Here is a 286,090-nt window from a genome sequence, read left to right on the forward strand (position 1 = left end):
CCACTTCAAGCCAGGGGGTGCTGCACCCCTAATTCCAGCACCTCTGCTCCTCACTAAGCCATCTCACAGCTGGCCAGCGAGAGCTGCTGAGTGTGCAGACCAATAGCTCCGTGCTGCAGGTGCATGCTCAATCCACTTCCCCTTCAAAGTGCTGCCTCATTGGGTTTCCCCTCTTATTTACTGAATCCCCTCACTCATCAGTTTCAGTGACTGCCGGTATAAATCATAGAAATGCTGGGCAGGAAAGGCTCTCGACAGGACTTCCATGATTCTATAATCTAGTCCAATCCCCTGCACTCAGGCAGGAGCAAGTAAACTAAGACCAGCCCTGCCAGGGGTTTGTCCAGCCTGTTCTTAAAAACCTCCAGTGACGGGGATTCCACAACCTCCCTTGGGAGCCTGGTCCAGAGCCTTAGAGATAGACAGTTTTTCCTGCTATCTAACCTAAATCTCCCTTGCTGCAGATTAAGCACATTGCGTCTTGTCCTACCTTCAGTGGACATGGAGAACATTTGATCACAGTCCTCTTTCTAACAGCCCTTAACATGTTATCAGGTCCCCTCTCAGTCTTCTTTTCCCAAGACTAAATGTGCTCAGTTTTTTAACCTTTCCTTGCAGCTCAGGTTTGCTAAACCTTTGACCATTTTTGTTGCTCTCACCTCAACGTGCTCCAGTTTGTCCCCATCTTTGCTAAAGTGTGGCGCCCAGAACTGGACACAGGACTCCAGCTGAGACCTCACCAGTGCCAAGTAGAGTGGGACAGTTACCTGCAGTGTCTTACCTACAACAGTCCTGCTTATTCACCTCAGAATGGTATTAGCCTTTTTCACAACTGCATCACAGTGTTCGCTCATATTCAATTTATGATCCACTACAACCCCCAGGTCCTTTGCATCAGGACTACCACCTACACTGTTATTCCCCATTTTGTAGGTGTGCATTTGATTTTTTTCCTTCCTAAATGTAGTTCTTTATTGAATTTCATTAAATTGATTTCAGACCAATTCTCCAATTTGTCAAGGTTGTTTTGAATTCTAATCCTGCCTTCCAAAGTGCTTGCAACCCTTCCCAGCTTGGTGCCATCTGCAAATTTTATAAGCCTATTCTCCAGTCCATTATCCAAGTCATTAATGAAAATGTTGAGTAGGATCAGACCAGGATTGACCCCTGTGGGACCCCACTAGATACATTACCCTAATTTGACAGCAAACCATTGATAACTACTCTTTAAGTAGGATCTTTCAACCAACTTTGCATCCACCTTGTAGTAATTTCACCTAGACCACATTTCCTCAGTTTGCTTATGAGAATCATATGGGACTGTGTCAAAAGCATTACAAAAATCAAGCTATATCACATCTATAGCTCACCCGCCCCATCCACTAGGCCAGTAACCCAGCTCCAGCCCCAGAGTCAGTGCCTATAAAAGGAGCCTCATGTGACGTATTACCCCATAATGCTTGATGGAAATATGCTTATGAGTGTAAATATGACATAACTGGAATATGTTTTATGCTAGTTATGCCATGTAAAATATCTTTGCAAAGGTTATGTGCTTCTGCATGTATTCATCCTATTTGTATGCATGTATCATTTTTGTATTCAAAGTTATGAATATTGGCTGTGTACTTGTTTGATTTTAAGTAGCCTTAGTAAGGCATTTCATCAGCTTCTGAAGAAAGGAATTTGCAAGTTAAGCGCCCAATCAAGAAACACTGAATGGACAATGGACCTTGGAAAACTCCAAGCCACGTAAGAAGTCTACTTGAGGGTGTTCAAAGTAGCATGTGAGCAATGTCTGCTACCTGTAAAGTTCTGAGTCATGCATGGACATGTGACTTGTCCATGTGACTCCAAAACTCTATCTTGTAGCTGGGATTCTACACAGGGGGAGGGAGGGGTGTCCACCCACAAGAGAGGAACTATATAAAATCCTGGGAGACCCCTCCATTTTATCTTCAGCTGGCTGAAGAGATCACCACCTGGGGGAGGTTTAGATTGGATATTAGGAAAAACTTTTTCACTAAGAGGGTGGTGAAACACTGGAATGCGTTACCTAGGGAGGTGGTAGAATCTCCTTCCTTAGAGGTTTTTAAGGTCAGGCTTGACAAAGCCCTGGCTGGGATGATTTAACTGGGAATTGGTCCTGCTTTGAGCAGGGGGTTGGACTAGATGACCTTCTGGGGTCCCTTCCAACCCTGATATTCTATAATTCTATGATTCTACCTCTCCACCCCCAAGGATACCTGAAAGAAACTGGAATGACTACAGGAGGTGGGAGTGATTGCTGGACCCAGACTAGAAGGAGACTAGTCTGTAAAAGGAAGTTTACTGGAATTCCTCTAAGGGTGAGGTTTTTATCTGTATTCAGTTTTCTTTCTGTATTAGACATAGACTTGCGTGTTCTATTTTATTTTGTTTGGTAATTCACTTTGTTCTGTCTGCTATTACTTGGAACCACTTAAATCCTACTTTCTGTATTTAATAAAATCACTTTTTACTTATTAATTAATCCAGAATATGTATTAATACTTGGGGGGGGCAAACAGCTGTGCATATCTCTCTATCAGTGTTATAGAGCGCAAACAATATATGAGTTTACCCTGTATAAGCTTTATACAGGATAAAACGGATTTATTTGGGGTTTGGACCCCATTGGGAGTTGGGTATCTGAGTGTTAAAGACAAGAACACTTCTTAACCTGCTTTCAATTAAGCCTACAGCTGTTCGGGGACGTGGTTCAGACCTGGGTCTGGGTTTGCAGCAGGCTAGCGGGTCTGGCTCAAACCAGGCAGGGCTCTGAAGTCCCAAGCTGGGAGGGCAGGGAAAGCAGGGGCAGAAGCAGTCTTGGCACATCAGTTGGCAGCCCCAAGGGGGTTTCTGTGATCCAACCTGTCACAGCATCAACCTAATAAGGTAATTTGGTCAGAGATGTGCCAGAAAGGCTTCAGCAAGGTAAAAGCACTCTTGTCTGCGGAGCCTGTGCTGGCTAGCCCTGACTTTGATAAGCCTTCTGAATTGTGTACTGATGCATCAGACACAGGGTTGGGTGCTGTGCTGATGCAAACAGGGGAAGACAGCAAGAAGCATCCCATTGCCTTCCTAAGTAAAAAGCTGTCCCCTGTCAAACAGAATTACTCTGTCGTAGAGAAGGAGTGCTATGGCATTGTGTTGGCCGTCAAACAACTAAGGCCTTAACACTTCAATAGGAGGTTCAGAATTGTAACTGATCATTCAGCTTTGGTATGGCTTCACCAGACTAAGGGCACAAACTCCAAACTGCTGTGCTGGAACCTGGTCCTGCAGGAATTTGACATGGAGATTATGCATATTAAAGGAAAGGAGAACTGGGTAGCAGATGCCCTGTCCAGAAAAGAGGAATTTTAGGTATACTGCCTCTGCCATGGACAGCGTCCAAGTCTCTGGCACTAAGTTCAGGAGAAGGGTGTGATGTTGCACCCCATAATGCTTTATGGAAATATGCTTATGAGTGTAAATATGACATAACTGGAATATGTTTTATGCTAGTTATGCCATGTAGAATATTTTTGCAAAGGTTATGTTCTTCTGCATGTATTCATCCTATTTGTATGCATGTATCATTTTTGTATTCAAAGTTATGAATACTGGCTGTGTACTTGTTTGATTTTAAGTAGCCTTAGTAAGGCATTTGGTCAGCTTCTGAAGAAAGGAATTTGCAAGTTAAGAGCCCAAACAAGAAACACTTAACGGACAATGGACCTTGGAAGACTCCAATCCACATAAGAAGTCTACTTGGGGGTGTTCAAAGTAGCATGTGAGCAATGTCTGCCACCTGTAAAGTTCTGAGTCATGCATGGACATGTGACTTGCCCATGTGACTCCAAAACTCCATCTAGTAGCTGGGATTCTACACAGGGAGAGGGAGGGGTGTCCACCCACAAGAGAGGAACTATATAAAGTCTTGGGAGACCCCTCCATTTTGTCTTCAGCTGGCTCAAGAGATAGCCTCTCCATCCCCAAAGGATACCTGAAAGAAACTGGAACCAAGGACAATAACCACAGGGGTGCGTGTGATTGCTGGACCCAGACTAGAAGGAGAGTAGTCTATAAAAGAAGCTTATTGGAACATCTCTGAGGGTAAGATTTCATTTGTAATCACTTTCTTACTGTATTAGGCTTAGACGTGCATGTTTTATTTTATCTTGCTTGGTAATTCACTTTGTTCTGTCTGTTATTACTTGGAACTTAAATCCTACTTTGTGTATTTAACAAAATCACATTTTATTTAATAATTAACCCAGATTACGTATTAATATCTAGGGGGGGCAAACAGTTGTGCATATCTCTCTATCAGTGTTATAGATGGTAAGCAATTGATGAGTTTACCTTGTATAAGCTTTATACAAGGTAAAATGGATTTATTTGGGTTTGGACCCCATTGGGAGCTGGGTACCTGAGTGTTGGAGACAGGAACACTTCTTAAGCTGTTTTGAGTTAAGCCTGCAGCTTTTGCGGGACATGGTTCAGACCTGGGTCTGTGTTTGTAGTCGCCTAGCTTGTCTGGCACAACCAAAGGGCTCTGAAGTCCAAAGCTACCAGGGAAAATGGGCTTAGAGGTAGTCTCAGCACATCAGTTGGCAGTTTCCAAGGGGATTTCTGTGACCCAGCCCGTCACACCGCATATTAACTTCTGAAGAGCCGGAGCCACAGGTTGGCCACCTCTGAGCTAGTATATGGATAATGGCTGCTATGACTCATCAAAGCATGCAAGGGCATGTAACTAGATCATGTGATACTGGACTCCATTGTGGAAGAAAACTCAGTCTTCACTCTTAGGTTGGTTGCAACATGTCAGAGACAATTTATTCTCAAACAATTGCAAAAAGGTGAGTGTGCACGGACAGGGATTCCCCCTTCCTAGGCAGGTCTCCGCCAGATAAACAATTAGAGCAAGGATTTATACCTTTTGTTGCATACAATAATGATCAACAGCCGCATTTTGCTTTACATATTCCTTCCTGATATCTTACTTTTTCGCAACGGTTCCTGCTACAGTCTCCATTCCAATTCTTATCTAACACAAGGTCAAAATAGCATCTCTTTCAGTTTTCCCACTCGCTTCCCATTCGCCCAGGCCCTGCCTTCAAGTCTCGCGTTATTAGAGTGAGAGTTAGCCTGATCCTTGCTCTATTCCAAAATCTGAGATGTCTGCATTCAAATTCCCTTTATCCCTTTTTCTACTTCCCCACTCCCCCTTTTGTGCTTCCAGCCCAACTATCAGTCTTAAACCTCCATTTTCATCAAACCTTGTATTTCTGACTCTAGGTCAAATGGTTCAGCCTCATGGGTTTGGCTGGATACAACGACAACACGCGGTTAGTATGAACGTAGACGGCGTTACTATTATTACATCCTTTTCTACAACAATAACATAACCCTAAACTGAACAGCAACAATGAAAGCATTAACATTCCCATGGCGATAACATGATGGGGTTGTCTTATAGCCTTAGTTACCTAGCACAATGCATCATAATTAGTACATAACGTAAACACTCTATAGGCTGTATGAAAGGCATATTTTTCAATTTGCTACATATTTTGAAGCATATGAATTTGACCTTGTAATTCAGAGATTTCTCGGACCTCTGGTAGGAGTGAAAGCAAATTTTGGAACCGGGCAGGTACTAAGGCAGGTACTAAGGCAGTTCAATTAAAGGGTCACTGAAACCTAAGGGCTGATTGCAGGATTCTATCCACAGGCCAATAAATGATATAATTTCCTGCAGCAGTGGTGAGATTAAAATGTATGTCTTGCAAAGTGGTGACCTTAACATACACACAACTGTCATTAGCTTGGAAGAGCAGGTGTCCTGTCAGGGTAGTTCCTTGTCCCATACTCTCCCAACAAACATTATCATGAACAGTGACAACTTCCCCTGGCTTCAGTTTTCGTACACTGAAGCTGTGGGGGTTCTAAAGGCCAGAGTGTCCATTGACTCCCTATCCCTATCCAACTGTGCTGGGAACTTTGCTTGGAACAATGATATTCCGTCCACATGAAAGAAGCTCTAAAAGGGGGAAGTGACATTGTCCCTTCAGCTCACTCCCGCGCAGAACTGAATACCTGGAAACATGGCTAGATGACAAAGACTTTGACTGGGGAGGGGGTCCCAGGATGGAAAGGAGGAACCCCAGCCTGTGTGTGGAAGATTTGTGAACTGTTTGTACCATCAGGGTGAGACACTGCTTAATTCAAATCCTGTCTGGTTAATAGAACCCAGATTGTGAATTTGTTTTATTTCTTAGGTAATCAACTTTGAACTGTTTTATACTTATTACTTATAATCACTTAAAATCTTTCTGTAGTTAATAAATCTGCTTTATATTTTACCTAAAAGCAGTGTGGTTTGAGTGAAGTGCATGAAAAAAATCTTAGCTCAGTTAACAAAACCCTGTGCATGTCCTCTCCACTTTGAGGGAGGGGCAGAATGGGTTATAAACTTACACTGGCCAGCCTTTTGACCAGGGCAGAATGGTACAATTCTGGGGCCCTAGGGGTGTCACATATAGACACACTGAACCAGTGTAGAATGGGGCTTGTGCTGGTGCATCTGACTGGGCCAGCACATCTGCACTGGTGAATTACATCAGTGGTGCTATATTGGGGTCAAAAAACCCAGTTTAGATGGGGCCTCAGAGGGGAGGGTAGAAGCACATGGGAACCTCACTGGGTCGAGACCCCCTCCTCCTCCACAACAAAGAGGTGAGAGCACCTTTATCTCAGCAGAGGAAAAGGGGCTACGTGCTTCTCTCTCTGCCTATACAAAGTGCCCATGAGGGCAGTATCTGGGCATAGGATCCTTCCCAGGGTTCTGATGGGGAGTTTTGCAGGTGAGAAGGGGGGAAGCTGTAGCTGTGGTTACACTCTGTGATTTCAGTTGCAGAAGAACAGGAAAGCGCCTGCAGGTTATAATGGGTTGGTGGTTTGCAGCTCGCATGCAAGGTCAGGAAGTAGGAGGCTGGGGTATTTTTTTATTTGCAGAAAGTGTCTGTTCTGGAACCCCAAGCTGGCCCTGAAGCCATGACGCACTGGAACCCAGCGGCCACAGTCACTCTGAGTTCAGTAGAAGTATCCCAGGGTGAGTTTAGCATCGACTCTCTGGACTTGCAAGCCACAAGTTCCACACCTGCTCGCTAGACATCCTCCATGACTCACAAGAGAAAACCGATGGTGCAAGTGTCCTGTCCTAGTTAGCAATAGCAAAGGAGCCCAGCAGAGCCATGTCCTAGTTAGCAATAGCAAAGGAGCCCAGCAGAGCCATGTCCTCACTGCAGGTCAAGCTGTGTTGGACGGTTCCAAGTGACCCAGTTATATCAGCTGTCCTAACCCCTGGACGTGGACCCTTTTCCAGTTGGGGATCTGCCCCCTGTCACACTCTGCTGGGTCCCTGTTCTCCACATAGACCCTGCATCCGATGCTGCACTCCCTGACCGGCAAACCCTTCTCCCTGCCACATTGTCTAAGAGTCTATGACACAGATCTTGTGTAATTTCACAATGAAGCCTGGTCTCTGTGCTGAAAAGTTTTGCTACTAGATCTATGTTGGATAGGGGTGAGGGCGGGAGGGATTTTCCACTGACATGCTGGCAAAAGCCCTAATGGAGACACAATTATACCATCAATAATGGGCTCTTCAATCTAGCAAAGAAAGATCTAACACAGGGGTCTCAAACTGAAATGACCATGAAAGCCACATGAGGACTAGTACATTGGCCCGAGGGTTGCACTACTGACCCCACCCACTGCCCTGGCCCCGCCCCCACTCCACCCCTTCTGTGAGGCCCTGCTCCTGCCCCACCTCTTCCCACCCCTTCCCTGTGCCCATTCCTACCCCTTTCCTGAAATCTGATTTGTGTCCATTTATTCTTTTACATTGGGACTGTCCAGTTTGGCCAATGTACATGGCAGAGGGGCATTGCTGGCACATGATGGTATCAAACTGGACAGTCTCTACGTAAAAGAATAAATAGACACAAATCAGATGTAAAGAATTATTTTGAATTATAACATTCAAAAACCAGTCGGAGAACACTTCAATCTCTTCGGTCTCTCGATTACAGACCTAAAAGTGGACATTCTTCAACAAAAAAACTTCAAAAACAGACTTCAACGAGAGACTGCTGAATTGGAATTAATTTGCAAACTGGATACAATTAACTTAGGCTTGAATAAAGACTGGGAGTGAATGGGTCATTACACAAAGTCCCCGTCCCGTCCCCCCGCCGCATTCCTCAGATGTTCTTGTCAACTGCTGGAAATCGCCCACCTTGATTATCACTACAAAAGGTTCCCCCCCCCTCCCCCGCCCCGCTCTCCTGCTGGTAATAGCTCACCTTACCTGATCACTCTCCTTACAGTGTGGATGGTAACACCCATTGTTTCCTGTTCTCTATGTATATAAATCTCCCCACTGTATTTTCCACTGAATGCATCCGATGAAGTGAGCTGTAGCTCATGAAAGCTTATGCTCAAATAAATTTGTTAGTCTCTAAGGTGCCACAAGTACTCCTGTTCTTTTTGCGGATACAGACTAACACGGCTGCTACTCTGAAACCTAAAATGATTAGGGTTTTGGAACGGGTCCCATATAAGGAGAGATTAAAGAGGCTAGGACTTTTCAGCTTGGAAACGAGTAGACTAAGGGGGGATGTGATAGAGGTCTACAAAATCATGAGTGGTGTGGAGAAAGTGAATAAGGAAAAATTATTTACTTGTTCCCATAATATAAGAACTAGGGGCCACCAAATGAAATTAATGGGCAGCAGGTTTAAAACAAATAAAAGGCAGTTCTTCACACAGCGCAGTCAACCTGTGGAACTCCTTGCCTGAGGAGGTTGTGAAGGCTAGGACTATAACAGGGTTTAAAAGAGAAAACTGGATAAATTCATGGAGGTTCAGTCTATTAATGGCTATTAGCCAGATGGGTAAGGAATGGTGTCCCTACCCTCTGTTTGTCAGAGGGTGGAGATGGATGACAGGAGAGAGATCACTTCATCATTACCTGTTAGGTTCACTCCCTCTGGGGCACCTGGCATTGGCCACTGTCGGTAGACAGGATACTGGGCTGGATGGACCTTTGGTCTGACGCAGTATAGCCATTCTTATGGTCTTACGTTCTTAACCTCCAATGCTTAAAGACAGAACTGATCAGACTCAGCTGAGGATTCTCTTAGCTGTTTGGTGATCAGAAGAGCTGAAGTCACCAATAGGCTAGGACCTGGTGAGGCAGTGAAATACAGCAGTGAGGTTCCCCCCACTCACTGAAATCACTAAGAATTGGGCTAGGTGGGGGAACCTCCGAATGCAGAGGTTTCATCACTTGCCCGCTCAAGCGGTTGGAAGTAAACCCACCTGGGCTCTGGGATTTTGCTGGCTGAAAGTTCTGCCCAAGGTCACACAGGGTGGAGTTGGGATTGGAACCCAGGTCTCCAAAGTCCTAGGTACACACCCTAACCATTAGGCCATCCTGCCTCCATAGTCACAGTGACTTCAACGGCACTGCACCGAGTTCCCCAGTGGATGCTATGGCTGACAGTTCTGAAGAGATGCTGAGCAGAAGGATGTGGAATGTGGACCGGTGGTTCCCTGCCCGTTCTCCTGCCACAGCGAGAATTCCTCAGTAGCAGAGAAATGCCCACATTGCTCCTTGGCAAGATTGCTCAAGCAAAGGTGCTTCTGTCGCAGTCTCACTTCCCTCCCAGCAGGGATTTTCAGTCTCTTCCTTGCCAGGTGTGTGTCACTTTAGGGCAGTTCCAGGCTTTCCACAGCAGGAAAGATGGCAAATAAAGAATGCTCCCGGGGCTGGGGTGGGGGGTTGTTAGATGCACAATGGAAGGTAAACTGAGGCAGCAACGGCGCTGGAAGTCAGGCCAGGTAAGGCCCTGCTATGAGGTTTAAATCAAAGGAGAGCGAGTGATGCTGATCAGACCAGGAGCCCAGAGAAATGTAAATGCAGGCCCTTCCCCAGAAACTAACCAATTCCGTGGCCTCCTCCCTCTGCTGCATGTGTTAGGTCAGATCTTATAAGAAGGAATAAAATGCAACCTCATTGGAACCAGTTGGACCAATGTAATGCAACGACAGGGCAAGGAAAAGAACCCGCTCACGCAGATTGTTTACACTGCAATTACTTGCAGTACATTCAGGAAAGAGGGGCAGGGGTTATAAGTCTGTGACGCGCCACCCGGAGGCCAGACCAAGCGTCCTTTCTGTACCTGCAGAGTGACTCAGTACGAGGAACGGGTAAAAGGACAAGGGAAAACCTGTTTTTCCGACCAACCTAGGCTGCCCCATCCGGGGCCAGTGAGGCAAAGGGATGGAGGGTGGGAGCGTGTTCTCGAGGAGAGACAGAAGGCTTGAGAGATGCCCCAAGACATCCCCAGAGCGCATTATTGATCAGAGGCCAGCGGCCACTCCACGGCCAGGAGAACAATTCCTTCTAGCCAGGGCTATCCACCGCCCCCTCGGCACTGCAGTCCTCCCAGCAGCAGTATCGCTGTCCACCCCGTAGGAGGACAGTTAGAAATATACCTGCCCACTCGGGTGTGTGTAGCCAGCCCCTTGCACTTGATTTTTTGTAACTGATGTTTCATAAAGTTCTCTCTTGTGGCAACCAGATTGATGGTCTTTGTCTGATGGAGGCAAACGTCCCCTGAGGCAATAGCACCCCTTCCCAAGAACACCCCCACCACCACCACCCCATATCCACAACTGATAACATTGGCTGGCTCCTGCAGCCTGTCACTGTGCTCCTAGAGACACCCTCATCTGCACAGCACTCTCAGAGTATGCCTACACTGCAATGTACGCCCGGGCTCAATGCTAACCCCCTTGTGTCCACACTGCAATTGCCCTAACCTAGTGCTCAGACCCTGCAGGGCTGGAAGGTCTGAGCTCGAGTTAAGCCAGGACCCAGGGTCCGAGCCCTATTGTTTTGCAATGTAGACGCAGCCCCACTTGACTCGGCCCCTGGGAGTCAACCAGAAGTATCCCACAATTCCATGGGCCAACTTGCTCAGTCCTCCCTATCCCAACAATCTGTCATCCACTCTACTGAAAATGGACTCCTGCCCCACTTTGCAAACAGCAGTGGCTCAGGTCAGTGTTAACCATTGTCTTCTGAGCACTGATCTGCAAGCGCCCTTGCAGAGAGCCTCCTGGCTCTGTGATGGAGAGCCAACCAGTGGAGCCTTTTACAAAGCAAGCTTGTGATGGGGCACACTTCTCATCTGGCCCCACCTCCTGGCCACTCTGGGGATTAGTTCATCAGGCCAACACCCCTTCCCATGGCTGCATGCCGTCTCTCCCACTGGTCTGCAGCCCCTCCCTCACTCCAGGAACCGCAGCATCCTCTTCATGACAGCCCTTATATCAAAGTCTTTCCTTTAGCAGTCCTGGGCAGTCTTCCCATTCACTGCCTCAGGTGCCACTCTCTCAGTGGCTGGCAGGGGAACCCAACCCCATCCTCTACTCCAGATTCCAGACCAGGGACCCTCCAGCCAGCCATTCTGGGCTTTCCTCTCCCAGCCCTCACTGCTCCTTCCCTGGACTGCTTCCTGCACTCCTGGTTCCCCCACTTTCCCTGGGAGCTCCAACTCCCTTTTCCCTGGGAGTGACTGCCCCTTCCCAGCAGCCCCTGTCTGGTGCCAGCTTCCTGGCTTTAGCGGCCTTGCCTGTTCCTGCCTGAGCGTTCCGGTAATCAATTCCCTGCTCCCTAGCTCTTCCTCCAGGTGCAGCCTGTGGAGTTAACTGGTCTACCTGGCCACCTTAACTCCTTCCAGTCCTGGGTGGGGTGGGCACCCCATCACAGAGCCGCTTCCCGGTACCGGGCAGGGCAGGCAGTAAAGTTTTCCCACAGTACACCTTGGTTGTAGGGCTAGAGCAGCCACATTTTGGGGGCGGGGCCCTAGGAACTCTGGGATACGATTGCTTTGACTCGGGTCTGCACACCAGTGTGGACACCAGAGCCCCAGGTTCAAGCGCACGTCAGAAAATCTTTAACCTATGGTTAAAATACAGGGTAGATGCTCCAGTCCAGGGTTCCCTGACACGGGTCGGCTGCCTCAAGTCCCACTAACCCTGAGCTCACATGGAAGTGTAGACATTCCCTCGGGGTGCTAGTGACTGGCCTTGTCTCAGGCTGCTGGAAATCAGTGACCAGCCCGGCCACCTCCCCACTCCCCTTTGGCAGCTGCGCCTCCCGCTCGGCCTCACAGATGTTATGCAATACACAGCGTGCCACAAGAGCCTCAGCAAGGTTTCCTCCCTGAGATCCAGGCCTGTCATGAGACACCTCCACCTGTCCTGTGATCGGCCACGGGCCCCTCCACGGCTGCCCTGCATCAGCACAGGTGTGGGTTAAATCTGTCCTTGCTGCTGTCCAGGTGCATGGACAGCCCCCAGCATAGGTCGCCCACCCCCACACTGATTGCCTCATCCTTAGCCAAGTTAGCTACGTTAGTTCTCTGTGTGCCTTGCATCAGCACTTCCTCCAGTTACAGCATTTGCGGCCAGGAGTGATTCACCCTGTGACGTGGGAGCGGGCTCCATGCAAGGACGTGGCAGGGCTGAAATGCTATTTTCACGGCAGGCTGCTGTTTGGCTGCCTCCAGAGATCCTGCAAAGGGAAGCATTCATCCCCACCGTTCATCCTCAGTGACTCCTGCTTCGCCCATCCACCCACCCTTAGTCTTCTCAGCAGCCAGAGAGGTGGCCACACTGCTACGGACAGTACTGGGTTTCCAGCGCCCTCTCATTTGCACCTGGGTATTTCCTTTGGCATGTTATAAATGAGGGTCTTTTGGATTTGGGATTTTGAATGCTCACAGCATTCAGGGGCAGGGGGGGGGTGGCTTGGATCAGGGTCCCCGTTTCTCAGCAGAGATTTTCACAGCAAAGAGAACGTTGGCGTGATCTATGCTCACACGCACATCGGTTTAATTACACTTGTCATTAGTAGCTTACATTCCCTTCACAAAGGACATGGCAGGCGATTTATAACCAGGCTGTAGAGCAGGAAGAATCTAAACTGACCCACTCCTGGGAACAAGCCTGTGACACAGAAGCTGTGGGAGCAGGGCTCCCTGAGGAGTTCATTGCCTGTTCCCTTGCTATTCTCAGCCACAGCTGTCAGCAATAGCCTGCAGCCAACCTCCCAGCCTCTAGTAGAGATCAGCAAGGATTTCTGGCAGCTGTGACCCCAAAGGGCCAGTCTGTGCCTGGCTGCATGAGGTGGAGGGGGCCAGAAGCTGAGGAAAAGCCCTCAGCCTGCCTCATGAACAGGGCCAGATTAAGGTTATGAGGGGCCTAAGGTTAATGGGAGGGAAGGGCCTAAGTATGAATTACATAGTGCAAAAAAAATTATGAAGTCATCAAACTTGTATCTACATACATATTTACATGTTATTTATTTATGTCAAATTAAAAAACGTATTCTACTCTCATGACACTCAAATCCTCAAACAAACCATTTTCCCCCCCAGCTTTAGCTGTGGCAAAGTCATGAATGATGTCATTGTAATTCAAAGACTTGACAATTTCATTCTCAATGCTCAAGAGGGACAAAGCACCAAGATGCTCTTGAGTTATGGTGGATCAAGGACATATTTCACCCTTGTTATAAAAGAGAAGGAACGTTCTCCACTACAGCAAGTGATCATTAGTGACAAATACAGCCATAAGGCAGTTTCAACATTTGGGAAACATTCGATCACATTGGGTTCAATGATAACTCGGTACATCCAAATAGATTTGCTTTCGTCATCTTTTCTCTCTTTATCTGAGGGTGATGTGAATTCAAAAAATTGAAGAAATTCTTTAGTAAAATCTACTGGGAAATTGTCTGGGTACTTCTGACACAGACATTTGATACCTTCACTGATTTCGGAACTTGAAATGTTAGCACTTTGCAAGCTTAGACTCCACCTGCTGAATGGCTGAAGTATATCATTGCAGACCTCACACAAAATACCAGTTTCCAAAGTATGCATTGCATCACTCAGGATCGTTGCATCTTTTCTTGTTGCTGATTTTTTAGATTCATCATTCTTGATGCTCTCTAGTGCTTCAAGGTTGTTGGGGTTTCCCAGAACAACTGCATTCACAGCTTCAGCTAACTGACAATGTATGCTGTTCACTCATTGCATGATTGGTAATGTATGCAGTATTCTTCCAATCACTGAAGACTTCGCAGAACATGCCCCACTTTTTGGTATCATAAAACAGGTGGCAATAAAAACAATACTTTCTTCTTAGAAGGCAAATCGATGAGCAATTCTCGTGTGCCATTCTGTTTGTTAGGCTTCACATATTCAAATATTTGGTCAGATAATGATTCTAATTGGTGTACTCTTGCTTTGTCAATGAAAAGTCAGCACCTAGATTCTGGCATTTCTGTGGGCCCTTCTCAGTCCAATATGCAATGAAATCTTGAGAAGTCAAGTCCCACTTGCCTGGATCATTGGAGAAGGAGGTGTTTGTGTTACTATCACTGGGAAACTCTTCAGGGGAGTGGGGTCAGACTGCAGCTAGAAAAGTCACAGGAGGCTGCTCCTTTTCATCAGGCACAGGTGCAACAGATTCACTTGGGCAGGTATTTGCCTGGACTTCCTCACCACCAGACTTAGTAGTAGGAAAAAACATTAGGCGAGAAGGAGTTCCTTCCAGCACTGCATCTTGTCTTTGCCATCTTTCTCTGGTCTCCTTCAGGGAGGGATCGGGGGGGGGGGGGGGGGACGGGACAATCACATGACCGGCAGCCCCGTCTGCATTCCTGCCACTCGGCTAAATTCTCATGCACCTGTCAGGGAAGGCGGCAGGCATTTGCCTGCACTTGCACATTTTCGCTGCTAGGGGATGCTCTTGTGCCTGTGGAGCGGGGAGCCTGCCTGGCACCTCCCCTCCCTGCTGGAGCAGGACAGGAAAGAGCATCTGGGAGGCAGTGGCGGCTGGAGGAGAAGGTGACTTAGGAAGCAACCTGATGAGGTGCCAGGTGCTGGCTCCAGACTGTCTCACCCGTCCGCTGCCCAGAGTCACAGCACCCACCCAGCCCCGGAACCCCAACTCCAGCCATCAGCAGGGGCCTCCTGCCCCCAGAGCAAGGCCAGGCACCTACCCCCACTCAGACTGTTGCACCCAGGCACCCGTGAGCACCACCCACCCCAGCCACTCTCCGTGCAGCGCCGGGTCCTGGTCCCAGCTGGCCCCAGTGCTGTATTGCAGTTATATCATAGCCCCTCCGTACATGCCCCACCGGGAAATGGCTTCTTTTCCAAACAGAAAAACAAGGCTCCCCTCGCATCCAGTCACACAGTACACATGACTCAAGCTATGGGACATATTCAAGCACCTAACTTTCACCCAGCTACCACTCCGTTGGCAATAAGACAGTGTCCTGAACTGCAGGTTTAATATTAATCCACTAAAGCAGATTGCAGCCATCTTCAGAGGAATCCTCCAAGCAGCCAGGTCTGAGGGCCAGGGCAGAGGTGAGGCCCTGAGAGTCATGCAAGCGGTCTGTTGCAGAGCAGTGAACTGAACCCTGAGTCCCAGGGTAGTACCCTAACCACTGGACCATCCTCCCTCTGTGCTCCCCTTGGCTCTGCACACACCTGTGTGTGCTGCATGCACTCAAGGCTGAGTTACAGCTACTGCAGGACCCAGAAATATGGCACTTGTGCACTTCTGCACAGCGTCCCTTGACCACGGCGCCCTGGACAGTTGCCCGAGCAACCCACCCCTAAGACCAGCCCTGTTACTCCCTAACTCCTGGGCAGTGAAAAACTCAGTCTTAGCGGAGCAGGGAAACCTGGTGTCCTGGGGGAAAGGAAATAGGACAAATCATATAATGTGATCCATTCAGGCACTGCTGAGGCTTTATTTTCCCTAGTATCTGCAATACCGGGGGGGGGGGGGGGCTGCAATACTCATGGGAGGGGCTTTTTGGCAGCAGGGAGGGAGTTACAAGCAACAAATCCTGAGATCACGAGTGAGAAGAACGTTAGACTGAAATCTGCCTTTAAAAGGCAAACGTCACTTTCCTGGATTAGTTGATGGCAAGTAGGGGCTGGCGAGAGGTGCAGGTCAGCGACATATGTATTATGGTCATGCCTCAGGGCCAGCCAAGCATGGGGCCCCATTGTGCTAGGTGCTGGACAAACAGTGATTCTTAGATTCCCAGACCAGAAGGGACCATTGTGGTCAGCAGGTCTGAGCTCCTGTATAACACAGGCCAGAGACCTGCCCCAAAATAATTCCTAGGACAGATGTTTTAGAAAAAACATCCAATCTTGGTTTAAAAAATTGCCACTGATGGAGAATCCACTACAACCCTTGGTAAATTGTTCCCATGGTTAATTACTCTCACTGTTAAAAATATACATCTCATTTTCAGTCTGAATTTGTCTAGCTTCAACATCCAGCTAGTGGATCATGTTAGACCTTCCTCTGCTAGATTGAAGAGCCCTTTATTAAATATTTGTTCCCCATGTAGATACTGACAGACTGGGATCCAGTCCCCCCTTAACTGTCTCTTTGTTGAGCAAAATAGATTGAGCTCCTTGAGTCTCTCACTCTTAGGGTATATCTACACTACGAAATTAGGTAGAATTTATAGAAGCCAAATTTTTAGAAAGCGATTTTATACAGTCGATTGTGTGTGTCCCCACTTAAGAACATTAAGACCATACGGAGTGCGTCCACAGTACCGAGGCTAGAGTCGACTTCTGGTGCGTTGCACTGTGGGTAGCTATCCCACAGTTCCCGCAGTCTCTGCCACCCATTGGAATTCTGGTTTGAGATCCCAATGCCTGATGGGGCAAAAAACATTGTCGTTGATGGTTCTGGGTACATGTCAGGCCCCCATTCCCTCCCTCCCACTGTGAAAGCAACAACAGACAATCATTTCACTCCTTTTTTCCTGGGTTACCCGTGCAGACACCATACCATGGCAAGCATGGAGCCCGCTCAGCTCACCGTCACCGTACGTCTCTTGGGTGCTGGCAGACGCGGGACTGCATTGCTACACAGCAGCAGCTCATTGCCTTGTGGCAGCAGATAGTGCAGTACGACCAGTAGCCATCCTTGTCGTCTCCTGGGTGCTCTTGGCCGGCCTTGGTCAGGTCGGCAGGGGTGCCTGGGCAGACATGGGTGCTCCTGGCAGATCTCGGTGAGATCTGTCAGGGGTACCTGCACATAAATGGGAGTGATTCAGGTCATGCTCTTCTTTAAGTTTTGTCTAATGGAGATTCAGTCCTGCCTGGAATATTGGCAGAGGGATAGCTCAGTGCTTTGAGCATTGGCCTGCTAAACCCAGGGCTGTGAGTTCAATCCTTGAGGGGGCCATTCTGCCTCAGGCTGCTCTCCCACCCAGCAGCACCATCTGCTGCCAGCCTACCCCTTGCACCTCCCACCGTGAAAGCAACTACCAACAATCATTTCATGCCTTTTTCCGTGCAGGCGCCATATTGCTGTCAGCATCGTCATCCACCCGCCGCTTCCGCTGCTACTCTGCTCTCCTGCTCACAGCAAGCACGGAGCCTGCTCAGATCACTGTGGCAGTTGTGACCACTCTAAACACCACGCACATTATCATGCAGTATATGCAGAACCAGAACCTGCAAAAGCAGGCGAGTAGACGACGGCAGCGCGGTGAGGAGAGTGATGAGGACATGGACACAGACTTCTCTTAAAGAAGTCTGATGGGCCCCGGCAATTTGGCCATCCTTGTGGCAATGGGGCAGGCTCATGCCATGGAACGCTGATTCTGGGCCAGGGAAACAAGCACAGACTGGTGGGACCGCATAGTGTTGCGGATGATTCCCTGTGGCTGCGAAACTTTCGCATGCATAAGGGCACTTTCATGGAACTTTGTGACTTGCTTTTCCCTGCCCTGAAGCACAAGAATATCAAGATGAGAGCAGCCTTCAAAGTTCACAAGCGAGTGGCAATAGCCTTCTGGAAGCTTGCAATGCCAGACAGCTTCCGCTCAGTCGGGAATCAATTTGGAGTGGGCAAATCTACTGTGGGGGCTGCTGTGATGCAAGTAGCCAATGCGATTACTGAGCTGCTGCTATCAAGGGTAGGGACTCTGGGAAATGTGCAGGTCATAGTGGATGGCTTTGCTGCAATGGGATTCCCGAACGCATATCCCTATCTTGCATATCAGTTTGATCCTCCAGTAGCCTCAGCATTGCATCCTGCCTCCTCTCATCACACTGACTCCACCTCTCCTCTCGCTCGTCCCTCCTCTCCTCGCGTTCATTTTGTGCTTTCATAGATTCATAGATATTTAGGCCAGAAGGGACCATTATGATCATCTAGTCTGACCTCCTGCACAATGCAGGCCACAGAATTTCACCCACCACTCCTAAAAAAGACCTCACACCTATATCTGTGCTATTGAAGTCCTCAAATTGTAGTTTGAAGACCTCAAGGAGCAGAGAATCCTCCAGCAAGTGACCCGTGCCCCATGCTACAGAGGAAGGCGAAAAACCTCCAGGGCCTTCCAATCTGCCCTGGAGGAAAATTCCTTCCCGACCCCAAATATGGCGATCAGCTAAACCCTGAGCATATGGGCAAGATTCATCAGCCAGATACTACAGAAAATTCTTTCCCGGTAACTTGGATCTTACCCCATCTAAAAACCTATCACAGGCCATTGGGCCTATTTACCATGAATATTTAATTACCAAAACCATGTTATCCCATCATACCATCTCCTCCATAAACTTATCGAGTTTAATCTTAAAGCAAGATAGATCTTTTGCCCCCACTACTTCCCTCGGAAGGCTATTCCAAAACTTCACTCCTCTGATGGTTAGAAACCTTCGTCTAATTTCTAATCTAAATTTCCTAGTGGCCAGTTTATATCCATTTGTTCTTGTGTCCACAGTGGTACTGAGTTTAAATAATTCCTCTCCCTCTCTGGTATTTATCCCTCTAATATATTTATAGAGAGCAATCATATCTCCCCTCAACCTTCTTTTAGTTTGCTAAACAAGCCAAGCTCCCTGAGTCTCCTTTCATAAGACAAGTTTTCCATTCCTCGGATCATCCTAGTAGCCCTTCTCTGTACCTGTTCCAGTTTGAATTCATCCTCCTTAAACATGGGAGACCAGAACTGCACACAGTATTCCAGGTGAGGTCTCACCAGTGCCTTATATAACGGTACTAAAACCTCCTTATCCCTACTGGAAATACCTCTCCTGATGCATCCCAAGACGACATTAGCTTTTTTCACAGCCATATCACATTGGCAGCTCATAGTCATCCTATGATCAACCAATACTCCAAGGTCCTTTTCCTCCTCCGTTACTTCTAATTGATGCGTCCCTAGCTTATAACTAAAATTCTTGTTATTAATCCCTAAATGCATGACCTTACACTTCTCACTATTAAATTTCATCCTATTCCTATTACTCCAGTTTACAAGGTCATCCAGATCCTCCTGTAGGGTATCCCTGTCCTTCTCTAAATTAGCAATACCTCCCAGCTTTGTATCATCTGCAAACTTTATTAGCACACTCCCACTTTTTGTGCCCAGGTCAGTAATAAAAAGATTAAATAAGATTGGTCCCAAAACTGATCCTTGAGGAACTCCACTGGTAACCTCCCTCCAACTTGACAGTTCACCTTTCAGTAGGACCCGTTGTAGTCTCCCCTTTAACCAATTCCCTATCCACCTTTCAATTTTCCTATTGATGCCCATCTTATCCAATTTAACTAATAATTCCCCATGTGGCACAGTATCAAACGCCTTACTAAAATCTAAGTAAATTAGATCCACTGCGTTTCCTTTATCTAAAAAATCTGTTACTCTCTCAAAGAAGGAGATCAGGTTGGTTTGGCACGATCTACCTTTTGTAAAACCATGTTGTATTTTGTCCCATTTACCATTGACTTCAATGTCCTTAACTACCTTCTCCTTCAAAATTTTTTCCAAGACCTTGCATGCTACAGATGTCAAACTAACAGGCCTATAATTACTTGGATCACTTTTTTTCCCTTTCTTAAAAATAGGAACTATGTTAGCAATTCTCCAATCATACGGTACAACCCCTGAGTTTACAGATTCATTAAAAATTCTTGCTAATGGGCTTGCAATTTCTTGTGCCAATTCTTTTAATATTCTTGGATGAAGATTATCTGGGCCCCCCGATTTAGTCCCATTAAGCTGTTTGAGTTTCGCTTCTACCTCAGATATGGTGATGTCTACCTCCATATCCTCATTCCCATTTATCATGCTACCATTATCCCTAAGATCCTCTTTAGTCTTATTAAAGACTGAGGCAAAGTATTTGTTTAGATATTGGGCCATGCCTAGATTATCCTTGACCTCCACTCCATCCTCAGTTTTTAGCGGTCCCACTTCTTTCTTTGTTTTCTTCCTATTTATATGACTATAGAACCTTTTACTATTGGTTTTAATTCCCTTTGCAAGGTCCAACTCTACTTGACTTTTAGCCTGTCTCACTTTATCCCTACATATTCTGACCTCAATAAGGTAGCTTTCCTTACTGATCCCTCCCTTCTTCCACTCCCTATATGCTTTCTGCTTTTTCTTAATTACCTCTCTAAGATGCTTGCTCATCCAGCTTGGTCTACAACTCCTGCCTATGAATTTTTTCCCCTTTCTGATAGCTTCTGCAGCTTTAATTTAAAATAATCCCAGGCCTCCTCTACCTTTAAACCCATAAATTCTTCAGTCCAATCCACTTCCCTAACTAATTTCCTTAATTTTTGAAAGTCAGCCCTTTTGAAATCAAAAACCCTAGTTGCAGATTTATTTTTGTTAATCCTTCCATTCAATTTGAACTGAATTAGCTCATGATCACTTGAGCCAAGATTATCCCCTACAACCATTTCCTCTATGAGGTCCTCACTACTCACCAAGACCAAATCTAAAATGGCATCCCCTCTAGTCGGTTCAGCAACTACTTGCTGAAGGAATCCATCAGCTATCGCATCTAGGAAAATCTGAGCCCTATTATTATTACTAGCACTCGTCCTCCAGTCTATATCTGGGAAGTTAAAGTCTCCCCTGATCACACAGTTTCCATTAGTATTTACTTTATTAAAAACATTAAAAAGGGCTCTATCCATATCCAAATTAGATCCCGGCGGTCTATAGCACACCCCAAGCACTATCCCAGGGGAGGCTCTAATAGTTTTCTTCCCCAATTTAATTGTTGCCCAGACAGACCCAGTCATATCCATTTCATCGCTTCTTATTTCTTTACATTCTATCTCATCATTGATATACAATGCTACTCCACCACCTTTACCTTTATTTCGGTCTTTCCTAAACAGCACATACCCTTCAATACCTGTAGCCCAGTCATGACGACTATTCCACCAGGTCTCTGTTATACCTAGAATATCTGGTTTCACTTCCTGCACCAGTAACTCTAGTTCCTCCATTTTGTTACCTAGGCTCCTTGCATTAGTGTACAAACATCTTAATTTTTGCTGTTTGGCCTCCCTCACATTCTGTACCCTATTGGGCACGGTTATTTTACTACCAGTATAACCTATTAGACTTGTATCTACACTGCCCTTCCTCCTACCTACAGCTGTATCCACTCTTACTTCATTTTCTTTCCACTCTATGCTAAATTCTGGCGTGGAGATTACCTGGACATCTCCCAACCATCTCCCCCAAATTCCTAGTTTAAAGCTCTCTTAATCAGTTGTGCCAGCCTCCATCCTAGAAGTCTATTTCCTTCCCTACTCAGATGAAGTCCATCCCGAGAGAACTGTCCTCTATCCATGAATGCCTCCCAATGGCCATACATCCCAAAGCCCTCCTTATAGCACCACTGCCTAAGCCATCTATTGATAGTCATAATCTTGTCACACCTTTGTTGCCCTTCTCTAGGAACAGGCAGAATCCCACTAAAGATCACCTGAGCCTCAATTTCCTTAAGCGTCCTCCCCAGCCTAGCATAGTCTCCCTTAATACTTTCCAGCGAGAATCTAGCCGTATCATTTGTTCCCACATGAAGGATAATTAGGGGATTCTTTCCCGCTCCCTTTAGAATCCTTTTCAACCTCAGGTCTACATCCCGTATCTTAGCACCTGGAAGACAGCACACCCTCCTATTTTCTGGATCAGCTCTGGTTACAGGCCTATCTATTCTTCTCAGTAAAGAGTCCCCAATCACATAGACCTGCCTTTTCCTAGTGACGGTGCTATTCTCCAGTCTATCCCCTGTTCCCTCTGGCTGCAAGTTCTTTCCATTCCCATTCTCCCTTGTAATCCTTTTTAACCCATCCTGTATCCTCCTGGGGCTCATATTTGGTGTAATCGCCATTAACTCTTCCCCTTTTCCTATAGGACTAACCGCTCTTCTCTTCTTCCTTGCCCTGTCACCTTCAGTGACTACCTGCTGAGCCCCTTCTTCATTTCCCAACTCTGCAAACCTATTCTGAAGCTCTATTTCTCCTTCACTAGCCCGTCTTTTCCTCTGCCTAGTTCTTTTAGTCACATGCTTCCACTGACCACTTTCCTCACCCAGTCTCCCCTCAGAATTCCCTAGTCCTGCTTCCATCTGCAAGTCTGAGCTTTTCCCTTCAGATACCTCATGTCTTTGCTCCATAATCTGCTCAAACCCCTTCCTAAACTCTACCAGACTTTCCACCTGCATCTCCAAACCTCTGATCTTTTCCTCCATCAGCTCTATCAGACGGCATTTCATGCAGACAAAACTCTTACCAGGTGCCCCCTCCAGGATCATGTACATACCACAGCTTCCACATCCAGTCATCTTCATTGTGTCATCTGCTACATGGGTCACTCCCACTGCCACCTCTGAATCTGTCATAGCCTTCCCACCTAAATCCTGTTAATCTGGGAAACACAAACCACACCAAAACACCACCACCCACAGCAAAACCAAACCCCACACAAGCACCACAAGACAAACTCCCCTTTCAAACTCCCACTCAAACTCCCCTGTTTACAGCTCTGTTTGCTAGCTCCTGTGCCGCTGCAGCTGTCTGACTCCACCTCTCCTCTCACTCGTCCCTCCTCTCCTCGCGTTCATTTTGTGCTTTCCTGGACTCTGACATTGTCTCCCTCCATGCATTGTGCTGGGCTCTTTCAGCGTGGGAGGCCTGTGTGAGCTCAGAGAACATTTCATCGCGAGTGTGTTTTTTTCGGCTTCTAATCTTTGATAGCCTCTGGGACGGAAATGATATGTGGAGCGATGAAACATTTGAAGCTGTGGGAGGGAAAAAAGGGAGATTAGTCTTTAAAATGAGACATTTTAGAGAACAATGGGTAGACTCTTTCACCGTGAACCAAGCTGTTAACATTACATAGCACGTGTGCTTTCTTTACAAGGTTGCATTTTGCCTCTTATAGCGAGGGCCTGCCGGTATGGTGTGAGAGATCACACATGCAGGGCTGGCGGGCAACAGAATTCGGCTTGCAGGCAGACATGGTAAGCCACAGTCTTTTGGCATCTTTAACCTTCCTAACATGTGGGAATGGTTTCAAACAGCACCCTCATTTCACATACCAAGCACCCGTTGGGTTGGCCCTTTAAAATGGGTTGGCCATTTAAAAGGAGGGGCTGCGGTTTTCGGGTTAATGTGCAGCACAAACCCAACTAACACCCCCACACACACACACACACAATTCTCTGTGATGATCGCTTCACCCCTCCCCCCACCGCATGGCTAACAGCAGGGATGATTTCTGTTCAGCCACAGGCAAACAGCCCAGCAGGAACAGCCACTTCTGAATCTCCCCTTAATAAAATTCCCCTATTTCAACCAGGTGACCATGAATGATATCACTCTCCTGAGGATAACACAGAGAGAGAAACAATGGATGTTGCTTGAATGCCAGCAAACACCGGGACCATACACTGCCATGCTTTGTCATGCAATGATTCCAGACTATGTGCTGCTGGCCTGCCATGGTAAAGTGTCCTACCATGGAGGAAGGAATAAGGCGGCCCTCCCCAGAAACCTTTTGCAAAGTCTTTGGGAGTACATCCAGGAGAGCTTCATGGAGATGTCCCTGGAGGATTTCCGCTCCATCCCCACGTTAACAGACTTTTCCAGTAGCTGTACTGGCCGCGAATGCATCCCGAGTCTTCAGAGCAAATTAATCATTAAACACGCTTGCTTTTAAACCCTGTATTATATTTACAAAGGTACACTCACCAGAGGTCCCTTCTCCGCCTTCTAGGTCCGGGAGCCTGACTTCGGTGGGTTGGGAGGGTACTAGATCCAGGGTGAGAAACAGTTCCTGGCTGTTGGGGGAAAACAGTTTCTCCGCTCGCTTGCTTGCTGTGCTTCAACCTCCTCCTCCTCCTCATCTTCCTCTTCCCCAAAATTCGCATCCCTGTTGCATGAGAGTCCATTGACAGAGTCCACGCACAGGGCTGGGGTAGTTGTAGGGGTACCCCCTAGAATGGTATGCAGCTCATCATAGAAGCGGCATGTCTGGGGCTCTGACCTGGAGTGGCCGTTTGCCTCTCTGGTTCTTTGGTAGGCTTGCCTGAGCTCCTTAAGTTTCACTCTGCACTGCTGCGGGTCCCAAGTATAGCCTCTGTCCTTCATGCCCTTGGAGACTTTTTCAAATATTTTGGCATTTCGTCTTTTTGAATGGAGTTCTGATAGCACGGATTCGTCTCCCCATACAGCGATCAGATCCAGTACCTCCTGTTCGGTCCATGCTGGAGCTCTTTTGCGATTCTGGGACTGCATGGTCACCTGTGCTGAAGAGCTCTGCATGGTCACCTGTGCTGATCCGCTCGCCAAACAGGAAATGAAATTCAAAAGTTGGCAGGGCTTTTCCTGTCTACCTGGCCAGTGCATCTGAGTTGAGAGTGCTGTCCAGAGCAGTCACAATGGAGCACTCTGGGATAGCTCCCGGAGTCCAATACCGTTGAATTGCGTCCACACTACCCCAAATTGGACCCAGCAAGGTTGATTTCAGCGCTAATCCACTCGTCGGGGAGGAGTACAGAAACTGATTTTAAGAGCCCTTAAAGTAGGAAAAAATGGCTTCATAGTATGGACGAGTGCAGGACTAAACTGATCTAATGCTGCTAAATCTGACCTAAACTCATAGTGTAGACCAGGGCTAAGGCAGGTTTTCTAATTCTTTAATCATATATAAATCATAATATATATATAATCATCTATATATAACCATATCTTTAATATACACCATTATGTGCCAGCAATGCCCCTCTGCTATGTACATTGGCCAAACTGGACAGTCCCTATGTAAAAGGATAAATGGACACAAATCAGATATTAGGAATGGCAATATACAAAAACCTGTAGGAAAACACTTCAACCTCCCTGGACACACAATAGCAGATTTCAAGGTAGCCATCCTGCAGCCAAAAAACTTGAGGCCCAGACTTCAAAGAGAAACTGCTGAGCTTCAGTTCATTTGCAAATTTGACACCATCAGCTCAGGATTAAACAGACTGTGACTGGCTCCCCAACGACAAAAGCAATTTCTCCTCCCTTGGTGTTCACACCTCAACTGCTAGAAGAGGGCCCCATCCCCCCTGATTGAACTAACCTCGTTATCCCTAGTCTGATTCTTGCTTGCATATTTATACCTGCCTCTGGAAATTTCCACTTCATGCATCTGATGAAGTGGGTATTCACCCACGAAAGCTTATGCTCCAATACGTCTGTTAGTCTATAAGGTGCCACAGGACTCTTTGCCGCTTTTAATCATTCTCGTGGCTCTTCTCTGCCCCCTCTCCAATTTATCAACACCCCTCCTGAATTGTGGGCATTAGAACTGGGCACCAGATCCTAGCAGCAGTCGCACCAGTGCCAAAAACAGAGGTGAAATAACCACTCTGCTTCTACTTGAAATTCCTCTATTTATGCATCCCAGATCACATTAGCCCTTTTGGCCACAGCATCACACTGGGAACTTGTGTTCTGCTGATTATCCACCATGACCTGCAAATCTTTTTCAGAGTCCCTGCTTCCCAGGATAGAGTCCCCCAGCCTGTGAGTGTGGCTCACATTCTTTGTTCCCAGATGGTCCCTGCCCCAAAGAGCTTTCAGTCTCAATAGACAAGAGCAATAGGGGGTGGGAGAAGGGCAATAGGGGGTGGGAGAAGGGCAATGACACACAAGCGCGATGGCAGCAAATAGCACTTTAGGGCCTTTGTTTTTGTTGGGTGGGTTTATGCAGAAGGGGAGCAGCCAGTGGTGAGCTGGAGACAGTTCCCACCAGTTTGCTAGAACCGGTTGTTAAATTTAGAAAACCGGTTCTAAAAGGGTTCTAAATTTAACGGGCCAAACGTGGCGTCTTAGGCGCCGACTCCGTGTGTGCTCCGGGGCTGGAGCACCCATGGGGAAAATTTGATGGGTGCAGAGCACCCACCGGCAGCTCCCCGCCCTGCCCCGTGCCCGGCCCCAGCTCACCTCCGCTCCACCTCCGCCCCTGAACGCGCTGCCCCGCTCTGCTTCTCCGCCCCCCCGCCCCGGCTTCCCGTGAATCAGCTGTTCGTGCGGGAAACCGGGGCAGGCTGAGAAGCAGGCGGCGGCTTCACGCTCAGGCCCAGGGAGACGAAGGTGAGCTGGGGTGGGGGGGGCACAAGGAGGGCTGCCCGCGCCGCAGCAGGTAACCCCGGGGGGGGGACGGGGGGGCAGGGGAACCACTCCCCCCCCAGCTCACCTCCATCTCCCTGGGCCTGAGCAGGAAGCTGCCACCTGCTTCTCAGCCCTCCCAGGCTTCCCGTGTGAACAGCTGATTTATGGGAAGCGGGGGCAGTGGGGGGGTGCGGAGAAGCAGAGCGGGGCGGCACATTCAGGGGAGGAGGCGGAGCGGAGGTGAGCTGGGGCCAGGCACGAGGAGCTGCCGGTGGGGGCTCTGCACCCATCAAATTTTCACCGTGGGTGCTCCAGCCCTGGCGCACCCACGGAGTTGGCGCCTAAGGTGCCACTTTTGATGTGATCAGTGGGGGGAGCGGCCACTCCCCCTGCTCCCCCCAGCTATGCTCCCCCACCCCTAGGAGCCAGAGGGACCTGCTGGATGCTTCCTGGGAGCTGCCCCAGGTAAGCACTGCCGGGACTCCCCACCTCGCCCCCCGGCATGTCCCTCTGACTCTTAGGGGCGGGGTGGGCACCCACTACGGTGGCCCACGAGACCCTCCTGCCTAGTTCTGGGGGCAGTCAGGGGACAGGGGAGGGTGGTGGATGGGGCAGGGGTCCTGGGGGGGGGGGGGCGTCAAGGAACGTGGGGGGGGTTGGATGAGTTAGGAGTCCCCGGGGCGCGGGGGTAGGCCACAACCCCTCGTGGGGTGAGAAGGGAGCCGGTTGTTAAGATTTTGGCAGCTCATCACTGGGAGCATCTAAATGGAAAGGCCGGGAGGCAGGGCAGAGGAGAAGAGGGTGAGGTGTGGAGTGCATCACACACCCATCATCAGCCGCTAACTAGAGGGTGCAGGGCGGGGGCCATCCATGATATGCACATATACAGCTGCAGCACTGCATGGGAGCTAGACTGGACTTGAGCCCAGGTCCTGCCAGCCAAGTGCGGAGGAGCAGCTCCACTGAGGCTAATGGTGAGATGTCAGGATTCATTCTTTCCCGGAGCCAGACCCTTCGTCCATGGCTTTGTGTCCATTCAAGGAAGAGTCCCCCGCCTCGGTTTATCCCTGGGGCCACAGTGGACCCCCTGCCTGGCCCAGGATCTGCATGCCAGGAAGGCTGGGATGGAGGGATGGGTGTAACCCCCCTAGGTGGTGCTCTGGCCTCCTCTAGTGGTAGCCAGGCCACATACACAGGTGGCTGAGCCTGCTACAGCCTTGCCCAACGCAGCTGGGGCTTCTCATTCAGGCAGCAAGGCTCCCGGATTTAGCTCCAGAGACCCACGCTTCGATCTTGACTGTGGACGATCCAGCAAGGGGCTTGGTGTTACGTGTGCATTGTTTTCTATCTACAGCCCGGGGGACGGTCCTAGACCTGCAGTGACAGGGTTTTAGGGGAGCTGCTGGGGACACAAGGCTGTGCTGCGGGGTTTGGGTGTGCCTGCCATGGGGGATTACACCTGGGCCCCTGGAGATGGAGCATTCAGAGGAGTCTCCTGGGGGTGCATTCCTGGGCTTCCCACCATCTGGGCCAGGATGGTCTCATGCAGCACATGTGGATTTGCCATGGAAATGCTCTGTGCTGAGAACACTGTGATCCTACAGCCACCTTCACCTGGACTCTAACATCCTGTCCCCCAACTCCACACTGAGGAAATGATCATACCTGTTCACCCAGCCAGCTCTGTGCGTGAGCCCTGCCAGGTCCCTGCAGTCAGAGGCAGAGTGTGCCCCCGCCTGGCAGGAAATGGACACAGGACAATGGGGAAAAAATCCAATCCAGGGTCACTGGTAGCAGGTGCTGCACTAGGGTGGACTAGAGCTGGGAGTGATTGGCTGGTCACCCTGCATCCTGAGATCAGCACCGGCTGCCAGGGAAACTTCAGGAGATTAACCTCTAAATGCTTTGCAGCTGGCTCCCGGAGAAATCTCCTGGCTTCTTGGGTGACCAGCGGAGTCACTAATTTGGGGGCTCCCTGCCAGGGCAATTTCTTGGCCTCCCCCTGCCTCTGTGCTGAAAACCCAGACATTTTAGGACACAGGGTGCAGGAGGATGGGTCCATCAATGGCTATTAGTCAAGATGGGCAGGGACGCAGTCCCATGCTCTGGGTGTCCATAAACCTCAGAAGCTGGGAGTGGACGACAGGAGATGTCTCACACAATAATTGCCCTGTGCTGTTCATTCCCTCTGAAGCACCTGTCAGAAAACAGGATACTGGGTTAGCCAGACCATTGGTCTGACCCAATATAGCCATTCTTATGGGGGTGGAGGGTTGTTACTGGGAAGACCCCTGCTGTTTGATTCCTCTGGAAAGTCTTCCCAAGACATCAACTGTTGCAATGGAGTTGAAAGGGTCCCAGCACCCCTTGCACCAGGAGGAACCTGCTGGGACTTCCCACTGGGCCAGAGCAGCTGGCCTGTATTGCTCTTACAACCCAAATACCGCCAGCCCCACAAGGAAATCTAGTGACTCTTGGGGCATTGGTGTAGGGTTGGGCCCAGTCCTCCCTCTTCCCCCAGCTCCTTTAGTAGCCAAGCTCCTGCTGGCACCCTGCCTGCTGCTGCCCCTCCTCTCTGGGATGCTGGTGTGCAGAGGAAGAAAGAACTTCAGGTGGCACTGACAGGGCAGGTATAAAGTGAGATGCCAAATTGCTGTCAGATCAGCATTGAGCTGTAGGCTCAAAGTAGGGATTGAGCTGTAGGCTTCAAAGCCAGAAGGGCCCATTGTGACCATTGAGTTGACATCATGCAACACACAGAGAACCCAGAAAACCCAGAGAACCTTAGCCAGCGATTCCTGCATCCAGACGTATCAGGTGGTTGAGCTAGAAGGGATCTTATAGATAGAGACATCCAGTCTTGATGTAGACACTCCAAGCAATGGAGAATCCACCACCTCCCTAGGCCAGCTGCTCCCTGGTTAACTAGCTGCCCTGGTTACACTGCCTTGTTTCCAGTGGGAGGGGAGATGGTGTCCTGGAGAGATGCCACCCCTCAGCCCAGCCTCTCTGGTGGAGGAGAGGGAAAGCAGGCCATGGAGCCACTGACACCAGCCCCCTACTCATCCCTTTCCCCCTCCCTGCCTCTCCCCAGCAGAGGGGAGCCCAGGCCTAGTGCTGAGCGCTGCATCCCACCTTCAGCACACTCATACACATGCCTGCCGAGTGACATGCAGCCTTTAGGGGGGAAATGGGGGAATGGCTTTATTGCCCCTGGAAGCTCACACAGCCCAGAGCTGGGGGGAGAGGGAGCCTGTGTTACAGCTTAGCTACCACTTAGAAGCTGAAGACAGCAGAGTCTAGTGGTTAGAGCCAGGGCCTGGATTCTGCTCCCTGCTCTGCCATGGTGTGAAGCTACTGCCTCTTTCTGTGCCTCACTTTCCCCATCTGCAGGGTGGATGCAGGGATGCTGGAACAATGTGTATAGCGGGGGTGCTGAGAGCCATTGAACCAAACTGTAAACCCTGGATATGATGGAAACCATTTCAAGCCAAGAAGTGAAGCTGCACCCCCAGCACCCCAAGCTCCAGCACCTATGGACAGATCGAAGGAGCTGCAACCAGGTACAGCGAGGCTGGGATGAGGAATGTTAGCTTCTAGCTCCCCCTAGCTAGCTTCTAGCTCTCCCTAGTGGATGCCTTTATGGATCCATGAGCCCTGCGCAGATATAAAATTTGTATCTGCATCCAACCAGCGATCCACAAACACAGCCCGCAGATATCTGCAGATTTGTAGAGCTCTATGGATCAACCCTTTCTGCAGGGACTTAAGCAACCAGATCCTGATTCGGCACATGCTGACCTTGAAGCCCGAGCTATGTGTGGCATGAATTGCACTGGGCCAGCTCCACCCCAGTGCAGACAAAGGAATCATCTGCTATGGGGCAAGTGGGCAGTTGGCCCCTCCCACAGCTTGATTCCTCCACACACACACACACACTTTTTCCATTATGTCTCCCACGCCACCCCTTCCCCAGGCTTTGCAGGATACAATAGAATTGCATGTAATGCTCTGTATGCTGCCACATCCCGGTCCTCTGAATTTTTCTGAAAGCAGGCCCCTGTGGGCAGGGATATTCAGGGCCTGGCCCCCAGTGCAGGATAGGGCAGTCCTCACTTGTGTCCCTGTTACAATAGCCCCTATGGACCATTGCAGGGGTGCAGGTCTGCCCCATCCACAACCCCTCCTGCCACAGCACAGGGGCTTGGTTGTGACAACTCCTTTTCCAGCAGCTTGGCCCGGCTCAGTGGTGCCTGCTGGCCAGCCTGGTACAGCAACTGCCTGGCAGGCATACTGGTCTCTGCTCCATCAACAGCCGTTTTGAATGTGGTGCCACTGAGAAGGCTGTGAGGAGAGTTGTGATACAGTCCCAGGTATTTCTAACACCCACTCAAGCCCTACCTGTAGCAGGACCAAGACAGGGGAAGAGGAAAGCTCAGCAGCTCAGATCTGTGCACGAACTCACCCTCCATGGGCAGGAATCCTGCAGCTGAGCAAAGGGCTCTGACTAAATGTGCTTTCCCTGCTGCTTGAATGCCACAAGCTCAAGAAGTATAAATCATGCAGAGACGGGATTGTATCATAGTGTATCATATCTCATACCATGCCTTGCCGTGTCCTAGAGCAGCACAACTCCCTTCTTTATTCTAGGAGGAATAGTTCTAGGAGGAACACACCTGTCTTTTAAGGCTTTCAATCTGAATTTAACAAACTTCTGGCAGACAGGCAGTGACCCCCTGAGCTGCCTCTCCCTTCCCTGGCATCACTCCTTTTCCTATTCCATCATTCATCTCCTTGGTCCTTCTCAACCCTCATAGCAACCCTGGGGGCTGGCAGAATAGATCAGACCAGGGGCCTGTGTCACCCAGTATGCCATCTCTGACAGGGCTTGGTCCCAGCCACATCAGAGGTTGGCGCAAGGAGCCCCCTGCCCTGACAGTGTGACCTGCCCCTTAGGAAAGGCCACTCATGAATTCAAGGCTGGCTTGTGCCCTAAAGAAAGAGTAATAGTTATTATAACTGTGATTGTTCCCATTCTCCATAACAACCTCTGATTCCTTAGCCTCACAGAGTTCTTGTGGCAGTCAGTTCCACAGGTTCCTTTGTCTTATGTGACATCTATCATCCTCACATCCACTCACCCCTCCCTGTCCCTTGTTGCTTCTCCTTTCCTTCAGGGCAGTAACTAGGCAGAAGCTGGTCTCCTGTAATGAGACCTGTCTGGAACCCTTCCACACACCCCTGTTACCCATAGGCCCCATCCATAGCCCCTTTCTTTCTGTGAGGCCATTAACACATACCCTGTATGGCCCATCCACAGAACCCATTATCCACTGTAGGGCTCATATACAACCCCAACCCCAACCCCACCCCCACCCCCCGGGGCCTATCCACAGCTCCCCTGCCTTCCATGGGCCCATCCACACACACAGCCCCAATAGGACCAATCCACAACCCTCCTTAGGGCCCATGGGTTTATTTGTCTAGTGTGGCTAGACATCCATGTTCTAACCCTTTCGTTCAGTGTAAGACAATCCTCTGACCAGGCGGGTTGGAACAACTTGTGCAGTGAGGGTGCTGAGAGCCATTGAACCGAACTGTAAACCCTGGATATGATGGAAACCACTTCAAGTCAGGGGGTGAGGCACCCCTAGTTCCATCACCTACACCTCTGACCTGGCTCCACCACCCACACCATGTCCCAAACCGGCATCAGATGCCCCAGCCTGGTTGGCAGCATGACATAGGGATGCCATATTTGAGGAACGGGCCTAGGAGCAGCGCTGCCCCACGAAGACTGGAGGGGGCTGTCAGACATTGATGAACGTTGTTTCTCAGTGAATTAATGCAGACTCAAGACTTCATTTTACAGGGTGTGTGGGCATGCATGCGTGTTAACACAGTGTCTCATTTTGCCGGAGGTGTGCATATAATTCCTCCCCTCCACCCCCGGTCTAGATAACATGGGGCAGGATAAGCCAATTGGCAGACTGGAGCAGAGTCAGGCACAGGTTCTGTTGTGCAAGAGGCGGTTGTGGAAAGGGGCCAACCATCTGGATTGCGACACCTTTAGCTTTGGCAACAAGATTCAGTACAGACATTCCTGCCTGTATTTACATGGAAGGCACCCAGATACTACAGTAATGGACAGCCAGATAAAACCTTAAGACAGATAGTGCCCCAGCCAAGACCAGGTATCTGCAATTGGAATGACTGCAGGCATCCTAGGTGCAGGATACATTCAGCTCCACTAGGGGAGCAACTGGTCCATGAATTTCTGATGTGAGACTTTGATCTGGTTTATACAGGATTTACACTAGCACAATCATTCCAAGTACACTGGGTGGCAGGTACATCTGGAATCAATTGGTTAATAAAAAGCCAGCAGTGGTAGTAAATGTCTCTCTCTCTCCTAGGAACGGCACATTGAACACCTGGAGTTTCAGGCAGTCGTTTAAGATATCCTGCAAACCAGGCCCCTTGTATCTATCTCCCCCATTAGTGCAATCCTGCCTGCCCCAGGCAGATACTTTGGAGAGCACTTCCCTGGTACCTTTCCATGGCCACAGAGTCATTGAAACTGACTTGAATGTGGAGTGCGCAGGAGGGTGTGTGCGTGAGGGCAAGGTTTGTCTCAGGGGTGGGTTTGGCAGCTGGATGACTGGGTCCTCTTCCTTGTTTCTCCTCTCCTCACCCTTTCAGTTGATCAACAGCAATCTGGTTGACATGCATAGGAGGAGGCAGCAGCAAGCCCCTTGGGGAATCACATTCTTCAGTGGCATTATCTGTCTTCGGACACTGCTGAGCTTTATGGTCTCACAATGGCTTAGGGGTCTACATGCATCCCAGCCAGCTCTTAGCCCTGCTCTTTGCCAGGTGGCAGCTAGATGGCAAACTGCAGCTGCAAGGTATGCTCTGCCCATCAGTTCCACTCCCCTGGGACTTACTCTACCTCGGGAGGTGGTAATTTCTGCACCTAGTTACATACATGAAGTGACAACTAATGTGAAGGGGAGCTCATTCGGGCTCGCTTTGAGCACTCCTGCCCCCTGATTTCTCCTGGCCAGAGAAGACACTTGTCAGAGGGTTTACTATCAGAAGGACGGATTAGTCCATCTACTCAACAGACTCTCTGAACAGAAAGACCAACAGCAATAGCTGGTCTGGAGCCAGCAAGGACCCTGCACCTCCTGGAGGCCTTCTTGTGATTTTAGGGGCTGATATTGCGGCACTGGGGCAATGCCTTAGCATAGGCATGCTGGACTGGTGCATATGTGACTTGCTCTAGCACATTGGGGTAGCTACTCCAGTGGCCAGCGCCCCACAGCACTGGGTGGTGAAGGCACGGGCAGGACAGCCCGTGCAGAAAAGGTTCATTGTGTTGGAAGCAAGGAGACCTTTTCCCCATAATGCCCTGCACACAAGGAGTTGCATAAGCGACAGGCCCTTCCCTTGTCTCTGGCCTGCCTTCAAAATAGAACTGTTTGCAGGCCCAGGAGCTGCTCTAACCCCAGTTTATCTTCACGGGTCAGTGCAGGTTAAACTAAAGTGAGCTCAATCTTCCCCTGAAGAGAGCTTATGGTTCTGTACTAGTCTGCAGACAGCGTCCCTGGCACAATTTTAAATAGAGCCTGGCTTGACGCCTCCTTCTCAGCTCATAAACTTGTTAATTAGCCCCTAGTTCTACACTGAAACAATTAAAGCCAAGCACATGCCAAACAGTAATGAAGCCTGGGCACCCTGGTGGCATGGGTAATTATTACCCTCTCCATTTTACAGCCTGAACCACGCAGCCAGTCAGTAGCAGAGCCAGACATAGAGCCCAGGAGCTATGATCCCTGGTTCAGTGCTCTAATCACTAAGCCACATGCCCCTCACAGCCAGGAACAAAACTCAGGCGCTCTGGTTCCCAGTCCCCAGCTCATGCTGACAAGGTGCTGGCAACTGCTGGTGCTTTTATCACACATTGTAAAGCCCGGCTCTGCGAAGAATTAGATGACACAGCAGTGGATGTAAGCAAACTCCAAGGTGATCCCCACATGTGTTCAGGGCAGCACTGAGGGTTGGTAGGTGTTTTGGATCTCCCTGGCTAGGCTGTGAGGGTACCCCGCAGAACCTGGTTCAGACATACAGGAAGCAGTGCATGGAGCTGGCACGGCCAGCTAAAGAGCTTTCCTGAAGTGGGTGAATGGGCAAGGGCTAAACTGTCCCAATCCTCTGTGCCCAGAACCATCACTCAGGCTTGACTGATGCCTCCACCCCATCCCCACCAGTGCCTAGCACCCTCTCCCACCTATGCCCCCCCATCACCAACCACCTCCAGTGCCCTGCACCTACCCCATCACCACCCAGCCCCACCTAATCCTGCATCTGCCCCCCATCACCAACCACCTCCAGCGCCCTGCACCCACCCCATCACCACCCAGCCCCACCTAATCCTGCATCTGCCCCCCATTACCAACCACCTCCAGGGCCCTGTACCCACCCCATCACCACCCAGCCCCACCTAATCCTGCACCTGCCCCCCATCACCAACCACCTCCAACATGGGGAATAGATGGCCAACCCTCTGTGGAGAAAGAGGTGGTTAGGGACTATTTAGAAAAGCTGGACGTGCACAAGTCCATGGGGCCGGACGGGTTGCATCCGAGAGTGCTAAAGGAACTGGCGGCTGTGATTGCAGAGCCATTGGCCATTATCTTTGAAAACTCGTGGCGAACGGGGAAGTCCCGGATGACTGGAAAAAGGCTAATGTAGTGCCAATCTTTAAAAAAGGGAAGAAGGAGGATCCTGGGAACTACAGGCCAGTCAGCCTCACCTCAGTCCCCGGAAAAATCATGGAGCAGGTCCTCAAAGAATCAATCCTGAAGCACTTACATGAGAGGAAAGTGATCAGGAACAGTCAGCATGGATTCACCAAGGGAAGGTCATGCCTGACTAATCTAATCGCCTTCTATGATGAGATTACTGGTTCTGTGGATGAAGGGAAAGCAGTGGATGTATTGTTTCTTGACTTTAGCAAAGCTTTGACACGGTCTCCCACAGTATTCTTGTCAGCAAGTTAAGGAAGTATGGGCTGGATGAATGCACTATAAGGTGGGTAGAAAGTTGGCTAGATTGTCGGGCTCAACGGGTAGTGATCAATGGCTCCATGTCTAGTTGGCAGCTGGTGTCAAGTGGAGTGCCCCAGGGGTTGGTCCTGGGCCGGTTTTGTTCAATATCTTCATAAATGATCTGGAGGATGGTGTGGATTGCACTCTCAGCAAATTTGCGGATGATACTAAACTGGGAGGAGTGGTAGATACGCTGGAGGGCAGGGATAGGATACAGAGGGACCTAGACAAATTGGAGGATTGGGCCAAAAGAAATCTGATGAGGTTCAATAAGGATAAGTGCAGGGTCCTGCACTTAGGACGGAAGAACCCAATGCACAGCTACAGACTAGGGACCGAATGGCTAGGCAGCAGTTCTGCGGAAAAGGACCTAGGGGTGACAGTGGACGAGAAGCTGGATATATGAGTCAGCAGTGTGCCCTTGTTGCCAAGAAGGCCAATGGCATTTTGGGATGTATAAGTAGGGGCATAGCGAGCAGATCAAGGGACGTGATCGTTCCCCTCTATTCGACATTGGTGAGGCCTCATCCAGAGTACTGCGTCCAGTTTTGGGCCCCACACTACAAGAAGAATGTGGAAAAATTGGAGAGAGTCCAGCGAAGAGCAACAAAAATGATTAGGAGTCTGGAACACATGAGTTATGAGGAGAGGCTGAGGGAACTGGGATTGTTTAGCCTGCAGAAGAGAAGAATGAGGGGGGATTTGATAGCTGCTTTCAACTACCTGAAAGGGGGTTCCAAAGAGGATGGATCTAGACTGTTCTCAATGGTAGCAGATGACAGAACGAGGAGTAATGGTCTCAAGTTGCAGTGGGGGAGGTTTAGTTTGGATATTAGGAAAAACTTTTTCACTAGGAGGGTGGTGAAACACTGGAATGCGTTACCTAGGGAGGTGGTGGAATCTCCTTCCTTAGAGGTTTTTAAGGTCAGGCTTGACAAAGCCCTGGCTGGGATGATTTAACTGGGAATTGGTCCTGCTTCGAGCAGGGGGTTGGGCTAGATGACCTCCTGGGGTCCCTTCCAACCCTGATATTCTAGGATTCTATGATTCCAGTGCCCTGCACCCACCCCATCACCACCCAGCCCCGCCTAATCCTGCATCTGCCCCCATCACCAACCACCTCCAGGGCCCTGCACCCACCCCATCACCACCCACCGCCCGCCATGTTCTGCACACACCCCTTGGCCCCCCCGCCTCGCTTTGGTCACGTGGTGGCGAGGCGGGCCCTCACGCATCGGCGGGGAACCCAGCGCATCGCCGCCGGACGGGTCAAGGGCGACTCCCCGACACGTGACCTGGGCGTGGGCGCGGCGGCGCGGTGACGCAGGGGGCGGGGTGGCGGTAGTTGGCGCGCAGAGCGGCGGCCGCTGTCAGAGCACAACGGCGGGCGGGCGGGCCGGACGCGCCAGCAGGTACCGAGTGGCTTGGGGGGGAGGGCGCCGAGCGGGCGCGGGGAGCCCGTCTGCGGGGAGAGGGCGCCGCCTCGTGCCCCCCGCCGCCGCCCCCGGAGTGCCCTTGGCGCCGCCGCTCGGGCGCCTCAGGCGAGGGGAGGGTGGGGTCACGGGGAGTGACGGCAGCAATGGCCAATAAGGAGGCGGCGCGCTGCCATCCCCGCTGTGGCTAGGTCGGGCCGTCGGCGGGAGCTGAGGCGGGGCCGCTCGCTGATTGGATGGCGGGGGGCGGGGCCGCAGTCGCGAGTGGCCGAGACCCCAGCCCCGTGGAGGCCAGGAGCGCGCAGCCCCACGTGGAGGGAGCTGGGGCGGGGGTCCCCTCGCCCCTGCGGGGTCTGGGCCCTGCTCCCTGGAGAGGGAGCCGGCACCGTCACCCCGCTCGCGCAGGCGGGGAAACTGAGGCACAGAGCGAGTCAGGGGCCGGGGCTGGAGCCCGAGCGCCCGGCCAGCTCTGCCCGGTCCCATCGGGGCTCGGCACTGAGCCACGCTGCCCTTTCCCCGCGTGGCGCTGTGGTTGGGTACCTCGGGGGCAGGCACGGGACCGGCTCATGGGGAAGCGGTTCCCCCCCGCCGCCGTAATGCTGCGGCCTAGTAGTGGCGAGCCCGTATCTCTCCCCTCCCGCGGGGTCTTGGTGCCTGGAGGTGGGAGCGGCCCTTTCCCTTCGCGGTCAGGTGGTGGCAGGAACAGCTTCCATGACATCGGGTAGCTCCTAGCCAGAGGTCAGTCTAACGTTCGTCTGCGCTCAGTATCTGGTGAGAAGCCCCGAGTCCTTTTGCTTCTCGCTCCTTGGGGGTGGGTGCCAGCCTGCTCCCTCCAGCCTTTCCCAAGGAGCGTGCTTGTGGGTACCCTACTCACCTTCATGTTGACCTATGGTTGGTGGATTTTGCCTTGCTAGAAGTTATCTAACACAGTTACCAAGGCTGTGACCTCCATTTCCTCTTTTGCATGACTTAAACTCTTTCATGTAAACAAATTCCAACCTCTGGGGAATGTGCCCTGCTTCTCTGCCTGGCACCTCCTAGCAAGAATTGGAAACTGTTAGGGCAAAAAGGAAGCTGCTGGTCCAGGCCTGACCCTTCTGGGCATTAACTATTGTGTGAGTCAGTGCTTGTCTTCCTGTGCAGCTGCTCTGCTGTCGCACTGCACATGAAGATGCTGCTGCACTGGCGGGAGAAGCAGCGTAATTAATCCACCTTTGCAATTAATCCACCTTTGCGAGAGGTAGCTGTGTTGGTGGGAGAAGCTCTTCTGTTGACATAGCGCTGTGTACACTGGGGCTGAAACCTGTGTTGCTCAGTGGTGTGGTTTTTTTTACACCCCTAAGCAATGTAGTTGTACCAATATATGTGTCTGTAGTACAGACTTGGCCATAGTCCTAGTCTTCAGTGAATGCTGTTAAATGTCCCTTCATGCCCACTTGGCCTATTTGAAAAAGAGAATTCTAATAGTGAAATTCAGCAGGTTTAATTGGCTCAAGTCAGGGAAGTGTAGGGTTGGTATGAAAAGTATTCTTACTGCTTGAATTACTGCTCTTCACTGCTTGATGTCATGATTTTGATTTAAAAATCTGATAGGGAGTTGAATGTAAGACACTCATTATACACAGAAGGTATGTTCTCACTGCAGTTAACAGAGATCTGGGAACCTAGATTGGCCAAGGTTGCATGTGAGCATCCACCCTGAGAAACCACACTCAAGTCAGACTGGTGAGCTGCATCTACTCTGATGTTTCAGTAACCTGGGTTAAGTGGTAGGATTTGTGGGGGTGTATCCCATGGTTCTTAGTACTGCACTAAGCTGCAGCGCTCTGTGATGTGAACCTCTGGCCAGGTAGTGGCATGCTGGGATGAGGATGACATCACTATTCAGAAAAAGAAAAGGAGGACTTGTGGCACCTTAGAGACTAACCAATTTATTAGAGCATAAGCTTTCGTGAGCTACAGCTCACTTCCTCAGATGCATATCGTGGAAACTGCAGCAGGCTTTATATATACACAGAGAATATGAAACAATACCTATTCCCACCCCACTATCTGTTACTCTGAAACCTATCACTATTCAGGTGTTTGTGGGCTGTGTGGAATGGGTTTAAATGCCAAACTAGTGTATATAAGCACTGAGTGCTGGTGCAGAAGAAGGGAGTGGGTAGAAAGATAGGAAAATACACCCCTGAGGGAATTGTGGGATGGTTTTGGAGGACTGTCAGCACTTAAGTTAAATAACTTGAGTTACAGCTAGATCCATACTACCAAATGAGCAGGTTACAGTCTGAATTAAAGCAGAACCAGGGTTCTGACCTGTACCCTCAACCAGATAAGGTAGTGCAGGCCCAAAAAACCTCCAAATCTGGGTCAAAGGTTTTTGTGTGTGGGTAGTAGGAGGCCTTGGACTAAAACCCACGTAAGCGCCTGTGTTAACTTGTAGCGAAGACATAGTTTGTCTTTGGATATCAGAAATGGCTTGCACAAAGAGGTGGACATATGCTGACAGTGGGGAGGAATGCAAGTGCCATTTTTATACACAGAATAGAATATGCTTGCTTTGCCTTTTAATAAAGTTGAAAAGTTTTGTTTTCATACAGATAGATCATTCTTGGTTTAAACCCTGTTGACTTCAGGGGAGTTATACATCGGATGAATGTGCACCATTCACTTTATTATAATACTAAACAGCTCAGCGATTGTATCTTGAGGGCAGAAAGCTATGACCTGCATAGATTCCTATAGGATAAATGTGATCAGGAACCTCATTTAGACAGAATGTCCTGCGGAAAACTCTTCAATATTTTTAAGAGAAGTGGTCAAGATTTTTTGGGGGTCATTTTTACCTTGTCATTTACTTTGTTATTAGTCCTGGTTGTAAGAGCTAATTGTCAGGAGTCTGTCTTTTTTTCAGTAGGCACTACTGAATAGCTTAAGGTTAAACAAACTGATAGCATGTGTTCTGTAGTTGTTTAGAAACTACTGTCCCATCACGTCTGGATCAGTTTGTTTAGTGGGGTTGCACTGAATATGTGTGTCAGGGTTTTAGTTATTGGGAACATGACTGGATTGACTTTCTTAGTGCATTTTTTTTTTTTTTAACTCCAAATGAATTTTCAGCCCTAGCTGAGTGGAGGAAAAACTCACTCCATTTCCTGGTAGCACTATACTTAGTTGTCGTAGCTCCTGACCGAACCGTTCGAGGTGACCTTGAATAAGTACAGACCATCTTTAACAATAAAATGACTCTCTACAGCAGTAGTTAATGGTAAACATACTCAGACAGCCTCGGCCCCTTTCAACAAAAAAGTGCAAATTAATAGTTTTTACCAATATAAAAAAAATACAACTATCATTTGGTCACCTAGTAAGGAACCTGTGTTTTTAAAACTAATAACTGCACTTAGCAGTCTCAAAATATTTAACAAATGTTAGCAAAACTCAGACACTTCAAGATTTTTTCTTTCCTGTTACTCTGATTCTTAGATACATTGGGTTCATTGCACTTACTTAGCAGCCTGATTTTCCTCTAATCAAACATTAATTCTATTTAAATCCTCTGTTTGTTTGGCTTGGTTCTGATTTAACTAAAAACAATTCCGAAGTATCTATTTTCAATGGCAGGTTTCATTGACTCTTCTGGCTGCTTTGGGGCCAAATTAGTAGCTTAATCTACATTGTTTAATAGTATATTCTTGCATAGTTTGAACACTAGGTTTATTATGAATATTCTCATTCATTGATCTTTCAGTGAAAACAACTAAAAACAGGGAATTAGGGAAATTGTGAGTTCAAATCCAGCTTTAACGCTGCAGCCTTGCCCACACAGAAAGTTGTATATGTGATACGTTGTATGTTTTAATACTGTTTTAGTTAAACTGGTGCAGCTTTGTGTCTAAACTCTTATCAGTTTATCTTGTATCAGTAAACTTACAGACACAAGCTAAACTGAAGTATTTCATTTTAAACCAATATGAGTCCCCACAGACAGAAGTTGTAATGTTGTAACTAAGCTGATTCAAGTTAAACCTGTGACGCTTCTGTATATAGACAAGCTCAAGCACACTATTTGGAGCTGGACAGATCTCTTCTAAGCCAATGGATGCCTCAATTCTTAGGAGCCTAATAAGGACTTGTATACACAGAGTTGTTGCTGAATAACTCCATGTGTAGGCATTGTTATTTTGGAACAAGGGTGCCCTGTCCCTATTTTAAAGTGGGTTAAGCTAAACAGGAGCAAGGCAGTTTTGTTCCAAAATAAGAGTGTCTACACTTGGAGTTATTAAGAATAGCTATTGCTTGTTTCTACCTCCTTCACTGAGAGACGCAGAACCCCCATCAATTGCAGATATGAAATCAATAAACTTGTGTCCCAAAAGGCTGCCTTTTTTGTTTTATTGTGTTTGAAGCAAAACCATTGGGAATCTGGCAAGAGAGTTGGTGAGCTGTTGGCATACGAATAAGCAAAAGGCTAATAGAAATAAGATAGCTGCTATTTGTGATAGTAGCAATAAATTATATACAACAGTCAGATATTAATAAACAATTTTATTCAAAACTATGGCCAAAAGGGGAATCAGTAAAGATACCCTAGTTGACTTTTTTTAGTGGATTGTCTCTGTCACAGTTTTGACTCTCAGAAAGAACTTTCTGATGCTTCTCTAGAAATTGCAGAAATTACTCAGGCTATGAAAGAAATGAAGGTTGGAAAGACGCCTGGAGCAGATGGATTCCCAATTGAATTTTACAAAAAGTTCTCTGAAACTTTAACACCTAGATTATTGAATATGTTCAGTGCGGCCAAGAATGAGCACTCTCACCTACTCTAGCAGAAGCTGTTATTTCAGTTATTCGTAAACCTGGGAAAGAACTTGGACTATGTAGTAATTACAGGCCAGTTTCTTTAATCAATCGTGACACTATGATTTTAGCCAAAGTTTTTGTTATGCAATTGTACAAAGGTGTCTCACACAAGACAAGCTTGTCACATTAGACAGGTTCTAATTGGAATGCTTGGACCTGACTTTCAGAGATGTTGAGCTCTCACAGCAGTCATTGAGCACTGTAAGTGCTCAGCATCTTTGCAGGTCAGATCCAAAATGTCTTAGGACATGGCTACACTTGCAGATGTAGAGCGCTTTGAGTTAAACCCATCTTCAGAGAGTGCAGTAGGGAAAGCGCTGCAGTCTGTCCACACTGACAGGAACAAGTGCACTGGTGTGGCCACATTTGCTGCACTTGAAGCAGCATTGGGAGCGGTGCATTATGGGCAGCTACCCCACAGAACACCTCTTCCCATTCTGGCGCTGTGGCTTGTGGGAAGGGGGCGGGGGTTGCAGGGCATTCTGGGTCCTGTCCTAACACCCCGTCATGCATCGGTTCGCATCCCAGCAATCCCTGTGCTTCCGTCCACATTTGGTGCCATCTTTCAACGTTTTTTGTACTGCGTGCTCTGTCTTACCTTTCGGTCTGCGGGAATGGAGCCCAAACTGCTGAGGAGTATGCTGATGAGTCATAGAATCATAGAATCATAGAATATCAGGGTTGGAAGGGACCCCAGAAGGTCATCTAGTCCAACCCCCTGCTCAAAGCAGGACCAATTCCCAGTTAAATAATCCCAGCCAGGGCTTTGTCAAGCCTGACCTTAAAAACCTCTAAGGAAGGAGATTCTACCACCTCCCTAGGTAACGCATTCCAGTGTTTCACCACCCTCTTAGTGAAAAAGTTTTTCCTAATATCCAATCTAAACCTCCCCCACTGCAACTTGAGACCATTACTCCTCGTTCTGTCATCTGCTACCATTGAGAACAGTCTAGAGCCATCCTCTTTGGAACCCCCTTTCAGGTAGTTGAAAGCAGCTATCAAATCCCCCCTCATTCTTCTCTTCTGCAGGCTAAACAATCCCAGCTCCCTCAGCCTCTCCTCATAACTCATGTGTTCCAGTCCCCTAATCATTTTTGTTGCCCTTCGCTGGACTCTCTCCAATTTATCCACATCCTTCTTGAAGTGTGGGGCCCAAAACTGGACACAGTACTCCAGATGAGGCCTCACCAATGTCGAATAGAGGGGAACGATCACGTCCCTCGATCTGCTCGCTATGCCCCTACTTATACATCCCAAAATGCCATTGGCCTTCTTGGCAACAAGGGCACACTGCTGACTCATATCCAGCTTCTCGTCCACTGTCACCCCTAGGTCCTTTTCTGCAGAACTGCTGCCTAGCCATTCGGTCCCTAGTCTGTAGCTGTGCATTGGGTTCTTCCGTCCTAAGTGCAGGACCCTGCACTTATCCTTATTGAACCTCATCAGATTCCTTTTGGCCCAATCTTCCAATTGGTCTAGGTCCTTCTGTATCCTATCCCTCCCCTCCAGCGTATCTACCACTCCTCCCAGTTTAGTATCATCCGCAAATTTGCTGAGAGTACAATCCACACCATCCTCCAGATCATTTATGAAGATATTGAATAAAACCGGCCCCAGGACCGACCCTTGGGGCACTCCACTTGATACCGGCTGCCAACTAGACATGGAGCCATTGATCACTACCCGTTGAGCCCGACAATCTAGCCAGCTTTCTACCCACCTTATAGTGCATTCATCCAGCCCATACTTCCTTAACTTGGTGACAAGAATACTATGGGAGACTGTGTCAAAGCTTTGCTAAAGTCAAGAAACAATACATCCACTGCTTTCCCTTCATCCACAGAACCAGTAATCTCATCATAAAAGGCAAGATTAGATTAGTCAGGCATGACCTTCCCTTGGTGAATCCATGCTGGCTGTTCCTGATCACTTTCCTCTCATGCAAGTGCTTCAGGATTGATTCTTTGAGGACCTGCTCCATGATTTTTCCGGGGACTGAGGTGAGGCTGACTGGCCTGTAGTTCCCAGGATCTTCCTTCTTCCCTTTTTTAAAGATTGGCACTACATTAGCCTTTTTCCAGTCATCTGGGACTTCCCCGGTTCGCCACGAGTTTTCAAAGATAATGGCCAGTGGCTCTGCAATCACAGCCGCCAATTCCTTCAGCACTCTCGGATGCAACTCGTCCGGCCCCATGGACTTGTGCACGTCCAGCTTTTCTAAATAGTCCCTAACCGCCTCTATCTCCACAGAGGGCTGGCCATCTCTTCCACATTTTGTGATGCCCAGCGCAGCAGTCTGAGAGCTGACCTTGTTAGTGAAAACAGAGGCAAAAAAAGCATTGAGTACATTAGCTTTTTCCACATCCTCTGTCACTAGGTTGCCTCCCTCATTCAGTAAGGGGCCCACACATTCCTTGGCTTTCTTCTTGTTGCCAACATACCTGAAGAAACCCTTCTTGTTACTCTTGACATCTCTGGCTAGCTGCAGCTCCAGGTGCGATTTGGCCCTCCTGATAACATTCCTACATGCCCGAGCAATATTTTTATACTCTTCCCTGGTCATATGTCCAACCTTCCACTTCTTGTAAGCTTCTTTTTTATGTTTAAGATCCGCTAGGATTTCACCATTAAGCCAAGCTGGTCGCCTGCCATATTTACTATTCTTTCGACTCATCGGGATGGTTTGTTCCTGTAACCTCAACAGGGATTCCTTGAAATACAGCCAGCTCTCCTGGACTCCTTTCCCCTTCAAGTTAGTCCCCCAGGGGATCCTGGCCATCCGTTCCCTGAGGGAGTCGAAGTCTGCTTTCCTGAAGTCCAGGGTCCTTATCCTGCTGCTTACCTTTCTTCCCTGCGTCAGGATCCTGAACTCAACCAACTCATGGTCACTGCCTCCCAGATTCCCATCCACTTTTGCTTCCCCCACTAATTCTACCCAGTTTGTGAGCAGCAGGTCAAGAAAAGCGCCCCCCCTAGTTGGCTCCTCTAGCACTTGCGCCAGGAAATTGTCCCCTACGCTTTCCAAAAACTTCCTGGATTGTCTATGCACCGCTGTATTGCTCTCCCAGCAGATATCAGGAAAATTAAAGTCACCCATGAGAATCAGGGCATGCGATCTAGTAGCTTCCGTGAGCTGCCGGAAGAAAGCCTCATCCCCCTGGTCCGGTGGTCTATAGCAGACTCCCACCACTACATCACTCTTGTTGCACACACTTCTAAACTTAATCCAGAGACACTCAGGTTTTTCTGCAGTTTCGTACCGGAGCTCTGAGCAGTCATACTGCTCCCTTACATACAGTGCTACTCCCCCACCTTTTCTGCCCTGCCTGTCCTTCCTGAACAGTTTATAACCATCCATGACAGTACTCCAGTCATGTGAGTTATCCCACCAAGTCTCTGTTATTCCGATCACGTCATAGTTCCTTGACATCACCAGGACCTCCAGTTCTCCCTGCTTGTTTCCAAGGCTTTGTGCATTTGTATATAAGCACTTGAGATAACCTGTTGATCGCCCCTCATTGCCAGTATGAGGCAGGAGCCCTCCCCTCACAGACATTCCTGCCTGTGCTTCCTCCCGGTATCCCGCTTTCCCACTTACCTCAGGGCTTTGGTCTCCTTCCCCCGGTGAACCTAGTTTAAAGCCCTCCTCACTAGGTTAGCCAGCCTGCTGGCAAAGATGCTCTTCCCTCTCTTCGTAAGATGGAGCCCGTCTCTGCCCAGCACTCCTCCTTCATGGAACACCATCCCATGGTCAAAGAAACCAAAGCCTTCTCTCCGACACCACCTGCGTAGCCATTCGTTGACTTCCACGATTCGACGCTCCCTACCTAGGCCTTTTCCTTCCACGGGGAGGATGGACGAGAACACCACTTGCGCCTCCAACTCCTTTATCCTTCTTCCTAGAGCCACATAGTCTTGCCAGCACGTCACGTTTGGCAGTCGAGTTATTATGATCCAAAGTGACAGTGAGGGCTCAGACGATGATATCGACTCAAGTAACGCATATGACGCAAGTTTGCGTGTGGCATTCATGGGCATGCTCACCACCGTGGAACACCACATTTGGGCTCAGGAAACAAGCACTGAGTGGTAGGATCGCATTGTCATGCAAGTCTGGGATGACGAGCAGTTGCTGCAGAACTTTCGGATGAGAAAAGCCACTTTCATGGGACTGTGTGAGGAGCTTGCTCCCACCCTGCAGCACAAGGACACGAGATTGAGAGCTGCCTTGACGATGGAGAAGCGGGTGGCTATTGCAATCTGGAAGCTGGCAACTCCAGATAGCTACCAATCGGTCGCTAAGCAGTTTGGAGTGGGGAAGTCGACCGTTGGAATCATGTTGATGCAAGTTTGCAGGGCCATTAATCGCATCCTGCTCAGAAGAACCGTGGCTCCCAATAATGTGCATGACATTGTGGATGGCTTTGCACAAATGGGTTTCCCTAACTGTGGAAGGGCGATAGATGGCACACACATTCCAATTTTGGCACCAGCCCAGCTAGCCTCCGAGTACATAAATCGGAAGGGGTATTTCTCTATGGTTCTCCAGGAGCTTGTGGATCACTGTGGGCGTTTCATTGACATTAACGCAGGCTGGCCTGGAAAAGTGCATGACGCATGCATCTTTTGGAACACAGGCCTGTTCAGGAAGCTGCAAGCCAGGACTTTCTTTCCAGACCGGAAGATCACTGTAGGGGAAGTCAAAATGCCTATTGTGATCCTTGGAGACCCCACTTACCCTTTAATGCCGTGGCTCATGAAACCCTACACAGGGAGCCTTGACAGCAGCAAGGAGCGGTTCAACAACAGGCTGAGCCGGTGCAGAATGGCTGTGGAGTGTGCTTTTGGCCGTTTAAAGGGCCGTTGGCACGCTCTGTATGGGAAGCTGGACCTGGCCAATGACAGCGTCCCTGTGGTTATATCCGCATGCTGTACCCTCCATAACATTTGTGAAGGGAAGGGTGAAAGATTCACTCGGGCATGGAACTCGGAGGTTCAACACCTGGAGGCTGAATTTGAACAGCCAGAGAGCAGGGCTATTAGAGGGGCCCAGCGTGGGGCTGCAAGGATTAGGGATGTCTTGAGGGACCAATTTGAGGCTGAAAGCCACCAGTAATATCTGGTGCCCTGCACAGGAATGAAGTGCAGTGGTTCCAATGTTAGTAGGAATCTGTGTTTGCTACGCTGACTTGCAGTACCTGTTTCTTTCCTGAGCTAAGGTATCTTACTTTATGCAATAATAAATAATGTTTTCAAAGCCAAAAAATCCATTTATTGAAAAGAAACACAACTGCTTGGGAAACAGGGCAAGGGGGTGGGGTGGGGAACGGTACAATCACAGATTTGCTTATGTCCTGTTATCATACTCAGCCTTCCTGTCTGGTGTGCTGTGCAATGAGTGCTGCACTTCAGGATGGCTGTACTGCATGGTGATGGGGGTTGAGTGCAGAGGGTAAGGGTCATAGTTTTTAGGGCTGGGTGGTGAAGCTACAGGTGTTGGAGGCAGCTGATGGCAGGAAGAACCCAGATGTTGGGGAAAGTGGGTTGGAGGTGTGATACAGCATGGCCAGAGGGCAGTAGGAGAGTGTTAGAAGGGAGCCTTATTCCCTGTAGAGGGAAGAAAGTTTGCTATAAATTAACTAAAGCACCTGAAGCCAGTCACATGATAAAACCATCCTGCTTCAATCAGACAAGAGGAGGAATTGAAGCAGGATTGGTGTTGGAGCAGAGAGCAGTTTGGAGGAGTTGAAGCAGAGGAGAGTTTGGAGAAGTGCTGCAGTGAGCTAAGAAGACCAAGACCCTAGGTAAAGGGACAGCTGGTTTGTGCAGAGGGAGGGCAGGAAGCCCCACAAGCTGAAGGGCAGGAGAGGGAAGTAGCCCAGGGGAAGGAACCGCTAGTTCTAGTGGTTTACTGCTATCCCTAGGGCCCCTGCACTGGGACCCAGAGTAGAGGGTGCGCCTGGGTCCCTCTCTCTCCACTCCCTCCTCTAGGACACTAGTGGGGCAGTTAATACCCCAGTTCAGGGGCAAGAAACGGTGCCCTGAACATCATCTTCCCCCCCCCCCCAGAAGAGAGAGCGCAAGACCCATCAAGACCCATCATTTGCCACAGAGGTGATATGGGGGCACAAGGAAAAGAGTTTTGCGACAAGGGCTGCAGGGGGGGCGGGCTTGGTAGCGTTCCACATGCATGGCTACAAGTTTCTGGATCGAGTCCGCTTGGCGCTCCGTTATGCTTATCAGCCGATCTGTGCTTTGCCGCCGGAGCACCGCACTTTTGTGCCGGCGCCCCTCATTCTGCTGGCTGATCCTTCTTTCACTGTCCCGCCACTCCTGCACTTTTTGATTTTCATTACTTGAATGCTGCATTATTTCATGCAACATGTCTTCCTTGCTTCTACGTGGCATCTTTCTGATGCTTTGGAGTCTTTCAGCCAGTGATAACACGGACCCCTGAGATCTCAAGGTTGCATCTGTAAAGGCAAAATGCAACACTTAACAGAGGCAGCTTTGTTCACACCAGATAGAGCAATGATTCCCCGTACTTAAGGGCAAGCACAGGCTAAACAGTAGCATAATTTGCCTGTCCCAAAGCGAGTGCACATAATCCACAGGAGCCCCAAAATGGTGAGTAAGCACAGGGTCAAGCATGACTGATTGTTTCATGGCTGTACTGTCCTCTGGGTTTCTGTGCCTTGGGGACAGCCAACAGTGGCAGGGGGCTCTATACTGAACACTGTCCCCACATTTTCCACAGGAGTTCATCTTGGAAGATATCTCGCTGCTGAGGGTGACCTGGGAAGCAAGGGAGGGTCTTCTGCCACTATGCGGATTCCGCCCTGTCCCATATGCAGCTTGCCTGTGTGCAACAATGGTCCCCCCTGCCCCTCACGGCACAGTGGCTTGGATAAGTTAGCCTTACTGGGACAAGGAACACGGTGGCTCTCCCGAGAAATCTGCGCAAGCGCATTGCCCAAGTTCTGGATGAGACCTTTGAAGAGATCACTGAGGCCAGTTACCGCGATGTGAGAGGGCACGTCAATGCCCTATTCCGCATCTAGGCGTGCATTCAGCCCTAACCCTCCTCGCCCCAAGAGCCCGCACCAAATAACTTACTTCCCAAATTAAAAGCCGCTTACCGGGAACCTCCTCTGGTGTTTGTCCTTCCCCCAGCACTGGCTGCCACGACTGGCTACCTTCTTCCTGGCTCCTGACTGCGTTCATCTAGGGATTCCGGGGTGTCTTCCTCCACCTCAGCACCCTCGCTCCCACTTTTCTGCTCCTCCTCCTCCCGCCTTGTTGAACTGGGCTCTGAAGTGTCCATAGTGGTACTTGGAGTGGAGGTGGGGTCGGCCCCAAGTATCACGTCCAGCTCTTTGTAGAAATGGCAAGTCGCAGAGGCAGCACTGGAGCAGCTGTTTTCCTCGCGGGCTTTGCTGTAGGCATTCCACAGCTCCTTCACTTTAATCCTGCACTGCAGAGTGTCCCGCTCATGGCCCCTTTCCATCATGTCCCTTGATATCTGCCCGAAGGTATTGTAATTCCTACGGCTGGAGCTCAGCTGGGACTGGACAGCTTCCTCCCCTCAAACACTGATGAGGTCCAGCACCTCACCATTGCTCCATACTGGGGGATCGCCTGGCGCGTGGAGGCATGGTCACCTGGAAAGATTCACCAAGAGCACTCCACGCCTGGCTGAGCAAACAGGAAGGAGATTTTCAAAATTCCCAGAGAATTTAAAGGGCGTTTCTGACGGTTGGTCACCTGAGGGCAGGGCAGTAGAGTTCAAAGTGATGACCAGAGTGGCTAGCTCAGGCATTGTGGGACACGTCTGGAGGCCGATCAGAGTGCACTAACAGACCAGGGCGTCCACGCTGGCGCCGCAGTGTGGACAGGTAGTGAACTAGTGTGCCCTGGGCTCCTTTAATGCGCTGTAACTCACAAGTGTAGCCACTTGTTGGGCACCTAAATTAGAGGCTACTCTATAAGAAAAGTTGGTCCATAAGCCTCTCAGCATGAGGTAACTTCCATGAGGTAAAATCCTAGTGAAGACAAGGCAGTTTGTAGTTTTTCAAACAAGTTAGCAGGTCAACTTAAAGGCTATGTTTTCACTGCCAAAAAAAGTGTGGGTAAGCGGGTTAGAGTGAGTTATTTTGCTGTAAGATGCCACTCCTTTCTGTCAGAGAAGACATAGCCATAGACTGGGAGGGAGCTTAGGTGCTAAGTCATGTGAGAAACTGCAGCCTACCTTATCTTCACCACCCCTTAACTAACTCAAATTAAGAGCATACCTTTTTTCCTAGTGAAGATACAGCATAGGGTTGTGGCCTTTCAGTTCTTAGTCCCTGTTCTGAGACCTCTAACAAGGGAACCTGTTGCTAGGAGCCTTTGATGTGAACACCTGCCTCCTAGGAGCAGAACTGAGGCCCTAACTCATTTCACAGGTGTCATTTGCTAATGTGACCGACCGCTCTGTATCCTGTCACAAGTTTCCTGAGGCATTCAGTTCCATGACCTGTGTTCTTTGTCTTCATGAGCTCCCTTTTTAATAGTGCTGTGATGGGTGCATAGCAAGAAAGGTACTATACTTTTCAACTAGCACTCGACTGAATTTGGGCCAAAAGCACAATGATTGCTGAATGAGCAATGCAGCAAAATTGTATTTAGAAGAAAAAGTGCTGTTCCTGTTAACCAGTTTAAACTCTCAGCCAGTGCCTGCTAAATAGGAAAGAGGATAATGGAAAATGTTTCTAAGCTGGGTTCATGTAACTGAAGTTGTTTTCTTGTGGCTTTGGCTGTGATGGAGAGTTGTGCACTGTTTGAGTACATAGTCTTCACATTAGATTGGAACTGACAAAGTGTGACATTGAGCACTAAAATCCAGCTGCCAGACAAACGTTGCCAATGCTCAGCTAGGGATAGATCTGTTTTGATGTCCATTTAATGGGCACTCAGTGAACAAACTTAGGGGTTTTTTTTTTGTGAATGTTTTGTAAACCAAAGGCTTAACCACAATCTCCTCCCCATCTTCCTCCAAACATTTTCTCAAACTTGCAAGCCAGTATGCTGTGGAAGTAATTTCCAGGAAGTAATTCCCAGCTCGTGTGTCACTGTCTTAGGAAGGTCACTAAAGGCAGTTCTACACTACCGTAGGGATCAGTGCTCTGAGATCGTTACGCTGGCGGTCGATTTAGCGGGTCTAGTAAAGACCTGCCAGGTCAACTGCAGATCGCTCTCCAGTCAATCTCTGTACTCTACCCCGGACAAGAAGAGTAAGGTAAGTTGATGGGAGATTTTCTCTCGTTGACCCCCTGGAGTGTAGACCCCATGGTAACTCGACCTAAGGTATGTCGACTCCAGCTACGTTATTCACGTAGCTAGAGTTGCATAGCATAGGTTGACTTACCATGGTAGTGTAGACATAGTCTGAGTGGTCACTGCCTTTCTTCTTCTTAAGATGGGTTTTTAAAAAAAAAAAAAACTGCTTGGTATTCTGTGGCCTAATCATAGCTCTGCTAACACATTCAGTTGTTTTATCTGTGCAACTAGATGCCGTCATAACTTTTTCACAGTCATTCTTTTTTAAAGGGGAGTGAGTGTTTATCTCAAGCACTTGATTTGAAATGTTAACAGGAATAGCTGGTGAGGTGAGCAAAGGTGTAAGGGCCAGATTTTCAAATGTGTTCCATCCACTCCCATTGAAAAAATTTTCCTTTTTTTTAAATGGGAAAAGGCAACTGTAAAAGGAATTTGGCAGAAGGACCAGAAATTATCTGAAGCTTTTTTTGAAGTCGACTTGATAATTATAGTACCTTCTCAGCTGAATTAATGTCATAGAATCATAGAATATCAGGGTTGGAAGGGACCTCAGGAGGTTATCTAGTCCAACCCCTTACTCAAAGCAGGACCAATCCCCAACTCAATCATCCAATATGCTTTAGGCATAAAATAACTTGAGGAGTCTGGCTAACTAAGGCTAAGTCTTCACTGCAAAAAAAAAAAAACTGCATTTTTTTTTTTTAAATGTTGAGATCGCTGTCTTGATGTAAAATCGTAATGGAGAAAAGGCACAGGTAGTTTTTACATCAAGGTTGCTACTTGTGGTCAACCCTATGATCTCTCCTCTCCACCTGGAGTTTACCTCCATGTAGCTACACAAAGGCAAGAAATATTTTTGTCTTGTCTCCACTAAGATTTTGCTTTGAGATGTTAAAATGGAACCTTTTATTTTTTTCAGTGAAGAGAGAACCTCTGAATTCCAGTCCTCCACTCTCAAAAAGTGGAAATATGGGTTTCTAGCTATCTCTCAGCATTCTTAGTTGGTCAGCAAATCCATTAAGACTTTGTCCTTTTATACTTCTCACATGTAACTCCTTTAATTTTGCCTGATGATAGCTGATAATTTTTGCCCTGAAGCTTTAAGGACCTCTTCCTAGTGCAAGTAGGGACCAGTGGAGCACATGCTGTGAAATGCCGTGCATGCACTGTGCTGCAAGGAAGGACTGTTTTTTCCCTATTTCAGAAGTGAACACTAGTAAGGGCAAAAAGGTGAAGAGAACTGCAGAGAGGTGGGAATGGGAATAAAGTTCATCAGAAGTGTTGCTGTCTGAGTGGCAGTCTTAATCGCATGAAATAACCACTTTGCAGCCACTGCTTCCCATTAGTTATAATTACATTCTCTGGTGGGGTGCCTGCTCCTGTCAATAAATCCCTGTTCCCCACCATCCCCTTTGTTTATAATCATCCTTATCTCTTCTCTAACCTTGCTTCTGGTGGTCTTTGTCAGGAACCTAGTGACCAGCTTTCTCTGATCAAATTTACAGCCAAGATTTCCCTCCTCCATTCCTGTGCCCCGACAAGTATAAATGATGAGATCTTTCTCCTTTTGTCAGCTGTCATTAGAAAAAAATAGAACATCTATTCACAATGTAGTTGTACTTGATAACTGTGGAACTTACAAGTTAAGATATTAAATTCAGTTGCACCTGATATAAATTGAAAACAAAATAGGGGAGAAAAAAGTTGATGTTAGGTTTGATTGACAAATTTACATGTTTGGCTCAAAGCCATAAGTGATAACTACCCCCCCCCCCAAAAAAAAAAAAAAGCTATTCCATTTTCTACTTTAAATTCCCTTCCCCTAATGACTGCCTGTGACTTGCTGGGGTGATAACCCAAAAGGATACTAGTCCATATCTTAAATTAGTAGTTATCCAATGCCAATACCTGTATTAAACTATTGGTTTCAAGTAGCCTAATTAGAAATCAGATTATGTAGGGGATGCAGTGTGGCCTCATGGATGGAGCATTGCACTAGGACATGTTAGTGGCTCTGCTACTGGTCTGCTGGGTGACCTCTCTGTGCCTCCATTTCCCCATCTGTAAAATGGAGATTGAGACTGATCTTTGAGAAGGGCTTTGAGATCTATGGATGAAAAATACTAAACAGCTAGGTGGTTATTAGGTTGATTTCTCTTTGTATACTGTGCATTGTTCTTCTGTAATGTCTAAAATACTTCTTATTCCTATACCAACAGGAGCTTGTGAGCGGCTACAGGACAAAAATGTTTCACTTAAGGACTTGTGCTGCTAAATTGAGGCCGTTGACGGCCTCACAGACTGTTAAGACAATTTCTCAACACAAGCCAGCAGCACCACGGACGTTTCAACAAATCAGGTGCTACAGTGCACCTGTTGCTGCTGAGCCATTTTTGAGTGGGACTAGTTCGAACTATGTGGAGGAAATGTACTATGCTTGGCTGGAAAATCCCAAAAGTGTACATAAGGTAAGGAGGAGCACCTGCCCCAGGATATTGTTGCTTCATCGCCTCTGTGTGTGCATGTGTGTGAGAGCCAAATGGCATGTTCAGGTAAGTGCAAATGTCCAGAAGGAATGTGGCACGAAGAGCCTGTGAATCATGAATCATCAGTTCTACGTCTGCTTTTGCGAAAAGAATCAACAGCATTTAGCTGAACAGTAGCAAAACAATATGATTTGTCTTTGTTCTGGATTGAATCTGACAAGCCCAGAGCATTCCGTCAATATTGGATATTCCACTTCGGGAATCAAACATGGATATGAAGAGGAGGAGTTGCCTTTCTTGGGAATCCCCCCTTTTGCTGAGCTGCTGCTTTTCCTTTGATGAAATGTAGGGAGAGCAGGGAGGAGGGAATTGAGTTCAAATTCTGATCTTTGTCCATTCCACTATTAATATGTAATTGTGCTCGATGCTGCTGTATTTGTTTTATGTGTAAGTACACTGACTCTGCTTTAGAGTTGTTCTTATAACACCATTTGGATGGCAGAAATGTGGCTAAAAAATTCAGCCTGCCACTACAACCTGGTGATGGGACTGGTTCAAATCCCCCATTGTGGTGAGCAGTGATCTTTCTACCAGCCATTTCTTAACTTTCCCTCAAGCAACTAACTTAAGAAGCTAACTGTTATAAGGTTGAAAGGTGCAGAACTGTAGTGGACATTAGTCTGCGCAGAGTTTATATCGGGGAGCATGCCACCTCAAAATCTGTCACTAACGTACACGTAGCTTTGGGCTAATGGCCATCAGAATACAATCAAATTTAACATGCTCCCTGTGTTAAATTATTATACACTGAAACTTGTAGCCCTATTAGAAGGCCATATTCAACCATATATAAATGTGTGCAACTCTATTTGGCATAAGTGGCACTTAAATCCCTCTTCAGCAGGCCTGAATTTGGACTGCAGAATGCTGTCAGTTGGATGGTAATTGCTAGGAGCCATTATCAAGGGAAGTATCACTGGGAAGTCTGTGGAGTAACCGTGAGAAGCTAATAATAGACATTGAAGTAAGGCAGCTGTTGCTGTACACTGTGTAGTCTTAGTTTTATAAAATGTGAAATTAAAAACACTGCCACTAGGAAGGAATGATTGGTGGGGCTAGGAGGTAATCTTCTGCCTCGTGTAAGGAAAGTCTGCTTTGCCTTCTCATCTCTGGCCAAGCTCTGGAGAGGCAGTTAACTGAGACCTAGAAGTGTGTGTGGAGAACTGAAGTTCTGAAAGCCTACTGCATGTCCCTCTTAATCTGGCATATGTAGCAAGATTTCTCTTCTGAGTAATTCAGATCTGCTAGTGTCATGGGAATTTATAAAGATTGCACTGAGAGATCTACATGTCCCTTGAGATACAAAGCAACAGAACAGGATTTCAGTTCATGTTCAGTGAACTATAATGAACACCAGAACAAACATCCCACAAACCAAAACTCACTCATTTATTCCCCTTTTCATAAATGTTGCGCTTTTGATAGCAAATCTGCCCTCAACAGTTATGCATGTCAATATTAAATACCTGTGAAATTTCGGTAGTGGTCTCATACAGCCAGAATACATAGCTCTATCTATCTCTGGGATGGTATTTGGCCAAAAGGCTTTCGGATGGGAGGAAAGCCAAATTTTGGCCTCCCTCTTAAATAAACAAGGGTTGTTTTTTTTTGTTTGTTAAACAATGGGTGTTTTTCCTAGGATTGTGGGGGTGGGGCACCTAAATACACAACTGCTCCCAGTCAAGGCCTTCTGTGTTTAATTATTGACACAGAGAGCACTTAACTCTGAAAGAACAAAACTACATAATTTTGGATTATGTGCCATTTGGCACAGCAGTAATTTAAGAAGAAAGTTGTGTATTTTTCATGCAGTTCTTCTGTTATGTGGAATAAATTATTTTAAAAGGTGGCATATAGAACTTCTAAACTGCTACACATGCATCTTAGTCTTATAATCTAATTTATAGTAAAGTGAGTAGGCGTCCTAACACTCATCCTTTTGATACATATGACTACACCCCTTAAAGAGCCCCACAACAGACTTCTTTAAAACGTGGTGGATTTGCCAGTCCACAGACCCTACTTAACACATCCTTCAAGGGATGTTCAAGGCAAAACACTGACCTGGTAATAAACTGAGAGCAATCTGTTGCAAGTGTCCTGTGAGTAACTTCAGGGCATGTTGGGCTTTTCAAAAATCTCATCTGCCCTCCCCCGCCCCCTTTTTTTTTTTTTTAAATATATATACACACTAAAGCAGGCTGTGTGCTGGCTGTGACCCTAAAATAGGAGTTACGTTTTTTCTTTATATAGACACATCGATACAGCTTAAGGTCAGATGAGACCGTTAGGTCCTCTGGTCTCACCTCCTGCACACTACATGCCATGGAATATCATCACAATTTCTTGTGACTAGGCTTCTGTGTAAGCCAGAACGCTATCCAAGGTGTATAGTTCTTGTTAACATAAGCAAAAACCCTTAACCCTGAGAAATGCAGGTAACTGGCACTAGATACATTCCAGAAACATTTTCCAAGAAGTATTTGTAAAGTGTAAGAATACTTAATACTCTCTGAACTTCTAACGCTGTTGTCCTTTGTTTGATGTTTCACATACTGCAGGAGAAGACTTCTAAAATAATCAGCTGATTTTTAAAGCCGCCCTCCTAGAACTGTGTAAGCCACCAGCAGCTAAAATATACACAAGTTCTTGCTGTCTTGTGATCTTGCTCCAGGAGCAACCTTGTGTGCAAGGTTAGGGCTTATGGGTGGTAATTAAAAACCTGGTGCCTCTTTTCTACAGATACAACAGTTGAGCCATAAGTGGTAGAAAACTGGAAGTCAGCAGCTGAATTGTGCCTGCTGTTAGCCATGGAAACAGAGGTCAGGTCAGCTGAAATAACCTTCATATCCTGCTTTTCTAAACAACTTCATATTTATGTAGTTCCCTCTGGCCCCTGTTTCCATGGCTAGGCTGCTGGTAACTGGCAAGCAGCCATACCTGAGAGCGAACTTGCTTGTAGATGTCAACTGCTAACTCTTTAATGTAATCTCCATATTGACACTTCTAAAATCCATAGTTGGTTTCTGGAGCCTTTTGGTAACATAAAACCGTGGTCCTCAAATCAGAGAAATTGATCAAGATGTTATTTGGATGGGCAAACTGGTTACATAGCTGCACAGCTTGGTTAACCGTGTGATTTAAAATCTTTGCTAGCCAGCCAGGCCACTGTTTTTATAGTAATTGCCTTCTAATGGCGTGGAGGGATGAGTACAAGAGTTGGGAGTCTGCAGTCCTAGGTTCTAATCCCGGGGTCGGCAGCCTTTTAGAAGTGGTGTGCCGAGTCTTCATTTATTCACTTTAATTCAAGGTTTTGCGTGCCAGTCATACATTTTAACGTTTTTTAGGAGGTGTCTCTCTCTATATAATATATAACTAAACTATTGTCGTATGTAAACAAAATTTTCAAAATGTTTAAGAAGCTTCATTTAAAATTAAATTAAAATGCTGATCTTATGCCACCGGCCCGCTCAGCCCGTTGCTGGCCTGGGGTTCCGTTCACCTAGACCGGCAGCGGGCTGAGCGGGGCCTGTGGCCGGGACCCTGGCTGGCAAGGGACAGGCAGCCAGAACCCCAGACTGGCAGCGGGCTGAGCCGCTCAGCCCGCTGCCGGTCTGGGGTTCCATCTGCCGGCTCCTGCCAGCTTCTGCCAGCCAGGGTCCCGGCTGCTGGCCCAGAATCCCGGCCCTGTCCACACTGAGTAAGTACCTACCTTCTCCCTGGTTCTAGCCATTCTCTTACCCTCTCTGCACTGAGATGAGGGTGGGAGTGTGCTGAGAACAGGGCTGGGGGTGAAGGAGCAGGCTGGGGGTTGGGGTGCAGGGTCTGGCCAGGAGCTAGAATGAGGGAGGGGGCTCAGGGTTGGGGCAGGAGGTTTGGGTGTGGAGCGCTTACCTGGTCAGCTCCCATTTGGTGCAAGGGGTGCAGGTGGGAATGTGTGTGGGGGGGGTGCAGGAGCTCCCGATTGGTGCTCAGGGTGGGAGTGGGGATGTGGGGGGTGCAAGAGTCAGGGCATGGGGGGGCTGGGTATGTGTGTGGGGGTGCAGGAGTCAGGGCAGGGGGCTGAGGGTGTGTGAGGAGGGTGCAGGAGTCAGGGCAGGGGGTTGGGGGGCTGGGTATGTGTGGGGGGTGCCGGAGTCAGGGCTGGGGTGGGGGGGGCAGGGCACGGGACTGGGGGGGGTGCAGGGGTGAGGGCAGAGGGCAGGGGGTGTGTGAGGGGGGTGCAGGGGTCAGGGCAGAGGGCTGGGGTATGTGGGGGGGTGCAGGGGACAGGGCAGACGACTGGGGGTGTGGGCTGGAGTCGTGGGTGTGTTCCCAGCCCCCTACCCTGAGCATCTCACAGCAGGGGGCTGGAGGGGATGTGCCCTGATTCCACCCCCTTCCCCAAGGTCCCGGAGCAGAGAGCGTGCTGCGGCTCCCGCTTTTACCTCTCCCACCCCTGGCAAGGGCTGTCAGCTCATCCGCAGCAGGGAGAGAGGGGAGGAGGGACAGGAACCCAGCACGCTGGGGGAAGAGGCGGAGGGAGGGGGAAGCTTGCCTGCCCTGCAAGGAGAGAACGGTGGGCAGGGGGTGGAAAAGAGTGGGCTGGGCAGGATTTTTAGTGGCACACTACTGTCTGCCCGGGTCCAGCAGACAGCAGCGTGCCATTAAAAATTGGCTCATGTGCCGTGTTTGGCACGCGGGCCATAGGTTGCCGACCTCTGTTCTAATCCCAGCACTGCAACTGATTTGCAGTGTGGTGTTGGACAAATCACTTTTCCCTCTGTGTTAAATGTGACTTCTTCAGAGATGTGAGGATTAATGTTTGTAAGGCACTTTGAATATTAACGTAGGTGTTCAAGTGTTATAAGCGTAATTTTAGAAAGCAGACGAATAAGCAAGACCATGCAGGTACAGTGCGGAGTAAAGACTCAACATGCACGTGGTGTTTAGAACAGTGGATAGGTTCTAATTTAGTTCTTCTAATTTAACAGTGTCCCTAGGTTAAGGATTAAACCTTGGATACCCAAGCTAAACTGCCTCTCAAACTCTGCTGAGTTGCAACTGAGAATTGGAGGTTTAATTCTTAGTTATGAATGATCCAACTCTGTCCGCATGGTGTGCTAATAGTGTGCCACTGTTTGTGGCAAGTGCCTCCAGGCATGAACAGATATTGCATAAAACGGAAACGTGTCTGCTTCTCACAGGGAAGCAAACTTGGTGTTTAAAAAAGCAAATGTATGTTAAATTGCTTTTTTAAAAAACCCCAAACTTTGCATGTATGATATTTAAAATGGGTTCTTGCTCTAGGGATTGGGGGATCACAGTTTTTATATTTCCTGCTTTTAAAACTTTTCTGGGCACTAAAATTTTTTTCCTAGTCTTGCAGACTTTCGGCATAGACTTTCATTTGTTCTTTCCTGTTTTTGGATCATTTTGGCTCGTGAAAAATCCATTTCAGTTGGAAGCCTTGTAACTGAGGATACAGGGTCCATGTGTTAGTATTTCTTCTATCCAAGATATCTGCCGTTTCTTGAAGCTGCGGTGTTAAATGAGAATATCATGGCTTTCCTTGCATTTGTCTTCAGGACAATGACTTCCAGTTCTGGCACTAACAATCATAATGCAGCAGCATCAATATCATGCTGGTGGTTATTTAGTTGAGGGCCAGATGGCCATAAATCTAAGCTGCCATTTATCAGTGGCTTAGAAATCCCTCCTCCACCAACATCCCTAAATAGCCTCTTAAAATAAAAATATACTAACATGCACAGAGTACCCTTAGTCCAGTCCCAAGTGCTGCTGGCCTGGTGGGGTAATGTATACTGTCAGCAGTATCTTAATTGGACCAAAAAGAACAGGATATGAAATTTTGTCTCTTATGGGTCTGTTAACCATCAAACTCTTGCCTGCCCTTTGTGTGACCATAATATCGCTTTCTGTTTCTGTACCTTTCCTGGCAGCATTAGCTTAAGTAAACACTTGACAGGATGGATTTTTCAGTAGCTTTCTTACATGCCCCTTCCAAACATCTTGTTTTTCTGCTCTCTTCCTCTGATCTTGTTCTCACAAGTCTGACAGCAAGCTTCCTTTTGACTCTGGCAACAAGGAGTTAGCTTCCTTATCTGGTTTTCACTGTGTGCTGACACACCCAGTTATTGCAGTAATTAGTGTAGTGCATTTATTGTTCTACACAAGTACAAATTTTTCTACTAGCTTCTCCAGGAGCAAACAGGGCACTGATCCCTGTGTGCACTTTAGTGCATTAGTGTTAGTATACCCTGTCCATGGCGAAATCTTTCAGTAGGGTCACAACTTGATGTCATAGAATATTGGTGGGGAGGGGGTAACTATGGTTGAGGGAGCTCCAAACCTGTCCCCACAGGAACAATGGACAGCAGTGAAGCCCATAAAGCCTCTCCGGAATTAGCATTGCTCAGAGTGGGTGTTTTACCTTACTGAAAACAAGCCTGCTCTCTTTTCATCGTACTTTTGTTGTATGTTGCTTTAAGCAACCTAATGGATAGAGCAGGGCACAGGACTGGATTCAACTCCTTGCTCTGCCCCAGCTGCCTATATAACCTTGGACAAGTTATGTCCCCTCTGCCTCAGTTCCTCCACCTGTAAAATAGGGATAGTGAAAACACTCTGAGATCTTCTGATGAAAACAGGTAAGCTAGATCACTATTGAAGTAGAGGCTGCCATGTCAAGTAAGTGGCACCAGACCAGAAACAGAGGTTTCAGACTAGTGAATGTACCATCATGTACCATGAATGTACCTCCTGCTCTCCATATTATCTTTCTGCTTCTCAAGTGGCTGTGATAGTGGAACTAATGTCTGAGGCTTTATTGCACTCTGCACTTGGATAGCTTTCTTCACTAAAATCAGCAGACATTGGGCACAGTTTTTACCCATCATTTCCAAGTTAGTGTCATTCTTTTGTGTCCTTTTCTCTGGCCTTGAGAAATCCCTTCCTGCCCTGCTCATATCCATTCACAATGCTGCTTTGGAAAACCTGCTGTAAAAATCACTTTCTGGCCTGTCTCTTTGACCACGTCAGCCCTCCACTGGTTCCCCTTTCTCCATCCCATCAAACATAAGCTACTTATCTTCACTTCCAAGGCCCTTTGCAGTCTATCCCTATCCTACCTATCATCTCACGTGCTAGTGAGGTGTTGACAGCTGCCTGTGCTCTGCCAATCATGGTAGCCTTCATTGTCCACTTGCTATTCTTTCAGACCAGCTCCTTTGTGCTTTTTCCCCATGCCTGGGAGGAGCTCCCCACAAACATTGGCGGAGCCAGCTCATTGTCCTCCTTTATAGCTCTTCTCAGCCATGGTGCCTACAAAAAACTTGACAGTGGTTAAGCACATGCTGTGCGGTGAGCATTGCCAAAGGTCCAGGGTAATCCCAGCCTTTGTGCATACGTTTGCATGGTCTTGGCAACAAATATAAACTTGCTCTGTCAGTTGATGTTTTTGAAACACTAAATGGGCTCTGGTGGTCTCTGACTGTAGCGCTTTATTTTCCCATTATGATTGTTGCTGTTTGTGTACTTGTATAGTGCCATTCAGTTTGAAGGCTTCCAAAGTGACTGAGGGATGATGGGTTTATCTTTGGAATACTTTATTTAGTCTTTCCTGTGGTGGTTGTACTATCTGAGCACTTACACCTCCTTACCAGCTGGATATGTGAACTCAGCTGGCTCTAATATATTGTACTAGTTTATAACAGACCTTTTCTTAGTCCTACATCTCTTGTACACACAGCATGTAACATGATGGTCCAATGCTAATCACACTATCTCAGTTTTCGTACAAAGAACAAACTTTCACAGAATTTCCCCCAGGAGTTATAACTTGTGAAAACGGGTCCACAAAATGTACTCTTGTCATTTTGTTGAATAAAGTTAATGCTGATTGGGTTTTTTTTATTCCCCCATACATACAATCGCTCAAACTCTAACCCCTGAGTCATCTTATAATTCATTTAACCCACAAACTTGAAGCTAAACTTTGTGGGGAAGGTTTAAGCCAGGGTAAGTATTGGGATCTTCTGAGGCCTTTTCTAAATGGCTTTTGCACTGGGGTGTCAGGATTGTGCATCTCTCATATGCACATGCACACTATCGCCCCAATATAGTTAAAGCAGTTCATCCCCAAATGTGGAACCAGTTATACTCATAGGTTTCAGAGTAACAGCCGTGTTAGTCTGCATTCACAAAAAGAAAAGGAGTACTTGTAGCACCTTAGAGACTAACCATTTATTTGAGCATGAGCTTTCGTGAGCTACAGCTCACTTCATCGGATGCATACCGTGGAAACTGCAGCAGACTTTATATACACACAGAGATCATGAAACAATACCTCCTCCCACCCCACTGTCCTGCTGGTAATAGCTTATCTAAAGTGATCATCAAGTTGGACCATTTCCAGCACAAATCCAGGTTTTCTCACCCTCCACCCCCCCCCCCCACACACACAAATTCACTCTCCTGCTGGTAATACTCATATAGCTTATTCCCCTTCCTATATGATGATAACTATACCAGTATAAGCATCCTGATACCAGTCAAAGTGCATCTATGCTGTGCAGGTTATATACTGGTTAGTTAAAGCAGTACAATTTTCTAGTATAGTGAAGGCTTTTGTGCCAGTGAGTGATCTGAATCTCCTCTCCTTCTATGTTTCTTTGAAAAGATGATTTATCCAGCTGTGCGGAGCCTGCTAACATAGCTCTGGAGTATTGGTTTAATACTTGCTTATTCCCCAGAGGCACGATCTTCTGCAACATTGTGGGTTTCCTTAGTGATCTCCCATCAAAGTCCTGAGCTGGGTTGACCCTGAATAGCTTCACATGTAAACTAAAGCAAATCTGTGACATGGTCACAAATGCCACTGTAAAAAGTCTTGTATAAATCCTGTTGCATGTGTGTGAGCAAAAGGTGCATCTCAAGTGCAGTGATCTGGTAACGCTCCAGTGCCTCCCTGATGCTCCCAGAGCAGACTTATTTCACTTAAACTTGCTTTCAGTGACCGGGCAAAAAATGTGTGTATCTATATCTAACGCATTGAATAGAATCTGCAACAGCCAAGGGCCTTGCACTGTACTATTTAACTTCTTAAGCCTAAAAAAGGTCAAACTAGCACAATTTAAGTGCAAATCTAACCTTGAGACCACTCTGTGTAATCCTTATCTCCCCTCTCTGCTCTTATTCATGTCCCGTATCCCTTGTCATATTTCCCTGTTACACCTAATGTAGGGCTAGTTTGTGGAGTTACCATGAGCTCCCAGTGGGGGATGGTACATAGACTGGACCAAGAATTGTATTGTAACTTGAAATCCTTGCTCAAGGGAGAGGTAAGCTGTGCCATCCTATACCTAGTTCTGTTTACTCCCATCCCCCTTTCGAGCTGACTTAGTTGAGCTGGCTGGTGTGTTGCAGTGAGCAAATCAGTGCTCCCCACCTGCTCTCTACCCACAGCCAAGCCATGTGAGCAAACTGCATAGGGCAGGGAGGAGGTGTTTTTATGCACCTTACTCCTGTGCATCGGTATGTAGAGAGCTAGGGTACTTAGAAGGTCTTCAGTCTTTTTAGCTGGCTGTAGCTTCAATCTTGACACTGTTAGTAACAAACACTTGGTTCTGCATCTAGGGCCTAGTTCTGTAATCTTTACTGCTGTAAAGGTTGCAGGATTGGTCCCCTAATGTGTAGTGTGATGTAGGAGGCCTGGTGGTGCCTTGCTTGAACTGTTTGCAAGGTTACACTAATACTTTCTGGCCAGGAGGTGGAGGGATTGGCTAGTGCTAGCCGGGGAAAACTACAACTCTTCCTGTATATATTATTGTTAGTTATAGCTGGGATACATCTGTTCTGAGCCTTGATTAATAAGTTTAACTTTTCACACTGTTACATTGAAATGAAATATCAGCTTGATCCTACGTTTCCATCAATCCAGTACTGTTCACGAGTAGGGCAAGCTCCATGTGAGAGAACTGCACTGCTGTGAGATGACCATATCTGTGGACGCATCCTTGCGTATAACTGAAGTTGCCTGGCCTGTTATCACGCAGTGTATCCCTAACGCCACTTGGAACTATTGACTATGGCACAGCAAGTAACTGAATTGTAACTGAATCTTGCAAAACCATAGGGCATTTAATAAATATTTCCTTGCAATAGGATCTCTGAGTCTGCAGAAAGATGAAAGGAAAACAAAAGCCAGGTGATTCTTTTCAAGTTAATGTACAATGGCATGCAAAGAAGTAAGTCTCTGACTGCTTAGTTTGGAGCCATTGGGCCGAGAAGGCCAGCTGGCTTCCTGACTTTGAGGCGAGGACTAGAGTTCTATGTGAGTGCTCTGTATAATCTGTTAGGACTCAGCAGGGATTGGTGTGGGGGAGATGTTCTTGAAGGAAAACTTTAAATAAAAAATAAATAAAAAAATCTGGTGTTATAATATGTATGATTTTTAGAACATGAAGCTAGCCTTGAATTTTGGCTTAGTATTAAGAGCAAGATGCTGTATCATGTTTGCTCCTCCTGTCCCATGCAGTGAGTGTGCTCAGCAAATGACAGACAGCATATACCTTTGGGATCCCTAAGGCCTGGTCGAAACTTTCAAGTTTCACCCTCAACTATGTTTGGGGTGTGACTTTCTTTTTCCTCCGGATATAGCTATACCATACAAGACCTAGTGTAGACAGCTATACAAGTATAAAGATGGTTATCCCAGTATAGCTTATTCCCTCATGAAGCTTTTAAAGTCGCAGTTTAAATCTTAGCAAAGAGGGGAGAAGGTTGAATAATGCTTCTCTGTGTTCTCTGTCTTTTAAAAGATGTGCCCAACCTCTCTGGCTATTTTGTAAACCTTGTATTGTACATATCTGGCAGCTGCTCAGCACGGCCTGATATGTCTGGCCTCTTGTTTGCCTGCTGAACATAATGGGTCATATTTATGCCCCCAGCGTACACCACAGACTTCACTGCAGTTCCACTAGGGATGAATATAGACCAGCGAGTGACCTTTTTACTCAGATATGTTAGCCGCACTGTGTGTGTGAGCACTGGGATTGCCTTACCCACATGCATGAAGGTTGGAAAAAGCAATTAGGCTGCTGTGATACCCTCAGGGTGAGAGCTATGGAAATAGCTACTATAACAGTAGTGCAGGAATTTCTGCATTCTTTGGGCGAGGGAGGAAATGTGGGGTGGGGGGAGGGATTCCTTCCAGAAAAACAGTTTTTACTTTGAAATAGCATGAATTCCTGCTTGATGGCCTTTCTCCTCCCCAGACAGGAAATTGCTCCCTCTTCCTGGGAACTGTTCGCAGCAGTACTGGCTCCCAGACAGCATCTCTGCCTTTCCTCTAGAGAGGAAAGGGACCCAGGAGTACAGCCCTCCCTCTGGGACCTTGGGAGGAGGGCTAGAGGAGCTAGAAATGAATGCTGTGTGCTGTTTGCAAAAAGAAAAGGAGTACTTGTGGCACCTTAGAGACTAACCAATTTATTAGAGCATGATGAAGTGAGCTGTAGCTCACGAAAGCTTATGCTCTAATAAATTGGTTAGTCTCTAAGGTGCTACAAGTCCTCCTTTTCTTTTTGCGAATACAGACTAACACGGCTGTTACTCTGAAACCTGTGTGCTGTTTGACTGTCTCTAAAGCCAGGCCACTAAAAGTCCTCACATGATCCAGCTTCTTAAACACAACTTGCTTCAATGTTAAAGCCTCAGTTCTTTGTTCTCTGAGGATGATTTGAAAACACAAGTATGTGATCCAGTCACAATCTAGTGACTCATAGAATCATAGAATATCAGGGTTGGAAGGGACCCCAGAAGGTCATCTAGTCCAACCCCCTGCTCGAAGCAGGACCAATTCCCAGTTAAATCATCCCAGCCAGGGCTTTGTCAAGCCTGACCTTAAAAACCTCTAAGGAAGGAGATTCTACCACCTCCCTAGGTAACGCATTCCAGTGTTTCACCACCCTCTTAGTGAAAAAGTTTTTCCTAATATCCGATCTAAACCTCCCCCACTGCAACTTGAGACCATTACTCCTCGTTCTGTCATCTGCTACCATTGAGAACAGTCTAGAGCCATCCTCTTTGGAACCCCCTTTCAGGTAGTTGAAAGCAGCTATCAAATCCCCCCTCATTCTTCTCTTCTGCAGGCTAAACAATCCCAGCTCCCTCAGCCTCTCCTCATAACTCATGTGTTCTAGACCCCTAATCATTTTTGTTGCCCTTCGCTGGACTCTCTCCAATTTCTCCACATCCTTCTTGAAGTGTGGGGCCCAAAACTGGACACAGTACTCCAGATGAGGCCTCACCAATGTCGAATAGAGGGGAACGATCACGTCCCTCGATCTGCTCGCTATGCCCCTACTTATACATCCCAAAATGCCATTGGCCTTCTTGGCAACAAGGGCACACTGCTGACTCATATCCAGCTTCTCATCCACTGTCACCCCTAGGTCCATTTCCGCAGAACTGCTGCCTAGCCATTCGGTCCCTAGTCTGTAGCTGTGCATTGGGTTCTTCCGTCCTAAGTGCAGGACCCTGCACTTATCCTTATTGAACCTCATCAGATTTCTTTTGGCCCAATCCTCCAATTTGTCTAGGTCCTTCTGTATCCTATCCCTCCCCTCCAGCGTATCTACCACTCCTCCCAGTTTAGTATCATCCGCAAATTTGCTGAGAGTGCAATCCACACCATCCTCCAGATCATTTATGAAGATATTGAACAAAACCGGCCCCAGGACCAACCCTTGGGGCACTCCACTTGATACCGGCTGCCAACTAGACGTGGAGCCATTGATCACTACCCGTTGAGCCCGACAATCTAGCCAGCTTTCTACCCACCTTATAGTGCATTCATTCAGCCCATACTTCCTTAACTTGCTGACAAGAATACTGTGGGAGACCGTGTCAAAAGCTTTGCTAAAGTCAAGAAACAATACATCCACTGCTTTCCCTTCATCCACAGAACCAGTAATCTCATCATAAAAGGCGATTAGATTAGTCAGGCATGACCTTCCCTTGGTGAATCCATGCTGGCTGTTCCTGATCACTTTCCTCTCATGCAAGTGCTTCAGGATTGATTCTTTGAGGACCTGCTCCATGATTTTTCCAGGGACTGAGGTGAGGCTGACTGGCCTGTAGTTCCCAGGATCCTCCTTCTTCCCTTTTTTAAAGATTGGCGCTACATTAGCCTTTTTCCAGTCATCTGTGACTTCCCAGGTTCGCCACGAGTTTTCAAAGTTTTCATCTTTCTTCAAACCATTCTTCTTCAAACCATCTTTCTTCAAACCATTTTCCAGCATTATAACAGTTAATTCTGGGACCAAGAGAAACAGAAAATTACATGCCACCCTTTGCTCCCTCACAAAAAAAGCAGGAACAATTAGCTAAACTGTCTCTAGAGGCTAGACTGTTTCCTTCAGTAATCTTCTCTTGGGCAGCAAGTCTGAAGTATAGGTATTTGCAAGTCCTATCTGGGTCCATGTGCATCCATCCTTTTGTTCAGCAATGCTGTCAAGCAGTTATAAATGACCGCAAAGATTTTTAGCTGAAGCTGGAAGACTAGGCATAAGTTCAGTATAGACCCCAGCTGAGTGTTCCAGCTATGGGAGAGTGATGTGTAAATCTCTGGATTTGTGTGCCTGGTTTATCTGATGGGAATAGGAACTTGGGTGTCAAGGCAAAAGGGAGCTGAGATTGCCAGTAGTAAATTATGTAAAGTTTCTGGGCTAGCATCCATGCTTGAAACGTGTCTAGTTGTTTATAGTGCAAAGTACAGTACACACGTTTGGGTAAACTGAGGTGATAAATGATTCCCTTCATGGTCATACTGAAGACAGGCTTTGTTGCAATATGTTTTGCAGAATTCACAAGATCTGTCAGTGTACAAGGTCTCATCTCAAAAGTCTTTCTGGCATGACTCAAACAGACTTGTTTGGCTGACACTGCCCTTTACAATCAAATGAAGTTGTGAAGATGAAAGCTAAGGATCCCAGCTTTTCAATGTGCTGGACCTTTTAACCCTTGATCTCCTAAACGATCAGACCAAGACAGTCGATGGCCATCGAGGTCTCTAGGTGGTCATTGGTTCATAAGTCTACCAGTGCATGTTTTGCTCCGATCAGAGTAACTTTCATATCCTACCCGTTGGTCGTCTGGCTTCTCTTGAACAAGATGTGACTGACTAGCAAACACTTAATTCCCGACAGCTGTGATGATACAAGGTCTGTGTTTCTCTGTAGATCAGGTATGAGAGCGGTCAGCCATGGACAGCTGGGAATCAGATTGTTGAGGAGACCATTTGAAAGAAAAGAGAGGTCAGTAACAGTGGCCTTCACTGACTGTAGCAGAGAAAGATGCACTTCCCCTTACATGTTACACATGGGCTGTTTGAGATGGATCCAACTCTGTGTGGTTCAGTGGTTCCTAATCACCAATCTAGATTTTAATACTTTGCCTGTTTTGTGGTATCTGGGCCTGGGGAATGATACCTGGCCTAGTACTGATTGTGCCCCAGTGACTGGCACTGACTTTGTCCTGTCCTTTAGTGAGCCTCTGTATAGCGCCTGTGTGTTGCCAGTCTGCCACATTCCATGGGCACCGAAACCCACAGTGGAGTGTGAGCTCTTTCCAATCAGAGCTGTCACTCATTAGGAGAGTGTGTGGAGTTGTCTGGATGCTGCTTGGTGAGATGTTGCTGAGCAACTGGGCTAGTAAGGGACCCGCTTATAAATTTGTATTTGTGACGTGAGTTTAGTTCAAATGATCCACAACCACAAAATGGCACATTATTCTCGTTATGAGAATATTCATGTTTATATCTGTCTTGTAAATTTAATTGTATTTAGCTGTTGACTCTCCCAAGGCTATAAAATGGTACTTGTGGCTTGGTGGCCCAGTGGGGGAAGGTACAACATGGCTCCCAGCGCTCGGAGCCTGTCTACACTAGCGCTTTAAAGTGTTCAGACTTGCTGCGCTCAAGGGGGTGATTTTTTTTCACCCCCCTGAGCCAGCAAGTTAGAACACTAAAATGTAAGTGTAGACATACCCTAAGCCTCTCTCACTAAAACCAGCCAAAATCTGATCCAGTAGTTACTGAAAGGGAAAGACGACATTCTGTGTGCGCACTGTGGAAGTGTCTGTAATGACTCCCTAGTTAATGTTGTGTTGTGACTTGCTTTCCAAGCAGAACTAACATCCCTCTCTCATACCAATAGTTGAAGTTAGTTTCCAAGCTTGACACCATAACCCTGTGAAGGACAACTGAAACTTTCTATAATGCTTTGCCAAGATATTATCATATAAAGGGCTTCCTGACACTGCTGTTCTTGTCCTCTGAGCACAGACTCGGCAGTGCCTGGGTGCAGGCATCTTAGTCCCCCGATGCTGCATCCTTGACTCTGACACGTCCAGCAACAGCAGTGCTAGTGGAGCGTCTCAGCATTGGCGCCTTAAGGGCTCCACTGGCAGCAGTGTCAGGAGAGTCCTTTCTGCATGATGCAGAGAAACTGAGCCCCTGTCCATACCCAAAATCTCTTCTCCGCCACCTGCCACCACACCGCTTCCCCCGAACACTCCTGCTCACTACCACCACCCTGTCGTGTTTCCACTGGCACACTATGCAGCAGCTCTCTCGAGAGCCAAGACGGGGCGAGCAGCTGCGTAGGTGGAGTAGGGTTTTTGTAAGGGGAAACCCAGGCGAAGGGGATGCATTCGGCTGTATGGAGTCAGTGGTGTGGGGAGGGGATGATCAAGGATGTGCGGAAGAGGTATGGAGGAGCAGGGCTGTGTAGGGGGAGCACTGCCAGAAGGTGGGGCTTCAGCTGGAAGGAAAGAAGTGAAAGGGAGAGGAGCTATGTTTTTATATTCTTAATAAGGTGTTCTCAAAGGGCTCCACACTCTCTGGAGGGTGCTGGTTATTAGGAAGGCTTTTGGGGAGGTCTGTGACATTTTTGAGAGTAACTAACTCTGCCATGCTTCTAAAGCATGAAAAGCAAAAACTGAAATAACTAATTCAGGTAAAATAAAAATGTCCAGACTTCCAGATGTTTAGATGTATAATGTTCTCTTGACTTGTGGTAGCTACATCTAACTTACCCTTAATGCTCAATATTAAGGGTTCTGGTGTCGTTATGAATAAACAAGCTCTCAAACCTGGGAGTGGGCAAAGGAAGAGGTATTTGGAGGGAGTACAGTATCTCCTAGGAGCTTTGTCTGTAATTCCAGTAAAGCAAGTGTGTATCAGAATTGCTCTGGGCTGAGTTAGCCATAACAAATAAGAGCAGGAGGGAAAGAACAAGGAGTTTTGGCAATAATTGTCTTGTGTACCATCTTCCTCAGGTGCACAGATCTTCTGTTTGTCAAGGTGGGTGCTGCTCAAAAAGCTAGAGCATTCATGCAAACCAGTTCTTCCCACCAGTCTCTTGTAGTAGCAAGGTTTAGAATTGCATTTATCTTCATTCATTTGAGCAATGCTTGGAACACGGTCATGAGTACAAAGGAAGGTCAGAGGGAGGGAAACCTGATTAGAGTAATTGCATGCTGCAATTGACCTTCAGCATTTGCTGAAGTAAAAGTCAAAGTACATCGTCCTATGATAAGCCAAGATAGCATTTGGGAGGAGGATATTTAGTCATTTTCAAAAACATCTGTGCAGTATAAAGGGTTTCCAAAGGGCAGACCAAATGTAGCCCCCAGACTCCATTAATCGTCACAGTGGCGGTAAGGCTCCATGTTCTCAAATCTCCTGGTTTTATTGGCTGTGCCAAAGTTAGAAGCAACACAACAATCATCAACTTCTATAACTTCGTTTATAACCCCAACTTCAAATACATTAAATTAGCAGCCCTCAGTGAGGGCAAAGCCTGTGGTAAGTTTGAAATGTTTGGGAGTTATCCAGTGTGATAAAGTACCTGGAAAAACATATCTGAGCGTGAGTGTGTACCACAGTTTGAAAATGGCTGAATGAAATTTTGTTTAATTTACTTTACTTTCAGCCTAATGAGTAACTTGAAGGCTCAGGCACCAGGGGCTAGTGATGACCGTAACTGTGGTGGTGTCATGTGGACTATAGGTAGGGCTCTTTGTTTTCAGTTTCTATTTAATTTTTCCCAGAAATTCATCAGTGTTTATTACCGTAACAACAAAAGCAGGTGAAAATCCGTGCAAAAAGCTAGTAATTTTTCTGGGTAAATATCCGGGTTTATTTGGGTAGATGGAAAGACGGGGAAAAAAGTATTCAGTAGATTGCTTTGAATTCCGTTCGTCAGTGTGGTTTGCTGCAGAACTAAAACAGAACTCAAAACACGGTGTCACCTCTGAGTTTAAGAAGACAGTATATCTCTAATCACCAAATAAAACTTTTCATTTGAATAAACAGTTGACTGTTATGGACTAATAGTTCTGTGTCTACAAGTATGTACATACACTCAACTTCATCCTTTTCTCCTGTTTTTGTGTTTTAAAACTTTTGACTATTTCCTTGTTCTGAAACATTGTGATACAGATTTTCATTTTCTTCCTATTTTAGTGTGTCAGATCTTTAAATCGTTATCTGCTAACCGCTGGAAATGTGTATGTGGTGGGCATGAGATTCATCAGTACGTTTAGATGCACACGCACTTCAGAATTTGCCTGCGTGCCTGTTTGTGTATCTTCTAGACTAACAAATAGCCTTACTTCAACAGACAGCTTTGCATATACCCACAGACTAAAGTATTTTCATAATAAAGCAAGTTATTTTTTATATATTTGAATGATACAAAAGTAGGGTGAAAATCAGAAAAAAATGAATAATTTTGTAAAACCTGGGAATTTTTCAATAAAAACCCGTTTAAACTGAGAATGAAGGGGCTTAGCTATAAGTAAAGCTACGATTTTTGTCACAGAGATCACAGAAGTCACAGAATCCGTGACTTCCAAAGACCTCTGTGACTTCAGCCAGCGGTGGTTGGGAGCTGCAGGGTCCCACCGCCACCCACAGCGACTGGGAGCTGTGGGGTACCCTGGCTGCCCCCAGTGGAGCCCCGAAGCTACAAGCTGCTGTGGGGGACCCTGGACCTCAGCCCCCACAGGTGGTGGGGGGCCCTGGAGATCTGAGCTGGCCCTCACTGCTGCTTAACAGCTCCCCATTTTGTCATGAATTTTTTTTAGTAAAAGTCAGGGACAGGTCACAGGCTTCTGTGAATTTTTCTTTATTGTCCCTGACTTTTACTAAAAAATATCCTTGACAGAAATCTTAGCCGTAGTTATAAGTGACCATTGGTGAACTTGTCAAGTGAAGAGTGTGTTGGAAGAGAATCAGCCAGCATGTTTCAGGATGCATACTGACCCCACACAGGATAGCCTAGCTCTTCTCTCCTCCCCGACCCCAAAAGAATGTAACACTGTGTGTTTAGTTGAGTTGCATTGGTTTCCCCTACTTTTGAATCATCAGGTGCTAGAAACTGGATGAGATGGGCTGTTGGTTTGGAAGAAACAGGATGGCACTATTGCTGAAATGGGTACATTGTTAGTACTTCTGGTTGTATTCAGCTGTAGCCCATCAAAGAGATATTTGTGCCTTATAAGTTTTGATGGTGAATATAACTCCTTGTTGCAGGATTTAATACCCTTTCTAAAAGACTGTTTTGGTGCTGAAAGACCTGTATGAGATGGAGAGAGATCCTTATAGTTGAACAAAAAGATTCCTCATGCGGAAGAACCGAGATTCAGTGTGATCTCTGAGGGCTTTTCATAGAATCCTAGAATATCAGGGTTGGAAGGGACCTCAGGAGGTCACCTAGTCCGACCCCCTGCTCAAAGCAGGACCTTCGGGAGGGAGGGACAGCTCAGTGTTTTGAGCATTGGCCTGCTAAACCCAGGGTTGTGAGTTCCCTCCTTGAGAGGGCTATTTAGGGATCTGGGGCAAAAATTGGGGATTGGCCCTGCTTTGAGCAGGGGGTTGGACTAGATGACCTCCTGAGGTCCCTTCCAACCCTGATATTCTAGGATTCTATGATTCAATCCCCAATTTTTGCCCCAGATCCCTAAGTGGCCTCCTCAAGGATTGAACTCACAACCCTGGGTTTAGCAGGCCAATGCTCAAACCACTGAGCTATTTGTTGACCTCCCCTACTTGTTTCATTTTATTTCTCATACTGCTAGCATTTGTTTGAACACAGTAATTTGTGGTGGTCTGTCACTGAACAGCTGTTGCTTAGTTAGGCGAGGAAAAGAACAGGTGGAGCACTGCTGGGCTCTTGGTCCTGCATATGATACATGGAGAGCAAAAATTACTTTCTGCATTTTGTTTGAGGAAGAAACTACTGCTTTTGTGTGTTGTAACCCTTGTTTTGTGTAGTGGATGAAGCAATGGACTGAGACTTGGAGTTCTGTTCCCTGCTGGGTGACCTTGGGCAAGTCGTGAACTCTGTCCATCAGTTCCCCCCCTGTAAAATAGGGATAATGTTGCTGACCTTCCCTGAGGTGCTTTAAGATCTATGATGAAAAAGCAATATCTAAGAGCTAATAATGTTAGAGTGCCAGATTGGGGTGGTGGAGGGTGTTTAAGTTGCTCATATCTGCCTATGTGGTGGTTCTCCTAATCTCTGAGCCCCTGAATGGGAAGATCAATTTGACATCCCATGTCTGAGACCCAGCAATTGGGAACACCGCCTTAAACCTGACAAAAGCCAAAGCCTCCCGAGTCTTCATCCTGCTCTGAGTCCCACATTTAAATCTGTCTTGAGAAATCTGGCAGCTGCACAGGATACTGTCAGCTGAGGAGAAAATCTCTCTGGTGCAGTCTCCCCATTTCTCAGTTCCCTTCCCAGACCTTTCTTTGGTCTCGAAATTCAGGCTTTTCGAATCTGTAGGAAAGCAAAGCACAGAGACAAACTCCCTCCCATCAAAAGCAGCATTAATTATCTCTTCAGATTCCATCATTATAATGTCTGAGCCATTGTGATGTTTATCACAATATCCAGCAGTATAGTGAGTTTGTGTGTGTGGTTTTTGAGAAGGGGGGTGAGGGGGTGAGAGAACCTGGATTTGTGCAGGAAATGGCCCAACTTGATTATCATGCACATTGTGTAAAGAGTTGTCACTTTGGATGGGCTATCACCAGCAGGAGAGTGAATTTGTGTGGGGGGGTGGAGGGTGAGAAAACCTGGATTTGTGCTGGAAATGGCCCAACCTGATGATCACTTTAGATAAGCTATTACCAGCAGAACAGTGGGGTGGGAGGAGGTATTGTTTCATATTCTCTGTGTGTATATAAAGTCTGCTGCAGTTTCCACGGTATGCATCCGATGAAGTGAGCTGTAGCTCACGAAAGCTCATGCTCAAATAAATTGGTTAGTCTCTAAGGTGCCACAAGTCCTCCTTTTCTTTTTGCGAATACAGACTAACACGGCTGTTACTCTGAAACCTAAAAGAATCCTGCAGCTTTCCACAGCACTGCTGTGATGAAGACAAGTATTGACTAAATGTGTTGCTTTGTTTCAGAATCCCTGTACCTAGCACTGCTTTGACAAGTAGCTGTCAGGCCAGAGTGAGGCTTATCAGGACAGGTATGGAGAACAGACATGGGTATTAGACTGCTAGAGTTCATCAGATTTTTATAGCACCATGACTTTTAAATCCAAAGAAAAGAAATGGGTAGGGTATATGTTTCTGCTCAGTCATAGAATCATAGAATATCAGGGTTGGAAGGGACCTCAGGAGGTCATCTAGTCCAACCCCCTGCTCAAAGCAAGATCAATCCCCAACTAAAGCATCCCAGCCAGGGCTTTGTCAAGCCTGACCTTAAACTTCTAAGGAAGGAGATTCCACCACCTCCCTACCTAACGCATTCCAGTCAGCATTTCAGACCCAGACTAGTGTGTGGCTAATTTGGTATTGTTCCACATTAGTTACTGGAAGTGTCAGAATGGGCACTGTGGCACAAAGGGTCCCTCAGAAAAGCCTTGATTTAAGAATCTTCCTCTGTCTCATAGCCCTACCTTCTTTTGACCGTGGGTCCCTTTTTTATGTCATGGTTAGTCTGATGCCTGATTAACATGATTAAAATACAGAGAGCTCTTTGGCGCCAGGACCAATAAGTGAATTTTTAAAAACCACGGCTTATTTTCCTGCATTATGACCTCTTTCTAAATGTGTCACCTTGTGGAGCCATGTGAATGGTAGTCTGTAAATCAGAACGGCTGGAAATAGCTTCCCATTACCATGTGATCAGAGCAGAGCTCTTGCAGTGCTGGCAGAACACCAGTCCCTGGAAAACACCTGCTAGCAGAGAAAAGACTATTTTGCTTTCTGCAGAGCTTGGATGTATGTGTGTTCTGGCTTTCAGTAGTACTTGCTATTTCCTGACACCTGTAAACTCAGTTTTTTCTGACACTTGAACAGAAAAGGCACTGAAATGGATCTGAAAGCCATCCTAGTATTAGCCAAAATTATGTTCAGTGCTTTAAGTGCTGCTGTGGATACGATGTAGTCCTATAAAAGTTACTGCATGTTGTAGCAAGGTCTGCGTGGTAGCATTCACATCTCCTTTTGGAACCTGACCTTTAGCGTTGCCCTCCTCTCTTTCTCTCTCTCTCCTTTCATTTGAGGATTAATTTCAAAGCTCTTCAAAAACTTCTCACAAAGACCCCATCTGCGGGTAGATACTATATATGTTTCAGAGGTGAAGAGAGTAAATCACAGAGAAGGGAAGTGACTAGCCCGTGGTAACACAGCATGTCAGTGTAGTGTCAGCAAAGGGGCCCAGAACTCATGACCCCCACACTGTAGCCATGAGACTGTATTTTCTAAGAATAGCAAGAGCTAACATTACGGAACTATTTCTTAGTTCTTCCCTTTTATCTTAGAGGAGTTTCTTCCTCAGATAGCTGATCCCATTCACCACTAAGTCTGCAGGTAGACCGTTTATAAACTTCCCGCCGTTGTTAATACTGGTTCATAGACTTCAAGGCCAGAAGAGACCATTATGCACATGTAGTCTGTTCAGTTTAGCGCTCCCAGTGTTGCTAACACCAGTTAACATGGACAGGCCACCAGTTGCTGCACATGGTTTGTTAACAGTGTGTCATGGCTAATCAATATGAGGCTCAAAATGCTGGGAGAAGCCTGTCTACACTGCAGAAAAGTGGGCTGTGTTTGTTCTGAATAAGCCATATACAACTTGGGACAGTTGGAAGGTAGAAATTTGAGTTTGTCGTGTAAACGAACAAAGGGCCATCCATTAAGACCAGCTTTTGGTCACTCCTCTGTAAAATACAGATATGCTTGCAATAACTTTGATACAGTCACCCTCAGCCATTAGTTTGGTTTTCTTTCTAGCATAGGGTGTGAGGGCGAGTATTTAAATTAATGCATGAATGCTGGCTGCCTTTAAAAGTAACAAAACCATTTGAACAGAAACTTAACAGTCTGAGTGGGGCAAAGAGCGACACTAGAAAATGGGACCTCCTCTGGCTTCTAGGTGACTGGTTCAAAGCACACTAGTGACCAAAGCCCTCATGAATGGGTGGCTCTTTGTTGGCTGTTGTAAAACAAGTTGCCCTTCCTACCATGCAACTGTCCCAAATTGCATTTGGCCTTATATCTAGGTACCTGTGTGGCCTACTTCCCTGCAGTATCTGAGTGCATCATTAGCAACCTGCAAAGAGAGAACTAGGATTAGATGTGTCATGCAGGCCCACCTATCCCTTCACTCTTAGGGTATGTCGACACTACGAAATTAGGTCGAATTTATAAAAGTCAAGTTATTAGCGGTTTTATACAGTCAGGTCATTCCCTTCTTTAAGTTTTGTCTAATGAAGATTCAGTCCTGCCTGGAATAGTGGCAGAGGGATAGCATTGGCCTGCTAAACCCAGGGTTGTGAGTTCAATCCTTGAGGGGGCCATTCTGCCTCAGGCTGCTCTCCCAGCCAGCAGCACCACGAGCACCCAGGAGACGATGACAGCTAGCAGTCGTACTGCACTGTCTGCTGCCAGCCTACCCCTTGCTCCCCCCCTCCCTCCCTCCATGAAAGCAATGGCCAACAATCGTTTCGTGCCTTTTTCCGTGCAGGCGCCATATTGCTGTCAGCATCGTCATCCACCCACCGCTTCCGCTGCCACTCTGCTCTCCTGCAGACGCCATACCACGGCAAACATGGAGCCCACTCGGATCACCGAAGCAGCTGTGACCGTTCTAAACACCATGCGCATTATCCAGCAGTATATCCAGAACCAGAACCTGCAAAAGCAGGCGAGCATGTGACAGCAGCGTGGTGAGGAGTGTGGTGAGGAAATGGACACAGACTTCTCTCAAAGTACAGGCCCTGGCAATTTGGCCATCCTGGTGGCAGTGGGGCAGGCTCATGCTGTGGAAGCCGATTCTGAGCCTAGGAAACAAGCACAGACTGGTGGGACCGCATAGTATTGCAGGTCTGGGATGATTCCCAATGACTGCAAAACTTTCGCATGCGTAAGGGCACTTCCATGGAACTTTGTGACTTGCTTTCCACTGCCCTGAAGCGCAAGAATACCAAGATGAGAGCAGCCTTCACAGTTCACAAGCAAGTGGTGATAGCCCTCTGGAAGCATGCAATGCCAGACAGCTACCGGTCAGTCGGGAATCAATTTGGAGTGGGCAAATCTACTGTGGGAGCTGGTGTGACGCAAGTAGCCAACGCGATCCCTGAGCTGCTGCTAACAAGGGTAGTGACTCTGGGAAATGTGCAGGTCATAGTGGATGGCTTTGCTGTAATGGGATTCCCTAACTGTGGTGGGGCGATGGACAGAACGCATATCCCTATCTTGGGACCGGACCACCAAGGCAGCCAATACATAAAACGAAAGGGGTACTTTTTCAATGGTGCTGCAAGCGCTGGTGGAGCACAAGGGATGTTTCACCAACATCAACGTGGGAAAGCCGGGAAAGGTACATGACACTCGCACTTTTCTGGTCTTTGGGAACGGCTGCAGCAAGGGACTTACTTTCCAGAACAGAAAATAACTGTTGGGGATGTTGAAATGCCTATAGTTATCCTTGGGGACCCAGCCTACGCCTTAATGTGATGGCTCATGAAGCCATACACAGGCACCCTGGACAGTAGTCAGGAGCTGTTCAACTATCATAGAATCATAGAATATCAGGGTTGGAAGGGACCTCAGGAGGTCATCTAGTCCAACCCCCTGCTCAAAGCAGGACCGATCCCCAATTAAATCATCCCAGCCAGGGCTTTGTCAAGCCTGACCTTAAAAACTTCTAAGGAAGGAGATTCCACCACCTCCCTAGGCAACGCATTCCAGTGTTTCACCACCCTCCTAGTGAAAAAGTTTTTCCTAATATCCAACCTAAATCTCCCCCACTGCAACTTGAGACCATTACTCCTTGTTCTGTCATCTACTACCACTGAGAACAGTCTAGATCCATCCTCTTTGGAACCCCCTTTCAGATAGTTGAAAGCAGCTATTAAATCCCCCCTCATTCTTCTCTTCCGTAGACTAAACATCCCCAGTTCCCTCAGCCTCTCCTCATAAGTAATGTGTTCCAGTCCCCTAATCATTTTTGTTGCCCTCTGCTGGACTCTTTCCAATTTTTCCACATCCTTCTTATAGTGTGGGGCCCAAAACTGGACACATTACTCCAGATGAGGCCTCACCAATGTTGAATAGAGGGGAACGATCACGTCCCTCCATCTGCTGGCAATGCCCCTACTTATAGATCCCAAAATGCCATTGGCCTTCTTGGCAACAAGGGCACACTGTTGACTCATATATCCAGCTTCTTGTCCACTATAACCCCTAGGTCCTTTTCTGCAGAACTGCTGCCGAGCTATTCGGTCCCTAGTCTGTAGCGGAGCATTGGATTCTTCCATCCTAAGTGCAGGACTCTGCACTTGTCCTTGTTGAACCTCATCAGATTTCTTTTGGCCCAATCCTCCAATTTGTCTAGGTCCCTCTGTATTCTATCCCTACCCACCAGCGTATCTACCACTCCTCTCAGTTTAGTGTCAGCTATAGGCTGAGCAAATGCAGAATGGTGGTAGAATGTGCATTTGGACATTTAAAAGTGCGCTGGTGCAGTTTACTGACTCAGCTAGACCTCAGCGAAACCCATATTCCCATCGTTATTACTGCTTGCTGTGTGCTCCACAATATCTGTGAGAGTAAGGGGGAGACGTTTATGGCGGGGTGGGAGGTTGAGGCAAATCACCTGGTCGCTGATTACGCACAGCCAGACACCAGGGCTGTTAGAAGAGCACAGGAGGGCGTGCTGCGCATCAGAGAAGCTTTGAAAGCCAGTTTTATGACTTGCCAGGCTATGGTGTGACAATTGTGTTCGTTTCTCCTTGATGAAAACCGACCCCCTTGGTTCCCTCTGCTTCCCTGTAAGCCAACCGCCCTCCCCTCCCCACTTTGATTACAGCTTGCAGAGGCAATAAAGTCATTGTTTCAAATTCATGCATTTTTTATTAATTCATCACACAAATGGGGGATAACTGCCAAGGTAGCCTGGGTGGGGTGGGGTGGTACTTGATCCAGGGTGAGAAACAGTTCCTGGCTGTTGGGGAGAAAACAGTTTCTCCGCTCGCTTGCTTGCTGTGCTTCAAGCTCCTCCTCCTCATCTTCCTTTTCCCCAAAATCCACATCCCTTTTGCATGAGAGTCCATTGATGGAGTCCACGCACAGGGCTGGGGTAGTTGTAGGGGCACTCCCTAGAATGGCATGCAACTCATCATAGAAGCGGCATGTCTGGGGCTCTGACCCGGAGTGGCTGTTTGTCTCTCTGGTTCTTGGTAGATTGCCTGAGCTCCTTAAGTTTCACACGGCACTGCTGTGGGTCCCTATTATAGCCTCTGTCCTTCATGCCCTTGGAGATTTTTTCAAATATTTTTGCATTTTGTCTTTTCGAATGGAGTTCTGATAGCACGGATTCATCTCCCCATACAGCGATCAGATCCAGTACCTCCTGTTCGGTCCATGCTGGAGCTCTTTTGCGATTCTGGGACTGCATGGTCACCTGTGCTGAAGAGCTCTGCATGGTCACCTGTGCTGATCAGCTCACCACGCTCGCCAAACAGGAAATGAAATTCAAAAGTTGGCGGGACTTTTCCTTGTCTACCTGGCCAGTGCATCTGAGTTGAGAGTGCTGTCCAGAGCAGTCACAATGGAGCACTCTGGGTTAGCTCCCAGAGTCCAATACCGTTGAATTGTGTCCACACTATCCCAAATTGGCCCCAGCAAGGTCAATTTCAGCACTAATCCACTCGTCGGGGAGGAGTACAGAAACCGATTTTAAGAGCCCTTAAAGTAGGAAAAAATGGCTTCGTAGTGTGGACGGGTGCAGGGTTAAACTGATCTAATGCTGCTAAATCCTACCTAAACTCATAGTGTAGACCAGGGCTTAGAGGTACCCCACCATGTCAAGATCGAGATACCTTCGCAGAGCAGCTTGTGTGAGGCAGTTTGAATGACTGCTGCTTGCAGGGCATCTGCATAGGGCTGGGAGCTGTGAACTCCAGAGTTGTTCTCCCATTCCTGCCTCTGAAATACTGTTTGTGGCCTTGGTCAGGTGGTCTGAGGATCTGCTTTCTTGAGGTGGTCTGCGCCCCAAAAAATCAGACTGTTACCCTCAGGACTCCGTTTCCTCATTTGTAAAATGGGGGCAGTGCTTATCTGCCTTCTTCACTGGAGCAGGATTGAGGATCAATGAGCTAATGTGTGTGCTCAGAGCTGTCTGCAGTGGTGGTGTAGCTGTGTCAATTCCAGGATACTAGAGAGACAAAGTGGGAGAAGTAAAATCTTTTATTGGAGCAACTTCTGTTGGTGAAAGAGACAAGCTTTTGAGCTACAGAGCTCTTTTGCAGAAGAGCTTTGTGTAACTCAAATGCACAATGTGTAACTCAAATGGACAGTGGGGTGGGAGGAGGTATTGTTTCATATTCTCTGTGTATATATAAAGCCTGCTGCAGTTTCCACGATATGCATCTGAGGAAGTGAGCTGTAGCTCACGAAAGCTTATGCTCTAATAAATTGGTTAGTCTCTAAGGTGCCACAAGTCCTCCTTTTCTTTTTGCAAATACAGACTAACACGGCTGTTACTCTGAAACCTGTCAAATGCTTGTCTCTTTCACGAACAGAAGTTGCTCCAATAAAAGATTTTTTACCTCACTAACTTTATGGTTAGTACGGTCACTCCACCACACTCCCACATCCACAGCCTTTAGGGGGGCAGGGAAGCTGAAGTGTGGGGGGGACTTAAAATTCCTCCCTCCCACCAGGTTTTGAACCTTAAATCCGTAAAGAATGGGTTAAATGTAGTAAATTTCATTCCAATCTCCGCCTCTTTCCATGCTGCTCCATGTGCATGGAAATATTATCCTGAGTGCTTTGGCTCTACCATTCATTCCTCCTATACATCTGCTACTTCCATGTTACTCACAAGTGAATTGTCCCATTGAAAATATATATATGTGCATATAGTTTATAAGTTTATACCAGAGGGTAGTAACCATATAACCTTATTACTGTAACCCTTCTCTTTTCTCATGCTAATTCTGTCTGGTGTGTTGTATGGTCTCTCAGTTTGTCACAGATCTTAAGTACTCTTGGGGCAGGGACCCTGTCAATGCCATCTCTTGCCCTCTCTACTTTCTGTGAATTGTACACAACATTATCTTAAATATGTTGTGGAGGGGGGATTTGTCCCAGTCATGCAATGTGTGCCATTCATGTGGAGCTGTGTTGGAAAAATCTATTAATTCATTAATTGCTCAGTGTTAGCAAGTCTACATTGTTAATATTTAAAATCTTAAATTGTGTGCTTGGCCTGTAGGGTGGTGCATGGTCATGAGGCAGCTGTGTGTCTTCTTCCCCCAACCCCTTAAAATTCATCACTGTTGGCTGCCAAGAAGGTAGCACTAGTGTAGACTAGTCTCTAGAGTAAAGAGGTTCTGTTATCTCTGTGTCTGGCTCTGGTGTGACTGCCGCTGGTGTCCAGTTCTGCTGTCGAGATTCAAGAAGGATGTTGATCAATTGGAGAGGGTTTGAAGAAGAGCCATGAGAATGATTAAAGGATTGGAAATCCCGCTTTAGACTGAAAGGGTCAAAGAACTCAATCTCCTTAATTTAACAAAGAGAAGGGAGGGATAGCTCAGTGTTTTGAGTATTGGCCTGCTAAACCCAGGGTTGTGAGTTCAATCCTTGAAGGGGCCGTTTAGGGATCTGGGGCAAAAATTGGGGATTGGTCCTGCTTTGAGCAGGGGGTTGGACTAGATGACCTCCTGAGGTCTCTTCCAACCCTGATATTCTATGATTCTAAGGTTAAGAGGTGACTTAAGCGGTCTGGAAGTACTTACGTGGGGAACAGAAATTTGATAACAGAGGTGTGATGGGTTGGACGCCCTCGGAGGTCACCTGGTGTGCTGAGCTGACTATTCCACCAGCCTGGGCCCCCTTTTACCTTGTCGTGCTGGGCTAGGCTCCCCAACATCTTCCAGCCAAGCACACAGGCAGGGCCACGCCACGCTGCACAGAGAGACAGAGGTCCACTCTGAGAAGGCTAAGCTTAAGGGGTTTGCCACAGCACCCAGATGTCCACCCCCACTTGGAGTACAAACCCAAAATTATATGAAATTTGCCTCTCCTCTCAATGTGGAGAAGGATATGCACAACTTCCCCTGCCCCCCCCCCCCGCGTTAAAAATCACATAAATTGGGTTATATTGTAAACCAGAAATAAATTTATTAACTATAATGGTTACATGTAAGTTCTCACCCTTATGTGATTCTAGTCGTCATCTTCACAGACCAGACGCCCTTCCAGACTGGGTTCGGTTCTTTCACCCCCAGTTAGTCTTTGTTGTTTCTTGCAGTCATCTTGGGTGGGGTAGCAGGGGAGAACTCACAACTTGAATTACCTCACTCCCCACGTCCTTTATTTCCTAGTGTGACATTCTTCTTCTCTCCCCTCCCACCCCCAGCTTCTGGTGGAAAAGTACAGAATTCGAGATGGGTTTCAGTATCAGGTGACGTGGTCACATGCCTCTGTAGGGTCCTGTAGCCATTCTTCACAGGCTGACCCACATGTTCGCAGGAAGACTAAGGTCTTTTACAGTCCATTGTCTCTTGCTGATGGGCCATCACAGGCTTTTTCATTGTTGTACTTGAAGTGTTAGCAGGGGGTGTCACCCAAAGTAACACAGTTGAAATATAGATACGTAGTCAGTATTCCTAATTTCAGATACAGACATGATACATGCATACAAATAGGATAATCATATTCAGTAAATCATAACCTGTCCAGCGATACCTTACAAGGCCCTTCTTGCTTAAAGTACATCTTGGTTATGTCATACTCCTATCACAAGCATATTTTCATAAAGAATATGGAGTATAATGTCACGAGGGCTCTTCAGTGTGGCAGGGAAAAAGTATAACAGGATCCAATGGCTGAAAGTTGAAGCTAGACAAATTCTAACTGGAAATAAGGCACAAATTTTTAACAATAAGGGTAATTGATTGTTGGAACAACTTACCAACACTTGTAGTGGATTCTGCGTTAACAGAAAATTTGTAAATCAAGATTGGATGTCTTTCTAAAAGATATTCTCTAGTTCATGCGCAGCAATTGGACTTGCAGATGGATTTAATTCAGGGCAGTCATATGGCTTGTTTTATGCAGGGGATCAGACTACGCTACCACAGTGGTGCCTTCTGGCCATCAAATCTGACTCTCCAGCTGCTGTCAGTGTGTTTAGCTGTGTGAAACGGCAACTGTGAATAAGTGGGAGATCTTAGGCTACTGGGAGCCTGTCTACACTTGAAATGCTACAGTGGCGCAGCTGCACTGCTATAGTTCTTCAGTGTAGACACTACCCATGCCGACAGGAGGGGGTTCTCCTGTTGGTGTAGTTAAGGAACCCCTGCCCTCTCCCCTGACACCTTCCCCCCCCCCCCCCGCAAGAGGGAGTAGCTAAGTTGATAGAACAGTTTTTCCAGAAACCTAGTCCTGTCTACACCAGAGGTTAGGTTGGCTTAAGTAATCGTTAAGAGGTGTGTGGATTTTTCACACCCCTGAGTGGTGTAGCTGGGTTGACCTAACTTTTGAGTGTAGATCAGTCCTAATGCTAGTGTAGACAAGGTCTGGGGTAGAGTTTAATGCTTTTGAATTTTTGTGCAATGGATTTATCACTCTTTTTCCTTTTGTCTCCTTAGTCATGGGACATATTCTTTCGCAATGCCAATGCTGGAGCTGCTCCAGGTACTGCTTACCAAAGCCCCCCTCCACTGAGCACCAGCCTGTCTGCACTGACGCAAGCACAGTCCCTGGTTCAAGCACAGCCAAATGTAGATAAACTAGTGGACGACCATCTTGCAGTGCAATCTCTTATCAGGGCATATCAGGTAAGAACACTTTTTTGTGTGGTGGTAGTGAATGGATACCAGTCTTCAGTTCAGGATTTGCTCCTTTTTAAAGACATGGGGCCTGATTCTTGACTGCCTGCAGCTTGTATAGCCATTGCCACTTGCCTTGCACTGGTGTCAATGCCTCCTAGACAAAGTGCAGCGTAATGGAGAATCAGCCCTGTTACTATTCAAGTTGTTGCCTGAAATCACATGCAGAATTTTGGTGACTGGGTCAGCAAACTGCGTGCTGTGCCACTTTTCTGAACTCCTGGTGGAGCTAAACCTGTTACTCTTGGGTGCTGGAAAAGGCTTCCATGTTCTGGCTGTTTTATGTTGCATTTACATGGTAAGTATATCTTAAGAATGTTTTCTTGCTGTTCTGTGTGTAAAATCTACCTAATTTTAACTGCAAGCCACTGATCTGTTGGCGAGGACGCATTAGCTGACGCTTCCTAGATAATAGGAGAGCCAAAACCATTGTTTTTACCCAAACAAATTGATTATCGCAGCTAAGCTAGTTATTCACCCCATCCCGGCAACTGCAAAACAAGAGACATACCTTTGCCCACCCCTACCTGTTTGGTTGATGATTAGTTTCTAGAATTAACTTCTTAACAATAATGCATCTCCCACTTCATTCCTAGCTTAAAACGTGCTGCTGTACAACAACTCTGTCTCCAGTGTTCCCAACATACTTCCAGGATTAATCCCTGATACCCTAAAATAAAAATGCAGGATACATTTCTCATCTGCAGTTAGGAAGAGGCCATGCTGTCGCTGACTACTTAAATATGTTTAAATATGCTGGCTGAAACATTCGGATCAATACAAAGCTTGATGCCAAAAATCAACCTGTCAAGGGGAGCAGGCATCCTGTCTTGGAGAGAACATCTATAAACTATGGAATCTGTACTGCTTCTGATTTCCTTGCAGAGGCTGGTTTTTCTCAAGATGCTCTTCAATTTACTTTGTTTTTGGTTTGTAGTGGTTTCCCATGCTGCTGCTGAGGGTGGTTCATATATTTTTTTAATTGCTCTCCACTTTGTCAGGCCTGTGATCTTTATTGTGCACAAGTCTCTCGCAATTTATACGCTTCAAAAAGAAAGTAATCTCATCTGATCATCCCTTCAACTCCACACACATTGTACCATCCCCTTTATTAGCAGCCCCATAGCAGGTTTGCAAAACTGCTAATTACCATTCAGGACTCTTTATTCTTAACTCTTGTCTCACCATCTCCCAGCTGCTGTCTGGCACTGCCGCTAAGGAAGAGCTCCCATGAGAAATTGGGATCACTCCAGGCATTGTAGGGGCCTGATCGCATTTGGAACTGTTGCCTAGGAAACTGGGTCAAGCCTATGCTTTCATAAAGGCTAGGTTTGTTTTCCCAGCCCCTGAATGCAAACCTTGTTACCTGAACTGTGTCGCCACTGGGAGAGCTGAAATGAGCTCAGTTAATACAGCTGTTCCAGCAGGATCGCTGTTGAGAGACATTGTGGCACCTCTATTCCTCCTGCTGCAGAGCTGAGTCTCTTCTCTGCAGGACTCTAGGCTTTGCATGCTCATGCAACAAGTGGTCAAGTTTGCAGTACTTAGCTCATACCCTGCTTGGTAATGCATAGGCACTGGTTCTAGGCCAAAAGTCGGGCCATCGCTCAAGGTAAAGTTGAAATCTGCTGTAGATGGTCTTGGATCTCGTCCCTGATTGTGTGGCAGAATCATCCACTTCACTCTACTTCCCTCAGTCCCAATGCTAATTTATGTTAGCAGCTAAACCCAATGTCTGCCCATTCTTGGTTTGTAGAATAAGCAGGCAAACCAAAGAGAAAGATACTTGGATTTTAGTTGTGTATACATAGTCCAGCCTGAGGTTATTGTGGGTTTTGTTTTTTAAATCCGGTTACTGGTAAATATCAAATTCCCATTTCCTCCTTTTTTTCTCCCTGCCTTTGAAATGGCAGAATAAGAGTGTCCACACAGTGAGTTATACTGGTATAACTATTCTAGTAAAGTAGTGCCTGGATATCTCTCCCATGTAGAGAAGCCCATAAAGAAAGGGCTACAGAGCCTGGCAGATAAAGCAGATGTTTGTGACATATGGCCTCTTTAAAAGTACCAGGCAATTACCATCTTAAAAACTGGATTGAATGCGAATATCTCCAGATTAATCATAGGGGAACAGTGACCCTACTCTGCTGAGTTTCGTAATGGCAGCAATGGTGGTTTACTTTCTAATCATACCAGTAGTTATGTGTCTGATTAATTTTTGTAATGGCTGGTAGAGACTTGTTTTCCTGCCTCAAAACAAATCTGCCTTTGTATGATTGTAATGAAGGAAATAGTCATATGCCACCAACTCAGGCGGACTTCTATACCTTGCTGCTCTCATGGCTGCCTACACGGTTCAGCATGTCTGCACTGCAGAGCTGCTTTGTGTTAAATGTAGAAGATAAAAGGAAACTAACTTCTCCCAGTTCCCACACTCATTCAGGGATTTGGGACTTGGGTTAGAAACCAGACAACTATCAAATCCATCTCCTGGTGCTCTGAGTTCTGAGCTGTTTGACAGCCATAACCAGCCAATCTGACCCTCCTCTGTTCACCGTTTCCGAAGAACAGGATTTCTAGTATTGGAACCCCAGACCACTTGACATGCATGATTTGAGAAGCTGAACTGGTTGATCTAATGGGTCTCTCCATCTTTCAGTTACAGGACAATCTTCATCGATTATCACAGGCCTGTTCAAAGGGTGTGGAGTGGGTCCCAGACGGGTGCAGGGGAACTTTTTTCTTATTCTAATCCAAGACTGTGTGGGGATTCATCAGCAGTAGCTCTGGAGATGTCACATGATGTAGGTGCTCAGCGCTTTCTCAGTGAGTTCCCCTAATTTCAAACACTAAATTATGGCTCCTCAACGGATTAAACCACAGAAATCACTTCCTAAACCTCACTGGGATCCTTTACAGTACTAAGGCCTTGTCTATACATCCAAGTTGTGCCACTAACTATGCCAATATAGCTACATCCCAGTTATATTCAGGAAAGGAAATTAACAATACCATACAGCGGTATAGCTTTATCTGTATAACTGGGTCCACACTCGAGTGGGAGCTGCAAATATGATATCCTAACTTACAACTCAGAGTGGGAGCTGATCAGGAAGGGAGTCAAAATGTCTGCAAAATCCAGAGGCCTGGTCACCAAGATCAGGCAAGATACTGCCTTCAACTTGTAGTAAGCTTTCAGAAATCAAACTTTGTCTCTAGGCCCCCTAACTGAAACAGCAGGTCTGTTTCAAAATCAGCTGACACCAGTGGAATAAAGAACAGCAGTGTTTTAAGGCCCAAACAGATAGTTGTCCAGAAGCTGCAGATGGGTATATCTGTCTCCTAGCTGGAGCATAAAACTATAGATATTGAAAATAGAAGCTATTAACTCAAAGTTTCATCAGCTGAGCAAGCAGTTGGTGGGAATGACCCCAGCGGTTTCTGAGGGAAGAATTCATAACTCATTAGCAGGAAACTGTTTGGCATGAGACTTATTAAAACGACTAAGTTCTGATCTGGCATAGCATCTCTCATTGTGGGGTTAGGAAGCCAAGTCTCTCTGCATGTGTGAGCAATATCCAGATCAGAGCCCTCAGTAACACTTTCCTGAGTTTGAGTGTTATCTTCCCAACCTTTTCTGATATCAGAAGCTGAACTCCTGAAGCTGTTTCTGAAGAATACCTAGCAACAATTCACATAAGTAGAAAACAACCCAAAGTCTGTAATAGACCAGAGAGAGACTGAGAAACATCCTTTATCAAACCAATGTCTGCACAGCCTTTAGAATTTTCTCTGTCTGGGTGTCTATACTGTGCTCCTTGCTGTGGTATCTGAGTGCCTATACTTATTCCTTAACAGCCTAAAGCTCTTTAGAAAGATAATCTCTGAATCTGACTTGTAATATTGGCCTTTGATGGGTAACATCCTGCTTAGTCTGGAACTTGGTGTCAGTGGTAAGGTGGGGGCTCCGCTAGAATGAAAAAGACTAAACCATTTTGAGACTCACCTTAGGACCATCCTCTGTGTTGGAAGCACTTTGCTATTTCTGTGCTGAAACTTGTTGAGTAGTTTAAGTCTTGTTCCTTGGTTCAGTCAATCACCTGTGAAATGGAACTGATGTATCTGCCCAACTTCAGTCTTGGAGTGCTACCAGCTGCTTTTCTGCTCCCAATCCAGCCCGCAACTCCTTCTCTTTGGAATTATTGTTGCAATGCAACAGGACTATATCTCTGCACTAACTAGTCATTCGCATTTAAGCCTGCCAGCCAACTTGACATTGGTCTGATCGCTAGCTGCCATTATTGATTTGGGAGTTGGCTCTTAACGTGCTATGGTGCTTACAGGTTAGTCATGGCTGAGTTCTTAAATTCTGGAAACTTGTATGATAACAAGTGCCTCTCCTATACAGATCCAAGGTGGTGGTAGGTCTACTCTTAACTAATCCACAGAGACCTCCCTACTAACACTACAAAAAGAAGGATTCTAGGTGGACTCCTCCTGAAGGTCGAGACAGCAGACTGGACTTCTACATAGAGTGCTTCCGCCGACGTGCATGGGCTGAAATTGTGTGAAAGCAGCATCACTTGCCCCACAACCTCAGCCGTGCAGAACACAACGCCATCCACAGCCTCAGAAACAACTCTGACATCATAATCAAAAAGGCTGACAAAGGAGGTTTTGTTGTTCATATTCCGACGTATTCATGATGACAAGAGGCTGCTTGGCAGCTCTCCAACACCACTTTCTACAAGCCATTACCCTCTGATCCCACTGAGAGTTACCAATAGAAACTACAGCATTTGCTCAAGAAACTCCCTGAAAAAGCACAAGATCAAATCTGCACAGACATACCCCTGGAACCCCGACCTGGGATAGTCTATCTACTACCCAAGATCCATAAACCTGGAAATCCTGGGCGCCCCATCATCTCAGGCATTGGCACCCTGACAGCAGGATTGTCTGGCTATGTAGACTCCCTCCTCAGGCCCTAGGCTACCAGCACTCCCAGCTACCTTCGAGACACCACTGACTTCCTGAGGAAACTACAATCCATCGGTGATCTTCCTGATAACACCATCCTGGCCACTATGGATGTAGAAGCCCTCTACTCCAACATTCCACACAAAGATGGACTACAAGCCGTCAGGAACACTATCCCCGATAATGTTACAGCTAACCTGGTGGCTGAACTTTGTGACTTTGTCCTTACCCATAACTATTTTACATTTGGGGACAATGTATACCTTCAAATCAGCGGCACTGCTATGGGTACCTGCATGGCCCCACAGTATGCCAACATTTTTATGGCTGACTTAGAACAACGCTTCCTCAGCTCTCGTCCCCTAACGCCCCTACTCTACTTGCGCTATATTGATGACATCTTCATCATCTGGACCCATGGAAAAGAAGCCCTTGAGGAATTCCACCATGATTTCAACAATTTCCATCCCACCATCAACCTCAGCCTGGTCCAGTCCACACAAGAGATCCACTTCTTGGACACTACAGTGCTAATATATGATGGTCACATAAACACCACCCTATACTGGAAACCTACTGACCGCTATTCCTACCTACATGCCTCCAGCTTTCACCCTGACCACACCACATGATGTATTGTCTACAGCCAAGCTCTGAGATACAACCGCATTTGCTCCAACCCCTCAGACAGACACAAACACCTACAAGATCTCTATCAAGCATTCTTACAACTACAATACCCACCTGCGGAAGTGAAGAAACAGATTGATAGAGCCAGAAGAGTTCCCAGAAGTCACCTACTGCAGGACAGGCCTAACAAAGAAAATAACAGAACGCCACTAGCCGTCACCTTCAGCCCCCAACTAAAACCCCTCCAACGCATTATCAAGGATCTACAACCTATCCTGAAGGATGACCCAACACTCTCTCTCAAATCTTGGGAGACAGGCCAGTCCTTGCCTACAGACAGCCCCCCAACCTGAAGCGAATACTCACCAGCAACCACATACCACACAATAGAACCACTAACCCAGGAACCTATCCTTGCAACAAAGCCCGTTGCCAACTGTGCGCACATATCTATTCAGGGGACACCATCACAGCGCCTAATAACACGCTATCAGAGGCTCGTTCACCTGCACATCCACCAATGTGATATATGCCATCATGTGCCAGCAATGCCCCTCTGCCATGTACATTGGTCAAACTGGACAGTCTCTACATAAAAGAATAAATGGACACAAATCAGATGTCAAGAATTATAACATTCATAAACCAGTCGGAGAACACTTCAATCTCTCTGGTCACGCGATTACAGACATGAAAGTTGCGATTTTACAACAGAAAAACTTCAAAACCAGACTCCAGCGAGAGACTGCTGAATTGGAATTCATTTGCAAATTGGATGCAATTAAGTTAGGCTTGAATAGAGACTGGGAGTGGCTAAGTTATTATGCAAGGTATTTTCCCCTTGTTCCCCCCCTCCCCCCCACTCCATTCCTCAGATGTTCTTGTTAAACCCTGGATTTGTGCTGGAAATGGCCCACCTTGATTATCATACACATTGTAAGGAGAATGATCACTTTGGATAAGCTATTACCAGCAGGAGAGTGGGGTGGGGGGAGAGAAAACCTTTGTAGTTTTAAACACCCATTTTTTCATGGTTTGTGTGTATAAAAACATCTTCTGTATTTTCCACAGTATGCATCTGATGAAGTGAGCTGTAGCTCATGAAAGCTTATGCTCAAATAAATTGGTTAGTCTCTAAGGTGCCACAAGTACTCCTTTTCTTTCAGCAAAGAAGAAAATCTTTGCTTCGCCTGTATTGAATTTGACCCCCAGTATTATAAATTTCTTCACTGTGGAGAAGGTTTCTGCTGCATTCATAACCATGTGAGCCTTCTGGGCTGCTATCTGCTGTTGAGCTGAGAAACTTCACACTGTAAATGTTTTAAATATAAAACCAGGACATCCTATTGGTCCAAGCAGAAACAAAATACGAACAACTTACCAAACCACAGAGCGTGCAATAGGTCTACTTTCTTGTGTCCTAGCTACTGTGGGTTGGACGGGAACCTTAGAATCTGATTGGGACCAAGAGGCTATTAATAATGTTTCACTTAGGCATGTGTTCAGGTCATGCTTGTCAATCCCTTGACCTGTTTAGGAAATGCTTTCAGAAATTATCTGACAGAGCTCAAAAGTCCCTTTGCAGAACGTGAAGACATAATCCCTTCCCCAAAGCGCTTACAGCCTAAGTAATCATAGAATATTAGGGTTGGAAGGGACCTCAGGAGGTCATCTAGTCCAACCCCCTGCTCAAAAGCAGGACCCATCCCCAACTAAATCATCCCAGCCAGGGCTTTGGCAAGCCTGATCTTAAAAGCCTCTATGGAAGGAGATTCCACCACTTCCCTAGGTAACCCATTCCAGTGCTTCACCACCCTCCTAGTGAAAAAGTTTTTCCCAACCTAAAACTCCCCCACTGCAACTTGAGACCTGTACTCCTTGTTCTGTCATCTGCTACCACTGAGAACAGTCTAGATTCATCCGCTTTGGAACTCCCTTTCAGGTAGTTGAAAGCAGCTATCAAACCCCCTTCATTCTTCTCTTCTGCAGACTAAACAATCCCAGTTCCCTCAGCCTCTCCTCATAAGTCATGTGCTCCAGCCCCCTAATCATTTTTGTTGCCCTCTGCTGGATGTTTTCCAATTTTTCCACATCCTTCTTGTAGTGTGGGACCCAAAACTGGACATGGTACTGCAGATGAGGCCTTACCAATGCCGAATAGAGGGGAATGATCACATCCCTTGATCTGCTGGCAGTGCTCCTACTTACACAGCCCAAAATGCCGTTAGCCTCTTTGGCAACAAGGGCCCACTGTTGACTCATATCCAGCTTCTCATCCACCGTAACCCCTTTTAGGTCCTTTTCTGCAGATCTGCTGCCTCGCCACTCGGTCTCTAGTCTGTAGCAGTGCATGGGATTCTTCCTTCCTTCCTGGGACTCTGCACTTGTTCTTGTTGAACCTCATCAGATTTCTTTTGGCCCAATCGTTTAATTTGTTTAGGTCCCTCTGTATTCTATCCCTACCCTCCAGCATACCTACCATTCCTCCCAGTTTAGTGTCATCTGCAGACTTGCTGAGGGTGCAATCTACGCCATCCTCCAGATCATTAATGAAGATATTGAACAAAACCAGCCCCAGAACCGACCTTTGGGCCACTCCACTTGATACCAGCTGCCAACTAGACAGGGAGCCATTGATCACTACCCATTGAGCCCAATGAACTAGCCAGCTTTCTATCCACCTTGAACACCATGAACACCTCATGGAGATGGGTGTTCATGCTTCCTTTCCTTAACGTCCCTTGCTACTGGAATCCTCAAAGAGCATTGCTGCTTTCTCGTCAACAGGCTGCTGCTGCTTCTAGGGGCCATGATGGTAGCCCTCAGCAAATTGGAGAAGATAGGAGCTTTGTTGGTATTCGCCATGCAAGAATAGTGCAGTCAAAAAGAAATCTCTTTCTTGAAATACCCCCAGTCATATGTCATGGTGCTAATTTTGTGACAGTGCTGTTGCATTCCTTAATATCCCCTCCACAGTTTACTTTGATCTGTAAAATGGAGTTGTTAATGGCTAACTCGGGGGGAGGGGCGGTGGCAGGAAGTTCTGGGGCCATATTGATAAACTTTGTATATAGTGTATACTCCATGTTGTTCTTAAACACAAGTTGTGATGTTTATGGGCAACTTTTTTATACATTCATGCAATGGATCCCTTTTGTACAGTGGCTTTGCAGGAAGGGTGGAATGTGAAAATGTGTGTGTCTCTTTTAATGAGCTTGTTTAATAACTGATCTATGTTGTTGCTTCCAGGTCAGGGGTCACCACATTGCAAAGCTTGATCCTCTCGGCATTAGTTGTGTAAATTTTGATGATGCACCAGTAACTGTTTCTCCAAACGTCGGTGAGAATTACTCTGCAAATTAATTTGAATGTAATTTAACTTTTTTTATCCCTTCCCTCCTTTTTTTTCTTTTTCTTTTACCCTCTCCCTTTTTGGTATCCACTTTCCTTTCCATTCCTGGCCCATTTCATAGATTCGAGGGCATCATGTAGCACAGCTCGACCCACTGGGAATCTTGGATGCAGATCTGGACTCGTGCGTTCCAGCTGATATTATCACATCCTCAGACAAACTGGGTGAGGGCTTTGAGAACAGTTAGTGCCGCATTGCTTGAGCTCCTCTCTCACTTTCACAGCTTTGTTGTAGATAGAACGCTTCACCAGGAAGAAAAGGAGTACTTGTGGCACCTTAGAGACTAACCAATTTATTTGAGCATGAGCTTTCGTGAGCTACAGCTCACTTCATCGGATGCATACCGTGGAAACTGCAGCAGACTTTATATACACACAGAGATCATGAAACAATACCTCCTCCCACCCCACTGTCCTGCTGGTAATAGCTTATCTAAAGTGATCATCAAGTTGGGCCATTTCCAGCACAAATCCAGGTTTTCTCACCCTCCACCCCCCACACACACACAAACTCACTCTCCTGCTGGTAATAGCCCATCCAAAGTGACAACTCTCTACACAATGTGCATGATAATCAAGGTGGCCATTTCCAGCACAAATCCAGGTTCTCTCACCCCCCTCCAAAAACCACACACACAAACTCACTATCCTGCTGGTAATAGCTCATCCAAAGTGACCACTCTCCCTACAATGTGCATGATCATCAAGGTGGGCCATTTCCAGCACAAATCCAGGTTTGTGTGTATGGGGGTGGGGGGTGAGAAAACCTGGATTTGTGCTGGAAATGGCCCACCTTGATGATCATGCACATTGTAGGGAGAGTGGTCACTTTGGATGAGCTATTACCAGCAGGATAGTGAGTTTGTGTGTGTGGTTTTTGGAGGGGGGTGAGAGAACCTGGATTTGTGCAGGAAATGGCCATCTTGATTATCATGCACATTGTGTAGAGAGTTGTCACTTTGGATGGGCTATTACCAGCAGGAGAGTGAGTTTGTGTGTGTGGGGGGTGGAGGGTGAGAGAACCTGGATTTGTGCTGGAAATGGCCCAACTTGATGATCACTTTAGATAAGCTATTACCAGCAGGACAGTGGGGTGGGAGGAGGTATTGTTTCATGATCTCTGTGTGTATATAAAGTCTGCTGCAGTTTCCACGGTATGCATCCGATGAAGTGAGCTGTAGCTCACGAAAGCTCATGCTCGAATAAATTGGTTAGTCTCTAAGGTGCCACAAGTACTCCTTTTCCTTTTGCGAATACAGACTAACACGGCTGTTACTCTGAAATCTGTCACCAGGAAGAGGGGTCTTAAGTTTCCTTAGTAATGATCACACTCTCTAAATTTGTATCTGGTGAAACATTAGCTTCACCAGACTAGCTGCAACGCACCAGTTCGTCTACTCCTTCTAGTTATCCTAGTGGACGTGTATTGTGCCATGTGGTAGATCTAGGAGCCATGTTCTCTCTCGTCTCCTATCAACATTTGTTAATTTCACATTGCAGTTGTAAGGGGACTGACTAGTCCAATGCTGCAAACAATTGCATTTCTGTGGAAATATAAAGTGATAGGAGGAGACAGGTTTCATGGAGATGGGTGTTCATGCTTCCTTTCCTTAGCATCCCTTGCTACTGGAATCCTCAAAGAGCATTGCTGTTTTCTCATCAGCAGGCTGCTGCTGCTTCTAGGGGCCATGATGGTAGCCCTCAGCAGGTTGGAGAAGACAGGCGCTTTGTTGGTATTCTCCACGCAAGAATAGTGCAGTCAAAAAGAATTCTCTCTTGAAATACCCACAGTCATATATCATGGTGCTAATTCTGTGACAATGTTGTTGCATTCCTTAGTTCCTTGGCTTGCTGTGGGACTTTAAAACAAGTTGAATGCACAGTTTCAATTTTGACCAATAATTATCTGCTAGTGATCATGACAAGGAAGCTTTGGAATGCCTTCCCATATTAAGTAGAGAGGTTGAAAATACAGTGCTTTTGGTTGGAAGATGCATGTATGTTGCACAGATGACTGTGTATTGTTCAGTACTTGAAATTCTATCCCAAAGGTGCTGAAATTCCAGTACCTCGCAACAGTTTCTAATTTTGATCTCTGTAGTATGCTGCTGTTCTTCTAGTCTAGATTATGGTGGCTGATCTCTGTCAACTTGCTGGTACTTTCCAAGGGTTTATAAACCTGATTCTGTAAGCTCTCCCAAGCGGCATGCTTCTAACGTAGACTAGAGCAAGTGTAATGACCACTAACCCTGACATGGGTGAAACACCTGATCAGAATATATTGTGCATGTAAATGTATTTGATGATGTCTTGTCCAGCTACCAGTACAGGAAAAGGAACATCCTGCTGGAATCTATTCCGAAGTGTGCGAGGGGAAATAATTACAAAAATCAACTTGTTTAGCTTGGCTGAAGCATATAGGGTTATTGAAGCAGTAGTTGCATTGTGGCTATGAAGGGCAGGTAATCCTGTCTACGATCATTCATTGTTCCTAGAGCTCTTGACAGTTGGGTCCAATTTTGTATTAAGATTTATCGTTCACCATTCCTTCCCTTGTGGTGCAGTGCAACTTTAAAACAAAGTCTTAGCTGGTGCTGATTCTGTCAGGGAGCAATAATGAGGAACTTGCTTTCAGACACCCAGATTCACCAAATAAGGGGAAACCTTCCGCAATCTCAGCACAATGTCCAGAAAATGCGTATCTAAATAGAGTTGTCTGGGTCTCTGCCACAAAGACCAGTGAACTCTGGGTGAAGCTAGTTCTGTGGCTGGAATCCTTCACGTTGATGGCTTAGCCTGTCAGTTCCCAAGAGTCCAGATCAAGGAAAGAAAAGGAACGTTTAATCTGATGTCTGCTAACTGCATCACTGGAAACACCTGATGAGCATTTAAAATCATTTGATGGCTCTCATTCTAGTTCTTTGCCCATGTTTGTGGAAGCAGAAGGGGTAAAGGTGGTTTTGAGCCACATCTTGTGTTCCCTGGATTTTGAGATTGTGTGGCACCCTGCACAGCCCCTCATGTAAATTAAAGCAGCCTCGTGCTTCTTTAATTTTAAGCTCTACTTCCTGTAACTCCTGGAAAACAAAGAAAAGTCATAGTGAGTGCGTTATGGCCATGACTCCAATGCACCCCCTACAGCTGGGGGATGGCTGAGAGAAGGGGCAGTGTAGACCCTGACACCAGTCTGAACACCAGCTGTGGGGGCCTCTGTGCTCAGTATTCTCATGAGGCTCTTTCTGCCCTCTGAGGCCACTTTTATGCTGCCAAAGTGGCCTAAAGGGGCATTAGTGTAGGCGAGAATCGGGCCCCATATCACAGCACTAAAAGGAAGAAACTTCTTGAGAACTAAATTAAATTTAACGCTGAGCGGAGTACTGTTCTAATCTGGAAAATGCCTTGTTTAAAGGTATAGTAGGTCTGTGCTTCACAGATTCAATATTCATTTTTAGATGCAAAACTGTTTGTTTTTTGTTGGGATTCTGCTCTTATTCTCAGCTCGTCGGCTTTGCGGCACTGACAGAAAACACATTTTAACTTGTTTAGTAACATTGTATTGATGTATGAGCTAGAATAGAGCTGGAGCCGAGCAGGCTGAAATCCTTTAAGGGACAAATTGAGGGCCAGCGCAAAACGTACCTGTATGCACCAGTTTAAGACCTATCCTGAGACTTTAAGTGGTGTGTAGGCTATCCGCTGATTCTAGACCCTGACTAGACTTGGGAATGTATTAACATGTTTTCTAAACATACCGCTCAAAATCACCAGTTACTTTTGAAATCTTGATCTTAACATCTTTTCCCCCAATCTTTACTGAGATCAGTGTAAAAAGCTACATAGGATTTTCAAGATTAGCAGGGTTACTATTTACAGCATTTTCCCCATCCTGTTGAGGAAACAATTTCAGCAGTACATCTGAGCATCCGGTTAAACACAGGTTGTTCTGCTCTGGCACAGTCCTCACCAGGATCGAAGTGTTTGCTTCATTAAATAAAAAGAATTTAAAACTGGATGTCTTCCCCAAATGGACATTGCAAGATCTAAAAGCAGGAGCAGTGGACAGTGGAAAGGCTGTAGGAACATCTGGTGGGTCAACAAACATAAGAGAAAAGTAAACACTAGCACAGATGTCTGCTGAAGAGTTCCTGCATTCTGTCAAAGTCTGTGTCAAGTAAAATCCTAACATTGTTAAAGAACAAGATAGGAAGCCAGTAAGAATGTTGTAGAACTTTTGTCTTTTGAGTGTCTCAGCTTTCCCTGCTGCAGTTAAAACTCATTGTGGAGGAATCTAATCTGTCAGGAAGTTCTAAATGAAATTAGCTGGCTTAGCTGTGAGCAGATGTGCATCGGCTAAGACTCCAAAGGAAGAAATAGTCTTAGTAGCAAGTATAGTCTAGTTATGCTGAGGGAACAGACTTTCAGAAGACCGCTTTGCCCCCAGCAGCTAAACTGGAGTGTGTTTGAAAAGCTGGTTGCTTCATTTAGGAGCCAAAGGCCTTATCTAAACACACAAGATGTACTGCTTTAACTATGCCAATATAGTTAAGTAGTTAAAACACAATACGCACAAATATACAACCATGCTAGGGATTTTACTTGTATAACTAGATCAGTTTAAAAAAAATGCATCCCAGCCCAACCTAGTTTATACCAGTACAAAATCTGTGAGTAGGCCAGACCTAAATGAGCATCTGGCCCCAGGTGCTTAACCTGGCAAGAATTTGAGTTCAGCTCTCTTTAGAAGAGATTAAGTGGTGAAGAGCAGCCCAGGGAGACTTGTGAAGGACTTAGCGCCGCAGGGGAGGAAACTAAATCTACAAAGCAGATGTCTAGGATTCCTTTCTACAGAGAGACTTTGACACTAGCTCTAAGCAGAAGGCTGTGGGGTGGTTGGGGAAATATACTGTGCATTACTTGGTGTGTGGGCCAAATACTGTATTGAAATCAAAGCCCCTTGTGGCTGTTCAGGCAGTGCAAGGCAGCTGGGAATGGGCTGCAGCTGACCTGCAGAAATTTCCTCTGGTGTAGGGGGGCTCCCTGCTGGCTCAGATGTGCTTGATCTGAGCCCTGTCTGCACCTGGCACCTGGCCCACCACCAGTGCAGTGAGGAGGGAAGGAGCATACCGGAGCTCACCACGTTGGTGCCCTCACTGGGGCAGACTGTGGGTTCCATTTAGGACCCTACACCAGTGGTGCAACTTCGAGCTGCTTATTGGCAGTTCCAGGTGGCGGTGGTGCTGGAGGGTCTGGGAGCTGTAACTGGTTACCTGCTGCTCCCTCCATCCTCTGGTGCTGATGGCGTCGGGGAGACTCTGGCATAGCGTTTCTCTGTAGTGCCTTTTCCTTTGGAAGGGCAGTGTGGATTGTCTGACCCTGCCAGGAAGTCATAATGCTGAATACATGGTACTTATCACACCAGCATCAGTGTGAAGTTACAAATAGGAGCAAGAGAAGAGTCGGAATGAACATTGCAACAGCTTTGGTGGGGCAGTTCCATCTCATTTATTGAGATGAATCATAGAAATGTAGAGCCAGAAGGGACCTCAAGAAGTCATCTAGTCCATCCCCAGCACTGAGGCAGGATTAGACCATCCCATCTACACCATGAATTTTGTTTAATTCTGATTATCTGAAAGCTCACCCCGGAATGAACGTCTCAAAGAGCTGGGCTATGCAAGGTTCTTGGACTGATTTAATCTTTGGCTAGGGGTGTGATTTGTTTTACCAAAATAGGTAAATCATTGCAGACTTCAGAGAAGCAGGCCTGATTCCCAGTGGAGGGCCTTCTGCAGCAGATGTGTTAATAGGAAAACAAAACTCTGCAATACTAGCTTGTCAATGAGAGTGCCCATAGGAAAATATCGGTGACAATGCCATAGGGAGGTACAGTCGAGGACACACCCAGGACATCTATTTGTACTGCAAGTGCTGACCTGACCTTCTCTGGAGCAGCTGGAATCCCATTAGAGAGATTAGAGTTCAAGAGGAGACAGATATGACTTATATGCAGTACTGCAAATAGCAGTACTGCCTTTCACAGCAAGACTGAGTCAAACCCAGCTGCAAAATCCCACATCATTGGTAGGCAAGTGTTGCTGGGATTTCCTTTTTTTAAATTTTAACAATCTCCAGAGCCAGAAAGTGGGTCTAGATTGATGAGAATTATGTTCTGATATGGCACCATAGCCAATCTAGTTCAGATCTTTGCCATCCTAAAAGCCATATGTGGCTGCTGAGTTCAGTCTGAAACCAGTGGGTTTGCAAGAGGTGCAAATTAACACATAGCTCTGGCCTATTGGATCAGATTGTGAAAAGGCAAGCTAAAAAGCTGTTGTGCAGTCAATGTTTTTAAAGCTTAAAAAAAAAAAAGTGGTGACTGACAAAAACATACAACTGATCTGCCAGCTATGCAGCTTGGCTTACTCTCTGTTCCCTAAATTAGCCCCACCCCTTGGGGCTGCCACTGCCCTAGCAAGTAAACAAAGTTGTAGTGGTTGGACTTCATAAGAAACAGGACAAAACCAGATGTTTTCCAGATGCCAAAGAGCACAGTCAGAAAGCAGTAATTTCCCCTTCTTCAGACTTCTCTGCTATAAACAGAGGAGAGGTACTAAAAACAGAATAATTCACAAAGTTATTGTTTTGAAAACTGAGACTCTGATTGGATGGATGTTGGCGCATGATATAATCTAGCGACAAGTAAAGAGGTTGCCTTGCTCTGTTGTTCCAGGACATCCACAGCTGCGTAGTCAAGAGCCAGGCTGGCATCTTGCCACGAGCCCCAGGAGTGTAGAGATGTAGAACTGTGGGGATTACAGGACCCAGAGTGCATTATACCACTTTGATTGGAGCAGTCCAGTCTCATTACACAGCTGGACCTTTAATCTCTAGAATAAAATTGAGGGCAACACCAGAGCACCGTGGGCCATGTCTGGCTATGTAACTGTTGGCTGCGTACTGGCCACCTCTGTTTTTACTGAGGTATCCCTCGCTGCTCCTCCTCTCTTCTAGGAGTGAGAATCTGAGCGCCTCATTCTGAGCTCGTTTACAGCGGTGTGAATCACTGAAGTGGGTCGGGGAGAGGAGAATAGGGGTCTGTGTGTCTCTTGGTTTAATGCCTCTTGTGGGGAGGGATAGCTCAGTGGTTTGAGCATTGGCCTGCTAAATCCAGGGTTGTGAGTTCAATCCTTGAGGGGGCCATTTAGGCAAAAATTGGGGATTGGTCCTGCTTTGAGCAGGGGGTTGGACTAGATGATCTCCTGCAGTCCCTTCCAATCTTGATATGCTATGATTCTGCACTCATTTTTGGGATGGGTGGAGGAATAGCTCAGTGGTTTGAGCATTGGCCTGCTAAACCCAGGGTTGTCATTTCAATCCTTGAGGGGGCCATTTAGGAATCTGGGGCAAAAATTGGCGATTGGTCCTACTTTGAACAGGGGGTTAGACTAGATGACCTCCTGAGATCCCTTCCAACCCTGATATTCTATGATTCTATGAATGCCTTTCCCTATGTATGCCTTATTCATCTAAATCCCAATTTCAGCACTGGTACCCCCATGGCCTTAGGCAAAGACACCTATGCCTCTATTTCCTAGTCTAGAGGTATATACTTGCCTAGCATTCAGGACTGCTGGGACGTATATACTTTTGGTAAAGTGCTTTGACTGTGGGGAAATGCTATACTAGTGTCAGGCGATCATGTACTGTTACTCTTGCCACTGGGGGGCAGTTAGCAGACCTCTCTACCAGTGCTGTTCACTGGCTAGTAGCTCAGGGACCATTAGAGGGAGGAGGAACACCTAGGCCTTCTCTTACAACTTGATCTTTGCATACTTAGAGTCAGCAGCAAGACAAATACAGATATTCTGGCTACTGGCCTGGGATCTGCAGTAGCCTGTTTATCACATATGAAGCTAATTTCTAAGCAAATCATGCTCAGTTTTGTATTAAAATGGTTTCCTGACACTTGGGCTGCAGTTAACAAGCAGAATGGTTAGTTGCTCAATGATTTTATTTGTCCTAGTGACACAACCTGCTTTCAACGTCCATGGAGTGAAATACATGGAGATCAGCTTTAGTACAAGTTCTGTAGCTAATAGTTTAGGTACAAGATACTGTTGGGTGTATGCTGTACTTAAGAGGGGAGTAGCACAGAGCCAGTTTCCGAAACTTGATCTCTTGCTTTTCAAATGGCTTTTATTTAGCAATTTGCTATTATCTCTGCTCCTTCGGAAACTCCTTTTGACTTAAACAATGTGACCCCTTTCATGCTGAGAAATGTGTAAGAGTATTGAAGCTTGTGTGAGAAGAAGGTTGAGGTTGGGATCTCCAGAAAGACTTAAGCACCCAGTTTCTCTGGAATGTTAGTGGGGTGTGAGTGCTGAACTTCCTTATTTTCCTTTGAAAATTCCAGCCTAACTCCCTGCTGCCAGTAATGGATCTGATGGACAGTGATACAAAGAGAGCCATGTTAACTGTTAAAACCCAAGGTGTGCCTTGAGTCTTCGCAGCAGATTCCACCCTATGCTAGATGCTGGGGGAGCGGAGGGAACATATTGAAATCAAGGTACAGCAAGTGGTGCTTTCCTGTTCAAAATCTAGCCCCAAGAAGCTCAACAAGCAGGTGATTTCCCAAACCCAGACTGATCTTCTGTGTTGCTTATGTGATCACTGGGCAGCATACAAGATTATTTGTAACCAGAGGCTCCCAAACATGAAAATCTCATTCACAAGCCAGTGAGTTTCAGTAGCACATTGGTCAGATCCAGTCCTGCCTAGATCTTGAATATGGAAGTGCACTGCTTCCTTTCTCACCAAGACTGCTGTGAACTTGGCCTTCACAGTTCACACTGGGGGTTTATGCTCCACATTCTCTGCTGCAGAGGTGCCCAGAGTGTAATCTGCTAAGAGCTGGCTGCTCATCTGTTGCTGGCTCTCCTCCTTTCTGGCTGCTAAAATGTCATTAAGACAGCTGAAAACACACTGCATACTTCACTGTTCTCCATGTAAACAATTGCCTAGGGCCGTTGTGGAGCAGCCAAAGGGAGGAGAGGGTCTCAGATGTGGTCCATGCTATGAAAATGGTTGAGCCCCCCATCTTTCTAACCCACAAATGGAGCTTTGGCACTACTAACCAGCTGTAGCCCATCCTGCGCAGGAGTCCAGCGTGTTGACTGCCTGTGTCCCCAGCATGTCCGACTCCATCCAGCATGCTCACAGCCAGTGTCAGAAATGACAAAGCATTTTGCATGCGTGGCTCTCCATTAAATGAGCAAGCCATTAATAACATTTAGACACCGGGCAGACTTGAGTCAGTGCAAAGACTGTGATCAGAACGACATCCCCATAAGGACAGGTGTGCATCCCTGCGTCTGTCAGTGTGCAGAGAACCTGTTCTCCTCTCTGTGCCTTGCACTGATGTTGCAGAGGCAGCTGCACTGCAGCTCTACATCCAGTTTCCTTGTAGCTGAATGCTGTCAGCAAATCCATCGTTGCTCTTTAGGGGTGACCTTGAAAATCATATCTCCCACCAGCAGCAATTGATCAGAGGAGTTGAGGCATTCAAAACACTGGCATTTGCAGAACAATTCCCAGCTTGATAAACTAGCTGTGAAGAAAGGACAGGGTCCCTTGTTCAGCGTCTGGAACTCTGTGTATGATACCTCCCCGTAAGGCTTTATGCTGCTACAACGGCTTTTGACAGATAGTTGGTTTCCAGAACTTTGTCAGACTCCTGGCTGCTGTTACATGCCAGTGTGCTGTAATCTTCTCATGTGCATGTTTCGTTTAGGGGAACAATAAGAGGAGATCTCAAACCATGCAGCTCAATTGCTCCCCGGTGTCAGTGACATCCCTCACTCTCACCTGCACCCTCTTTGCGGCTGGCTTTCTGAAGGATTTCATCATGGATCTCTTCCCCAGTATAATGCATAGTCATCCCCCATACTAAACCTTCTCTCCTATGGTGGTTTTGACCATATTTGAATAATTTTTTTTTAACTTGTGCTTTCCATGACTTCTCTTCACAGTTCTGGTTTTACTAACTTTGACTGCATCTCTCTGTCTTCTCCCTTCTGCATCCCACCTTTCCCTCCCCTCCCAGATCTTGCAGTGTTCAAGGAGCGGCTGAGATTGCTAACAGTAGGAGGTATGCAAATAATGAGCCTTTAACCCTTCTGGAGTTCAGGACTCTCTTTGAATAGGTTATTCTGGGCATGTGCAGAGCGGGTAAAGTTACAAAACCCTCCCATGTTTCATCAACAGTGTCAAATGTTTTGTATCATTTTTTAATGTCTCTCTCTGAATAACAGTGCCTGAGCTAAATGCTTGGTTAGTGATGCTGCCAACACGCATAGATTTATTTTAATCCTGAGTTTTTCAGGTGCTTTCCATATTGTCCACTTGCTTGCCCGACTTGCCAGAAATCCCATTTCGTTGTGCTCAGTCATTCTCTGGTATCCTGATGTCTTCTAGAGCCTACAACCTGTTTTGAACTGGCATAATAGTTGGGTAGCTTTCAATGCACCTACCTTTCTTTGACCAGATGACATTCATATTACTAGGTCCACTTTGCTTTCATCTGAATCGTTATTGTGCATGGAGGCCAATTTGCCCTGTTGGGCACCTAAAGTCAGGCCCTTCTCTGTTTCAGCCTCTAAACAGTTAGTCTGTCAGAGGTGCTGAGCATCTGTGTTGCCATTGACTTCCATATGCTCAGCACATTTGAAAAATCAAGCACCTAAAGAAACGGCCTAACTTCCAGGCATCCAAGCTGTGGAATTTTGGGCCAGTGTTTTAAAGAGGTGATCTCTGTGTTAGAATAAAATGACCCCTGTATGGCGAATAAATAGAAAAGTTAGGGAGAGCCCGACCACACTGTACTGCCATTGGACCACGTCTGTGTGCTTCTTCATAGTCCTGTTCTACAGGTTACATGCGGTGACATGGAGAAGTATGGGGGTGGGTAGCAAGGGAATTTGTCCCAGCTGTGTGGACTGGAAGCAGCCCACAATCAGATGTGCCCTCTTACAGACTGATTATATTCCTTTTTCCTGCTGTCACTAGATCGTTGAATCTCACCCTCCTGACTTGCGTCTGACCTAGATCTAAATTGCCTGTGTGCGAACTCTGCCCCTAATCCACACCCTCTCACACCCAGTTGTATGAATAGATCTCTGGGTTTCTATAAATACCAACATTAATCAAAAAGCTGGAGTGTAGCAAGTGAGCAGAGAAACAAAGGTCTGAAAACAACACTGAACGTTGATCCTAGTGTTCACGTAGCCACCATAAAATTAAAATTCAAAGCAAAAAGTCAAGGGAAGCTCAGAAACCTGAATCTGTAACTGCAGTCCCATTGTTCCCAGGTGCCCTCAAGCTTAGCATATCCCTTCTAGAGAGGAGGATGAAGGAGTGGGTGAGCCACCACCTTGCAAAGAGCAGGAGGAGGCAACCAGCCTGCACGCACCTAGCAGCTGTTGGGGAAACCTAAAGGAATGCTCCTCTATCTCCTGGGTCTGTAGTTCATCCTCCTCTCTTCCTAGTGTCCTGTTGGGTTCTGGGATGTGGGCGGGGGCAAGCCTGCCCACAGCTAAAGGCCTCTCTCCCAACCTATGGGGAGCCTCCCTTGCCAGTGTGGCAGGCAGGCTTGGAGGGCCCCAGCCTAGTACCAAACAGTTTCGAAATGGCAGGTGGCTTTTCAGAAAACTCATTGGCATTAAGCACCCGCTTCCTTCTTGAGGCCAAATTTCTGCCGAAAGGCAGCATGGCCATGGCTGAGTTATCCGTTCAGGGCAGTGTATCACTTCCCTGCTGCCTGTGCTTTTTTAGCACTGCTGCTGGAGTAGAACTGAAATCCTATGTCCATCTTAATCCTCACTGCCTTTTAGGGCTTGACTACATGGGGAAACTGTTCCCGAATAAGGTAAGGTGTGAATTTAAAGCACTATAGGTATTGCGGAATAAGTGTCCACTGTGGGAGCTATTCTGATCAATTTCCTCATGTAGATTTCCCATTACACATCCTTACTCCTGTTGGGGGAACTGCCCTTAATCTAGTCACTGACTCAGCGTCCCTGAGGCTCTCAGCATTTTCTTTGGCATCAGAAAACCCCCAGCCTAGGACTGTTCAGGTGGCTGCCTGCTAGTCATGGAGAAGGAGTAAGGCACTCTGTGCAATGTAGTCCCATCTCCTATCCAGTGACCTTGCTGCATCTCACACACAGGCTGTTTTGGCTTCTCCCCGGTGTGTGTAATTTATATATAAACAACAAATATATAAATAAGCTTCACTTAAATTGAGTTTAATTGCTCAGCACAGCCAAAAGCAAAGGCTGAGTTGAGCAATTGCTGGGCAAGCAATAAGTGATAGAGGAGGTAAAGAGACCAACTCTTTTTATGCTTATGGAGCCAGATTCTGCCCTTTACTCCCTTTGAAGGCAGTGGGCTCAATTATACCCCAGAGCAAGGGTGGGCAAACTCTTTGGCCCAAGGGCCACATCTGGGTGGGGAAATTGTATGCAGGGCCATGAATGTAGGGCTGGGGCAGGGAGTTGGGGTGTGGGAGGGGGGTGCGGTGTGCAGGAAGGGGCTCAGGGCAAGGGGTTGGAGTGCGGCAGGGGGCTTGGGGCAGGGGGTTGGGTGCAGGAGGGGTGTAGCGGGGGCTCAAGGCAGGGGGTTAGGGGAGTCAGGGCAGGGGGTTGGGTGCGGGCTCCAGCCTGGCACCGCTTACCTCGAGTGGCTCTGGGGTGGCAGTGATGTGCAGCAGGACTAAGGCAGTCTCCCTGCCTGCCCTGGCTCTGCGCCACTCCCGGAAGTGGCCAGTATGTCTGGCAGTGGCTCCTGGGAGTGGGCGGGGGTGGCAGGTGGCTTTGCTGCACGCTGCCCTCACCTGCGGGTACCACCCCCAGAGCTCCCATTGGCCAGGAATGGGGAACCGCAGCCAATGGGAGCTGCGGGGGGTGGTGCCTGCAAGTGAGGGTAGCACATGGAGCTCTCTGCCCCTCTCCTTCCCCCTTGGGGGGGTGAGGGGCCGGGGGGCCACAGGGACGTTGTGCTGGCCGCTTCCAGGAGCGGTAATCCCATGGGCCTGATCGAAAGCCTGGATGGGCCAGATCTGGCTGTAGTTTGCCCTCCTCTGCCCCAGAGGTATAAAATCCTATTGTGGAGAGGAGGCAGCACAAACCACCTGCCACTGCAGTTCAGCTGGAGGCCCCAGATCTAGCTGGCTTGGCCTGGACAGGGCAAGAGCATCTTGGAGAAACACTGAATGCAGCGCACATGCCAGCAGCAGGACTCTGGAACTCCTCCAGCTGCTCCTTCACCCCCACAGAGAGTGACTGCCACTTTGCTCATCACTTGCCCACGCCCAGGGTGACTCACCTGTGGTGCAATAGCGCAGGGATACGCCCACTGAAGTAACTCAGCACCGCTGTGATTTGAGCATTAGAAAAGCCAAGACGACAGACCAGGAAGTTGCCATGGACAGGTCCCTGCCCCATGGAGACTCCACTCTAGCCCATAGGATGTATAGTCATCTAATTGAGGCTTTAACTGCAGTCTTAAATTTGTGTTACTAAAGTTGCACCCTCCCCGCAAGGCAGAAAATTCTGAACAGCACCCATATTGTGGCCTCATGTAGCACAGCACGTACAGTGTGGGGAACGTAGGGACTGCGTAATACTGAGTTGAAACTTTAGAGGGCCTAGACTGTAGACCCAGAGGAGGTCACACACATTCAAAGACAGGAGTGTTGATATGAGCTGCAATGACTTTTCTGTGTCATTCAGGCTTCGGCCACTTCATGGAAAGTGTATACTGCCATGTGGCCCCTAACCCTTCCTGTGGAAGGCACTAGTCACTCTGTAAATGTGTATTTAACCACCCAGTAACAATCTTACTCCGTGATCTTACCCATCCCTTTGGTGTCATCCTGCCAACCTGTGTGTGGCAGGTTTCCAGAGTTGTCACTGTTATGACACATGGCTACTCATCCCCATACAAGTGCAGAGGAGCTGCAGTGACTGCACAGATGCAAGTGGGACGGCCTGAGCCCTGGGCTGGGTTAAACCCTATATCAAAGCTAAGCAGATTTTTCAGCAGCAAAAGAGAACAAATCCTGTTTGTTTGCTTTTACTAGTTCACCACACTTCTAGTTAATAGGTAAGTGTGGCCTAATGGTTAAAGAGGGGACTGGGGGGGGTCAGGATTCCAGGGTCCTGTTCCCAGCTCTGCCACTGACTTGCTAGGTTATGAAAGGAAAGTCCTTTTCAGTGCCTCAGTTTCTCTGTCTCAAGCATTTTGACCTACCTCACAGAGGTTGAGGTTTCATGTTTCACTCATTTTGAGTTCCACTGAGGTGCTATAGGGCAGGATAGTAACTATTGAACATCAACAGGAAGGCTATTTTTGTGGATTTAAAAATACCCCCTTCACAACTTGAAACTTCCTGTCCAGAGTTCCAGCTTAGTTCTGTGGCCCATTTATGCCCTTTAAAAAAGGGTGTGACAGTATAAAAGCTAATGGGCACATGTCTGTAATTAGCTATGCTAATTATCTGCCTGTTTTACTAGTTCCCTCAAATGATGTTAAACAACCTTCAAATACATTCATGCCAATACATCATCCATGATTAAATTGCTCCATCAGTGCTCACTTTTAAATCCATGTACACAGAGGTCCTTCCACTTTCAAAAGTGGGCACTGAAAGGTGCTCTGATAGAGGGAGCCCTAAAAGGCCATTAACATAGAGTGACCTTGTCTAGATTTGACTTGGCAGCTGAGAATGGAGACAAACCACTGCATGGACACAGGATGGCTCCTATCAGTGGACTCCAGTTACCGCAGGCAGGTCAGGGACTCTGTCTCTGCCCAGAGGAGTTATTGCTAGTCCAAAAATATGGAATGAAAATAGAATTTCTTAGCAGATCTCTCTCTGCTTTGAAACCAGGTACAAGGAGCAGGGTTGAGTTGCATGTAAATAAGGGTGTGTGTACTAGCCAAACAGTCCCACCTATCTGCCTGCTTCTAAAAGGAGATGATCTTCTGCTCAGAGAGACCATTGTAATGGTGTTTAAATTTTAATCATGTGGGCCAGCGTATAGCTTTGGTAATGTCTGGGGGAGGTTGGTGGGGAAGAAACTGTGTGGCACAATTAGCCTGTTGGTAGAGGAGGAATGGCACATATAGGGCCATATCGGTAACATCTCTGGTTATCACTGGCGTACAGGTTAATCATTAAGGGATTGCCTCTGGTAATAGGATGTTGCATAGGCATTGCTGCCCTGTTCTGAGCCCCTCACCTCTCCCTTCCCAGTTCTTTGCTTTGAGCCTTGTATTTGAGTCCCGTGTAGATTTCCTTACAGACCATTAATTTATTTTAAGCTGAAACTTCCCATTTACTATGCTGAAGGCTTCAGCATCGCCCCCTCAGATACACCACACCCACCACATTTTGGTAAGAACCTGCCCACCACAGGGGAAAACAGAGCTCCAAGGGTGGCCAAGTTTAAACCCATAGGCCTGAACAGGCTAACTGGGCCATCTCTTGGGAAGAGTAGCAAAATCCGCCTGCCTGCCTGCAAAGAGGGCTTTGCTCAAAGCACGTGGGTCCCATTTATTGTAAAACACTTCTCTCCCCTGCATGAGCTATTCAGAAGAGTCCACTGCAGAATCCTGAAACTGATGCAGCTTTCTTTATCTTGCTTTCCTTCCTTATTTTTTATTGTTTTGGGTCGGTCCATTTAACCTTTTTGTTTTCTGCTTCAACTTTGTTTAATTCCAAACGTGGTGAAATCTGTTTGCTCAATGACTCTGGCCAATCCTCTTTGTTTTTTCTTCTCTCACCTATATTATATTCCTGAAATGTATTTTGTGTATGTGGGACTCCAATCCTTCTCAATTCAACGCTCAATTTAATTACCAATTTATATGCATATATATTGCTTTGTTTTGTTTGTATCCTGGTGTTGCCTGCGTGCCTTTTGTAATAACCTTTTTGTTCTGTGCTCGCGTGTCTAATTACTGCTTGGTTATTTATTTACACAAACCTCCTTCATGCTTATTTTTTGTTTTTGTGCTGCTTTTTTGTCATCCTCCCCACAACCCTGGTTCCTGTGTGACTATCCGTGTCCAAAACATGCCCCCCCCCTCTCTCTCTCCTGCTTTGGCTTGTCCTACCCATGAAAATCCTGCAGGGTTTTATGGACTGGATGAATCGGATCTCGACAAGGTCTTCCACTTGCCCACGACCACTTTCATTGGAGGCAATGAGTCGGCTCTTCCACTCCGCGAGATCATCCGCCGCCTGGAGGTAAGACAAGTGCAGGGGAATTGCACAGCTTTCAGAAAACTACGCTGTTCCATTTGGTTCCGAATTCAGGATCTTTATTGGGAGACTTAATAATAAAACTCTGAATGCCACTTCCCCCTGCCTCACCAGAGATTAGGATTCTTTGTTCTCCTTTCCTTTATTACTCATATTCAGCACTTAACATGGCACTCTTCATCCATGGATCTCTGAGGTCTTCAAAGCAATAGGAAGCTCTGTTGTTCCCATTTTACAGCTGGAGAAAGAGGCCATGAGAGATTGCGATATGCCCGAGATCACACAGTTCTTACTACCAATCCAGAGACCAGTATTGCCAACCCCAAGTGTTCAGATTTCATAAGTGGGATCCCTCCCCAAGAATCATGAGATCTTAATAAAAATACTCCCAAATTTATCATTTGCCTTTTGGATTTTGAGCCTTTAGGATCACATTTTCTAGTCACACACTGCGATCATGAGGGAATAGAAACTTGTTTTTCACTTATGAAAGGTGAGATTCTCCCATCATCACAAGACTCCAGGAGCTGGGAATTCAAGAAAAAACCTAGATCTCATACGGCTCATAAATATTATGAGAGTTAGTAACACTGAGAGCCTGACCCACTGCAGACATCCCCAAAACATTACTGAAAGCAGGAGAATGTCACTCCCAGCTCTGCTCTCCAAGATAACAGTGGATGGAGGAAGCGCCTGGGACCTGTAACTCAGGGCTTGGCAGGGAGAAAGCTTACTGTCCCATGATGGACATTTGTAGTACTCCTCTCTTCCAGCAGCCATGTTATGTATCTGGAAGGCTCCGTGCCTCAGTCTGGGATTGCAGCAAATCTTTCCAACCCATAGTTGTGCTCTCATGCCAGGAGTTGGATTTCGGGAACTGGTGCTACATGGCAGTGGGGTGCTGTCATAAGTAACTTGTGCACCCTTCTGCCTCATCCAAGGAGCCACTATAGGGAGAATGAGAGCCAGATGCTTGTTAGGATGGTGGGTGCTAAACCCACTGGATGTCTGCGGATGGAGGAGTGAAGTGATTGCCAAAGTCAGCCTGCTGTTATGGGGTGGGCAGGCACAAGGAGGGAGAGCTGGGCACCGTCCCTCGAACAGATTCACTAAGGAGTTGAGATGGGGGGGAAGAGAAGCCCTGGCACAAGCAGATGCCTTCTTCTGTCAGTGGTTGGAGCATGTACCCTTGGCCTGCCCCTCTTGCAGGAGTAGGGAGGGAGCAGGTGCTGCAGATCCTGCTTCCAATGAAGGAAGTAGGGCAAGGAGCCAGTTACTCGGGTACCGTCACTTCTTTGTGCACCTAGTCACAACAGGCGCGACGATCCAACTTCCCAGCCCAGCTTTGTTCATTCACGCTATGAAGCTCCCTTCCCCCTGGGAGCCACTGGGTTTCATGCTTCACCCCGGTCCATAGAAGGACCGTGATCACCTTCTATGCCTTGATGGTGGCAGCCACACTGTAACACCTTATATACTTCAAGGGGTTGTGCAAACCCCAGATGATAAATATTGCACATGCTACGTTACCTTGATTATGAAAGGAGGAGCTGTGCATGGTAACCGTTCTGTCCCGAGGGCCGTGTTCTGGAGCTGTTGCTCTCAGAACCAGTCAGTGTTCAGAAAGCGGTGTGTAATCTGTGGCTCACAATCTCAAATACAGTACATTTTCTCAGTAAGATGCATCTAGTCCAGGGGTGGGCAAACTTTTTGGCCCGAGGGCCACATCGGGGTTGCGAAACGGTATGGAGGGCCGGGTAGGGAAGGCTGCGCCTCCGCAAACAGCCTGGCCCCCTCCCACTTCCCACCCCCTGACTGCCCCCCTCAGAACCGCCCACCCATGCAACCCCCCTTCTCCTTGTCCCCTAACCACCCCTCAGGACCCCACCCCCTATCTAAGCCCCCCGCTCCTTGTCCCCTGACTGCCCCGACCCCTATCCACACCCTTGTCCCCTGACTGACCCCACCCCCTATCCAACCCTCCCTGTCTCCTGACCGCCCCCTGTCCCCTGACTGCCCCCCGGGACCTCCTCCCCCTGCCCCCCTACCATGCTGCTCAGAGCGGCAGGACAGGCTTGTTGGAAAGCCTGGGAGGTGAGCGGGCGCAAGCTGCGCTTCTCGCGCTGTGGTGTGGCTACGGGAGAGGGGGGACAACAGGGGAGGGGCCGGGGGTGAGCCTCCCCAGCCGGGAGCTCAAGGGCCGGGCAGGACAGTCCCATGGGCCTTAGTTTGCCCACCTCTGATCTTGTCTGAAACCATCAGCACAGCTTAAAAAAAAATAGGCCAAGCCATCGTCTCTTCATACCATCAACATCAAATCCTGAGTGATAGGTTCTATGTGCTAACATTAAGGACCAGATTTCCAAGAAAGCTGAATGCATTGGGTCCTGAGCAATCGTGACAATCTGGCTCCATATATCTTGTGCCTCAGCATGCTCTTCTCTGGTTGTCAGGCAAGTTCTTGTTCCAGGTAACTCCCTAATATGCACTGTGCTATTGACAATGCATCGCCCACACAACCCCATTGGGGCTATGCCTGTACCTTCTGCAGAATTCCTCTATTCTGTAAGTATGGATTAACCAGCTCCCTGGAGCCACTCTATGGCTGATACAACCTCAGCATCTTAGTGCAATGCTGGGGAATAGCTTGGGAGAGGAGTCAGCAGTCTGTATCAAGGCTGGATTTCACAAAACACTGGCAGGTCTCTTCGCTTTCTGATGTGCCAGCATGCCCTGGTGTTAGGGGGATTCAGAAGGCCATTCTAGTACTGCTTGGGCCTTCTGTGCCATTTGCAGGGCTCCTTGAATTCTGAACGAGAAGCCCATGCCACATGCGGTGACAGGCATTTATTACATTTTATACCCTGCAGGGCAAAAGTGCCTTAAATCTCCTGCTTTACCTTATGTTCCTCTTTCCTGTGTTAAATAGATGGCTTACTGCCAGCACGTTGGCGTGGAGTTCATGTTTATCAATGACCTGGAGCAATGTCAGTGGATACGGCAGAAATTTGAGACTCCAGGTATCATGCAGTTCACCACTGATGAGAAACGCACCCTACTGGCAAGGCTGGTGCGCTCAACAAGGTATTCTGCCTATCTTTGGTGTCCTCCTGGTGCCGTCTGGATGGGGTGGTTCAGTGATGTCTCACGGAGCTCTTAGTGCCACTGATTTGCCTGTGGTACTTGTCCGGTCCCGTCACCTATGTAACTGAAACTCTCACCCTTTTTAATGTATTTATCTCACAATACCCTGTTATACAGATGGGGCAGTTAAGGCACAGACAGGCTACAGGACTTACCCAAGTCTGTAGCAGAGTAGGGACTTGAATTCAGGGTTCCTGAGTCCCAGCCTAGAGCCCTAACCACGGGCCATCCTGCCTCTGGAGGTCCTTTGTGAGGCCTGTCAGTCAAGTGACTCCACTTGTGATCACCCAAAAATTGTGGCTTTAAACTATTTATAGGATCTCTCTCTCTCTCTCTCTCTCTCTCTCTCTCTCTCACGCTCACACAGAAATCACATAGATTTGCCTCTGGACAGTTATTTAAATATCATATTAGCAGGTGTAATCCAAATGTTAACACGTCTTTTCTGTGTGTTACACATATAAGCATGGTGAATGCCTTGGAGTAGGAGAGGGTAGCTGGGACTTTATCTTAATGTCCGCAGAAATGCAGTTCTTCTTCGAGTGCTTGCTCATATCAATTACTGTTAGGTGTGTGCACATGCCGAGTGCACGGCTGCCGGAAACTTTTCCCTTGCAACTACCCATCGGGCCAGCTGTGGACCCCCTGAAGTGGCACAAGTATGGCACTCTATATACGACCCTGCTGGCCCGACCCCCCTTCAGTTCCAACAACCGTCACTTGCGGTAAGAAGGAACAGTGGTCTCTTGCTTGGAAGTGTCCCACTAATCCCTAGCTCTTCTGCTAATCTCTGTATATAGTTACCCCTTGTTAGTTAATAGTTCTTAGTTAGTTAATTGTAGTCACGCTACTTAGCGGGTTGTGGCGGCTCCCCCTCCAACACGTGTCCCGGAGGGCCTCCGGGCATGCTGTCTCAGGGCTTCAAATCCTGTAGTTCCTGCACTAAGCCTATACCCACGGGTGACCCCCACGACTCCTGCCTCCAATGTCTGGGGAGAAGCCCATCAGTTGGACAAGTGCAAGATCTGCAAGACTTTCAGGCCTCGCACCAGGAAGGAGAGGAACATACGCCTAAAGCAACTCCTCATGGAGTTAGCCCTCCGTCCGCAGCAGGACCCGGCCCCGAGCGCCTTGGTGCGGAGTGCTTCTCATTCTGCGGTGCTGAGAAAGGACTCGGCACACCAACCCAGGAGCTGCCGGTCCCCCAGGCCCCAGAAGCCCTCTCCCCAGCACTGCTCTCAATCCCCAGCTGCCTGCAAGAAACAGGCCAAAGGGAAATCTCCCCAGCGGGTTGCTACGGCTACTGCACCCCCAGAAGGGGATGGTGCCAGGGACGGGCCTATGGCCGACAGACCCTCGGGCCATGCGCAGCCATCACAGACCCCTGTCTCTCCAGGAAGTCCTACTCTCCTGTACTCACCGCGGTTGCATGTGGGGGAAGTTATGATGCCTTCCACCCCAAACACCTTCAGAGCCGCTAGGGGGCTCATCGAGATGATGGCACCTAAGTCTCCCACTATAAGGACTAAGCCTCCACTCCCTTGGAGCATGGCACCATCTAGAGGCAAGCCTGCCATGTTGTGTCTGTCTGCCCCCTGACCTGGATCTCCCCGCCACTCTGAGTCCCGGCACTCCTCTGACTAGTGGCACTGGTCTGGCAGCCTTGATCCTCGGAGCCACTCCCATTCGAGGTGGTCATCAGCAGATAAGTCGTGGTCCTGCTTGAGGTCCAGATCCCGTTCTGTGAGCTTGCAGCACTGTGCTCCGCACTGGCCTCAGCCTGCATGCTGTTCACCTTCCAGGTGTCGCTCCCCGACGCGGCACGACTCCCACTCGAGAGCCATGTCACGGCACCTCTCCCCACTTCGGCACCGTCCTTGATCGCTGCACCGTTCTTCATCACGGCATCGTTCCCCACCTCAGCGCAGCTATATGTGATGGCATGCTCTACTTCGCTGCACCATTCCACACCCTGCCATCATTCCCCACAGCGGCACCATCCTGCATCGTGGCACCGATTGACATCGCAGCCCCGCTACACTTCACAGCACGCATCCTGCCCATCGTAGGAGGATGTTTCTCCGGTGCAGTCCCGCACCGCTGCCCCTTGGCTGTCCCGCTCAAGGTCGCCCTTCCTCCACTGAGGCAAGGCATCGGGGGCATCTGAGGCGCCCAGATCAGGGCTGCGCAGCCTAAGGCCGGATGCTTCAGCGCCCCAATGGCAGCCTCAGTGGCCATTCTGGACCCCATCAGATCCAGGGCACCCCTCTTGGTATTCCACCGCCTCCCCGTTCGGGATCTCGCCTCCCTGAGGCAACTCTCAGCCGCCCACCCCAGGACCCTCCACAAAACCCAGACCCAGCACCACCTTTGCCAGTAGAGGCTACATCCAGTGCCTGTGAGGACCTGGTCCCTAAAGATCAAGAGGCTACCACGGAACCGGTCCTACTGCTGGCTTCCTCCTCATCGTCCCCTGATAAGGTGGTGGCAGGCACCTCCACCTTTGGGCCGCCACCCACGGATCACAGGGCCCTGCAGAAACTCCTCTGACGGATAGCCCTGAATATGAATCTTCAGGTGGAGGAAGTGGTCGAACAGGAGGACCCAATGGTGGACATCCTGGCACCAGAGGGCCTCTCTAGGGTAGCCTTATCCATTATAAAAACTATTCAATCCAATGCCAAAACCATTTGGCAAACATCTGCCTCCATCCCCACTACGGCCAAGGGGGCTGAACATAAATACTTTGTTCCCACTAAGGAATATGAGTATCTCTTCACCCATCCTCCCCCATGCTCTCTCGTGGTGGAAGCGGTGAATGAAAAAGAGAGGCAAGGTCAGCAGGCCCCCGCAAGGGAAGCTAAATGGCTTGATTTGTTTGGAAGGAAAATTTATTCCACGGGGGGTCTCTCTCTCAGGATTACAAACCAACTCGCATCCCTGAGTAGATACAACTATAACTCATGGTCCTCAATCCTGAAATTTAAGGAGCTCCTCCCCTCTGAGTCACAAGCGGAGTTGGGGGCCGTTGCTGAAGAGGGTAAAGCTGTCGCCCGGACTTCCCTCCAAGGCTCCCTCGATGCCGCGGACTCTGCGGCAAGTACTCTGGTGTCCGGGCTTGCAATGAGGAGCAATGCTTAGCTCCAGTCCTCTGGTCTTCCCCTGGAGGTCCAGCAGACCCTATAGGACCTTCCCTTTGATGGCCAGGGCCTATTTGCTGAGCAAACAAATTCCAGACTGCATAGCCTAAAGGACTACCAGAGCACAATAAAGTCAGAGAATCATAGAATATCAGGGTTGGAAGGGACCTCAGGACGTCATCTAGTCCAACCCCCTGCTCAAAGCAGGACCAATCCCCAATTTTTGCCCCAGATCCTTAAATGGCCTCCTCAAGGATTAAGCTCACAACCCTCAGTTTAGCAGGCCAATGCTCAAACCACTGAGCTATCCCTCCTCCCTCGGCATGCACACTCCGGTGACCCAAAGGAAGCCCTTTAAACTGCAGGCCACCCAGCAGTGGTCTTTTTCCCCTAGGCCCAGACAGGACTTCTCTCGTAAGAGAAGTAGATACAATTGACGCATACCGTTGCGTCCTCCATCTGGGCAGGGCCAAGGGCAATCCAAACCCCCTTTGGACCCTGAGTGCCCCTTTTGAACATGTGCACGAGGACAGAATACCAGTCCACAACCCGGTTGCCTCCCCTCCTTTCCTGAACCATCTATCCCGCTTCTACCTTGCATGGTCCCTTATTACGTCAGACCGGTTGGGTGCTCCGCGCTGTAGAAGTGGGATATTCTATCCAATTCTGCTCTTTCCCACCCTTCCATCCCCCTTGCCCGTCCCTCTTCAGGGACCCCTCTCACGAGCAACTTCTTGTCCAGGAGGTCCAGGCTCTCCTCGCCCTAGGAGCGGTGGAGAAGGTCCCTCAGAAACTCAAAGGCAAGGGTTTCTACTCCCAATAATTCCTCGTCCCAAAAGTGAAGGGAAGTCTCCAGCCCATTCTGGACTGCGGGAACTCAACAAGTTCATAGTCAGCTTGAAGTTCCGCATGTTCTCCCTAAGCACAATCATCCCTTCCCTAGACCCGGGAGACTGGTACTTCGCCCTCAACATGAAGGATGTTTATTTCCATCTATCTATCACCCCGGCTCACAGATGGTTCCTCCACTTCATGGTGAACAAGGTGCATTACCAGTTCACAGCCCTCCTGTTCGGGCTTTGCACAGCGCCTCGCGTCTTCACCAAGTGCATGGCAGTTGTAAAGAACTCAATAATAGTGGGGAATTTCAATTATCCCCGTATTGACTGGGTACATGTCACCTTAGGATGAAATGCAGAGACAAATTTCTCAATACTTTAAATGACTGCTTCTTGGAGCAGCTGGTACAGGAACCCACAAGGGGAGAGGGCAGTCCTCAATTTAGTCCTGAGTGGAGTGCAGGATCTGGTCCAAGAGGTAACTATAACAGGACCACTTGGAAATAGTGACCATAATGTAATGTTCCTGTGGTGGGAAGAACACCTCAACAGCCCAACACTGTGGCATTTGGTTTCAGAAAGGGGAACTATGCAAAAATGAGGAGGTTAGTTAAACAGAAATTAAAAGGTAGAGTGACTAGAATGAAATCCCAACAAGCTGCATGGACACTTTTCAAAGACACCATAATAGAGGCCCAAGTTAAATGTATACCCCCAAATTAAAAAACACAGTAAAAGAACTAAAAAAGAGCCACCATGGCTTAACAACCATGTAAAAGAAGCAGTGAGAGATAAAAAGGCATCTTTTTAAAAAGTGGAAGTCAGCTCCTAGTGAGGTAAATGGAAAGGAGCATAAACACTGCCAAATTAAGTGTAAAAATGTAATAAGAAAAGCCAAAAAGGAGTTTGAAGAACAGCTAGCCAAAAACTCAAAAGGTAATAAAATGCTTTTTAAGTACATCAGAAGCAGGAAGCCTGCTAAACAACCAGTGGGGCCCCTGGACGATCAAGATACAAAAGGAGCACTTAAAGACTATTAAGTCATCGCAGAGAAACTAAATGAATTCTTTGCTTCAGTCTTCACGTCTGAGGATGTTAGGGAGATTCCCAAACCTGAGCCGTCCTTTGTAGGTGACAAATCTGAGGAATTGTCACAGATTGAAGTGTCACTAGAGGAGGTTTTGGAATTAATTGATAAACTTAACAGTAACAAGTCACCGGGACCAGATGGCATTCACCCAAGAGTTCTGAAAGAACTCAAATATGAAATTGCGGAACAATTAACTGTGGTTTGTAACCTGTCCTTTTAAATCAGCTTCTGTACCCAGTGACTGGAAGATAGCTAATGTAACACCAGTATTTAAAAAGAGCTCTAGAGGTGATCCCGGCAATTACAGATCGGTAAGTCTAATGTCAGTACCAGGCACATTAGTTGAAACAATAGTTAAGAATAAAATAGTCAGACACAGAAGAACACAAATTGTTGCGCAAAAGTCAACATGGTTTCTGTAAAGGGAAATTGTCTTACTAATCTATTAGAGTTCTTTGAGGGGGGTCAACAACCGTGTGGACAAGGGGGATCCAGTGGATGTAGTGTACGTAGATTTCCAGAAAGCCTTTGACAAGGTCCCTCACCAAAGGCTCTTACATAAATTTAAGTTCTTCTTCGAGTGCTTGCTCATATCTATTCCAATTAGGTGTGTGTGTGCACTGCATGCATGGCCGTCGGAGAATTTTTACCCTAGTAACACCCGGTGGGTCAGCTGTGGAGCCGCCTGGAGTGGCACCTTCATGGCGCTCAATAGATACCCCAGCCGACCCAGCGCCCCCTTAGTTCCTTCTTACCACCCATGATGGTCATTGGAACTGTGGAGTCCTGCTTCGTTGCTCTCCACTCTCCCTAGTGTATAGTTAATAGTTATAGTTGGTTTACTTATTGTTAGTGCGGTTAGGGGGCGGTGGTTTCCCCTCCTCCCCGGTTCTTCTCTCGGGCTCATGCCCAAGGCTCCGGGATTCAGGCCCTGGGGTTCCTGCTCTAAGCCCATGCCAACGGGCAACCCCCATGACTCTTGCCTGAAGTGTCTGGGGGGGTCTCATCAAGCAGAGAAGTACAGGATCTGCAAAGGGTTTCGTCCCCGGATTAAGAAGAAGTGGGACTTTCATTTAAAACAGCTCCTAGTGGAGGCCGCTCTTAGCCCTCAACCCCCTGCGGCGCACCAAGATCTGGCACCAAGCGCCTCGGTGCACAGCACCCCGGCGGCAGCAGTAGGAGTGGCACCACAGTTGGAATAAATTATGTCAAGGAATTATGACGTGATTGGAATAACAGAGACTTGGTGGGATAACTCACATGACTGGAGTACTATCATGGATGGTTATAAACTGTTCAGGAAGGACAGGCAGGGCAGAAAAGGTGGGGGAGTAGCACTGTATGTAAGGGAGCAGTATGACTGCTCAGAGCTCCGCTACGATACTGCAGAAAAACCTGAGTGTCTCTGGATTAAGTTTAGAAGTGTGAGCAACAGGAGTGATGTAGTGGTGGGAGTCTGCTATAGACCACCGGACCAGGGGGATGAGGTGGATGAGGCTTTCTTCTGGCAGCTCGTGGAAGCTACTAGATCGCATGCCCTGGTTCTCATGGGTGACTTTAATTTTCCTGATATCTGCTGGGAGAGCAATACAGCGGTGCATAGACAATCCAGGAAGTTTTTGGAAAGCATAGGGGACAATTTCCTGGTGCAAGTGCTAGAGGAGCCAACTAGGGGGGGGAGCTTTTCTTGACCTGCTGCTCACAAACTGGGAAGAATTAGTAGAGGAAGCAAAAGTGGATGGGAATCTGGGAGGCAGTGACCATGAGTTGGTTGAGTTCAGGATCCTGACACAGGGAAGAAAGGTAAGCAGCAGAATACGGACCCTGGACTTCAGGAAAGCAGATTTGGACTCCCTCAGGGAACGGATGGGTAGGATCCCCTGGGGGACTAACATGAAGGGGAAAGGAGTCCAGGAGAGCTGGCTGTATTTCAAGGAATCCCTGTTGAGGTTACAGGGACAAACCATCCCGATGTGTCGAAAGAATAGTAAATATGGCAGACGACCAGCTTGGCTTAACGGTGAAATCCTAGCGGATCTTAAGCATAAAAAAGAAGCTTACAAGAAGTGGAAGGTTGGACATATGACCAGGGAGGAGTATAAAAATATTGCTCGGGCATGTAGGAATGAAATTAGGAGGGCCAAATCGCACCTGGAGCTGCAGCTAGCGAGAGATGTTAAGAGTAACAAGAAGGGTTTCTTCAGGTATGTTGCCAACAAGAAGAAAGCCAAGGAAAGTGTGGGCCCCTTAATGAATGAGGGAGGCAACCTAGTGACGGAGAATGTGGAAAAAGCTAATGTACTCAATGCTTTTTTTGCCTCCGTCTTCACGAACAAGGTCAGCTCCCAGACTGCTGCACTGGGCATCACAACATGGGGAATAGATGGCCAGCCCTCTGTGGAGAAAGAGGTGGTTAGGGACTATTTAGAAAAGCTGGACGTGCACAGTTGCATCCAAGAGTGCTAAAGGAACTGGCGGCTGTGATTGCAGAGCCATTGGCCATTATCTTTGAAAACTCGTGGTGAACGGGGGAAGTCCCGGATGACTGGAAAAAGGCTAATGTAGTGCCAATCTTTAAAAAAGGGAAGAAGGAGGATCCTGGGAACTACAGGCCCGATATTTCCTAATCCCCGAGGCAAAGGGTGGGCTTTGGCCCATTCTGGACCTGAGCGGACTCAACAAGTTCATGGTAAAGTTGAAGTCCCACATGGTCTCCTTGGGCGCTATTATACCTTCCCTGGATCCTGGAGACTGTTACGCCGCCCTCAACATGAAGGACGTGCATTTCCACATAGCAATTCATCTGGCGCACAGACATTTCCCCCGCTTTGTGGTCAACCACGAACACTATCAGTTCACGGCCCTTCCCTTCGGTGTCTCCGCGGCCCCCCAAATGTTCACCAAATGTATGGCAGTCATGGCGGCCTTCCTTTGTTGACAGCGGGTACAGGTAGACGCTCACCTCAACGACTAGCTTATCTGGGGCCGCACCAGAGAACAGGTGCGGTCCCACTTCCGCTTGGTCATGAATACGTTTAGTCAGTTAGGGCTCCTTCTCAACGTGGCAAAGTCAACATTAGAAGCGACCTAGAGAATAGAATTCATCAGGGCAGTTCTGGACTCCATGCAGGCATGAGCCCTCCTGCTGGATGCTCGTTTCCAGGCTATAGTGGTCCTCGTCTGGAGCCTTCAGAGCTTCCCAACCTTGTCGGCAAGAAGTTGCTTGAGTCTTTTCGGCCACATGGCTTCCTGCACATACGTGACCACGCACGCCAGACTTCGACTACGTCCATTACAAGCCTGGCTGGCATCAGTCTATCGCCCAGATCGAGACAGCCTGGACTTGGTGGTCACCGTCCTGGAGCCTTCCTCAAGGTTCTTCTTTTCCATGGGTCCAGATGATGAAGATGTCATCAATATAGCGCAAGTAGAGTAGGGGCATTAGGGGACAAAAGCTGAGGAAGCGTTGTTCTAAGTCAGCAGAAGCCCTTGAGGAATTCCACCATGATTTCAACAATTTCCATCCCACCATCAACCTCAGCCTGGTCCAGTCCACACAAGAGATCCACTTCCTGGACACTACAGTGCTAATAAACGATGGTCACGTAAACACCACCCTATACCAGAAACCTACTGACCGCTGTTCCTACCTACATGCCTCCAGCTTTCGAGCCGCTGGCCACCTGCTCTCTTTTATACCTCTCCTGGAAAACGGCTTTCCCTGTCACTGTCACGTTGGTGAGGCGTGTCTCCGAGCTCAGAGCCCTTACCTCAGAACCACCCTACACGATCTTCCATAAAGATAAACTGCAGCTTTGGCCTCACCCGGCCTTTCTTCCCACGGTGGTATCGGCCTTTCGTATCAGCCAGGACATTTTTCTTCCATTTTTTTTATCCAAAACCGCACGCCAGTCACCAGGAACAGCAGCTGCACTCCCTCGATGTCTGTAGGGCCCTTGCCTTCTACACTGAGTGTACAAAGCCGTTCAGGAAGACAACCCAGCTCTTCGTTGTGGTGGCAGACCGGATTAAAAGCCTCCTGGTCTCCTCTCAGCAGATCTCTTCATGGATCACGTTCTGCATCCGTGCTTGCTATGATGTGGCCGGTGTTCTGACCCCGCCTATCACTGCTCACTCCACAAGGGCCCAGGCCTCGGTGGTGGCTTTTCTGGCCCAGGTGCCAATCCAGGAGATCTGCAGAGCCGCAACTTGGTCCTTGGTACACACTTTTGCTTCGCACTATGCCATCGTCTGGCACGCCAGAGGCGATGTGGCGTTTGGTACAGCAGTCCTACAATCCACGTTGCTTCACTCCGACCCCACTGCCTAGGTAGGGCTTGGGAGTCACCTAATTGGAATAGATATGAGCAAACACTCGAAGAAGAAAAAAGGGTTATTCACCATTGTAACTGTTGTTCTTGGAGACGTGTTGCTCACGTCCATTCCAAACCCGCCCCCTTCCACCTCTGTTGCAGTAGCCGGCAAGAAGGAACTGAGGGGGCAGGGCGCTGGGTCAGCTAGGGTATGTACCGAGAGCCATGAAGGCGCCACTCCAGGGGGCTCCAGAGCCAACCCACTGGGTGTTGCTAGGGTAAAAATTCTCTGACAGCCGTGCACGCAGCGTGCACACACCTAATTGGAATGGATATGAGCAACACATCTCAAAGAACAACAGTTACAAAGGTGAGTAACCATTTTTTGTCATGGGATAAAATCCTTTTATGGACTGAGAATTGGTTAAAAGACAGGGAACAAAGGATAGGAATAAATGATAAATTTTCAGAATGGAGAGGGGTAACTACTGGTGTTCCCCAAGGGTCAGTCCTAGGACCAATCCTATTCAACTTATTCATAAATGATCTGGAGAAAGGGGTAAACAGTGAAGTGGCAAAGTTTGCAGACGATACTAAACTGCTCAAGATAGTTAAGGCCAAAGCAGATTGTGAAGAACTTCAAAAAGATCTCACAAAACTAAGTGATTGGGCTACAAAATGGCAAATGAAATTTCATGTGGATAAATGTAAAATAATGCACGTTGGAAAAAATAACTCCAATTTATACATATAATATGATGGGGGCTAATATAGCTACAACTAATCAAGAAAGAGATCTTTGAGTCATCGTGAATAGTTCTCTGAAGATGTCCATGCAGTGTGCAGCGGCAGTCAAAAAAGCAAACGGGATGTTAGGAATCATTAAAAAAGGGATAGAGAATAAGACAGAGAATATCTTATTGCCCTTATATAAATCCATGATACGCCCACATCTTGAATACTGCCTACAGATGTGGTCTCCTCATTTCAAAAAAGATATACTGGCATTAGAAAAGGTTCAGAGAAGGGTAACTAAAATGTTTAGGGGTTTGGAACAGGTCCCATATGAGGAGAGATTGAAGAGGCTAGGACTTTTCAGCTTGGAAAAGAGGAGACATGATAGAGGTCTATAAAATCATGAGTGGTGTAGAGAAAGTGAATAAGGAAAAATTATTTACTTGTTCCCATAATATAAGAACTAGGGGCCACCAAATGAAATTAATGGACAGCAGGTTTAAAACAAATAAAAGGAAGTTCTTCTTCACTCAGCGCACAGTCAATCTGTGGAATTCCTTGCCTGAGGAGGTTGAGAAGGCTAGGACTATAACAGGGTTTAAAAGAGAAACTGGATAAATTCATGGAGGTTAAATCCATTAATGGCTACTAGTCAGGATGGGTAAGGAATGGTGTCCCTAGCCTCCGTTTGTCAGAGGGTGGAGTTGGATAGCAGGAGATAGATCACTTGATCATTACCTGTTAAGTTCACTCCCTCTGGGGCACTTGGCATTGGCCACTGTCGGCAGACAGGATACTGGGCTGGATGGACCTTTGGTCTGATCCAGTATGGCCATTCTTATGTTCCTATGTTAAGCGTTTCTCCGCCGCCACCACGTGCATGTCTACCCTTATCTGGACGAGTGGCTCCTCCGGGGCCGCTCCTGTCAGCAGGTGGAATCACAGGTGCAGTTAGTCGGAGACACATTCGACCAATTAGGTATCATACTCAATGTCAGCAAATCAGTGCTTACCTCAACTCAAAGGATAGAGTTCATTGGAGCCGTTCTGGATGCGACTCAAGAACGTACCTGCCAGGGACGTGTCACTTGGCCCTCTCGCAGATAATCGGCAACCTTTGCAGCTTTCCTACCACAATGGCGAGGCAGTGTCTCAGGCTGTTAGGCCATATGGCATCCTGCACATATGTGGTTCAACACGCCCGGCTGCAACTCAGACCCTTGCAAGCGTGACTCGCGTCTGTGTATTGCCTGAGCCACGACAGTCTGGACACAGTGCTGACCATCCCTTGGCACACCCTCGATTCCCTACGGTGGTGGCTGAATCCCCGCGCGATAGTCGCCAGGGTTCCTTTTCACCCACCCCAACCCACCTTGACCTTAGTCACGGACACGTCTGCGTTGAGCTGTGGAGCGCATCTGGGAAGCCTGACAACTTGGGGCCTATGGCAAGTAGAGGAAGTGGATCTGAATATCAACGTCAAAGAACTCGGGGCAATCCGCCTCACCTGACCAGCTTTTCTGATTCGCTTGCAGGGCCACTGCGTTGCGGTATTGACGGGAAACCCCGCAGCTATGTTTTATATTAAGAAGCAAGGCAAAGCTTGCTTGTCTCTTCTGTGTCAGGAAACCCTCCTACTGTATGAATTTTGCCTAGCCTACTCCATCCTTCTGCAGGCTTCATACCTGCAGGGTGTTCAGAACATGCTAGCAGACGGCCTGAGCAGACATTTCCTCACACGAGTGGTCGATTCGCCCAGACATCATCCACTCCGTATTCCACAGTTGGGGGTTTCCCCAAATCAACCTGTTCACCACACGAGCCAACAGGAATTCCCCAACCTTTTGCTCCTTCAGGAGCCGTAGCCCAGGCTCAGTCATAGATGCGTTCATGATTCCATGGTCCAGGCAGCTGCTATATGCCTTCCTGCCATTCCCGTTCATCCACAAAGTGTTTCTCAAAATCCGCAGGGACAAGGCGGACGTCCATTTTGGTGGCCCTAGCCTAGCCTTGCCAGTGCTGGTAACCCACCCTCATGGACTTGTCGGTCCAGTCACCGATACGGATACCTCTCATTCCCGACCTTATTATACAGGACCGCAGTCGCCTCCTTCACCCAGACCTTCAGTCTCTCCACCTCACAGCCTGGAGAATCCGTGGCTGAATCAGGCAGAGGTCGCCTGTTCGGATCCAATGAGGCAGGTAGTTCTGGAAAGCCGCAAGCTGTCTACTAGTGCCACATACAGGGCGAAATGGAAGAGGTTGTCCAGCTGGTGTGCCCAAAGGCAGGTGTTCCCACTCCAGGCTCCCATTCTTTGTATCCTGGACTATCTTCTGTACCTAAAGGACCAGCGTCTGGCGTTTGGTTCCCTCAAGGTCCACCTCGCAACCATTTCAGCCTTTCACCCAGGCAATTCTGGGCGTTCGATGTTCGCTCACCCCATCATGAGGCCTTTTCTGAAAGGCCTGGAGAAGATACATTCCCCCCCCCCCCCCCGATGAAGCCCCCCATCCTGGCCTGGGATCTTAACGTAGTCTTCTCCCGCTTCATGGTCCCTCCCTTTGAGCCTTTAGCTTCTTGCTCACTCCTCTACCTCTCTTGGAAAGTAGCTTTTCTGGTGGCTATCACCTCGGTACGACGTGTGTCTGGGCTGCAGGTCCTCACCTCTGAGCCCCCGTACATGATCTTTCATAAAGATAAGGTACAACTTAGACCTCACCCAGCTTTCCTTCCCAAGGTGGTGTCCCACTTCCATATTAGCCAGGACATCTTCCAGCCAGTCTTTTATCCAAAGTCGCACAACAGTCCTCAAGAACTACATCTGCACTCACTGGATGTTAGGAGAATGCTCACTTTTTATATTGAGCGAGCAAAGCTGTTCCGAAACACAACCCAGTTGTTCATTGCTATAGCAGAGTGGATGAAGGGATTGCCAGTCTCTTCCCAGTGGATCTCCTCCTGGATCACAGCTTGTATCTGCGCCTGTTATGACTTGGCGAAGGTTCCTCCGCCTGCCATCACTCCACGAGGGCTCAGGCCTTGTCGGCAGCCTTTCTAGCCCAAATACCTCTCCAGGAAATTTGCAGGGCTGTGACATGGTCTTCTTCTGTGCATACTTTCACGTTGCACTATGCCATCGTCCACCAATCTAGGAATGATGTGGCCTTCAGCAGAGCGGTACTTTGATCGGCAATACCTTGACTCTGACCCCACCTCCTCGGTAAGGCTTGGAAGTCACCTAACTGGAATTGATATGAGCAAGCACTCGAAGAAAAAACGGTTACTCACCTTTTGTAACTGTTGTTCTTCGAGACGTGTTGCTTATATCTATTCCATTCCCCCCACCTACCCTCTGTTGGAGTATCCTGCAAGAAGGAACTGAAGGGGGGGTCGGGCCGGCAGGGTTGTATATAGAGCTCCATACCCAGTGCCACTCCAGGGGGCTCCACAGCCGGCCCGACGGGTAGCTCCTAGGGGAAAGTTTCCGACAGCCGTGTACGCGGCGCGCGCACACACCTAACTGGAATAGATATGAGCACCGCATCTCGAAGAACAACAGTTACAAAAGGTGAGTAACCGTTGTTGGTTTTTTGTTTTTTTTTCTGTATTGAGTCTGATCTCTAGCAACCTCATTCGCTGAGACCTCTGTTATCTCACTGACATCCTGTTTGACCCCTCGGCCTTCCATCTCTTTTCCACTGCCTCCTTGTTGACCTTAACCGTGGATTAATTCCCACACTCCTCACAATGGCTCCTCTCTCGACCTTGTCTGAGCACTGCTCTCACCAATCTCCCATCACCAAGTTCCTTCTCTCAGGTCACCATATCGTCTCTTTCAACATCACCTCCTGCCCCACACCCCGAAGCTTTCTGTGGTCTCCAGACCGTCAACGCCTTTGATGGCCTTGCTGTTCTCAGATGTTTCCTCTGTTGGTTTTTGTTGTGGAACCTCGCTCTGCTGTCCCCTGATTCCTCTGCTCCTAAATGTTTCCAGGGGGAGCTTTGATGAAGTGAGCTGTAGCTCACGAAAGCTCATGCTCAAATAAATTGGTTAGTCTCTAAGGTGCCACAAGTACTCCTTTTCTTTTTGCATTATGGGTGTGTTACTCTTCCTTCAATCCTACCCTCCTCTTTGCCATACAGTGCTATTCATCACTGCCCACTAGTTCCAGCTCACAGAAACTCAGCCTTTGCCTCCCTTCTGAAATGCCTCCCATCTTGCATCTTTTTCCCTCCCCGCTCAAGGTCTTCTCGGCTCCTTCAAGGAGATCAGCAAGATTGAGTCTTCCACCAGCCCCCACTTTCCTTCTTCTCTCCTGTCACGGACAGAGGTTTTTGATTGCTCCCTACCTTTGCCTCCTCCCCCTTTCCCCCCCATCTCCATTCACTATCACTACCCCCTGCGCCTTTCTTCTAACTCCTGGAACCCCCCCACTTGGACTTTGCCTCCATTCCATTCACTGCATCCACTCTTCCCAAGTTCCCGCTTTGCAGCCGCTTCTCAGGACCCTCTTCTGCCACCCCTCTGCAGCTTTTGATGCTCTTGATTATAACCTTCCATTTTGAAATCTTGACCCCCTTTTGGTTTCCACCACTCCAGCCTACCTCTGCCTGTCAGCCAGCTGGCTGTTGGCTGCTGTGACTGTATGAGTGTAATATAATATCTCATTGAAAGGTGACGGGGCCAGAAAGAGTTAATTAGAATCATAGAATATCAGGGTTGGAAGGGACCCCAGAAGGTCATCTAGTCCAACCCCCTGCTCAAAGCAGGACCAATTCCCAGTTAAATCATCCCAGCCAGGGCTTTGTCAAGCCTGACCTTAAAAACCTCTAAGGAAGGAGATTCTACCACCTCCCTAGGTAACGCATTCCAGTGTTTCACCACCCTCCTCGTGAAAAAGTTTTTCCTAATATCCAATCTAAACCTCCCACAATTAACTCACAGACTGACCTGACCCTTGGCCGAACTTTAAAGATTGGTTAGGAAGATATGTAAATGAATAGAGCTTTGAAATGCAAGCCTGCATTGTTAGAGATAGAAGGGTAGATGTTTGCTCAGGTCTTGTGATATAAGCAAACATGTCTTGTCTATTGCTATAGCTTTGATTCAAAGATCAAAAGAGGAATATTAACATTTAGGAAGACACTTGAGTGAAATAGAATTATTGTCTATGCCTGTTTGAAGGTTATGATAACCTGTATCTGAACTGTTTAATGGATAAATTATCCTGTGCTAATTGCCATGATGTTTGGAAGATGGAAATGTATAAAAACCTTAGGACACGATCCTTCTTCATCTCAAATCTGCTTTGGGTTTCAAGAGGAGGAAACCTTAAGCCACAAGGATTGAGATCCCCAGTCACTGACTGGAGTCGCCCTGAATGTGGCCATTGGACTATAACTTATGGACTATTTCTAAAAGGACTTTTGGCCACTACAAACTCATCTCCGCTCTGTATCTGAACCTCAAGAATTGAATTGTATGTATATTGATCTTTTAACCAACACTCTCTCTTTTCTTTTTAAATACATTTTAGTTTAGTTAACAAGAATTGACTATAAGCGTGTATTTTGGGTAAGATCTAAGTTATTATTTGACCTGAGTCTGGGGCTTGGTCCTTTGAGATCCGGAGAACCTTTTCTTTTATATGATGAAATAAGATTTTCAGAATTTATCATCCTATGTTTGACATGTGTGTCTGGATGGAGACCTGAGGCTGGGTACTTTAAGGGAACTGCATTATTTGAACGTCTGAGTACCCAGGGAGGTGCTATAGAAGCTGTTTTGTGCTAGCTGGGTAAATCTAAGTATTGAAATATCCACCAGAGTTTGTGGTTTGTTTGCCCCATTCTGTTTGCAGTTCACCCTAATTGAGTGACCACAGGCAGCACCGTCACAGCTGCTCATGGGAATTCTTGCATTTACTTAAGGCTATATTTCGATTGTATATTTTATCCTTCTCTCTTGCCCTTCATATGTTCCTTTCATTCTTAGATTAGGACCAATGTTGGGCAGGGACTGTACTGGGTGTGGCTAGCACTTTGTATATAGTGGGTTCTATCCTAGTAGTAATAGTTATAAAGGCATAATGCAGCCAATGGTGCATAGAAGAATCACTTGCACAAGTGACCTGTCAGTCTATGAGTACTTGTGGCACCTTAGAGACTAAGTTAGACTTAGTTCGCCTCTAAGGTGCCACAATTACTCCTTTTCTTTTTGCGAATACAGACTAACACGGCTGTTACTCTGAAACCTGTCAGCCTATATCATTCATCTGTGACTCCCCCACTAATGTCTCTGTGGGTTCTCTGGCCCACGCAATAGGCTGTAGCCTGACCATTGACTTCTGTCTGACTCTGTCTTTCAGGTTTGAGGAGTTCCTCCATCGGAAATGGTCTTCGGAGAAGCGTTTTGGCTTGGAAGGTTGCGAGGTGCTTATTCCAGCCTTAAAGACTATCATTGACAAGTCAAGTGAGAATGGAGTCGATTATGTTATCATGGGGATGCCACACAGGTAATAGGATCCTTATCTCCCCACCCCATATTTTGGCGGCAGGAGCAGCTGGCAAGTCAGAAAGATGCGGGCGGGTGGCAGTTGGCGGGGCTGAGGTTTAAAGGGAAGCTGGCTTCCCCTAGAACTCTTGCTCCTGGCATAAGCTGACTGTTTTTCCAAAGATTAAGTTTAATTTGATTGAAAATGATATAAACAAACTGAGATTCAAATGCATCTTGGGCATTAGCATCACCCATTCATAGCTAACATCACCCATTATACAAGGCTGCAGGAAATGTATCTTAATTTACAGGGAACACACTGTGCTTTCTAAACAAAATGCCCAGCAAGCCCTTGTTTATTATCTGCATAACTGCATGCGGGGATCTGCAGAATAATAGCTTCCCCAGTGAGTCCTTAATCTAGGATATGTGTTGTATCTCCTGCAGAGGAGACTGGGATTGCCTGTGGATATTGAGGCCCCATTGCACAGGTGCACAATACTAGGCAATTTGGACCTGCGTTTGAAGAAGGTCTGGCCTTGCACCACGGATTTAACTGGTGTCTGGATCCAAATTAATTGGGAAGTGTAAAGAACAGTCTTTCTGAGGTGGCTTCCAGCATAGGGGAATCTCATGTGGCTGTTTCTTCCTGAGTCCAGCATGAGTAAATCACAGTATTGTGAAAAGAACCCCTCATGAGACAGGGTGCTGCCAGGTGACCCACCTTGCTTTCCTCTTCAGAAGGAGCGCAGGGTACCAGTACCAGTTTGTCAGGGCGTGGGGAAGAGTAAAACTGCTTGTTCTTGGTGTAACATAGGAAGAGGAATGGGTCCTTTGCCTTGGCTTGAAGCATGGGGTGAGAAGCACTCTCTCCAGACAGGCAGCATAGAGTGCAAGGTGAGCTGTCCACCTGTAGCTGACTGTGGCATTCATTTCACAGAGGGCGTCTGAATGTTCTCGCCAACGTGATCAGGAAGGAGTTGGAGCAGATCTTCTGTCAGTTCGATTCCAAGCTGGAGGCTGCTGATGAGGTGAGTGAGGTTTGAGTAGAGTCTAAGCAAGCAGCCACGTGAGAGTATAGGTACAATATGCAGCAGGGCTCTTTCTCCAGACAGCAGACTACACTTGGCAATCCCTGTCACCGAGGGTCCCATCTAGCCTGGTATCCCATCTCTGACAGTGGCCAGCACCAGCTGTATCAGAGGGAGGTGCAAGAATCCCCTTAGTGGGCAATTCTGGAATAACCTGTCCATGTGGGAAACCTCTGCCTGTTCCTGACCCTCGTCAGTTATTGACTTGCTTGCCCTGAACCAGGAAGGTTCATAACCCTTCTGTTTTCCTTATCCTGTGAATTATCGCTGGGTGTTCTCATTATCCAGACGGATAACTAGTTATTTATTGGTCCTGCTCAGTTCGTGGCCTCAATACCTTGTGGCAGTGAATTCTGCAGGGTAGATGTTGTTTTAAATGTGTTGTCTCAGTTGATCCAGTTTCCAAGCCAAGATAGTACTTCTACCCCATGACTGTTCTGTCTACCTTAATAGCTTCTTGTGAGACTTGGTAGCCTCTTCAAAGTAGTCTTGAGAGTCCAGCAAATTATGAATCTTGGTTTTCCTGTAGCCTCTGCCTTGCTGTCAGATATGCTAGCGGATTAGAGAGACGTGACTGTTCCTTGGCACAATATGGGCTGATATGTCCCTATCCTATCATGAGCTTCTAGGTCAGGCTTCCCCCTTTGTTCCATAGTGTGGCCCACATGTTGGTAGAGAGATAGTCTTATGGAGCACTTCCCCTCTATAGCATGTTCTGATTTTTGGCCACATGCCATGCCACTAGCAGCTATAATAATTCCTTGTTCTTCAAGTGATTGCTGATGTGCATTCCACAATAGTTGTGTGTGCTTGACACATGCACCAATGCGGGAAGATTTTCCCTTAGCAATACCCCGTAGGGGAGTGCCCCTAGCGACTCCTGGCGTGGTGCCACCATGGCGCAGTATAAGGGGCGCTGCACACTCCCCCACCATCAGTTTCTTCTTGCTGCCAGTGTAGGTGCTTCAGAACTGCTCTGCTTCAGCTCTGCTGTAGCTTTCTTTCTTGGACTCTGTTAGTTCATAGTTAGTGCCTGTAGTTTAAAAACAAAACCAAAAAGTAGCTTTAGTTAGTTCGTTAAGTGTGCCCGGGTCGGGGCATGCCGCATGCCCCGGGCTTTAAGTCGTGTGACACTTGCAAACGGCCTATGCCCATGAGTGATCCGCAGGCGAACTATTTACAGTCTGGGGGAAACCCATCCGCAGCAAGATTTGCAGATCTTTCAAACCTCGGACCAAGAAGGAGCAGGACATTTGGCTCCAAACCATTTTGATGGAGTCTGCCCTGACCCCGACACCGCTGCACTGCTCCGAGTCAGCACCGAGCACCGCGGCATCAGTGCATGGCAACCCAACGGTGCCCTCCACCAGTCGGCACTGCTCCCTGTCCATGGGACACTCTAAAAAGGCAAAGAAGAGGTTTTATCTGCCAAGGCACCGGAGCAGGACTGGGGGAGAGACTAGACCCACATTGGGCAGCTCTCAGTCCCCACCAGCCTTGTGGTCTCCGACTCAAGTTGAGCGGAGTAGCCCAGCCTGCTCCAAGCCGACTTCCCCGGATGCCAGTGGCCACGTTCAGGTGCCCTCCATGCCAGAGGACCTGCAGGCGGCTCGAGACTTTGTCTCCACCGGTACCAGTAGCACCGCTGTCGTTGGCTCCCCAGTCCAGAGGCAAGCCACCTCTCGGACCCCCACAGTCACCGCCTGGACAGTACCACTCACAGTCGAGGGAAGGTTCCCGACTCCGTTCCCTGCTCAGTGATTGCCCTGTTCGCAGTCTGCGCTGATCCCAGTCGACCTCCACTAGGTTGTCTGGCTGGGTACCAACCGGCAGGGGTTCCAGGCACCATTCCACCTTGAGGGGGAACGTAGACTTCACAAAGAGAGCGTACCCTGGCAAGACCGGGACAGATGGCACCAGAGGTCGTTACCTCCAAGAAGCTACCATAGCCCCTTGCGATACACATGTCGATGCTGTTCCCGCTCTTCATCTCGCTCGAGGTCCCTGCCGCAGCACTGCTCCCGCAGCCCCAGGGGCCAATCGCCTGCACCCTGCCGTTGCAGATCCACCCATCAGAGCCGTTCGCGGAGCAGCTGCTACAGATGGTACTCCCGCTTCTCCACGCCAGCATCACTGCCTCGCGTTTGGCATCACTCCCGATGCCGCCACTCATCCCAGTCCCGGGACAGTGGTCGATCGTGCGCCAGCCCGGCCTCCCTTCGGAGTCGTCAGTCGATGGGTCAGGCTAGTCAGGCTGGACAGTCTGCTTCACTGGTGCCACAGCAGATGCACTGGCACCGGGCTCCCTGGCTGGCACCATGATACCAGTGGGCCCCAACGCAGCCCCCAGTGGTGGCTCACTTGGTGGCCGGAGCCTTGGAAAGACCGTCGGCCTCCCTCTCTCAGTTGCTCATCCTCGTTCCTGTGCTCAGAAGGGGACCAAGTGGTGGGACCTGCGGTACCGGTGGGGACACAGAGTACGGCATCCACAGCCGCCTCCTCTCCAGATGAGGTGATCACAGCCCCTCCTGCTCCCATCCCACAGGAGGACACAAAAGCCCACCAAGAGCTGTTGAAAAGCATCAAGCTTCAGCCTACAAACCGAGGAGGTGGAGGAATCCCTCGGACTCCCTGTTCAACATCCTCTTGGCTTCGGCTCCGGCCAGGGTGGCTCTCCCACTTCATGAAGGAGTGGCAAAGATCTTGAACACCTTGTGGCGAACCCCGGCTTCCTTGCCCCCCATCTCTAAGAGGGCAGAACAAAAGTATTTTGTGCCTGCCAAGGGGCATGAATACCTATACACCCACCTGCCCCCAACTTGAGTCAGTCAACCATGGGGAGCAGCAAGGTCAACCTGCTATTACTCCTAAAAATAAGGACTCAAGGAGACTAGATCTATTCGGTAGAAAAGTTTATTCATCCTTGAGCTTCCAACTGAGGGTGGCGGACCACCAAGCCCTGCTGGGTAGATACTATTTCAATTTGTGGAGCTTTATGCCCAAATTTGCAGACTCCCTCCAGGAGCGTGGTAAGGAGTTCAAGGCCCTGGTCGAGGAGGGCACGGCTGCCTCCAGGGCAGTCCTTCAGGCAGCCTCGGACGCCGCAGATATGGCTGCACGGTCTATGGCCGCCGCAGTTTCCATGAGAAGAGCATCGTGGCTCCTGCTGTCTGGGTTGTCCAGCGAGGCACAGAACTCCTTATAGGACCTTCCATTCGATGGCAAGGCCCTTTTTGCGGAACAAACAGACTTGAAGTTACACGGTCTGAAGGACTCCAGAACAACATTAAAGACCCTCAGCCTCTATGTCCCGGCCCCGGCCAGGACCAAGTTCAAACCGAAGCAGGCTCCCAGTCAGGCCACCCACTCCAGATATGAGCCCCCTTATAAAAAATCAAGGGACTATAAAGAGCACCCACAAAGGCAATCCCGGCCTGGGCCCTCTAAGGGCAAACAAGTGGGGAAGCGCCAGTTTTGACAGGACACCCGGGGGTGACTTACCAGTTCATACCAGGGATCCACCCGGAATAAAACTTCCCTTCTCCAACCAGTTGTGTGCTTTTTTCTCTGAGTGGTCTCAGCTGACCTCAGACCGATGGGTCCTCAACACCGTCTCCCGGGGCTATACCCTCCAGTTTATTTCTACCCCATGCACCTTCCCTCCCCATCCCTCTTCAGGGACCCCTCTCACAAGAGTCTACTTGAACAGGTGGTGAGGCAGCTCCTTGGCTTAGGAGCGGTGGAGGTGGTGCCAGCGGAGTTCAGACGCAAGGGGTTCTACTCCTGTTATTTCCTTATCCCGAAGGCCAAAGGGGGCCTCAGGCCCATCCTGAACCTGTGAGGCCTGAACTAGTACATGGTAAAGCTCAAGTTTCAGATGGTCTCTCTGGCCTCCATCATCACCGCCCTCGATCTACAGGACGCATACTTCCACATTCATATATTCGAGGGACACAGGTATTTCCTCCGCTTCCAAGTTGGGCAGGAACACTATCAGTTCACTGTCCTCCCGTTTGGCCTATCGGATCAGGGTCTTCACAAAGTGTATGTCTGTGGTAGTGGCCTACCTCAGACGTCGGGGGTGTCCAGATCTTCCCCTACCTCGACGACTGACTGGTCAGGGGCAGCTCCAGGTCACAGGTACAGGATCACGTAGCACTCCTCCTGCCCACATGCACCACACTGGGGCTGTTGGTAAACGACACCAAGTTCACGTTGGTTCCGGTGCAGTGCATAGAGTTCATTGGGGCAATTCTGGACACGTCAGCCAGAGCCTCCCTCCCACAAGACAGATTTGAAACCCTAAGGGAGCTCATCAGTGCAATCACAAGGTTCCCCGTGACGACAGCCAGAGCATGCCTCCAACTCCTGGGTCATATGTCAGTGTGTACGCATACGGTTCATCACCCCAGACTCAGGATGTGGCCCTCCAGCTCTAGTTGGCCTCGGTATTCTCCCAGTCCAGAGACAGGATGGACAAAGTCCTCACTGTGCCCAAACCAGTGATAGCCTCCCTAGGCTGGTGGTCCTCCCCGGGGAACATGCTCCAAGAGGTCCCGTTCATGGGCTGATTCCCGACTGGAATTAGTGTCCGATGCGTCGGACCTGGGGTGGGGCGCCCATGTGGGAAACCTCTAGACCCAAGATCTGTGTTCCACGCAGGACCTTGCCCTGCACACAAATGTCAAAGAGCTCAGGGCAGTTTGTCCGACGTGTGTGGCCTTCCGCTCGCACCTGGAGGGCAGAGTGGTCAAGGTTCTCACGGACAATACGGCCTCGATGTTCTACATCAACAGGCAAGGCAGGGCCCGTTCCTCAGCCCTCTGCCAGGAAGCCCTCAGGCTGTGGGACTTCTGCATAGCCCACTATGTTTACCTGTTTCAGCGTAACAGCCGTGTTTAGTCTGTATTCGCAAAAAGAAAAGGAGTACTTGTGGCACCTTAGAGACTAACCAATTTATTTGAGCATGAGCTTTCGTGAGCTACAGCTCACTTCATCGGATGCTCATGCTCAAATAAATTGGTTAGTCTCTAAGGTGCCACAAGTACTCCTTTTTTATGTTTACCTGGAAGCCCACCACTTACTGGGCATCCGGAACTCTCGGGCGGATCGGCTGAGCCAGGACTTCTCCTCTCAGCACAAATGGTCACTTCACCCAGAGGTGGTGCACAGGATTTTCCAAACATGGGGCACTCCCCAAGTGAACCTGTTCGCAACCTGGCAGAACCACCAGTGTCCCCGCTTCTGCTTCAGGGGAGGGTTGGGCATGGGCGCAATCTCCGACACCTTCCTTCTGTCCTAGTCAGGCCAGCTGTTCTATGCCTTTCCCCCATTTCCAGTGATCGGCAAGGTCTTGGAAAAGATAAAAACAGACAGGGCCCAGGTCCTCCTGTTCGCCCCGGCATGGCACAGGCAACATTGGTACGGGACTCTCACAAACCTGGCAGTCGCCCCGCCGTAGCCGTTGGCACCAGCTCTCGGACCTGCTCTCCTGGGACCTGCTCTTCCAGGACCAAGGTCATCTCCTCCACCCCAAACTAGCAGCACTCCACCTCACGGCATGGCTGCTCAGTGGTTAGGTTGGGGGGAGAGGACTTGCTCGGAAGGGGTTCAGCGCATCCTCCTGGAGAGCAGGCGGCCCTCCATTCATCAGGCCTACCTGGCAAAATGGTCTCGGTTTTCCCGGTGGGCTGCTGATCGGGGCTTCTTGCCTGTGGCTGCTCTGATCCAGCTTATACTAGACTACCTCCTTCATCTTAGAGCCCTGGGCCTAGCGCTCTTGTTCTTCAAGGTGCACTTGGCAGCCATATCGGCCTTCCACCCGCCAGTACAGGTTCACACGATATTCTCTCATGCCATTACTGGCCAATTCCTTAAGGCAGGGATGGCCAACCTGTGGCTCCAGAGCCACATGCGGCTCTTCAGAAGTTGATATGCGGCTTCCTGCATAGGCACCGACTCTGGGGCTGGAGCTACAGGCACCAACTTCCCAATGTGCTCTACCCCCACTCCACCGCTTCCCGCGCCCTCCCTTGAGCCTGCCATGCCCTCGCTCCTCCCCCCTCCCTCGTGGAGCCTCCTGCACGCCACGAAACAGCTGATCAGGAGGTGTGGTGAAGGAGGGGGAGCTGATGGGGGGCTGCTGACATGTTACTGTGGCTCTTTGGCAACATACATTGGTAAATTCTGGTTCCTTCTCAGGCTCAAGTTGGCCACCCCTGCTTTAAGGGTTTGGATCACCTCTTCCCGTATGTTAGGCCCCCAGTCCCACAGTGGGACCCGAACTTGGTGCTGGCCAGGTTAACTGGACCTCCATTTGAACCGCTAGCTACATGCTCCTGGTTACACCTCTCTTAGAAAGTAGCCTTCCTGGTGGCGATCAGGTCCACTGGGAGGGTCTTGGAGCTCCAGGCACTGACCTCCGAACCCCCATACACGGTGTTCCATAAGGATAAGGTCCAGCTCCGACCACATCCTTCATTCCTCCCTAAGGTGGTCTCTGCCTACCATATGGGCCAAGACATTTTCCTGCCGGTGCTCTGTCCCAAACCCCATGTGTCCAGCGAGGTGTGCTGCCTCCACATGCTGGATGTGGGACAGGCTCTGGCCTTATACCTGGCATGTATGAAACCGTTCAGGAAGTGCTCACAACAGTTCATTGCCTCGGCCGAACACATAAGAGGCCAGCCGATCTCCATTCGGCTGCTCGTGTATCTGTACTTGTTATGACCTGGCGGGAGTTCCCCCGCCACCGATTGTGAGGGCACACTCGACTAGGGTGTGAGCCTCGTTGGCTGCCTTACTGGCCCACGACCCTATTCAGGACATCTGTAGGATGGCCACATGATCATTGGTTCACAATTTCACCTCGCATTATGCAATCATCTCCCAAACCAGAGAGGACACTGGGTTTGGCAGGGCATTGCTTCGTCCTGAGTGTCTGTGAACTGCTACCCACCTCCAACAGATATAGCTTGGAATCGCCTATTGTGGAATGCACGTGAGCAATCACTCAAAGAAAAGACAGTTCCGTAACTGTTGTTCTTCGAGATGTGTCGCTCATGTCCATTCCACATCCCGCCCTCCTTCCCCTCTGTCAGAGTTGTCTGGCAAGAAGGAACTGAGGGTGGGGGGAGCACGCAGAGCCCCTTGTACTGCACCATGGCGGCACCACACTCACTAGGGATGATCCCTTATGACTACTGCTAATGGAAAAACTTACGGCACCAGTGCACATGGCAAGCACACACACCTATTGTGGAATGGACATGAGCAACACATCTCGAAGAACACCAGTTACGGAAAGGTAACTGTCTTTTTGGGGGGAAGGGGAAGCTTGTGTATATTTGTGCCCCTTCTTACACTTACACAATTTTACTTCACCGGTCCCAATATTTCTCCCACCTAGTGAGTTTCATAGTCTGTCAGGGTTGGAAGGGACCTCAGGAGGTCATCTAGTCCAACCCCCTGCTCAAAGCAGGACCCATCCCCAACTTTATTCCCACTTCTTCTTGATCTCCCTCTTCCAGACCCTGCTTCCTTCTCTCCTCTCCTCTCCCCTGCCCCATCCACCTCCCTTGCCCTCTCCAGACCCCATGCACCTGCCTCCCAACCAGTCCTTGCCTCCTTTCCTTTCCTCAGTGCTTCTACCTCCTGGCTGTTCTCCCATCTCCAGGGTATACATGAGGCCAAACGCTTGTCAGAGGTGCACAGAATACAGCTGGTGACCAGGACCCATGTTGTTGAACTTGGATGCTTAAAGCTAGTAGGAACCCAAGCAAGAACCCTGCCCTGGCGTCAGTGGGAGCAGGATTGGGTGCTTAAACCATATAAACGATTTTCACCTTTGTGGCCAATATTTGGGCCATCTCTGTGCTGCTCTTACTCTCCGATATCAGCAAATGCACATGCTCTGTGGGCTCCATGTTTCTGGTAATTGCAGCTCTAGCTGAAGAGCTCCAAATTCATGGCCCTTATATACTCCACGCAGCACTAGCAGATGCCGCGTACCCATGCTGTGAGTCTGTGAATGACGGGAGGCATCAGGGACTCCTGCTCTCAATCTCCCCAAGCTCTGCCACCCACGCTCCTTTCTTGGCCCTGCTCTTTCTCTCCAGGGCTCGGGAGACGTGAAGTACCACTTGGGAATGTACCACCGGAGGATTAACCGCGTCACTGAGAGGAACATCACCCTCTCCTTGGTGGCAAACCCATCTCACTTGGAGGCTGCAGATCCAGTGGTTATGGGCAAGACGAAGGCAGAGCAGTTTTATTGTGGGGACACTAAAGGAAAGAAGGTAAAGGGCACCGAATACCTCTGATCCAGTGTCTGTTATAAGTTTATTCAGACTTGACTTGTAGTTGACCGAAGGGAGGCAAACTGCTCCATGAGGGAGCCAGATTAGCCAAGGAAATCCATGTGGTTTGTTTCAGTCTGAATTTCCCCAGAGATCTGGAATGCTGTCTGCCACAGGAAGAGTTCTGGTCCCATGTAAAGCACCCTCTCCTGTTTTATTGCTCCATCAACCGTCAGAACCGTGCTGCTTCTGTCCTGCTCCAACTTAACCAAGCCATAGCGAGCAGCGGAAGTAGCAGCTCAGCCAAAACGTATTCTCTGATTTGGGTGGCTTGGAGTGGGAGGCCAGATTGTTAGAAACGGTGGACGCACGAATCTCCAGTTCAAGTCAGGGGAAGGGATGGGTGTTCAGCACCTCTGAAAATGGGGCTCAGGGTATTGCAACTGGGGCATCTGAGAACCAAGGCACCCCAAATCGGTGGCCATTTTAAAAAAAAAAAAATCAGCTTGGTCCTCGTGCTGTGCTGCTACTCAGCAGCAGCTGGAGGCCGGGGCGGTATTCTTGGAGGGGCCGGGGCTGGGAATGGGAGGGGTATTGACGTTGTTGAGATGGCAGAAGGTTGAGAGCATGCCACAATTAAGCTTTGTATAACTTGCTGGAAAGGGATAAGCCAGTATTTGGTGGCTGTGGTGGTGGGTTACAGATCTAGGCATGGCCATGTCTAGGTGATGCAAAGGGGATTCACTCAGACTCAGAACCACTGGCAGTTACTCTGGAAGTCACTGAGAACAGCAGAGACTGGAGAGAAACAGAACAGCAGAAAGGGTTGGAGAAAAATATCTGTGGTGCAGATCCTCAAAAAGAAAAATAGAATGATCCTGGCAATTTACCAGCCAGGTTCCCCTGTAAAAAGACACCAGGTGAGTGACTGGCCCATGAGTAATAAGAGATGGGGCTTTTGTGGAATCATCGCAGACTCTTCTTCACTTTGGTCTACTAACAAAATGTACAGGTTTCAGAGTAGCAGCCATGTTAGTCTGTATTCGCAAAAAGAAAAGGAGTACTTGTGGCACCTTAGAGACTAACAAATTTATTTATTTGTTAGTCTCTAAGGTGCCACAAGTACTCCTTTTCTTTTAAAAAAAAGTAGTGGAGGAAGAGGATGGAGAATCTGTTTGTTTCGGTGAATTCGATCAAGTGCCTCATTTAGTTCAGATGCCCTTGTATAGGGACACTCTTTTAGGGTCTGGACAATGTCTTAAGGCATATTGTAAAGTGGGGTAATGGAAAGCCCCAGTGAATGGACCCATGAGTGTCGTCAGTGAGATCAGGGTTAGATCCATTCTGAAAGAGTGGTTAACAACCAGACCCACCCTGGAACTGCAAACCCCACCAGCAAAGAAATAACATTAAGAAACCTCAAGAGGGAGTAATGTGAGAGTCAGGCCGCAATGATGCGGACTAAGGCATCAGGGGATGGGGAGGGAGGTCCCTCTTGCAGTAGGAGATCGCTGGGACAAGTAACCAGGTGTGAGACTGTATGGGTCACGTCCTGGCTCCATAGCAGTTGGTGGGAGTTTTGCCACTGACTTCAGCATAGCCAGGAGTTGAATGTCTGGAGGCATGTTGTGCAGCAGGGGGTCACTTTCTCTTATAGAAAACTACTATAAACAAACTCTCCCTCCCCAGATAAATCTGACCAAACTGAAGGAACTGAATGTAAATTGAGGATCACTGTGATCCTGAGATATGTCGTTGGCTTGGAATAGGTAGTGGGGACCAGAGGATCCATTCCTTGAGAGAGAACAGCTGTGTCCTTCAACATGTACCCTAATATGAAAGAACAAGCCACAAAAAATGGGCTGTTGTAAGCAGCTTCAGTGTCTGGCTTATAACAAACGTATCCAATACCGTGGGAGAGGTATACGGGTAGCTCCAATGAGATCAAAAATAACCCTGGTCCTTTGTGGGAGGACGGAGAATATACCAAGACAAACACTGTCCTCTGGTACGGCAACATCTGTAGACAGCAATCCACGTCTAGTGTGATTAGGCAGAAGCCTCACACAGATACTGGTGGAATTCCCATTTTAATGGCTGCACCTGAAGTGTCCTCACTAACGTTTGAAGTGGCTTGTGAAATGCACATCCTTTCTCTATGCGCATGAATTTTTTCAGCCCACACTTGGGAGGGAAGTCTGTTATCAGTAAAATCAAAAGAAACCACTTAATTTTCATTTAGGATATTCCCTTTTTCCAAAAGCTGGAGAAGTGAGATGGGCACTGGTTGGTGCTCAGTAAACTTCATCCACCACTGGAACTGGTTCCAGTGTAATACTCAGTTGATAAGTTAATCGGCATAATCCACTGATTGCCTTTAATTCCAAGAATCACGTTTTAACTAGGGCTGTAAATTAATCGCGGTTAACTCACGCAATTAACTCAAAAAAATCATGATTAAAAAAATTAATCACAATTAATCGCACTGTTAAACAATAGAATACCAATTGAAATTTATTAAATATTTTTGGATGTTTTCTATGTTTTCAAATATATTGATTTCAATTACAACACAGAATACAAAGTATACAGTGTTCACTTTGTTTATTTTTGATTACAAATATTTGTACTGTAAAAAACAAAAGAAATAGTATTTTTCAATTCACCTAATACAAGTACTGTAGTGCAATCTCTTTATCATGAAAGTTGAACTTACAAATGTAGAATTATGTACCAAAAAATAACTGCATTCAAAAACAAAACAATGTAAAACTTAGGAGCCTACCAGTCCACTCGCTCAGACAAACAAGTTGGGTTAAAATTTGCAGGAGATAATGCTGCCCGCTTCTTGTTTACAGTGTCACCTGAAGATGAGAACAGGCATTCGCATGGCACTTTTATAGCCGGTGTTGCAAGGTATTTACGTGTCAGATATGTTAAACGTTCGTATGCTCCTTCATTCCTCAGCCACCATTCCAGAGGACATGCTTCCATGCTGATGATGCTTGTTAAAAAAAATAGTGCATTAATTAATTTTGTGGCTGAACTCCTTGGGGGGAGAATTGTATGTCTCCTGTTCTGATTTACCTGTATTCTGCCATGTTTCATGTCATAGCAGTCTCAGATGATGACCCAGCACATGTTCATTTTAAGAACACTTACTTTCACAGCAGATTTGACAAAAGGCAAAGAAGGTACCAATGTGAGATTTATAAAAATAGCTACAGCACTCAACCCAAGGTTTAAGAATCTGAAGTGCCTTCTAAAATCTGAGAGGGATGAGGTCTGTGGCATGCTTTGAGAAGACTTAAAAGAGCAACACTCCAATGCAAAAACTCCAGAACCCAAACCACCAAAAAAGAAAATCAGCCTTCTGCTGGTGGCATCTGACTCAGATGATGAAAATTAATATGCATACGCACTGCTTTGGATCGTTACTGAGCAGAACCCATCATCAGCATGGACGCATATCCTCTGGAATGGTGGTTGAAGCATGAAGGGACATATGAATCTTTAGCGCATCTGGCACGTAAATATCTTGTGGCGCCGGCTACAACAGTGCCATGTTCTCACTTTCAGGTGACATTGTAAACAAGAACCTGGCGCATTATCTCCTGCAAATGTAACCAAACTTGTTTGTCTGAGGGATTGGCTCAATCAAGTAGGACTGAGTGAATGTGCAGGCTCTACAATTTTACATTGTTTTATTTTTGAATGCAGGGGTTTTTGTACATAATTCTACATTTGTAAGTTCAACTTTCATGATAAAGAGATTGCACTATAGTACTTGTATTAGGTGAATTGAAAAATACTATTTCTTTTGGTTTTTTACAGTACAAATATTTGTAATCAAAATTAAATATAAAGTGAGCACTGTACGCTTTGTATTCTGTGTTGTAATTGAAAACATATTTGAAAATGTAGAAAACATCCAAAATATTTAAATAAATGGTATTCTATTATTGTTTAACAGCGCAATTAATTTTTTTAATCGCTTAACAGCCCTAATTTTAACCTAGTCTTCTAGAATTTCAGGAGGGGAGGGCTGTGAATCCACCCAGTATCTTCCTGAGTCATTGCACCAGAGACACTAGCCATAGTCTGTTCAGATCCAGCCTCACATGGAGGAGCTTTGTTGAAACATCAAACTGAAACCTCACTTCCTAGTGCAGTCACCTGGGGGCTAAAGTATCAGATCTTCCTTGCTATGAAGGTTACGGACAGACAATGAAAAGGATGGGGCAAAGAAGCTGCCACCAGAGAGATGTGGAGATGTATGTACAGTGGGGAGATGAAGAACAGTTTTCCATGCCCAGTCAGAGCCTGCTTGTAGCTGCTGCCCCATCCTAGCCAATAGCCCCTCCTTCCCCAACAATGCTGGGCCCCCTCTGTGTGCACTTCTGGGCACCTTTAATGCTGAAAAGAAGCCAACAAGCCACCAGCCTTCAGTTTGATCCTCTTGTCCCCACAGGTGATGTCCATTCTCTTGCACGGAGATGCAGCTTTTGCCGGGCAGGGTATAGTGTATGAGACGTTCCATTTGAGCGACTTGCCATCCTACACTACGCATGGGACAGTTCATGTGGTTGTGAACAACCAGGTAAAAACTGGGCCCCATGGCTGCAAGACTGGGTCCACTGATACCAGAATCTTTGAGAACATGCACTTTAAATGCCATGGGAAGGGAGAGTGGTTTGTCCGTCTCTGACGTATCATACTGGTGTGCTAGCAATGGTAAGCATGTGTCAAGGATGTGTTTTATGCTAGGGATGGAGCCCTGCATCAGGGTCTTCTCCCACTAAAATGGTGCTGTGTTGTACCTGTGAAATTCCAGTTATGGTTCAGTGCCGGAATTGGGGCTTCTGGGGATGTATATAGGCAGATCTATAAGCAGGAGAGCTCCTATGAGACAAGGCTAAGGAACAAGAAGAACTGATGATAACTTGCTCTGGGCTATAACGGTGAAGTCCCTAGTGTCTAGGGCCTGGTCTACACTACAAACTTAGGTTGACATAAGGCAGGTTACTTCAGCCTAATTATGTCAGTGTACACACTACAGCCTTGCTCCCACTGATGTAAGTGCCGATGTAACTCCATCTCCACAAGAGGCATAGGGCTTATGTTGGCATAGTTAGCGCGAAGCAGTGTCACTGCAGGTTACTTACATGGGTTGCTGGCTGTCATTCTTGTCAACTTCATGGCTCCATGCTGGCATCCTGAAATTGACAAGAAAGCCGGGCTGTCGACCCCGGGATTTAGGGGGGGCTCCAGCTAAAGCCCGACTGCCCCCTGGGTCCCTGCTCCCCACTCCCAGCCTGGCAGCTACCCAGGCTCCCCTCTCCCAGCCCAGCTGCTCCCCCTGGTCCTGGCTCCCAGTCCAGTTGCGTCCCACTACCCAGGGGTTCCTGAGCAGGGAGCTGCATGCAGAGCTGACAGCCCACTCTCTCAGCTCCCTCACACTTAAGTCATTGGAAGCGCTCCTGGTGATGACACGCATCACCGACAGGAGGAGGGCAGTGTGGACATGAACCACCACAGTGGTGGCTGTAAGTCGACCTACCATAGGTCAACTTAAGTTTATAGTGTAGACATGCCCTAAATTATTGTGTCTTTTATCCCCTGTTCTGTTTTGAGCTCAGGTGACACTGACTTGATTGATATCCCGTTCCCTGATGCTGGGCGGGCTGGTTCTGAGCAGAGTCCAGTGGGAGAATGAGGGGGACTGTTTGAGCTTTAATATGGTCTCTCTGAAAGAGTCTTTACCCCTGTCTTACCTCTCACAAGCACCACCCTTTATGTGGACTCCATTAATGCTCTACCCTGGTGACTGCCCTCCCTCTGCTGAACAGAGCATAACAAAATCACAACAGAGCTAACTTAAAACTGACCTGGATAGCTTCTCTAGCTAGACCAGGGATCTCAAACTCAAATCACCACGAGGGCCACATGAGAACTAGTACATTGGCCTGAGGGCCGCATCACTGAAACCTTTTCATACAACGATACAAAAGTATAGTCAAAAATTTTTAAAAAATGAAGAGTAATATAGTATGCTATTAAAAGTCAATTTATTAACTTTTTAAAAACTGTAATGCAAAAAGTCAGTGCTAATTTTGACAGTCATTTCATTTTTGACCACTTAGAGTATGTCTACACTACGAAATTAGGTTGAATTTATAGAAGTCGATTTTTAGGAAGCAATTTTATACAGTCGATTGTATGTGACCCCACTAAGCGCATTAAGTCAGCGGAGTGCGTCCACAGTACTGTGGCTAGCATCGACTTTCGGAGCGTTGCACTGTAGGTAGCTATCCCACAGTTTCCGCAGTCTCCGCTGCCCATTGAAATTCTGGGTTGAGCTCCCAATGCCTGTTGGGACAAAAACATTGTCGCGGGTGGTTTTGGGTACATGTCAGTCGCCCCTTCCTCCGTGAAAGCAACGGCAGACAATCGTTCCGCACCTATTTTCCGTGCAGACATCATACTGCTGTCAGCAGACGGTGCAGTAGGACTGCTAACCCTTGTCATCCACCACTTCCGCTGCAACTTTGCTCTCTTGGTGCCATGAATCCATCTCGCAGGTCCTCTCTTCGTTCTGTATAAATATCTATTCTCGTGGCAACCGTCGTCATCCACCGCTTCCGCTGCAACTCTTTTCTCCTGCAGACACCATACCAAGGCAAGCATGGAGCCCGCTCAGCTCACCACTACTGTTGTGAGGATTGTAAACACCTCGCGCATTATCCTGCACTATGTGCAGAACCTGCAAAAGCAGGCGAGGAGGCGACGACCGCGCGATCACGATAGTGATGAGGACATGGACACAGACTTCTCTCAAAGCACAGGCCCTGGCAATTTGGACATTGTGGTGGTAATGGGGCAGGTTCATGCCATGGAATGCCGATTCTGGGCCCGGGAAATAAGCACAGACTGGTGGGACCACATAGTGTTGCCGGTCTGGGACAATTCCCAGTGGCTGCGAAATTTTTCCATCCATAAGGGCGCTTTCATGGAACTTTGTGACTTGCTTTCCTCTGCCCTGAAGCACAAGAATACCAAGATGAGAACAGCCCTCACAGTTGAGAAGCGAGTGGCGATAGCCCTCTGGAAACTTGCAACGCCAGACAGCTACCAGTCAGTTGGGAATCAATTTGGAGTGGGTAAATCTACTGTGGGGGGCTACTGTGATCCGAGTAGCCAATGCAATCACTGAACTGCCTCTATCCAGGGTAGTGACTCTGGGAAATGTGCAGGTCATAGTGGATGGCTTTGCTGCAATGGGATTCCCTAACTGTTGTGGGGCGATAGACGGAACTCGTATCCCTATCTTGGGCCCGGACCACCTTGGCAGCCAGTACGTAAACCGCAAGGGGTACTTTTCAATGGTGCTGCAAGCACTGGTGGATCACAAGGGACGTTTCACTGACATCATAGAATCATAGAATATCAGGGTTGGAAGGGACCTCAGGAGGTCATCTAATCCAACCCCCTGCTCAAAGCAGGACCAATCCCCAACTAAATCATCCAGCGAGAGCTTTGTCAAGCCTGACCTTAAAAACCTCAAAGGAAGGAGATTCTACCACCTTCCTAGGTAACCCATTCCAGTGCTTCACCACCCTCCTAGTGAAAAAGTTTTTCCTTATATCCAACCTAAACCTCCCCCACTGCAACCTGAGACCAGTACTCCTTGTTCTGTCATCTGCTACCACTGAGAACAGCCTAGAGCCATCCTCTTTGGAACCCCCTTTCAGGTAGTTGAAAGCAGCTATCAAATCCCCCCTCATTCTTCTCTTCTGCAGGCTAAACAATCCCAGCTCCCTCAGCCTCTCCTCATAAGACATGTGTTCTAGACCCCTAATCATTTTTGTTGCCCTTCGCTGGACTCTCTCCAATTTATCCACATCCTTCTTGTAGTGTGGGGCCCAAAACTGGACACAGTACTCCAGATAAGGCCTCACCAATGTCCAATAGAGGGGAGCGATCACGTCCCTCGATCTGCTGGAAATGCCCCTACTTATACAGCCAAAAATGCCGTTAGCCTTCTTGGCAACAAGGGAACACTGTTGACTCATATCCAGCTTCTCGTCCACTGTAACCCTTAGGTCCTTTTCTGCAGAACTTCTGCCTAGCCTATCAGTCCCTAGTCTGTAGCGGTGCATGGGATTCTTCCGTACTAAGTGCAGGACTCTGCACTTGTCTTTGTTGAACCTCAACAGATTTCTTTTGGCCTAATCCTCTAATTTGTCTAGGTCCCTCTGTATCCTTCCCTACCCTCCAGCGTATCTACCACTCCTCCCAGTTTAGTGTCATCTGCAAACTTGCTGAGGGTGCAATCCACACCATCCTCCAGATCATTAATGAAGATACTGAACAAAACCGGCCCCAGGACCGATCCTTGGGGCGTTCCGCTTGATACCGGCTGCCAAGTAGACATGGAGCCATTGATCACTACCCATTGAGCCCAACAATCTAGCCAGCTTTCTATCCACCTTATAGTCTATTCATCCAGCCCATACTTCTTTAACTTGCTGGCAAGAATACTGTGGGCCATACCAAAAGCTTTGCTAAAGTCAAGGAATAACACGTCCACTGCTTTCCCCTCATCCACAGAGCCAGTTATCTCGTTATACAAGACAGTTAGGTTAGTCAGGCATGACTTTTTGGTGAATCCATACTGACTGTTCCTGATCACTTTCTTCTAAGTGCTTCAGAATTGATTCCTTGAGGACCTGCTCCATGATTTTTCCAGGGATTGAGGCTGACTGGCCTGTAGTTCCCCAGATTATCCTTCTTCCCTTTTTTAAAGATAGGCACTACATTAGCCTTTTTCCTGTCGTCCGGGACCTCCCCGATCGCCATGAGTTTTCAAAGATCATGGCCAATGGCTCTGCAATCGCATCCACCAATTCCTTTAGCACTCTCGGATGCAACGCATCCGGCCCCATGGGCTTGTGCTCTTGTAGCTTTTCTAAATAGTCCCTAACCACTTCTTTCTCCACAGAGGGCTGGTCACCTCCTCCCCGTGCTGTGCTTCCCAGTGAAGTAGTCTGGGAGCTGACCTTGTTCAAGAAGACAGAGGCAAAAAAAGCATTGAGTACATCAACGTGGGATGTCCGGGAAAGGTGAATGACAATCATATCTTCAGGAACTCTGGTCTGTTTGAACAGCTGCAGGAAGGAACTTACTTCCCAGACCAGAAATTACCATTGAGGATATTGAAATCTTATAGTTATTTTTGGGGACCCAGCCTACCCCTTAATGCCGTGGCTCATGAAGCCATACACAGGCACCCTGGACAGTAGTCAGGAGCTGTTCAACTATAGGCTGAGCAAGTGCAGAATGGTGGTAGAATGTGCATTTGGATGTTTAAAAGCTTGCTGGCACAGTTTACTGACTAGGTTAGACCTTAGCGAAACCAGTATTTCCATTGTTATTGCTGCTTGCTGTGTGCTCCACAATATCTGTGAGACTAAGGGGGAGACAAATATTTTATGGTGGGGTGGGAGGTTGAGGCAAATCGCCTGGCGGCCGATTACGCACAGCCAGACACCAGGGCTGTTAGAAGAGCACAGGAGGGCGCTCTGCGTATCAGAGAAGCTTTGAAAACCAGTTTCATGACTGGCCAGGCTACCGTGTGACAGTTCTGTTTTTCTCCTTGATGAAAACCCGCCCCCTTGATTGACTCTACTTCCCTGTAAGCCAACTGACCTCCCTTCTTCGATCACTGCTTTCAGAAGCAATAAAATCATTGTTTCAAAATCATGCATTCTTTATTAATTTATCATACAAATAGGGGGAAAATTCACAAGGTAGCCCAGGATCGGTGGGTGAGGAGGGAGGCACCGGGTGGGGTGGTGGATGAGGGGAAGAGGGAAGGACAGGGCCCCACTACAGTTCAAAACTTACTGAATGCCAGCCTTCTGTTGCTTGGGCAATCTTCTGGGGTGGAGTGTGAGGAGGATATGGAACTTGGGGAGGAGGGCAGGAGGTTATACAGGGGCTGCAGCGGCAGCCTGTGCTCCTGCTGCCTTTCCTGCAGCTCTACCAGACGCCTGAGCATGTCAGTTTGCTCCCCCATTAGCCTCAGCATTGCATCCTGCCTCCTCTCAGTGTGCTCCTCCCTCCTCTCATCACGTTCATTTAATGCTATCCTGGACTCTCCATTGTTTGCCTCCACGCATTCTGCTGAGCTCTTTCAGTGCAGGAGGACTGCATGAGCTCTGAGAATATGTCATCACGAATGCGGTTTTTTTTCACCTTCTAATCTGCACTAGCCTCTGGGACGGAGATGATAGGGGAAGCATAGAAACATTTGCAGTGCAGGAGGAAAAAAAGGGAGAGTAGTATTTAAAAAGATACATTTTAGAGAACAAAGGGAAGACTATTTCACACTAAATCAAGTGATTCACGTTACATAGCACATGTGCTTTTGGTAAAAGGTCGCATTTTGCCTCTTATATTGAGTGCCTGCCGGTTTGAATCATAGAATATCAGGGTTGGAAGGGACCTCAGGAGGTCATCTAGTCCAACCCCCTGCTCAAAGTAGGACCAATCCCCAACTAAATGCTTAGTGTGAGACATCACACACGCTCGGCTGGGCAAAAGAATTCGGCTTGCAAGCAGCCTTGGTAAGGCAAAGGGTTTCAGCTTCTTCAACCTTCATAACGTGTGGGAACAGTTTCAAACAGCAGTGCCCTGCTTTCCCATACCAAGCAAAGGAGGGGCTGCAGTTTTAGGGTGAATGTGCAGCACAATCCAAACCCCCCGACCCCAATTCTCTGGGATGATCTCTTCACCACCACCCCATGCGCGCGCGCGCACACACACTGTGTGGCTAGTATCATGGAAGATCCCTGTCAGCCAAACGCGAACAGCTCAGCATGAACGGGCCTCCCCCCACCGCGTGGCTAACAGCGGGGATGATTTATTTTCCGCCAAAGGCAAACAGCCCAGCAGGAACGGGCACTTCTGAATGTCCCCTTAAACAAATTTCCTGTATTTCAACCAGGTGACCATGAATGATATCACTCTCCTGAGGCTAACACAGAGAGATAAAGAACAGATGTTGCTTGAATGCCACCAAAGCCCGGGCCCATTCGCTGCAATGCTTGTTCTGCAATGATTCCAGACTACTTGCTCGTGGCTTGGCGTGGTAAAGTGTCCTACTATGGAGGACGGAATAAGGCTGCCCTCCCCAGAAACCTTCTGCAAAGGCTTCTAGAGTACCTCCAGGAGAGCTTCTTGGAGATGTCCCTGGAGGATTTCCACTCCATCCCCAGAGACGTTAACAGACTTTTCCAGTAGCTATACTGGTCGCAAATGCATCCCAAGTCTTCGGAGCAAATTAATCATTAAACACGCTTGCTTTTAAACCCCTGTTTTATATTTGCAAAGGTACACTCACCAGAGGTGCCTTCTCCGGCTTCATGGTCCGGGAGCCAGTGTTGGGAGGGTATTGGCTCCAGGGTGATGAACAGTTCCTGGCTGCTGGGGAGAAGGGATTCTCCGCTTGCCTGCTGTGTGCTATCCTCAACCTCCTCCTCATCATCATCTTCCTCATCCACAAAATCCTCATCCCTGTTGCTTGAGATTCCCCCCTCGCAGGTGTCCACGGACAGTGGTGGGGTAGCGGTAGGCCCCCCCCCCCCCCCCCAGAATTGCATGCAGCTCATCATGGAAGCTGCATGTCTGGGGCTCTGACCCGGAGCGACCGTTTGCATCCTTTGTTTTTTGGTAGGCTTGCCTCAGCTCCTTAACTTTCACACAGCACTGCTGTGTATTTCTGTTGTAGCCTCTGTCCATCATGCCCTTGGAGATTTTGGCAAATATATTGGCATTTCGTCTTTTGGAACACAGTTCTGCCTGCACGGATTCTTCTCCCCATACAGCGATCAGATCCAGTACCTCCCATTTGGTCCATGCTGGAGCTCTTTTGCGATTCTGGGACTCCATGGTCACCTGTGCTGATCAGCTCACCATGCTGGCCAAACAGGAAATTAAATTCAAAAGTTCCCGGGTCCTTTCCTGTCTACCTGGCCAGTGTATCTGAGTTGAGAGTGCAGTCCAGAGCAGTCACAATGGAGCACTCTGGGATAGCTCCCGGAGGCCAGTACCGTCGAATTACATCCACATTACCCCAAATTTGACCCAGTGAGGTTGATTTTAGCGCTAAACCCCTCACCGCGGAGGAGTACAGAAATCAATTTTAAGAGCCCTTTAAGTCAACAAAACAGGCTTGGTCATGTGGACGGGTAGGGTTAAATCGACCTAATGCTGCTAAATTCGACCTAAACTCATAGTGTAGACCAGGGCTTAGTTGGCAGCGTTTTCCATCAACCAGAGCATCAATATAAGGTTTGATATGCTGAGATGAAACCAATCTCAGTGTTGCTTTCAAATGTTCATCAGTGAGCCGTGACTTTAGAATCATAGAATATCAGGGTTGGAAGGGACCTCAGGAGGTCATCTAATCCAACCCCCTGCTCAAAGCAGGACCAGTCCCCAACTAAATCATCCCAGCCAGGGCTTTGTCAAGCCTGACCTTGAAAACCTCTAAGGAAGGAGATTCCACCACCTCCCTAGGTAACCCATTCCAGTGCTTCACCACTCTCCTAGTGAAAAAGTTTTTCCTAATATCTAAGCTAAACCTCCCCCACTGCAACTTCAGACCATTACTCCTCGTTCTGTCATCTGCTACCATTGAGAACAGTCTAGATCCATCCTCTTTGGAACCCCCTTTCAGGTAGTTGAAAGCAGCTATAAAAACCCCCCTCATTCTTCTCTTCCGCAGACTAAACAATCCCAGTTCCCTCAGCCTCTCCTCATAAGTCATGTGTTCCAGTCCCCTAATCATTTTTGTTGTCCTCTGCTGGACATTTTCCAATTTTTCCACATCCTTCTTGTAGTGTGGGGCCCAAAACTGGACACAGTACTCCAGATGAGGCCTCACCAATGTCGAATAGAGGGGAATGATCACGTCCCTTGATCTGCTCACTATGCCCCTACTTATACTTCCCAAAATGCCATTGGCCTTCTTGGCAACAAGGGCATACTGTTGACTCATATCCAGCTTTTTGTCCACTGTAACCCCTAGGTTACTGAAACTCCAGGTGTGACCCTGAAACTCAAGGGTCGGTCCTCGGGCCGGTTTTGTTCTATATCTTCATAAATGATCTGGAGGATGGTGTGGATTACACCCTCAGCAAGTTTGCAGATGACACTAAACTGGGAGGAGAGGTAGATACGCTGGAGGGTAGGGATAGGATACAGAGGGACCTAGACAAATTGGAGGATTGGGCCAAAAGAAATCTGATGAGGTTCAACAATGGCAAGTGCAGAGTCCTGCACTTAGGACGGAAGAACCCCCTGCACTGCGACAGACTAGGGACCGAATGGCTCAGCAGCAGTTCTGCAGAGAAGGACCTAGGGGTGACAGTGGACGAGAAGCTGGATATGAGTCAACAGTGTGCCCTTGTTGCCAAGAAGGCCAGTGGCATTTTGGGGTGTATAAGTAGGGGCATTGCCAGCAGATCGAGGGATGTGATTGTTCCCCTCTATTCGACATTGGTGAGGCCTCATCTGGAGTACTGTGTCCAGTTTTGGGCCCCACACTACAACAAGGATGTGGAGAAATTGGAGAGAGTCCAGCGAAGGGCAACAAAAATGATTAGGGGTCTGGAACACATGACTTGTGAGGAGAGGCTGAGGGAACTGGGATTGTTTAGTCTACGGAAGAGAAGAATGAGGGATTTGATAGCTGCTTTTAACTACCTGAAAGGTGGATCCAAAGAGGATGGATCTAGACTATTCCCAGTGATAGCAGATGACAGGACAAGGAGTAATGGTCTCAAGTTGCAGTGGGGGAGATTTAGGTTGGATAGTAGGAAAAACTTTTTCACTAGGAGGGTGGTGAAACACTGGAATGTGTTACCTGGGGGGGCGGGGGTGGAATCCCCTTCCTTAGAAGTTTTCAAGGTCAGGCTTGACAAAGCCCTGGCTGGGATGATTTAGTTGGGATTGGTCCTGCTCTGGGCAGGGGGTTGGACTAGATGACCTCCAGAGGTCCCTTCCAACTCTGATATTCTATGATTCTATCTTCCACTTCTTGTAAGCTTCTTTTTTGTGTTCAAGATCAGCAAGGATTTCACTGTTAAGCCAAGCTGGTCGCCTGCCATATTTACTATTCTTTGTACACATCGGGATGGTTTGTCCCTGTAATCTCAATAAAGATTCTTTAAAATACAGCCAGCTCTCCTGGACTCCTTTCCCCCTCATGTTATTCTTCCAGGGGATCCTGCCCATCAGTTCCCTGAGGGAGTCTAAGTCTGCTTTTCTGAAGTCCAGGGTCCGTATTCTGCTGCTCTCCTTTCTTCCCTGTGTCAGGATCCTGAACTCAACCATCTCATGATCACTGCCTCCCAGGTTCCCATCCACTTTAGCTTCCCGTACTAATTCTTCCTGGTTTGTGAGCAGCAGGTCAAGAAGAGCTCTGCCCCTAGTTGGTTCCTCCAGTACTTGCACCAGGAAATTGTCCCCTACCCTTTCCAAAAACTTCTTGGATTGTCTGTGCACCTTCTTCTCTTCTGCAGACTAAACAATCCCAGTTCCCTCAGCTTTAACACAGATTTGTTAATCTTCATGGAAGAGAAAAACTGTTCACATATATATGTACTTCCAAACATTGCCATTATCCTTGCAGAAGCAGAGAATAACATGAAATTTTTCTTGTGAAAGAAACCTGTAGAATTCTGAAATTCCAACATCTGTAGGATTCTGCTTCAAAATGGTATCACACTGAAGCTCCACTCACTCCATCTGCATTTCCTCTGCAATATTGTCAATTTCCACAGCAAATGGTGTGGAAAAAAGTTTAAAATGTGGTTCAAGTGCCTTGAAATCTTTAAACCGCACATCAAACTGCTTGTGTAAGTTAGAAATGATATCTGCATATTCTTTCAAGGATTTTGGTTCAACTTTTCCTTAGGAATTCAGAGTCGAGAAATGGACCAAATTGCCAGCAGTCAGCTGTTTCCCCCACAAAGTAAGCTTGACTTTGACTGACTTAACACTGTCATACATGTGTGTTATATCACCTGTTTTCTACCCTGAAGCTTCAAGTTCAGTGCATTCAGGTGATCAGTTACATCTGTTAGAAAAGCAAGGTTGCAGATAAAAGTGGAATCAGCAAGCTGTGGAGCCTCCTTGTTTTTCATTTTCATGAACGAATCAATCTCCTCTAAGTGGAAAAAAAACACTTCAAAACATTTCCATGACTCAGCCATCTAACTTGAGTGTGATACAGAAGTTCCCCATATTTGCTGTCCATACTTGCTAGAAAAGAAGTGAACTGTCTGTGATTCAGCCCTCGTGCATGTATAAAATTAACAGTATTAACAACTACGTCCATAACTTCCTTCATTTGTAGACTTTTATTACACAGGGCTTCTTGGTGCAAAATACAATGTGTATTGGTGACGCTAATTCCTGGTATATTGAGGCTGTTCAGGTTGGTCTTCAATCATCCAACCACACCAACGTTTTCAGAGCACGCTGATGGCGCACCGTCCGTAGCCCAAGATACGAGTTTGTTCCATGGCAGCGCAGCTTTTTCAATGCACTCTTCCAGTCCTTGAACTATGTCTCGTCCCGTTGTGGGACCCTTCAGTGGCATTAAGTCTAGCAATTCTTCAGTTATATTCAAATTGCAGTCCACACCCCTAATGAACACTGCACTCTGTGCGGTATCTGATACATCTGTACTCTCATCAAGAGCAATTGAAAATGCTTTAAAGTCTTTTGCCATTTGAATCAATTGTTTTTGCACATTATCTGCTAAATCCGTTATCCTGCAGGAAGCTGCATTGGCAGACAGCTTATGCCTTCAAAAACTTTCTTCCTATCAGGACATATCCATATGGCTCCATATCTAGTTGGCAGCCGGTATCAAGTGGAGTACCCCAAGGGTCGGTCCTGGGGCCGGTTTTGTTCAATATCTTCATAAATGATCTGGAGGATGGTGTGGATTGCACTCTCAGCAAATTTGCGGATGATGCTAAACTGGGAGGAGTGGTAGATACGCTGGAGGGGAGGGATAGGATACAGAAAGACCTAGACAAATTGGAGGATTGGGCCAAAAGAAATCTGATGAGGTTCAATAAGGATAAGTGCAGGGTCCTGCACTTAGTACGGAAGAACCCAATGTACAGCTACAGACTAGGGACCGAATGGCTAGACAGCAGTTCTGCGGAAAAGGACCTAGGGGTGACAGTGGACGAGAAGCTGGATATGAGTCAGCAGTGTGCCCTTGTTGCCAAGAAGGCCAATGGCATTTTGGGATGTATAAGTAGGGTCATAGCGAGCAGATCGAGGGACGTGATCGTTCCCCTCTATTCGACATTGGTGAGGCCTCATCTGGAGTACTGTGTCCAGTTTTGGGCCCCACACTTCAAGAAGGATGTGGATAAATTGGAGAGAGTCCAGTGAAGGGCAACAAAAATTATTAGGGGACTGGAACACACGAGTTATGAGGAGAGGCTGAGGGAGCTGGGATTGTTTAGCCTGCAGAAGAGAAGAATGAGGGGGGATTTGATAGCTGCTTTCAACTACCTGAAAGGGGGTTCCAAAGAGGATGGCTCTAGACTGTTCTCAATGGTAGCAGATGACAGAACGAGGAGTAATGGTCTCAAGTTGCAGTGGGGGAGGTTTAGATTGGATATTAGGAAAAACTTTTTCACTAAGAGGGTGGTGAAACACTGGAATGGGTTACCTAGGGAGGTGGTAGAATCTCCTTCCTTAGAGGTTTTTAAGGTCAGGCTTGACAAAGCCCTGGCTGGGATGATTTAACTGGGAATTGGTCCTGCTTCGAGCAGGGGGTTGGACTAGATGACCTTCTGGGGTCCCTTCCAACCCTGATATTCTATGATTCTATGACATAAAATTTCGCTGGCCTTCATGAGACATTCTTTTACGAATAGGCCTTCTGTAAAGAGTCGCAATGATTTAGCTATCATTTCGCTTATCACAAAACTTGCTCTTACTGAATCTTCACTAGACTTGTTAATCTCCAAAAAGAAATGTCTTTGCTTGACAAATGCTGCTTTAAGTTGCCGAACTTTTTCCAGTGAATGCATCATATTTTTCACAGTGCATCGGGTCGAAGTGCTGATGCACGTTTTACTCCTTGGGAACAGCAATCGTTTGCTGACAAAAAAGGCATCGAATTTGATCTTTTTCCTCTGTGAAAAAAATATAAATATAAATTCTCCCATTTGTCTTGGAAAACTCTTTTCTTCCATGAGTGTTCTTTTTTTCAACTAAGTCATTTCTGAGCAGTTTTAATAAAATACATACACGCAGTAATGCACCTCACTCAAAGGACAAAACACACACTTAGTTTTAGAATTACTTCTGTTAAAGCCCGCACTCTGGCCCTGCCCCCACTCCACCCCTTCCCCAAAGTCCACACCCCAACTCCGCCCCCTCCCCGTCCCTATTCCAAACCCTTCCCCAAATCCCTGCCCTGCCTCTTCTCCCTCTCCTCCCTTTAGTGGCCTTGGAAGCTTTCTCCAGTATCTTAACCTCCTCCTAGGAAAGGTGTTATCCTTGTTCTGTAATACTTACCTCTGGTTGGAGCTCTATTATCCAGCAGGTGGGGTAAACTGTTGTAAAAAATCTCATCATCAATCATGACAGCTCCTTGGTCTAACCTGACATGGAGGCAGTGTGGCCTTGTGGTTAGAGCGGGGATGAGTAGGTAGTTGGAAGCTTGCAAATTTACTCCCTGCTCTGCCAACAACTCGCTTAAAATCTGTCTGTTTTCCTTCTGCAAAGTGGAGGGAACTCTCCTTTCCCCCACTCTGTGTGAAGCATTTTGAGATATTGAGTGATGGGCACTTTCTGATTGCCAAGCAAAACTGTTTTCTAGACCTTTCTGTATCTGCCTTCTTCTGTTTTCCATGATGGCCCCAAATTGCTCTCTTTCCAGATCGGATTCACTACAGACCCTCGTATGGCCCGTTCCTCTCCGTACCCAACCGACGTTGCCCGGGTGGTGAATGCACCTATTTTCCATGTCAATGCGGATGACCCAGAGGCAGTGGTGTATGTGTGCAATGTAGCAGCAGAATGGAGAAGCACTTTCCACAAGGATGTGGTGGTTGACTTGGTAAATGATTGAGAACCAGTTGGGGCTTTGCTAAAATCCTGGCTTTGTTTAGTGAACTTCTGGGGAAATGACAAAATGCTCTTCAGATGGACCATTGGAGGCGTCTTGGACTGTTTGTACAGCACCTAGCACAATGGGTTCGTGGGCCATGACTGGGGCTCAGAGGTGCTACTGTAATCCAAATACATCTCTACCCTGATATAACATGACCCGATATAACACGGGTTCGCATACAACACAGTAAAGCAGGCCTCCACGCCCCCCACAATGGTCTGGGGGGCAGGAGCTGTGGGGGGCATTTTTGGGGGTCCCGCAGGCCCAGAGTGGCCTGGGTGATTAGTGGGGGGCTGGGAGCAGCCCGCTCCGCTTCCCTCGCCCCGGCCCCCGCACTCACTAGCGGTGGGAAGCGGAACGCCACAGCTGGGAGCTGGCGGAGTGGAGTGGGCTGGGGCCACGTTGCTCCGCTTCCCACCACTGCCGGTGAGTGCCTGTCAGGGGGCGGGGGTGTGGATAGGGGGCGGGGCAGACAAGGAGCAGGGGGTTTGGCTAGGGGGTGGAGTCCTGGGGGTGATTAGGGATGGGGGTCTCTGGAGGGGGTGGTCAGGGGACAAAGAGCAGGGGAGCCAAAGCAAGTTCGATATAACGCAGTTTCACATATAACGCGTTAAGATTTTTTGGCTCCCATAGACTGCGTTCTATCGGGGTAGAGGTGTAATAAATAATGACCCTCTTGTGCTTCTTTGCACCTTAACCCTTTGTTCTCTGGTTCTGGTAGTTGTGGTGGAGAAGCATCTAAAGAAATATTTAAGCGAAAACAAGGCACTGAAAATGTAGCTGTGTTGTGCTTGAAGAAAAGTAGATGCTAATTTTCCTGTAACAGCTCAAATAGCTGTAGTTTTTCTTTTAAACTGGGGTGAAACCATTCCTTTAAGTCATTAGTTACTCTAGTTTTACACCAGTGTCACTCCATTGACTTCTGTGGAACCTATTCCTGATTTACACTAGTCTAAATGAGATCAAAATCAGGCCCTCTGCCTTCAGGCTGTACATGATTTCCTTCATCATGGGTACATCCCACATACAGATCAATGTAAATGCGACTGCTTTTTTGGCTTCTGAAATAGGGATTGAAGACTGGCTATTTTTATGGCTTTCTTTCCTCGTGCACTAGGTGTGTTACAGGCGGAATGGTCATAACGAGATGGACGAACCCATGTTCACCCAGCCGTTGATGTACAAGCAGATCCGGAAGCAGAAACCTGTGCTGCAAAAATATGCCGAGATGTTAATTTCAGAGGGGGTGGTAAATCAGCCGGAGTACGAGGTATTGTCCCCCAGTGCTTTAGAAGAAAGATGCAGTCCGTGATCAGTCACAACCCCTTAAATCTAGCTGGCAAATAAGAATGCTGAATGGGGGGAAATGCAAATGTAATATAATGCAAGAAATATGTGAAGGTTACCAGTGTACCAAGCATAGTTGCATAACATGACTGCACCCCTCCCTGCTGACTTGGCAGTGTAGTGTAGTGTAGCATTGCCTTGCCCTGAGGGGTCTGGGTTGGGGAGTACTGAAGGGGTGCCTAAAGATCTGCTGATGTGTTTGTAAGGAAGGAGCTCAGAGTTAGGCATCCAAGGGTCCTCAATACTTGTTGCTAGCATTCCTAGCAAGGTTTCCCTGACTAAAGAAGCTAATGCTGTTTCTGAGAGCAGCACAAGACCATCCATGCTGTTGATTAGAACCTGCTCTTGGGCAGAAAATCCCTCTCTGCACTGGTCGTGGAAACACACGGACTCCATTTAAACCCAGTTGTAGCTGGTACAGTTATAGACCCAGTGTGAATAAGGCCTGTGGTCCAATCTACGCTTTATATGCTACCATTTTGGTTACCCACTTACAATACAGTAATTGTACCAGCATCGTTCCACCTTCAGTGTATTTGGGGCACAGCAGTAATTATCTGTGTTTTTGAGCCATGCTGCCGTCTTGGGGTGAAACCCTGGCCCCATTGACATCCATGGCAAAACTCCCTTGGATTTTAATGGGGCCAGGGTTTCACCCTTGGATTTTAGTAGGGTTGTAGACATAGTTCAGGAACACAGGTGACTCGTGCACTATAAGCCTTGCCTGCACTAGAAGATCAGACAGTATTGTACCTGTGCTCCTCACATAGTTGCTTGCATTGTGTCAATGGGACCTAACTGAAAAGTGCTTTATTCTGCCTCTTGAGCATTCAGACCCATTGACTGGCTGCGGCATTTCCTAATGTCAGGGATATATGGGATGCCTCACTGGAACTGGATTTTGTATTTCATGTAGCTTTGGCATCAGTGAAGGACATAAGCTCTTAACTGGCACACAGCCAGCAGTAGGCAGTGCCCTGGCAGTGGTGACCTCTCGTCCCTAATGTCGTATGGTCAGGCACAAGCACAGCAGCGTGCAGCAGCCATGAATGTGATGCGAGGCACATTTGTGGTCCAGGTCCTAACTGATGAGTGGGGGATAGGGTTTAAAGTGTCTGAAGAGGAGGTGGATGTGAAAATGCCCCCTCTGGGATCCACGTAGACTTTGTGCTGAAATGGAGAGGGAGCAGCAAGGAGAGGCATGGCCTTTAACCCCAGCACTCTTACTTGGCTACTTCTCAGTAATGATATTCTGCCCTGTTGCTCTCAGGAGGAAATTTCCAAGTATGATAGGATCTGTGAAGAGGCCCATGCCAGATCCAAGGATGAAAAAATCCTGCACATCAAGCACTGGCTGGATTCCCCCTGGCCTGGTAAGTAACTAATGGCTTCCCTGACAAATGGCCACAGTTCAGGAACTACTTCTGCCTCCAATGGATTAGACCTTTGACTTCTGGCACAGATAGGAGCTGTATGTCTCCAAGGACATGTAATGAAGAGAGTGGGAAATATACCAGTCGAGCCTGGTGAACAAAATGCATCCCTTGGGAAAGCATAGGGGACTGTATCACTGTATGGGCTCTGTCTGTCTGCACTGACAGAGGTGGAACAGCTCAGGGTTTGCTCTGCATCCCAAATTCCCTTCCACATCAGAGAGTACAGAAGGTTCTGTAACATAGTCATCAAATACTCTAACTACAGAGACAGCCTGGCGTTCACCAGGTCACGGATGATCTCTCCTCCTTCCCCAGGTTTCTTCACTCTTGAGGGCCAGCCCCGGAGCATGACCTGTCCCTCTACTGGTCTGAATGAAGAAGACTTGGCCCATATAGGCAAGGTGGCCAGCTCAGTGCCTGTTGAGGATTTCACAATTCATGGAGGTACAGACGTGCTGGAGTAGATGCCCCTGGCACCCCAGTCTTGGCGGTGGTTATTCTGTGTAGAGCTGGATGCTTTACGGAGTAGAGGAGATGGTTAATACTGTGGGTTTTTTACCCACAAAAGCTTATGCCCAAATCTGTTAATCTTTAAGGTGCCACTGGACTCCTCATTTTTTTGTGGATACAGACTAACACGGCTACCCCTGTGATATGTGAGTGAGAGTTGTTCCACCACCATCTACAGGGAGTCGTGGTCTCTGGTGCTGTAGACTGAAGCCGTAGGCCAGCCTGGGGAGTGGGAGAGAGAAGGTCTGCTAGAATGGTTAACTACTGGAACAAACTACTAAGGGAAATGGTGGGTTCTCCCTCTCTTGGTGCCTTCAGATGGACTGGCTGCTTTTCTGGAGATGCTTTAGTCATACACAAGTTGTTGGGCCAGCGAAGGGGTAACTGGATGAAATTCCTTGGCCTGTGTGCTGTACAGGACTAGATGATCTAATGTCCCTTCTGATCTTCCACTCTGAGTAAACAGGGACTTCAATATGGTGGTTCAGACCCAAAGTATGATGACTGGGATGTGGGTGACCACCTGAGTGCTAATGAGACTTCTGAGGGTGCTTATCTGGCCCCCATTACTAGTATCTGAGATGTTTCCCATCTTCAGTGTGTTTATCCTCATACCTCTGTGGGGCAAGCAGGGCTGGTATCGCCATTGTGCAGAGGGGAAACTGAGGCCCAGAGAGGCTAAGGGACTAGCTCAGGTCACATGGGCAGCCTGAGGCAGAGCAGGGACTCGAACCCAGATGTCCCATGTCCTAGGTTAGTGCCCTAACCACTGGACCATCCTTCCTCTCAAAAAAAAGAAAAAAAGCCTCCTTATGGCAATGCCCAAAGGCCCCAGCTGGTATTTACAGAGATTCATAGAATATCAGGGTTGGAAGGGACCTTAGGAGGTCATCTAGTCCAACCCCCTGCTCAAAGCAGGACCAATCCCCAACTAAATCATCCCAGCCAGGGCTTTGTCAAGCCTGACCTTAAAACCTCAAAGGAAGGAGATTCCACCACCTCCCTAGGTAACCCATTCCAGCACTTCACAACCCTCCTAGTGAAAAAGTTTTTCCTAATATCCAACCTAAACCTCCCCCACTGCAACTTGAGACCAGTACTCCTTGTTCTGTCATCTGGTACCACTGAGAACAGTCTAGATTCATCCTCTCTGCAACCCTCTTTCAGGTAGTTGAAAGCAACTATCAAATCCCCCCTCATTCTTCTCTTCTGCAGACTAAATAATCCCAGTTCCCTCAGCCTCTCCTCATAAGTCATGTGCTCCAGCTACCTAATCATTTTTGTTGCCCTCCGCTGGACGTTTTCCAATTTTTCCACATCCTTCTTGTAGTGTGGGGCCCAAAACTGGACACACTACTCCAGATGAGGCCTCAGCAATGCCGAATAGATTGCCAGACTGGCTCCTTGAATCTTGCTAAGTTCTTGACCTTTAGAGCTTCTTGTGAGTTCCACAGTCAGGTGACATGAATCTAGACCCCTCATCCTCATTATAAACACATTAACCATACCTGTCGCCCTCGGAGTGGCTAATCTTTCCTCTGCTGCACCAGCCTACCCAGTTTGTTTGTAGTACCTTCTGGCCGTGGGCCTGGCAATGCCCATGCTTTTGACCCAGCCCTCAGAAATTGTTCTCTCCACTACCACTTGGACTCCTCTGAGATTAGAGTTCAGGTCTCCTCTCCCAGCGGGTGATGTCTGGCAGTAAGTGCTTCTAATGCTGGTGAAGTTGGCTCAGTGAAAACCATGTTTGTAAAAGAAAACAGAGAATGACCAGGAACTCCAGTTGTTTTTCAGAGCTGGTCTCCTCTGCTCTTTACCCTGCCTTTACCCTGTGCTAAGCTGGAACAGTCCACCTCCCTTTTGTCCCGTTATGTCCAGAGCGTCTGCATGTCAGGGAATCCAGATTGCCGATGGATGGGTTGATAGTGTGAGCTGTGTTGCCCCAACCTCAGGCTGCTTGCATAGTATGTTGCTGCAGTTCCTCTCCAGCGGGCTGCAAACTGTTTTTTATCTCTGCAGGTTTGAGCCGGATTCTGAAAACCCGCTGGGAATTGGTTAAGAACAGGACAGTAGACTGGGCATTAGCAGAGTACATGGCATTTGGCTCCCTCCTCAAAGAGGGAATCCACATCCGACTGAGTGGCCAGGATGTCGAGAGGGGGACATTCAGGTAAAGCCGGGGGTTTCCCCCAGTAAAAGATGATCCCAGCCCTCCTCAAGGGGCTGCTGAGTGGGGAATAGAAGAGGCCAGTCTTAAATTGCCTGCCAGGCTGGAGCTCTGCTGAAAGGCAAGGGAGGAGCCCAAATTGTGGGTGGAGGGGTCCCTTTCACAGCACTAATGGTGTTAGTATGGGCAGCTCCTAGATATGATCGTAACCTGGCTTCATTGCATTCGACAGTTGCAAGCCAAGCCTCTCAGCAGAGCAGCGTGAACCAGGCAGCCACTTGCGTGCAGGCGCTTACTCTGACCCATTGGGTAGGATAACACTTAAGTAACATTACTGCTGGACGTTGTCTCCTCCCACAGCCATCGTCACCATGTCCTGCATGACCAGAATGTAGACAAGAGGACCTGCATCCCCATGAACCACCTCTGGCCAAACCAAGCTCCTTACACTGTCTGCAACAGCTCCCTGTCGGAGTATGGAGTCCTAGGTCAGTGTCGATGGGGGTTCTTCGCCTGGCTCATGACAGCCACAGGGCTAGTTAGTGCTGGGCTGTCTGTGCCAGGTGCTGGTGGATATGGCCTCTTCACTCTTCTTCTCTCTTCTCTGCAGGTTTCGAGCTGGGCTTTGCTATGGCCAGTCCCAATGCCTTAGTGCTGTGGGAGGCCCAGTTCGGTGACTTCCACAACACTGCTCAATGCATCATTGACCAGTTCATCTGCCCCGGCCAGGCCAAGTGGGTGAGACAGAATGGCATCGTGCTGCTGCTGCCCCATGGCATGGAGGGCATGGTAAGGATGCACTCACTTCCTATCTTTCTGGGCAGTACTGACAGCTCAATGCCACAGTTCTCATCGCGCCCCAGGACGCTTCCTCAGGCCAGACACTGCATAGACCAGGTCTCTGTGCGACCAGTCACCTGGGAGCATTGGGGTAGTCCTGCAATCTGGAGATTGCCCACCTCTTTAGCTGTATTACCTGGCCTGCACCAGCCCATGTCACTGCATTCCGTACAGCTGTGTGTTAACAGCTTGCAGAGGGGCCTGGACTCCATGTGGCTGGGAGCAGTGCCAGCCGCTCTGCAGGTGAGAGTATCTGGCTGAATGGAAGAGGATTGGGAGCAACAGGGCTCAGCCTAGGGGCTTGTTGGGGCTGTGGGAGTGGAGTCTAGAGTTCAGTACTAAGGGACGGCTGCAGCTGTTCGACCTACTTCTTAGTAAAAATCAAAACTTCTGCACTTTTAAACCAGAGTGAAATCCTGTTGGGCAGTACATACCAAGGTCCTCCTCAAACAGTGACTAGCATCAGCCAGCCTCTCTACGAGGCGTGGAGAGCTCTCTTAAAGATGGAAACTTGCATGTGTGGTTCGCTTCACCTCTTGTTGGTTTTGCCCACAGGGTCCCGAGCACTCGTCAGCCAGGCCAGAGCGATTCCTGCAGATGTGCAACGACGATCCAGATGTCTTCCCCGTAAGTGTCTGGCTGTGCTGAATTCACACACTTTCCCTTTGGGGCCTTTCCCATCTCTCCCCTCCTGCATCTTGGAGCACTTGCTCTGTCCCTGACTCTGACCACTACACAGCAAAGGCTTCCAGAAACAGCTTTGGGGGATTTTGTGGATAGGATGGTAACACATGGAACAATTTTACAGAGCACCTGGATTCTGGGCAGCAGGCCGGGGGAGCAGGATATAGGAAGCAGTGTTGTGCTGGTGACTCACATTTAATGACTCCTGGGCTTCCCCTGTCCCCAGAGTCAGGAAGACTTAGGTTGGGTTATCAAGGGGGACTCAGAAATGTCCCTTGCTGTGTTAGCACAGAATGAGCAGAGCTCTAGTTAGTGCACTAACGTGGGGGCAGTAAAGGCTGGCTGTAACCCAAGCAAGGCCAGCGCATGGAACTCCATGCTTCTCCTCTTTCCTCCTTGGCTTTCTCCAAAAGCTGTCATCAGAGTCACACCCATTGCTCTCAGGCCCATTTGCTCATTTATATTAGGGAGCGATTTCCCAGTGCCATAGCTGGGGGGGGGGTTTATTGGAGTACTTCGGAGTGGCTCCAAAAGCCCTGTACAAACCTGCAGCTCCCCTGCTCTCAGCCTGTGCTGTCTCCACAGCTGGCCCATGCACTTAGGGGGGCTGTCCCTTTTTGGGTTAGGGACACGGAGGCACTAAGAAGCCGGGATAGGCTGAAAACCACCTAAGGGGATCATGTAAAAGGGAAAGTAGAAAGTTACACTGGCCCAGGATTTGCTGTGTTCATTCTTGAGCAGTGTCCTAAAAGCCCTGCTAGGCAGAAAAATCAATGGAGAGTATAGATCGGGACTCCAGTGGCTTTGAGATACCTGCTGCTAAAATCCTACCTCAGTTGAAATGGAAAAACTAAAGTGACACACTTAACTAAGGTTTCAGAGTAGCAGCCGTGTTAGTCTGTATTCGCAAAAAGAAAAGGAGGACTTGTGGCACCTTAGAGACTAACCAATTTATTTGAGCATAAGCTTTCATAAGCATACTTTTTAAGTACACTTAACTAAACTTGACTTTTAAGAGCCAAGTTGTCCCAATTTGCCTGGGCTTGAAATACTCTAAGGTTGAGCTTGCAGGTTAGGGCCGCTGCATTCAGCTAACCACTGGTCCTGGGCTAGTGATGAGCAAGAGAGACTCTTGGCCCCCATGTTGGGGTACTGCAGTTGACTCACATGGCATGTCTCTGTTCATATTGGAGCCGCTGGCAGGCATAAATGCAGGTTGTTAATGTGGGACGTTCGCGATTTTGTCTAAACCGTTTCTACTTTTCATATGCTGTAGAAACTCGATGACTTTGACGTACGCCAGCTGTACGACTGTAACTGGATCGTTGTGAACTGCTCCACTCCAGCAAACTTCTTCCACGTCCTGCGGAGGCAGATACACCTCCCGTTCCGGAAACCGGTCAGTGAGCTCTAGACACTGCCCTGGTATGGACCCGGCCACGCACCATTGTCTTGTAGCTCAAGTGCTAGGTTAAAGCCAATGCTTGGGGGGGTGGGGGGGGGCATGGGTGCTGGTGCTGGGAGGGCTTAGGACCTGGATTTAAAGCTAATTTCTAGAGTGCTCCAGTAGGGCTAGTCAAATTTTCCACCAAAACTGTTTTTCAGCAGAAAATTGAGATTTTGACCAAAATTTTTGCAAAATGTGTTTGCTTTCCATGCAAAAAAATAAAAATTTTTGTCCAAAAATAAAACAAAAAAACTGAGCACCCAAAAACAAAAATACTTCAATTCTGGAATGCTGCCAAGGTGCCTTGTTCTTCAGGTGCTTCATGTTCTCTTCTGTGAGCTGGGTTCCCCCAGCCAGACTGCAGGGGGGCTCGTGGCACCTGAGAGACGAACCCATTTATTTGGGCACAAGCTTTCATGGTCTAAAACCCACGTCATTGGATGCATGCCGTGGAAAATATAGGAAGAGATATATACGCAGAGAACATGAAACAATGGGTGTTACCTTACACACTGTAACGAGAGTGATCAGGTAAGGTGAGCTATTACCAGCAGGAGAGAAAAAAAACCTTTTGTAGTGATGATCAAGATGGGCCATTTCCAGCAGTTGACAAGAACGTGTGTGGAACAGTAGGGGGGAAAAATAAACATGGGGAAATAGTTTTACTTTGTGTAATGACCCATCCACTCCCAGTCTTTATTCAAGTCTAAGTTAATGGTGTCCAGTTTACAAATTAATTCCAATTCAGTAGTCTCTCGTTGGAGTCTGTTTTTGAAGTTTTTTTGTTGTAATATTGCAACTTTTAGGTCTGTAATTGAGTGACCAGGGAGATTGAAGTGTTCTCCGACTGTTTTTTTAATGTTATGATAACACCCATTGTTTCATGGTGTGTGTGTGTGTGTATCTTCCTACTGTATTTTCCACTGCATGCATTCAGTGAAGTGGGTTTTAGCCCACGAAAGCTCATGCTCAAATAAATTTGTTAGTCTCTAAGGTGCCACAAGTCCTCCTGTTCTTTTTGCTGATACAGACTAACATGGCTGCTACTCTAAAACCAGCCAGACTGCACTTCCCATGATGCACTACAGTCACATGACTGCCATAGAGCATAGCCTCCTCTCCCAAGAGCGGTGATTGTGATGCATCATGGGAGATGTAGTCCAACAGGGAGCCCTGACTATAGAGAACTACAACTCCCATAGGGCACTACGGTGGCATTTCAGGATTGAAATATTTTGCCAAAAACTCCCCTTTTGGAAGGAGGGAAACCCAGTTGTCTGACCAGTTCTGTGCTCTGTCCTTTACCTGGTTAATGGATAGATACTAACAAGCTCTGGTAAAGGTCTATTGCCTAATAAGAGACACCGGTATTAGGAACAGCCGTACAAAGCCAGGTATAAATGGGGAAGTCCTGTTAAAGGCTGGGCAGTCTGTGCCTGTACATTGGTAATGTACAGGTGAGCTGTACATTACCAAGCACACTGGGGCTCTGTGACTGGCACTTATTAAATAACCATGTCTGCCAAGGTTCATTTGAGCTCTGCCCAGACTGGAAACGCCTGTCCTTCTATCTCGGCAGTGGCATTTGAGCCACCTTCACGTTATTCCATAACGAAAGGGCTAGAAGGAGCAAGTAGCCCTGAGTGCTGTGCAAAGGAAGCAACACGCAACCAGACCTGCTGGCAGGGCCAGAGTTCTGCACACTGCTTCACGTTGCCCTGCCCCAGAGCAGCCTTTGGCTTCAGTCTTTCTCTCTGGCTGGCATGGGAGAATTAGGACATTTCTGTGATTCCTGCCTGGATTAAACATACAGTTCATCAATGGCACTTGAATTAGGGGGCTGGGCAGAGGCTGGGCGGGAACCAGCTGACCGGAGACTGGGGTGTGGAGGGAGGGTCTGTGCTCTGGCTCTTGTAGTGATGATCCAGTCTCCAATGTGCAGCTTGTGTGCCAGAAAGGCTATTTCCAGCCCATTCTGATTGCCTTGCCTTGATCTTCCAGCTGATCATCTTCACTCCAAAGTCACTGCTGCGCCACCCTGAAGCCCGCTCCAGCTTTGATGATATGTTGCCAGGTATGAAGGGTGTTTCCAATGTCCAAGGGTGCGAGTGAACCGGAGAGACACAGAACAGGGTTCATACCACAAGAGGGCAGTTTCTCTCTCCTCTTTACAGCACCCTGCCCTGCTCCCAGGTCTCTGAATTCTGGCTCCTGTCCACATGTGTGACAGTCCAGAACTGCACCAGGACGGTGTGTGCTTCAGACTGTTTGTTTCCCCCTGTCTCTCTCCCTGCACAGCCCCCAGCTCAATGGAGTCCCAATCTCAGTGGGGTCTCTAGGCCTTAACCATCTCTGAGCTAGCCTGGTCCTTCTGCAGGCGTAGCCAGTCCCGCAGGGTCCAGGCCCGCAGCTGGCCCCATTAACATTCCCCCTCCCACCACGTGTGGCCCCTGGGATGTCGAGGCGTGTCCCCGACTGCTGTCTGTGCTCCATTACAGGCACGAACTTCCTGCGCGTAATCCCCGAGAGCGGCCCTGCAGCCCAGAACCCCGGCAGCGTCCAGAGGGTGCTCTTCTGCACTGGCAAAGTGTACTATGAGCTCACCCGGGAGCGCAAGGCCCGGGACATGGAGCCGGACGTGGCCATCACCAGGGTGGAGCAGGTGAGCGTGTCTGTACCACAGGGGGCTCCACGTAGGCCAGGGGCCAATGGCCAGTCCCGCTGCTACCCTGCTTCAGCTCATCACTGGGCTTACTCCACATCCCCAGGAGCCATGAGGCGTTTGAGCCACAGCAGACACGTCTTGGATTAGACATAGAGCGCTCTGTCCCTTGCCCCACTCCCACTGCTTAATGGCCCGGCCCAGCCTCAGGGCAGAGAGCAGGCAGAAATACAACATCACCACCACACCTGAGAAGGGACGGACAGAGGGGCCAGCTCGATCCTGTCTCTTCAGTCTGAGCCCAGGAGACGCTGCGCAGCACCCCTGGGTGGGCAGCAAGGGCAGAGCTGAGGTATCTGTACAGATTTGCAGGGGAGAGCCTGTTGCTGATGGGAGTGGTGCTGGCCAGCCCAGCGTGCTCCCCACCGTACAAGCTCCTGGGCCTGGAAGGGTTGTTCAGGCTCAGCCCAGGCGACCCCAGAGCTTCGAAGTGTGTCCGTGAGGGATTGGGAGATGCTGCTGAGACAGCACAGGCTGAACTGTGAGCACGGAGGCTGCATGGCCCACTGCACAGCCCAACAGTGGCTGCAGCTGCCTGCACCCTGCCTCCGCTGCTTGCGTGCCCCAGTGGAACTGAGCCCTCCCCATTCCCCTGCAGCTGTCCCCGTTCCCCTTCGACCTCCTCCAGAGGGAAGCGCTGAAGTACCCCAACGCCGAGCTGGCCTGGTGCCAGGAGGAGCACAAGAACCAGGGCTACTACGACTACGTGAAACCCCGGCTCCGCACGACTATCGACCGTGCCAAACCCGTGTGGTAAGGGCCATCCCTCTGCACCGTGACGGGCAAGTGCCGTGGGAGGCTGCCGCACCTTGTCCTGTTCTCAGGACCTCCCCACGGGTGGGCAGTGTGGCACGGTGCTACAGGTGGTATATCTCAGGCCACTGGCTCCCTAGTGGATTTCAATGTCGCGTGGAAGTAGGGATGGAGATCTCACAGTGGCGCTGGGGAGTGGAGTCTTTTGGGTGGGTGTGACAGAGTCACAGGCCCGATGCTCTGGAACTGCTTTTTATGAAGCCAGGCAGGACTCTGGGGTGGCGCAACTCCCTTCAGGCTGTCCAGAGCAAAAAGCCTCCTTGGCTATGGCCTTCCTGGGACTGACCTCGGAGCTTTCAGCATCCCTGTTCACACGCCGTATTCTTCCCCTTGGTGGGACCACCTAGACAGGACCCCTGGGGAAGCCAGAGGGCCCTGCACCCCTGCTCCACAGCCAGCTGTGACTCTCCGCCAGTATGTAACACAAGTTTATTAGTTGATAGGAACGCAGCATAGAACAGAGCTTGTTAGCACAGGAATCATAGAATATCAGGGTTGGAAGAGACCTCAAGAGGTCATCTTGTGCAACCCCCTGCTCAAAGCAGGACCAACACCAACTAAATCATCCCAGCCAAGGCTTTGTCAAGCCGGGCCTTAAAAACCTCTAAGGATGGAGTTTCTACCACCTCCCCAGGGAACCCATTCCAGTGCTTCACCACCCTCCTAGTGAAATAGTGTTCCCTAAAATCCAACTTAGACCTCCCCCACTGCAACTTGAGACCATCGCTTCTTGTTTTGTCATCTGCTACCACTGAGAACAGCCTAGCTCCATCCTCTTTGGAACCTCCTTTCAGGTAATTGAAGGCTGCTATCAAATCCCCCCCTCACTCTTCTCTTCGGCAGACTAAATAACCCCAATTCCCTCAGCCTCTCCTCGTAAGTCATGTGCCCCAGCCTCCTAATCATTTTTGTTGCTCTCCGCTGGATTCTCTCCAATTTGTCCACATCCCTTCTGTAGTGGGGGGACCAAAACTGGACACACTACTCCAGGTGTGGCCTCACCATTGCCGAATAGAGGGGAACAATTAGTTCCCTCAATCTGCTGGTAATGCTCCCACTAATACAGCCCAATATGCCATTGGCCTTCTTGGCAACAAGGGCACACTGCTGACTCATATCCAGCTTCTTGACCACTGTAATCCCTAGGTCCTTTTCTGCAGAACTGCGGCTTAGCCAGTTGGTCCCCAGCCTGTAGCAGTGCATGGGATTCTTCCGTCCTAAGTGCAGAACTCTGCACTTGTCCTTGTTGAACCTCATCAGATTTCTTTTGGCCCAATCCTCCAATTTGTCTAGGTCACTATCCCTACCCTCCATCGTATCTACCTTTTCCCCCCAGTTTAGTGTCATCTGCAAACTTGCTGAGGATGCAATTAATCCCATCATCCAGATCATTAATAAAGATGTTGAACAAAACCGGCCCCAGGACTAACCCCTGGGGCACGCCGCTTGATACCGGCTGCCAACTAGACATCGAGCCGTTGATCACAACCTGTTGAGCCCGACAATCTAGCCAGCTTTCTACCCACCTTATAGTCCATTCATCCAGCCCATACTTCTTTAACTTGTTGGCAAGAATACTGTGGGAGACCGTGTCAAAAGCTTTGCTAAAGTCAAGATGCATCACATCCATCGCTTTCCCCGTATCGACAGACCCAGTTATCTCATCACAGAAGGCAAGCAGGTTGGTCAGGCATGACGTGTCCTTGGTGAATCCATGTTGACTGTTCCTTCCTCCCCTCCAAGTGCTTCAAATTGGATTCCTTGAGGACCTGCTCCATGATTTTGCCAGGGACTGAAGTGAGGCTGACCAGTCTGTAGTACCCCAGGTTCTCTCTTTTCCCTTTTTTTAAAGATGGGCACTAGAGTTGCATTTTTTCCAATCATCTGGGACCTCCCCCAGTCACCACAAATTTTCAAAGATAATGACCAGTGGCTCTGCAATCACATCAGCCAACTCCCTCTGCACCCTTGGATGCATTAGATCTGGACCCATGGACTTCTGCATGTCCAGCTTTTCTAAATAGTCCTTAACCTGTTCTTCCACCACTGAGGGCTGCTCACCTACTCCCCATGCTGTGTTGCCCAGTGCAACAGTCTGGGAGCTACCCTGGTCTGTCAAGACCAAGGCAAAAAAACGCATTGAGTACTTCAGCTTTTTCCACATCATCTATCACTATGTTGCCTCCCCCATTCAGTAAGAGTCGCACACTTCCAGTGAGTTTCAGCCAAATCCATCTTGCGGGGACCCCAGGTCGGACGCACTGGACTCCCCCGGTCCAAGTCCCAAACAGGAGACTGCCCAGCTTCCAGTGACTTGACCCCTGACACACCTGTTGCCCCTCTTCTTGGTCTTTGTCCTCCGGTCTCCTCCCCCTCCTGGGTCTCAGGTTACAAAGGGCATCAGCCATCACTTTATGTGCAGGCAGCTGGAGCTTCCTCACCTGCCCCCGAGGGTCTCAGCAAAAGTCACACACCCTTATTCCCACCACCTAGGCATTGGTGCAATATACAGGGAAACTGAGGCACACACAGCATTCATGCAAAACAGTAAGACTCATAGGCTCATTTATAACCTAATAAGGAGGAAAGATCCGCTTGGTCTCAGTGGGCATGTTGCTCTCATGGCACTCTCCGCAAGATGGTAACTGAGTGAGGGACAAGGGCTTGATACAGGGTCTGTGCTGTGGCCAACAACCAGGGGTGGGGTGCTGCAGGCAGCCGGGGCTAGTCCCTGGTTGGTGGGCACTGGGCTTTGGGCAGTGGGGGGTCTGCACATGATACAGCATTTCTTTCTAGGCGAGGTGACTAGATCTTGGCCCTCTCTCTCTTCCATCCAGCTTTCCTGTTGCTAGACCAGGCCTGTATGTAGCTGTCCCAGACCTGAGTCCAGCATAATGCCCCGTCCCTGCACTGGCCCTCATCTGAGCTGCTTCTTCTCCCTCCCTTGCCATAGGTACGCCGGCCGTGACCCAGCTGCTGCACCAGCCACTGGCAACAAGAAGACCCACCTGACTGAGCTCCATCGCTTCCTGGACATCGCCTTCAACCTGGATGCCTACAAGGGCTTCTCCTAGACCCCACGTGGCTGCTGCAGCACGCTCTGTCTATCTCTTGCTCACCTCCTGTGTCCGTCCTTAACTACAGACCTTGTAAACTAAACACCCGTGCCTGGAGTCCTTGTTGATCGCTCTGGATTGTTGCCTTTCACTAAAATCCCTCTGCAGGATGCTTGGGTTTTAACTCCCGTGTCCCGCCCCGTTTCCCCCCCCTTGCTCTGTCCCTGAGGGGATGCAGTCTCTGTGCTCCCATAAACTGGCCAACTCTACCCCAACACTGCCCCAGAAGCCCCCAGTGCCAGCCAGCTGAGGAGGCCCTGCGATCAGCCTTTGCTAACTTCTGTCCTTAGCAGCCCCACAGAGAGGGGATGGGCTGCGCTGCCCTGTATCAGGCTCAGGGGAGCAGGTGGGGTTGGCAGAGCCAGAAGGAGGTACATTGCAGGCACGCCTCTCCCCGGCAGAGGTAAGCTGCTCACAGCAGGGGATGCAGTTAGGCTCTCCATAAAGAGGAGAACGTTCCTTTTTCCTTCTGCCTGTGGCGGTTCCTCCCCAAAGATCAGAGCCTCTGTGCCTAACTCCCTCAATCGCTCCTGGCCGGCTGTGCTTGGGTCATAGCCTCAGGCCCCTGGGACTGCAGCCCGCTCAGTCAGATTAAGATTTAGTGAGGCTCTAGGCACAAAAAACCATTTGGATCCCAAAGCCAGAGCTGAGCCGTGGTTAGAGCTGCCCAGGGAGCCCTGGCCACTGTGGGGAGCCCTGGACCCTCCACCTGCCCTGGGCAGTATGCCCTAGGGGGCAGGGACATGGGCCGGAAGCTGGAAGGGCCGGAGCTCAGCTCCTTAAGAGCTGCCGTACAACAGCCTAGAGTGAGTATGTGTCCCATTTTGGCTGGGACAGTCCCCTTTTTAAGCCCTGAGCCAGACATCCTGACAAATGTCCAGTTTTGCCAAAAAGGGCCTGGGGAGGGGGCGGGGGGATGAGCGGCATGGTTTGGGTGGGGACCCTTGGACATGGTCTTGTGGGCCTGTCTGTTAATCTGCCACTGAGTCCACTCCCAGCTGTGTAACCCCAGATCCCTGCCACCTTGCTAACAAACCCCAGGGCAGGGCACATCCCTCATGCCCCCAGTGCATGTCCACCCCGCAACTGCTGTCAAAGGAACCCGGTGTTGGGTTTTCAGAGCCCCGTGCGCTGGGTAACTGGGCCTTGGCTGAATCACGGGCGCTTGCTGCTTGGCTGAGCCCGGCAGGGCCGTCTCTAGTGCAGGGACAGGGATGTTGGCGTGACTCTACTGTGCTCCAGTGAAGGGGGGAGCCTGGGACAGCGCTGCTGAGAAGGAATGGCAGATTCCTCATAGCACTCCCTACTATGGCCTGTCTCTCCCCAGGAGGAAGGGGCCACTTGACTTTAAACAGCTTTCCTACCACCAACCATTAATCTTCAGGGTTGCATGGAGCCTGGGTCTGTTTCTAAACACTGCAGCAAGGGGACTGTGGGTGCTGGAAGGCTGCAGAGCCAGTGTTGGGCTAGCATGGATCTCTCCAGAGCTCTGCTTACAGCACAGGCAAGTCCTTCAAGTCTTTCTGCCCCCCAGCTCTTCTCTCCGCACCCCCCAGGGGAAGTCCCAGCCACATGCCCGCACCCAGCAGCTGGCCCTGGGCTGTAGTCTTGGGCCTGCTGCCCTCCAGGCCGCCCTGCCTTCTCTGCTGGAGCCCCTCATCCCCAGTACAGGCAGCCCCTGAGCCTGACAGCCTCAGCCGTGGCTGGGGCAGTGCAAGCCTATGGCCCAGCCCCACTGCGGCTGAGTGCAGCACTCTGCTTCTCCTTGAACAGCCAACATCAAACCTGCTGGGGGTGGGGAACACCCTGAACCAAGGGCCCTTCCTCTGCTGCTCAGCCCAAGAGGCTTTGAGTCATTTCCCCAAGATGCACCCTGCTCCCAGCTGCTCTAGGTGAGCCACCAGCACCCCTCTGTCCTCCATGTGAGCAGAGCTCCTAGCCTGGTACCTTCCCTAGCTCCCAGCACCTGCCCTCGCCCAGCCCCTCTCTAGGGAGCCCATTCACTCTCCCAGCACGGCCAGCTGTGCTGCTTGGGTGGGGCTTACACCCTGCGAGGCTTTCACTCAGCTCTGAGCCCAGCCTAGGTAGCGGGATAGTGCTCTTGAGACGACTCCTGAAGCCCAGCCCTGGGGAACCATCCCTTCCTGGGCCATCCAGCACCCATTGCTGCCCCTTGTCAGTCAGGTCTCTCCCCTGAGCTCTTCAGACTGCTCTGTGTATGCTGCTCACTTGTCCCTGTGTTGGAGAACATCCCCCTTGCCTTCATGGATCGCAGCAGCTTTTCCCTCATTTCCACAGGAGCCCAACTGCTTTGCCTTCTGCGCCAGGTGCCCAGGGCCTAGGCTGCAGGCCCCCGTCCTGGCTTATTGCTCGTATGGCACTGAAACATGCAACGCCTCTTAAGGGTGAAGGCTGCTCTGATCTCGCTGGGCCAGAGCCAGGCTGCCTACAGCGATGCAAAGCCATGTTGCCCCTGGGCATTGCTTTGCCACCTCCCTCCCCCCACATGCTCTCAGACTGACTTATTTTGGTTTTAAAGAAAAAAGAGCTAAGCGCTGAGCTTGTCTCTGGTTTCCCCAATAAAAGCTGAGGCTCCTCCTCTCATTCCTCATGGTGCCTGCTGCTGGGCCCTTCACCCATCTGGGCCCCATCAAATGGCCCTGACAGTACCCATGGGCCAGGCCTGTGCACTTCTGGTTCATCCTCTGGCTCCAGGCCTGTACAGTGCCCCTGGGCTCACCACTCAGCCAGAGGGGGTGTGGCCCCTGCTTGCCCAGGTCCTGCCTCTGCCGCCTTCTTCCTGGGGGCAGCTCAGATCCTGCACTCCTTGCTCCCAGCTTCCACGATCTAGCCTCCCTGGGAGAGGGCCAGGGTCCTACCTTGGCTAATACCCCCCTTGGCCCAGGATGGGGGTCCAAGCGTGAGGGTCCTTTGGGCCGAGCCTAGCGCCCGTTAGAGCAGCCGTGTGCTCCCCAGGCCCAGGAATTGCCCTGTGCTTGGGGCAGTGATAGCCCTCTGGCCTCTTTTCCCTGGGGAGGCCTGTCTCTAGGGGTCGGGCAGCAGCGATGCAGCCCCAGGGCTAGTTCTAGCAAAGCCCCCTATTGCCCCCGCTGGGCCTGGGTTACACCCGGGGGCACCAGTCATGCAAACTGCATCCACTAGGTGTCCCTGGTGTACCACAGCCTTGCCCCATGTCAGTATTGGGGGTGGCCTGGGAGTGGGGTATGTCAGGCAGCAAGCCCTGCTCTGCCTTTGGTGGTAATCTGGGGGGTGGGGGTTCAGCGTGTGGCTCCTTCCCCTGGGCCCAGAAATCTCGGGCCTTTCCCTTTCCCAGCGCCTGACCAGGAGCAGGGCTGCCCCTCTGCAATTCCAGCACAGCATCCCCCAGTGCCGCAGCCTGCTGCTGTGGTCAGTCCTAGGGCTTAGAGGCACAGCACCCCACCACTGCACTGGGGTCAGCAGGGGCTATGGGGAGAGCGCCCCCTGCAGCACAGGGCCCCTACTACTGCGCTGGGGTCAGCAACCCCCTCCTCTCCCTTGGGCTCCCACCCAAGCAGTGATGAGTTTGGCGCCTGTCAGGGCTGTGAGTGGATGGTATCCCTGTGTGAACCCAACCCTCCACCCCTGTACATCCCCAAGGGGGGGGAAGCAATGCACATACAGCCTTTGCCCCTGGGCACAGAGGGCTCTGCCCGCTGCTGGGTGCTGCTCCCAGCCAGCACCTTAGCTCACCTCGGGGCCCGGCTGGCTGAACACACTAGGATTTTGTCCTAGGTGTGTGCCTCAGGGAGGCCTGAGCCTGCAAACTGCTGACTGTTCCCCTTACCCCCCATTTTGTGTCAGCCTCTTGTCTCCCTGCTGTGCAGTGGGGGGTCTCCTGGCCCCCAGCAGGCCTGTGCTCCTGCCTGGCGGCACTTCCCTAAGGGTACCAGAACCAGTGTGTGTGAGGGGTCCCCTTGGGGCCCCATTCACAGCGGCTCTGAGTGTGTTGCAGCCCCAGCCTCTTGCTTCGACTGGAACGGCCCCTGGCTCATGCCCTGGTGTCGGCAGAGATGGCAGGGTTCCCATTAGCTTCATGTGCCCCCTCAGCCTCCCCCAGGGAAATGTGACCAGACCCCTGACGGGGGATACCTGGGCACCCCCTGGTTTAGGGCCATGTTTGCCTCATCAGAACTAGGGGTCACCCCCAGCCCTCGCCAGCTAGGCAGCCCCCTCTGCTCTCAAACTGGCTGGAGCCAGGTTTCCAGGCTAGGAATGGAGTTTGGCCACCCAGTCCCCAGCAGCAGGGACAGACACCTTTGACAAAGGCAGTGTATTAGATGAGAGGGACAAGGAGGGACCCAGCAGCTACCTGCACCGCTCCAGTGTCAATTATTCCGTCCTCAAGGCTACTACATGGTGGCAGAGCATTGGCAAAGCAGCCAGGGGCCCAGGGTGGCAAAGCCCAGGAACCATCTTACACCCAAAGACAGGAGAAGTGGACACCTGGCTGGCGAGAGGCAGGGCTGTGGGCAGTGCCTGGGGAGCTGAGGGTCTGCATGGTGCAGGGGTCTGAGCAGTGGCCTTGCTCAGAGAAAATATGTCTGTTTTCTGGCTGTCATCCCCACAGGGACGTTTCTGAACTTCCCACAAACGCCAGGGGGTTGGTGTAATTGTCCGTTTCTGTTCAGCCAAGGCCTAGGGCAAGAATGGCTGCACACTGGGATGCAGCGGGATTGGCAGAACTGTGGGGAGACAAATGCAGGGCTGGGTTAGCAGGGGGCTGCGGGTCAGGCTTAAGGGGCACTGGCAGACCTGGGGTGGGAGAGCCCAGGGCTAGGATAGCAGAGCACAGTGGGTTGGGATCCAGGGGCTCCAGCAGAGCTGTGTGTGCAGAGGGAGCCCGGGGCTGGGATCGCGGAGGGCTGCAGGTCAGGACCAGAAGAGCTGGGGCAGGGAGGGAAGCCCAGGGCTGGGCTAGCAATGTGGGTTTGTGGGTTTTTTGTGTCGGGGTAGGAGCATCAATTTTCATGGCATTTTGCTTGGTTCTGCAGAGGCTGGGCACGCTCATGGCACTGGTGCCAGTGCTTGGCTACCCCTCCCTTCCCAGCCTGGGAGATGACCCCCCACTGCTCTTCCCCTTTATATTTCAATCCTTGACTCTTAATCCAAAGTAGCTTTTGGGAGCTCACAAAGCATCTGAATTGGGCTTACCTGAGATCCCTGACAGCAGCCGGACAAGGAAGATAGTGAGAGAGGTGTAGCAGGAAGGAATATTAACATCTGCCAGTGGGGGAACACATGGTATGGCGCAATAATTCTGGAGAGAGAGAAGTACACAGAGAAGAATCAGGGAGGGGCTGCTTGGAGCTGACAAAAGAACCAGCCTGAAGTGCAGAGGCTACTAAGTCCACATATTCTCTTGGCTAAGGTTTGTAAGGAAAACATACCGGGCCTGCTTCTCCCAGCACTGAGCAGCAACTAGACTGTTGCACGGTGGGGCGGAGTCTGACTTGGGCACGGGTGTAAATGCCACCATGGTGCCAGGCAGGGCAAAATAAAGATGGCACCCAAAAGGCTAACTAGAGCAACAGGGAATTTTGAAATTCCATCGGCATAGAGAGAAAGCAAATCCTTTAATAACCAAGGTCCAGAGGTGAACTTAATAATGAGACCCTGAACTCTTAAATCCGATGGCATCAAATGAAAGTAGACGGACAGGAAGAACTTATAAAATAGAGGCAGGCACACTCGGAACATATAAATCAATGAATCTCTGGGCAATTGCCAGAGCAAAACAACAGCCTGAGGATTATTTTAGAAAAGGAAGGTAGCGGGAGCTTGGGATAAAAGCAAACGTGGTACCACTAAGAAAAAGGATCCTGGCGATGACTTAGTGCTAATTATTAATGTTGTTTATTAATTAACTTCTGACCCTTGTGAAATAATAGAAGCTTCCGGAGGAGTGATGAGAAATAGGCCATGGAAGTGCTTAAAAATAATAGAACAGTCAAACAACTCCTGACTGGGAAGAATTTCACAATGGACTGACACCATTGTGTTGCCTGCATTCTTACGCATGGATTCTGTTAAATGGGGATTGAAAATTCAGCTGGGGGCCCATGACGAAAAGATCGACCCATACAGTGCTGAGTTAGAGTGGAGGTGTTTAGTTAGGTGCTGCGGGAACCTGCATCCTACCTGGTTTTATTTCTTCTCTTCTTTAATGAGCTGGAAGAGAGTGGAGAGAACGTTCATAATTGCATTGGCTAGATGGGGCAGGGCTGCGAATACCAGTGAGGATGGAGAAATAACCAAAGGAGACATAGAGGTCATAAAACTTGGGGGAGAACATAAGATCATGGCACTTAGTTGAGAGGAAGGATTGCCCAATGGTTAGGGAGCTAGCGTTCAGGTTCCTAATCTGCACTGTGTGACTTCAGGTAGGTCAGTTAGGCCCAGATCCTCAAAGGTATTGGACGCCCCACTCCCAGTGAGTTCATACCACTGAGTATCTGTGCCTCAGTTTTCCATCTGTACAATGGGAACAATAGCTCTGCCCTGCCACACAGAGGTGTCGTGAGGATAAAAGCTGGGGCGGGGTCTAGCTGCCATCCTTCAGTTATGATAGGTGTACAAGACAGTGCGACTCCATTATGAGATAATAGCAGTCTTCACCCCAAATGTGGCCCAAAACAAAGGCACACATGGGTCTGCTGAGGACTCAGAGCTATGTGGGTGAAGGAAGTTTTGCTTGGCAGTGTTTGGTGGGAGCATGTGCCTCTGAGAGAAGAGGCAGAAGCGGCCAAAAAGCCAGGCAGACAGTAACAGAAGGACTGATATTGCAGCCCTGAGAGAAAGCCTATCAAAATCCAAGCAGTGCTGCGCACTTCTGCCCCTAGGTGGGGAGTTTCTTTCCCTCCTCTAGGATTTCTCGCACCCTGTAGGATCTCAGAGGCATGTCCAGCCATTTACATGAACCAGAGTCATCGGAAGAGGTCATTCCCTTGGAAGCTTCAGTGGGAGGGTTAGGCACCTTCTGGCTCCTCGGGTAGCTGGTCCCCCAGACAGTAGCCCTCCACTGACACAGCTCACCCCCCGCCCCTGGGGCTGCCCTGAAGCTGCATTGCCCTGGAAGAATTCTGCGGGAGGGTGGTGGGTGGAGCAGCCAGTTCTGCTGGAGGCAGGACCTGGCTTGGGAGGATAAGACCAAAAGCCTTGAGCTGGCTTCAGGTGCAGGGGCAGCTCGGGAGGGACAGATGTCACACTCTGCTGGGGACAGTTCTGTAGTTACCCTGGGCAGCGGTGTCACTAACCAAGACATGAACTGTTACTTTTGGTTCCTTCTAGTGTGTCTCAGCGGCATGAGGCCAAGCAGGATTCAGCCCTGGACCGACAATGCTCTGGGAGCCCTATGCCTCCCTGCCCGCGTGGCCGGGCTGGTCCAAGGTCCCTGACCTCTTCCTCGCTCCTTGGTCTCTCTGTGCACTGAGTCCCATCCTGTGGGAGCCACGGAGTCCCTGTGGGATTGCAGCAGCTTTGAGCCTGGGCTGGCTTTGACCCGTGACCTTGGAGCCAAAAGGCAGGGGGGGATAATCTCACACCCAGCCTTGCACAGCCTGGCCCCGCTGCTTCCTGCACTAGTCTGGCTTCTCTCGAGCGCCGGGTGTGAGTGCTGGAGCCTGCGGGGAACATAATGGCAGGGCCCGGGCAGCAACTGGCCAAACTGGACCCTTGCTCCAGCCCCTCAGGAAGGGGAAAGGAGCTGCTCCCTGGATGAGTCATTTCCTGGCCTCCTGCTCGCCGCCTACTTCCTTCCTCCCACAGGGCCATGGCACAGGACCGCCTCCTGCCTGAGGCAGGAGATGGTGCCTGTCCTACGGGGCGGGGGGCCAATTAAGACTGGGGTGGGGTGGACTAAGAAAATGATGTGTCGGTGTGTGAGAGACTGAACGGGGGGAAGTTTTAATCCCAGCCCCTCAAAGAACATGGGCCCCGAGGGCAGGGGGGCCCAGCCGCCCTGTGCCCCCAGCTTGCTGCCCATCTCTCCTCTGGCTGTCCTTCACAGCATTCCTGCCTCCTCCCCAGCTGATGGCTACGCTGAGGTGGGGCAGGAGGCAGAGGCTCAGCAGCCGCCCTTCGGGCTGCCTGGCTAACCAGGGCTGCCTGGCTAACCGCTGCTGCAGGGCGAGCGAAGCATAGTGGGAGCATAGCTGCTGTTGCCACGGCAACAGCCATTCACCCTGCCTGGCAGCAAGAGACGTGGCGGGAGGGAGCAATACAGCCCCCCTCTGTCCTGCTTCCCGTTCCCTCTCTTTCAGCCAGGCTTGCGGGGCTGAGAGAGGAGCCAGAGGTGCCAGCAGCATGGCCCATAGGCTGCCGGGAGCGGCCCACGGGGTCCTGCCCACACTCCCTCTGAGCCAGGCTCCATGGTGGTGAAAGGCCCAGGGCACCAGCCTGAGCAGCCCCCACCCAGTTCATGCCACCAAGGGCTGCTGAGCAGCTTGGCACCATGCTGGGGGGCCGAGGGGTTGCCACCCAGCCCTGGGGGGTCAGCATTGGCCCTATGCAGCAAGCTGGGAAAGGGGCCGCTAGACTCCTAGTGAGGGAGGTGCAGGTGTGGGAAGCCCCAGATGGGTCGAGGGGGAGCAGACCCGCAACCAGGAGAGAACAGGAGCTCAGGCAGCCTCAGCATCTCACAGATCAGGGCCCCAAATCAGCTGGGAATGATGCAGCTGACCCCCTCCGATGCTTCTCAGGGCAGCCTCCCCCCAGCATGAGGGGCTCTGCTGCTTGTGCCAGCTGGGAGTGAGCTCCCCGCCACTCACACGCTCTCCTCCAGGCCATGCCAGCCCTGCCTTTGCCCTGCTGGTTGCACCCTAGCCCCAGAGTTCCTTCAATGTGCCCCCTGCAGTGTCCAGCCACTGATCATGGGATCCCCACAAAAACCCCAGCACCGCCATTCCCAAAGGTATAGCGTCCTGCAGCATAGCAGCCTTCCCATCACCCACCACTCCCGGGCCACACGCAGCCCTGCAGGCCAAGGAGAGTGAAGCAAAAGGAAATGTATTATGAGGAAAAACAGAGACTCAAACAAAAGCAAGTGTGAGTGATGTTCACAGCTGGTTACAGTGCAACAGATATGACAGAACGCGAGCTAGGCCTCGGAGCACGAGTAGTCTCATCCCGTGCTCAGCAAGGAGCCTCTCGCCCCCATAGGCAGGGCTGCAGCACTTGCCAGCCAGCAGATAGGCCCAGCGTTTCATCAAGTCCTGACTCATTGAGGTACAGCCTCAGGAGATGGGTACAGAGGGTCCTACCACTCCGGGCTGTACTGCATCAGGCTTCTGGCTTACATACACAGACACACACACTCTCTCGCTCTCTGTCCTATCTCACAAACACACACAGCGGTTATAATCTGCCTTTGCTGGGTTCCCATTGATTTTTCTGGGTTGATGCAAAGGTGGACACTTGAGCAATACCTTACGTCAACGGTCACGTCAATGGTGGCTGGTCTGTGTCATGCTAGGAGCTCGACAGCTGCTGCTTGCCAAGAGGAGGTGTCTGGCACCAGCTTTTACAGCTGGGTGCACTGTGCCGGACTCTCCCTCCAACAGTGTGGGGACATCCGGCACTCACCTAGTGCAGCGCTACGACCCTGCACACACCTGGCCAAAGCACCTGCATTTATCTCCCCATGTGTGTGGGCCAGGAGCAGGGGAGGTGCGAGCAGCCAGGTGCCTTGATTGGGAGAGTCAAACTCCCCTCCAATCCTCCCTCTTCACCACAGTCCCTCTGCCTTGCACCTGCCCCCCTGGGGGAGGGGATTCCAGCTCCTCTGTCTTGGCCTTACTGGAGACTTCCTACTATCATCGAGTGAAAATCTCCCTCTCAGCCTTGTGCTTCTGACATAGGTCAGCAGGGACCACTGGAGGGCAGGGGCCAGGGGTTGGCATACCCCTGGATCCAGAGCTGCTCTGCACCCCCAATTGCTTATTTGAATGATTTGGGGGTTCTGCTGGAGAGCTCATATTGGACACCAGTCCCTTCCTCTCAGCCTCTAGGATCGCTATCCTTTGTAGGAGTTGTGAACTAATTGATGAGCTTGCACTGTCCAAGGGACTCTTGAGCAGTGTAAGATGGTATATTTCTGGGGTGCAGGGCTGGGTGATTGGCCGGTGCCTCTCTCTGTATAATTCATGACTGGCTTGGAGAGCCTTCATGTAATTTAGCTGGGTGTGGATCTCCACATGCTGATGGCTGAGTGATCACACTGCCTGGAGGGGTTTGCTGTTTGTCACTGGCATAGCTTTGTGACAGACATCCCAGGGTGGAGAGGTAAGGGGGCCCAGCAATCCCACAGTTCCAGGTTGTACCCCAAGGATCCCATCACAGTGGTGCAGTGAGCAGGATGAAATACACAGCTTGTAGCTCTGAGAGAGATTCTAAGTGAAACTTTAAGTGTAGAGGCTCGAAACAGTCAAGGAAAGGTTACGCTTTTTCTGACACTCTGTACCTTGTGGGGGAGCACCCTGCATCCCCATGTTCATCCTTGTACTACGATTGTGTGGTATCCAATGCAAAGTTTGTCATGTCAGGCATCTTCAGAAGGCTCATGATGCACTGAGCATTGTTGTTATAGTAATGTTATAGGTTGTATTTTCATGTATATAGTTACGAAGCTGAAAATGTGTCCTCATGGCTAAAACAAGCCCAGGCAAAAACTCTCTGGGAGGCAGTGACCATGAGATGGTCGAGTTCAGGATCCTGACACAAGGAAGAAAGGAAAGCAGCAGAATACAGACCCTGGACTTCAGAAAAGCAGACTTTGACTCCCTCAGGGAACTGATGGGCAGGATCCCCTGGGAGAATAACATGAGGGGGAAAGGAGTCCAGGAGAGCTGGCTGTATTTTAAAGAATCCTTATTGTGGTTACAGGGACAAACCATCCCGATGTGTAGAAAGAATAGTAAATATGGCAGGCGACCAGCTTGGCTTAACAGTGAAATCCTTGCTGATCTTAAACACAAAAAAGAGGCTTACAAGAAGTGGAAGATTGGACAAATGACCAGGGATGAGTATATAAATATTGCTCGGGCATGTAGGAATGAAATCAGGAAGGCTAAATCACACCTGGAGTTGCAGCTAGCGAGGGATGTTAAGAGTAACAAGAAGGGTTTCTTCAGGTATGTTGGCAACAAGAAGAAAGCCAAGGAAAGTGTGGGCCCCTTACTGAATGAGGGAGGCAACCTAGTGACAGAGGATGTGGAAAAAGCTAATGTACTCAATGCTTTTTTTGCCTCCGTCTTCACAAACAAGGTCAGCTCCCAGACTACTGCACTGGGCAGCACAGCCTGGGGAGGAGGTGGCCAGCCCTCTGTGAAGGAAGAAGTGGTTTGGGACTATTTAGAAAAGCTGCACGAGCACAAGTCCATGGGGCCGGATGTGTTGCATCCGAGAGCGCTAAAGGAGCTGGCGGATGTGATTGCAGAGCCATTGGCCATTATCTTTGAAAACTCATGGCAATCAGGGGAAGTCCCGGAAGACTGGAAAAAGGCTAATATAATGCCAATCTTTAAAAAAGGGAAGAAGGAGGATCCTGGGAACTACAGGCCAGTCAGCCTCACCTCAGTCCCCGGAAAAATCATGAAGCAGGTCCTCAAGGAATCAATTCTGAAGCACTTAGAGGAGAGGAAAGTGATCAGGAACAGTCAGCATGGATTCACCAAGGGAAAGTCATGCCTGACTAATCTAATTGCCTTCTATGATGAGATAACTGGTTCTGTGGATGAAGGGAAAGCAGTGGACGTGTTATTCCTCGACTTTAGCAAAGCTTTTGACACGGTCTCCCACAGTATTCTTGTCAGCAAGTTAAAGAAGTATGGGCTGGATGGATGCACTACAAGGTAGATAGAAAGTTTGCTAGATTGTCGGGCTCAACAGGTAGTGATCAATGGCTCCATGTCTAGTTGGCAGCCGGTATCAAGGATTGGTCCTGGGGCTGGTTTTGTTCAATATCTTCATTAATGATCCGGAGGATGGTGTGGATTGCACCCTCAGCAAGTTTGCAGATGACCCTAAACTGGGAGGAGTGGTAGATACGCTGGAGGGTAGGGATAGAATACAGAGGGACCTAGACAAATTGGAGGATTGGGCCAAAAGGAATCTGATGAGGTTCAACAAGGACAAGTGCAGAGTCCTGCACTTAGGATGGAAGAATCCAATGCACCGCTACAGACTAGGGACCGAATGGCTTGGCAGCAGTTCTGCAGAGAAGGACCTAGTGGACGAGAAGCTGGATATGAGTCAACAGTGTGCCCTTGTTGCCAAGAAGGCCAATGGCATTTTGGGGTGTAGGGGCATTGCCAGCAGATCGAGGGACGTGATCGTTCCCCTCTATTCGACATTGGTGAGGCCTCATCTGGAGTACTGTGTCCAGTTTTGGGGCTCACACTACAACAAGGATGTGGAGAAATTGGAGAGAGTCCAGCGAAGGGCAACAAAAATGATTAGGGGTCTGGAACACATGACTTGTGAGGAGAGGCTGAGGGAACTGGGATTGTTTAGTCTACAGAAGAGAAGAATCAGGGGGGATTTGATAGCTGCTTTTAACAACCTGAAAGGTGGATCCAAAGAGGATGGATCTAGACTATTCTCAGTGATAGCAGATGACAGGACAAGGAGTAATGGTCTCAAGTTGCAGTGGGGGAGATTTAGGTTGGATATTAGGAAAAACTTTTTCACTAGGAGGGTGGTGAAATACTGGAATGTGTTACCTAGGGAGGTGGTGGAATCCCCTTCCTTAGAAGTTTTTAAGGTCAGGCTTGACAAAGCCCTGGCTGGGATGATTTAGTTGGGATTGGACCTGCTTTGAGCAGGGGGTTGGACTACATGACCTCCAGAGGTCCCTTCCAACCCTGATATTCTATGATTCTATGAATCTCCAGGAGCAGAGGCCCAGGCAAAACTCTCCAGAAGCAGCTCACACCTCATCAGGGCAAGTATGGGACAAACCCAGCCCAGGCTCACAGAAACAAAGGACACTGGCCTAGGCAGTAACAAAGGGTCTGTTGGACTCTTGAGTGAGTTATTCCCTTTCTCTTGGTCAGTTTGGGACTACGATGAGGTAATGCTCACCCAACTCTGAAGGCGGGGGGGGGGGCAAAGCCAAGGGGGAAGAAAGAACATGGTAAAAGGGAGAGATGTCTGCCATGCTCTTCCTCTCTCTTCCATCTACATCTACAGACACCACCACCACCAAGCGACTGAAGCACTGATCAAAGGGGAGAGCCTGGCTGAAGCCAGCCTGCGGTGAGAAGCGTCTCTGGGCTTGGCTACACTTGCAAGTTACAGTGCAATAAAGGAGCCACGGGCGCACTAGCTCACTACTCATCCACACTGGCAAGGCACACAGAGCACTCTGACTCTGCAGCTACAGCGGTACTGTTACTCCACCTCAGCGAGTGGAATAACATTTGCTGTGCCCTCACTGGAGCGCCGTGGCACCACTGTGGACAAGGTGTTGCTTTACTGTGCTCTGATCAGCCTATGGAAACATCCCATAATCCCCTTAAGTCAAGTGGCCATTCTTGTCATTGTTTGGAATAGGCTGTAGGAATGCGGAAATGCCCTTTGAAAGCTCTGTTTCTGACAGCCGACTGCTTATCTCCTCCGAGACAAAGCAATCATAAGTGTGGAATGCTGTGTGTGAGAAAGAGAGGCCGGAGGGGTGAGGGGGGTCTGCTGCTGTCTGAACTTACAAGTTCCCCAAAAACTCACTCTCACTCCCCACACATACACACAACACACTCCCTGTCACACTCCACCCCACCCCATCCCACCCCATTTGAAAAGCATGCTCCCAGTGCCGCTGCAAGTGCTGCAAATGTGGCCATGCCAGTGAGCTTGAAGCTGTCAGTGTGGACAGACAGCAGCGCTTTCCCTACTGCACTCTACGAAGGCTGGTTTAACTCAAAGCGCTCTACATCTGCAAGTGTAGCCATGCCCTAAGTTTGTAAGAGCATTGAAAGTGTTAAGATCAGCTTAGAATGTGTTTTGCTTTTATTTCATTTGACCATATCTGACTTCTTGTGCTTTTATTTATAAACACTTAAAATCTACCTTTTGTAGTTAATAAATTTGTTTGTTTATTCTACCTGAAGCGGTGTGTTTGGTTTGAAGCATGTCAGAGACTCCCCTTGGGATAACAAGCCTGGTACATATCAATTTCTTTGTTAAGTTGATGAACTCATATAAGCTTGCAGCATCCAGTGGGCACAACTGGACACTGCAAGATGGAGGTTCCTAAGATCGTGTCTGGGACCAGAGATATTGGCTAGTGTCATTTGGTTGCACAAGCCAAACAGTGGCTGGCCAAAAGTGCTCACTCACAGAACTGGGAGCAGCTTACATGCTAGAGGCTGTCTGTGAACAGCCCAGGAGTGGGGGTTCTCACAGCAGAGCAGGGTAAGGCTGGCCCCCAGAGTCAAGGACTGGAGTGATCTAGCAGATCACTGATCCAGATAACACCAGGGGAACATCACACTTTTGTTATTTTCTGTTTGCTTACTTTGGGAAAGTGAAATAGAAACAGAAAGGCATAAAAAGGACAAGGAGCGAGGGTGATGCAGTTGCAAGGTTAGCGCTGTAGAAACTGCATGTAGCAGAAAAGGAGAAAGAGCACTAACGAATCTTGGAGCTAAAAGAGGCAGAAAAGGCCAAAGAGGAAGCTGCACATAAAAGGGCCATGGAACTGAAAGAACTGGAAATAAGGGCCCAGAAACAAGCTACAGCATTAGCACATTGGAGGGCCTTGGAACTGAAGCAGGTAGAGGTAGCAGCAAATCAGTAGGCTCTAGAGCTACAAGCCAAAGAAGCTGAGAAAAAGGAAGAAGAGCAGAGACACCAGTTGGACTTGCTAGAAAAGCAGAACCAGAACCCACCCCACTATTCCCATTGCTCCAAAATTCCACAAATGGGACCAATTGTGCCCTGCATACAAAGAGACAGATGATATCATGGAATATTTTACTACTTTGGAGAGGCTGAGTGCAGTTCATGAAATTTCTGATAACAAGAGGATCCCCACTTTGGTTGCAAAGTTAACTGGTAAAGCTCTAAATACAGTCAATGAGATGCCAATTCAAGATGCTTTAGGCTACTGTAATTTCAAAGAAATTGTTTTGAAACAATTGCAGACTACCCCTGAAACTTATAGGGTGAAATTCAGAAATCTTAAGAGAAATGCTGGTATGAGTAATGGAGAATATGTAAACAGGATGAAAGATCGAAAGAGAAAGTGAATGAGGGGAAAAGGTGTTGAAAGTTTTGAACAAATGTTTGACCTCGTTGCTCAGGAGCATTTAATGTGAAACGGTGTCTATGAGATGAAAAGGCAAAAGCTGTGGATGACCTGATGTCTCTAGTCAGTGCCTTTGAGCAGAGCCAGGCATCTATTGAGAGTAAATTGCAGACAGGAGGGTTTAAACCTGGTGGGAAGGGAGGGTCCCATTTTACCCCTGGGAATAAGGAGAATGGCTCACCTCCCCAGAACCATTCCTCTCATCCCGGTCCCAACCCCCCTGTAAAAACAGACGAGCACCTATTGGTGTAATTCCACTGATCCCCTGAGGAATAAGTGCCCTGTGCTGGGAGGAAGCAGGCAACCCGTAGCCCCTGTTAATACTGCTGTCCTCAGCACAGAAGCCTCTGAGGCACCTGACACATCATTCTGGTTGTGTGGGATTGGAGCACATAAAGGTTGTCAAAATGAATGGCAGGGAATACTTAGGATGGGAAGATACAGGTGCAGAGATTTCTGTGGTTAAGCAGAGTGTAATTTAAGAAGGTGACAAATTGCCAGGGCAGATGGCAGAGCTTTTCTTAGTAAGAGGTGTCAGGATTCTTGTGCCTCTGGCCAAAATGCACATAGAAACTGAGGGTTTAGAGAGTGTATTACAAGTGGGAGTGGTGGAAGATATCCCCATTGACATGCTTACTGGAAATGCTTTTTTCCATGTAGCTCACACTGGTAAGGTGTTTGCCTGCAGTAAGAAGGAGCATCCTGCTGGGACCTCAGAGGGAAAGGGTAAAGCCCCAGGAACAGCTGAAGGAAAGGGAGAAAGTCTCTGTGATTCCTCTGCAGCAGAAAGAAGCAGCTTGCTTTCAGGTATGTGTGTTGAGAGATCTGAGACCGGCTCCTACACTGCTGCTGAAGGCAGCTCCTCCTCGGGGAGTGGGATAGAGTGCCTATCACTGAGAGACTTGTTCCAGCTGTGAGCCCCTTGCAACTGAACCAGGGATACATCCTGCTTTACACAGCACAGAGAAGGTCCTAGAGGGGTCCCAGAGAAGGAAAATGGGGTAAGAATAGAGGGAGCACATGAATGTCTCCTCACTGGTCCTCACTTTGGGAGAGGATTGCCCAGGAGAGAGTGGCTGATTCGGAATCTGTGCACCTAGGCACGCAGCCTGTGACTCAAGTTTTGAGAGGGAACTATGCAACTGACCTTCCAGAGTGGAGCAGTCACACAGCTGACCTCTCGGGGACAGAGAAAGGGGTGATGGAGGGTACCCCAATCCAGGTCCGTTTTCCAGGACACTGGTCCAGACATGCTTGTGGTAAGTAGCTGTCTTTCTTTAAGTCAAGATGCAGCTCCCACACCTGTAACAGCCAAGAAGTGGAGTCCAGGAAGTTGCCAGGCAGAGGTTGTCTGTGAACATGCAAAGGACCCAGCTGGCAGAGGGGAGGGGGGTTTCCCCCAGGCGGGTAAGACACAGAAAACAGCTGAGTAAGCTGCTGGGAAAAGGTGCATCTGACCAAAGAGCAGACACTCTTAGCCCAGAGAGCACAGATCACAACCCTCTAGGAAAAGGGGGCAGGAAAGGTCCCCGTGCTGGGAGTGGGGATCACAGGGTAACCCCAAGGGGGGAGATGGATTTTTTGCATATGTCCAGTCCTGGGGTTGGGACACAGCTCCACAGGGGGCCAGCCAATATGCAGAATCCCCTTACATCCTCAGCTCACCAGGCCCTGGAGTACCAAAGCCCCAAAGAAATGGCTGAACTGAGAACCCGTACTGAATGAAAAAACAGGAACTGATTACAGGCAAAGGTTCAGGAAGGAGTTAAAAGACACAATGGGTATGGAAAAAACCAGACGGTCTAAACATGGGGCATGCTATGGCAAAGACACTTGAGAATGCCCAACTGTGATAAAGGGTTTGGTTCTACTGTCAAACCTCAGGATAAAACATTTGATGCTAATATTAAACCTGATAACAGAAAATTTGGTACTGATGGTAAACCCTAGGAAAAAGGTGCAATCTGCATGATTTCCTTAGCCATGCTGGGAGTGGTAAATAAGAACACACCCTGTGTTATGAAGCCCTATGGTAATGCTGCTTCTCAGCTGCTACCTGCAAACAGACTTGAAGCTTGTCACAGCCTTGGAAACCATAATAAATCTGGCCTGCTGAATGGAAGGGGAAACTGAGGCATACTTCATTGCTTTGATGGCTGAATGCCAAGATACCTACACTCTGGAAAACATTAATATCTGCACTGAGTTAATGCCAGCTGGAAAAGCAGAAAGGTTAACAATGCTGCCCTGATACAAAGAGATGCTATCTAGCAACCCAGGGAAGGCACACTGGCTAACTTTTGAGATCAGACTGATCCACAAAGTGTGAGAAGGTACACAGAGCTTTGCAAGAGCATATGTGGGTAACACAACAATGTTCAGCAACACTTGGGACTTATGTGGTCAAAACCTAAAGAGGAACTTTGGCACACTGCCTCCGCATTAGTCAGTGACCAACAGTCCTGCAGTAAACTAAAGGGGGGCCGGGGGAGGAGTGACACTATATATGTCAAAATAGCACCCTGTAGTTCCCACATTCACCACTGTGATGTGATGATGATGTGTTTTGTACAATGCAGGCCTACTGAGGTACCATTTAAAAAACATTGTTCTGTTGAATATTAATACCCTGTTGAATTGTGTGTGCTCTCCCAGTATGGGAAGTCATGGAGTATTGCTATTGTATAAGCCCTTTTGTTTTCAGTTTAAACCGATTTTTACACACATGTTCCTGGATTTTACAAAAAGCATTGTTCAGTTTTTTCTGATTTTCACCTTAGTTTTGTATCATTCAAATATATAAACCATAACTTGTTTTATTAGAAAAATACATTACATTGCATAGGATCTATGCATGATGATAATCCATTAGTCTGTGTATAGATGCAAAGCTGCCTGTTGAAGTAAGGCTCTGTATCAGTCTAGAAGATACGCCCAATAAACAAACAACTCTGCAGTGCGTGTGCATCTGAACGTACTGATGAACTATTCTTGTCAGCAAGTTAAGGAAGTATGGGCTGGATGAATGCACTATAAGGTGGGTAGAAAGCTGGCTAGATTGTCGGGATCAATGGGTAGTGATCAATGGCTCCATGTCTAGTTGGCAGCCGGTATCAAGTGGAGTGCCCCAAGGGTCGGTCCTGAGGCCGGTTTTGTTCAATATCTTCATAAATGATCTGGAGGATGGTGTGGATTGCACTCTCAGCAAATTTGCGGATGATACTAAACTGGGAGGAGTGGTAGATACACTGGAGGGGAGGGATAGGATACAGAAGGACCTAGACAAATTGGAGGATTGGGCCAGAAGAAATCTGATGAGGTTCAATAAGGATAAGTGCAGAGTCCTGCACTTAGGACGGAAGAACCCAATGCACAGCTACAGACTAGGGACCGAATGGCTAGGCAGCAGTTCTGCGGAAAAGGACCTAGGGGTGACAGTGGACGAGAAGCTGGATATGAGTCAGCAGTGTGCCCTTGTTGCCAAGAAGGCCAATGGCATTTTGGGATGTATAAGTAGGGGCATAGCGAGCAGATCGAGGGACGTGATCGTTCCCCTCTATTTGACATTGGTGAGGCCTCATCTGGAGTACTGTGTCCAGTTTTGGGCCCCGCACTTCAAGAAGGATGTGGATAAATTGGAGAGAGTCCAGCGAAGGGCAACAAAAATGATTAGGGGACTGGAACACATGAGTTATGAGGAGAGGCTGAGGGAGCTGGGATTGTTTAGCCTGCAGAAGAGAAGAATGAGGGGGGATTTGATAGCTGCTTTCAACTACCTGAAAGGGGGTTCCAAAGAGGATGGCTCTAGACTGTTCTCAATGGTAGCAGATGACAGAACGAGGAGTAATGGTCTCAAGTTGCAGTGGGGGAGGTTTAGATTGGATATTAGGAAAAACTTTTTCACTAAGAGGGTGGTGAAACACTGGAATGCGTTACCTAGGGAGGTGGTAGAATCTCCTTCCTTAGAGGTTTTTAAGGTCAGGCTTGACAAAGCTCTGGCTGGGATGATTTAACTGGGAATTGGTCCTGCTTTGAGCAGGAGGTTGGACTAGATGACCTTCTGGGGTCCCTTCCATCCCTGATATTCTATGATTCTATAAAACAGGTTAACTACAGAAAGATCGATTGCAAGTGATTATAAGTAGCAGGCTGTGTGGCTGGGCTCCGCCTGCTGCTGGTTGAGTGCTCACGCCGCCTGGAGGGGTTCACGGCTTGTCACTGGCATGGCTTTGGGAGACATCCCAGGCTGGAGAATTAAGGTGGCACAGCAGTCCCAAGGCTCCAGGTTGTACCCCGGGGATCCCATCACATCCCCCTAGCCCACCTGGAGATCGCTTGCATGTGCTGGATCATGGTGCCACCCCCGTCCACCATGTGCCCTGCCACTGCATACAGCTCGCACAGGCATGTGCCCGACCCCCATGTTATGGGAGCGCACCCTCCTGATCTGCCCAGTGCATGCACAAACTAACCATCCGGGAGATGCCCACAGAGCACAGAGGGGGCGGGTATCTGGCTGATTCCCCCTTCCAGTGGAGCGGGTTGCAAGACAGATTCCCTTAAGGATTGAGCACAATGATGATTCCCGCATGGCAGCCTGCTGGAGGGAGCTGATCGTAACAGAGATGCCCATCTCCCTGTGTCGGGGGTCAGGAAGGGCAGATCAGTTCCAGGCCCTGGCACCCCATTGGGCATAGCCGCAACCTGATGTGCTGCACAAGGAACCTCTCCTGGGGAACCAGCACTCTGCAGGCAACGACAGGGCAGCTCACTGTCTGGCATCGGTGGCAGGGATGCCCATGCGTGTACGCAGAGCACACGTCTGCAATCCCCCCTTCCCCCGGTGCCCCTGTGCGATGCCCCCTGGATGTGCCAGAGGACAGGAGTGACACAGCTGTGGTGGACCTGTCTGATTTATAACCCCCTGGCCCTGGAGCACCAAGGCCACAGACAGCATGTGGCCATGGCTTCATCCAATTAAAATGCCCCTCTCTCCTCTTTCTTTGTGCCATCTTGGCAACTAAGCTTGCCACTGCCCAGCCCAGACAGCCCAAGGAGCCAAGCTCCCTGGCCCAGCGCCTACAGGATTGAGGCCAGCCAGCCAGCTGGCAGCATAGCACTGCTGTGCCTTTAAGCCATTGCACACTTTGGACTCAGCTCTTCGAGCTGTGCTGAGCCCTTGGCTGGCTGGGTGGGTGCCCGCACGGCAGAGACTCCTGCAGGCTGCACTGTGCGAGGAGGGGTGTCGGTGCCAGGGTGCCCTGCTCCCCCCAGTGCCCTGATCTGTTAGACCCCCCCTGGGATGCAGCCAATAAAAGCCCCCCAGGCCCAACCCAGAGTGTTTCCCCTTTTTGCTCTGCAGAGATTGGATCTGTGCCGCCTAGCACATGCCTCCTCCAAGGAGAGGGTGAAATGCCCATTCTTCACTATCAGGCCGCACTCATCAGCTCTGGTGGGGGAAGGAGGGAGGGACTTAAGGTGACAAAGAGAGAAAAAATTAAGGTGGCACAATCTGGGATTGCAGCCGCGTGCAGCAAATAATCCTGGTGGCCAGCAGAGGCCAGGATGCCAGCACCCTGGAGCCTTCTACGCTGCCAGAGCCAGCTGTGTCAGGGCTGACTGCGCGATGGACAAGTGCCCCCCGGCCATGGCTGCTGCTCTGGGCGGGCCCTGTTTACAGCTGAGTCTCTCTGCTTAGGGGAACAGGCCCTAGAGTTATCAGCCAAGTTTTTTGCCTGACCCTACTCTGCCGGCCCAGGAAACCTCCCAACCCAATGGGTAGTACCGGAGCTCCCAGGTCTGCCTCTGTTCCCCTCCCCACCTGCCCCTAGGGTCCCTCCAACCCTGGTACCTAAGGGAATAGACCCCTATAGAAGGCACGGATGCCACTCTTCGGTGATGCTCCAGGGACTTCCAGGAAGCAGCACAGAAAGCACTGGGTCAATCTCCCTGCTGATCACGCAGTCGCCCGCATCCTCCCTCGCACATGCAGGTGCCACTGGCCCTCTCAGCCTGGCTGTGACTCACCCAGAAAGGCAGCCGTGCAGAGCAGGTTCTCTCAGCGTGTGGGTCACTGTGTGATAGCCAGGGCCCGTGCTATGGAAATGACCTGAGCCATCGTGCCGTGAGTCCAGGCCCACGAGACTGCTGCGTGGCCAGGAGGAACGTTGCTGTAGCAGCCAGGCCAGAACCCAGTTCTTCCTGCTCCCGGAACTAAAGGAGACTCCCCACTAGTTGTTGGTACTATAGTGCATATGGTAAACACCCAAGAGTTTGGATTCTCTCCAGTAGACGGCAGCATTGTTTTCTAGACATGTACTTTAATTATAACATGCGCCTTCGCTGGTGGCAGCCCTAGGTCAGTACTTTTACTAGGTCCCTGCAACTCTTCAGCAGCACTTCCTCCGCGAAGGGAGCCTGCACCTTAGCCCTTGGCTGCAGCTGCCAGGCTGGTCAGTGGAGCTCAAGTGTCTCCCTCCCTGGGCTCCTACTCCCAAGGCCCCCCAGTACAATCTGTGCTACACACGCAGCACAAGACCTGCTGGGCAGCGGCTCCCCAGCACCATTCAGCTGTGCGCTGCATTGGCACCTGCCCTCATTCCAGGAGGCACCTCTGCAATGGAGAGGACTGGGGACATGTTATGAGCCAGGGCACCAGTAGATTATAGTATCATAGAATATCAGGGTTGGAAGGGACCTCAGGAGTTCATCTAGTCCAACCCCCCTGCTCAAAGCAGGACCAAGCCCCAATTTTGGGCTTAGATCCCTAAATGGCTCCCTCAAGGATTGAACTCACAACCCTGGGTTTAGCAGACCAATGCTCAAACCACTGAGCTACACCTTCCCCATGGTGTTCATGAACCCACAGCTAACCCGATAATAACTATTGTCCTGTGCAAATGGCGTTTTCTGTGCAGCTCCACTCAGACCTCATAGCATTATCTAGCTCCATATGCACCCCTCTGTGGGCTGGTCCTCTGTCCCTCTGTCCCCAGGCACACTCATCTAGCTATACTCTGTCCCCATACACCTCCTCTATCTAATTCAATACACACCCTTCTCACTATCTCCCTGCACACACACCCTATCTAATCTATCTAGCCATCTACCCCGTCCACACCCTCCTCGCTATTCACATACACACCCAGCTATCCAATCCTGCCATCTCCTCACATGCCCCTTTATGTATCTATCTCCGTACACATCTATCTGTCCATCATTTCGCTACTGCAGTCCCAGCATTATGAAGGGCAGCAGACAAATTTCCCTTTTCCAGCCCAGCTTATGCAGCTCTTCCTCGCAGATTGCCTGAGCCAGAGCAGCAGGACAGGCACATGGCACTGCAGCTGACTGTGGGCTCTGGGCCCCCACAGGACTCAGGCTGTCCATGTGGCTTGCTGTCTTCCCCTGGCATCTAGGCGACTCTGGGCCCCTGGTTTGGTCTACACGGCAAGGTTTCAGGCTTTTCTGCAGGGCCCCCTGTTTGCTATGAACCTGAAACACTTTGAGGCTGCAGCAGCCCTCACCTCAAAGGGAATCGAAAGGAAATTCTTTACAGCTAGACCTTGGGGGGGGCCTCTCTAACTCCCAGCCAGCCCTGCTCAGTGTCCCTCCATGGGACCTCCTGGAAGCCTGGCCTGAGCAGTCACAGAAGGGACCACTGATTGCAACTCAAGAGTAACTGAGCGGCAAAGCCAATCTTCACACGGGCTTGGCAGGGAGTGGCAGAGTTGTTAACTGGTTACATTTCTGTCTCAGTACTTCTCCGCCCGCATCACCCTGATGTCCAAGCCCCTTGCAATCCCAAGTGGCCCGAAGCCTTTTCGTTGTTCAGATGGGAAACTGAGGCACAGAAAGAACAAGTGACTGCCTTCAGGGCGTGCAGGAATTGAACCTAGGGCTCCGCAAGCCCATGCCAGTGGCCTGTCCCCAGGCCCAGCTTCCTCGCCCCTAGCCCCACAAATCTTGATCTGACACATCAAGCTGCATGTGAGTTTCAGCCCCTGTTGCTGCATGGGCCATTCCTTTTCTCCTGGCCACAGAGACGTGACACCACCCCTGCGTGATCTGTAGAGTCTCCCCTTTCTTACTGCAAAGGAGGGAGAAACCACTCCATTGTGGTGTGGGATATTTACAGCACAGGGGAGCTGGGGAGGCGGGGGCTTGGAAGTCAGTCTAGTCCCACCTCTGAGAGCAATGCAGTCTAGTGGCTAGAGCTGGGGGAAACTAGGAGTTGAGACTTCTGGGATTCTTCCAGTGACCCCCTGTGTTACCTTACACAAGTCACGTCCCCCCATCTCTTTGCCTCAGTTTTTTCCCTCTGTGAACTGGAGATCCTGATTCTCACCCACCTGCTAGGGGCATTCATGAATGCTTGTCAAATGCTTTGAGAGCCTCAAATATTTGTCCAGACTCGGTCACACTGGGTGTGTCACCCTGCCCAGCTCCAGGTCTTCGCTTCACGGCCCAGATGCTCCAGCAGAGGCTGCCTGCTGGCCCGGGACGGTTTGGGCTTGGACCAATGTCGGGGGTGGGGGTCCTGCGCATGACACTGCGGGTAGCACTGAAGAGGCTCATGGGAAAAGTTGCTTGTTATCTTCTCAGGGTCAGGAAAACGAAGAGGAACTTCTGGCTGCCCTTGGGCTGCCAATGTATGGGATCTTCCTGCCTGCTGGAGCTGGGGGACCAGGCCTTGGCGTGACCTTCTGCAGCGCTAGAGGGGCTGGCGATGTTTACAGCAAATCCTTCTGGGGCTGCCGCATCTGTGGGAGGTTGCAGCTGGGAAAACTAGCAGCTCTCTGGGCAGCATTGCCCACTGAATAGAGCACAGGACTCACTCCTGGGGGCTAGCACTCAGGAGACCTGCGTTCTCTTCCCAGCTCTGCCGCTGGCCTGCTAGGTGACCATCCCCGCTCTGTGCCTCAGTTTCCCCATCTATAAAATGGGGGTAATGACACTGCTCCTCTTTGTAGAGCATTTTGAGAATTAGGTGTTCACTTGTTATCGTCTGGCTACCCATTTCCTCCCCTCCAGCCCTCCTGTCCTTTTTCAGCCAGTCAGTTGTTTTCAGGGATCTATGCCCTCTGCGGGCTCCAGGAGAGAGCAAGGTCTAGAGGGACCCAACCCTGACCCCCACAGCTGGAGGTGCTGGGTGGGGTTCTGGGGATGTCCCTGCTCTGGGAGCAGAAAGGTTGGATGGATGGCATCCGACCGCTGGCTGAACCAAGTGCTCAGCTGATCGTCTTGACTGGTCTGCACCTTTGGCTGTGATTCTGACGGTGTTGCAGGCTAGGGCAGGACAGGTGAGCTGGGCCTGGGGGGACCTTCAGGGAAAACAGAGGGCTGCCAGGGTTGCAGATGGCCTTTTCCTCTCAGAGGCATTGTTAAGCCCCATGCCTGGGGGCGGGGGGGGGGGGCGGACGACACTGTGCTGCAGGGCACTTCCTTTCTGCATCAGTGCTGCCCCCCAGCGTCACAGTGCAGCGCTAGGGGATACTGCGCTGCAGGGAGCAGGATGGGGGGCTCAGCAGGGGGGCTCCCCTTCAAAGGTGATGCTGACCCCAGTGCCCCAGCCCATTGCCTTTAGAGCTGTGATCTTTCAGAATAGAAGCCGGTCTGAGGCCCTAAATGTGAGGTCATCAAAGACGCCATGGCCCTTTCTGAGAGCGCTGGGAAGCAACCCTGGCACCTGTAATGCTTAGACCTGGTCTACACTAAAAAGTGAGGTTGACCCAGCGACATTGCTCAGGGGGTGTGAAAAATACCCACCCCCCAAGGGCAGTACTTAAGCCGACCTAAGCCCCGCGCAGGCAATGCTAGGTTGAGGGAAGAATTCTTCCACTGGTTTAGCTATCGCCTCTCAGAGGTAGATTACAATGATGGGAGAACCCCTCCCCCCTCGGCATACCTGGTGTCTACACTGAAGCACCACACCTTTGCCGCTGAAGCATTTCAAGTATAGCCAAGCCCTTCATGGGCTTTCTGGAGGCAGGCAGGAAGGCGGGGGAAGCCCCAGCCCTTCATCAGCTGGGTCAACCCTCAGCTTGGTCCAAGTTCACCCAGCATCTGCAAACAGTCTGCTCGCACTAGGCACACTCAGATGTTTAACCCAGACATGAGCAAAGTCTTGCTCATACTGGTAACTACACACCCAGCCTTACACTCCCAGACTGGACACAGTATCTGCTAGATAAGGGGCTTTGTGTAGTGTTCCACATAGCACACAATTAACCTGTGGAACTCACTGCCAGGGGATGTTGTGAAGGCCAAAACAGAGCTAGGTAAGTTCAAGGAGGATAGGTCTGTCAATAGTTATTAGCCAACATGGTCAGGGATGCAACCATATGCTCTGGGTGTCACTAATCTCTGACTCCCAAAAGCTGGGAGGAGAAGACAGGGGTGTCTCTCTTCAGCTTCCCTGTTTGGGACACTCCCTCTGAAGCACCTGGCACTGGCCACTGTCAGAGACAGGATACTGGGCTAAATGGACCATTGGTCTGACCCAGTATGGCAGTTCTTGTGTTCCAGTTTATCCCAGCAACAAAAGGGTTAATTCTTTCCACAGGGGAGGCTGGAGTCACCTGAGTGGCTTATGTGCTTGGCTGGAAGTGAAAGATAGTGCATTCATGGTCTAATCTTCACCAAGCTTTAATGCATGCTCTGCTGGGTACAGAGCCATGGGGAGGTGCCTTGCAGAACTGTCTGGCAATTTCCTGGTCTCAACTCCTCTGCTGTCACAGGCGTTGGAGCTGCATCTTGATGTAAAGAGACACAGTTACTTTCCAAACAGTTATCAGGAATAGCATCCTGAAAAACTGGAACCTGGATTGGGGTGCCCTCCGCCACCCCTTTCTCTGTCCCTGGGAAGTCAGCTGTGTGACTGCTCCCCTCCAGGAGGTCAGTTACACAAATCCCTCTCAAAACCTGACCCAGCCATCCTGCTAGTGTCCTGGGCATCCTGTCCCAAGTGTCTAGGGTGGAAACATTCCTGTACTCCCACTATTCCTTCCCCAGTTTCCTCCTCTGGGCCCCATCCCAAAACACAATTTTTCGTGCTCCCTAGGAAGGGTTCTATCTTTTGTTCATCTGCAAAACTCTGCCAGCTAACAACTGGGACAGTTAAAGTTTCCTTAATCACTGACCACCCCTCTCCTGCCCCTGCGGGCATGTCGCCTTCTGCTGGAAAGGAGCTTGTCTCAGCCCCTCCCATGCTTGGAAGCACCCTGCTTCCCTGTGTTACAGAGTCACAGGAATCCTCACCCACCTCAGTGGTTTCTGAGATTCCCTGCCCGTTCTCCAGGCTCTCTGAGACCCATTTCTCTCTGCTCCCTAGAGCTGGGTCTGTCTCTGGTTCAGCTGAAATTTGCTGGCCGCTAACAACCTGGACAGTTCTCTCCCTGGCAGGCATCACGCCCCCATCCCTTCCCGAGGTGCTGTTGCCTCCAGCTGCAGTGCAGAGATTGGTCTCAACCACCCTCCCGCCTGGAACCATGTGGCTTCCCCCTGCTGCTGAAGAATCAAGGAGACTCCCTCCCATTCTCTCAGCAGTTCCCGAGACCTTCCCCTTTCCCTCGAGGGTCCCAGCATAACACGAGCTCCTGCTGCAGGCAAATACTTTAACCTGAGCTACACGGAAAAAATCATTCCCCAGGAGCAGGTCGACTAGGAGGTGTTCTATTACCCCCACAGTCAGAACACTTTCCAAACCTTCCCAGACCACATGGATTTTAGCTAGTGGCACAAGGAATCTGCTTTCACCCTCCCCCACAATCTCTGCCATTTGGCCAGGCAACATACTGGCCTTTGGGACCACACCCTGCTTAACCGGAGAGATCTGGGCCCCTGCATCCCTCTGCCCCAAGCGTTCCCTGCCATCGATTTGGGCAGCCGTTACATACTCCATGTCTGGTTCTGCGGAGGCTAACCTCACAAAACCAACATGATCGGTTTCAGTGTTGAGGGCAGCAGAACTAACAGGAGCTATTGGTTGCCTGCTTCCGCCCAGCACAGGGCGTTTATTCCTCAGGGGATCAGTGGAATGACACAGATAGCACCTTCTGGGCTCGTCTGCTTTTACAGGAGGTTTGGGATAGGAGTTACCAGTGGAGGACTGTTTTGGGGTAAGGGAATGTTTAGGCTCCCAGTCCCCTTCTCTCTTCCCAGGGGCAAAATGGGATCCTCCCTTCCCACCAGTTTTAAACCCTCTTTCTGTGGCCTGCCCTCAATAGACACCTGATTCTGTTTGAAGGCATCAGCAAAAAAAGCCAGCTGCTCCCCAAACTTTCCATCTTTGTCCCATAGACACTGGGTCACATCCGCCTCCCACACGCCTAGGAAATGCTCTTGAGCAACAAGATCCAACATTCCCTCAAAACTTGCCACCTCTTTACCCTTCACCCCTTTTCCCAACAAATCTTTCATATTGTTTACATTATTACTCATTACTCATCCCAATATCCCCCTTAAGATTCCTAAATTTAACTCTATGTTTCAGGGGTAATCTTAAAGATACTGTTTTGCGAAGTTTTCAATGTACAATAGTCTAAAGCATCTTCAATAGGCATTCCGCTGAATACATTTCGAGCTTTACCAGTTAATTTCGCAATCAGGGTACAAATGCTCTTATCAGGGATTTCATGTATTACACACAGCCTTCGAAGGTAGTCAGATATTCCGCAATATTATCGTCCTCACTGTGTGTAGGACATAAGCATTCCCACCTGTGGATTTTTGGAGTGATGGGAGTCATTGGGGTCGATGGGTTCTGGTTCTGCTTCTCTAGCAGGTCCAGTTGGTGTTTTTGCTCTCTTTCTTCTCTTACTTTTTCTTTTATCTCCAGTTTTTTGAGTTGCAATAATCTCTGGTGCTCCCTCTCCTTTTCTGCAGACTGTAGCCTAAAAAGCTCCAACTTTGCAATTGCTTCATTGTTTTCACTCATTTCCCCTTTCCCAAAATAAGCAAACAGAAAATAATAAAACTGTGACCTCCTCCAGACTGTTCTTAGCCACTGCACTTAAGACTCACTTTAAGCACTGATATTTGTGATTTTAAGTGTGAACTTCACTTGGAGTAACAAGCTGCACATACACCCTGCTCGCAGCGCCACTGTAACGTTCCCCTCTGGTATTATCTGGACCGGTGATCTGCTAGGTCCCCCAATCCTTGACTCTGGGAGCCAGTCGTACCCTGCTCTGCTGTGAGAACCCCCATTCCTAGGCTGTTCTTGCACAGCCTCTGGCATGTAAGCTGCTCCTTGGATTTTGCAACCAAATGACACTAGCCAATATCTCCGGTCCCAGACAAAACTCTAGGACCCTCCGTCTTGCAGTGTCCAGTTATGCCCACTGGATGCTGCAAGCTTATATGAGTTTGTCAATTTAACAAAGAAATTTATATGTATTAGGCGTGTTATCCCAAGGGGAGTCTCTGACACGCTTCAAACCAAATGCACTGCTTCAGGTAGAACAAACAAACAGATTTATTAACTACAAAGATACATTTTAAGTGATTATAACTCAAAGCATAAGTCAGATTTGGTCAAATGAAATAAAAGTTAAGTTTAAGAAGTTTATTAAGTTTAGAAGTGTGAGCAACAAGAGTGATGTAGTGGTGGGAGTCTGCTATAGACCACCGGACCAGGGGGATGAGGTGGATGAGGCTTTCTTCCGGCAACTCGCAGAAGCTACTAGATTGTACGCCCTGGTTCTCATGGGTGACTTTAATTTTCCTGATATCTGCTGGGAGAGCAATACAGCAGTGCATAGACAATCCAGGAAGTTTTTGGAAAACGTAGGGGACAATTTCCTGGTGCAAGTGCTAGACGAGCCAACTAGGGGGGGAGCTTTTCTTGACCTGCTGCTCACAAACCAGGAAGAATTAGTGGGGGAAGCAAAAGTGGATGGGAATCTGGGAGGCAGTGACCATGAGTTGGTTGAGTTCAGGATCCTAACACAGGGAAGAAAGGAAAGCAGCAGGATACGGACCCTGGACTTCAGGAAAGCAGACTTCGACTCCCTCAGGGAACGGATAGGTAGGATCCCCTGGGGGACTAACATGAAGGGGAAAGGAATCCCTTTTTCAAGGAATCCCTGTTGAGGTTACAGGGACAAACCATCCCGATGTGTCGAAAGAATAGTAAATATGGCAGGCGACCAGCTTGGCTTAACGGTAAAATCCTAGCGGATCTTAAACATAAAAAAGAAGCTGACGAGAAGTGGAAGGTTGGACATATGACCAGGGAAGAGTATAAAAATATTGCTCAGGCATGTAGGAATGAAATCAGGAGGGCCAAATCGCACCTGGAGTTGCAGCTAGCGAGGGATGTTAAGAGTAACAAGAAGGGTTTCTTCAGGTATGCTGGCAACAAGAAGAAAGCCAAGGAAAGTGTGGGCCCCTTACTGAATGAGGGAGGCAACCTAGTGACAGAGGATGTGGAAAAAGCTAATGTACTCAATACTTTTTTTGCCTCTGTCTTCACGAACAAGGTCAGCTCCCAGACTGCTGCGCTGGGCAGCACAGCATGGGGAGTAGATGGCCAGCCCTCTGTGGAGAAAGAGGTGGTTAGGGACTATTTAGAAAAGCTGGACGAGCACAAGTCCATGGGGCCGGATGCGTTGCATCCGAGAGTGCTAAAGGAGCTGGCGGCTGTGATTGCAGAGCCATAGGCCATTATCTTTGAAAACTCGTGGCGAACGGGGAAGTCCCGGATGACTGGAAAAAGGCTAATGTAGTGCCAATCTTTAAAAAAGGGAAGAAGGAGGATCCTGGGAACTACAGGCCAGTCAGCCTCACCTCAGTCCCCAGAAAAATCATGGAGCAGGTCCTCAAAGAATCAATTCTGAAGCACTTAGAGGAGAGGAAAGTGATCAGGAACAGTCAGCATGGATTCACCAAGGGAAAGTCATGCCTGACTAATCTAATCGCCTTCTATGATGAGATTACTGATTCTGTGGATGAAGGGAAAGCAGTGGATGTATTGTTTCTTGACTTTAGCAAAGCTTTTGACACGGTCTCCCACAGTATTCTTGTCAGCAAGTTAAAGAAGTATGGGCTGGATGAATGCACTATAAGGTGGGTAGAAAGTTGGCTAGATTGTCGGGCTCAACGGGTCGTGATGAATGGCTCCATGTCTAGTTGGCAGCCGGCATCAAGTGGAGTGCCCCAGGGGTCTGTTCTGGGGCTGGTTTTGTTCAATATCTTCATAAATGATCTGGAGGATGGTGTGGATTGCACTCTCAGCAAATTTGCGGATGATACTAAACTAGGAGGAGTGGTAGATACGCTGGAGGGCAGGGATAGGATACAGAGGGACCTAGACAAATTGGAGGATTGGGCCAAAAGAAATCTGATGAGGTTCAATAAGGATAAGTGCAGGGTCCTGCACTTAGGACGGAAGAACCCAATGCACCGCTACAGACTAGGGACCGAATAGCTAGGCAGCAGTTCTGCAGAAAAGGACCTAGGGGTGACAGTGGACGAGAAGCTGGATATGAGTCAGCAGTGTGCCCTTGTTGCCAAGGAGGCCAATGGCATTTTGGGATGTATAAGTAGGGGCATAGCGAGCAGATCGAGGGACGTGATCGTTCCCCTCTATTTGACATTGGTGAGGCCTCATATGGAGTATTGTGTCCAGTTTTGGGCCCCACACTACAAGAAGGATGTGGATATATTGGAGAGAGTCCAGCAAAGGGCAACAAAAATGATTAGGGGTCTAGAACTTATGAGGAGAGGCTGAGGGAACGGGATTGTTTAGTCTGCAGAAGAGAAGAATGAGAGGGCATTTGATAGCTGCTTTCAACTACCTGAGAGGTGGTTCCAGAGAGGATGGTTCTAGACTATTCTCAGTGGTAGAAGAGGACAGGACAAGGAGTAATGGTCTCAAGTTGCAGTGGGGAAGGTTTAGGTTGGATATTAGGAAAAACTTTTTCACTAGGAGGGTGGTGAAACACTGGAATGCATTACCTAGGGAGGTGGTGGAATCTCCTTCCTTAGAAGTTTTTAAGGTCAGGCTTGACAAAGCCCTGGCTGGGATTGGTCCTGCTTTGAGCAGGGGGTTGGACTAGATGAGCTCCTGAGGTCCCTTCCAACCCTGATATTCTATGATTCTATGAAAAGCAAAATGCATTCTAAGATGATCTTAACACTTTCAGTGTCCTTACAAACTTAGATGCATCTCACCAAAAGGTGGCTGGTTGCCCTTCGGCCAGGCTGTCCCCTTTGATCAGCGCTTCAGTCGCTTGGTGGTTGTGGGAGTGGTGTCATCTGTAGATGTAGGTAGAAGAGAGAGGAAGCATGGCAAACATCTCTCCCTTTTATCATGTTCTTTTTTCCCTCTTGGCTTTGCCCCCCTGAGTCAGGTGAGCATTACCTCATTGCAGTTACAAAGGGACCAAAGGAAGGGTGGGGTGCGACTCACTTGAGAGTCCAACAAATCCTTTTGTTGCTGCCTAGGCCAGCGTCCTTTGTTCCTGTGAGCCTGGGCTGGGTTTGTCCCATACATGCCCTGATGAGGTGTGAACTGTCTCTCAGCTCTTGGAGAGTTTTTGCCTGGGCTTATTTTAAACCATGAAGACACATTTTTTCAGCCTTATAGGTTATAATTTCATGTATTTAGTTTAACATTGCTGTAACAATTACTACAACAACAATGCTCAGTGCATCATGAGCCTTCCAAAGACACTCAACAGGACAAACTTTGCATTGGATACCACACAATCATTTTATAAAGATGAACATGGGGGTGTAAGGTGTTTCCTCAAGGTACAGAGCCTCACAGAGAGCCAAGCCGTGCTGCAAGGAAGAATTTTACAGGAAAGAATGTGAGTAGAGCAGGTGGAAGGGAGGAGCTGGGAGTCAGGACTCTTGAGTTCTGTCCTGGGCTATTGGAGGGGAGTCGGGTCTAGTCTAGTGGTAACAGCAGGGACTGGGAGTCAGGACTCCTGGATTCCATTCTTAGCTCTGACACTCACTATGTCTGTTTGGCCTTGGGCAAGCCCTTTGCCCGCGGTGTGCCTTAGTTTCCCCCATGCACCAGGGGACCAATCACCCTCACCCGCTGCTTTCTGTGGTTAAGTCAGGGCTGATAAGTCCACTGAGATCCTTGTGTGCTACACGGTGCAGAACCCCCTGGGAGCTGAGGGAAGGGAAGGCTCATACCACAGACTCCTCCCTGCGTGATACACAGGCCGAGGCGTACGGGCGCTGACAGGGAAGGCCACTGAAGCCATGGCAGGCAGGGCTGTGTGTAATGTTCTCTGTCTGACGAACACCGGGAAAGGTCAAGCCAGGTGAGTGCCAGCCTGCCTGGCTCCCAGGGACCTGCCAGATATGCTCCACTGATGGGCAAAGCCGCATCTGAGCCACACTGCATTCAGGGAAGACATCTCTAGGTGGGCTGGGCGCATGGACTGGAAGGTGTCCTAGCAGTAAGCCAAGAGCTTGCCTGTGGCAGAGGCAGGGCAGTGGCTCATTCCCCATCTGGGGAGCTGGGTTTAGTGAGTTAGAGCAGCTGGAGCCCAGTGAGGTCAGTGCTGAATTCCCCTCTGTTCTGCTGCTTCCCAGGGTCCTTGAAGCAGGGCCCCAGAGCTCGCCCCTGCTGGTGTCAGCAGTCACTTCCAGATGACCCCCTCTTCCTTGCCCCGGGGGTGTGCTTGAATAATCAGGGGGTGCACAGAAGAGGCAGACAGGGCATGCACTGGCAATGCCATTGGGGTCAGAACCCCAGGGTGATGCCACAGCCAAGGCAAATGGGCCGTGGGGGGCAAGAGTAGTGTTGGGGTGTTGCAAAGTGCCCCTGAGATGTCCTTGGCCAAGTGTTAACTTGCTCTCTCTGGCATGTAGTTTGCCCCTCCCCCAACCACCACGTAGCCTGAGCACCTTCCCACCTGTCATGCCTTGATCCTCTGGGGGAGGGCAGGCAGCACACTGTACAGATGGGAAACACAGGCATGTAGCAACTCAATGATGCACCCAGGGGCAGCTTTGGTAGAGCAGGGAACAGAACCCAGGTGTCCTGAGGCCCCAGCTTGCCAGGCAGCCCTGCCTCTCTTACACACAGCCTGGTAGACCCAGGGAGCTTAGACAATGAACCAAAGGCCTAGTTAAGGGTTCCCTGAAAACACACCCAGGTTCAATCAGACTCAGTTAGGCAGCTCCGGGGCTGTCACATGGGCAGAGCTAAGCCATGGCCCCTCAGCAAGGACATTAGCTGCACGATAAGATCCTACATCTCAGTTCCTGCTTCTGCGCTGAGCAGGGCCCAGGTGCAAGTGACTCAGATCTTCAGGCTGCTCCCAGGCAGTAGCAAATAGCCAGAGCACAGTAGGCTGTGCCCACAGCTCCTCCCCTAACTGTGCCCTTGCGCCCTGGCACAACGCGGGCCCAGAGCATGGTATGAGGGCCTGAAAAGGTGGTGAGTGTAAAGGAGTGTAAATGGCAGCAGGATGTAAGTTGTGACACTTTCCCAGGGGGCACCCACAGTTCATTAACACCAAAGTCTTGTCCTAATGAGACCATCCCAGCCAGGCCTCATATATTGACCAACCATCTGGGCCACAGGGACAGTGGTCTCTATGTTCTTGGTGGGCTTAAGGCACCCAGGTTTCTCCTACCCATAACTGGGTGGGCAGGGCAGGAAGGGGGGACTGGCATAAATGCAGCAGCCCCCCAGAGAAGGTCCAGGCAGAAGGGGAACAGGAGTGACCTGGAGATACCTGGCTGGCACAGACTGACAGGAACTGGGGGCATCTTGCAGTGTGGGGGAGCCTGTCTGTCCCCTGGATGAGTGGGCAGGAGACCAGCTGGCTGAGGGCTCCCCACTCTGTATGGGGTGCACACACCGGTAAGGCAGCTGTCAGAGGGGTAGCTGTCAGAGGGGTAGCTGTCAGAGGGGTAGCTGTCAGAGGGGTAGCTGTCAGAGGGGTAGCTGTCAGAGGGGTAGCTGTCAGAGGGGTAGCTGTCAGAGGGGTAGCTGTCAGAGGGGTAGCTGTGTTAGTCTGTAGCCACAGAAACAATGAGAAGTCCGGTGGCACATTAAAGACTAACATTTATATGGGCATAAGCTTTTGTGGGTTAAAAAAAAGCCCACTACTTCAGATGCTTGGAGTGAAAATTACAGATACAGGCATAAATATACTGGCACATGAAGAGAAGGGAGTTACCTTACAAGTGGAGAGCCAGTGTTGACAAGGTTAACTACAATGCATTGGTGATCTTCCTGAAAACACCATCCTGGCCACCATGGATGTAGATAGAAGCTCCTTACACCAATATTCCATCCAAGGATGGACTACAAGCTGTCAGGAACAGTATCCCTGATGAGGCCACATCACACCTGGTGGATGAGCTTTGTGACTTTGTCCTCACCCACAACCATTTCAGATTTGGGGACAACTTATACCTTCAAGTCAGTGGCACTGCTATGGGTACCCGCATGGCGCCACAGTGTGCCCACATTTTTATGGCTGACTTAGAGGAGGGGTGCTAGGGAACGAGAGCTGAGGAAGCGTTGTTCTACTTGTGCTACATTGAGGACATATGGACCCACAGGAAGGAGGCCCTCGAAGAATTCCACCTGGATTTCAACAATTTCCATCCACCATCAACCTCAGCCTGGCCCAGTCCACACAAGAGATCCACTTCCTGGACACTACAGGGCAAATAAGTGATGATCACAACCACCACCCTATGCCAGAAACCCACTGACCGCTATACTTACCTACATGCCTCCAGTTTTCATCCAGACCACATCACAGGATCCATTTTCTACAGCCAAGCCCTCAGATACAACCGCATTTGCTCCAATCCCTCAGACAGAGACAAACACCTACAAGATCTTTATCAAGCATTCTTAAAACTACAATACCCACCTGGGGAAGTGAGGAAGCAGATTGACAGAACAAGACAGGTACTCCAAAGTCACCTACTAGGATAGGTCCAACAAGGAAAACAACAGACCACCACTTGAAAACGTACAGTCCCCAGCTAAAACCTCTCCATCGCATCATCAACGATCCTTCACTCTCACAGATCTTGGGAGACAGGCCAGTCCTCACTTACAGACAGCCCCCCCAACCTGAAACAAATACTCACCAGCAACTACACACCACAGAAACATTAACCCAGGAACTAATCCCTGTAAAAAACCCTGTTGCCTACTCTGTGCCCATATCTACTCTAGCGACACCATCAGAGGACCCAACCACATTAGCCACACTATCAGGGGCTCATCCACCTGCACATCTACTAATGTGATATCTGCCATCATGTGCCAGCCATGCCCCTCTGCCACGTACATTGGTCAAACCGGACACCCTCTATGTAAAAGAGTGAACAGACACAAATCAGACATCAGCCAGTAGAACACTTCAATCTCCCTGAATATGCAGCAACAGATTTAAAAAACAGCCATCCTTCAACAAAAAAAAACTTCAAAGACAGACTTCAAAGAGAAACTGCAGAGCTACAATTCATTTGCAAACTTGGACTTGAATAGGGACTGGGAGTGGCTGGCTCACTACAAGAGCAATTTTCCCTCTTGGTATTGACACCACCTCCTCAATTATTGGTAGTGGACCACATCCACCCTGACTGAATTGGCCTTGTCAACACTGGTTCTCCACTTGTAACTCCCCTCTCTTCATATGCCAGTATATCTATGCCTGTATATGTAATTTTCACTCCATGCATCTGAAGTGGGTTTTTTTTAAACCTATGAAAGCTTATGCTCAAATAAATCTGTTAGTCTTTAAAGTGCAGCAGGGTGACACTTCCCAGTCCTTGCTGTGGGGTGGGATGGACTGGCCCTGGGCTGAAGGTTTATTGGCTCATGTGGAACTGCTCTCCCGCCCCAGCCAAGACGCCCACTGTCCTCATCGTGCAGAGCCTCCTTTGCTGCCTGCCTATCAGGCTGGGCAGCAGGTGGGGGAGGCAGGAGCCTGTTCCTGCCCCCCAATGATGGGGGGTTGGGGCTGGCGAGGGTTGTATGGGGGCAGTCTGAGAGGGGCCATGAAGCATCTGGGGCAGTCCCAGGATCTACACTGGCCTGGCACCAGCAGAGGAAGCTGCCTGAAATGGGGGGGTGGGGAGGGTATGACAGCCCTGGCGGCCTCAAGGAGAAACTACAGGTTTCCCATGGCCCTGCTGGCTGCAGGAGGCTAGTGCCAAACAGGGGAGCTTTGCGAGGGAGTTTACAGGAGGAGTGTGAGCAGGGTTAGAACTCAACATTCTTTAAACTTAAAAACCAGAAACACTCTCCTTGATATAAACAAATCAAAGGAACCAGCTGCAGGCAGAAGTCCAACAGCAGCATGGGAGCTACCCAGTTTATAGCAGCACGTATGATTACCTGCCCTATAGGCAGGTGGCATAGGTGTGCTTTCAGTGCAAGGAGCTCCTGGCCCTCAGAGACCGTGTACAGGCTTTGGAGACCAGAGTGGCTGACCTGGACGAGCGGAGGAAGACAGAGAGATACATAGATGAGACTTTCCGGGACACAGTAGAACGGTCCCACACCTGGTCTGACAGCCAGCTTCTGTGCTGCTGAAGAGGATAAAGTCCCAGGGAAGAAGCTCTAGCTCACAAAAGCTTATGTTCAAATAAGCTGGTTAGTCTAAGGTGCTACAAGTCCTCCTTTTCTTATTAAAAAGGTTGCAGAGCAGATTTTAAACTAAGGGCTGGGGGAAAGCTGACAGGCGCGGAGGAGCACGTGGGTCGGACATCCCTTAGGGGAGGATCTCCTAGTGAGGACAAGAGGATGGAAAATGATAAAAATACAGGCAGGGTCTGATCAGAAACAATCAAATAATAATAATAAAAGAGTCCCATTCAATTACATTGTGTAATGGCAGACAGCTAAAAGGAGACAAGTTTTTAAAGTGCTGATATACCAATGCTAGAAGTCTAAATAATAAAATGGGTGAATTAGAATACCTCATATTAAATGAGGCTATTGAGATAGGTATCACAGAAACTTGGTGGAATGAGGATAATCGATGGGATACAGTAATACCAGGGTACAAAATATATCAGAAGGACAGAACAGGTCGTGCTGGTGGGGGAGTGGCATTATATGTGAAAGAAACCACAGAATCAAGAGAAGTAAAAATAGTAAATGAATCAAACTGTACCATAGAATGTCTGGATAGAAATGCCACAGTCTTCTTGTTAGAGCATAGCGGTAGGGATATATCACCCACCACCTGACCAGGATGGTGATAGGAACTGTGAAATGCTCAGGGAAATTAGAGACGCTATTAAAATTTAAAAAAACCTCAATAATAAATAAGGGATTTCAATTATCCTCATATTGACTGGGTCCATGTCACCTCAGGACAGGATGCAGAGATAAAGTTTCTTGACACTTTAAATGGCTGCTTCTTGAAGCAGCTGGCCCTGGAACCCAACAGAGGAGGGGCAATTCTTGATTTAGTCTGAAGTGGAGCACAGGATCTGGTCCAAGAGGTGAAATATAGCTGGACTGCTTAGTAATAGTGACCATAATATAATTAAATTTATTATCCCTGTGGCAGGAAAAACACCACAGTGGCCCAACCCGGTAGCATTTAATTTCAGAAAGGGGAACTACACAAAAATGAAGAGTTTCAGAGTAACAGCCATGTTAGTCTCTAAGGTGCCACAAGTACTCCTTTTCTTTTTGCGAATACAGACTAATCAATTTATTTGAGCATAAGCTTTCGTGAGCTACAGCTCACTTCATTGAGTTGTAGCTCACGAAAGCTGATGCTCAAATAAATTGGTTAGTCTCTAAGGTGCCACAAGTACTCCTTTTTTTTTAAAAAAAAATGAAGAGGTTAGTCAAACAGAAATTAAAGGGTACAGTGCCAAAAATGAAATCTCTGCAAGCTGCGTGGAAACTTTTTAAAGACACCACAATAGAGGCTCAACTTAATGTATATCCCAAATTAAAAATCATAGTAAGAGAACCAAAAGAGAGTCACCGTGGCTAAACAAAGTAAAGCAGTAGTCAGAGGCAAAAAGGCATCCTCTAAAAAGTGGAATCATAGAATCATAGAATATCAGGGTTGGAAGGGACCCCAGAAGGTCATCTAGTCCAACCCCCTGCTCGAAGCAGGACCAGTTCCCAGTTAAATCATCCCAGCCAGGACTTTGTCAAGCCTGACCTTAAAAACCTCTAAGGAAGGAGATTCTACCACCTCCCTAGGTAACGCATTCCAGTGTTTCACCACCCTCTTAGTGAAAAAGTTTTTCCTAATATCCAATCTAAACCTCCCCCACTGCAACTTGAGACCATTACTCCTCGTTCTGTCATCTGCTACCATTGAGAACAGTCTAGAGCCATCCTCTTTGGAACCCCCTTTCAGGTAGTTGAAAGCAGCTATCAAATCCCCCCTCATTCTTCTCTTCTGCAGGCTAAACAATCCCAGCTCCCTCAGCCTCTCCTCATAACTCATGTGTTCCAGTCCCCTAATCATTTTTGTTGCCCTTCGCTGGACTCTCTCCAATTTATCCACATCCTTCTTGAAGTGTGGGGCCCAAAACTGGACACAGTACTCCAGATGAGGCCTCACCAATGTCGAATAGAGGGGAACGATCACGTCCCTCGATCTGCTCGCTATGCCCCTACTTATACATCCCAAAATGCCATTGGCCTTCTTGGCAACAAGGGCACACTGCTGACTCATATCCAGCTTCTCGTCCACTGTCACCCCTAGGTCCTTTTCCGCAGAACTGCTGCCTAGCCATTCGGTCCCTAGTCTGTAGCTGTGCATTGGGTTCTTCCGTCCTAAGTGCAGGACCCTGCACTTATCCTTATTGAACCTCATCAGATTTCTTTTGGCCCAATCCTCCAATTTGTCTAGGTCCTTCTGTATCCTATCCCTCCCCTCCAGTGTATCTACCACTCCTCCCAGTTTAGTATCATCCGCAAATTTGCTGAGAGTACAATCCACACCATCCTCCACATCATTTATGAAGATATTGAACAAAACCGGCCCCAGGACCGACCCTTGGGGCACTCCACTTGATACCGGCTGCCAACTAGACATGGAGCCATTGATCACTACCCATTGAGCCCGACAATCTAGCCAGCTTTCTACCCACCTTATAGTGCATTCATCCAGCCCATACTTCCTTAACTTGCTGACAAGAATACTGTGGGAGACCGTGTCAAAAGCTTTGCTAAAGTCAAGAAACAATACATCCACTGTTTTCCCTTCATCCACAGAACCAGTAATCTCATCATAAAAGGCGATTAGATTAGTCAGGCATGACCATCCCTTGGTGAATCCATGCTGGCTGTTCCTGATCACTTTCCTCTCATGCAAGTGCTTCAGGATTGATTCTTTGAGGACCTGCTCCATGATTTTTCCAGGGACTGAGGTGAGGCTGACTGGCCTGTAGTTCCCAGGATTCTCCTTCTTCCCTTTTTTAAAGATTGGAAATTAAATCCTCATGAGGAAAATAGAAAGGAGCATACACACTGGCAAATGAAGTGTAAAAATTTAATTAGGAAGGCCAAAAAAGAATTTGAGAAACAGTTAGCCAAAAAGTAATAGCAAAAAAATTTTTTAAGTGCATCAGATGCAGGAAGCCTTCTAAACAACCAGTGGGGCCACTGGACGATCAAGATGCTAAAGGAGTACTCAAGGACAATAAGGCCATTGCAGAGAAACTAAATGAATTCTTTGCATCAGTCCTCACAGCTGAGGATGTGAGGGAGTTTCCCCAAACCTGAGCTATTCCTTTTAGGTGACAGATCCGAGGAACTGTCCCAGATTGAGGTATCATTAGAGGACGTTTTGGAACAAAATTGACAAATTAAACAGCATTCACTCAAGAGCTCTGAAGGAACTCAAATGTGAAATTGCAGAACTACTAACCTTATCATAGAATATCCAGATTGGAAGGGACCTCAGGAGCAGGACCAAAGCAGGGCCTCAAAGCAGGACCAATCCTCAATTTTTCCCCCAGATCCCTAAATGGCCCCCTAAAAAATTGAACTCACAACCCTGGGTTGAGCAGGCCAGTGCTCAAACCACTGAGCTATCCAATCCCCCTGCCATAATCTCTAATTTATCATTTAAATCAGCTTCTGTACCAGATTAACTGGAGGCTAGCTAATGTGACGCCAATTTTTTAAAAAGGACTCCAGAGGGGATCCTGGCAATTACAGGCCTGTAAACCTGATTTCAGTACTGGGCAAACTGGCTGAAAGTATAATAAAGAACAATATTGTCAGACATATCGAACATAATTTGTTGAGGAAGAGTCAACATGGTTTTACTAAAGGGAAGTCATGCCTCACAAATCTACTAGAATGCTTTGAGGTGGTCAACAAGCATGTGGACCAAGTGGATATAGTGTACTTACATTTTCAGAAAACCTTTGACAAGGTCCCTTACCAAAGGCTCTTATGCAAAGTAAGCTGCCACAGGATAAGAGGGAAAGTGCTCTCATGGATTAGTAACTGGTTAAAAGATAGGAAACAAAGGGTAGGTATAAATGGTCCATTTTCAGAATGGAGAGAGGTAAATAGCGGTGTCCCCCAGGGGTGTGTTCTGGGACCAGGCCTTATAACAGACCACAGAGTCACTAGTTCGACACCTCCTGCTGGTCATCTGGGAATTAGCTTTTTTCAGCCTTAGAGCACCCTCTGCTGGCCAGTGGCTCGCCTGCCCCAGGCCCCTGTGTCCCTCCCTTCACCTCAGGATTCTGCCCCAGCAGTACCCCCACACTCTGGGTCTCCCCTCCCTGGGGAACCCCCAACCCCTCAGTAGCTACTGCCAGTCATCATCTAGCCCTCTCACTGGGGCAAACTGCAGTCTGTAAAAGCCACTCATCCTTGTGTAAGCAGGGGAACAGTCCCGCTCTTGTGGGGAACTTTCCTGGCTTCTGCACTACCCCAGTGAAGTGGGCTAGCGAAAGGATCCGAGTCCTCGCTCCCACTTCCTTTACCCAGTGGCCTCCCTGTCCTTGAGGGTTCCCCTTCCACTCTCCTTTCTGGAGGAGTCCTCGTAACCCCAACAAGGCTGGGCCCAGGAGTCCTGGGGGGCTCGACCCCCAACCCTGCTGTGGTCACCTAGGACAGGGGCTAGGGTGACCCCACTCCAGAGAACTCTCTCTGCACTGGGCACTTCTCCGACCCACTGACCGTTACATACAACGTATTTAATCAACAATTAATTGTAAAAAGAATAAAGGGGAAATGGGAAAGGTGAAAGGAAACACATCACCCCAGCTCTGTGGCAGGGAACATCACAAACAGTGGCTCTGTAACGTCTGGGCAGTTCACAGTCTGCTCCTTGTCGGTCCCAGGCCCCTCCTCTGGCCCTGGCTGTGCTGCAGGGATGCTGTGGGTTGGACACTTGCTCTGGTGGTGGCCACATGCTTTCAGGCTCTAAGTGGTAGGACCCTTCTGCCCAGTGTCGCCCCCGCCCTGTTGGGGTTACGATCCAAGTCTGGCCTGCAGAGCCCCTTGGCTGAGGCGTCTCCCTGTGCTGGGCCTGCTGCCCAGGGTCCCCCTCGCTCTCCCCAGCTGCTCCCTGCACCCAGCTCCGGATGGCTCCAGCCGCAGCCCCACCACTCGGTCTCTGCACCGCGGCTGCTCTGCCTCCAGCTCCCTGGGCTGCTGCTCTGGCCCCTCTGGCTCTGGTTGCTGCAGCTCTGCTCCCAGGACAGGTCTGCTCTACAGGCTGCTTCTGTGACTCTGCTCCCGGCACTGACCTGCTTCCTGGGCTGCTTTTCTGGCCCCTCTGGCTCTGGTCGCTGCAGCTCTGCTCCCAGGGCAAGTCTGCTCTCTCTGGGCTGCGCCTCTGGCTTTGGGGCTGCAGCTCTGCTCCCAGGACAGGGTCCGCTCTCTCTGGGCTGCTTTTCTGGTCCCTCTGCATCTGGCCCAGCTCTGCTCCCCAGCTTAGTTTTGGCCCCTGCTTTCTCCTTAGCTCAGCCCCACTCTGTCTGACCCAAATCCAGCTCACACAGAGGATGGGACCTCCCTGGCCTCCTGACTCCCTGATTAGCCCGCCCACCCTATCATTCAGGCTGACCTGGAGCATTGGCCTCTCCCCATTGTTCCTGGGGGCTGTCAGTCTCAGGGTCCTGATTCCCCATTGACCCTTCCCCCTTTTTAGTACTGGGAGCTAGCAACTAAAACACCCCACTGAATGTTGGTAAGGGGCAACAGTCCCCTTACACTTGTCAAGGGGGTTGGACCAGCTGCTTCTGCCTATCCCCAGGCTGCACCTCCCAGCCAGGGCCGGCTCTAAGTTTTTTGCCACCCCAAGAGTGCAACTCCCCAAGCAAAAAAATAAAATAAAAAAAAAAAGATGGCTAGAATGCCACCTCAAGCATATGCTTGCTTTGCTGGTGCCTAGAGCCAGTCCTGCTCCCAGCCCCAGTACTTGTTTAGGCCTTTATCAAGGCCTCAGTCTGGGGAGTTGTCAGGCTGGAGCTCCCCAGCACTGCTCTGCTCTGCTCTGCTCTGCTTCAGGTACCCTGTTCTAGCTGGGTCCTTCTCCCTCCAAGGTGGGAAGGAGATTCCTTCAGCTCCTAGCCCCCCAGCCCTCTTATCAGAGCCAGCTAGGCCCTGACTGAGCTGACCACACCTGTTATCAGCTACTCCCTCATCTGCTCTCACTCCTTTTATCCCAGCCGCAGCCCTCTCCCAGGCTGCTTTTAACCCCTGTTCTGCTGGAGTGGGGTGGCTTTTCTAAATAGTCCTGAACCACTTCTTTCTCCACAGAGGGCTGGTCACCTCCTCCCCTTGCTGTGCTGCCCAGTGCAGCAGTCTGGGAGCTGACCTTGTTCGTGAAGACAGAGGCAAAAAAAGCATTGAGTACATTAGCTTTTTCCACATCCTCTGTCACTAGGTTGCCTCCCCCATTCAGTAAGGGGCCCACACTTTCCCTGACCTTCTTGTTGCTAACATACCTGTAGGAAACCCTTCTTGTTACTCTTAACATCCCTTGCTAGTTGCAACTCCAATTGTGATTTGGCCTTCCTGATTTCACTCCTGCATGTCTGAGCAATATTTTTATAGTCCTCCCTAGTCATTTGTCCAAGCTTCCACTTCTTGTAAGCTTCTTTTTTGTGTTTAAGATCAGCAAGGATTTCACTGTTAAGCCACACTGGTCACCTGCCATATTTACTATTCTTTCTACACATTGGGATGGTTTGTTCCTGCAACCTCAATAAGGATTCTTTAAAACTCCTTTCTCCCTCATGTTATTCTCCCAGGGGATCCTGCCCATCAGTTCCCTGAGGGAGTCAAAGTCTGTTTTCTTGAAGTCCAGGGTCCGTATTCTGCTGCTCTCCTTTCTTCCTTGTGTCAGGATCCTGAACTCCACCATCTCATGGTCACTGCCTCCCAGGTTCCCATCCACTTTTGCTTCCCCTACTAATTCTTCCTGGTTTGCAAGCAGCAGGTCAAGAAGAGCTCTGCCCCTAGTTGGTTCCTCCAGCACTTGCACCAGGAAATTGTCCTCTACACTTTCCAAAAACTTCCTGGATTGTCTGTGCACCACTGTATTGCTCTCCCAGCAGATATCAGGGTGATTTAAGTCTCCCATGAGAACCACGGCCTGCAATCTAGTAACTTCCGTTAGTTGCCGGAAGAAAGCCTCGTCCGCCTCATCCCCCTGGTCCGGTGGTCTATATCAGACTCCCACCACGACATCACCCTTGTTGCTCACACTTCTAAACTTAATCCAGAGACACTCAGGTTTTTCTGCAGTTTCGTACCGGAGCTCTGAGCAGTCATACTGCTCCCTTACATACAGTGCAACTCCCCCCCGTTTTCTGCCCTGCCTGTCCTTATGAGCGACAGGGGATGGCTCACTGGATGATTCCCTGTTCTGTGCATTCCCTCTGGGGCACCTGTCACTGGCACTGACGCTGGTCGGAAGACAGGATCCTGGCCTAGATGGACCCTTGGTCTCACCCAGCTGGGTGCCCATCGGAAAGGAGGGGAGCAATGCCTGGCTGCTGACAGGTGGAAGTGTGCATTCCCCAGTCCAAGGCTTCCTGCCTGACATCCCAAGCCCTATTGATCTGCCAGTGAGGCTCCTGTACAGGAGCCATAGGGAAGGGGTGAGGGCCCCTCTGTGTCCCTATCTCGGGAACCCCCTGTGCTCAGCAGGCTGCAGAAGCCCTGGGCATGGGGTGGGCCAGAGGACGAAGGGGGGTGTGGCTGAAGTGGACCTGTCCCCAGAGATTCTTGCACCCCTGCAAAGCGCCAGAGAAATAGGGTCACAATTTAGGGTAGCCCTCAGGCCAAATTAGCTGCCAGATTGGAGAGGCAAAAACCGGTGCAGGGGTGACGGGCTCAGAGTGCGGGGCCGGGCTTAGGGAAAGTCAGCAAGGCCCAGGCTGTTCCAGCAGCACTGGTTCCCAGCTGTGAACATGTCTCCTCTGCCCACGGAGAAGGTGCTGGGAGAATGTGAAGGGTCCCAGACAAGAGCTCTTCTCCTTCTGCAGCTGCTGTCCTGACTCTGATTTGCCCCTTGCCCCTCTCTCTGCCCCTCCCCCGCCCATCCCTAGGAGCTCCTTCTCTGCCTTGCGCTGGCCTGGCTGCTCAGCGCTGCCCTTAACCCGGAGGGATGGTGATGGGGCACTGTGCTCTCCAGCTTGCCCAGGGGCTCCTTTTGGTCATTGTAAGAGCTAGCTGGACTCTAGCATCATGTCTGAGCTCCAGGCCAGCCAGCCCAGTAGCTGGGGGAGACAGGCTGTCTGGGTGTGGACTTGAAACGTTGGACTAGACATTCAAACAGAAGGCTCCACTTCAGCAAAAAGCACAGACGCTACGAAGTCTGGGGATGAACCTCAGGGATTCTTGCCGCTCGCAGAAATCCAGGGCCTCACTGGCTTGTTTCTGTGAGGAGAGAAAATTGATGATACGAGGTAGGTATTTCTTTGGTGCCATCTTGTTTATTTATGGGGAATATACACTGTGTCCTCTTTCCCTGCACACAGTAGGAACAAAAAGCAGCAGGCAGTTTCCTTGCTCAGAAATCCCGCAGTCCACCTCTCCAGAGGGCTCCCTGCTTCCTCTCAGGGCCAGGCTCATGACTGCATCTCTCAATACCAGCTTCTTCTGCTCCAGCATACACACCGTTTGCCAAATAATCCCTTGGCACCATAGGCACCAACTCTGTGGGTGCCTACAGGGAAAAATTAGTGGGTGCTCACGGGCAGCCAAGCTCCCTGCCCCACCCCACCTCACCTCACCTCTTCCCTGCCTCCTCCCCTGAGCACGCTCCTCTGCCTACCTCCCAGCACTTGCCGCTGCCAAACAGCTGTAGCAAGCTCTGGGAGGGACGAGGGAGGAGCGGGAATGTGGCACGCTCAGGGGAGGAGGCAGGGAAGAGGCAGGGCCAGGGCGGGGATTTGGGGAAGGAGTCGAATAGGGGCAGGGAGGGTGCGGAGTTGGGGCAGGGACTCTGGGGAAGCGGTTGGAAAGGGGGGCGGGAGGGGGCAGGACAGGGGTGGAGCCAGGGCAGGACTGGGAGCAGAGAGGGGTCAAGCTAAACTGGGAGGAGAGGTTGATACGCTGGAGGGCAGAGATAGGATACAGAGGGCCCTAGACAAATTGGAGGATTGGGCCAAAAGAAATCTGATGAGGTTCAATAAGGATAAGTGCAGGGTCCTGCACTTAGGACGGAAGAACCCAATGCACAGCTACAGACTAGGGACCAAATGGCTCGGCAGCAGTTCTGCGGAAAAGGACCTAGGGGTGACAGTGGACGAGAAGCTGGATATGAGTCAGCAGCGTGCCCTTGTTGCCAAGAAGGCCAATGGCATTTTGGGATGTATAAGTAGGGGCATAGCGAGCAGATCAAGGACGTGATCGTTCCCCTCTATTGGACATTGGTGAGGCCTCATCTGGAGTACTGTGTCCAGTTTTGGGCCCCACACTACAAGAAGGATGTGGATAAATTGGAGAGAGTCCAGCGAAGGGCAACAAAAATGATTAGGGGTCTGGAACACATGACTTATGAGGAGAGGCTGAGGGAACTGGGATTGTTTAGTCTGCAGAAGAGAAGAATGAGGGGGGATTTGATAGCTGCTTTCAACTACCTGAGAGGTGGTTCCAGAGAGGATGGTTCTAGACTATTCTCAGTGGTAGAAGAGGACAGAACGAGGAGTAATGGTCTCAAGTTGCAGTGGGGGAGGTCTAGGTTGGATATTAGGAAAAACTTCTTCACTAGGAGGGTGGTGAAACACTGGAATGCGTTACCTAGGGAGGTGGTAGAATCTCCTTCCTTGGAGGTTTTTAAGGTCAGGCTTGACAAAGCCCTGGCTGGGATGATTTAACTGGGAATTGGTCCTGCTTTGAGCAGGGGGTTGGACTAGATGACCTTCTGGGGTCCCTTGCAACCCTGATATTCTATGATTCTATGAAGCACCCACTGGCGCCATTAGAAGTCAGCACCTATGCCTGGCACCCACATTTGCAACCAATTCCAAGGAAACCTCTCAGACCATACGGCCTAGTGCAGGGGTGGCCAACCTGTGGCTCCGGAGCCGCATGCTTCAGAGGTTAATGTGCGGCTTCTTGCATAGGCGCTGACTCTGGACATGGGGCTGGAGCTACAGACGCCAACTTTCCAATGTGCCGGGGGGCGCTCACGGCTCAACCCCCTGCTCTGCCCCAGGCCCTGCCCCCACTCCACCCCTTCCCCCGAGCCTGCCATGCCTTCGCTCCTCCCCCTCCCACACAGAGCCTCCTGCGCATGCCAAACAGCTGATTGCGGTACACAGGAGGCGCTGGGGGGGGAGCCGATGGGGGGCTGCTGACGTATCACTGTGGCTCTTTAGCAATGTACATTGGTAAATTCTGGCTTCTTCTCCGGCTCAGGTTGGCCACCCCTGGCCTAGTGCTTTGGGTGGTGTCTTCTATTGCTTCCAGCTATCGCTATATAAAGGGCCATTTAATTACTCCTTCCACTTAGTCTGAAAGAAAGGTGCTTAGCACACCAGGTCTGTGATTTTCCATGTATCAAATACCCACTTCATAGCAATCATTAACCCTTTGCAGCATGACGGCACAATTCTACAATCATGAACCAATTCATCACACCAGTAACCGGGAAATCAGCTAACTAGACTGTATCTTTGATCTGTTAACAGGCTCTGCGTTTTCTCAGCGAAGCACAGCATTCTTCAAGTGTCTCCCCCTAAGGTAGGTGACACATAGAAGTTAACAAAGATTTTTTTCCTGGTCATTTTCCCCATGTGCAATTGGCTTTATTCTCCGTTTGCAAATTGCTGCGTTGGCCCAGTTGTGACTTGGCTTCGTGCTCCAGGCAGGGATTGAGAGAGAGTCAAATCATGTAACATTTGCTGAAAGATTTGGAAACATCGTTTCTCTGAGGGATCTCTAGGGAGGTCACAGCAACCGCAAATCCCAGCTCTGCTCAACAGCCACCTGGAGGGAGAGTGAGCTTGGAGGGGGATGTTCCAGAAAGGTGACCTGCGAAGGAAATAACGATTCTTCAAGTCCTTGGCTGCTGTCCGATAGTGAACAAAGGCCTGAGATGAGCTTGCAGGAGGACTCCGTAGAGCTCTCTCAGCCTTTCTCTGGAGGGAAGAGGGTGCTGGATTGCAGAGAACTTTTCCCCCAAGGGTTTGGCAGGCATTTGAGAGAACTCTGAGGAGTCTGAAGCAGTCAGAGTTTGGTTGGCATTGTAACCCTGCCAGATCTCCAGCCATCTACAGGGCCTTCCAGGACCAGACCTGAATTTACAGTGTTGAAAAGCAACTGGGGCCCTCTCCAACTTGCGTTATCCGTCATTCAGAAGTGTCCCCCGCCCTTGCTGCTGACTCAGGAGTGGGGTACAAGGATCTGAGCCACCCTGGGCAAGTCTTCACCACATACACATTCCCCAGAAGTCCAGCCACAGCATGCAGCGGCTTCAGTGGTTGTTCAGTCTGTTTTTCAGCGGCAGATCAGGGAGGGGACATCCCCACGTCACTAGCTCCTGGCTTCATACCACAGCAGTGGGGGGTCGGGCAGTGAGCAGAGCCCTGACATGATGCCTATTATCTCAGCTTTGGACAGTGGGTAAAAATTAACATGTTCTTCTGTATCCAGGGCCAGTGGGAATAACTGCCTCAGAGCCCCTGCCCTCCTCTGAATGAAGGTCTCCTGTGGAGGAGCAGGAGTGAAATATCCAGTATGTCCTGCCAGATTTCAGCTTTCATTCAAGCAAAGCCCTTTTTAGCTGGGAAGGAGAAAAGCTTCTGTGTGAGACTAGGCTGCATTCCTGAGTCTGCAGCCAGCCAGTGTGAAGCAGTGTGCTGCATCCATTTAACAGGTTGTTGTTTGGAAGAGATGGACTTGGGGGAGAAAGGGAGGTGAGAATAATACTGTAGTGTGATCAGCTGTCCTTCCCATGACTGGGGACTCTGGGCCAGAACTTGGATAGACCCTCGGTCTGTTGGAAACTTGGAGAGGGTGCAGAGAAGTGCCACAACATTATTCAAGGGCTGGGTCTGTTCAGCTTGTCAAAAAGAAGCTCAAGAGGTGATGTGATTGCAGTGTGAGTATTATTATTATTATTCAATCTTTGTATTCTCATAGCACCTAAGAGCCCTTGTCCTGGACACTTTGTGCCCAGTGCTATACAAACACATAACACCCTTCCCAGGGAGAAAACACCAGGTGCTAATAGAGAGAAAGGCAGAGGCTGACACCAGACAAATTAAAATGAGAAATAAGGCACAGATTTGTACTAGCGCTGGTGAGTAACCACTGCAACAGACTCCTCAGGGAAGTGGTGGCTTCTACCTCTGTTGATGTCCTCAGATCAAGACTGGCTGCCTTTCTGGAGGATGCTGTAGCCAAACACAAGGTATTGGGCTGCATGAAGAGTTAAAATTCTCTGGCCTGTGTTATGCTCCTGAACCAACAGGCAGCAGCACCCTCCGCTGGGAATAGGCATGGCTGCTGTCTCCAGGGGTGCTAATACCAAGGAGTCAAGGAAGGGGGTGAAAAAGAGAAGAGCTGAAGAGGAAAAGCCAGGTGGAGGAAGTATAAAGGTGAGACTGGAGAGGCCTTTAACATCATCATCCCACCAAGCCACATGCCTGCATTTATTCTGCAACATCCATGGATGACTAACACAATCCATGGTGCTGAAACAGAGTTGTGTGCCTTGAGTGTTCATTCTGAACTCTAATGGGAAACCACATGGAAGTGCTGTGCACTATTCCACTGCTGATCAGCCGGGGCCTACTCTGAGAGCCCCGGTGGCTTGTGGCTGGCACTCTGGCACCCTCGCACCTATTTGTTTTGTGTTACAGCTTACAATACAGACGCCTCTGCACAGGGAAGGGCTCATGCTTCGGCACATGGAGGGCACCAAAATCCTACACCAAACTGTATTCCAAGCCAGTGGAGCGGGAGGGGGGGGGTGGACAGACGGACGGATGACACATTCCCTGACTCTTTGGCTGCACTGCTGGAAGATAAAATGGTGATGAAATATGCCATTGAAACAAACTCAAGCAAACAACAAATCCGCTCCCAGGAGACACCCAGATCATGTCCTGGGGAAAACCAGACTAGTTAAGTGACAGGAAGGAACAGGAACTGTTTGAAAAAAAGAGGTAAAATGTTCCACTTTCGCCTGTCAGAGTGGGTGACAGCTGTTCCTCTGGGGCCCTGCAATGGGCTCCCCCCTGCGCATGAGCTCTGAGGCACCTCAGCAGAGGGGAACTGAAGCTGCTGTGTAGGCCCAAAGAGGAATGTGGCTGGGTTTTATAAAAACTGACCAGAGTTTCCTGGCTCCTTGGAAAGCTCCTGTCCCTAATGGCCTCTAGGGAGCAGTGATGCCCAGGGGAGGGATGGGTTCTTCCCTGCAGTGCTGCCTCTCCTGTTCAGGGCCTGATTCAAGCCCTGTGCATGTTCCACCATCATAGCACCATGGTGGCTGCAGCAGCAGGAAAACATCAGGTCAAAGGACTGCCCTGGCCAAACCTCCTCTTGCCCCCCTCATCTGACATGCTCCTGCCACAGGCTATTACTCAGAGAGCGCCTTATGCCTGTGGGTGTTCTATGTCATTGCTGGTCCATGGGGCTACCAGGGCCTTGGGGGAGTTTACATTCAGAGACGTTTCTACAATATACTGCACCTGAATCTCTACAGTACAGAGCATGGCAGCTCAGCTTGGCTCATTCAATGCAGGGTGTACCAGGGGTGTGTGTGGGGGGATGGGGGTTTTATGTTCATAACAATAATACATAGCTGTGCTTTTCATCTGGGGATTGTGTCCCAGCTGGTGAGCGTGGGAGATTGTTAGGGATGGAGTGCCTGGATGCAGGGCCGCTGGGCTGTTTTGCCTGAATTGCATAAGGTGCTGTGTTGGGGAGCAGAGTCGGGTGCACACACGTCAGCGGTGGGTGGCAGCAGTGTCTTGGCTGCCATAAGGAACGAAGCCTAGGTATGAGCAAAAGGGCCAAGGCCTGGATCCCCCAGGCTATTTAGGCTCCAAACTCCCATGGGGAGCTGTAGCTGAGGCCCTCCTCTCCGGCAGGTCACAATGCCAGGGATGGGCGGCTGGGAGGTAGGCATGCAACCGGGTCATGTGGGATGATCCCGAGCCCACAGCGAGGTGTGCGGAGCCCCCAGAACACTGTCCTCAAAAGTGAGGGATGCCCACAGAGGTGGCAACCCCGGTGGGGGCGCACGGTTGCCCTTTCTCTGTGTGGGCTGAAATCCCAGCGCCCCTGTGCAGCCAGCCCGGCCTCCAGCAGCCAGCAAAGCCCTTTGTTTGCCTTTCCCACCCTGAGTGGGGGTGGGGGGCTGCAGCCAACTCCCCCCCATCCCCTGCCTCCAGATAGGAGCTCCATTGCTCTCGCCTGGGTGGGGGAGGGAGGCTCAGCCTCCAGCAGGCTATGAATATTGATGAGGCTGCCGGGCTGCTATTGTGCAATCGGAGCGGGGAGGGCGGCAGGATGGAGGCGGGGAGCTGCGCGCAGCGGCTCACTCGCCCCGCGGTGGCCCAGGCAGCGGCGGCAGCAGGAGCGGAGGCAGAGCACGGAGGGGCCGCGGAGCCAGGGCTTTGTTAGCTGCAGCCGCCGACCCCCGCCATGGAGCCGGGCCAGCAGCAGGCTCAGTGAGCCGCTCCCGCCCCGGCCGCGCCGCGCAGGGAGGAAGAGGGCGAGGAAGGCGAAGGGCCATTTTTGTCTCCTTGGAAGGTAAGTGGCTGGGCCGGAGCGGGGGCTGCGCAGGGCCCGGGGCGGAGCGGGGCTGGGAAGCGGGGCTGTCCCCGGGCTGGGGCAAAGGGGTGCCGGCTGGGGGCTGGGGAAGGCGCCCCCCGAGGCCAGCGCGTCGGGAAGGGGAGGATATTTTGCGCCCTCTCCTTTGTTGCCTAGAAGGAAAATCCTTTGCAAGCGGCCCGCTTGTCCGCGGGGAAGGAGGCCTGGGGGGGGCTTGCTGACCGGGGGGGCCGCTGGAGCAGGCTGCCCCAGGGCGGGGCCGGGGGGGTCCCCCGGCTCCTCCTCCCCCCTCCGCCTGGGGAGCTGCCATTTTTTCTAAATGCTACTGGTTGCGGTTGAATTCGGGTTCGGGCTGATGGATGCCCAGGGAAAGTGAGTTTCCATAGCAACAGAGCTGATGCCATGGGCGAGGTGGGTCGGTGCCAGCTGCGGGGTGGGAGCGGGGTCGCCGTCCGGGGCTCCCGCTGGCCGCCCAGCTGCTGCTGCCGGCGCAGTGTGGGGCAGGCTCTGGGGGGTGCTGCGGGGCACGCTCCTCCGGGCATAGCTGGGCACGGCGAGGTGGGCACTGGGCAGGACCCCTTCGGGGGATGCCTGGGGAGCCGGAAGAACGGGCCGTCTTTGCTGTGCCCAGGGTGGGTCAGGGGGCTGGCTGCCTGCAGAGCCCCGCACAGAGCGGGGCCAGGTCTGCAGCTGATCCAGGCGCTGGCGGAGGCCGCGGTCTTGGGGGGGCTCCCGGGGTGGCGAGAGCTGCCAGAGAGCCCAGAGTTGCCGGGAATTCATACGCGAGGCTTCCTCCTCTGCGTGGGAGTGGGCTTGGGGGTTTCCAGCCAGTGCCTGCGGTCTGGGGGCTTCCCCCCGTCGGCTCCAGGCCTGGCAGGACTCCGGCCCATCTGAGTGCAGATGGGTGGGAAGGGAGAGGCCGTGGGCCGGCGGAGGGGGGGGGGAAATCCTTGAGCTTGTCCTAGATTGACACTCGGGCTGTTCCAGCCGGTTTTCAGGCCCTGGACAGTGTATCTGTGGCGTATTGGGTTAGGTGAATGAGCTGCAGACTGCTTCTGGTTTCTGCCTAGCAGCGCCCAATCAGTGGCCTATCCCCTGTGCCAGCAGAGGTTTTCTGCCTTCTTGCTGTTGTCTGGCATGCCTTGGCAAGGGGAGGAATCTCTCCTCCTGCAGACTGGCTATCGCAGGTCCAGCTGGCTTCTCCTGATTAGGCCTGACCCACCCACCGCATTTCCCAGCTTGGAGGATGCTGGGCTGGGAGCACACAGTCTCTCCAGGTGGTGTGGGTGGGGGCTGCCTGCCTTTGCAGGGCGCATCTGGTGTTGTAGTGTTGCCTTTTCCTCCTCTGGTGTGACACAGACCCATGGTTCACGGCATGGATGTGACCCTCCGAAGAGGCTGCTTGCTTTGCTGGGGCCTTGGGGACAAGCCGTCCACCCAGCAGCAGCAGCTCTTGGCTTCTGGGGATGTTTCTCTTTGGACAGAGGATCAGTGGGTGCTGACTGGTCACTGTGGGGGCACAGCCCTGCTCACTGATGGGCGATCCACATATCCAGAGGCTTTTTTCCTACCAGGGATTTCATGATCCAATTGAATAAAATTAGCCATGATTCAGAAGGGGTGTGAGCAGAACCCCCAGTTTGTCACAGCTGGGTGGACTGAGAGGCTGCAGACAGGGGGCAGGGCAACTGCTGCACGTGTCGTTTTTGGTTTGGTATCTAAGCTGGTCCATTTTACCCCAGTGTTGGGACGGCTTTATACCGATGCATTGGGTTTTTTCAGCGGAGATCCAGACCAGGTTGGGACAAGTGGCAGGAGGTTGGAGGGGGAACTCATTGTGGGGCAGTGTGGCTAAGGATATTTACCGTGATGAGTGTTTGGGGAGCTGAAGTATGGTATCTGGCCCCCCTGGGCAGTCTGTTTGCATCTCTGTGGGCACCTGACCACGGGGTAACGCTTGGCTGAGTAGCGTCATGCTCTTCCCACCATTGGGACACCAAGGACTGCAGCTTAGTCAGGCAACATGGCTAGTCCGGTGCTTTGGCTGCCAGCGGTGCTGCAGATCCACCAGCCCAGCTTGTTGGGACCAGCCCTAGCCTTACCGACAGCGTAACACAGTGCACACAGAGAATATCTCCTGACCTCCGGGCTCCTAAATCCCACCCACCCCCACCCTCCTGCAGGCCTGGCCTCTGCTTAAGTGTCTTCTGTAGAGTCCGCTAGCTTCAGCCCTGGCCTGGCATGCCCATCTTTTGTCACTTTGGCACCACCCCTTGGGCACTGTAGCTTGACCTCCTGGAAAGGGTTGGTTGGTTTGCGCTCTGGGATGTGGAGCCTGCTGCTGTGGTATGACTTTGTTCCCTGGTTTCTTAAGAGCTGCTAGCATTGGTTCCACAGATGAGATGGTCCAGAGCTGTGGTCAAGGCAAGTTCGTGTCCCACTGCTATGAATGGGCTCAAGTTCTGGGGACTCTGCATAGGTAGTGTCCCAGTAGACTAGCTCTCGAGGGTAATCGCAGCGTGTTGGCCCCTCACCACCCTGCCCACACATGGGAAGGGTCAAAAATGAGGCACTGGAATCCATGGCGAAGCCAGAGGTGGCTATGGGGTTGGCACCTTCCAACACCAGGCCTCTTTTTGAATGGTACCCACGTGTGGTGATTGTTATGGCCAAGACTCACAGAGAATATCCTCCCCTTCCCCACTTTTGAGAGACTCCTGTGGCTTCCCTCCTGTCCTGGGCAGCAGATTTCCACCAGCAGGAGGGATTTGGGAAAGAGGGAGACCTCTTCCCAGTGACATCTCCACCTAGACTTTCAGCTCCACATCTGGGGATCTTGAACTCCATCCTGAGCTTGGCAGTGCAGGCCGCTCTGCTGTCTGCTTCGGCACTGCCAGAAACTCCCTGGATGCATGGCTCCTTCACGACTGCCCCTTCACAATGTCGCTGGAGTCCTGGGCTCCTGCCCAGCAGGAGGCCAGATATGCCGGTCATATCATGTGGGCTGCAGGGGGGCAGAGCTGTGAGAGGAGGGCCAGAAGGCTGGGTTAGCTCTGGGGAGAAAGTCTGACTCCAGGCCCCCTAGCCTGAACCGCCAGCAGCCATCCCAGGGGACAGAGCCCTCAGCTGTAATAACCGGATGAAACTCTCCCAGGTCCCCTGCTCTGCCCTTCACTGTTGCTAGAACAGCAGCTGACTCCCTATCCGCCTCCCCCACTGGGTGCGGTGCCCGCTGTCCTGGCAGGTTCACAGCTTGCGTGTTGGCAATAGTTCACTAGGTAACTAGGTTAAGCCGAAGCTCATCCACCCACCCACTTATATAATGGTGGGCGGGCCCCGGGTGAGTGTCTTGGAAGGTCAGGGTGTGCTGCATCCCTGGCTGCCTGGTTGGCAGGAGGTTGGGGGACAGCAGAGGCTGGATTGAGCCTGAGGGGTGGTGAGGGGAGTAAAGGAATGTGAAGTGATGTGATTCACCCAGGCCAGCCATAGGTAAGTGGGCGGTGGAGCCCATCTGTCATTAATCTTGCTCCCTAGTGAATTGGCCCGGCTGTGTCAAGCAATGGAACCGGCTGCCAATAGCTCCAAGAAAACAAGCAGTCAGCATCTGTGTGACGGCCCCTCACCTGCGATCAGTGGGATCAGCACCTGGCCCTGCTCGAGGGCCGGGACTGTATGGATGTGCTCCTCAGGCAGAGATGCCGGCAGCCACGTGATGAGTCTGATCTTGACCCATGGGGGCCCCGAGAAAGCAAGCACAGGACAGGGCATCCATGGACCAAAGGGCAATCTGCTTCCTCTTGGGGGAGGCCAGGAACCCATGGGGTCCCCAACCTTTGCTGAACAATATCTTAGAGCAGTCTCATGCCCCAGTGGTCTCCCCTCTGAATGCTAGCCAGGCACAGAGCTGCTTAGCAGTTAAACTCCAGGGCAATCAAGCCACTGCCTTCATGCTTCCAGTCACTGTTGCAGAGACTCCTATGATCTGTCAGCCCAGGGTGGTGGTGTACCTGCTCTACTGTGGCTTGTTTTGTAGACCTTTGCCAGAGCATTCCTGTGCCATAAGGCGGTGCGCAAGTGGCTGGCTGCAAAGCCAAAGAAAGCGAGCTACAGAGCCAGGCTACTGAGCTGTGTTGGTGAAAGTGTCAAGCTCTTGGGAATCATAAAGCAGAGGGAATGTGTGGGCTCTGGGGAGCGTATCCCTTCCATTAGCAAAGGGAGTGAAAAATATCTGAATGACCCTCTTCCCCTTCTCCCCCCGGGTCCCCTGGGGGCATCGTTGGATTTCCCTGGTTGGAGACCCAAAAAAGGCCAACAACTGAGTTTGAACTGAAAAGTTAAAGCAACTGAGAAGGCAGGTTTGGAATGGAAGCCTCCCTGAATCCTCTGGTGTCTGAGTGTGAGCATGGGAGCCCAGATGCCTGGATTCCATTCCCAGCTCTAGGAGAGTGTTTTGCAGTGGTTACACTGGGGGGGATTTGAAGGCTTGGATTGTGCAGTCCACTATCTTCTTGGACTAGCCACATCACCTCTCTGTTTTTCAGCATCTGCACCGCTAACACAGGGGTGGTTGGGGTGGTTATACTTTATTGTCTGTAAAGGGCTTGGAGATCCTTGGGTGAAAGCTGTCTCATGGGGAAGGCTCCTGAGGTAGACCACTGGCTCCAGAACAGTCCGTGTGTTCAGGGCTTTAGCACTGCTTTCTGCCCTCCTGGGCTCAGAGTGCTGTGGGTGCCTGGCATTAGGTACTATGGGCATGGGGAAGCCCTTGCTCCAATCTTCCTGTAATGGTGTAATGGCTTAGCTAGTCTTTGCCCTTTGTGCCAGGTGCTGTACCTCCATAGTCAGCTGAACCCGAGCTCCCAGTGCGTCGCTGTGGCCAAAAGGGCTAATGCGATCCTGGGACACAGATGCAGCAGAATATGGAATCAGAGCCAAGCAGTTCTTTTCCCTCTGTAGCTGGCACTGGTGCAACCACTGCTGGAATCCTTTGTCTAGGTCTGGTGCCTACAATTCAAGGAAGATGTTGATAAATTGGAGAAGGAGGTGGAGAAGGGCCACAAGAATGATTCAAAGATTAGAAAACCTGCCTTCTAGTGAGAGACTCCAGGAGCTCCATCTATTTAGCTCAATGCAGAAGGTTAAGGGGGGACTGGATCCCAGTCTCTCAGCATCCGAAGTCAGCGTCCCAGCACAGTCCATTTTGCTGGGCCGGTTGGCCCTCAGGTATCCATCCACGGGACGTTTTCCCTGACTGGGAGCTGCGAGGTCCCAGCACTGCAGAAAATTTGCTCCCCGGATTCTCACATCAGGCTCCCAAAACCAGCAGCCTCTCTAGAACTCATAACCAAACTGCTGTTTCTACACGCCCGCTCCAGGCCAGGAAGATAAATGGGGATTTATGTGCTGTTGTGGCTCTGGATATATAGCTGCTGCCCCAGCCAGTGTCCGAACGACTGGAGATCAGCTCCCGAGCCTGGAGCTTGGTGCCAGGCCGCTCAGTGCCTCATGCCCCAGTGGGGAGAGATCCCTTAGGGAGTGGGTGGCCGGAGTCCCCCAGTCAGAGAGGCTGTGATCCCAGAAAAGTTTCCAGCATGGCCAAGCCAGCCTGCAGGAGGGTGGCTTAACTAGTGCCAGCAGAGTCACAGGGCCTCGGGTAGCTGGGGAGAGAAACCTCCCAGGGACTGCTCGGCCGGAACCTCTCATGGCTATGGCCTTGCCTGGCCCTGAAAGGTCCCTTCCAGCACTGGGAGCAATAGGAGTAGAGCATGTGTCCTGGTGTGTGTGTGTGGGGGGGGGGGTGTCACGTGCATGTGCCGAGGAGGAGTAGAGTGTGTGTGTGTGTGTGTTACAAGACCCGGGCCCACTGGGGCACTACCAGGGGGGTAGTGGAGGTGAAAGGTGCTGGGGCCAACACACAGATTCTTTTCCATGACAAAGGAGCCTCTAATGGCAGAGACAGTCTCTTTGAGTGGGAGATGCTCCCTCCCTATGGGGGTAGGGTCAGGCTAACTGCTCCCATTGCATGGGGGGCTCTGCCTGGCAGGTCCAGTCCCCCCAGAGTCTATCTCTCCTTGCTGCTCCTGTGGGTGGGGTGGGGGAATCGGCGTCTGCCCCTTCCCAGTTTGTTCCTACAAGGGGGGTGGACCTGGGAAGGGAATTTTGAGTAAATTCTGAGCTGCATCCAGGGCGACCCTGGCCTCCATCCCTTGGGGTGGAAGGCATCCCCAGGGAGGAGGGTGGGGCTGTGTCACCTAAGATAGTGCCTTAAACACCCAGCGGGGAATCTCTGACCCTGAACTTTGACCCCATTGCTTTCCAGGCCACCATCTGGGGAGGGTCCCTCTGGAAGGGGGCTGGGGCAGCAAGTGCACATATCTCTTTCTGCCCACCCCCACCCCTCCCACCACCACAACACAGCTCAAGGGGAACTGGCTGCGATGTGACTGGCACCTCAGATCTTGCCCTGTCACTCAAAGACCCTGAAGGGCGGGGGGGTGAAGGGGTGTCGTTTGTGCTGAGGGTTGATTGGAAATGGCAGGTGGGCCCTGCAGAGGAGGAGGCTCTGGCGGGGAGAACGGCCAGGGGCCACACGCGGAGCTGGCCCTGCATTTCGTTCCCTGATTGATTGCAGTGCCTCAGACCCCTGGGAATCTGGGTCAGAGCAGATCTGATGCCCCACTCTGTGGGAGGGGCAGCCAAGCTCTGGCTCAGCTACTCTGGGTGTCACAGTTGCCCTGGGGCTCAGCACCTCCCACCAGGAGCGGAGGCCAGAGGGAACTGAAAGTGTCTGCATCTGGCCCACAGCAGAAACCCAGGCATCAGCCTGGAATTACCCCGGGCCCCTGGGGTGGGCCTGGGGGAGGGAGAGACTCTTCTTACCAGCTCTCTGTGGGGCCCCGACATCACCAGGGCTCCATGCCCTGCCCCTGTGTGTAAGGATGACCAGGAACCCCGCGGTGAGTTATGGGAGGAGGATCTCCGGTAAGGCTAGTACCTGAGGGGCAAGAAACAGAGGCATCTAGGTGCAGCTCCTCTCGCTACGTTGCGGTAGGAGGCTGCCCTCTGGCCTTGCTCCTTTCCCGGCTCAGCCTGTTGCCCCTCCCCTGCCCCATCCTGCTCCTGCATCCAACTGTTAGCAGAGCCGTAGAGAGCTTCCGGGTGCTGCCAAGGAGGCACAACCGGGGCAAGTGCCAGAGGAGCAGGGAGCACAGAGAGAGCAGACCCCACCTTCCCCAGCCTTGTTCTCAGCCCCTTGGCCAGCTGGCACCAGGGCCCCAACCCAGCCTGAGCCCCTAGGCTTGTGTTCTGTGTTTCCCACTCTCCTCCAGCCCTCGCAGGGACCCCCAGCAGGGTGTCTTGTCCCATGAGGATGGAGCCTGTCCAGCGTTGGGTGTACACATCTGTGGGGGGGGTGGGGAGAGTCCCATGGTCCTGGAGAGTGGGGGGGTCAATGTGGAAAGTCCCTGTCAGGACTCCGGGAGGGGGGGTCAGTGTGGAAAGTCCCTGTGATTTCCCCCTCCACTGCCTAGGGGGGTGTGAGTGCCCTGCAGGGGGGTGGGTTGGGGATCTGGCCAAGCAGGGAGTGGTGGGTGGGTGGCTGGTATGCTCATTCCTGGCATTCTCGGTACTGATTAGCATGATCCCCTTGGTGTGTGTCATCACCCGCTGCGGGGGCAGCACAGGCTCCTCGGGAGCTGGGGTGTGTGTGACTCCGCCATGTCCCAGCCCACCAGCACCAGGGCTCCCAGAGATGCTCAGGCTCCTGCTGCTGCCACCCCCCTCCAACTCTGGTTCAAATAGATCAGCTTTGTTATTTACAGGATAAGGGGGAGAAACACTGGGGTGTTTGTGTCACTGGGAGAGCGTGAGACAGCATGTGTGTGTCAGGGACAGCGTGTGCAAGCCATGTGTGATCGTTTCTAGGATGAAAATGGCCAGTTTTATTCTGAACTCCAGCCCTGTCAGAACCCAGGGGATTGGTGTGGGGGCCTTTCCCAACCCATTTCAGTCCAGGTCCCACCCAGGTGGATAATGAGCAAAGACCTGCCCCAGGCGTGGGACCTAAGCACCTGAGAGGCTGGAGGTTGATGCCTCCCTCCACTTGGGATCCCTGAATCATCTGTTGGGGTCACGCACATCAGCCAGGCCAGCTGTCCTAGCTGGGCCGTGCCCTGACAGCCCAGCCTGTGTCTGTCCCTCCTCCGGCTCAGTGCCTCTCTTATGCCTACCCCACGCTCGACCTCTGTGCAGCACCAGGATGCTCTGTCCAGATGTCCAGCCCTCCTGCTGTGGGGACTAGCAGGTCTCCAGCCTGCTCAGAGTTCACCTATGGGATCGGGCCCCACTGGGGTGATAGGAGCCCTGCATTTGTGAGAATCCCGCTGCAGCGTGACAACAGGTTGCAGGTGCCAACCAGATCAATGTGTTCCAAAGCTCTGACATCCTGGGCCAGAGAAAGACCTAGGGAGCTGGGGACAGCAGCGGGGGTCACTTAACCCCTTGCGTTCTCAGTGCACATGGTACTGCCCTGTCAGCTGCCATTTACTGGCAGCTTCCGCAGGGTTCCAGGACCCCCCAGCCCCAGAGACTGCCTGGTTCCTCCAGGGGAGGGGGGACATGGCAGTGGAAGCAGGCTGCTCTGCCTGTATCTGCCCAGCATCCAGGGCTCCCAGCCAGCTCCTGTGACCAGCACTCAATCCAGCCACACGACTCTCTAGCCATCCCCATTCGGCCTGCGTGTGCCCCCTGCTCCCACGGAGTGTTGGAGGGGATGTGCTACCTCGGCCGACCCTGGAGGGGAGGGCCCCCCCCTGCACTCTGGGCCCATCCAGTGCCAACCCGGGTTCTGCCGAGTCCTCAGCCCTGGAGCTGCTTCCCCATAGCAGTTCCCTGCTTGGTGCCCCTGCAGCATATCGGAGTTGGATCTGCTACCTTTAGTCACCTCTGGCTCCTGTGAGCCCTTGCACAGCCTGTGCCCTGGGAGAGCCAGCTGGAGACTAGCTGGGCTCCCGCCCCATCAGTAGATGTGGTTAACGAGGTCCAGGATCAAAGCTGGCATTGCAAGGTGTGGGGGGGCTTTGCAGGTATCGCCAAAGTTAGGACTTAGCCTGCAGGATCTTTCTCAGAGGACTGGGGAGGGGCTGTTCTCTGCTAGTCAGGCCCAGCGTTTGGCCCAGGAGTTGGATTAATGCCCGGCCTCTCAGGGCCACCCGAGCTGTGTTCTGCAGGGAGGCAGACAATAGCCACAGTGCATTGCACCCACTCTGCCCCTCGTGAAGTGCCCTGTGCATGGGACCCTAGCCAAGGGGCTTTGGTGCCAGGCCCTGGGGGAGTTGGCAGGTGGTAAGGTGATGGCATGGTGCTGGAATGGCTGGGCACATGGCACTTGTGGGGTCGCTATGCTCAGCAGAGCCACACTCTACCTGTGATTAAACCAAGGGAGCCCAGGCACCGCTGCCATGTCTCTCGAGGCTGGACCTGTGCCCATCACTGCTGTTATGGGGCAGGAATCCAGACCCCCTGCTTTGCTGTTGGTGCTATTCCCCCCCCCCCCCACAGCATGGGTCCTGCTTGCACAGGTGTCTGCCCCCTGCCCCAGCATGCTGCCCCTCTCCTCCCAAGCAGTGGGGCTCAGGGAGGGCAGTGCCATTGGGCACTGTTGTTGCCAGAGCCTGCACCTCCATGTTAAACACAAGGGCAGCTGCCATCTGTGCTTCATGCCAAAGAGCCGCAGCCCTTGGGTTCCTGGCAGGCTGCCAGCTGGGCTCTCTGCTGGGCAGGGCTGGGGCGCCTCTCCGCTTCCCAGGATCAGGTTACCTGCCCTGGCTGGCTGCACACAAAGGCGTCATGGCTGCTTCTTGGCTGAAAGCTCAGTGCACAGAGTGACTTGCATGGATCCGTCCCTTGGCACTAGGCTGCCCAGCAGAGAGAGTTGCTGGAGAAGACCAAGGGCAGGGAGCGGAGAGGTGGCAAGTCCCATCCCCCAGGCACCAGATGGGGATGCTGCATCCCTAACATGGGGGGGCTCCCCAACACGCAAGGCTCAGATCTTGCCCCAGTGCTCGCAGTTCAAAATCCCCATGCTCCAGCATCCCAGGAGACAACGCTGCAGCCTGCTGGAGCCAGCAGTTCCACTACTCAGCCTTAATGTCACCCCCATTCTTACTAATCCCCCCCCTTGTGCCTCCACTTACCATCCTCATCCCCCCCTCCTTTGGCCAGGCACTGGCCCCGTGGAGATCAGCCATTGACTAGCTGTGCGGGTGGTCTGACCCGCCTGTGGGCTGCAGGCACCTCTCCCTTGCCAGTGGGACGCCATGCTCCAGAGTGAGCTCTCCTGGCGTGGCTGGGGGGATTCCCTAGCAGAAGGGGCCATGGGACTGTGCCCGGCACAGTTTGCTGGCCAACACCCCATCCCTCCCCCAAGCAGCTGTGTGTGGAGACTGCAGCGCTCTGCCCTGCGCGGGGGTGTGGAGACCTCCGGGGCCTGCACAGGAACTGCAGCCGCCAAGGCACATCCGGTTGTGACCCCCTCCTTCCCCTCCCCCACTGCCTCCGCAACTGGCAACTGCATTTCCAGGTGCCTGGGCCCCCAGTGCTGATCTCTCCCACCCTGAGGGGCTGTGCCCATTAGGCTCATGCTCCGAGCCCTAGAATCTGCCCCTGGTGGGGGAGGGGAAGGCACCTCTTACCCCCCCCCAATGCGATGGAGCATGCAGCATCCCAGACCCTGGAACCTCTGGTGGTGTTTTCCCCCCCCCCCCCAGCTACAGAGGGGATCCGCTGGAAAGAGCGTGGGAGTGCAGGGAGTTCCTGGCTACTCCAGCCCTGGCCTCTTTCAGCAGGGGCAGAGCGCTGGCTGTGGGAGGGAGCTCCCAGCTACTCCAACCCCAGCCTCTCCCAGCAGGGGGTGCTGTGGGGACTGGGGCAGAAGCACTGGCTGTGGGAGGAACTCCTGGACTCTCCCAGCAGCTGGAAATAAGCTAGTAGTCCTAGCCAGAAATCACTAAACCCCATGAGCTTGGCCACAGCCTCACATGCACAGAGGCCTGTGTTTGCAGATCCTGGGGATCCCTGCTTCAACAGGGTGGGGAGGGCGGCTGCAGGATTAGAGCCCATGCAGGAGCGACATGACAGAGGGAGTTTCCTCCACAGCTGCTAGCGTGGAGCGGCTGAGCCGGACGCCCTCAGCGTGAGGCCCCCTAGCTCCAGGCCAGTGCTGCTTCCCTCGAGCCTAGTGGCTCCGTGCACATCAGGACCTGCAGTCTCTATCCTGGTGCTTCAGTGGCCTCGTCTGTGGGCAAGGTTCCAGTGCCTCTGGGGGTGCCAGGACACCTACCCCACTTTCCCCATGCATCCCCACCCCCGGGTGGAGTTGCTGACAGATCCATAGAGGACTGCACTGGGGTGGTTCTGTGTGCTTTCGCCTCCAGCAGCTTTGCCAGTTCTCAAGGCTGGCCTCCCCCAGGAGCAGAGAGGGCCTCAGGCCTGTTGCAGAAGGAAGGGGTTAAGGCAGCAAAGCTCGCCTGTGCCCCTGGGCGCAGGGAGGAGGCCTTGGTGCTCTGCCGCTGATTCACAGGTCAGCCCCCCCCTTCCCTCTCCTGCGGTGCCTCCTGGGCTATAATCCCTGGGAAGGAACAGGCTGTTTCCTTGTTCCAGGAATACGTTCTGCAAGAAGCACAGAGTTCAGATGTGCACTGCAGGGGAGCCGTGCACAGGCAGCTGGTCAGCACCAGGGGGTGAGGGGCAGGCCCACCTGGAGGGGCCTGCAGCACAGCTCACCTTCCTCCCCTCCAGCCAGCTACAGGGGCCCAGCACTGTGGTTGTGTTGTTTCCCCTCCTGGCATTCCACACTGCACCCACAGGGTCCAGAGAGCTGCCCAGCCCTCCAGGACAGTTAAGAAACCACCTTCCCACAGGGGCCCTGGCAGGCTTAGGGCAGCCCGCCCCTCAAGCCCAGCTCCCCAGGAGGAGCAACATGAAGAAACCAGAGAATTGTGCCATGGAGAAGAGGGGAGAGTGGTCCCTTCCTCCAGGTGAGGGCTGGGGAAGAAGCCACATCTCCCCCAGCCACTGGGGTACCCCCTGGCACAGGGGCCCACAGCCATCCCACTTAGGCCTTCATCCCTGGGATGGGGATGCGGGAGGGCGAGGGGATTGGATTGGATTATCTCTGCTATTTTGTGAAAGGCTAATGCTCGGGGCTCATGACAAACTGGCATCCCTGCCCTAGCAGGGGACTCAGGTGCAAGGACCTCGCCCTGTGCCTCATTTTCCCTAATGAGCACCTGGGGTGAGCATGTACATACAGAACTGTCCCCTCTACCCAGGCCCCTCCCCAGATGTTGCTGGACAGGGGGGCATTCTCCCCGTGACTCTTTGCTCTCCAGACTCCTCCCTGGGCCAGCACTGAGGACATCTCTTTCTTGCCAAGCATTGGCATGGAGTTGGAGTTTAAGAGAGCACCAGCTGCTACCCATGCTGGGGAGAAGCTGGTTTAAACTTGTCCACTGCTGGACATTGGTTTGAACTGGGAGCAGCTCCTGGAGGACTGCACATTTTCCCCTGCCCTTCCCTCCTCCCAACCCCATGGGAACACGGTGCCCAGGCCAGGGTCAAAGCGGCAGGATGTGCCATGGCCCTGCTCCAGGTGCCAGCAGCCCAGCGGGAGTAGAGCCAAGGCAATCGCCGTGGCCGTACCTGGAGAGCTCTGCCCTGGCGTGGGCCAGGCTGTGGGAACAATGGGAGGGGGAGACACTGGGCCGTGCCCCAGAGTGCAGGAGGGGCCAGCTGCTGATGGGTGGCCCTGGGTCTGAAACAGGGTACTGAGGCCCCATGGGCGGTGGCAAGGCGCATCAGCACCTGGATGGGGCTCGGCATGCCCAATGCCTGGGCTCCCTCCTGCTCCCATCAGGGCAGCCAGAGTCTGGTAGTTAGTGTCCCCAGCTCTACCAGCAAGCTCTGGTGTCCCTGTGTGTCAGGGAGCCATGGCAGGGCTTCTACCCCTTGCCACCGCTTTGCACATTGCAGGTCCAGATGGGGCAGGAATAGCAATAGCAGGGTGAGGGGGGCAGAATGCCACCTTGGCATGTGGACAGGGAGGCAGAGAGCACCCCAGGGCTCCATGCCAAGGCCCCAGGCTTTGGGCACTGCGCTACGGCCTCCCCCCGTGGAGCCGGTCGCAGGTCATGGGGCCGCGCCAGTGACTCAGGGTCCCATGGAAGGGTTAGTCACTGCCCCTGCTGGAGCTGCCAGCTGCCCCTTCCCACCTCCCCCCAAGCTGAGCAGGGAGGCATGGGCTTGGCTGCAAGCAGGCTGGGAGCCCCAGGACCTAGAGACAGATGGTCGCAGCACCCCTTCTACATTGTAGCCTGATACGCCTGGGCCTGGTGTGGGGCTGGGGCTGCCATGCCCCTGCAGCACCAGGGGTGCAGCCTGACCCCACCCTGCACTCAGCCCCCCCACTGACCCAGTCCAAAGGCCCAGCTGGGCAGGGGAGCCCTGCCTGGCAAACGCTCTCTGATGCCCAGGCAGAGAGAGAGGAGCTGGGGGAGCCAAGCAGACTACCCCACCACCACCACCACGAGGCACACCCTGCACCCTCCCTCACCCCTGCTACTGTGTCCAAGCCCCTCCCAGGCTTAGCAGTGCTAGCCAGAGTGGCTCTGATCACCCCTCCAGTGCTCAAGCCACCTTGCAGGGCTCTCTGGGCAAGCTTGGTGCTGACCCCCATTACCTGACCTGCTCCCCAGCAAATGGACCCCTGGTGAGTAAGTTTCCCCCCGCTCTCTGCAGCTTCCACTCTGGCACATTGCGGCCACCTCTAGGGTGGTGCCATGCACAGCCACATGACGCCAGGCAGGAAACCCCCCCAGCAAGGAGGTTTGGGCCAGACAGCAGGTTTAGTGCCCACCCTCTTGCAAAAAGCGCCAGTGAGGCCTACCCATACGCACAGGGGGCAGGACCCTCAGTGTTCCCACTCCTCCTGGTGGCAGAGCCGCCCCTGACTCAGAGAGGAGGTTGCCCCACATGGAGTCACCTGTGCTACCGCTTGGGAGGCACTCTAAGCACATGCCAGCCCTAGTGCTGTGTAACTTGTTCGACCTGCTCCAAAGAGCTTTGCTTGGCCTTAGATCAACCCAGGACATAATTAGCCTTTGGGACTCACTGCCACCGGATAGCTCTGTAATGATTGACAGGAGACTTGACCATGTATCTGGATAATGTGACCGGGCAGGGGATGGATGACCTCCCAGCCCCGTAACCCTTTTCTGTCTGCTCCTTGTGACCCAGAGGGGTACCATACACTCCCCTGGCACTGGTACACATCCTCCTGCTAGGGGGTATGAGCCAGCTGCTGATCAGGGTCAGGAAGGGATGTCCCCTGTGGACAGCTTATTCCAGAATGGCCCACCAGGGGATTTCTTGCCTCCGCGATCCCAGCTGGAGATGGAGCAGCTCCAGGCTGGATGCTTATTTGTGTCATGTTGCCCCTTGGCTGCCCATTTGTACCAAGATCCTTTGTTCTGTCCTACTCCCTCCTGCCCCGTGCTCTGGTGTGCCCAAGACTGCTCTGGGCCCTGGCCAAGGAGTGCGATTGCGGTGTTTATATCACACAGACTGGTTCTGTTTGGAGTTTCTGCAGAAGAGACGCCCACAGCTGGGCTAGCAGGGACTGCAGGTTGAGATTGAGGGGCACTGGCAGAGCTGTGACAAGGGAAACCCAGGGCTAGGGTTGCAAGGGGCTATGAGTCAGTGCTGAGGGGCATCAGCAGCTCTGAGGCAGCAGGCAGAGAATCCATTTGTCAACTCCAAGAGCAACTCCCCTCCCCGTTTTACCTCCCGCAGAATAAACACGCAGCTGGTGGCTCCTTCCAGGGCACTGACAGTGGGACAGGCTGGATCAAGAGGGTGGCCCCTTGGTGCAGAACCTCGTGGCCTTGCCCTGGAGCCTGGCAGCTGGGTGTGTGCTGGGGCAGCAGGGTGACCTGGGGAGCTGCTGGGTGGGGCAGAGCGTGGTCATTCCTCTCATGTTCCTTGACCCTAGGTACTGTTTCTCCTCCCCCGCCCCTTTAAATGCAGCATCCTCCACCCGTCCTTGGCAGGGTCCACTCCCGGAGGCTGCCGCTGCTGTCTGCAGCGGGGGGCCCCAGCAGCCCCTGTCTCCCCATTTGTGGCAGGATCCATCTCACGCCTGCCCTCCTAGGTCTCCATACCTGTCAGCTTGTTGGGGAGTCCAGAGCAGACCTTCCATTGCCTTGCAAGGTCATTTACAAGTGGGAATGGAGTCCTTGCCTGCCTGTCATGACTCCAAAAGGGGCAGGATCAGGCCCTGAGTCACTTGCTTCTCCACTCAGCTCCTGCCTTGTCTTTGCACTGGCCCTGCGAGAGCCTTCTCCTCCACAACACCCTGAGCTGGGAGCAGCCCCCCCGCCCCCCGGGCTTTGTCTTGGTGGCCCTGCAGCTCAGCCACACAGCCAGCTCTCCCGCTGTCCCTCTCTCTGCATAGCCCCGCCCCGGCTCTGTGCCCCGCTGCTCTCGCAGAGCCACCCGCCCTGCTCTGGGACGGGTGGCGGGTGATGAACCCTGGGCTGGCTGTGGCGAGGGAGCCCCATCTCTGCATTTCCCCATGGTGGGGCCGTGTCACCCCTTTGCGCTGCTCCCCGCACAGTGAGGTTATGGAGAAATCTAATTAGAGCGCTTCCCACCCCCGCCTTGAGTTTTGCCAAGGGGTGCAGGGCTGGAGCACTCAGGTGGCTGGCTGGTCCCTGGAGGGTAGGGCAGAGAGAAGGGACTGTGTTATGGGGGTCAGAGAGGGGCATTGGAGGGGGCTTTTGTATCTGAGCCATCACAGAGGCACTGGTGATCTCTCTCTCTCTCTCACACACACCCACCTCTGCAATATGGCTGAATGCCACTCAGCATGGGGCAGCTGGGGCTGGCATCTGCTCTGCTGGTGCCCAACCCGCTCACTCTGCCAAGCTGCAGATGAGGGGGATCCCTCTGGACACACGGCCTACCTCTACCCCACTGTCCTGCCCAAAGGATCCCCCGATCTTCCTTTGGGACTTCTTCATCCACCAGCCATTTTCACGAGTGCCATGAGTTTATAGTGCTCAGGGGAGGCAATGGGAGAAGAGTGGGAGTGGTAAGCTGGCCTTCACCCCGAGGGATAGGATGGTCTTTGTGCAGGATGGGGTGAGGTGCCTGGCAGGGGTCTTTGCACCCCTGGGAGGTCATCAGGTGCCTCTCCGACGGCTCAGAGAGAGGGTCTCTAACACACAGTTGCATGGTCCTTATCTCTGCCCTGCTGCAGAGGCCGTGCCAGGGCAGGGGGCAGCACAGGGGCATAGAAATGCTCTGTGGGTTAGTGAATCTCTGGTGTTCCCAGGAAGACTGGGAAGTCTGTGTCCGGTTTGGAGAGGGGCTGCTGGATCCGTGCTAATACGGCCACCCTCATTCATCCATTAATGAGGCTAATCATGTAGCTTACACATTCCACAACAAATCGATCAATGGTCAGGACATGCCCAAATCAGAATGAACAGTTTAACCAAGTTCCCCGTCTGTGTTCTCCGTCAACTCTGCACCCTTAGGTGCTTGCATTTTGACACAACCTTCAGCTGCAGGGTCTCATAACCCAGAATAACACTGTCTTTAATTTCTGCAGCTACACTTGTATCCAAGAGAATGTGGGCATGACAGTATCATAATGCAAATGACCCAAGGAGGCAGAGTTAAGGATTTGTGGTCAGCATGAACTTTTGTTGTTCTTGACTTGAATGCGTGTAACAGTGGAATATAGTTTTGCATTTAATTTCCTAGTTGTTTAAAGATAAATAAGTGGGGGGAAAGGAAAATCTCATGTCAGCAGTGATCCCTAAACATTCTTAACTTTTAAAACCACGCCTCTGTTTTTTTCAAACTTGGCTTCATTTTTAGATCTTGCTGAGATCTGCCAAACAAGCCAAATCTGAAGGAAACTATTGGAATTAGTTCTTTTGTTTGTCTTCTAAACTTTTTATTAAAGAAAAGTTACAATAAAACATTGCTATACTACACCATACATTACTTTTTACTTATTCAGGATGAGATTAATAGTCAAAGACCCTGGCTAAAGAACCTGGCTCGCTGGCTGGGGAGCCCTCCTCCTTTTTTCGCCCCAAAAAGATGACCAATGTTCTAAATAACTATCCTCTTTTCAGTGCTTCTCTTGTGTGTGAAAGCTTTTCCATGACAAGGCCAGTCCATATTTTACTATACTACAATTCCATAGGAAGAGAAGTCACATTTTTCCAATACAAAGTCTTGCTGCTAATAATATAAAAGAAATTAATTTGTCGTTCTGTTTAAAAGGTAGATCCTTTGTGGGAACATTAAGTAAGCAGGTCAAGGGGTCTCTGGGAAGCTAGCATTTTGTTATAAGATGAATCTCTCTAATAATTTCCTGCCAAAAACCTTTTAATTCCTGTGCAAGTATGTTCCCTTTTCCCTGCAGCCCTTCCAACAGAGCACTTTCCTCATGGCAAAAATACACGGTGGCAAACAATGCCCCTGGATCTTAACTGGATTAAAATGCCACCTGCACAGTTGTTTCTAAAAACATTCTTTGTGAGCTACACAAATCAAAGGTGTGTAGCCCCTTTCCCATGTTCGTCTTGAATTAGTTTGAAAGGCTTGAAGTCAGCAAAGTGGGTGTCAACGCAGCAAGTGTACTTACAACCTGCGTGAAAAGCATCTGTATTCACCGAGTCTCCAAGGCCCAGATCCCCAAAGACAGGCGCCTAAATATTAGTACCTTAGGGAATCGTAACTCGGGCTTTTTGCCAAGGGACTGGTCTCGTGAAGCCCAGCAGATAGAGAGGGGGGAGAGAGCAGAGTTTGGGGGTCTGTAGACACCCCCCTCCACAGCAGTCTGGATAGAACGTGCCCTGGTGCAGGGAAGTGGATTTGTTTTGGTTTTTCAGTTTTGCTGAAAAACTGTTGAGAATTTTGATCACTTAAAAAAAAAAATGCAACTTCAGGTGATCTTGTGTGAGGAGCCAGTGAAAATGGGGGGTGGGCGGGGTGTCTGAAAACTGCTTCTCAGCCTGAGTGATCAGGTGAGACTGGATACCAGCTGCAATGCTGCCTAGCCCTTCTCCCTCAAGGGCAAAATCCTGTTGTGTGGTGTTAGTGTGTTAACAAGGGACTGGCGGGAGGGAGGGAGAGCCAACAGTTAGAGCAGGGGGGCTGAGGGCCAGGATTCCTGGGTTCTGTGCCAGTAACCTCAGCGAAGTCCCTTCACCGCTCCATGCCTCAGTTTCCCCCACCTTTAACAGGGATAATGAGCCTGACCCGGGTGTCAGGGGCTCTATTAGTTAATGTTTGCTTGGAGCTCCTTAGGAAGCACTAGAGTTGGGTAGAGATGTTGTTGGGGTTTGCCCCACCCAGATGGCTGCCTGGGGCTCTGGCCACCCATCCTCCTCAAGACTACCATGGGATGGAGGTGGCAGGAGTTTTCCTGCAGTGAAATCCCTTGTTTGTATCCTCCCCTCTGCAACCTCTACGTGGAGAAGGACGTGCTGTTCCGGAGGGGCTGTGGCTGAGAGGGGGCGGGCGGGTGTCGCTGCTGCTCCAGCTTGTCTCCATCACAGGACAGACCCCAGGGAGGGAGTTGCAGGGAGAGCCCCCTGGCTGAGGCCAGCCACTGCAGCCAGACCTAGGGTTGGGTCTTGCTGCGCCCTCATGCTAGACAGCCAGCCCTGGCCTGCCAGCCTGGGGGAAGAGGGTGCAGAGCCCAGCTGTAGGGGGTCACGCCGGAGGCAGGGGTCTGGCCTGGGTGGGCTTGCCATTCTGCAGAGATCCCTTAACCCAGGGGTCCCCAACGTGATGCCCGCGGGCGCCATGGCACCCGCCGGGGCATTTTTGTGTGCCTGCAGGACACCCTGCCGCCGCAATGCCGCCAAGAAGCATTGCTGTTTCTCGGTGGCATTTCAGCGGCGACGCTTCTTCCCGCTGCTGCTTTTCAGATGTTCACAGTTTTCCAAAACATGTGCTGTCCGGGGCAGGAATTTTCCAGGCTTGGGGGGGTTCTGCCTGAAGGAAATTATTTGTTTGTTTTTTTTTATTTTGGAAAATTTGAGCAAAAGCCCTTTGAGTCATTGGAGAGTGGAGAAAATATCCAGCAGTATTCAGGGCAAAGCCAGCTGAGGTTTGACTCCAGGCTTACCTGGATGAACACCTTCCTGGGGACTGTGGCCTTGGCTTGGGTGGGAGACCAAATCTTTTTGGTTTAGTGACTGAGGTACAACTGGTTGAAAATCACATGCTGAGCTTGTGCAGTTAAATCTCAAGGGCTGAGATCCTGCAAGCAGATCTGTGCGAATGAAGCCCCGGTGAGGCTCTGACCCTGCTTGTCTGGGTCTGTTTGCAGGATCCGTGCACAGCTAGCAAAGATTGCCGTGGAGAGGCTGTGTGGCCTAGTGGATAGAGCACTGGATAGGGACTCAGGAGAATGGGTTCTATGGCCAGTTCTCCCAGTAGCCTGCAAGATGCTTGGTGAAGCCACTTCCCTAAGTTTGGATTCCTCTCCTGGGACTGCACCCAGGGAGGGAAGTATCTGTGTGAAGGGAAAGTGTGCCTCAGTTTCTCCCATCCTTTGCAAAGCGATGAAGAGTGCAGGGTAGGGGTATTAACATTATTGTTGGTTGAAGGGACGTCTGAAAGCAATGGATTTTTTTCCTCTTTAAAAACCTAGGAAATTCAATCCACAGAATTTTGTAAGTGCAGCACTAAATTCGCAGAGATCAGAGCACAAAAATACCTGCAGAATTGATGATTGCCTGTTCTGTTCATTCCCTCTGAAGCACCTGGCATTGGCCCCTGTTGGCAGACAGGACACTGGGCTGGAGGGACCTTGGTCTGGCCCCGTCTGGCTGCTCTTGCGTTCAGAACCGAAGAGTCCCACAGCACTGCCACCTCAGCACCAGGGCACACACCGGAATTCTCTGTTCTTCTCTTGGGGATCAAATGTGCAGCATAACATAGGTGCTGAGCTGATGCTGCTAGTGGGACCTTAAACTTGAGTATTTTCTGTCTTAGTCTATTAATTGCACTGCAGTAGTGCCTAGGAGTGCCCCAGTCACAGACGAGGACCCCAGAGTGCCAGGTGCTGGACAAAACTAGAACAAGTAGTCCCTGAGCCAAAGAGCTGGGGTTTTAGCTGGGCGGCCAGCATGTTGCAGCAGGGGGACGGTGGGTTGAACTTAGTAAAAGTGAAGTCTTTGTTAAGGTGCCTGGTGGGTGTAGGCCGAGCTCAGGAGGGTGTCTGGGAGCCTGGTGGGTGCTCGGAGTTGGAGATTGGGGACATCTTGTCAGCTAGGGATGGGGTTCAGCACCGTTCACAGGAGCTGGGTCATTAGTTAAGGACTAATGGTCAGGGGAAGCGGGTTGGCTGGGAAGGCGGAGGGATGGGGCAGGGGGGCTCAGTGCTGGAGATGTAACAATCCTTGCTGTATGTTTTCCTGTCGCAAGCAGAGCTCCGGTGAACACCCCTCCCCCACCTCCCCTCTCAGGCCTCCCCCAAGCCCTGCAGCTCATGGGGGGATGTGCAGCTCCTCCCCGCCATGCACCAGGCTCCCTTCCCTTTGCATCCTGCCCCTGTTCCTGCTGCTGAGCTCATGCGCTCCCCTCCCCCATGGGGAGCATCAGCCAAGCAGCCCTCCATTCAGGGCCCAGCCATCAGCCCCCTTCCCCCTCGCTCCAGACGGGCCCAGCCAAACGGGGAATGGATGCCCCTGTCCCTAGCGGGTGCGGGGGGCAGCAGGCAGACAGCAGGATTGGGAGCCCCCTGACTGGGGCGTGGGGTGCTCCAGCCACAGTCCTGTCTCCAGCACACAAGGGGAGCGGGGGGTGGCAGGGAGCCAGGGTTTACTGTTTCCCCTGCTCTGGTGCTTCATGGCTGAGAGGTGGAGGCTGCCAGGCGGAAGCGGGGGGGGGGTTCAGTTATTGTCCCAGCCCCAGGCCTGCTTCCCTTCCCGCCCCCAGCATCAGGCACAAAGGGGGAGGGCAGCCTTTGGCCCGCCTTCGTACCCCTCTGCTCCAGAGGGCCGGGCCAGATTCCTGCACTGCCGGCTTCCCACTAGGATGCCTTGGCTCCGCCGCATGTTTGCAAACAGGATCCAGGAGCTGGTCGGGGCTGTTCAAGCCAGAGATGCTTTCCTTCCTCACTGTGCATGGGATGGCACGTTGTCGCCTTCAGGGATGCTGGGCATGGGATGGGTCAGGGCGCCCCTCTGCCAGTACTCCTGCCCCACTCCCCACAGCGCCCCCTGCTGGGAGAGGCTGGGGCTTGAGTAGCTGGGAGCTCCCCCCACAGCCAGTGCCCTGACCTGCTCCCCACAGCGCCCCCTGGTGGGAGAGGCCGGGGCTGAGGTAGCCGGGAGCTCCCCCCACAGTCAGTGCTACTGCCCTGCTCCCCACAGCGCCCCCCCCGCTGGGAGAGGGCATTTCCTGAAGAGACCCTTTCCCCCTCCCTGCCGTGCCCGGGGCATAGTGGCCCCCAAGCCAGGTGGCAGGTGCTGTGGTTTGCTCTGGTTGCCTCATGCCATCAGCCACAAACCGTGGGCTGGGGAGAGTTAACCCAGTGGAACTAGGCCAGCCCTTCAGCCCGCGCATGCCAGGACCTTGTTTTGCCAGATCTGGGCAGGACGCCAAGTTCCTGCTGGCCGTGCTGTGAAGCTGACGTAGTTGGCGCTGCTGAGCCAATGTGACCACTTCCCCTCAAGAGAGCGGGGGGCGCTTCATTGGGGGGCAAGAGAGGAGTCCCGGGGGCCCAGTGCGAGGGGGTGGGTGAGACCAGAGGGTTGGCCTAAGGGGATTGAAGTGAGTTGAAGGATTCACCTTATCTGACCCGATCAAAGGGCTGGACACAAACACCGTGTGAGGCGCCAGGATCCGCCCCCGCCTGGCCTTGGGAAGCGGGGGAGGCCGTGGGGTGCCAGGGATGGGCTGGGAGGAGGGCGGGTGCAGCCTGGGACTCAGGACTCCAGGGTGCCATTCCCAGCTGAGCTCCGGCCTCCCTGGGTGACGGCTCCCTCCCCACGCCCCTCTGCCACCCAGGGATAAAGACACTGTCCTTGCCTGATCATGCTCATGAGATGCCAATGGGCTGCGTGGGAGCCTTCATTGATGTGGAGAAGGGGTGCAGTGGGGTGGAGAGACATGGCCAGTGGGAGGGGGCCTCAGGGGGCAGAGAAGGTGGGCGAGTGCATCGGCTCTGTGCCTAGACGTGCCTTGCTCTCTCTGCAGCCTTGTCTGAATCACAGCCTCTGCTACCATGGCCCAGTGTCCAGCACTGACCTGTGGGTCTCCTAGGGGCAGCGTGGGGCCACCCCATGGACCCCCAAGGAGGTGGCAGAGCATTAGTACCTTGGGACAAGGGTTATTCAGGCCAAGACAGGCAAAGCCCTGGCACCTCAGCTTCTGGGCAGAGGGGCATCACTGTGTGTCAGGGAGTGTGGGGCGTGGAGGGGTTGGGGGCTGTGTGAGCAGTCGTGGAGGGACAGTGGTTGTGGCAGCGGGCAGATTGTGTGGCAGTGGGTATATTTGCTGTGTCCATGGGGGTGTCTGCGGGATTGCATCTGAGTAGGCCACATGCGCAGAGGGCATTTATTTGTGGGCAGGGTACATGTGTGGGATGGGGAGTGTTTTTATGTGGAGGGTTGTCTGTGCAGGGGGGTGCGGAGGGAGATATGGTTTGCTAAGTCTTGCCCTTGGTTCCAAGCAACTGCTGCTTTCTGAACCCACTGCCTGCTCTAGGCACCCCTCAGCCTGTGCAGGGATGCCAGCTGGGCGGCCGTTTTTCAATTAAATGTTTTTGTGTTGGTGGGAATGGATCAGTGTCACCGACACTTGCCCTGGGGATTGGGGGGCTGGCACGGGAGGATCCTCAGGTTTAGGATGGCCTTTCTTGGAGCGTGGGGGGAGGAAGGAGACAGAGAGAGCCCCCAGGAGAGCCAAGCACCCAAATGGTTAGTGGTTAGAGCGATGACATCTGTTGCTGGGTGGTTCAGGCATTGCTATTCCCTTCCTTCCCCTGCTGAGTTTGGAGGTGGGATTTGAATGTGAGTCCCCCCCACCCCCATAACCACCACCAATGCTCTAATCCTGGCCTGCTGGGGAAGGGAAGGGGATGGTCTCTCGCTCTCTGTTGAAAGGTCTCCCTTGTGTTCTGATGTGGAACGGGAATAATTTTCACAGGGAAAACCATTCCCAGTGCAGCCGCAGCTGGAACTGCTGCCCCATTCCCTACGGTGCCCCCTGCTGGAAAAGGTCTCACCCCACAGCACTTCTGCCACGCTCCCCACAGCTGGTGCTGCTGCCCCGCTTCCCATAGCGCCCCCTGCTGGGAGATGCCGGGGCTGGAGTAGCTGGAGCTCCCCCTGCAGTGCCCCGTGGCAGGAGAGCCTGCCTGGAGAGCTAACACTCTGTGTGGCTGCTGCCTCCTTGTAGTGTTAATGCCTTGGCACTCTGTCTATCCCTTCCCAGCCCAGCCACAGCCACCCAGCTCCTTCACTGTTCCTGAAGACCCAGCACGTGCCCTGCTCGCCTGCCTGCAGCCAATGAACTCCATGAACCCAATGAAACCATCCCTCCCACCCACGCCGCATGGGTGAGTGTTTCTTTTCATCTGCCCGTCAGTCCGTCTGTCTGTCCCTGGCACACCTTAGGATTTTGGGGTGGGCTTTTCAGGGAGATGTATGGGGAACTAGGGTCCTCCCTCACCTCTCCTGCTGGCCGGGATGGGGGGGAGCAATAGAGCTCTCCACGCACAGCTCTAGTGTTACAAACAATGTGGCACCAGAGGACGGGGTGATGTGTCTTGTATCATCTCTACACAAACCTCGCTGATAACTACCTTGCGTTGCCTCCTGCCCTGTCCCTGCTCCCCAACATAGACCCAGCGCCTCCTCCCCCATCATGGATCCCCCCCAACTTAGCACCTCCTGCTTGGCCACAGATACCACCCCAGCTCTTTCCAACGCTCATAGGTAGACTCTTAGACCATCATTATCATCTAGTCTGCCCTCCTGCACGTTGTAGGCCACAGAACCTCGCCCATCCCCTCCTGTAACAGACCCCTCACCTCTGGCTGAGTGACTGAAGTCCCCAAATCGTGATTTAAAGGCCCCAAGTTACAGAGACTCCACTATTTACACTAGTTTAAACCTGCAAGTGACCCGGGCCCCACGCTGCAGAGGAAGGCAAAACCCCTCCAAGGTCTCTGCCAATCTGACCCAGTGGAAAATTCCTTCCTGATCCCAACTCTGGCGATCGGTTCGACCCTGAGCATGTGGGAAAGACCCACCAGCCAGACACTTGGGAAAGAATTCTCTGTAGTAACTCCGAGCCCTCCCCATCTAGTGTCCCATCACCAGCCGTTGGGGATATTTGCTGCTAGCAGTCACAGATCAGCTCCATGCTATTGTAGGCAGTCCCATCACACCACCCCCTGCATAAATTTATCAAGCTCAGTCTTGAAGCTAGTTCATTTTTTTGCCCTTACTGCTCCCCTTTGAAGGCTGTTCCAGAACTTCACAGAAACCTTCACCTAATTTCAAGCCTAAACTTGTTTCTGGCCAGTTTATATCCATTGCTTCTTGTGTCCACATTGGTGCGTACCTTAAATAACTCCTCTCCCACCCTCCCTCAGATCTGCCAGAGCCCCTCCCCAGCCGTAGATGCCTCCAGCCCTGGCCATGTGTGTCTGTCCAGTTGCTCCACCATCCCCACCAACCCCCCAAAGGGCTTTTTAATGGCCTTGTTTTCCTTTCTAGTGATGGTTCATTTGCATACGAGTCAGTTCCTTGGCAACAGAGCACCAATCAGCCTGCAGGATCTCTCTCCGTGGTAACCACCGTTTGGGGCGTCAGCAACAACACGTCCCAGAGCCAGGTACCTGGGGCAACCTCCCTGAGTCACGGGGACACAGCTGGAGGCCCCTGGGTGTGGCAGTGGCAAGGGCAAGGTCTAGGGCGCTGCCCAGAGCTGGGGTGCTTTTGGGAGCCCCTAAAACATTGCAAAGGGGAAAGCGTCCCTGAGATCTGTCCTGGGACCTGTACCCCCCTCCTGCCCCTCTGCCAATCCCTTTTCCCCACCATTGTCCCTGCTATGACAGCCTCCCACATATGTCCCATCCCAGCTCCCTTCAGCCCCAGCCCCCCATGTTCTGCCTCTGTCAACTCATCTCCCCCCACACACCACCCCCACTCCATCAGCTCCCCACAAACACTGCCCTTTGCCAACTCTGTGCCTACATGTGTTCCTCCACCAGGCCCCCTCGCCCCTCCAGCCCCCTCTTTCCTTCCCCCACTTCCAGTCATGCTGGTGCTTGGGCTGCAGCCCCTTGGCGAAGGGGGTGTGATGAGGGGTTCCCGGGGGTGGGTGGTCTGGCATCTCATGCTGCCTCTCTCACCCCCTTACACCACCTCTCTCGGGATCTGTCCTGTGCAGGTTTTTGGAAACTCCATGGGCCCTGGGGGAAACACCTCTGGAAACCCCATGATGCCCGGCATGGCTGGCAGTGGCTCTGGAATGAACTCGCCTCAGTTTATGGGACAGCAGCCTTTCCCGGAGGGGGCTGCCAGCAAGGGCTACGTGCAGCAGGGGATGTACGGCCGTAGCACATACCCTGGGGGGCCGGGCTTCACCACCAGGTAAGGAGGGGGCCTTGGCGTGGCTCGGCTGGCCTCATGCCCAGTCTCTGTGTGGTGGGAGCGCTCTCCTGGGCGTGATGGCTTCTCAGGGTCATGGGCAGCCCTGGGTGTGATGGGAGAATTGAGCTGTTCTCTCTAATAAGCCCTCAAACACCCCATGCCCACACACACTGCTGTGCTGGCCAGATAAGGAGCCGTCCCCATGCTCCCATCATTGTTGATGGCACTGGGGAGCCCAGCCTTGGGATGGGGTGGAGGCTCCTTCAGGGAGATGGTGGGGCGCCATTATGGCCTTCAAGGGGGGAGTCCTACAGCCCTTTGCAGGAATGGCTCTGTGACTTCCTCCCCTTTCTCTAGTTACGCAGGCAGCCCCAATGGCCCCGGCGGCATGGGCCTCCCTTCACACACGGGCCGGCCCCCGGCCGACTTCACCCAGGCGGCTGCTGCAGCCGCTGTGGCCGCAGCAGCTGCCACGGCCACAGCCACGGCCACAGCCACGGTGGCCGCCTTGCAGGAGAAGCAGAGTCAGGAGCTGAGCCAGTACGGAGCGGTAAGAGTGTGCTCCCTCAGCCAGGCAGCTGCTGGCAGGCCGGAGGCACTGGGCTGCAGTATTAGATGGGGTGTCGGCGTAACTCTGGGGCCCGGCAGCCCTGGTGGTGGGTACGGGTTGGGGATGGTGCACAGGTGCCTCAGCATCGACGGGATAGGGTTGGCGTTCTGGAGGCCCGGCTAGGTTGTGCTGGGTGCTCCAGGGTGTTGGGGTTGGCAGGAGCCCCAGCACGAATAGTTGCGCGGGAGGGGAGATAGGTGTTCTGGCAGTGGTAGGTATGTGTGGGGTGGGGTAGGTGATGTTCGTGGGGTGGGGAGTCAGTGATGGATGCTGAGTCTATGTGGGGGTTCAGTGATCGGGTTGTTTGGAGGGTCAATGACTAGTGCATGGGGGGGGTTCAATGATGGGTGCATGGGGGGGTTCAGTGATGGGTGCGGGCTGTGGAGAGGGTCAGTGATGGGTGTATGTGGGAGGTCAGTGTGCGGTTGAGTGTGTGGGGGGTCAATGACGCGTGTACATGGTGAGTCAGTGATGGGGTTGTGTGTGGGGGTTCAGTGATGGGTGTTGGGTGGGGGTGATTGATTCAGTGATGGGGTTGGGTGTGGAGGGGTCAGTGATGGGTGCATGGGGGGTTAGAGATGGGGTTGGAGTGGGGGGGGTCAGTGATGGGTGCGTGGGGGGGTCAGTTACAAGTGATGTGGGGGGTCAGTGATGGGTGTGCATGGGGGGTTCAGTGATGGGTGCATGGGGGGGTCGGTGATGGTTGTTGGGTGGGGGGATCAGTAATGGGTTCTAGGTGGATGTAGGGGGTCAGTGGTGGGTGCATGGGGGGTAAGTGGTGGGGTTATATGTCGGGGGCATCAGTGATGGGGTTGGGGTGGGGGTGTTCTGTGATGAGATGCGTCGGGGGTCAGTGATGGGGTGTGTGTGTGTGGGGGTCAGTGGTGGGTGCGTGGTGGGGCCAGTGATGGCATTGGCGGTGTGGGGGGTTCAGTTATGGGTTGGGGGTATGGGAGTTCAGTGGTAGGTGCTGAGTGTGGAGGGAGTCAGTGATGGGTATACATAGGGGGTCAGTGATGTGTGTATGTGGGGTGTCAGTGATGGGGTTGGGGTGGGGGGTTCATTGATGGGTGCATGGGGTGGTTAGTGATGGGGTTGGGTGTGGTGCGGTCTGTGATGGGTGCATGAGGTGTTTCAGTGATGGGTGCTGGGTGTGGGGGCATCAGTGATGGGGTTTGGTGCTGGACACCTCAGCAGTGCTGAGTGCTGGGGTGTGAACCAGGAATTGGTGCAGTACCCTCTGTGCTTTGTTTCCTTTCCAAGTGGCTCTGATCTCTCTACTTATTTCTCCAGATGGGGGCCGGGCAACCATTTAACAGCCAGTTCCTGCCTCACTCGGGCCCCCGCGGACCCGCTGTGCCAGCTGGGATGAACCCTGCCAGCATGGGGGGCGTGATGGGCCCTTCAGGAATGTCTCCCATGAGCATGAACCCCGCCAGGGCCCCTGGCATGACCCCCTTGTATGGAGGACAGAGGCTGCCCCAGCATGGGTACCCTGGGCCCCCACAGAGCCAGCAGATCCCCCGGCAGGGGGTCAAGAGGGCGTATTCCAGTGACGTGAGTAAGAAGCAGGGATGAGGCCGGCATGATCAGCGGGCAGGGGATTTGGGTCCCATTGCAATTAAACAGCCCAGAGCAACCCCACATGCTGGGACCCAGCTTGCCGCTGCCCAAGGAGAGGGTCCTGGGCCTGGCTCCTGCCTGGGGAGGCTGGGAGCCCTGCAGCTCTGGAACCTCATCTGTCCCCTCAGGAGAGACCTGTTGCCCAGCTTTAACCCTGAGCCTGCCAAAAGTGATAAGCTGAGAGTTGCCCAGGGCTAAAGGAGGGGGAGCTACTGTGGGCCCCACAAACTCTGGCACCCAGGGAGGAGGCACACAATGCTGCTGGGGGAGGCAGTGTTTTCAGCAAGGCTCCTAGCTCTCCGCTTCAAGCCTGACCTGGGGCACTCAGCCAGGCGAACGGAGATAACTGGGCGTGGCTTTTCTGGAGTCTTGCTCAGCATTGCTGGACAGCAAGTGATGCATCAACTCTGTGCTGGCCTCCACCCCAGAGGTGGCTGCATGGGGGGTTCCGCTCTTCCTAGTTTCAGGGCTGTGATGCCATCTTGTCTCTCCCTCTCAGGGTTACCCCGGGCAGCAGTACATCCAGGGGGCCCAGTACCCCACCCAAGCTGCCCAGTATGCTCCTAGCGTGCCCCAGCCATCTGCACCGTCCCCCTCATACCCTGGCCACAGGATGCCCATGCAGCAAGGAATGGGCCAGTACCTCTCCGCCTCTGTCTCCGCCGGACCATACTACAAGGTACCTAACTGTCAGGGTGACGCTGCAGAGACTGTATAGGGGGATGGTGTTGGGGAGCATTGTACGAGGTGGGGTACAGGCAGCCTCCACTGGGGGAAGCACATTGTCTTTGCTTGGGGGGAGTTGCTTTGGACCCTCCTCCACACACCTTTAACCTTTATTAACACTCCCCCCCTCCCCCCAATTGCTCCAGTGCCCCCTCTTCCAGGAGCTCCTGAGGAGTTAACCCTCTGTCTCCCGCAGCTGAACCCCATTGTAGAGAGGGCCCAATGGGCTTTTCTGAGGTCACCCAGCAAGGCAGAACTGGGAAAAGAACCCAGGAGTCCTGGTTCCCAGGCTCAAGCTTTAGCCCGAAGACCATCCTCCCCTGCATCCTGCCTGTACCCCGACCCATCTTGCTGCCTACACCCTGAGACGAGGCCCCCCCCGGGATGGGGTGAGGGGGCCAGTCCATGATGGACAGTCTAGCGGGTCTGGGGTGGGCTGAAGTCTGAGGACTGGGATGCTCCTCTGACGCTGTGCCTTGGGGTCATCTTCTTTCCAGCCGACTGACCAGTTCAATGGGCAGAATGCCAGCTTCACCAGCTACAGCCAGGCCTCCATGAACGGGGTGAGTCACTGCACCGAGGGCCAGCCCTGGCATCTCCCTGCTCTGGGAACTGAGGGGCAGCCAGGCCTGCTTTGCGCCCAATACTCTGTTCGCTCTGCCTCCCCTGGTACTGCCCCTGCTCTGCACCCCCAACCCCAGTACTGCTTCCCAGTACTATGCCCGCTTTGCCCTCTGGGTACTACCACCCTAATTTGGTACCTCCCAGTCCTGCATCCCCTCTGTCCCCCAGCATTGCCCTCCCAGTACTGTGTCCGCTCTGCTTCTCCTGGTACACCCGCTCTGCCCGCCAGTAGCACACCAGTCCTGTCCCCCTGGAACTACGCGCGCTCTGCCCCCCAGGTGCTACCACCCAATACTGCCCCGAGTGAGGAGGATTTGCTGTCCCAGGGGGCATGTTTTTTCCAACCCCGAGCCCCCTGGCACATCTAGTGGGCTGCTCATGGGCATGCCAAGTAACTTCCAGAGGCACTGGTAGCTCTCCCTGCGCTCCAGGGGTCTCCCAGCCTCCCCCTTTCCTTGGCATCTTTGCCCAGAGGAGCAGGCCCCTACTCCCCTCCCGCTTGCCCCATATCTCCTGTTTCCCTCTTAGTCCCGAAGGGGATGCACCCCCTGTGCTAAAGGTCGGGTTCCCCCAAAGGCTGGGGACAGCCACGATGTGTATGTCTCCCTGCAGCCTGGCCGGTCTGTGCCTGGCTACCCCAGCTCCCCGCTGCCCGGGAACCCCACGCCCCCCATGACGCCCGGAAGCACCATCCCACCATACATGTCCCCGGGGCAGGATGTCAAGTCGCCCTTCCTGACGGACATCAAGCCCAGCGTCAGCTCCCTGCACCCGTCACCTTCAGGTGAGTCTCACCTGCAGGTCTTTGGGATCCGGCCCGGGAGTCTGAAGCAGAGGAGTGCCTTCCCCACCAGCTGGTCCACCCGGGCCCATCATCCATGGGCTGGTCCACCCGGGCTACAGGAAGCGTGGGGGGATGAATTCAGGGCAGGAGGAAACCCAGCAGCTCCATGCGGCCTCGCGAAATGTGGGCACAGCAGCCCCCCGTCCACAGGGCAAGGGGGAACAGCACAGGGGTCTGTCTCTCTGAGCCGGGATGGAATTTGGGGGGCATGGCCCCTGTAGTGGGGGATGGAACATTGGGGGGCTGGGGGTTCCATGGCAGTTGGGGAGGTGGAATCGGGTCGGGGGAGGGGTGTCTGGGACGCCACCCAAAGACGGGAGGACAGGACACTGCCCCCAACCATGTTTGGGAGAGGAAGAAGGGGCAGGGGGGTCCAGGCCAGCCCCATGGCCTGGCGCCCTCTGCGGCTGGTGCCCGTGGTGCTGCAGGTGCAGTGCCTGCCGGTGCCTATGGCCCTGCACCGCTGGCCCATCCCCAGCCTGAGCCCTCCTTCCCCCACCACAGGCAACCCGTGCGAGGAGCTGCGCCTGACCTTCCCCGTGCGGGACGGGGTGGTCCTGGAGCCCTTCCGCCTCCAGCACAACCTGGCTGTCAGCAACCACGTTTTCCAGCTCCGCGATTCTGTCTACAAGACACTGATGCTGAGGTGAGGCCTCCCCCGCGGGGCTCCACTCACAGCTCCCCTCACCGCTAGCGCTGGCAGTCCCCCCAGTTCTGCTGGGGTCCTCGTTGCACTGGCCTGGCCACTCTCACACCCGGCCCTCCTGGCTGTGGAGCAGCTTTGGCCTCCCCATAGGGGCAGAGATTCCAAGCCTCCCCACAGCTGGGTCTGCCCCTTTGCCCACCCTCCAGTCCAGCCGTCACCCTCTGGTCCCTCCACCCAAGGCACTGCCCTCTGGCCCCTTCATAGCTGGGATCCCCGCCGCTGAGTCACAGCCCCGTCTGCCTTCTCTCTGCCAATGGAGAGAACCTGGCCGATGCCCTGCCCCTGGCCCTGGAACTACCCTGAATCCCTGTTCCACGGGCTCCTAGCCTATCTCCCTCTACACCCCCCTCGGCTGTCCAAAGAACTCTCCAGGGTCACTCAGCCAGCTTTCCTCCTGCCCAAGGCCTGACCTGGAGCTCCAGTTCAAATGCTACCACCATGAGGACCGACAGATGAACACTAACTGGCCGGCCTCAGTCCAGGTCAGCGTCAATGCTACGCCCCTGACCATCGAGCGGGGTGACAACAAGACTTCCCACAAGCCCCTCTACCTGAAGCAGGTGTGCCAGCCTGGGAGGAACACCATCCAGATAACCGTCACCGCCTGCTGCTGTGTAAGTGACCTGCACTCCCCTGCCTGCCCAGATCCCAGTACATGCACAAACTGACAAACTCACAGACACTGCCAGACGCACACAAGCGTGTGTGTATGTATATGTGTGCACACATGCTCGCTGTAAAGTTACATCACACCGTGGGCACAGTCCTGCTCATTTGGCACTGGTGCGACCACTGCTGGAATCCTGTGTCCAGTTCTGGTGCCCACAATGCAGGAGGGGTGTTGATAAATTAGAGGGGCAGAGAAGAACCACGAGAATGATTCAAGGATTAGAAAACCTGCCTGAGAGTGAAAGACTCACGGAGCTCAATCAGTTTAGCTCAACAACAAAAAAAGGCTAACGGGTGACTTCATCCCAGTCTGTCAGTACCTACGTGGGGAACAAATATTTAATACTGGGCTCCTCCGTCCAGCAGAGGAAGGTCTAACGTGATCCAGCGGCTGGAAGTTGAAGCTAGACTAATTCAGTCTGGAAATAAGGTGTAACTTTTTACCAGTGAGAGTAATTAATCAATGGAACAATTTCCCAACGCTCATGGTGGATTCTCCATCACTGACATTTTTTAAATTAAGGTTGGATGTTTAGCTAAAAGATCTGCTCTGGTCTATTGCCTGGTTCTACTTTTGATTTTTTATCAGAGAAACAAATGCTGAATATTTCCATTCAGCAATGCTGCTGCCACACAACTCATGGGAGTTGTAGTTCATTTTCCTCTTATCCACATTCTACTCTAAGGGCCAGGCTCCCCAGCCACACTCACTTTCCCATGATGCACCACATCCAGGGACTCCCATGAGACCATCACCTGCCTTCACCAGGGGGAGAAACTGGTGCATCATGGGAGATGTAGTCCAGCCCATAGAGAATGAGAGCATGAGGTACCTGCACTACAACTCCTATGAGGCACCACAGCAGCACTACCAAATGGAAATATTTTAGTCTTCCGTTTTTTGACGAAAATCCAAGATTTTTCGTGGGAATAAAAACCCATTTCCTGTCCCCGGCCAGTCAGAGACCAGACACCACACACGATCTCTGCCAGGCCAGGAGATGTGGGCATGGCCTCCCAAAGGCACCTGTATATCACAGCATCTGCATGCTCCATCCAGCAGCATCCCAGAGAGGCACCCACCCCTCGCCTATTGGAGACAGTGTGGTCTACTGGTTAGAGCAGAGCAGTGAGATCCCTAAGCTGGAGCCCGGGTTTTAGCAGGGAGGGTGGAGTAAGGGGTAGAGAGGGGGTGGGAACTCACTCCTTAGTTCTGTTCCTAGCTTTGGGAAGGAGTGTGGCCTAAGCAATGTGCACACTAAACTTACCTTCCAGGCTTGCTTAGTTAAAGCATGTTGAGATCCACCATTTAAAGGCACCAGAGAAAGACAAAAGCTTATTAATTGTTGGGATGGTTCCTGACTCCCACCATGCACACCCCCCAACAGAAAATCAAACCCTTACTAACCAAGTTAGCTAGACCAGCAGCATGGCAGCCCCATCCGTTGGAGAGGTGAAAGCACGATACAGTGCATCATGGGGTAGGTGGATTGACCTCTGGAGCAGATATTCCTGAAGTCACAGCCTGGACTTTGGGAGGGAGGGGAAGAACCAGAATTGGGTTTCTGTGCTCCCTGGAGCAGATTATGAGAGAGAACCTAAGTTCACAGCTTATTGAACCAAAAGGGACTACTCGGATCGTTTAGGCTGACCTATTACATAACACAAGCCAGAGGACTGCCCTGAATTAATTCCTGTTTGAACTAGAGCAGATCTTTTAGCAGAACATCCAATCGTGATTGAAACCTTGCCAGTGACAGAGAATTCATCCCAGCCCTTGGTCAGATGTTCCAATGGCATATTACAGTAAAAAACACAAAACAAAAAAACCCCAACGCCAAAAAACCCCACACCCCGTGAGAAAAGAATGTTAAGGTTGCAAAGTCAAGTACTCAAAAGCTAGGAAATTCCTCAATGTAGGTTGCCTGTGCACTTTGCTTACACCAGAGGGCAACCCCTTGTCACGTTCTAACCCCTGCCCCAAAGTGTGGGGGTGCTAGAGCTTCTCAGCAAAATGCTTGGAAAAGTTTTTTGACCGTGGGCAAAACAAGGTGTTATTCTCTAGTCTTGGTCTTGGAAACAGTTGAGCCCTTTTCACGGAAACTTGCCCAGAAAATGCAGCCTGAAGCAGACTCTCAGTGTGGAAAAGTTCAGCCTGAGCAGTTAACATTTGGCAAAGTTATAAACAGCTAAAAACGGGGTCTTAGAATGGGAAGTGTCGAGCAACCTTAATTCTAGATGGCCCTACCACTGCCACCCATAATGTCCCCCTGGAAGGGGCTTTGCGTTCAGCTTCTGGGTAGCTGGGAAAGCTCTGCTCAGCCTTTGGGGATGAGATGCAAGGTGGCCCTGACCATGTATACTGGATACAGTTTGTAGCCATGTCATTAGGAGTGCAGGTGGCCATTTAAAAGGGCCAGGGACTCCAGACACACTAGAAGGCTCAACGAGACAGTTCAGCAGAGCCCGTTGGCTGGGATTCTTGTGCAGAGCCCTGGGGATCTACTGGTGCAATAGATGGATGTGGATATGGAAGCCTGGGGGCTCTGGGGGAGAGGCATGGCAACACTGGTCTGATTTGTGCACACGCCGCCCAGCTAATCTCTCTCCCCTCTTTGCAGTCTCACCTCTTTGTCCTGCAGCTGGTGCACCGGCCCTCCGTTCGGTCAGTGCTGCAAGGGTTAATAAAGAAGCGCCTGCTGCCAGCCGAGCACTGCATCACCAAAAGTGAGTGCCCCCGCTGGGCTGCAAGGTGGCTCCTTCAATGTGCCATGAGTTTGGAGGCCTCAGCCCTGTGGGCAGTGCTCCTGGTGGAGCTGCTATGGGTGGGAGCTGGAAGGAGGAACTCCAAGTAGCCCTGGGCTCTGTCTTTCTGGCCATGCCTTGTGGGCTTATATTTAGAGAAAGGGACTGGGAGTCAAGACTCCTGGGTTCTCACCTTGGGTATGCCCCTGCCCTCATCTGTGCCTCAGTTTCCCCACCTGTTAAATGGAGATAATGATACTGAGCTTCCACACAGTCAATTAGTGACTAAGGAGCTTGGAGAGCCTCAGGTGAAAGGCAAAGAGGAGGGCAAGGGGTTAGTAATTAGGGCACCAGTCAGTGCTCCCCCATCCAAGCCCAGCTGGTCTGTTCCTAAGGGCTCTCCCCTCCTGCTGGCTCAGGGGCTCATCGCAATGGGCTAGTGCAGTTCATACACATCTGGGCATCTAACCCTTGACATCCCAATTCACTGTGCCAGGGGTGACATGCATGCCTTTGAGCACCAGGGGGCACCCTAGTGGTGACCAGCACTCCCCCCCCAGTGCGAGTTGCCACCAGCTGACCCATAAGGGTGGCGAGGCCTGGTCCCAGCGCTGCCTGTTAGCTGCACAAGCCTCCCCACTCTAACAAGCCTCCTTCTGGTCTCCCCTCCCAGCCCTGCCATGTGAAGCAGGTCTCCCTAAGGGGTTGGAGTAAGGGGCTGTGCAGCTTCCTGGCAGGCTGGCTCCCCAGGCCTGGAGCTTCCCTCTGCCTGAGCCCAGCTCCCCAGGAAGTGATGGTGCTATTCTCAATGGCCTTTCACTCTCAATACCTAGTAAAGCGAAACTTCAGCAGTGGGACAATCCCAGGGACTCCGGGTCCCAATGGGGAGGACGGCGTGGAGCAGACAGCTATCAAGGTGTCGCTGAAGTGTCCCATCACCTTCCGGAGAATCCAGCTCCCTGCCCGGGGCCATGACTGCAGGCACATACAGGTGAGACTCCCCCCACACTGGCTGAGCTCCCTGCCAGGTGTCTGGGCTCAGGCACATGCTGGGAGGACCAGAAATAAAGGGCTCTGACCAGTGGCAAAGGGACAGAATGGCAGTGAGACCTCTCAGGTGGCAGAAGGGTCTTCCCAGGGAAGGGGTGGGAGACTCCTCACTGGGGACATTGTAAGGCCAGGCTGCTGGCCCAGTGCCTGGGCTGTCTCTCTCCCTGCCACCTGGAGGCATCACTTTGCTGCCTTCTCCCCTCCACCCCAAGGGTGACTGCTTGTCTCACTTTCTCTCCCTGCTCAGTGCTTTGACTTGGAGTCCTACCTGCAACTGAACTGCGAGAGGGGAACGTGGCGGTGTCCTGTTTGCAAGTGAGTGATCGTGCTCTGTGGAGTGGGCAGCCCAGACTGACCCCCCCACCCACTCTCCACCCCCTCACACACCAGCTGAACTGCTGTCACGGCGCCATAGCAGAGTCTAGTGCTCAGCAGGGGGCTGAGAAGCTGGAGACCTGGGTTTTACATGCAGCTCTGCTGCTGGGTGACCTGGGACTTGCCCTCTCTGTGCTTCAGTTTCCCCCTTTGTATAACGGGGATAAAGATACCGACCCACCTTTGTGCTGTGCTTTATGACCCACTCTCAGGGTCCAGAGGGTTTGTGTGGGGAGGGGAGCAGCACTGGGTTCCTCTGGCCGCGGATGCTGTTTTGGATTTGAGTCCCCAGCTCCTACGAGGAGCTGAACGGTGTGACTGGGTCCCCTTCTCAGACCTGTCCCTTGTCTTGTCCTCAGTAAAACGGCCCTCCTGGAAGGACTAGAGGTGGATCAGTACATGCTGGGGATCCTGATCTACATTCAGAAGTAAGTGCCCTGCTTGAGTTCCCGCACTGTGCTGCACTGTTGTGTTTCCTTTTTGCCGTCAGAGGGCAGATGTGTGCCAGAGAGAGAGAGAGAGTTGGTGAAGTTAGTGTCTCTCTGGGGGCATAACCTGCTCCCAAAAAGCCAGGCTGATTAGGGGATTTGCCCTGGAGAGCCTTGACCTGCCCTCTGCTCCCTTCCCACCCCACCCCCAGGAGAGGGCAGATGGCAGAGGTGCTGAAGGCAGAATCCCCGTGTGCAGTTGGGGGGACGTCAGGGCAGCACATGACTTGGGTGGGGTCAGTGGGGGCTCCTGGGGAATGGACAGCTATGGGTGGGAGCTCAGGGGATGGGAGAGCTGTGCCCTGGGGGACAGAGCACCTTGCAGTGCTCTCTAGAGACCCCTGCTTAGTGGGAGGGGGCAACAATCTATTTTCCCCAGGGGATCCCAGAACAAGACTGAGCTGAGTGCCGGGCTGTGCCTGTCCCCAGGGCCCAGTGCAGGGTCCCGGCCGCGGCTGGGTGTGTCCAGCTAAAAGTCCCATCTTAGCAGCCTCAGCAGAGAGGGCTGGACACCCCTCCCCTTCCACCCCCAGAGGGGTCCCTCCAGCACAGCCTGAGGCAGGACTGGGGGGAAGGTTGCACCTTGACAGGGGGCTGCAGTCTCTGCAGCTCTTGAGCCAGCCCCTCCCCACGACTAACAGGACAGCCCTGCACTAGAGGCTGGTAGGGCTGGGCCCTGCCTGCAGCCACCCCTTGTACAGGGCCTCCTGCCAGCCCTGCTCCAACACCCCATCTCCCCACAGCCCTTGCCATGCCAGCCCTGCTCTGCTGACTCCTCTGCCCAGCTAAACCCAGGGACTTCAGGGAACAGGTCCAGCCCGCCCCCAGGAAGAGAGAGGGCGGCTCCAGATCAGGGGCTAGTGCAGCTCCCAGCACAGGCGACGGGTCCCTGGAAGGCTTTGCCAGGATGCACCCCCCCATGCTCCTCCCTCACGCACCCCTCTTGAAAAGCTGCCAAGCCCAGGACTGCTGCGGCAATAGCCCGGTTGCCCCAGGCTGACTGATGTTAGGGGCCCTGGCGGTGCCAACAGATGTGAGAGCTCTGCCCACCCTGACCTGCCCCTCTCTGCCCACCCAGTTCCGACTATGAGGAGATCACCATCGACCCCACGTGCAGCTGGAAGCCAGTGCCCATCAAGCCCGACATCCACGTCAAGGAGGAGCAGGACGGCCCTGTGCTGAAGCGCTGCCGGACCATGAGCCCCACTCACATGGTGATGCCCAATGTCATGGAGATGATCGCCGCCCTGGGCCCCGGCTCCTCACCGTTCACGCCCCTGCAGCCCCCGCCCACCAGCGGCAGTGCCAGTGACTACAGCAGCCAGAGTGCGTGACCAGGGGCGGGAGGGGGGCTGGGCCTCTGAGCCGGGGGGAAGAGAAGGGGGTCTCAGGTGGGAGCGGGCAAAGGGACAGGGAATAGGGCCGTCAGGTGGGGGGGCAGGGAATGGGGCCTTTGATGAAGGAGTGGACTAGGCATCAGGAACGGGGGCCTCTGACCAGAGGGAGGGGACAAAGAAGGGTCTCCACTGGCTTCCTTGGGGAAGCGGGCAGGGCAGGGTGGCCCAGAGGACCCTGCTGCTGATGAAGTGCAGGGAGGTGCCTGGAGCTGAGTGTGCCCACTCACACATGTGACAGGATTCTCAAGGAACTGCCCATGGGTGTCCTCCCAGCGTACCCTGCCCCGCTCTGACACACCTGGTTCTGCTCTCACCGGGGTTTCTTTTGCAGGTTCCAGCTTCTCTGGCCCTGGCAGTTTCCCGGACTCGTTCCCTCCCACAAACCCCGGCACCCCGACGTTAAACGAATTCACGCCGGGGCCTCCCCCCATCTCCTACCAGTCGGACATTCCCAGCAGCCTCCTGACCCCCGAAAAGCCACCAGCTCCCTCCATCACCGGACAGGTCAGATGGGCTTCCCTGGAGGGGGTAAGGGTTGTGTGTGTGGGAGAGGGGTGCTCTCCCTGTGGCTTAGGTGACCCCACTTCTGTCTGTGGCAGCTGGTCCTCCAAGGCCCTTGAGCAGTGCAGCTGGCAGGATGCTGTGCTTCCTCACTAGTGTTTGTGACAACTCACGGCTGGTTCGCTGGGTATGCCCGGGGCTGCTTGGCGGCATGTTGCCTTGGCCAATAGCATTCTGTCCTTTGATCAGTGGCAGGTTATTTCTGAACCAGGCATGGTTATTTGCCATCTGGTGCAGGAGAGCCAGAACCAAGGCCCAATCCCCAGAAGTTCGTGAGTGAGAGAGCACCTCCCGGTGGGGAGCATGCAGCACTGCACCTCGCGTCACCGAGGCCCGTACCCCACAGGGGGCAGTGTGGCAGGCTCTTCAGGAAGGTGGGAATGCAGGGGCACCATTCTGTCTGCTCACATCAGCTGTAAAATACCAGGCTCCAAAAGGGCAACGGGTGGTTGTGAGGGGAGTGTGGGGCAGGGTGCGTGTCAGTGGCATGTTTGTGGGAGTGTTAAGGGGGCATGTGTGTATGCTGGGTGTTTGTATGGCCCTGGGTGTGACCCTGGGGTCCTGCTTCAGGCCTGGCCACTCCACAGCTCAGAGAATGGTTTCTCATCACCGGATTTTCTTCCTCTCTCTCAGATGCCTCCATCTGGCAGGATAGACCCATCCCACAACCCTGTACAGCAGGGGCTTCATAACCCCAACCTCAGCAGCCAGTCGGGACAGCAGCTCCATCACCGGAACCCTCCCCCCCCGCAGTCCCGGCAGCCCATTGGGCAGGCGGGATCCGGGGGTCCGGCGCATGCAGGGGATCTTGCCTTTAACCCTGGGCCTGGGATGGTGGGGCAGCCAGTCATGCCGGGAGCTGGGGAAGGGCCGGAGCCTTCCCTCGATGTAAGTAAACTGACCCTTCCTGACCGTGCCCTGTCCAGCTCCAGGGGGTTGTTTGGGGGGCTGCATTCCCCCCACACACACACACACCCCCACACACTGAGTCTTTTTCTCTAAGCAGGGCAGGGGAAGCCCTGAGGGATCAGTCTGCACTAGTTGCAGGGACCTTCCGAACTGAGGCTCAGATCTGTGATTAGCCAACAGTGCCTGGGCCCGTTGCTGGCTGAGCCCACTGGCTCCCAGCTCCCACGCACTCTGCGGATGGGGTCTGAGAAACTTGTATGCCAAGAAGCCCAGCTCAGTACCCCCTGCTGTCAGAGGGGAAATCCCCACATGCTCAGGGCCTTTGCCCCAGGGCAGGAGGGCTGCAGGGACAGGTGCTCTTCAAAGTTCCCTTGCACCACCTAAGGCAAGTCAGTTTCAGTGCCAGCAGTACGTGAGGCGACGATGCAGCCAGCTTCATGGCCGACTCCCTTGGACTGCCCTAGCTCGATGGATCAGCCCCCACCTTGCAGCAGGGCGAGCTGGAGGTGTGAGACTCCGAGTCGTGCCCTCCGGGAGTGCAGTCACGTGCCTTCACCACACAGCCCCTGCGGAGGGTATGGTTCGTTCCCCACGTGGTCTGGCTCCCACCAGCTTCCCCGGAGGCTTCCTGGCTGCAGGGCTTATGGCCTCAGGCTGAGTAGGCGTAATCCCCACCACTCTCTTGCCTGGAGTGCAGATGGTCTTGGGTTGGGAATGAGGCTTGATCCTCATTCCATCCCCCCACCCCGTTCTTCTGGGACATTCCCTGTCGGACTCTTCTGGGCAGTAGGTCAGGGGTTTGAGCTCCGCTCAGCTGTTGCCCTGCATTAGAGGCGTGGGGGAAGAGGAGGCGTGCCTTTAGCCAGTGCTGTCCTCATGCTGTTTCCTTTGTGCATCCCCCTCCTATGTCTGCTCAGAGACCCCCAGGCATTGGTGAGGCTCCCACCCCATGGGCGCTGTGCTGTCTCAGGCCTCCAGCCAGGGCTAATCCCACTTTGCCCAGCCAGCTGAACCCGGAACCATCTGCCTCGGCTGGAACTTCCTGTTGCCTTCCCCCGCCACAGAAGGTGTCTCATTTGCGCACTCTCAGCAACACTGTGGGGCTCGGCTCTTGGCTTCTGCCTGCCCCAGACGCGTCATCACTCCAGAGATCCGTGCCCCAGCAGGGACTTGGTTCTCCCCAGCCCTGCAGCACCATGTGCCGCTGTTCATACTGGTGCACGGTGGGTGTGAAACATCCTCACTCTGAACTAGGAGCCCCCGGGGCTTGGGAGTCTCCCTTGCCCCTTGCCGGGGAGGAACTGCCAAGCACATCAGCTGCTGGGTCTAGCTGAGGATCGAGTTGCCCCTTCTCCCTCTTTGCTGGGAGCTGACATTGTCTTCCCAGGGGGCTGTGACTGGACATGGGGATCATGGTGTTAGTGGGGAAGGTCCCAGCACTGGGGGAATATGATGCCCCCACCCTCTGGCTACAGATCTCCCTGCAGGAGAGTTTGCAGCTGCTGGCTATTTTGGGGGCTGACAGATAAAAAAGTAACCCTTCCACATGGCCTGTGTGGGGCAGGGACTTGGAGGCTGCAGCTTATCCCCCTCTGCTCCATGGGTGTTCAGCTAGCAGTTACTCCTGCTGGGTTTTCAAAACCAGGACAAAAAAACACATTGAACGGCCACGCCCGGAGCAAACTGGGCAACACTGGCTCACCTCAGCTCTCTGGGCATCCTCAGGCCCTCGCACCAGCTGTTGTCTGACATGCCTGGCTGGGTGAGATGGGACCGAGATGGGTAGTGTTTCATAGCCTGGGGAGGAGATCATGGCATGGCCCCAACAGAGGGCTGGGGGGCAGCTCCCAAATTGTGGAGCCTAGTGCTGTGCCTGATCAGAAGCTGGTCTCTCCATGTGGGAATGCAAGAGTGGAGAGGGGATAGCCCGGAGCTTGGCTTTATGGAGAGGATAGGTCACCTGCAATCAGTGATCTGTTCTAGAGCCAGAGCTGGAGTCAGGGCTCCTGGGTGCTGCTCGCAGCAGGGAGAAGGCCGTGCCCTGGGGGGTTGGGGCAGGGGCTGAAGTCAGGGTTCGTGGGTTCTTTTGTGGCTGTGCCATTTACTTTCTCCCCTTGTCCAGAGCAGCGCCCTCAGCTCCGGCTTTTCTCCAGGGGGCTGGGCAGGTTGTTGCTGGCCGTAGGCCACCTACATGGCACTCCCTGGGCACAGGGTGCCCTAGTAATTTCATTCCGTTTGTTACCCTCAGCTTCTTCCCGAGCTGACGAACCCTGACGAGCTGCTCTCCTACCTGGGCCCACCAGATCTCCCCAACAACAGCAATGACGACCTGCTCTCCCTGTTTGAGAACAACTGAAGCCGTACCCGGTGAAATGCAGCCACCAGGCCCAGAGGCCCTCCACACCCCCATCCTTGCCTCCACCCTGAGGCACCTCCACACTCACCCATCCCACAGCTTTCTAGACACGCGCCTCTCCTCTGCACCGGGCAAGGACTCCTTTGTCTGAACTCTCAGAACCTGCCCCACAAAAGGGACCCTGGAGCAGCTGGCTCTGGAAATCCTTCCCACGCAGTGGAGATGTCCCTCTCAGACGGTTCCTGGAGCCTCCGTGACATAGACGCACTCGGGCTATGCTAATGTGCCAGGTCACCAACATGCCGGGTGTGCTGGCCCCACTGATCAGCCCTGGAGGTGTCCTACAAACCACAGCTGGAGAAGAACAAGGCGGAGCAAATTCTTGGAATGGGGCTTCCTCTGCTGGCTCTAGGATGCTCAGCTCTGCCTGGGCACATGGAGGTTCAGGATGAAGACTGGCACCTGTGTGTACATTGTCGCACAACCTAAGGCCACTGGGGACACATGCTGAAGAAAGGCAGCGAACCATGGAGCCCAGTATGAGGCTCAGTCCCAGGGCCTGGCGAAGCAGACACAGCATTGCCCTTGAAGACCTCCAGAAGCTGTCTCCACCCATCCCAGCTCCTAGATGGGCACAGCACCCAGTTGGCTTCAGGCCCCCCCAGTGCTCATGTGCTCTGGCTCCCTACCATCTCTGGGAGCCAGCATCCTGGATGTGTCAGTACTTCACAGGAGCATGCCTGGAGATCCACCTCCGCTCCCTGCTCTGTGGAGTTGGGCCAATGATGAATTGCAGTGGAAGAAAGGGGGAGTCTGAAAAGCCTCTTCCATTCCTTCCCCCGGGACTGCAGCAGAAGCAGCAAAGGAACTGGCTCCATTGGAAAGACCAACCAGTTCCCCAAACACACCCTGACAGACTGACTCCATCTGGTGATGGGTCATCTACAAGCACAACGATGTACATAGTTCAAAAACACTAAAGGAAAGAAACCCAATATATTTAAAGGCACGTGTGTCGCTCTGGTGTCTAGTTCTGGGGTCCCCCAGCCCCGGGGCAAGAGTCCTCTGTATAAATGTGCATATGCGCCCTAGTTTGTAATATAGACCATTCCATGTGGGACCACCCCTGCCACCAGAGACCTGCTGCTTCAGCCAGAGCGGGACCCCTTCCCTCATGTTTGAAATGTCTGTCCCACCCAAGCAGGGTCTGGCTGCTGAGGATGGGAACACGCCCAGCCAGCCCTGGAAATCAAAGCGAAGTCAGTCCAAAACGCTGTGGTTTTGGAACCTGCCACTCCACCTCTCCACCCCCAGTCAGCACCTCTCTCCAACCAAGGCTGAATTCAGTGTAGCGGAGAGGGGGTCCCAGAGGCGGCCTGACTGGGGAAAACCAAACCATTATCCCTGGCCGGATTTCTTAGGATGGAGTCCTGTGTCTGAGTGCTGATGACTGTTTAGTTTTGTGTATCCTGTTTCATTATCGCTATATATTAAAGCATTTCTTTTTGGTGGGGCTCACTGAATCACCTAGGTGCTGTTGGTCTGAAATGGTGAGCGTGTGTTACGAGATCAGGGTGGGAGCAGGTCAACGGATGAGAGGGCTCCAGACATCTCTGATCAGGAAGTGGCTTTAACATGGAACACCAGAGAGAGAAAGAAATAGGTGTAGAGGGGGGCAGGTTCCAAATCTCTCCTCTCATCCTGCTAAGAAGATGCAGAGTCCAGTTTACACATAGCCCTGCTAGCAGATGCCAGAAATGTGAGCTAATTTACTGCTGAAGCAGCCACGGGAGATGCTAAGTGGAACGGCATCCCAAGTTGCAGTGATCCTGATTGATTGGTCAAACCAAAATCTGGTGGGATGGGAAGTCAGTGCAGTGGGGCCAGTCCAGCCAGGAGAACTGGATGAGGAGGAGATGGTGGCTGGGGTGTTACACAGCAGTGGTATCTGCAATGCCAATGAAGGACAACCTGACCCTGAAGGGTTTACCGGGGAAATTCCTTGAATATTTTTTGCCAATATCCTAATTTCTTGGTCCAGGTATTAGAATCATAGAATATCAGGGTTGGAAGGGACCTCAGGAGGTCATCTAGTCCAACCCCCTGCTCAGAGCAGGACCAAATCATCCCAGCCAGGGCTTTGTCAAGCCTGACCTTAAAAACCTCTAAGAAAGGAGATTCCACCACCTCCCTAGGTAACCTATTCCAGTGAAAAAGTTTTTCTTAATATCCAACCTAAACCTCCCCCACGGCAACTTGAGACCAGTACTCCTTGTTCTGTCATCTGCTACCACTGAGAACAGTCTAGATCCATCCTCTTTGGAACTCCCTTTTAGGTAGTTGAAAGCAGCTATCAAATCCCCCCTCATTCTTCTCTTCCGCAGACTAAACAATCCCAGTTCCCTCAGCCTCTCCTCATAAATCATGTGCTCCAGCTCCCTAATCATTTTTGTTGCCTTCTGCTGGACTCTTTCCAATTTTTCCACATCCTTCTTGTAGTGTGGGGCCCAAAACTGGACACAGTACTCCAGATGAGGCCTCACCAATGCCGAATAGAGGGGAATGATCACGTCCCTTGATCTGCTGGCAATACTCCTACTTATACAGCCCAAAATGCCATTAGCCTTCTTGGCAACAAGGGCACACTGTTGATTCATATCCAGCTTCTTGTCCACCGTAACCCCTAGGTCCTTTTCTGCAGAACTGCTGCCTAGCCAATCAGTCCCTAGTCTGTAGCGATGCATGGGATTCTTCCGTCCTAAGCGCAGGCCTCTGCACTTGTCCTTGTTGAACCTCATCAGATTTCTTTTGGCCCAATCCTCTAATTTGTCTAGGTCCCTCCGTATCCTATCCCTGCCCTCCAGCGTATCTACCTCTCCTCCCAGTTTAGTGTCATTTGCAAATTTGCTGAGGGTGCAATCCACGCCATCCTCCAGATCATTAATGAAGATATTGAACAAAACCGGCCCTAGGACTGACCCTTGGGACACTCCACTTGATACTGGCTGCCAACTAGACATGGAGCCATTGATCACTACCTGTTGAGCCCGATGATCTAGCCAGCTTTCTATCCACCTTATAGTCCATTCATCCAGCCCATACTTCTTTAACTTCCTGGCAAGAATACTGTGGGAGTCCATATCAAAAGCTTTGCTAAAGTCAAGGAATAACATGCCCACTGCTTTCCCCTCATCCACAGAGCCAGTTATCTTGTCATAGAAGGCAGTTAGGTTAGTCAGGCATGCCAAGGTCCAGACTCCAGAGAAAATAATACAAAAATAATAACGATAAGTAAATAAAAAGATTTTGGGGTCTGTTCAGAAGCATCTGGCAGTCTAGCTTTGGCCTGTGGGCCGCCTAGTGACTCCCCCTGGGCTAGAAGAAATGAAAGGTAACGAAGTGACAGGTCAGCTCTCCAACTAGGGGGGGAGTGGGAATGGAAAATCAGGGGAAGGTGACTTGGTACTGACAGGCTGGGACCTACCTGGGGAGATTTTGGAGCGCAGAGAGCTCTCCAAGGCAGAAAGAGAGCCAGGGGCTGGAAGCTGAAGCTTTTAGACTATAATTAAGATGCCAGTTTTTAACAGTGGGGAGTAATTAACCACTGGACCAGTTTCCTAGGGATGTGGTGGATTCCCCATCGCTTGTAGTCTTAACAAGGTGTGTCTTTCTAAAAGATATGCTCAAACTCAGAGGCATGGACTGGATGCAGGAATCCTTGGGTGAGGTTCTTGGGTCTGTATCTTGCAGGAACTAGTTTAAATTATCATAATGGTCCCTTCTGCTCATAAGACCTCTAAATCTTCCACCCTCAAACCAACCCAGAACTGTTTGTGGGGGGTTTTAACTGCCCTGGTATTTGCTGGATACCAAATAAGTCTCATCTAAGCGACACCAAAAGTTACTTAGAATCCAAAGAGCAAAGAGACCAGTTAATGGGGGAGCTATCCCACTCTGCGTCTTTCCAGAAGAGGATCTGACAGAAGGAAAAGAAAGCACGAAGCCCCTGATTTCAGCAGAGCAAGGGATGTGGTCTCTGCCAGCAGCCGTACCAGGACGGTAAGACAGTGGGTTGGAATGAAGGAACCCAGTAAGTGCAAGAGGGCGTATGAAAATCCGACAGTGGGGTAGAAGGCTAGGGAAAGCTGAAAGGCAGCAGTTTGGGAGCAACACAACCACCCTCATCAAAGAAAGCAGGACATGTGGAGCAAGAGGCAGCCAATGCAGCTGCCCCAGGAGCTCGAGATCCAAGGTGGGCAAAAGAAGATAGCCTGCAGGTCAGAGGTGAGGGCACCCGTGGGGCCTCAAGAGTTAATGCTGCCAAAGGGTTTACTGGGAATAAGAGCTCGGAATCCTAAATCTACCAGCAAGAAAGGCGGGGGGGGGGGGTACCGGGACTGAAATGGCTGCAAATAGCGCTCTTGAGAGACACCATCCTCAGCGAGAAAAGCAATCCCTTTGAGCTCAGGCATTTCGGAGGAGCCTCTGCTCCAGCGTGGTCGATATCCCCACAGTTTACCCTGGGCCAGTGCAACACAACGCTGGGGGGATTAAAGGGATTAGCAAATTGTCCTGCTGACGAACAGTGCTGGGAGGGGTCCAAGGGCTGAAGCAAAGCAAACATGGTTCCAGCTTTTACAAAGAGAAGAGGGAGCAGGGAAGGAGCACACTCCCAGTCTGACATGCTGGGGCAGCTGGGGAGACATACAAGCAGAGGGATTGCCAGGCTGGGCCAGCTAGCCCAGTATCCCAGCTCCCACTCCCAGCAGCTGCTTGAGAGGAAGGTGGGAGAACCTATGCACTAGCAAATGACGGATAATACACCCCACACTGGAGTGTTCTCTTAACCCCAGCTAGAGACTGATTTAAACCCTCAAGAAGAAGGGTAAGGATTTACTGTTGTAACTGGAGATGCTTGTTCTTCAGATAAACATCCGTTCCCGCTCTGCGGCTCACTAAATTCATCAAAGAGAACATAAGAATGGCCATACTGGGTCAGACCAAAGGTCCATCCAGCCCAGTATCCTGTCTACCGACAGTGGCCAATGCCAGGTGCCCCAGAGGGAGTGAACCTAACAGGTAATGATCAACTGATCTCTCTCCTGCCATCCATCTCCACCCTCTGACAAACAGAGGCTAGGGACACCATTCCTTACCCATCCTTGCTAATAGCTGTTAATGGACTTAACCTCCATGAATTTATCCAGTTCTCTTTTAAACCCTGTTATAGTCCTAACCTTCACAACCTCCTCAGGCAAGGAGTTCCACAGGTTGACTGTGCGCTGAGTGAAGAACTTCCTTTTATTTGTTTTAAACCTGCTGTCCATTAATTTCATTTGGTGGCCCCTAGTTCTTATATTATGGGAACAAGTAAATAACTTTTCCTTATTCACTTTCTCCACACCACTCATGATTTTATAGACCTCTATCATATCCCGCCTTAGTCTCCTCTTTTCCAAGCTGAAAAGTTCTAGCCTCTTTAATCTCTCCTCATATGGGACCTGTTCCAAACCCCTAATCTTTTAGTTGCCCTTCTCTGAACCTTTTCTAATGCCAGTATATCTTTTTTGAGATGAGGAGGCCACATCTGTCGGCAGTATTCAAGATGTGGGCGTACCATGGATTTATATAAGGGCAATAAGATATTCTCAGTCTTATTCTCTATCCCTTTTTTAATGATTCCTAACATCCTGTTTGCTTTTTTGACTGCCACTGCACACTGCATGGACATCTTCAGAGAACTATTCACAATGACTCCAAGATCTTTCTCCTCATTACTTGTAGCTACATTAGCCCCCATCGTATTGTATGTATGGTTGGGGTTATTTTTTCCAATGTGCATTACTTTACATTTATCCACATTAAATTGCATTTGCCAGTTTGTTACCCAGTCACTTAGTTTGTGAGATCTTTTTGAAGTTCTTCACAGTCTGCTTTGGTCTTAACTATCTTGAGCAGTTTAGTATCATCTGCAAACTTTGCCACCTCATTGTTTACCTCTTTCTCCAGATCATTTATAAAGAAGTTGAATAGGATTGGTCCTAGGACTGACCCTTGGGGAACACCACTAGTTACCCCTCTCCATTCTGAAAATTTACCATTTATTTCTACCCTTTGTTCCCGGTCTTTTAACCAGTTCTCAATCCATGAAAGGATCTTCCCTCTTCTCCCATGACAACTTAATTTACATAAGAGCCTTTGGTGAGGGAACTTGTCAAAGGCTTTCTGGAAATCTAAGTACACTATGTCCACTGGATCCCCCTTGTCCACGTTTGTCGATCCCTTCAAAGAACTCTAATAGATTAGTAAGACATGAATTCCCTTTACAGAAACCATGTTGACTTTTGCGCAACAATTTATGTTCTTCTATGTGTCTGACAATTTTATTCTTTACTATTGTTTCAACTAATTTGCCCAGTACTGACATTAGACTTACCGGTCTGTAATTGCCGGGATCACCTCTAGAGCCCTTCTTAAATATTGGTGTTACATTAGCTATCTTCCAGTCACTGGGTACAGTAGCTGATTTAAAGGACAGGTTACAAACCATAGTTAATAGTTCTGCAATTTCACATCTGAGTTCTTTCAGAACTCTTGGGTGATACCATCTGGTCCCGGTGACTTGTTACTGTTAGTTCCAAAACCTCCTCTAGTGACACTTCAATCTGTGACACTTCCTCAGATTTGTCACCTTCAAAAGATGGCTCAGGTTTGGGAATCTCCCTAAGATCCTCAGACGTGAAGACTGAAGCAAAGAATTCATTTAGTTTCTCCTCAATGACTTTATCATCTTTAAGTGCTCCTTTTGTATCTCGATCGTCCAGGGCCACCATTGGTTGGTTAGCAGGCTTCCTGCTTCTGATGTACTTAAAAAACATTTTGTTATTACCTTTTGAGTTTTGGGCTAGCTGTTCTTCAAACTCCTTTTTTGCTTTTCTGATTACATTTTTACATTTAATTTGGCAGTGTTTATGCTCCTTTCCATTTACCTCACTAGGATTTGACTTCCACTTAGACTTAGGAGCAGGGGCCTGTGGATCAGGAGTGAGGGACACAGAGCTGGTGGGCGGCAGGACAGGTTTACTAGGGGGCTGTGGGTCAGGGGTGAGGGGCACAGAGATGGTGGGGGGTAGAACTGGTATGGGGGGGCTGAGTCAGGCATGAGGGGCACAGAGCTGGTGGGTAGAACTGGTATAGGAGGGGACTATGGGTCAGGAGTGAGGGGCAGGACTGGGATAGCAGGGGACCGTGCACTAAGCATGAAGGGCACAGAGCTGGTGGGTGGCTGGGGGTCAGGCACGAGGGGCACAGAGCTGGTGGGGGGAAGGACTGGTATAGCGGGGGGCTGTGGGTCAGCGTTGAGGGGCACAGAGCTGGTGGGGGGAAGGACTGGTATAGCGGGGGGCTGTGGGTCAGCGTTGAGGGGCACAGAGCTGGTGGGGGGAAGGACTGGTATAGCGGGGGGCTGTGGGTCAGCGTTGGGGGCACAGAGCTGGTGGGGGGAAGGACTGGTATAGCGGGGGGCTGTGGGTCAGCGTTGAGGGGCACAGAGCTGGTGCGGGGAAGGACTGGTATAGCGGGGGGCTGTGGGTCAGCGTTGAGGGGCACAGAGCTGGTGGGGGGAAGGACTGGGATAGCGGGGGGCTGTGGGTCAGCGTTGAGGGGCACAGAGCTGGTGGGGGGAAGGACTGGGATAGCGGGGGGCTGTGGGTCAGCGTTGGGGGCACAGAGCTGGTGGGGGGAAGGACTGGGATAGCGGGGGGCTGTGGGTCAGCGTTGGGGGCACAGAGCTGGTGGGGGGAAGGACTGGGATAGCGGGGGGCTGTGGGTCAGCGTTGAGGGGCACAGAGCTGGTGGGGGGAAGGACTGGGATAGCGGGGGGCTGTGGGTCAGCGTTGAGGGGCACAGAGCTGGTGGGGAGAAGGACTGGGATAGCGGGGGGCTGTGGGTCAGCGTTGGGGGCACAGAGCTGGTGGGGGGAAGGACTGGGATAGCGGGGGGCTGTGGGTCAGCGTTGGGGGCACAGAGCTGGTGGGGGGAAGGACTGGGATAGCGGGGGGCTGTGGGTCAGCGTTGGGGGCACAGAGCTGGTGGGGGGAAGGACTGGGATAGCGGGGGGCTGTGGGTCAGCGTTGGGGACACAGAGCTGGTGGGGGGAAGGACTGGGATAGCGGGGGGCTGTGGGTCAGCGTTGGGGGCACAGAGCTGGTGGGGGGAAGGACTGGGATAGCGGGGGGCTGTGGGTCAGCATTGGGGGCACAGAGCTGGTGGGGGGAAGGACTGGGATAGCGGGGGGCTGTGGGTCAGCGTGGGGGGCACAGAGCTGGTGGGGAGAAGGACTGGGATAGCGGGGGGCTGTGGGTCAGCGTTGAGGGGCACAGAGCTGGTGGGGAGAAGGACTGGTATAGCGGGGGGCTGTGGGTCAGCGTTGGGGGCACAGAGCTGGTGCGGGGAAGGACTGGGATAGCGGGGGGCTGTGGGTCAGCATTGAGGGGCACAGAGCTGGTGGGGAGAAGGACTGGTATAGCGGGGGGCTGTGGGTCAGCGTTGGGGGCACAGAGCTGGTGCGGGGAAGGACTAGGATAGCGGGGGGCTGTGGGTCAGCGTTGGGGACACAGAGCTGGTGGGGGGGAAGGACTGGGATAGCGGGGGGCTGTGGGTCAGCGTTGGGGGCACAGAGCTGGTGGGGGGAAGGACTGGGATAGCGGGGGGCTGTGGGTCAGCGTTGAGGGGCACAGAGCTGGTGCGGGGAAGGACTGGGATAGCGGGGGGCTGTGGGTCAGCGTTGGGGGCACAGAGCTGGTGGGGGGAAGGACTGGGATAGCAGGGGGCTGTGGGTCAGCGTTGGGGGCACAGAGCTGGTGGGGGGAAGGACTGGGATAGCGGGGGGCTGTGGGTCAGCGTTGGGGGCACAGAGCTGGTGCGGAGAAGGACTGGGATAGCGGGGGGCTGTGGGTCAGCGTTGGGGGCACAGAGCTGGTGCGGAGAAGGACTGGGATAGCGGGGGGTTGTGGGTCAGCGTTGGGGGCACAGAGCTGGTGGGGGGAAGGACTGGGATAGCGGGGGGCTGTGGGTCAGCGTTGGGGGCACAGAGCTGGTGCGGGGAAGGACTGGTATAGCGGGGGGCTGTGGGTCAGCGTTGGGGGGTACAGAGCTGGTGGGGGGAAGGACTGGGATAGCGGGGGGCTGTGGGTCAGCGTTGGGGGCACAGAGCTGGTGGGGGGAAGGACTGGGATAGCGGGGGGCTGTGGGTCAGCGTTGGGGGCACAGAGCTGGTGCGGAGAAGGACTGGGATAGCGGGGGGTTGTGGGTCAGCGTTGGGGGCACAGAGCTGGTGGGGGGAAGGACTGGGATAGCGGGGGGCTGTGGGTCAGCGTTGGGGGCACAGAGCTGGTGCGGGGAAGGACTGGTATAGCGGGGGGCTGTGGGTCAGCGTTGGGGGGTACAGAGCTGGTGGGGGGAAGGACTGGGATAGCGGGGGGTTGTGGGTCAGCGTTGGGGGCACAGAGCTGGTGCGGAGAAGGACTGGGATAGCGGGGGGTTGTGGGTCAGCGTTGGGGGCACAGAGCTGGTGGGGGGAAGGACTGGGATAGCGGGGGGCTGTGGGTCAGCGTTGGGGGCACAGAGCTGGTGCGGGGAAGGACTGGGATAGCGGGGGGCTGTGGGTCAGCGTTGGGGGCACAGAGCTGGTGGGGAGAAGGACTGGGATAGCGGGGGGCTGTGGGTCAGCGTTGAGGGGCACAGAGCTGGTGGGGAGAAGGACTGGGATAGCGGGGGGCTGTGGGTCAGCGTTGGGGGGCACAGCTGGTGGGGGGAAGGACTGGGATAGCGGGGGGCTGTGGGTCAGCGTTGGGGGCACAGAGCTGGTGCGGAGAAGGACTGGGATAGTGGGGGGTTGTGGGTCAGCGTTGGGGGCACAGAGCTGGTGGGGGGAAGGACTGGGATAGCGGGGGGCTGTGGGTCAGCGTTGGGGGCACAGAGCTGGTGGGGGGAAGGACTGGGATAGCGGGGGGCTGTGGGTCAGCGTTGGGGGCACAGAGCTGGTGCGGAGAAGGACTGGGATAGCGGGGGGTTGTGGGTCAGCGTTGGGGGCACAGAGCTGGTGGGGGGAAGGACTGGGATAGCGGGGGGCTGTGGGTCAGCGTTGGGGGCACAGAGCTGGTGCGGGGAAGGACTGGTATAGCGGGGGGCTGTGGGTCAGCGTTGGGGGGTACAGAGCTGGTGGGGGGAAGGACTGGGATAGCGGGGGGCTGTGGGTCAGCGTTGGGGGGTACAGAGCTGGTGGGGGGAAGGACTGGGATAGCGGGGGGCTGTGGGTCAGCGTTGGGGGCACAGAGCTGGTGTGGGGAAGGACTGGGATAGCGGGGGGTTGTGGGTCAGCGTTGGGGGCACAGAGCTGGTGGGGGGAAGGACTGGGATAGCGGGGGGCTGTGGGTCAGCGTTGGGGGCACAGAGCTGGTGGGGGGAAGGACTGGGATAGCGGGGGGCTGTGGGTCAGCGTTGGGGGCACAGAGCTGGTGGGGGGAAGGACTGGGATAGCGGGGGGCTGTGGGTCAGCGTTGAGGGGCACAGAGCTGGTGGGGGGAAGGACTGGGATAGCGGGGGGCTGTGGGTCAGCGTTGGGGGCACAGAGCTGGTGGGGGGAAGGACTGGGATAGCGGGGGGCTGTGGGTCAGCGTTGGGGACACAGAGCTGGTGGGGAGAAGGACTGGGATAGCGGGGGGCTGTGGGTCAGCGTTGGGGGCACAGAGCTGGTGGGGGGAAGGACTGGGATAGCGGGGGGCTGTGGGTCAGCGTTGGGGGCACAGAGCTGGTGGGGGGAAGGACTGGGATAGCGGGGGGCTGTGGGTCAGCGTTGGGGGCACAGAGCTGGTGCGGAGAAGGACTGGGATAGCGGGGGGTTGTGGGTCAGCGTTGGGGGCACAGAGCTGGTGGGGGGAAGGACTGGGATAGCGGGGGGCTGTGGGTCAGCGTTGGGGGCACAGAGCTGGTGGGGGGAAGGACTGGGATAGCGGGGGGCTGTGGGTCAGCGTTGGGGGGTACAGAGCTGGTGGGGGGAAGGACTGGGATAGCGGGGGGCTGTGGGTCAGCGTTGGGGGCACAGAGCTGGTGGGGGGAAGGACTGGGATAGCGGGGGGCTGTGGGTCAGCGTTGGGGGCACAGAGCTGGTGCGGAGAAGGACTGGGATAGCGGGGGGTTGTGGGTCAGCGTTGGGGGCACAGAGCTGGTGGGGGGAAGGACTGGGATAGCGGGGGGCTGTGGGTCAGCGTTGGGGGCACAGAGCTGGTGCGGGGAAGGACTGGTATAGCGGGGGGCTGTGGGTCAGCATTGGGGGGTACAGAGCTGGTGGGGGGAAGGACTGGGATAGCGGGGGGCTGTGGGTCAGCGTTGGGGGCACAGAGCTGGTGCGGAGAAGGACTGGGATAGCGGGGGGTTGTGGGTCAGCGTTGGGGGCACAGAGCTGGTGGGGGGAAGGACTGGGATAGCGGGGGGCTGTGGGTCAGCGTTGGGGGCACAGAGCTGGTGCGGGGAAGGACTGGGATAGCGGGGGGCTGTGGGTCAGCGTTGGGGGCACAGAGCTGGTGGGGAGAAGGACTGGGATAGCGGGGGGCTGTGGGTCAGCGTTGAGGGGCACAGAGCTGGTGGGGAGAAGGACTGGGATAGCGGGGGGCTGTGGGTCAGCGTGGGGGGGCACAGCTGGTGGGGGGAAGGACTGGGATAGCGGGGGGCTGTGGGTCAGCGTTGGGGGCACAGAGCTGGTGCGGAGAAGGACTGGGATAGCGGGGGGTTGTGGGTCAGCGTTGGGGGCACAGAGCTGGTGGGGGGAAGGACTGGGATAGCGGGGGGCTGTGGGTCAGCGTTGGGGGCACAGAGCTGGTGGGGGGAAGGACTGGGATAGCGGGGGGCTGTGGGTCAGCGTTGGGGGCACAGAGCTGGTGGGGGGAAGGACTGGGATAGCGGGGGGCTGTGGGTCAGCGTTGAGGGGCACAGAGCTGGTGGGGGGAAGGACTGGGATAGCGGGGGGCTGTGGGTCAGCGTTGGGGGCACAGAGCTGGTGGGGGGAAGGACTGGGATAGCGGGGGGCTGTGGGTCAGCGTTGGGGACACAGAGCTGGTGGGGAGAAGGACTGGGATAGCGGGGGGCTGTGGGTCAGCGTTGGGGGCACAGAGCTGGTGGGGGGAAGGACTGGGATAGCGGGGGGCTGTGGGTCAGCGTTGGGGGCACAGAGCTGGTGGGGGGAAGGACTGGGATAGCGGGGGGCTGTGGGTCAGCGTTGGGGGCACAGAGCTGGTGCGGAGAAGGACTGGGATAGCGGGGGGTTGTGGGTCAGCGTTGGGGGCACAGAGCTGGTGGGGGGAAGGACTGGGATAGCGGGGGGCTGTGGGTCAGCGTTGGGGGCACAGAGCTGGTGGGGGGAAGGACTGGGATAGCGGGGGGCTGTGGGTCAGCGTTGGGGGGTACAGAGCTGGTGGGGGGAAGGACTGGGATAGCGGGGGGCTGTGGGTCAGCGTTGGGGGCACAGAGCTGGTGGGGGGAAGGACTGGGATAGCGGGGGGCTGTGGGTCAGCGTTGGGGGCACAGAGCTGGTGGGGGGAAGGACTGGGATAGCGGGGGGCTGTGGGTCAGCGTTGGGGGCACAGAGCTGGTGGGGGGAAGGACTGGGATAGCGGGGGGCTGTGGGTCAGCGTTGGGGGGTACAGAGCTGGTGGGGGAAGGACTGGGATAGCGGGGGGCTGTGGGTCAGCGTTGGGGGCACAGAGCTGGTGGGGGGAAGGACTGGGATAGCGGGGGGCTGTGGGTCAGCGTTGGGGGCACAGAGCTGGTGGGGGGAAGGACTGGGATAGCGGGGGGCTGTGGGTCAGCGTTGGGGGCACAGAGCTGGTGGGGGGAAGGACTGGGATAGCGGGGGGCTGTGGGTCAGCGTTGGGGGGTACAGAGCTGGTGGGGGAAGGACTGGGATAGCGGGGGGCTGTGGGTCAGCGTTGGGGGCACAGAGCTGGTGGGGGGAAGGACTGGGATAGCGGGGGGCTGTGGGTCAGCGTTGGGGGCACAGAGCTGGTGGGGGGAAGGACTGGGATAGCGGGGGGCTGTGGGTCAGCGTTGGGGGCACAGAGCTGGTGCGGAGAAGGACTGGGATAGCGGGGGGTTGTGGGTCAGCGTTGGGGGCACAGAGCTGGTGGGGGGAAGGACTGGGATAGCGGGGGGCTGTGGGTCAGCGTTGGGGGGTACAGAGCTGGTGGGGGGAAGGACTGGGATAGCGGGGGGCTGTGGGTCAGCGTTGGGGGCACAGAGCTGGTGGGGGGAAGGACTGGGATAGCGGGGGGCTGTGGGTCAGCGTTGGGGGCACAGAGCTGGTGGGGGGAAGGACTGGGATAGCGGGGGGCTGTGGGTCAGCGTTGGGGGCACAGAGCTGGTGGGGGGAAGGACTGGGATAGCGGGGGGCTGTGGGTCAGCGTTGGGGGGTACAGAGCTGGTGGGGGAAGGACTGGGATAGCGGGGGGCTGTGGGTCAGCGTTGGGGGCACAGAGCTGGTGGGGGGAAGGACTGGGATAGCGGGGGGCTGTGGGTCAGCGTTGGGGGCACAGAGCTGGTGGGGGGAAGGACTGGGATAGCGGGGGGCTGTGGGTCAGCGTTGGGGGCACAGAGCTGGTGGGGGGAAGGACTGGGATAGCGGGGGGCTGTGGGTCAGCGTTGGGGGGTACAGAGCTGGTGGGGGAAGGACTGGGATAGCGGGGGGCTGTGGGTCAGCGTTGGGGGCACAGAGCTGGTGGGGGGAAGGACTGGGATAGCGGGGGGCTGTGGGTCAGCGTTGGGGGCACAGAGCTGGTGGGGGGAAGGACTGGGATAGCGGGGGGCTGTGGGTCAGCGTTGGGGGCACAGAGCTGGTGCGGAGAAGGACTGGGATAGCGGGGGGTTGTGGGTCAGCGTTGGGGGCACAGAGCTGGTGGGGGGAAGGACTGGGATAGCGGGGGGCTGTGGGTCAGCGTTGGGGGCACAGAGCTGGTGGGGGGAAGGACTGGGATAGCGGGGGGCTGTGGGTCAGCGTTGGGGGCACAGAGCTGGTGCGGAGAAGGACTGGGATAGCGGGGGGTTGTGGGTCAGCGTTGGGGGCACAGAGCTGGTGCGGGGAAGGACTGGGATAGCGGGGGGCTGTGGGTCAGCGTTGGGGGCACAGAGCTGGTGGGGGGAAGGACTGGGATAGCGGAGGGCTGTGGGTCAGCGTTGGGGGCACAGAGCTGGTGGGGGGAAGGACTGGGATAGCGGGGGGCTGTGGGTCAGCGTTGAGGGCACAGAGCTGGTGGGGGGAAGGACTGGGATAGCGGGGGGCTGTGGGTCAGCGTTGAGGGGTACAGAGCTGGTGGGGGGAAGGACTGGTATAGCGGGGGGCTGTGGGTCAGCGTTGAGGGGTACAGAGCTGGTGCGGGGAAGGACTGGGATAGCGGGGGGCTGTGGGTCAGCGTTGGGGGCACAGAGCTGGTGCGGAGAAGGACTGGGATAGCGGGGGGTTGTGGGTCAGCGTTGGGGGCACAGAGCTGGTGGGGGGAAGGACTGGGATAGCGGGGGGCTGTGGGTCAGCGTTGGGGGCACAGAGCTGGTGCGGGGAAGGACTGGGATAGCGGGGGGCTGTGGGTCAGCGTTGGGGGGTACAGAGCTGGTGGGGGGAAGGACTGGGATAGCGGGGGGCTGTGGGTCAGCGTTGGGGGGCGCTGTCACATGGGCCACAGGGTGCCAGACCCTGCCAGTTCTGCCAGCTAGTAGGAGCAGCAAGTGTTCCCCTCTCCTGAGTGAGGCCTCCAGCCAGCCCCTCGCCCTGCAGGATTTCAGGGGTCCCGCCCCCCTGCGGGCCGGGCTGCTGCCACCCAGCGTAAAATGCGCGTGCAGGTCCAGCCATCGCCAGGGAGCGGCTGGCGAAGGCGCTTGGGGTGTATCCTGCAGAGAGCAGCCGCGAAGGCCCTCGGTAGCTCCCGTACAGACCCCCCCGCCCCCAGCGCGATGGGGGTGCTACAGGGCGGGGCGGGGCTCAGGCTGTTACACCCAGGAGCAGCTCCCTGGGGGCGGGCACGCACCCCACTGGCAGGGAGCCCCACCCCCCCGGCTAGACTCTCCCCCTCCCTGTGCTTCCCTCGTGCCCGCTTCTACCCAGCCCCTCCCCGGCGGGCTTCCCTGCCCCTTCCACCCAGTAACCCGCCCCCGCCCCTCCCTCCCCAGACCCTCCCGCCGGGCTTCCCTGCCCCTTCCACCCAGTAACCCGCCCCCGCCCCTCCCTCCGCCGGGCTTTCCCCGCCCCTCCCTCCCCAGACCCCCCCGCCGGGCTTCCCTGCCCCTTCCACCCAGTAACCCGCCCCCGCCCCCGCCCCTCCCTCCCCAGACCCCCCCGCCGGGCTTCCCTGCCCCTTCCACCCAGTAACCCGCCCCCGCCCCTCCCTCCCCAGACCCCCCCGCCGGGCTTCCCTGCCCCTTCCACCCAGTAACCCGCCCCCGCCCCTCCCTCCGCCGGGCTTTCCCCGCCCCTCCCTCCCCAGACCCCCCCGCCGGGCTTCCCTGCCCCTTCCACCCAGTAACCCGCCCCCGCCCCTCCCTCCCCAGACCCCCCCGCCGGGCTTCCCTGCCCCTTCCACCCAGTAACCCGCCCCCGCCCCTCCCTCCGCCGGGCTTTCCCCGCCCCTCCCTCCCCAGACCCCCCCGCCGGGCTTCCCTGCCCCTTCCACCCAGTAACCCGCCCCCGCCCCTCCCTCCCCAGACCCCCCCGCCGGGCTTCCCTGCCCCTTCCACCCAGTAACCCGCCCCCGCCCCTCCCTCCGCCGGGCTTTCCCCGCCCCTCCCTCCCCAGACCCCCCCGCCGGGCTTCCCTGCCCCTTCCACCCAGTAACCCGCCCCCGCCCCCGCCCCTCCCTCCCCAGACCCCCCCGCCGGGCTTCCCTGCCCCTTCCACCCAGTAACCCGCCCCCGCCCCTCCCTCCCCAGACCCCCCCGCCGGGCTTCCCTGCCCCTTCCACCCAGTAACCCGCCCCCGCCCCTCCCTCCGCCGGGCTTTCCCCGCCCCTCCCTCCCCAGACCCCCCCGCCGGGCTTCCCTGCCCCTTCCACCCAGTAACCCGCCCCCGCCCCTCCCTCCCCAGACCCCCCCGCCGGGCTTCCCTGCCCCTTCCACCCAGTAACCCGCCCCCGCCCCTCCCTCCGCCGGGCTTTCCCCGCCCCTCCCTCCCCAGACCCCCCCGCCGGGCTTCCCTGCCCCTTCCACCCAGTAACCCGCCCCCGCCCCTCCCTCCCCAGACCCCCCCGCCGGGCTTCCCTGCCCCTTCCACCCAGTAACCCGCCCCCGCCCCTCCCTCCGCCGGGCTTTCCCCGCCCCTCCCTCCCCAGACCCCCCCGGCGGGCGGGGCGCCTCCTCCGGCCACAGGCTGCGGGGACGATTGGTCGCCGCTGGGGCTTTATCCGGCAGCTGCGGCGCGTTAGCGAGACTGGGCCGAGCCGAGCTCAGCCCCGCCCCTAGTCCGGGGAGAGGCTGCCTCAAGGGGGAGGCCCCAGCACCAGGGACCTCCCTCCCAGGTCTCCCCCACAACCAGACACCCATAGGAGACTCCCCTTCCCAGGGCTCCCCCTCCCTGCTGGACCCCCCTGTTGGGGATCCACCTCCAAAGGTCCCCCTCCTTACCAGGTATTCCCCACCCCCTTCTCTGCCAGGCCCCCCAGGGTTCCCCTCCCCCAGCCATATAAATAACATTGTAAGGGGACAAAATATCTGGCAGTAGAGTGTAGTGGTCCGAGCACAGGCCTGGCCTCCAGCACTCCCACCCCTGGCCCTGGACAAGCCTCTGTGTCTATGCAGAGGGGGCACGTGAAGCTTCATTGAGGTGCAATGTGCTAGAAGGGCTAGTTGAGTGCACTCTGACCACTTCACAGTTGGAATCCATAGCTCTCTGCATCTTCCCTGCCATGCTGCAGAGTCCTCCTACCCACTAGCCATGCCTCTAACAACCCACCACAGATCCTCTGCACTTTCTCCTGCAGGAGCTGGGGAACCAGCCCATCCCTTCACAAACCCTGGGCAGGTGCCTTTTGCAGGGTGCTCCGCCATCTCCCGCAAAGCAGCATCTTCAAGCCTTGCCCTGTTTCTTCCTTTCTGCTCAAGCTTGCAGAGATCTGTGCACTTTGCAGAGCCCTTTCTCCCCAGGGCAGGGTGATGAGCCGCTTACCCAACCCGCTGGGGAGAGGAAGCCTGGCTCTAGACATACTTTCCCAATTTGTTTTTCAAGTTACTGCTTGTGCTTTGGCATGACAAATCCAAGTACGCTCTCCTGCTTTGATGACTATCTTTGTGGGAAACTGAGGCAAAACCCCTGCAGTCTGCGCCACACTCGGTACAGGCGGCCAAGGCAAAATCCTCACTGCCAACACCTGCGGGTGTCTATTGGGTGTCCAGTGCTGCAGTAGCTCAGCCTTTCGGTCTTCAATGTATTTATCCTCACACACCCCTCCATGGCAGGACCTGTACCCCCTTGTATTGATGTGGAAACTGAGGCACAGGGCTGCTAAGTGATTTGCCCACCATCACACAGGGACTCTGGGATTTAACCCATTCTAGTCTATTCTCCCCCCCACCCCCGGAACCCTGCTTAGTGATTGCCAGGGCGTGGCTCATTGCTGGCAGCTTCCCCCTCCGCATTGATCCCTACAGTTACTAGGCTGCAGCCCTTGGAATGGGTCCAGGTGGTTTGGAAAATCCCATTATGCTTCCCCGCCCCTTCCCTCTGCCGCAGGGAGAATAGAACAGTCCACCTCACTCACCTGGTTGTTCCCTCACACACCTGCAAGAGGGGAGCAGATGGAGTAGAGATTTTTTCAACCCATTCCTGGTCCGGTCTAGGCTGTGGAGTGGGGGAAGAAATGTACCAGCTACACTGAGCAAACCAAAAGCATAAGTCACAGGGGCAGCGCGTGCTGCCCTCCGGGCCAACACCAGACTCTAAGCTGTTCTCTGTGTTACACTGATGTCAAGTGTTTCATAGGAAAATTTGCAGGTAACAGTCAACTGTGGATTTAGCACTTGTGCAGCCCTAGTGTGCAAAGCCTTCGGCATATGCACAGGGCCCGCGCAGGGTCAGCTTCCCCAGGCATGGCCTTGCCAGCTGGCCCCAGCCCTGATTTGGGCAGGGGCCACAGGGGCATTTCACCCCATGTTCCTTGTGGTTCTCAGCCTCTCCACTGAGCCTGCCCCATTAGTGCAAAATGTGGAGGAGAGACCCATCAAACTTATCTCACATAGTCCCCCCTCCAGAAAACTTCTAGGAGAGGGGAACTGAGCGGGGCTGAAGTTGGACTGGTTAGAAGCTTTGGAGCTCAGTGCACTTTCCCCAGGGCTTCCGGGTGCTGGGGAAGGGAAATGCTCTGTTATGACACACCTGTGTGACACACCTACCAAGTGTGTGAGTGTCACATGAGGGTCATGACACTGGACAGGGCTGCCCTGAAACCCGACTCTCCCTCCAGCCTGGGTTATCTCACTCAGATCTAGGTTTCCACCCCGTGTAGCATTTACCCAGGGAGGAGTTTCAGAGTAGCAGCCATGTTAGTATGTATCTGCAAAAAGAACAGGAGTAATTGTGGCACCTTAGAGACGAACAAAAGTTATTTGAGCATGAGCTTTCGTGGGCTAAAGCTCACTTCATCGGATGCATAGAATGGAACATACACAACTATTTCACCTTTGGGGACAATGTATACCTTTAAGTCAGTGGCACTGCTATGGGTACCCACATGGCCCCACACTGTGCCAACATTTTTATGGCTGACTTAGAACAACGCTTCCTTAGCTCTCGTCCCCTAATGCCCCTACTCGCACTACATTGATGACAGCTTCATCATCTGGACCCATGGAAAAGAAGCCCTTGAGGAATTCCACCGTGATTTCAACAATTTCCATCCCACCATCAACCACAGCCTAGACCAATCCACACAAGCGGTCCATTTCCTGGACACTACTGTGCTAATAAGCGATGGTCACATAAACACCACCCTATATCAGAAACCTACTGACCATTAGACTTACCTACGTGCCTCCAGCTTCCAAACCAGGACACACCACACGATCCATTGTCTACAGCCAAGCTCTAAGATACAATTGCATTTGCTCCAACCCCTCAGACAGAGACAAACATCTACAAGATCTCTATCAAGCATTCTTAAAACTACAGTACCCACCTGCTGAAGTGAAAAAACAGATTGACAGAGCCAGAAGAGTACCCAGAAGACACCTACTATAGGACAGGCCCAACAAAGAAAATAAGAGAATGCCACTAGCTCTCACCTTCAGCCCCCAACTAAAACCTCTCCAGCGCATCATCAAAGATCTACAACCTATCCTGAAAAATGATCCCTCACTCTCACAGACCTTGGGAGACAGACCAGTCCTCGCTTACAGACAGCCCCCCAACCCGAAGCAAATCCTCTCCAGCAACCCCACACCACACAACAAAAACACTAAACCAGGAACCTATCCTTGCAACAAAGCCTGATGCCAACTCTGTCCACATATTTATTCAAGTGACACCATCATAGGACCTAATCTCATTAGCCACGCCATCAGGGGCTCATTCACCTGCACATCTACCAATGTGATATATGCCATCATGTGCCAGCCATGCCCCTCTGCCATGTACATTGGCCAAACCGGACAGTCTTTACGCAAAAGAATAAATGGACACAAATCTGACATCAGGAATCATAACATTCAAAAACCGGTAGGAGAACATTTCAACCTCTCTGGTCACTCAGTAACAGTCTTACAGGTGGCAATTTTGCAACAGAAAAGCTTCAAAAACAGACTCCAACGAGAAACTGCCGAGCTTGAATTAATAGGCAAACTAGATACCATTAACTTGGGTTTGAATAGAGACTGGGAGTTGCTGGGTCATTACATATATTGAATCTATTTCCCCATGTTAAGTATCCTCACACCTTCTTGTCAATTGTCTAAATGAGCCATCTTGATTGGGTCATCACTACAAAAAAATTTTTTTCTCCTACTGATAATAGCTCATCTTAATTGGCCTCTTACAGTTTGTATGGCAACTTCCTCCTTCTCTGTATGCATATATATTTATCTTCTTACTATATGTTCCATTCTATGCATCCGATGAAGTGGGCTGTAGCCCACAAAAGCTTATGCTCAAATAAATTTGTTAGTCTCTAAGGTGCCACAGGGAGGAGTGGAAGTCAGGTGGGTGATGTCATGTGGCTCAGGCTGGATCCACTCACAAACCTGTGCCAATTTAATGAAAGGGGTGATCTGAAGCCAGTTTAGCTCAACTAGCAGAGCTTTGAGGGTGGAGGCTCTAGTATCTGTTTAAACCTTGCATGGATCAGCAGATCTCTTACAGGGGCAAATGAAGCTAATACAAACCAAGTTGAAGCAGAGAAAGAGTGCCCACGCAGGGGTTTGCACTGATTTAATTGCATTGTTTTTTAAACTGATTTAAAATTAAACCGGCGTAAATCCTCTGTGTGGATTGGAGTAACCTGCGTGGAACCTAGAGTGAGGAGTGAAGGTTGCAGGAGGGAAGAGTTTGGGGGAGGCACTACCAGAGAGTCAGTCTGTGTGCAAATGTCTAGATGTTAGATGCAGTTGCAGCACTTCTTTAAATCACTCTCTGAGCAAAGATCTGGGTTAGTTTTACTAGTGTGGAGACATTTCATGTTACAGGAGACAGGGTGGCAGTGGACAGTGTGATGTAGCAAGGCTGTAGTCCCGCTGAGAGCTGGAAAGCCAGAGGAACCCCAGCATCCTCATTAGAAAATCCCTTTTGGATTCAGAGTAACAGCCGTGTTAGTCTGTATTCGCAAAAAGAAAAGGAGCACTTGTGGCACCTTAGAGACTAACCAATTTATTAGAGCATAAGCTTTCGTGAGCTGATGCATTCATGCATCTGATGAAGTGAGCTGTAGCTCACGAAAGCTTATGCTCTAATAAATTGGTTAGTCTCTAAGGTGCCACAAGTCCTCCTTTTCTTTTGGATTCATTACATCAGAATCCTCTCAGCTGAATGCCCCACCAA

The 286,090-nt window shown here is 51.1% G+C and overlaps 2 protein-coding genes across 11 annotated transcripts; both read left to right on the forward strand.

The window, feature by feature from the left end:
• Window positions 1-37,044: 37,044 nt before the first annotated feature.
• Window positions 37,045-172,162, forward strand: OGDH (oxoglutarate dehydrogenase). 9 transcript variants are annotated; one of them, XM_084615256.1, is made up of 24 exons: window positions 37,045-37,153; window positions 53,575-53,907; window positions 84,090-84,278; window positions 93,189-93,279; window positions 103,453-103,497; window positions 109,544-109,659; window positions 112,604-112,758; window positions 129,305-129,451; window positions 130,373-130,463; window positions 138,641-138,820; window positions 143,292-143,420; window positions 156,804-156,983; window positions 158,155-158,307; window positions 159,655-159,757; window positions 160,136-160,264; window positions 162,350-162,500; window positions 162,858-162,985; window positions 163,108-163,286; window positions 163,893-163,964; window positions 165,298-165,420; window positions 167,470-167,542; window positions 167,967-168,130; window positions 168,789-168,943; window positions 171,957-172,162. In XM_084615256.1, exons 2-24 carry the CDS (start codon window positions 53,602-53,604, stop codon window positions 172,075-172,077), a joined length of 3,180 nt encoding a protein of 1,059 aa, XP_084471382.1. In that variant the 5' UTR covers window positions 37,045-37,153; window positions 53,575-53,601; the 3' UTR covers window positions 172,078-172,162. The 9 variants fall into 9 exon arrangements, with proteins under 9 accessions (XP_084471382.1, XP_084471380.1, XP_084471386.1 ...); XM_084615254.1 differs by lacking the exon at window positions 93,189-93,279 and adding an exon at window positions 93,413-93,515; XM_084615260.1 differs by having other exon boundaries at window positions 37,046-37,153; window positions 53,575-53,823.
• A 51,195-nt stretch (window positions 172,163-223,357) lies between these two features.
• ZMIZ2 (zinc finger MIZ-type containing 2) lies at window positions 223,358-266,558 on the forward strand. Of its 2 annotated transcripts, none has more exons than XM_084615107.1 (19): window positions 223,358-223,634; window positions 247,185-247,308; window positions 248,474-248,591; window positions 249,150-249,352; window positions 249,710-249,902; window positions 251,256-251,519; window positions 252,085-252,264; window positions 252,809-252,874; window positions 253,548-253,719; window positions 254,284-254,425; window positions 254,889-255,099; window positions 257,776-257,881; window positions 258,733-258,890; window positions 259,197-259,264; window positions 259,684-259,752; window positions 260,891-261,138; window positions 261,541-261,713; window positions 262,404-262,658; window positions 264,928-266,558. In XM_084615107.1, the coding sequence occupies exons 2-19, from the start codon at window positions 247,259-247,261 to the stop codon at window positions 265,033-265,035; spliced, it is 2,784 nt and encodes a 927-aa protein (XP_084471233.1). In that variant the 5' UTR covers window positions 223,358-223,634; window positions 247,185-247,258; the 3' UTR covers window positions 265,036-266,558. The 2 variants fall into 2 exon arrangements, with proteins under 2 accessions (XP_084471233.1, XP_084471234.1); XM_084615108.1 differs by having other exon boundaries at window positions 223,367-223,634; window positions 253,512-253,719.
• The last annotated feature ends 19,532 nt before the right edge of the window (window positions 266,559-286,090 follow it).

The sequence above is a fragment of the Lepidochelys olivacea genome (genome assembly GCF_965140295.1).
Source record: "Lepidochelys olivacea isolate rLepOli2 genome assembly, chromosome: 26".
Lineage (NCBI taxonomy): Eukaryota > Metazoa > Chordata > Testudines > Cheloniidae > Lepidochelys > Lepidochelys olivacea.

Coding starts and splice junctions, on each gene's coding strand:
- ZMIZ2 (XM_084615108.1), top strand. CDS start 247,259: ATGAACTCCATGAACCCAATGAAACCATCCCTCCCACCCACGCCGCAT. Junction 248,592..249,149: donor ACAACACGTCCCAGAGCCAG/GTACCTGGGGCA, acceptor TGTCCTGTGCAG/GTTTTTGGAAACTCCATGGG. Junction 261,714..262,403: donor CTCCCTCCATCACCGGACAG/GTCAGATGGGCT, acceptor CCTCTCTCTCAG/ATGCCTCCATCTGGCAGGAT.
- OGDH (XM_084615254.1), top strand. CDS start 53,602: ATGTTTCACTTAAGGACTTGTGCTGCTAAATTGAGGCCGTTGACGGCC. Junction 53,908..84,089: donor GAGCCAAATGGCATGTTCAG/GTAAGTGCAAAT, acceptor TTGTCTCCTTAG/TCATGGGACATATTCTTTCG. Junction 163,965..165,297: donor ACGATCCAGATGTCTTCCCC/GTAAGTGTCTGG, acceptor CATATGCTGTAG/AAACTCGATGACTTTGACGT.